The sequence below is a fragment of the Mustela erminea genome, chromosome 13 (genome assembly GCF_009829155.1).
Source record: "Mustela erminea isolate mMusErm1 chromosome 13, mMusErm1.Pri, whole genome shotgun sequence".
In the NCBI taxonomy this organism is placed as follows: Eukaryota; Metazoa; Chordata; class Mammalia; order Carnivora; family Mustelidae; genus Mustela; species Mustela erminea.
Window position 1 is genome coordinate 39,356,928 of NC_045626.1, and position 288,358 is coordinate 39,645,285.

Sequence of the window (288,358 nt, forward strand, 5' to 3'; positions counted from 1 at the left end):
TGCAGGGGGGAGAGAAGATGAAATCTGGGAGGGAGCTTTGTAACAGTACTATTTTTTCTTTAAACACATCTGGAGTAAATGAAGCAAAAAGTTAATATATATTTACACTGGGTTGTGGGGATACAGGTTGTCATATAATTCTCCATATGCTTCTATTATTTGAAACATTTCATAATAAAATTTTAAAAATAAAAAATCAATTCAATTATTTAATCTTTTGCTCCTTTTATATCCTCTTTCCTATCTTTTTCCTCTCCTGCCCCATTCCTATAATATAGAGGTCCAACGTGTCATCAGCTTATGCAGCTATGAAGTTACAAAAATGTCAATATATTTCACCTCCATCTGAATATCTGAAAGATCTCAAATCGTCTTCAGGTTTCTCAGGAAATTCCCAGGGCTATTTTGTCTCCTTTATTAGAGTCATGTAAGTTTTTTGAGGGAAGTTTAGCCAGAACACCCAGTTCTATAAGGTAACAGAGGTTGACCAGAAAGCCCCAAAGTACCTTAAGTGGGAAGTAATTTCAGATTATGATGAGTAAATGATGATCACAGGTATCTCTCATGTCAATTACCAACACAGCCTCCAATGGATAAACTCCTATTTCTCTTAAACCACCCTACTGGAGGCAAGGTACAGGCAAATTCCTCTGGGATCATTGCCACTGATTCTGCTTCCACTCAGTCTGGTCCCTGAGCCACACTGACCCACAGCCTGTGGCTCCTCAGCCCAACCAACCCACACCCTACTCAGCCTTGCAGATAAGCGAGGAAGATGCAAGATACTCTTTCCCCCCCATAGCCCATGTGAAACAGGTTTCTCTTCTGAGAAAAATGTGGATTTGTCTTCAATCCAACTGGAAGCAAGTCATCTAAAATATGACAGAATCTAGTATTTAATAATTCTTTGAAAGTACTTCAGATAAAATCCTTGGACTTCTTAAAATGGTCATAAATTATTCAAGGTGAGAATTAAAGTTACTTTACACTGCCTTTATACTAAGGTACTTAACAGCTGTATAAATACACTTAATGACAAAAACTTTTCTATATTAATTGCTGACTACCTTTCATTCCTTCCTTGAATCTATGCTAACACATAAAAAAAGCAAAAAATGAGAGTGAGGGCTCTATCCTTAAAGCTATTATAAAAAATTTGCTCTTTATAACTCTTTTAAGGTAATACCATGGTGTCTCTTTAGGGCACAGTGCAGACCCAAAGGTACGTATAGACTGGTGGGTAGGAATATTACATGGATACGAAAGGACTACTTTAGCTCAAGTGGATCAAAATGGTGGCTGTTCAGCATTTTGCTTTATCAGACTCTAAATAAATTGTATTTCTGAAATTTCACATGTTAAAAAAAAAAAGCTAGAAGAACAACCAATTTTAAAATGACTTTTACAGTAATCCAGGAAAATCTCAGTAATATTTCATAATAAAATACTCACTCAATCTTTCCCAGTATTGTCAGGTGGTATATAATATAGCCCATGTTGTTGGACCAGTAAACGTTTCTGTTTGATATCAAAGGGAAAATGTGAAATGTTTGTACTTCAGTAATTAGCATGGAATATTTATTGGCTTAAATTATCTTCTCTATATGTTTGAAGCAATATTGCCACTTTATGTAATAAAGCAATATTGCCAATTACGGATTAAAATAAATTTGGCAGAGGGTCTCAGAAACCAATAATGGATTTCTCAGGACATAGGAAAATTTTACATTCCTGGACCCACTTCCATGCCAGGAAAAGAAAAGAAAACTTATTAGCACAAATTTGATTTGATGTAATGATTTCTCTTCCCCTCTTTCCTCCCCCCGCCCCTGCTCCCTCTCACAAAGCCCCCTTCCTCATCATCTCAAGGGTTTCTACTCACTCTTCACTATTGTCATACCCCCAGGGACACAGTTTCTTTCTGAGTCATAGCTCAGTCACCTCCAGTAGGCTTTTTCCTCAGACATCCCGAGGTTCTCTATCTCTTTGGCTCCGCCTGGACCTTCCCTCTCCATGTTCCCATTTTCAGGTTTTCTCTCAACCCCTACCCTGTCTTTTACCTTCTCTATCACTTTTGTCAGAAAAGTAATATGATATTCTCCTCTCCTTCCTGGAGAGCCTAAAATGGATTCATCCCAAAAGATAGTAATCCTATCATTTTCCTTTTCTACATCGACCACAGAAATGTATAAAGAGAGTAGGAAAAACCCAGAGTGGCCAACTGCACTCCTATGTTTCTTTAATCCTGAGAAAGGTGGTATAGAAGATGCTGGCTGGCTCAATCGGTGGAGCACCAGACTCTTGATCTTGGGGTTGTAAGTTCGATCCTCAAATTAGGTGTAGACATTACTTAAAAATAAAAATCATTTTTTAAAAAAATTCTGAGAAAGGTGGTATAAACTGCTCACTGAGTGTGTGTGTGTGTGTGTGTGTGTGTCGGGGAGGGGTGTTCCCAGAAAATCGGACTCCAAAACTCACACTTATACCCATGAGACCCAAAAATGCATAATAAAGGCAACTTAAATAAACCAGTGAATATCTTGGCATCAATGAGATTTACTAATAAAAAGAACTCTGTTAACTCTTTTTCTGGATAGAATTATGACTCATATGAAAAGGTCAAATGCTTTATTAAATTACTTCCATCTTCCCTCCAGATGTGTGATTTGCTTTTTTGACATTGCACAAACCTAGTAGCAACACTTAATTTAATGAAATCCTGAAAGTACTAAATAGACTTCATCAGGATTTTATATTTTTACATGAAATAAACCTTAAGTAAGTATTCTTGTCCTCTGCCTACTGCTTCCTGATTAGACATGAACTGGTGACACTTCGGGGGGCAGAATAACAGGTCATAAATTGATAAGATCCCATTTGATTTCTTCAATGTCTTTGAGTAAATACAAGCAATACTGGAGGAGTCTATATTCTTTTAACTAAATTCTACCCCCGACGTGGGGCTCAAACTCACAACCTCGAGATCGAGAGTGGTAGGCTCTCCTGGCTAAGCCACCCAGGCACCCCAGGATAATGCCATATTAAAACAAAGTTTTAAAAGCAACTTTCTAGACTGAAACAATTTTGAAGCCAATACCTTCCCCCACTATTAGAAATGTAAAATGTTTAATATTGAACATGTATCCCCAGAGTTCAATTCCTTCCCTGTAGCTGAGTATCACTGTATTAAGAGAATCAACCCCCAAATATGAGAAGCAATTGAAAACCACATTACCAGGGTGCGTGGGAGGCTCAGTGGGTTAAAGCCTCGGTCTTCAGCTCAGGTCATGATCCCAGGGTCCTGGGATCGAGCCCCGCATCAGGCTCTCTGCTCAGCGGGGAGCCCGCTTCCTCCTCTCTCTCTGCCTACCTCTCCGCCTACTTGTGATATCTGTCTGTCAAATAAATAAAGAAAATCTTTAAAAAAAAAAAAAAGAAAGAAAGAAAAAGAAAAAAACCACATTACCTTTCCTTATAGAGAAGTACAGATTATAAAACCCAGACCAAATGAAATGGAAAGACCTTGGGAAAGACACATGGCACCAACATTTAAATTATCTAGGAATGGGGTTAATTTATTCTTCTTAAAGATCTCCAAGGAGGAAAACTTGGCAGTGTCTATTCATGGTCTAAACAGAGATTCACACGTCAGGGCAGGAACTCCTTCTTCAGCTGAATAAGAATTTCCAAATTTTATGCTATCATAAACAAAGTTTGGGGGTTGGCTATATTTATACATAAAAGTTCTTTTCGGTAGTTAAGTTAATTTAATCAGGGCGGTTTTCTGAAAATTAAATTGCAGGGTAGGCATTTAAAGCCTCATTGGAAATAGCCTAATGTATGAATAAAGACCAGTTTACATGTTCACCAACAGGTATGAGAAAGTCCATTTCATCCTATCTTGGACATCCAGACTTCCCCTGAGATAAGGAAAACAAAACAAGACAAAACAAACAAATAAACAAAAAACTTTGCATAGAATTACTGTACGGAGTTACTAGCATTTAGCAGGAATTGGTGTTTTCATCTTCCTTTCTTCAGATGGTTTGAGGAGTATAAAAACTGCTAGTGCTGTTACCAAGGAGTAGCAAAAGAGCTAAAAAAAGGGCAAACAGCCTACTTTGAATTCTGCCTCATTTGCAACTGTGTTATGGTCCACATTTTTCAATTTATTTAACAAATCTTTGTTTCTCTATTACTATGTTTTAAGCTCTGTTTTAGACTCTAGGAAGCAAAAAACAATACACTCTGTGGTTCTCAAGAAGGTTACAGTTCTAAATGAACTGTTTATGTAAATATATGGTGGAAGTTAAAGGCAACCTTTGTACTGGTCCATGGTAAATAATTCTGGGGAAACATCTTGTAAACTATTTCTATTGTTGACGTGATTTCTAAATCACTATTTCAGCAAATAATTATTAGCACCTGTCATACGCAAGGCACTAACTTGGGAGATGCAAGGGGTATGGAAAAATATAGAAGACATTGAGTGTGCCTACAGGGAGACAAATCTCCTTGGGTCTCCAAAGTTTCTGCATGTCTTGTGAGCAGAGGCATTGAGAGATTTTATTTTGGATCATCTTTTCAAGGATGTTTATAGAGTCAACAGCCTTGGAAGATAAAGATAATGTCTCCTTTTAGAGCAGAAGGCAGTTTCTGTAATGTCTAGTATAATAAAAAAGAACATCTCCCTCTGGAGAAAAGGAAGGCCAGGTTTGTTTGTCAAAGATTTGCTTCCCTAATCTCAGGATTTTTTTTTTTTTTTTGCTATACTGGAAACCTACTGTCTATGTAGTATTCACCTGGGGCATTTGGGAGTCACTGCATGGGACTTGGAACAAGGAGAACTGAAGTTTATGCTGCCTGATATACTAAGAATAATTCTTTGTTTCTGATCCAGGAGTCTCCTGTCTACTGCCCATATCCATGAAGCTGTGGCAGACTAACTTGTTAGCCTGTAAGGAGGTAATTCTTAAACCTTCACAGTTCTTACAGTGCCAACAAAAATGTACTATTTAATAAAAATGTAAGAAAGCACACAGATGACCATACTCTGTTATTATTGTGGAAACAGTTACCCAATATACTATAGAAAAGAACAAAATTGATTTTGTCTAAAATTGATTCTGTCCAAGAGAATCCTACCCTTTCCTAGAGGAAGTGAAGAGAAGGAACTCATATAGGAAAAGGAAGCATAAATTATCCTTCTATTCCTATTTCTCTGACTATTCTTTCTCAGTATCTTCTATGGGTTCCTCTTCTGTTGGAGTTACCCAACATTCTGTCATTGTCCTCCTTCTCTTTGTAATATATGTTCTTTCTCGGGAAATTCTATCCATTCGTATGAGTTCAGCTACCAAATATGCATGCCTGTCTCTAATTTCTTTCCAAGCTCCAGCTCTCTGTTTCCAACTGCCTACTGGATATTTTACAGGTGACTCAAACTTAACATGCTCAAAATTCTTTCTTTCCCTGATGTACTCAATTGTTTCTTCCTCCTGATAACTGTTAATGGGATAACCATTCCCAGGGCCTCACGTAAGAAATCCTCAAAGAATTCTCATTGCTAGGGAGGCATGCCATCAGAGCAAAGAAAAGCTAGTTTAATAGCATCGGTCTAAAATAAACTATGCTGCTGAAACCCATTACATGTTGATACTCTCAATAAAAACTTTTGACCTGGGAGTTAGTTGTCCTGTGCCTTCAAAGAGAAGGGCTTTATTTCCATTCCAATCTATTACTGGTTGACTTGATAGTTCAATCTTCTTCTTCTTTCTTTCTTTCTTTCTTTTTCTTTTTCTTTTTTTTTTTAAGATTTTACTTATTTATTTGACAGAGAGCACAAGCAGGGGGAAGGGCAGAGGGAGAGAGAGAAGCAGGCTCCCCACTGAGCAGGGAGCCCAACAAGGGGCTCGATCCCAGAACTCTGGGAACATGACCTAAGCCGAGGGCAGACACTTAATCAACTGAGCTACCCAGGTGCCCCCAGTATTATCATTCTTATTTCAAAGTTCTTGTTGGCCCCAGCGTCCAATGGAATCATCATCACTTTTGGAGAATTGCTTCACTCCATGAAGTGAATTCATAAACAAGTTCTGAGAATAGCAAGTATCTTCTATCTGTTCCCCTTTTTCCATCTCTGGGAATACATTATCCTGGTTCAACGCTTTAATCACCTACTACCAGCTTCTACTGCTTCCTACGTGTTCTCTGTCTCTTCACTCTTAATCTCTTCAAATCTAGCTTGTATACTCTTTCCATTCAAATTTTCTTTTCAAAATTGAAACTTGACTACAAATCCCCTGCTTAAGACCCCCCGCCCCCATTCCCAGTCGCTCCCATCACTAACACTGCAGATAATTTATTATGGGTCCTTCAAGATAAAGTTCAAGATTCTTCATAGGATGGACAAACCTCTCCATGATCTGAATCCTAACTTTCTAGCCTCATCCTCGCCACTTCTTACTTTAAATCTCAAGATACAGCAAAATGAAAATGATTAAGTTCCTCTCATGTAACATGCTTCTTCTCCTCTCCACGCCATTTCCCACACTGTTCCTTTTCCCTAGTGTTCACTTCCTAGTCCTCTCCCCATGCTCTGTCTTGACTTGGAGATGGTCTATTGCATGTCTCTCTAGTTGGTCATCTCTTCAAAGGAGTCCATGGTGTTCTCCTCCAAATCCTTCCCATGTAAGAGGATCCTGCTTGCACTCTCAAAACACCACTACCAAACTCTAACACTTAACACACTGGATTGTAATTGCATGTATTTACTGTGTTTCTGGCTCCTCCACAAGAGTAAGATACTTGAGAGCAAGAACTCATCTTTCCATTCCTATTGGTTTGAATAGTATCTGGCACATAAATATTCAATAAATATTTACTGAATAAATGGGTAGATGAGTGGATGGATGAATAAAGAGTGGGATGTGAGCTATGAATATTTATACAGAAATTTAATCAAAGTACATTTAAAATTTTAATGAATGGAAAAGTGGACAGTCTACAGTACGGTGCTCCACTGAAAGGGCATTAGTTACTATGATAAACATATCAACAATAGGATAGATCTGGCTGCTGTTCCAGTAATTATTATAAATATTTTCTTCTTCTCCTGCTAATCTCTCCATTTTTTAATTGTTTTTAATTTTTATTTTATTTATTTATTTTTTAAGATTTTATTTATTTATTTGACAGACAGAGATCACAAGTAGGCAGAGAGGCAGGCAGAAAGAGAGGAGGAAGCAGGCTCCCTGCTGAGCAGAGAGCCCGATGCAGGGCTCGATCCCAGGACCCTGGAGTCATGACCTAAGCTGAAGGCAGAGGCTTTAACCCACTGAGCCCACCCAGGTGCCCCATCTCTCCATTTTTTTAAAGTGAACTCTACCTCAGTGTGGGGCTCGAACTCAAGACCAAGAGATTAAGGATTGTATGATCTACCAACTGAGCTAGCCAGAGACCCTAAGCTCCTGATAAATTAGAAATATATAATGGATAAAGTAGGACATAGTTATTATTTTCAAATTGGTATTTTTAGCCTCTTTTAAAATAATATATGTGAAGCATTTATAATTCTCAAGTATATAATGAACAGAGGCTATATGAATATTGTATATGTTGTGCTCCTTTTTCTTCTCTTTCTCCTTATGAATTAATTCCCATTTATATCAATTGAACGAAAATATAATAAATGATTTGTGTCCTTGGAAAAGACTGATGGGGGCGCCTGCGTGGCTCAGCGGGTTGAGGCTTCTGTCTTTGGCTCAGGTCATGATCCCGGGGTTTGGGGATCGAGCCCCCAATCGGGCTCTCTGTTCCGTGGGGAGCCTGCTTCCTCCTCTCTCTCTGCCTGCTTCTCTGCCTACTTGTATCTCTGTCTGTCAAATAAATAAATAAAATCTTTAAAAAAAAAAAAAAAGGAAAAGACTGATGGTACTAAGTTCAGGTGTGACTACGAAGAATGTGATAGGGAAGGAAAAAGAAAGTACAGAGTACAGATGATACATACTGATAAAATATTTGGAAAAGAGTATATAGGACTGTAAGTTGTTACAGAAGTAGTGAAAACAATGAAGATATTTTAATCATCTGAGATAAAATGAATTTAAATGAATTTCAAAATAGAATGTGAAGGGGAGCTTGGGAAGAAAAACAGAGATATTGTTCACACGTACTGAAACAGACCCTTTGATGACACGTAGAGTTTCCACAGTCATCTAAAGGTACCTTTTCCCACCACATTAGCTTAAATAGTGTAGAGCAAAGTGGAACTTGGCTTCTGTCTTCTCTATGACTCCCGAGCACTTACTTGTATTGTGTGATTTCGACGGTAGATCAACTTAAGCTAGATATGTTTTATCTTTTATATTATTAATCCACAAATGTAGATCTGAAACAGAAGCATAACCTTTACATAGCATTTTAATCTAAGTACATATAAATTTTTTTTAAAAGATTTTATTTATTTGCCAGAGAGAGAGAAAGAGAGTACACACAAGCAGGCAGAGAGTCAGGCAGAGGCAGCAAGAGAAGCAGGCTCCCTGCCAAGCAAGGAGCCCGATTCGGGACTTGATCCCAGGACTCTGGGATCATGACCTGAGCCGAAGGCAGTGGCTTAACCAACTGAGCCACCCAGGCATCTCTCAAAGTACATCTACATTTTTAATAGATAGTTATACACATAAATAGTCTCCTCCTGCTTCTTTTCTTTTTTCTTCTTTTAAGATTTTACTTATTTATTTGAGAGAGAACACAAGAGTGGGAAGGGTCAGAGGGAGAAGCAGACTCCCCACTGAGTAGGGAGCCCTATGGGGGACTCCTGCCTGGGACTCTGGGATCATGACTTGAATCACAGGCAGATGCCCAACTGAGTGAACACTCAGGTGCCCCTCTCCTCCTATTTCTTGACATCGATAGTCTCCTACTGTACCCCAGTACCTTATCTGAGAATTTTCTCTTTAAATTTGGCCTCCCCAAATAGTTCCAAAATTTTTCCTATTCTGTTAATAAGCATTCTTACTGAATTTAGGAAGAATATGTTATCCAGGTTCATGCATCTCATTTTTTTTTTAATTTAAAAAAAATTTTAGAATATTTTATTTATTTATTTGACACAGAGAGAGAGAGATCACAAGGAGGCAGAGACACAGGTGGGGGGTGGGGTGGGGAGCAGGCTCCCCGCTGAGCAGAGAGCCCGAGGCAGGACTCAATCCCGAGACCCTGAGATCACGACCCAAGCCAAAGGCAGAGGCTTAATCCACTGAGCAACCCAGGCGCCCCTCATGTATTTCTTATTAAATACTCTTCTCCTTGCACAGACTTGTATGGACTAATTGCTAACTACACTCAATTTTTGTCACTTCATATTACTTGTTTAAGTGTTTTTAAAGCTTTTGCCTAATGATGTAAAAGGACAAGATAACATAGCAGTTTTAGTTTTAAAGCAATGGAAGTGAAAATTCGTACATTTTTGGAAAGTAAATTGGAAGTATGTGTAAAAACACTTAAAAAGTTCATACTTTTTTTTTTCAAAATTTTATTTACTTTTTTGACAGACAGAGATCACAAGTAGGCAGAGGCAGGCAGAGAGAGGGAAGCAGGCTCTCTGCTGAGCAGAGGATCCCTATGCGGGGCATGATCCCAGGACCCTGAGATCATGACCTGAGCCAAAGGGAGACACTTAATGACTGAGCCACCCAGGTGCCCCCAAAAGTTCATACTTTTAAATACAGCAATTCCCCATGTGGGAATTATATTAAGAAAAAAAGTCACAGGTATGCCCAAAGATTAATTTAGAAGGATAGTCATGGAGGCATTATTAATAACAGAAAAAATATAAACCATAAATGCCAAATCATGAAAAGTTGGATAAATTATGTTATGTTCATATGATGGGAAATGAACGAATGAATCCAGTCATTTAAAAGTCACAATTTGAGGGGCGCGTGGGTGGCTCAGTGGGTTAAGCCGCTGCCTTCGGCTCAGGTCATGATCCTGGGATCGAGTCCCACTTCGGGCTCTCTGCTCAGCAGGGAGCCTGCTTCCTCCTCTCTCTCAGCCTGCCTCTCTGCCTACTTCTGATCTCTCTCTGTCAAAAAAAAAAAATCTTTAAAAAAAAGTCACAATTTGAAAAAAAAAAGTCACATTTTGGAATACTTACTGACATGGAAAAACATTCACAATATATTGTTAAGTGAGAAAGGTAGATTACAAAATTATAGGTTGATCCCAATTAAAAAGACACACACACGTATACATGTATACTGTAAGTAGAAGAGTATACACCAGATATGGAGACTGATAAATAGTTAAACTGAGGGTGGTGGGATTATTGGTCATATTTTTCCTTCATGGCATTTTTCTATATTTAAAACATTTTATAAAAAAGATTTAAAAAACAATTTTTAAAGATTGTATTTATTTATTTGACAGAGAGACACAGTGAGAAAGGGAGCACGTACAGGGGGAGTGGCATAGGGAGAAGCAGACTCCGCGCTGAGCAGGGAGCCCCATGCCATGCCTGGATGCTGGGGCTCAATCCCTGGAACCTGGGATCATGACCTAAGCCAAAGGCAGACGCTTAATGACTGAGCCACCCAGGTGCCCCTAAAAGAGATGTTTTTAAACATCATTTGGGGGAGTTTTTAAATCTGTTTCTGAGATGAAAAACAAATTCTTTAAGAAGTAGGTTTAAAAGTGAATAGAATATAGCTTTAAGAGTGATCTTAAGCAATTCTAAATAAACTACAGTAACATGCTCTAGCCTTCACAACCAGGATCCTAAATGCTGGGAACTATTAAGGAGGAAAAACACATCCAGCTTGGATCAGGGTAGTCACGTAATAGGAGAGGTGCCCAGCATAATCACAATTTTCCTGTCTTTCTTTTTTCACTGCTTACCAAAAAAGAGGAATGGAAACCTCTATGTTGGCCTTTCTTTAGAGGACTTATCAGCAGGGATCTAAAATCTCATTATCTTTCTAGAGAGAGGCTCAAAAACAGAAGCTATCTATAACAGCCTCTGACATTAAAACTCATCTGAAGCTTCAAATCACCAGAATGCCAACCACAAACTTACATATATACCTTGCAAAGATTCTCGCACTAGGAAATATTTGGTAATACGAATTAATTTCGGCACTAATTAGTTAGTTATAATTGTGCTTTATTTTGATAAAGGATTTCTTGAAACTGCAGAGTTGTATCACTAACCTATGAATTACTTACTTTGGAAAGTCTTGCTAAAAATTTACAAAACCACACCAGACCCAGGACCACTACTCATTACCACCAGCTTCTCAGACTGAGGTCTTGTGCTTTCTTGGGAGGAAAAACACCACATCCAAAGAGCTAGCTTCCATAAACACAAACATATAACCTGTAAAACTATACACATACACACATACCCCCCCATGATGATTTTGGTAAATTGAATGATTAACTTACCATTTGCCTTTTCATTTCTGATTATTCTAGAATTTTCAAAGTTCCTGCTACTTCAGTCATCATGTTCCCTCTCTTGGTGAACCATAAACACCTAATGCACAAGAAGAACTATTATTTAAAATCGCTTCTTGGCCTTTTGGCTAAGATCAAGCATAAATAGTGGTTTTAATCCTATAGCTTGCATTAAAGACTGCTAAACAAAATTAGTGTGTCGTGACTAATATTTAAAAAATTAAACATAAAAGAATAGATTACAGGATGCAGTACACATTAAAAGTACAAAAAAGTGTTATTTTGTAAAACTAATTTCAGTTATATAGGAATGTGTGTACTGGCTTACAATGTGGTATGTGTGCTTTTAAAAGATTTTATTTATTTATTTATCAGAGAGAGAGAGAGAGGGAGAGAGAGCATGCACAAGCAGAGGGAGCTGCAGTTTAGAGGAAGACGCAGGCTCTCCACTGAGCAAGAAGCCTAATGTGGGACTCGATATCAGGACCCCAGGACCATGACCTGAGCAGAAGGCAGACGCTTAACCAACTGAGCCACTCAGGCATCCCAAGTGTATGTTTAAATGGGGATACAGTATGTTGTGTGTTGTTTTGAAAAGCAAATGCCCCATGATACCCAATTTGTAACTAGGGATATTTTGGATATTTGGATATTTGGAATATCCCTATAATATCTGTATTATTTGATTATCTCTTTAAGAAAGGCATGTCCTGGGATGCCTGGGGGGTTCAGTTGGTTAAGCCACTGCCTCTGGCTCAGGTCATGATCCTGGAGTTGCAGGATCTCCCAGCTCTGCAGGGAGTCTGTTTCTCCCTCTGACCTTCTCCCCTCTTATGCTCTCTCTCAAATAAGTAAATAAAATCTTTTTTTTTTTAAGGCATATCCTATATCAAAAGCAAGAAAGGAACAGATGGCAAAGTAAATTTCTGAATATGTTTATAAATCCTTCCTGAAAGTACCCATATGGAATATGTTTCTTCATGGTACTTCACTTATCCATTTTCTCAATAAGCTAGATTAGATAGACAGATAGATAGATTAAAGAAAGAAATATCTATCTATCTATCTACCCATCTATCTGTCTATCTCATCTATTGAGAGAGTGTCCCTACTGATTGCCAGGTGCTAGGCTGCAGACAATAAAGCAAACCCCTCTGAGGGTAAAGTCTCTGCAAGGGAGACTACAAATTAACAAACAATAAGCTAATAACATGCTAACAGTTTTAGTAAATGTTGTAACTGATAGTCTAGAGCTACCTCTCCAGTTCAGGGGCAAAAGTGTACATCATGAACTCAATGAAATTCGAATTTTCAGGTGAATGAACAAAATCCGGTGCCAATCTGGTAGTAAACATTGTTGTTTTCTAGACTCGATAAATGAATAATAATTGTTTATAATACCAAGATGCAGTGACCTATTAAGTAATTTAGAGTGAGAGGATGACTCATGACTCAGCTTGTTAGTCAAGTTGACAAACATTAATTGAGTACTTTCCATGTGCCAGGCTGGGAGGCAGGAGGCAGAGAAACAAAGGTGAATAAAATACACTTTCAGCGGCCAAGGTTAATTGCTGTCTAGGAGCGAAAGGTAACATAAAAACAGATAATAAACCATAGCGCAATTAGTACAATTAAAAAGGGGTATTGCCAGGTACAGTGGTGATACAGGAAAAGAACTGGTCAGCATCGCGGAGGATGTCCCTTCTGGTTCACAGAGGATTCTCCCAAGACGCCAGTCGGTGTCTGAAAACCAGGGGCAGTGCCAGACCCTCGAGCACTGTGGGATATGTTTTTTTCCTATACATACACACCTACAACAACGTTTAATTTATAAATTAGGCACCACAAGAAAGTAACAACAACTCTAATAAAATAGAACAATTATAAAAATGTCCTACAATAAGCTATGTAAGTGTAGTCTGTCTCTCAAAGTATCTCTGATTGTACTGTACTCACTTTTCTTCTTGTGATGATGTGAGACACTAAAAAGTCTTTGTGAGATGAATGGAGGTGAGCCTTGCAGGGTTGAGACACAGGGACAGGCTGCGACTGACCTTCCCACCACTGGTCGGAAGGAGGATCATCGGCTTCCAGACTGCAGTTGATCGGGACACAAATCACGGAAAGCGAAACCACGGATAAAGGGGGAATTACTGTAGGCGGAACCGGACTAGGAGTTTCACAAGAAGAGAAAGGGAGAAAGGCATATCATGGGGACAGAATGACCTCTTCAAGGGTGTGCCTTCGCATGGCACCTTTGGGCAACTCCAGGAAGATACTGCTGCTAGATCCTAGGGTGTCAGAAGGTGGTCAACACAAATGAAGTTGGGAGGCAGACTGTCACATAGGGGAAGAACTTCTTTTATCATGCAGAAGGTTTTATATTATATTCCACAGACAAGGAGGATACAGATATGGTACAGGATTTTGGTCAGGGAGTAACTTTTAAGTCAATTCTGGCAATGGTGTGGAAATTAATTGAAAGGGAAAAGAGTTGAGAGACCTAGAAAACCACTGGGGCTGTGAACTTTGATATCACACTTGACTGCTAGCATATGATGTGCCCCAGGACACGTCGATATGAGGAAAACCAACATGTAATAATTTTATCTTTCAAAGCTGATAATACAGGGAATTAACAAGTTATGTATGTATAAACAGTAGTTTCACAGTTGGGAAGCTGTGAAGCGTCCCTCAGACAGAATCCTATAGTATTGTATGCCTGATTCAGCCTTGGGTTTATCAACATCATTAGATCAGCATCTGAAGAGCCATCAAGGTCACTGCCTGGATCTGCTATGTAGCAGGGCTGGTTCACTGTGGAAGAGGTTAACCCCACAGACTCTTGATTTGGGGAGTGAGGTCTCACAGCTTAGAGCAGCCACCTCCGTTTCCCATCTGAGGAATGTTCCTCTAGTCCTTGTTCATATAAATTGTTCTTCCGTTTGTCTCTTCATCTTTTCTTTAAAATTTGCCCCCATTCAAAGCCACTACTTCTTTTCCTAAGAACAGTAGTTACTTGCATAGCACTTCCTACGTGTCAGGCACTATTCTGAATGCTCCACATATATTAAGTGATAAAATTCTCATATCAACCCGATGAGACATTATTATTATTATCTTACTCTGTTCAAGCTGCTGTTAATAACAGAATACCACAGACTGGGCGGCTTAAAAGCAACAGAAATTCATTTGTCATGGTTCTGGGGGCTGCAAAGTCTAAGATCAAGGTGCTGGAAGATTCCATGTCTAAAGAGAGTCTCTTCCTGGTTCATACCTCTAGTCCCCTCCCAAAGGCCCCACCTCCAAATACCATCACTTTGGGGATTAGATTTTATCATAAGAATGCGGGGTGGGGGGGGCACAAACATTCAAATCTATAGCAATTACCCTCATTTTTTAGAGAAGGAAATAGCTAGTTACCCAGGATCCCACACAGGAACAGAGGCACTAATCATATTCATGCCATCAGGCTCTGAAGTTGGTATTTTTAATCGCCATAATATGTTGCCTCTCACAAGTCTCAATTTTATAAGTACCTCGTAGGAGAAAAGGGACCGGCACATGGAATTTTGCCTTATAGAAAGCTTTTCTTAGATACTCCCTTCTTAATAACCTACAGATCCTTTAAGTTTTGTCCCTGCACCCAGTTGTTATGCCTTTATCTACATGGCTTGTATTGTTCCAACAATCTTAAGAAACATAATTCCTCATACCATGTGTGGAAGTGCAGTTCAGCTAGGCGGAAAAATTACCTTTCTTAAATGATTTTCCTTACAGCTTAACCAAAACTCTCTCCATATCACACATAAGATCTTTCTGTAAGCATTCTACTAGGACAGGAAGACTCATGTAAGAATTTGTGGCTCATTAAAGTGTCTTCCCTCTAATACTCAAGATTACAATGAAACCTTTTTCTGCGAGGTCAGCAATAAGAGCAAATCTAATGTAAGTCTTTTATTGATTAAAAAAAGTTGACTGCATTAATCTTTTTACTTTTTATCTTGTCTTTAGGTCATAAGTCACCAATCCTGGTATGAGAGGTAATTATGGGAATTTTATTCCTTGAAGCTTTTAAAGAGGATATCATAACAGGAGAAAACTATTTTTTTTTTTTAAAGAAGTCTTTCTGTCATATAAGTTTTCAGGATTTACCTAATTGAAGGACCTCCACCCTGCCCATTCTTAAATGTTTCCTATTTCATTTTTGGAATCTGAACTCTATTTCCAAAAATAATTATTTAGATCATGATAAGCACGGGGTGATGTATGGAATTGTTTGAATCACTGTATTTTACACCTGAAACTAATACTGCACTATATGTTAACCAACTGGAATTAAAACAAACACTTAAATAATAATACTTTTTTAAAACATAATTTGGATAGAAGAAAATTAGCTGGCACTTAGCTCCTTATTTTTTAAAATTATTATTATTATTGTTAAGTAAACCCTATACCCAATGTGGGGCTGAAACTCATGATACCTAGGTCAAGAGTTATATGCTCTACCCACGGAGCCAGCCAGGCACCCCTCATTTCTTGAGTTTTCTTCAAAATTCTTCTTTCTATGAGCAAAACCTTATAACTTAAATTGGCCTGTGATTCTGCGTAAAATAATATATTAAGATATTTCTCACTTTTCCCTAAGACTTTTTCAAAAAATTGATGTGCGTGACACAGAGGTCAAAACTTTCAGCAAAAAAATTTTGTGAAAACTGTGGCCAATGCCTCCAAGTGAGAGGGCAAGGAAGGTGGGTGTAGAAGATTCTCGGTGTTGTTCTTCAGTTGCTAATGGAAGGGCTTGTTCATTGGCATAGACTTAAGTCAGCCCACTGAAAGGCAGCTGGGTGTTTTCAAATTCCCTTGGGTTGGAGAAGCAGGCTCTTGTTCTGTGTCATACACGAAACACTGGATACGTGTTGGAAAAACAGAAAGAGTTGATATGCAACCGTTTCACCTGGTAATCACTCACCTCTGCTACTGTAAAATAATGCTAAAAAAAAAAAAAAAAAAAAAGATGAGCACACAAAGGTCAGGACCTGCTTAAAGAGGACCTCGACAGTACCTTTCCTTTCTGAGCTGCGTCTGCAGAGAGCAGGCCATACTGCAATACTGGGGGAAACAACGATTTACCACGGAAAGTAAGCTGTGGATTTGAATCCTAGCACTGCTGTGTACAAGCTGTGTCATCTTGTCGAAGTACCTAAAGTCTTGGTATGCGTATCTAGAAAAAGGGAATTATCCCGACCTTAAAGACTGGAAGAGAACTGAGAAAATTATGTGAAAACAGCTGGCCCCAGTAGGCTCCCGGTAGTTTGCTCTTTCCCTGGACGTGTTTATGGGGGTTGGTGACCTCCTACCCCGCGGTCTCCAGCATCTCAGTTCATACAACGAAGGTCCTGAACCCAACGGTCACCTTCCCTTCTGTAGACACTGTTCACTCATCATCCCCCTTCTCCATCTCGGTGCTTTGGCGCTGTCCGGGCTGCCCAGCAAAGTCTAGACTGGCAGGATTAACTTCCAGCCCCAGTGGTAGAGTTGTGGGGTTGGGGGAGAAACGCCAAGGAGTGTTCCACGCCTGCCTTTCCCTCCCGGTGTCTCTGTGACACTCTCAAGAGGTGGACACCAAAGAGGTCTCTCCTGTGGCCCGTATTAGCCACTCCAGCGGCAGGGTGGGGGGTAGCACGGGACAGTGCCCGACGCCACGACTAGGAGAAGGACTCAGAGCTCGTTCCGGTCGTGCTGGGCTCCCGGAAGGGCCCTGGGCGAGGAAGGAGCCTGGGCGCGCGGTGACGCCCGGGAGGCTGCAGGGCGCGGGAACCGTCGGACGGGGGAGCGAGAGCTAAAGCTTGGAGAGCGCGCCGAGCCGCAGGCGTCGGCGGCCGCGGCCCGGAGGCTGACGCCCAGCCGAGCCCGCCGGGCCGCGGGAGGCGGAGCGGGCGGCGCCGGGGAGGCGGAGGCGGAGGCGGCGTCTCCCCGAGCTGCGCAGGCGTTGCTCGCACCTTGTTGGTCAGTGCTGGGAGCGCTGCTATGGCGTTTCTCAGACCCGCGGCTCCTCCTCACGAGCTCGAGGCGGAGGGAAGGAGGGGTAAGAGGAGGAGGCGCGCGGACGGCCGCCGCAGCTGCACACTCGGGGCCAGAGAAGGAGGCGGAGCGGGAGCCGCCGCAGCCACCCCGGCCGCCGCCGCCGCCCGCAGCCGCGGGGCTGCTGCGAGTCCTCTCCGGGCTTGAGGGCACGCGGGGCGCCCCGGCCATGCCCCGCATTGGTAGCTGAGCCGGGCGCGGGCCCCCTCCCTCCCGGCCGCGTCAGCCGCGGTGCCCCCGGACTGCCCGCGGCCGGAGTGCCCGGCGCCTCCCGCGCGCCCCAGACCGCGAGCGCGAGCAGTCGCGGCCGCCGAGGCGCGGGTGGTGCCGGCGGCGGCGGCGGCGGGAGCGCGGGGCAGGAGGAGGCGGGGAAGATGGACCCGGCGCCCTCGCTGGGCTGCAGCCTCAAGGATGTGAAGTGGAGCTCGGTGGCCGTTCCGCTCGACCTGCTGGTCAGCACTTACCGGCTGCCCCAGATCGCGCGGCTGGACAGCGGTGAGTCCCGGCCCGGCCTCCAGCTTAGGGCAGACCGGCCCGGACCGCAGTCTCGGCGCGGGTGTGCGCGCGGGTGCTGGGGTGGGTGGGATCGGGTGGGGAGTGGGCTGCCCGCCCCTCCGGCGTTGGAGTTGGCCCGAGCGGCTGCCGCAGCCCTAGCGCGTTGCTCTCAGCTATCCCCAGCAGCAGCTAGAGATGTGAAAATCAGAGCCCTTGCAGTAAAATTAAAAAGGACGTCTTAAAAAAAAAAAAAATCAACATTGGGGAAACCTCTGCAGATAGTAATTTTGGAGGCGAGCTGTCCCTCCTCACCCGCCTGCAAGAATTACTCAACCTGGGAAATCCTGAAGAGTTATCTTAGGCAACTTTCTTACAAAATCATTGTGCTCTGGGTGGCATCATTATTTTGGATGGCCCCCCCTTCCCCCAGAAGCAGCAGATTTAAGAGGAAAAGCTCCTGGGTGACCAATGAAAGGGATCACATTTCTCAGAGACCTTTTATTACAGCTTGTCTGTTTTGTTTAACCGAACTGAAAGTAATTTGGGGCTGAGTGTAGATGTTTTTAGCAGAAGTGATGGTATGCTTAAGGTCGTTATTAACACATCTCGAGCCTGGAAAACATTGAAGTCTCCAAAATCTATATTGATTGGGAACTTGAGCTCAGAACTAAGAATGCTTATATTTCCTGAAACTGACCACCAGAAACCAACCCCCCCCCCCCAGGTGTTTGCTCTGCAGTGTGACATCTGCAAACAAGTGCATACTGTCAAGCAAGTAGACCCCTTTCAGTTTGAATTGTAACCCGTAAGGTGGCAATTTAGGTGTGTCTTGTCTTGTGTTTTCACAGTAACTTCAGATGATTAGGGCTTCATGTAATTTCAGGCTGTTTTCAGGAACATGCTTCGCGGTGGGGCTGCTGGAAGCCCTTGGGCCCAGGCTGGCAGGCAAGCAGATAGAGCTGTGGTCACACAGGCCAAGTCAAAAGGAGGAGCACTGAGCAGAAAGATGTCATTTCAAGTCACATGGATTTGGGTTACTCCTTTTCTGGAGTACAGGAGTGTGTAACATGAGAAGTGTAAATGTCCAAAGGCATTTTCTTTTTCTTATCTGTGGGGTTCAATGAGACATTTGAAGTACTGATGTGAGAAGTAACTGCAAGAAAGTTCATGAAAGAAATTTTGGCCATGCTTTCTAGCCTTGTTTGGTTGGACATGGTAGTGGTGGGAATAAACTAGGAGTTTTCCAACTGCTAATAAGTACAGATGAACCCAGGAAGGAAAGGTGGTGTGTGTTGAAGCATTTCCGCATGCAGCGGGGTGGGAAAGTGTTCCGTGCTTTAACTATGTATATGCAGGTCTGACTCTGTGTGTGTGTGTGTGTGTGTGTGTGTGTGTGTGTGTGTGTGTATTCATATTCACAGTGTTTCATTTCCTCTTCCACTGTGCAAAATTGTGTATATTGGAAGGTTTTGAGTCGTCACCTTTTCCGACCTTCTCTCATCACTGCACACTGCCCAAACTTCTTACCTAGGCAGAGATCATTGATGCATGTGGTATAAAAGTCACCCAAAAGCTTCATTAAATTCAAAGTTTAAAGAGCCTGAATGTCAATTGCAGATAGAACTTTTAGCTTTATTATCTGGCTTCCTATCCCTGCCATTCATAAGAAGGATCTGAATCAGCAGTGTACTCATCCCACACTTCTTTTTAAAATTAGGACGTGGGTTGCAAGTCTTCAACACTGTGTCCTTTCAAGCTGTGGAATGGATTTTGATCATGTGTAATTCCCATTCTTGATGGTAAATTTTCTCTTATTACGCCTTGAGAATCAACAGTGGCACATACAATTTCGGAATCATAGCCAAATACAGCTTTATACCTTGTTCCTTAACAGTCCCATCTTATTTAAAATTTTCTTGTTTTTAATAGCTGCATACTATTCCAGGGGATGGCTGTACTGTATAATCAAGTTCCTATGGTGGACATCAGTGGCTTTTTTTTTTTTTTTTAAAGATTTTTTTTTTTTCAATTTATGTGTGAGAGAGAGAGAATGAGAGAGGGAGAGAATGAGTGGAGAAAGGTCAGTGGGAGAAGAAGACTCTTCGCTGAGCAGGGAGCCCGATGTGGGACTCGATCCCGGGACTCCAGGATCATGACCTGAGCCGAAGGCAGTCACCCAACCAACTGAGCCACCCAGGTGCCCCATGGCTTCGTTTTTTATTTTTTATTTTTTTTACTGTTACAAGTTGTGATGTAACGAAGGCCCTGACCCATAAATCTGTTTGGGTGGGAATATATTCCTGCCTTTCTGAATAGGTATGTGAATCTTTTTGAGTCCTGCAGATCCACTGTCAAATTGTTTCAGGGTCTAAAGGTGATACTCATTTCAACTACTACGAGAATTGTGGGAGTGCCACTCTCCCCCACAGCCTTACAATATTAGTTATCCTTAAACAAACAAACAAACAAACAAAAACTTTGCTAATGCTATGAGAAGAAAGTGTTAGCCTACCAATTAAATTTGGATAGCCTTTCAAAGAGTTGATCATTGATTCCATGCTTACTTTTAATCACATTTCACAGCAATGCTTGCAACATATTCAGGGTACGTCGCTGTACCTGGAGATTTCAGCTGTAGCTGAAATCTCAGGTTTTGTGTTGTCCTCATTCTGTGTCCTTTTGCCAGTTTTAGCACTACAGGTACATTTTACACACAACACACACACACACACACCCCATACTTAGACATGAAAGGTAGTCATTTTCCAAATCACTTACTTTATTTTATTTTTCAAATCACTTATTTTAAAAGAGGCTAGAAGGAAACTGAAAAACATGCCACTCGCTGACGTGATGCCAAGAGGGAACTATTGGCTAATTATAAGCAGTCATTAAAGAACATTAAACATCTAACTTAATAACTATTGATTATTGAGTGCCAACTACGTGCTGTACGTTTCCAGGTCCTTGACACATATTTGTCTCAAATCCTCAGCACCCCATTTTAAGGACTTTGGGAACCTGAGATTCAGAGAAATTGAGTAACATAATGTGCGGAGTGGGATTTTCAGCAAACTTTCTGACTCTAAAGAAAGACCTTTTCTCTCAAACTTTACCTCTTCACACTAAATGGGAGTAGGTTTAAAGTAGGTCTAATGTCTACTCTAAATAGCCCCACTATCTCTCTGAGAGCTTGAGGACCGGAAAGTCAATATTTTTCAAACAGTGTAGACACCGAATTAAGTGCTGGCCTCATCCATCATATTTAGACTACCTTCTGCTTCCCAAAGGAGCGGCTGACAAGACGGAAAGGGCAGTGGGGAAGAAGAGAGTACGGAATCAGAGAAAGAAGGAAAGACACGGTATCTGAGGGCTTGGGTACGTAGCCGTGCCTGTTGGGATTCCTCCTCAGTACATTTGCCATGCTTAAAACATCAACTACACAGGAAAGAACTCTCCAGTTCTTTGCATAATGCATGTTAACACCTGAACTGCCAGTCAGATAGATACATTCAATATTGCATCCCCAGCAGTGAAATTTGTCATCTTATGATAAGAGAAATACAAAATAGAGAGCTTTCCTCGTCTTGCCTTATGAATTTTTCTGGAAAACAAAGAAGAGTACTCAAGAAGTAGCCATTCTCCTTAGGAAGTAAGATAAAAGCTTGTCAGCCAAGGGCTATAACCCCATCAGCAATGCAGTTGAGATTAGTTATTTAACCTGGTCCTCGGGCTTACAAACTGTTGGCTGTAGAACCATGTTCAACAGCTGGACAGGAAGAGGGTGGAGAGAATGCTAATGCCCTCCCCATCTCCCACCCACCCTAGCTCACGACTAGGTAGGTGGGAAATTGTTCATTCTTTGTCTTTTCAGTTATTTCGTCTTGGAACATCTCCAAAGGTTAGTCCATAGAAGTGTTCTTCCACTTTTTTTGTTCCTGTAGCTCCAAACAAATCCTGTAGAAGTCTGTACCCTAGGCACATTTTTAACGTGATTGCTAAAACTTTTCATCTTAAGTTTAAACAGTTGCAAAGGATGACATTTTTCAGCATCTTATAAATCTTGACCTTTTAAATTGTTACATCATTAAAATACTTTAGTAGGTCTATAATGGATTCCCAGTATCATTCGTTTTTAAAAAATGCATGAATAAGTTCTTCTTAAACAGTTAAAATCTTTATACCCTTTTTCCTTTTTAAATTCATATTTTTATTTTCCTTCCCTTACAGAATTCTACCCCAATCTAATGTATTTTTATGCTTAAAAGTGTTTTATCTATCAGTCATACTTTCTTTCTGTAACAAAAATATATATAAATTGAAACCTAGTATGGTATTTTCCTTTTGACCTTAGGGCTCTTTCTAGTTGAATATTTCAGGTCATTTGAAATGAAGAATTGCAGATTACCTGATTTAGAAAAGGCATTGCAGCCCAGGTGCTGAAGACACCTTCCTCTACAGCATTAGCTTTTTTATTTGTTTCTTTGTTACTCACCCTGAGGTCTTTACACCCTGGGGTAATGCAGTTTAGAAAGATCTAAAGATACATTGTTTCTGTAAAATAGTGTGAAGGATCTTTGTGATGGGGAGGTAGGTGTTGGAGGACAGCTTCCTTTCATCCTGGGATGGATGTCCCATGATAGCCTTGATCCCAGACTAATCAATTTTTAGCCAAAAGAATATTGGGAGGTTGGGGCGCTGGAAATTGACACCCTTACAGCTGTGATGGGAAGTGTTGGCTTTGCATCAAACATGTAGCCCTGTTTGAGAATGCTGGCCTCCATCAATGAAAAATGAGTTCATGGCCCTGTTTGCTGAAAGTAAGAGGACTACCAAGTCCTGGAATGACTGGGAGGGAGAAGACCACGGTAGGATTTGGAGGCAGCTGCAATGATGGATCAGGACCAGCCTCTCCTTTCCAGCTGTGCAGAGCAATCACAGCCGGTGCTCAGCCCCAGGTGTGTTGGTGCTGGGGAGCTTGGTCCTTGCTTTGTGCCGAAGTCCTTCTCTAACTAGCATGTACGTGCCTGGAAGGCTGAAGGAACAGAGGCATGGATGCTCTGAACCAGGCGAAGCTCCATGTGGCCGTTAGCAGATGTCAAAGGTGTTTCTGTTCTCAAAATCTCCATGACTTGTGTGTGTGTGTGTGTGTGTGCGCGTGAGTGCATGCATGTATAATTTCTTTTTCTAAATTAACTTAGTCTTTTTTTTTTCAAAGATTTTATTTATTTATTGACAGACAGAGATCACAAGTAGGCAGAGGGGCAGGCAGAGAGGAAGAGGAGGAAGCAGGCTCCCTGCTGAGCAGAGAGCCCCATGTGGGTCTCAATCCCAGGATCCTGGGATCATGACCAGAGCTGAAGGCAGAGGCTTTAACCTGCTGAGCCACCCAGGCGCCCCTAGTGTCATCTTATTCCTGGAAGATCTGCTTCTCCATGGCTTCATTACCCCTGACATTCTGTGTTGTAAGAGGGTACATATGCCCTGGGTTGGAGAGACAGTAGTTGAAAGAATGCTGGATTTGGAGCCTAGAAACCTCGCCACTCAGGTTCACAAACTGACATTTCATAGTTATGAACCTTAGTGATACCCCTTTGATTTGTAGAAATCTCATGCAGAAGAAGATGTACATTACCCTAGTCCATGTATCTCATAGTTACTGGTTAATTTGTTTCTTCAGTCAGCTCATATTTAGTAGTAGCCCCTGCTATGTGTCAAGCCGTTGTTATAAGTTTGGGGTCGGTAAACCTGAACAAATCAGAAATCTCTGTCCTCATGCATCCAGCATTCTTGGGTATCTGCTTAGTATGAGAGTTAAATGCAATAATATATGTGAAATACGCATGTATTGCAAAGCAGCACCCATAAGATTGGAGTAGTGGAGGTGTAGACCGGTTGAGAGGGAGGCTTCAGATGTGTCAGAAAGGCACTGAGTAATTCTTTATTATTTTTGTACAGCTAAAGATACCAAGGGAGATGCTCAGGGTGACATCACTCTGTTTCCTTCTGAGTATTTCAGATCTGGTCTTCGACCAGTTATAAAAAGGTGGGGTTAAGGTCTTTATCAGAGAGAAAGTGTTAGGAGCTAACTAACCCAAGATTGGGTTTGGGAGAGACCAGAGAAGTTAGGAAAGAAACTTTTCACATCATCCAGCATCACATGTAGTAAGTCTGACCAAATGCTACCAAGACCCTTGAACCTATTTCTAGTAGATATGTTTCTAGTAGATACTCATTGCTACTTTTCATGTCGTGATGGTTTTCTGAGTACTTACATGACTGTTAGCAGGAAGGGAGTGCCTTGAATAATGTCATATACCAAGTGGGTGCCAAAGAAAATCTCTCGAATATTCTTTCATGTACCAAAGTCTTTGACTTTCCTCTAATTGGCCATGCCTATGGATTAATGAAAAAAGAACGGGAAGGGATATTTTGGGGGGCGGTGGGCAGGGGTATGCATTCAGACCCACAAGACAAGATTTGGACATTGCTCCTTCAGCCTCTTGTTTTTCAAGTGAGGTGGCTGTTTTGAAAACCCTAACACACTCTGGCTGTCTGTGAAAGGAAACTGGTTTGACCATTGTGATCGACTGTGTCATAGTTTAAAGAGCATATTTGAGTCTCTTTTGCTCTTTTGGCTGCCTTACTGAAATAGCAAGTCCTAGTAGGCCAGCTTGTAAACTCATTATTTTTGAGATTCCTGAGGTATCTGTCTTGGTACTTACTGAGCTGCAGTTCTAGGCAGACTCTTAAACTCCCTCTGGTCTTCTGCGGGACCATCAGTCTTAAGAACATCAGCTATTATGTGTAACTTGAAAAATAACTTTTATTGCTGGCTTATGTATTATTTTGTCATATTTGACAAAGTAGGAAATACCTGTTAAAATATTTTAAATGCAAGCCGTTTAGAAGATATTTCCACAAGAAGATGCTCCCCCACACTTCAGCACCCAGCCCTGCTCCTTAGTGGCACAAAAATGTTTCCTTGAGTTTCAGGTTAAAGGTATCTATAATTATTTTTGCTATTTCCCAGCTCCTAGCACAATGCCTGGCATATGAGAGAGATTTCATAAGCAGTTAATTACATGAATGAGCAAACCTCAGAACTAAACATTTCAGGTCCCAAATGTCTGTATTACTAAAGCATCTATGACTTCTGCATGTTTGAAGTAGAATTTCACTTTTGTTTCAGCTGTGATAGACATATTCGTAAATACATAAATTGAACTAAGATGGTGGGTCCCCAAATTAGCAGTAGGGAAAATAAAGATTTAGTGGACTGTCATGATAAAATAGTGATTCTTAGGATCATTAGCTATTAATATCTAAAAAAAATTATTTCTGGAAATTACAACACTTTTTTAGTTTCTTTGCTCTCTCACTTGTTCTTTCGTTCCAAAATTAAAATGCCTCCTTTACATATTACATGTAGCTGTGTCACTGAATGTTTAATTTTGTATGGACTGGAATACCATCAGTCTTTGGAATCAGTCAACTCTTACAGTATAATAAAGAATAGGACTGATCAGATACTCAGCTAACCATTTAACTCTCCAATGTTTCATCTTCTCAGGGTACCAGGGATTTTACTTCTAAGCAAAGTAAGCCACTTGGTTATAAAACTACAACTGCTAATTTGGTACAGTTGTCATCTTCCTAGAATAGCCGCAAGATTGACTTGAGACCTTAGCGTCTTAATCCCAGACAATGAGTTTCCTTTTATGCCCTTGTGGAAGTATTACATGGTGGTAAAAGAGGGAAAAAACAATGTTCCCAAGGCTTTTTCCAGTTTTGTGGATGAATTACTTTGTTATTAAAGGGCAAGTCATTTTAATTGATTCTGCTAATTCTTAAACCTAGTTTGAAATATTTAAATACCACTTGGGCTTTGATGACTTAATGGTTGTTTAATAAATACCAAGTTATTGAATTTAAAATGCAATAGGAAGTCCTATAGCAATGAAGATATTTGTTATTTAGGTTAATATTTAACATCTTCAGTAAGTTGTTAGGATTAGGAGGGACTGTGAACAGTGCTTAAAGATGTATCCCTCTGAATATCTAAAATAAGTTATATTCTGTTGTTTTTCTCCACTCAGTAGAAGAAAACTTCCTTGGTCAGACATTTTATTTTTCAAATATGATGGCTTTCTCAATACCAGAGTTTATGATGTTAGAAATGAGGATTTGCTCTTGATAATTAGTTCAGGTAATTAGTTCACATTGAGGGTGTTTTCCTTGTGGCAGGGAACGGATTCAGATATCTGAAAGTGACCAAAAAGGGGTAAACGTTTACTTTTCTATTTTAATATTTTGCTATGTTGTAGGTAATTAGGAAGCACTGATTATAACAGTCTGTCATGCATTCAAAAATGGATTAGTGAAATGCCTCAGGAAACACATCCATCTGTACACGTCTACTCACGATTGACACTCACTTTGAATGGCCTCTCTATCAGCAACGTGTGAGCAAAAGATGGTTGGAATCAAAGAACTAGCATCCATTCCATTGTCATTAGTAGTCCTCAGGGAGCTTATGCTTGAGATCTTTAAGTTTGGTCTGTTTCAGGTTAACAGTTGAAATAATGCAAGATCCCTTTTTACCTTGAAACGTACTGACCTACGAAATCAATCACCAGAGGCACTTAAAAACAGTTCAGTTAGTCATGTCTAAAGAGAGAGAGCTCTAGAAGATGCAGATTACCTACTTAAACATAAGAAAGAAACAGGAGGCTTTTTACAGATATTCTGTTAACCTTTTTTTGTTCCCCCTGTTTATTTTGGTCCCAGCTTTTGCAAGAAACAGAGAGCCACTGATAATAGAGAGGATCAGAAGAAATTTTCACAAGTTCATCATGGCCAGGTTATATCAGTTAAGGTTGATTCTAGTAGTGCATAATAGGAGAAAAAATAGTGATTTGTACAACATGGAGATTTCTTTCTTTTCATATAAAAGGAGTCTGAAGGCATATATTCCAGGATAGATATGGCAGGTCGGGAGTGAAGGACCAAGGCTCCTCGTGTTTTTCTGCTCTTCATGCTCAGGAGGTGGTTTTCACTTCATGGTCCTTAATGGCTGCTGGAACTCTAGCCATCACGTGTACATCTCATACAGCAGGAACCTAACATAGCACTTCACTTACATCTCATTGGTCAGGACTTACTCCACTATAGGCAGGCATATAAGGAACTGATGTCTTAACTGGATACAGTACTCATGAGTTCTTACCACAGGAAGGGGAGCAAGGGACACAGGGTGCTGTTTAGCAGTCTCTGCCATTTAGATTTGTGCTTAGATGCTTTTTCTTCACCTTTTTTCCCCTACACAAAATGTTAGCAAAACAGCTGTACATTCGGCCCGGATTCCTTAACATCTTCTTGTACAGGTTTTTTCTTTAGCTCAGATAGTTTGAACCTCTTGCCCCAGCCTTTCTCTTTTCATCCTTGAGCCTGAGCCTGAGCTGAAATCTTAAAGCAGTTCCATTGAAAGGCCCTCTATTAGACATGAAAGCACTTTATAAGTAAGCCATGAATAGTTGTATACTTGTAAAAAAAATATTGTTATAGGACACTCCTCACATTCTTTTTTGGCTTGCATATTTTTCGGGTTTTTCTCTCTGATCTGATGCACACAATGGAAATAGTTGTCCAGTTGTTTAAAGATGCTTTTCTTCCCCCTCTTGCTTTCTTTTGCCAGAGAGGCTTGGTGGTGGTGTTTTTAAGAAGGTATTTGCTATTTTCTTCCAGATATCGTTATTATTGAGAGTTTGGAAACTATAGACCAAAAAATGACAAAAATGAATATCAGTTTTAATTCCAGAAGTTATATAACTTGTTATGTAACCACTATTAACATTTTCCTGTTATGCAGGCATGGCATGTAAACGGAGACTATAAAAGTGGGGGGAAAAAATGTCAGACCAAATCGTATAAAACTGCATTTTTGATTTCACAATAGATTGTGAGCGTTTTCCTTCATTATTAGTATCTCTTAAAAATAAAATTGTTAGGACTGAATGGGATTCCGTTACTAGCAATAAACCACCATTTGGTGGTTTTTTAGTTGTTAGACATTTTTTTAGTTGTTAGACCATTTTTTAGTTGTTAGACATTTGGTTGTTTTGAGTATCATGTTTTCGAGGATATCCATGTAATTGAATTGGTCAGTTATATATTATTTCATTATTTGGGGTTCCTGGAAATGGGATTATTATTTAGAATTTATTATTTTTAAATTGTTGATGTGTGTTGCCAGATTGTACCCAGGAAAGTTTGTACCATTAGGAGTGAATGGGTAAGTTTATCACTTTGTACATCATTGAATATCATGGCTATTTCTTAGTCTTTGCCAATTTAGATAATTTAAATACTGGCACTTTTTCTCATTTGTGTTTCTTTGATTACTACTAGAATATCACCATTAATTTTATCATATTTTGTGAATTTTATGAGCCCTTTGTTCCATTTGTTTGGTAGAGTTTTTCGAAGCTATACTTCTCCTTATCAACCTGGATATTGGTTTTAAGTGTTATGTTCTTTGTTGCATTTGTGGCCAGTCCTCTGGACAAAGGAATCCTCTTCCGCTGTATAAAATAAAATAATCTCATGAAAGTCTTGGTAAAACCATGCTGTGTATTCACAACATGAATTCAAGTCATGGAGAGGAGAGGACCCCACGGATACTTTTTTGTTGATAATTCCTCTGCATTGCATGAAATTTAAGCTAACCAATAAGGTTCATCCGTATTTGGTTTTCAGGGCTAAGAATAAGTTGACAAGTTTACTACATTTGGGGCAGTTTGTGTTTCCTGTTCTCTCTTTCACAAAAGGTAGACCGGGAGAGCCTGTTGAAGCTTAGAGCCCGAGTGCCAGTGTGAGAGAATAAATAACAGATTCACAGACAGCTTCCAGACACCAGGGAGAAAAGCAAACGAGATCGTTTGAGTGTCATTTCATTTCTTCTGTTGAATGTCTGTGTCAGTGTCCGCTTCAGTGTGACGTCTAAGAAGAAAGGGAACCACAGACAAGGAGCAAAAGCCTAGTTTAATTCTTTTTGTATAGGCAGTGATCGATGGGGAATAAAATGTGTATCTGTTTACCCACTTGGCACAGAAGACTCTTTGAATAGTTCTCTTTATCAGTGGGTTGAGGTGACAGTTGCTCAAAGTGAAGTACAAGATGACTTTAAGATTATTTTGCCAGGGGCGCCTGGGGGGGCTCAGTGGGTTAAAAAAACCTCTGCCTTCGGCTCGGGTCATGATCCCGGGGTCCTGGGATCAGGCCCCACGTCGGGCTCTCTGCTCCCCAGAGAGCCTGCTTCCTCCTCTCTCTCTGTCTGCCTCTCTGCCTACTTGTGATCTCTGTCCGTCAAATAAATAATAAAATCTTAAAAAAAAAGATTATTTTGCCAAAGAAATTTCAGATTAACGTTACAGTAGATCAGGTAGTTTATGAATTGTTCTACCCTCCCTCTAGTCTTCTCTCTCTCTTTCTCTCCATCCTTCTCTTCCTCTTTCTCCCTCCTCTCCCCCTCACTCTCACTCAGTCACTCTTTTTTCTTTTTCTTTTAAGGTGTACTTATGTGAGAGAGAGAGAGAAAATGCCGGGGTGGGGGTGGGTGGGCGAGGGGCAGAGGAAAAGGGAGAGAGAGAATCCCAAGCAGACTCCCCACTGAGTGCGGAGTCCCACAGGGGGCTCCATCCCATGACCTCAAGATTGTAACCTAAGCGGAAACTAAGGAGTTGGATGCTTAACCCCTGGGCTGCCAAGATACCCTGCTCACTCTCCTTTTCTTGAGTCAGTTGGGAAGATGCAACTTTGAGTAGACTCTGCAGTTGAATACTGTGATACAGGGGACTGGGGCGGGGTGGGGGGCGGTGGCTCAGACAGTTAAGCCTCTGCCTTCATCTCAGGGCATGATCCCAGGGTCCTGGGATCAAGTCCCCCATTGGGATTGCTGTTCAGCGGGGAGTCCTGCTTCTCCCTCTACCCCCTCCCTGCTGCTGCTGCTGCTAGTGCTGTCTTTCCCTCAAATTAAAAAAAAAAAAGAGAAGACAATACTTACTGCACTTATTATGCTAATAACTGGAGACCAGAGAGAAGGGAAGGAGGAAAATATATGAACTAAGCGTAAATATCTAGTTTCTAAGTTGTCATAATGAAACAAAACTTCATTTCCCTTGATGGTAAACATAGTATATTCATTATGAAGAATTTGAATACATAAAAATATTTAAAATATTTAAAAACTAAAGATAAACTGAGCTCCTACCACCTTGAAATAACCACCATCAACATTCTAGTGACTGTCCTCATGTGTCCTCTCTTCACACTACACAGACACACACACACTTACAGTTTTACACGAACAAAGCATTTTAGGGTGTTTTTTTTCTTCCTCCCTTCACATCAACCCCCATTCCTCCAACCCAACCCTGCCTACCCACCAACCCACTTTAATAATCCAGTACATACTGTTCTTTTCTCCATCCTCATACAATCCCATGTTGACATTAGATACACATACAAAGGTACATATTGGAAGAGAAATGTGTCATTGCTTTATAAAACTGGGATTATTTTTTTACAGTTTTTTTTGTTTTTGTTTTTTTCTTACATCACTCATGAGAATTTTTCGGAAATACAAAGTCATTCTTTCTTCATAGCTGCATAATATTCCACAGTGTGGAAATACTCCTGTTGATTTGGTGATCAGTTTGTTTCTAATTGTTAGCCTCTGAATAATACTTCACTAAACCTCCATATGCCTAATTCATTCATTTGCTCATTGTTTTTATAGAAGTCTGTGATTTCTATCTCATTTTTTATTTCCTCTCCTAAAACATCCTTGATAGCACTGTCTTACTGATTTTCTTAATCGTACATGCAGAGATCAAAATTAAATCTTTTTAGAAAAAATATAGGGGGAAGTGGGTTTTCCATCCCAGTACCACAATTCACAGAAGTTGATTTGATTTAAATCAATTCACAGGAATTGATTTAATAGATGTTGCCAAAATGCTGTCCAAAAAGTCCATAACGATTCTCATTTCCATCACGGATGTAGGAGAATAACAGTTCTCCAAGTCCATGTCATCATTAGCTGTTATAAAGTTTTTTTTTTTTTAAAGATTTTATTTATTTATTTGACAAACAGAGATTACAAGTAGACAGAGAGGCAGGCAGAGAGAGGAAGAAGCAGGCTACCCGCCAAGCAGAGAGCCTGATGCGGGACTTGATCCCAGGACCCTGAGATCATGACCTGATCCGAAGGCAGAGGCTTAACCTACTGAGCCAGCTAGGTGCCCCTGTTACAAAGTTTTTAAAAACGATTTGCCAGCCTCATGGATACAAAATGAGATGTTATTGCTATGTTAATTTGCATTTCCCTGGCCCTTAGGATTTTGTGCCCTTTTTATATGATTGTTTACCACTTAGAATGCTCTTCTGCAAATTGAAATCATACTTTTTGCTGGTTTCTCTGTTGTTGACTCCTTCTTTCCAATTTCTAGATGCTATTTATATGTTACAGAGAGAGTTTTCCTTACTTATATTTATCTTTTGACTATGTTATATTTATCCATTTCAGAGTTTTAAATTTTTATATGGACAGACAAGTCTCTTGTGTTTTCACTCTTGGCTAAGAAGGATCTTCCCAACCCGTGGAATATATGTGTAGTTTCTTAGCTATTCCAGGAGGATTTAAAAAGTTTTTTTATTTAAGTCATTAATCTGTCTGGAATTAATTTTTGCATATGATGTAAGATTTTTATTTTCTTCCAGACTTGTTATGCCAGCCCATTTACTCAAAAGTTTGCTTAACTACTGAATTGAACTATCTTTGTCAAATTTATTTTGCTCTTTAAAAGCAGAAGAATATATTTCAGCTGCACCTGTCTTTTGGGGAATGCACTGGGCTGTGATCTAAGAATACTTGTAGTTAATGAAATCTGAAAACAGTCCTTTATTCCTCAAAGAGAAGTGGCTAGGGCCACCCCAGTCTTGACTTACTCTTCTTTTCCAGTGGCTGTGGGAGGCCTGAGATTTGTTTTTCTAAAGAAAATTTTAATTCATTTTAAAGCCAGCACTACCCTGGTGAGTCTGGGAAATGATAGTAACTTGTTAAATGCCTTCTGGAATATAGTCCAGATGCTTTGGCAATAAGTTTTCTCCAGGGAAGAATCTGTTTTAAAATGATACTTTACTAAGCTGCTGTTCGTGCGTGCGTGCGTGTGTGTGTGTGTGTGTGTGTGTGTGTGTGTTTGTGTGTGAGAGAGAGAGAAAGAGCAGAGCAGAGAATGGGCCTTTCAGAATTTAAGAAGCAGTTGCAGTTTGCACTCTTTAGACTACTTAATTAATTGAAAGTGTAGTTCCTCCATTTGTTTTTGGATTGGGGCACACTTTCATTATTTTATTTTTTATTTTTATTTCATTTTATATTCAAGTAATCTCTACACCCAGCTGGGTGCTTGAACCCACAACACTGAAGTCAGGAGTCACATGCTCCACCAACTGAGTCAGCAAGGTGCCCCTTTCACACGCCTTTCCTTTTTTTTTTTTTTTTTTAAGATTTTATTTGGGGTGCCTGGGTGGCTCAGTGGGTAAAGCCTCTGCCTTCGGCTCAGGTCACGATCTCAGGGTCCTGGGATCCAGCCCCACATCGGGCTTTCTGCTCAGCAGGGAGCCTGCTTCCCCTTCTCTCTCTCTGCCTGCCTCTCTGCCTACTTGTGATCTCTGTCAAATAAATAAATAAAAACTTAAAAAAAAAAAAAGACTTTATTTATTCATGTGACAGAGAGAGCATAAGCAGAGGGTGCAGGAGGCCAGTGAGGGAGAGCAGACTCCTTGCTGAGCTGGGAGCCCAATGGCCGGCTGGATCCCAGGACCCTGGGATCATAACCTGAGCTAAGGTAGACACTTAACCAAATGAGCCACCCAGCTGCCCCTCACACACCATTCTTAATGGTGTTTAAAAATTTCGTGTGTTTATGTGTGTTTAAAAATTTCATTATGGCCCACATCTGTTCATTTTTAAAGACTTAAAGTAAATTTCTCTTACATATTCCTTACTTCCCGCAGAATCTTTGATGCATTGTCTTCTTGAGTGTCTTAATTTCATATGCAAGGACCAAGAGTAACTCTTCTTAGGAAAAACAGAGGGCAACGTGGGCCTTTTCAATGTCAAAACCCGGACTGCATAAATAAAGGAGAAAATAAGTAGTATGAGAAGAGACTCAACAAATTATTCTCTGAAACCTTTTCTCCTGCATGACCTCTGCATAAAACTACAACAAAATCTCAATCCTGCATTCCATGAGGAACTTTAGTAGGTCGGAGTCAGGCATAGGTAGAAGTTTTATCACTGCTCTTTTTAGATCTGTCTTTCTAAGCCATCTGAGAGCAGGCGTCCTGTCTTCTCATTGTACATTTCACAGGGTGTAGTAGGACTCTGGCACAGGGTTTTGGGGATACCCCAGCTTATCCATAAAGCATTTGCAAGCCCAGCCCCACTACACACACAGGTTTCTGCACTCTGTTCTTCACCTTGTGACCTGTTAGCAAGTTCTGGGCAAGGAAGGAATGATAATTCCAGCAGCCGGCCACTCCTTCCTGCTTTTCAGTTCAAGGGTTTCAGAGTTCTTTCCCAATCTCTGACTTCTCAAATTATCTCAACCTTAGAAGAGACTCAGTGTATGAGGTTATGTCTTATTTTAGGACTTACTGAATTATATTTACATATATTAACCTCATGGAAAGAAGGTGAAAAATATTCTGAGTCTGGGTGAAGTGAACTCAGCATTAAAATTTTGCTGGAAGAACCTTGAGATTTGGTGATACTATTTAATCATAAGCTGTTTGTCCTGATGTGTTGTGAGAATGTATTTGAAAATGGAAACGGACATATTTCACCATTTCCAAAGTATGCATTTTAATAGCCCTGAAATTGGGATGCATCTTATAATTAATGGTATGTCGTAGTTTAATCAGCCATGTTTATTCTTTCTTGATTGTTGTGAAGTAATGACTGTATTACGAGGGATAGCATCTTTAGTTATACGAGTTGTGGTAGTTCCGTAGAGTATCTTTGCGTCAGATAATTTTTTTGAGTCAGAAACTCAGACTTCTAGTGGATGTTCCAACACAGGGTAAGCTAAGCTGAAAATCAGGAATGTTCTCTGAACTAGCCATCTCTAATGAAGAAAATATCAGGGTTCCATTTAACAGGGAAGGCAAGGTTCCCTGTTCTGTACAACCATGGTGTAATTTTCCCTCCTACTACATTTTTAAACTTAAAAAAAATAACTTGATTTCTTTTTTAAAAAAAATTTATTTATTTGAGAGAGAGAGAGGAAGAGAGAGAAAGCGCGAGCAGGGAGAGGGAGAAGCTGACTCCCTGTGAAGCAGGGAGCCCAGCGTGGGGCACTATCCCAGGACCCAGAGATTGTGACCTGACCTGAAGGCAGACACATATCCGACTTAGACACCTAGGCGCCCCCAAAATAACTTGATTTCTCTATTCCCTACACTACTCTCTCCTCCATGGAGGCAGGCACTGACTTTCGTGTTCATCATGGTGTTCCCAGCACCCAGAAGTTTCCAGATTGTCACCTTGGCAACATGTACACGTGCAGTCAAGCCTGGTTTGAGGACTGTTCTTTGGCACAGTCTACAACACACACACACACCTACACACTCATAGTGTAGTGGGTTGAATGGTGGCTCCATGTGTCCACGTCCAAAGCTGTAAGTCATTGGTTGTTTTATTTGGAAAACGAGTCTTTGCAGGTGTAATTGGAGTCTTGAGATGAGATCATCCCGGATTACCTGAGTGGGCTCCAAATCCAATAACAAGTGCCATTCCAACAGGAGAGAGGCAGAGGGAGACTTGAGACGGAAGAGGAGGTGGCAGAGGCTGGAGTGAAGGAGCCACAAACCAAGATTGCCTGAACCCACAAGACGCTGAAGAGAGGCAGGGAACAGAATCTCCCTCAGGGCCTTTCAAGGAAGTACAGCCCTTGCCAACAGCTTGATTTTGTACTTCAGGCATCCAGAACTGTGAGAGTATAAATTTCTGTTGTTGTAAGTCCCTCACTTTGGGAAAATTTATTACGGCAGCCAAAGGAAACTAGTACGCATACAGAAACACACACGCACGGAAGCACACGCATATGTAAATACACAATTTTTGCTAGCCTGTTGTTTCAAAAAATGACAGATGATTTTTCAGAGTTAGACGTTATAAATACATAACCACCTTTTCTAGGTTTGCAAAGTAATAGTTGGCCCTAGCACCCATCAGTAGGCTGATGCCTATGTGGGATTATGGAATGTGGTTTTCATAATGGTGTTCATTTAACAACGATGGATCCCATGCCTGCTGCTGTCTTCTAAGCATAGTACTAAGTTCTGGGAACACGAAGGGGCATAAGTGTAGTCCTGATACTGGAGTTCAGAGCCCCGCTGGGAGCATAGTTATTGACTGTTTTTTGACTTAGCATCTTGTCTATTCTTCCACAACTAATAACATGTAATAAGCATCAAAATGCTCCCTTTGAAAGGTCAGCTTACTATTGCCCAGAGCTCTTGAGGAAAGTTGCACAGAAAATGTTAATTGACTACTGAGCTAGTCCCTGAAGAGGGGTAGAGTTTGGGTGGGTTAGGAAGAGGGGGAGTGCTGTTTCTCACAGAGGTTAGGAACATCCAGAACAGAGGCAGCTGATGGAGGGTGATAGGAGATAAGGCCCCGAAGGCAAGTTGGAAGCAGATTTTGAAGAGCTGTAACATGTGGGAGTTTGACCTTTATCTTGTGGCTAACCTGGTGGCTCTTAGCCTTTGGCCTCTTTTCCAGGACACAGATAACAGAGGGTGTTTGAACAGAATATAGGCGTAGCTTGGTGATACATCAGGTTTGGTTCCAGACCACCGCAGTAAAGCAAGTATCACCATCCAGCACGTCAAGTGAATGTGTTTGGTTTCTCATCTTATATAAATGTTATTATTTAAACTGTACTGGAGTCCGTTAAGTGTTGTGTCTAAAGCAACAATGTATATACCTTAATTATAAATTATTAAAAAAATGTTTCCCATCACCTGAGCTTTCAGAGAGTCATAATCACTGATCACAAATCACCATGAGAAATACAATAATGAAAAAGTTTGACATGGTGAAAATTGCCAAAACGTGACACAGAGACATGAAGTGAGCATATGCTGTTGGAAAAATGGTGTGGTTAGTGCAGAGTTGCCCCAGACCTTCAATTGGTAAAAATGCAGTATTTTCAAAGCACAATAAAGCAAAATGCAATAAAATTAGCTTTGCCTGTAAACTGCCACAGAATCCACTCGGGTCTGAAATTTTGATGAGCTCCAGCATAAAAATTAGTACGTAATGAACAACAACGATAACGTACTCTGATAACGTGTAAGCTACTCATGTCAGTAGCAGTCTCCAGAGAGGCTCACTGTAGAATCTTGGGCTTTGTGCACATCCTTGCCCTGCTAAACCCCATCCCTTTTTGTTTCTCTCAAGAAAACATTTTAGAATTTGAGAGTCAGGGTATGTGGGTGGCTCAGGCAGTTGAGCGTCCAGCTCCTTGATTGCAGCTCAGATCATTATCTCAGGGTTTTGAGATCGAGTCCCACACTGGGCTCCATGCTGCGTGTGGAGCCTGCTTGGAATTCTCTCCCTGCCCCCGTCCCCCCCCCCCCCCCATGTTCTGTCTTTTAAAAAAAAAGAATTTGAGTGAGGCAAGTTTTCACCGAGTAACTGGAGTGCACTCTAGTTTTTATTTCAAGAATAAATTAGGGGCGCCTGGGTGGCTCAGTCGGTTAAGCTTTGGACTCTTGGTTTTAGCTCAGGTCATGATCTCAGGGTGGTGGGATGGAAACACTCGTTCCCCCACCCCCCATGCACTCCGAAGTCCGCTTCTCCTCTCCCCCTCCCCCCACTCACATGCACACATACACTCTCTCCCTCTCCCAAATAAATCTCTTTTTAAAAGAATAAGTTATCTGAGAAACTTTAATATTTTACTAAATACTAGTATTGAGCAATTCATCCCACAACTAGCCGTGTCACCGTATCTTAGTCCGAAGATCAGTGTCAAGCAAATGACTCATCCTTGTTCCCAGAGTACCAAGCACAGTGCTTGTTTACAGAAGTGCTCCTCAAGTGTTTGTTAATAGGAGCAGTGGGAAAATGTTGAAGGGCTTTTGGTATGGGAAGCATTCCATCATATGTAGTTTCTAGAAGGATCGTTGTGGTGTCCTTTCAGAAGATTGTTTAGGGCAGGAAAAGTTCCGCGTACCCGAATGATAATATTCGGAAGCTGTAGGGTTGTAATCAAGGAGAAAGATGGCCTCTTGCCAAAACTTGTTCAGTGGGAATATAGAGGAGGGGGTGAATTGGAAATATTTCAAAGGTGAGATTTCCAGGACTTACGTTGGGATAGGGGGGCTGTGAGGAAGAGGGAAGCATTCAACAGTCCCGAGTTAACTGGCTTGGGTGCTGATGCCCTCATCAGAGAAACGCTGAGATGGCACTTGTTTAAAACAGCAGCGGTTATTTCTCTCTCGTGCCACGTGTTTATGACAGTTTGGGAGGGGGCTCTGCTCTGTTCTCACTGCAGAACCTAGAAGTCCTTGTGCATGCTTCCATGCTTGTCGGGGCACGAGAGAGAATACAGCAGGTCATGTGTTGATCTCTTAACGCTTCTACCCAGAAGTGATGTCCTTCATGCCCCTCTCACCCTTCACTGTTAGTGGCAGTTCTCACAGCTACACATAACTTTCCAGAGGGTAGAGATGTGCAGTCTTTCCCTATACCGGGAATGTGACTCCAGTGGTCCTTGCGAGGGGAGGTGTGGAAAGGCAGTATGCTAATTTGTGGACTTGTTAAACTTGAGGTATTTAGTTCAGGAAAATTTAGTTCAAAAGGATGTAGAAATCTGGGCTTGCATCTTGGCAGTTCAGGGCTGGAGAAATAGTATTGGAAGATTTCAATGTAAAGGTCATAGAACAAGCCACAGGAGTGAATGACATTGATCAGGAGGGAATAGAAGCTGAGCTAATGATGGTAGAAGATCAAGGTTAATAAGCTTGTGGTTATGAATATTGCAGCCCTAAGCAGTATTTTTTTTAGCAGTTTGTTATAACTTTTAAATAATTTTAAGTAACTGTTGGCATAGGAATTGAATTAATCACTTAAACGGAATTTAGCTTTCTCAGACTTCAAAATTGCTGACTTGCATTTAGTAATTTAAAAGGTGCTTTTAGATTTTGCAGTAGGATTTCAGCCAGTTTTCTGACCCAGCAGGGAAGAAAAAGTATTGCAAAAGATAGTTGTTGTAGGTTGATCTGAAGAACAGTTATAAGTTGATTGATACTAAGATTGCTGAGTACTCAGAAAATTAGAATCCTTATAAAATTTCTGACTGTGTGTGCTCAGACAGAATTTATGGGCTTACCCTTGCTGTAATGATGCTCTTTTTATAGCTCCAATTACCGGCAAAGGGAGGTAGTTAAATAGCACTTTTCCCTGTTGGCCAGTGTATCTACATAAGGAGACATGCTTTTTCTGTTCTCATTCTCTTAAAAGGTTCTTGTGCTTTTGCCTGCCCAGCTGATTACCCCAAATCCCATTCAGGATTATGCACTCCTCAGGAAAATGAAAAGACAAACCTGGTTTAATGCATGTCACCGTTATTTCTTTGAAGGAGATTTTGCAGAATTACCATAGTAATGATGGTAAAGTGGTAATTCTGGTCTTTGTACCCGACGTGAACAAGTAGTCATAGAACTTCCACTTTCTGTGCTCCACGTCACTCAGCATCAGGGAAATACAAATGAGATGCTACCTCACACCAGTCAGAATGGCTAAAATTAACAAGTCAGGAAATGACAGATGCTAGTGAGGATGTGGAGAAAGGGGAACCCTCCTACACTGTTGGTGGGAATGCAAGCTGGTGCAGCCACTTCGGGAAACAGCATGGAGGTTCCTCAAAGAGTTGAAAATAGAGCTACCCTATGACCCAGCAATTGCACTACTGGGTGTTTACCCTAAAGATACAAACGTGGTGATCTGAAGGGGCACCTGCATCTGAATGTTCATAGCAGCAGTGTCCACAATAGCCAATCTATGGAGAGAACCTAGATGTCCATCAACAGATGAATGGATGAAGAAGATGTGGTATGTATCTACAATGGAATACTATACAGCCATCAAAAGAAATGAAATCTTACCATTTGCGACAACATGGATGGAACTAAAGGGTAGTATGCTTAGTGAAATAAGTCAGTCGGAGAAAGACCACTGTCATATGATCTCCCTGATGTGAGGAAGTGGAGATGCAACATGAGGGGTTTGGGGGGTAGGAAAAGAATAAATGAAACAAGATTGGATCGGGAGGGGAAAAAAAAGATTGGATCAGGAGGGAGACAAACCATAAGAGACTCTTAATCTCACAAAACAAACTAAGGGGGGCCGGGGGGGGGGGATAGGGAGAGGGTGGTGGGATTATGAACATTGGGGAGGGTATGTGCTATGATGAGTGCTGTGAAGTGTGTAAGTCTGGCAATTCACAGACCTGTACCCCTGGGGCTAAAAATACATTACATGTTTATTTAAAAAATTATATAAAAAAAAAAAAGAACTACTTTTTGATAGCACTAAACTGTGAAGGATTAAAAGAAGAGGAAGAAAGTTACAGCTTTTATCTTCATGACAATAGGCATATAAAACTTTTACCTTCTTGGCAGTGGGCACATAAAACTATTAAAAGTAACTGTTCCGTATTCCCCAAACAAGGCACACCATTGGTGTTTACTCCTGGATGATGATTATAATTAACATTTATTGAGGACTGATTATGGTGTTAGCTATTGTACAGTGCATTATGTACATTATCTCATTTAATTTTCACAAGTACTCTTGGATATAAGGTTAACCTACAAGGGACGGGGGCTGAGAGAAAGGCAGTAATTAGCTACTGCTGGAAAGTGAAGCCAGCAGCTAGTCAGTTCTAACTTTTAATGGTTCTTCTAGCTTGCCTCTCCCAATTCTCAGGCCAACAGGAGTCTCTTCCCACTCATATTGCACATTATAGAATGAGAAACCCTTTTGTCAGTCATCTTTATTGGACTTGAACCACTAATAGGCAAGGTACCCAGGATGGGCCTGGTTGTACTAATTGAAGTCATGAAAGCCACAAGAGCCCCACAGAACTGTTAATAGACAATGGGAACCAAGTTGGACACTGGGATTTACTGAGGTGGGTTTTTTTATTTGATTTTTTAAAATATATATTTATGTATTTATTATTTGAGAAAAAGAGAGAGACTGAGAGACCCGCATGGAAAGAGGGGCAGAGAGAGAAGCAGACTCCCTGTGGAGCAGGCAGCCGGGTGCAGGTCTCGATCCCAGGACCCTGGGATCATGACCTGAGACTAAGGCAGGCGGACTGAGCCACCCAGGCAGCCAGGTTTTCCATTTTTAAATGTTGGATGTCTTCCTCTCGCACCCTCCCCCACAAGAAAGACTGGGGGTGGAATGTGACAGGTAAAACATGGCTCTCTAATCGTCTCCATTTGTACATTCATATATATGTGATTTTTCTATACGTAAACTCCTAAGTGTCGTCAAAGTCTTCCCTTACCTTGAGCTGAGACTTGGCAGAACTCCAGCCTTCTTCCCGAGAGGCTCTGCTTCTGATGTGCGTCAGTCACAGAGCCCACACCTGGAGTCAGGTCCTTATCCTGAAACTGGAGAGTCCTGTCTTTTATAATTACGAAGTGAAATAGCAAATGCTATGGAATCCAAGCAAATACTGTGGAAACCAAGATGGGCTGGTGCCATCAGAAGGGTGTGGTCAGGGCGTGTGCACACACACTTAGGCTCCAACACTTGCAGTCGATCCCCTTCCCCGAAATTTCCTCTCCACTGGACCGTATTTTTTGCATAGTGTATTGATTAGAACAACTTTAGCAGGGATGCTTGCTTAACGTTTTGGAGATCTGATGAAAGCTGCAAATAGACACATGTATAAACACAGAGGTTGTCACAGAACTTCAAAGGGTTTCTTGCCCGCCCCACCTCTTTCCCGAAGCCAAGGACTTGGAACCCCAAGCAACTCTGTTCCAGTCACTGCACAGTGTGTGGTTGCCCGCTTGCCGTGGGGCACGTGAGCGTGCAGCACGGTTCAGCCACCGATGCCACTAGGAATGGAAAGACACACCTCATCATAGTATTTTATCATTTTATCCTAAAATCTTCAGTTTACTGGTAGCTTTTCCGGATGGCGTTTTACCCGGGTGGGCGAGGAGGAGGTGCCCCAGAGTGGGAAGTAGTAGGGAAGGCTTCTGAAAATGGAAACATGCACTTTGCGCACAAATCTGATTTTGCTCTACTTGAGCCCCCCGCTTTCCCCTTCTGCCCACCAAATACTAGTGAGTTTACCTAAGGCGCGGCCACATCTGGCCCGCTGCCTGTTGAAGCAAGTGAAGTTTTACCAGAAGACAGCCACACCCCTGTCATCAGATAGTGTCAATGAATTGTATGTCATGAGTACTTAGGACACAGATCATATAGCTCACAAAGGCTAAAATTGTTATTCTCTGGCACTTGACAGAAAACAGCTTGCCAACCCTTATCCTAAGGCATCTGCTCTTACTCAGTTTTCTTTGAGACTAGTATTACTTATTTACGGAGATGAAAGTAGAGATGTATGTACGGCTGGAGAAACTCAGGTGGGCACAGACCAGTCTCTTGTGCGCTGGTTTAGTGGTGGGTTTATCTCTTTGACAATGGGGCCGGAGAGATCCCAAAATAAACCCCATTAGCAACACAGCATACAATTCTTTATTGGTTATATCCTGACTTAATTTGTCAAACAGCCTAATTTTCATCCTAGGCCTGGTTCTCCAGTGCCCTCTCCGAGTCTGCTTTGCCAATACGAACTAAATTATTTAGTATAACACTACATCGCATAGACTCAGGAAAGCAAAACCACCTCAGTAATTACACATAATGAATTTCAGCAACATAAATGCTAAATTGTATGGTTTCCTGCTTTATCCAGAGTGCCTCTTTTCATTAATGTCACTAAGAACTGTCTAGAAATAGAAGTGGCAGTCTTGGGAACGTGCCTGTGATGTGCAAAGCAGATGGGAGGCACAACCAAGTCCAAGTACCCCATCCTCAATAAACTTAAGATTTAGTACTTTATTTTTTAGTGCCAGCATTCTATCATTTTTTTTTATAGCTAGTACAGTAGGTTTGCAAGATTTAAGAAAGGGAACTGAATCTTTACCAATCCTGAAATGTAATTGAAGCATTCATTGATTCCTGTAAAACAAATGTAGTTACCTAGACTTTACCACCACATCGATAGAATAAAAAAGGAAAAGTTGCATTAATGTGTGTATATTTCCTCTTTTAAAAAGTTTACTTCTCAGGGCACCTGGGTGGCTCAGTTGGTTAAGTGTCTGGCTTGGGCTGAGGTTGTGATCTCTGGGTTCTTGCGTTGAGCCCCTGGCTGATCTTTGCTCGGCAGGGAGTATGCTTGTTCCTCTCTCCCTCTACCCCTGCCCCTCCCAACCTGTGTGCACTTTCTTCTTCTCTCCCTCTCTCTCAAATAAATAAAATCTTTCTAAAAAATATTCTAGGGACGGCTGGGTGGCTCAGTTGGTTGAGCCACTGCCTTCGGCTTAGGTCATGATCCCAGCGTCCTGGGATCGAGTCCCACATCGGGCTCCTTGCTCAGCAGGAGCCTGCTACTCCGTCTGCCTTTGCCTGCCACTCTGTCTGCCTGTGCTCACTCTGACAAATAAATAAATAATCTTAAAAAAAAAATTCTAAAATTTTACTTTTCTGTAAAGCCAAGAAAAGATTTTTATGGTATAGAGAGGAGTATATATCATAATATCAGTTGGACTACGACTTAGAAATTTATATGATGAATGGTTTTGTTTAATAAGATTTTAAATATACATAACTAAAATTTCAAAATAAAGAATGTAGTTGGATGTTTTGACATAGCCAAATGAACTGTTTTCTTATTAGAGCAATATGTACCAAAGTCTGACCAGAAAAAAAAAAACTGTCTTAAATTTGGTAATACATATTTCAGGGGTTCTTTGGCTTAAAACACGGAGGAATAATTTGTGTAGGAAATGTAAATGAATATGGGAAACCCACTCACAGCTTCCTACTGAATGTAAATGAGATGGTAACAGATACTGTTAATCTGTGTGAAGCAGTTGTGAGTGGTGTTTGTTCATGCTTGTGGTTCGAACAGCCTATATAGCTGTGAAGGCAGCAAAGTTGCATGTACTTAGTGCTCTCTGTGTATACAGCACAATTAGAGCCATTGATGTCTTGGGGCAGTTGAGCCTCCTGGGAAGATATATACAGTAAACGTCCCTTAATAAGATACTGCTACTCTGTAACTTTTGGAAGATTATGCTTGGTAACAGGGTGAGTGTTCTGCACTTCATAGTGTTTCTTCCTCCTAGTGTCTCAAAAATTTAAGTTCCATGTGTAGTTTTTTAGTATAATTATAGGAATTGCAAGGGGATTTGAGCAAGTATTAGTGGAAACAATAATAACTCAAGAAGCCTGTGTAAGTCATATTGCGGAGCTCACGATTATAGCAATATATGGAACTCAGGCCCTGGTACTACATGAGTTGCCTTCCTCCTGATTTTTGTTCTGTTTTGGAAATCGTTAATTGTTTTGGACCGCAGTCAGACATGGGTTTCAATCTCAATTCCCTCTGGACTCTGTGTGTAAATTTGGGAAATTAACGAACTTTTCAATGTGTTTCCTTGTATGGATGATCTTGGTTGTTTAGGATAGTTCAGTTTGTACTTCCTGCCCCCAACAGAACTCTTTTTTGTTTGTTTGTTTGTTTCATTTTGTTTTAATAAATAAATGTGCGTGTGTGTGTGTGTGTGTGTGTGTGTGTATTTAAGATTTTATTTATTTATTTGATAGAGAGAGATTACAATTAGGCAGAGAGGCAGGTTGGGGGGGTGGGGGTGGGGAGGCAGGCTCCCTGCTGAACAGAGAGCCTGATGTGGGGCTTGATCCCAGGACCCTGAGATCATGACCTGAGCCGAAGGCAGAGGCTTAACCCACTGAGCCACCCAGGTGCCCCTGTTTTGTTTTGTTTTGTTTTGTTTTTTTAAAGAGATTATGTATTTATTTATTTATTGGAGACAGAGAGCATGAGTTGAGGGGTGGGGCAGAGTGAGAGATAGAAGCAGACTCTCCCACAAGTAGGGAGCCCTGGGGGGGGGCTCCATCCCAAGATCCCAGGATCATGACCTGAGCCGAAGGCTGACACTTCACTGACCTAGACACCCAGCCTCCCCTCAGCATGACTCTTGATAGCACTTCTTTCACTCTCTGAAGTGCCTTGTTTGGACAGCACATTATATGGACAACCAGTTCATAGGTGAAGTGATGTAATACCCCCCTCCTAGTCTTGTTGTGATGTGTGATGATGATAGGAAAGGAAGTGAAAATGAAGGGCATGGTTCTGCTGGTTTACAAAAATAAAACTTTGTTACAGTAGAAAATCATGAATTCTGTAGTATAGCTGATTGATTTCAGTGTGTGTGTGTATAAAACATACATCCTGTGGGGAAGTTGCTGTCTGAGAAATGGAAAGAATATTTGGGTAACCTTTTACTGTGTTTGGGTAATCATTCGGTATAATTGGAATAATTGCTACTATATTTTAAAAAATAGGAATTTCTACTGCACAGCTCTGTGTATCAGTGTTTCAATCATTGTTTCAGTATCCCGGTCTGTTACAGAACTAATTTGAAGGCTGTGGTAACTTTGTGGCAAAGTGTCACTTAAAAGCAGTTCTAAGCAGTTCTACCTCAACAATACGTTTCCTGGGATAACATGGTTTTTCTATTGAAATGATCATTTGTGAGAGTAATTTCTGGCATGTGACCATTGCCTTATATTTTTGCTAGAAAAATGAATCTAGTTCCATCTATATGATTTGATTCTGGGATTATCATATATGCTAATTAAATGGGATTTACTGTAGATTTTAAACATGTTTAGGAGGTGGAAATCATTTGTTATGCTATAGTAAGATGACTGTGCATTAAATCCTACAAAATAAACTAAATTATATTTACACATAGAACTTCAGTGATTTTTTAAAAATTTTTTAAATTTTATTTATTTATCGCCCGGGGGGAGAGCGAGCACAGGCAGACAGAAGGCAGAGGCAGAGGGAGAAGCAGGCTCCCTGCTGAGCAAGGAGCCCGATGTCGGACTCCATCCCAGGACGCTGGGATCATGACCTAAGCCGAATGCAGCTGCTTAACCAACTGAGCCACCCAGGCGTCCCAACTTCAGTGATTTTTAACTAGGAGTCTTTATCTCAGTCATTCATCTTGAAATAGTCATAGGTCATCGGAAGATTTCTGGTTTAGATTTAGAGGCAAGAAATGATTGATTCATGAAATCTGAATATTACCATAGACAATAATTCTGACAAAACTTTTTATTTCTACCATTCTTTTTTCTTTTCTTTCTTGTTTTTCAAGTAACAATGTGAACGGTACACTAGGGGAATATATACTATTTGCCCTGGAACAGCACAGGTTTGAACTGCTTGGGTACCGCCCCCCCCCCCTTTTTTTTTTTTTTTTTTTACAAATACAGTGCAGTAGTGCAGTACTATAAATGTATTTTCTCTTAATATTTTCTAGTAACATTTTCTTTTCCGTAGCCTACTTTATTAAAGAATACAGTAGGACATACACAAAATATGTGTTAACTGATTATGTTATCGGTAAGGCTCTCCGTCAGTAGTAGGCTATTAGTAATTAAGTGTCCAGAGAGTCTCCTTACAGGGGCGTGAGCACTTCTAACCCCTGTGTTGTTCCAGGACCAACTGTAACTCCTTTGGAGGAACAGACTGAAGTTAAGTATTTCTGATGAATTGTTTTACACATAAATAGTAGGTATGCTATTTTTTAATATATTCTCTTTTGTTCCTGAAAGATGCTCAGGAAAATCTGTAATAGTTCTTTGACCTTTTCATGTGTGTGATCCTGAATGAAAGCTATATTATCTTTTCAAAAAATTCTATCATACATCCTTTTTACTAATGTGTATAGATTTCTCCATCTGCATTCATTAATCTGCATAGATGGTGATGCCATTCTCCAAAATGAAAAATAAGAAAACAGCCTTGGGGTAGGTAGTGGAGAGATCGGGTGATGTTAGGGTTGGACATGGTAAGCCTGAGTTGGTGGGAAGTCCAGGTGGAGATATCCTCCAGACTGTTGCTTGCTCCCATCTGTGGTGTTCTAAAATGGCATAAAAGCAGGAATTGAGAAAGGGGGTTGGGGTATGCTGCCAGAGGACTTGTTCCCTGTGCTGAGTCTTGAAAGACAGAAAGCAATTAGCTAGCCTAAGAGGGCCGGTTTGTGTTCTTCTGTGTCTTGAATATCTCTTACCTGGATGTGGTCTTGTATTAACCTTTGAAAGTTATGCCCTTTTAAATGCTTGTGCCATAAGTACATATACATTCAGTATAGGTCTTTTTGAACCAGTCCATATCCCTTTAGGAAAAGGGATACAGAGAATTTTTTCCTTGCCAGTCATCTTTTCACTCTGTTATCAGGGCAGGTTGGAAAGAGCTGGGGTATTGTCTGGCACTGTGGGGTGGTTGGGTTTTCCAGCAGTGACTTGGTTCATCTGGTTTTACTGTTTCTTTTTTGATCTTTTTCATTTTTGGAAGTATTAATTCTTTTGACAGTTAAACCTCTTGTGATGACTGGACTTTAATTAGGATAGAATGTGAACTCTCTAGTGACTCCCAAATAGCCAGTGGGATTGTTGCTATGTTTTGAGATCTGGCATGATCAATGAATCACCTCATTGAAGCTGGGGAGGGCCTCCTTTCCTAGAGCATGGGTCAAGCAGTTGATACAGAAACAGACTCAAAGAGCCACTAGCATTGAGCAAGCGTGGGGACATACACAGAACAGGACTTGAGACCTCCTACCTCTGATCCCCATGCTATTTGCACAGAGTAGGTGATTTTTTAAAGAAAATTTACTAACAGCTTTATTGAGGAATAATTCACAAACCATAAAGCTCACTCTTTTAAAGTGTACAATTCAGTGGTTTTTAGTATGCTCATGGAGTTAAATAACCATCAGCACTGTCTAATTCCAGGATATTTTTATTGCTACCCGAAGAAACTTTGTGCCGGTTAGTGGTCACCTCTCACCTTCCTCTCCCTAGCCTCTGGGAACTATCCATCTACTTTCTGTATGTATGGCTTTGCCTGTCCTAGACATTTTGTATAAATGGAATCATACAACAGGCGGTCTTTTGTGACTGGCTTCTTTCACATAGCATCATGTTTTCAAGGTTCATTCATATTGTCCCCTGTGTTAGTACTTCGTTCTTTTCGTGCCTGAATAATCATCCCCTGTATGGCTCTGTCTCAGGATCCATTCATCAGTTGACAGATGTTTGTGTTATTTCTACTTTTGGCCTTACAAATACTGCGGATACGAATATTTGTGTACAACTTTTTATGTTCATGTTTTCATTTCTCTTACATATATGCCTAGGAGTAGACTTGCTGGGTTGTGTGGTAACATTATGTTGAATCATGTAAGGAACTGCTAGACTCATTCCTAAAATGTCTGTGCCATTTTACATCCCCACCAACCATGTATGAAGGTTCTAGTTTCTGCACATTCTTACTGTCTGTCTTTTTTATTATAGCCATAGTCTAGAGTGTGGAGTGGTATCTCATTGTGGTTTCGATTTGCATTTCCCTCATCACTGATGATGTTGAGCATCCTTTACATGTGCTCATTGGCCATTTGTGCATATTCTTATAATATTATATATAACATTATAATATAATATTATATATAATAATTCTGAAATGTGTATTTAGATTATTTACCCATTTTTAATTGAATTATATTTGCCTTTATATTGTTAAATTGTAGAAGTTCCTTGTGTATTGTAAATATGTGCTCTTTTCAGATACATTTTGAAAATATTTTCTTCCTGGGATGCCTGGGTGGCTCAGTTGGTTGAATGGCTGCCTTCGGCTCAGGTCATGATCCCAGGGTCCTGGGATTGAGTCCCACATTGGGCGCTTTACTCAGTGGGGATTCTGCTTCTCTCTCTGTCTGCCTCTCCCTGAGCTTAGCATGCTCTCTCTCTCTCTGACAAATAAACAAATAAAAATATTTTTAAATAAATAAATAAATAAATAAATAAATAAAAAGAAAATCTTTTCTTCCACATGTGAGTCATCTTTCCACTTTCTTGATGCATCCTTTCAAACATAAAATTTTAGGTTTTGGTGATTTCTAGTTTATCTGTTCTTTATTTTGTCACTTATGCTTTTAGTATCATATTTTAGTATTGTATTTAAAAAAAAACAAAATTATTGCTTACTTCAGGGTTATAACAATTTACTTTTACATGTTGTTCTAAGAGTTTTATAGTGTTAACTCTTAGGTTCGGGTCTGTCCATTTTGAGTTGATTTTTGTATGGATTACTTTTAAATAATGGCTTATCCATCTTTTCCAGCTGTTTTATCTTGAAAATATTTCTGGTGTTTCAGTCCACGAGAAATTACATGAGAAGTTTTAAGAAAAACTCCACTTTCCACTCTTCTGTGTCTTCCGTTGGTCATTTGGGGGATTCAGCTTACTGACATACAGTGATTAATTTCCATTTTTTTAAGCCAATGCTATTGTGAGCTGAAGAATACACATGTTCTCTTTTACAGTAGCCAATATAAGACAGTGTAGTACTGAAGACTCTCGCTCTGTTAACCTGAACAGTTGGTCTCTGTTCTAGAACAATATCTTCATTTTCTGGGAACATTTGTTTGGGATCTTTTAATGAAAGCATCTCTCTTCCCATCAGCCTCTTATCTACACAATGAACAAAGCTACTGAGTAGAGGGCAAAAGCTTAAGACATGCAGGTGACTTGGAAACTGCCACATCCCATATGTTCTGTGTGTGAAAAATTTGCATCCATACCAAAGTTGAGTTTGGGAAACTTCACTGTTCTGTTCTGTTCCTCACATAATATGCTACAAAACTTTCTTAGCAAAGCCCTCTGTTATTTTTATTTTTGATTACATCAGGATGTTTTTTAGTTCTTTGATATGCTTTGTTCAGCTTCAGTGATACTGCTCTTTTTGTAAAGAGCATGTTTTAAATTTCAGGGTGTCAGTATCTCTTAAAATGTACCTATATTTCAAAGAGCTTCAGTTTCCCTGAAATGTCACCCATTGAATAAGAAGCTGAGACGGAATCTTTGCACTGAATTCACATTAATTGGTTTGTATTCTTTCGTTATTATCTTGGTATACTTAGCTTTTCAGGTTGTAAAAAAAGTTGTGTTGTTGTACATAGCTTAGTTTCACACTTTACGGCCATGAATGAAAAAATTGAAAGTTAGCTGACCCTGTCATACTTGCCATATCAAAGGTAATGGGTGCTATACTAAACCGTAAAATGATTTTACTTAGCAGTATGACATAGAACAACAGATTTTCAATACTGATTTTTATTTTAAATGATGGATCAATAATGATTTTCTTGTAGCAGTTCAGTAATTTAGTTTACTTTTTGGCAGAGCTGCTCAAGCCACTTTGGAGGGATCTCTTCTGTGGAGAGAAACTGCCGTTTGCACCTGCCTAGAGATTGGGCGGAGGCAGCAGCGTTCAGCCGCTGAGGTTGTGCTCCCGGGCTTGTTGTGAATTGCTTCCAGTGCTATTACCATGACCTTTCCAAGGAACTTGGTAGGCTGCACCAGGGACAGGAAGTTTGCTGTATTTTGGAATGCAAGCAAAAATATTGGCACATTGTCTCTCCAGATGACTTTAAGAGTACTTTTCTTTCTGTATGGGGTTGGGGGGGTGGGCTGTGCATGGAGAGGTTTGCCATGTGGGTTGGCTTGTGTCCGAAGAAGGAACCCTTTCAGATTTGGATGTGATTACAGAAGCAGAGAAATAAAACTGCAGTGGGGTCTGCTTTTTGTTTGGGATCTAAGGGAAGGCTCTGTCTAAGAATTGCTTGTGTCTGGGTGAGTAGTCATTAAATAGAGAACATGATCACAGAAGAATTTGAAGTCATGTGCTTGGGTGTAACAGGTAGCAGCTTTCCTTATCTGCTCCTTCTTTTTGTTTTTTGGTTTTTTTTTTTTTGGAAGAGCTTCATTTTCTCAATTGGTGGCTCCTAGTAGCAGCTAACTTTGATTCAGTGTTTATCTGTACTGCATGGTAATGTTTTCCTTGGGTGGCTTATTTGATTCCCACAGCTGCAGCACCAAGTGGACTGACATCCCCATCTTCCAGGGGAGAGTGGGGAAGGAAGGGTGTCTATGGAGTTGGGGTGCCGGAGCCCAAATTCTTTGGTGAACTTCGGGGAAATTTTTTTTCGGTATTCCTATTTACAATAGATACTGCTTCCCATATATTGACTCCTATTATCTGAGAATTTGCATCTGTACCTCTGGGTTTCCTCAGAGGATTTTTTTTCCCCCTCTCAAAGTAGAGGACTGGCATCTTGATGTTCTTACATCTCTGAGATACCTTTGGCTAATTATGATGATAATTTCTGTAGTTTATTAAATCTTACATAAGCATCAATTGTAAGAGGTGCTATTATTTTACATATAGCTAAGAAAGAAAGACAACAGATACCCAATAAACTCCAGCAGTGCTTTTTATCAGCTAAAATTTTGTTTTATATTTGAATAAGCTTTTTGTGGCTTGCTTAAATGTAGATGAAAATTCTTGGGCCATATAAACAAGAAAACGCAGATGAAATAAATTACGGTGTTTCTAAGTCTTCTTTACCTTTCAAGTTGATCTCTTCTGCATTATTTTTGCACTTGGCCGTAGATGTCCATGTTGTTCAAATATTATGGTCTTCTGTGATAGCAAGAGCATCATTGAGAGTGAGACAGCATTTCTTACGAATGCTCTACCATCGTCTCCAGGCTTTTCTTCCAAACTGCAAGTTCTAGCAGATATGCATGGGAAATGATACATCGTGAGATGTAGTGATTGGAGATTCATTGTAAAATCAGAATGTAGTATGGCAATATCAGAGGAAGACGTAAAATCAAAAGCTCAGATTTCTTTTTCTTTTTTAAATTTTTTTATTTTAGATTTTTATTATTTATTTATTATATTTATTATTAAGTAGTCATAAGTGTTCGTTATTAAGGCAAATATTAAGCATGGTGACTAGGAATTTGAACTGGGATCTGAAACTAAAATATCATGATGTAGAGAGTTGCCAGAAGCCCATTATAGTCAAGCAGAAGCTGTGTTTATCTTAATGAAGTTACTTCTCTGTGCCCCATTTTTTCATCTAAAAAAGGCCCATAAGGATTATGATTTCCACCTCAGGGTTTTTTGATTTCTGTAGCGCCTTAAAACATTGCTTTATACCTTGATGTACTATTTATGTTATGTATATTAATAAACAAACAAATAAATGACTGATACCACCAGGAAGTAGGGGGAACCGGGTATAAACAGAGGCCAGCCAACAGAGAGGAGAATGGAGCAGACGAGCAGAACCTGTAGGAGAAGGCCCGTGAGGGCCATGAGGGCCTCCTTCCCTGCTGAAGGAGCCTAACAATGGGCATCCCATGGCACGGTTGGGGGCTAGGGAGTGGGAGGCAGGGCTTACAACTTAGTCTACACAGCAGTTTCCCCAAGTGTAGATAAAGGTCACATGTATGCCAGGAATAGAGGTTGGTGGCTGGTGGGCACTGTAAGGAGCAGTGGAAACACCCACCATTGCTTGCTTTCAACCACGGACTGGGAGTATTGTTGTCAAAAATAACCCCAGCTAGTACAGTTTTGTTTTGCTTTTTAATTAGAGATAGCTTGGCCATTCTGTGACTTTGCAACCAAAGCATTTTAACTGTTTCTTCAATATCTTTTGGTCCAGAAATGACCCAGGATAAGAGCCAACCCCACAGGTTTGTATATCTGTGGAGCCCTCTTCAGTTGGAGAAACCCAAAGCATCGCGGTATCAGAAGTCAGTTTACCTGAGCAGTCATGGAATTTCTGCTTGCACAGACAGTTCTCCTGCTTCGGTCGAGTTCTTGATCTGTGAGCCAATTCCATGTTTTATCAGACTTCAGCCTAGGGCAGAACCAAGGCTCTTATTTCATATAATTCTTTCTTCTTCTGTGTTCTTTTGGGAGAAGAATGCAACTTTCACTTCTCTGCGACTCCTCCTGTTCAGTAACAGAAGTTGTCACCATAGTGCAAAGTCAGTGGGCTTTAGAATTCTACAGAACTGCCTTTCCGTGCTTGGCAGTCTTCGAGTCCGTTCGGTCGTCTCTCAAGAAGGAATACTGGCCTTTACTTCAGAGAGCTATGGGAAGGTGCTCTGAAATCTTGTAGCTTAAGCTCTTTGTCTTGCCAATACTAGTGCCTGTTCCATTCAGTTGCTAAGCTAGGTCACACTTGGATATCCCACCTCTGTCTAAGGCAGGGGTCATGGTGGAACTAGGGATGAGCCGAGGGCTTTTCCCAAACAATAAATATTCGCCACCCCCAGCCCATCAAGAGTCCTTACTGTAATGAACCGCTACTACCCATGGGAATGGCTGGCAGGGGGAGGGGCGGGTACAAAAGTCAAATCTGTGCCCCTTCTCTTTCCATACTCCAACCCTGAAACTCCAGCTTGGGGTACCCTATGCCTCCGGATTGGTCACTTTGAGAAACTTAACACTTATTTTAGTGATAATCACTTTAGAATTCCTAGTGATAGCCATAGAGATCTTGAAAGCAGCCTTGGAAGGTGCTACTCCTAAACGTTTTTCATTTTACAGATCAGAAACCCGAGATTCAGCACTTAGGTAATTGCCTAAAGAGGAAAGATAAGTTCCATTATCAACTTAGAAATCCTTCAAAGTCCGTTCCCTGTTGTCGTGTTTCAGTGTCATTTATCGGGATGAGGATTTGACATGCTTTTGTTCTTGACCCTCTTTTGTTCCGGGGTCAGTAAAGAATGGAGGGCTGTCCTTGTTTCTGACCATCTCTCTCAGCTGAAGGTCAGGTTGATGGTGATTCACAGCTCCCTGAGGGGAAGAGTCTGTTTGTTAAGGGGTTCTCTGGCCCTAGAGCAAATGGGGCCACATGGTGGAGCACTAGCCAGGCAGGGGGCCAACGGGAGGGAAGTGTGAGGGCTTAGCAGGACCCGTGGAAGGAAGTTCACAGATTGGGGTCTTAAATCCACAGGGCTGGTGGCCATCCTGAGCCTGCTAGCTTGCACGTGAGCCTGGGTTTAGTTAGACCAGAGCAAACAGACTTTCTCTGCCAGATAAAGCGTGTTTATTTTTGCCTCTTATTTAGTTATATATTATAGGACTTCTCCCTTATTTTTTCCTGAGAGTAGAAATGGCAGCTGAAGTTCATTCCTTTCCAAGTGAGAAAGAAAGAATAAAGAAATGGGGGAAGGGAGGGATCTGTACATGTTTAGTTCCTCACATTTTTGGTAGGAGCAGTAGTCTGTTCGATAAACAGTTTTTATTCTAGGCTCCTGAGTGCTGGATTTGGGTGGTTTTGATCTATTGGACTTTAGTTTACTATTTTATTTTATTGATTTTAAAAAGATTTCTTTCCTTATTAGAGGAAGAGAGGGAGCACGAGGGAGAGGGGCTGAGGCAGAAGGAGAGAGAATCTGAAGCAGACTCCACACCGAGTGCGGAGCCCGCCAGGGGGCTCGATTTCATGATCCTGAGATCACGACCTCAGCTGGAACCAAGAGTTGGCTGCTCAACCGACCGGCCAACCAGGCGCCCCTGGTTTACTATTTTAAAGAGATCAGTCCAGCTGTTTTTAGATGAAACATGGTGGTAATAAACACAGCGTAAAAGTAAGGCCAGTTTGCTTAGTTTAAGAGTGTGAAGAGCACTGGAACTAAATAAAAGCTTCCAAATTTAAAACTGAAGCATTCTTTAAAACATCTGATTATTTGGGGGTGCCTGGGTGGCTCAGTGGGTTAAGCCGCTGCCTTCGGTTCATGATCTCAGGGTCCTGGGATCAAGTTCCGCATCGGGCTCTCTGCTCAGCAGGGAGTCTGCTTCCTCCTCTCTCTCTCTCTCTCTGCCTGCCTCTCTGCCTACTTGTGATTTCTCTCTGTCAAATAAATAAAATCTTAAAAAAAAATTAAAAAAAAAAACATCTGATTATTTGTATTGAATTTTTAAGATGGAAGCAGATACAGCAACTTAGGTATCATTCTTTTCCCCATTTTTGTATGTAAACCACTCCCTCCTAGTTTGAGGTCTGGCTGTAGGTAAATCTGTCATCACGGAGGTGGGATGTCCTTGACTTTCCAGGAACATTCTGCCTGGCAGTCTGTTGCAAGGTGCGATCAACATCCTTGACGCGCATCATCCCCGATGCTCACTCTCTCCTTGGCCTATAACCACGGGAGACTGTTTGAACACACCAGCATCTCTGACTGTAGAGTTTGAGACCCAGAGACACACCTGTGGAATGCGGGCTGATGGGCAGGGTACTTCCTCCTCCTCCCTTTCCTTGTAGAACTCCCGTCAGTTTTTCTCCCTCCACACTTTCCCAGGCCCCCCAGTACAGTAGAGCATGATGGGTGGTCTGGACTTTGGTGCTAGAAGGAAGCACCAGGACAGGCCCACCCTGTCCCCTTCGTATGACGAAGGAGGCAAGTGCAAGGGATTGCGTCCTCGCCTCGAGGTCACCGGCTGTGCAACAGTCGAATCTAACTAAAGCCCATGTCTCCGGGCTCTGTCTGGTGCTATTTTAACCAGAACAGATTGCTTTGGTCGGTTGGACTTGTTTGTTGCCCAGCTGTCACTTTTGTCATTTGAATGATTGCATATCGCTTCTCAGCCTTTCGGCTAAGATCAAGTGTGAATGATTACGCATCATTATAATGGCTTACGGCCCATGTGGGAAGAACCATGTGGTACGGTTACTTTCTTTCAACTCCTCTGTGAAAGGCTTGCTGCACGCGGATACAGGGTTGAGAGATACACGAGGTATTTCTCGGTGATTCCATGATAACCTTTAAAGTAGGTTTTCACCTCTGTGGGCTCTAAAGACATCTTGCGTAAAGGCCCACAGCGGATCAGTGAGGGAGCTAGGATTTGAAACTGTTTCCCTGTCTTCAAAGTCTCTGCCCCTTCAGTACCCCAGTCACATGTTCAGAATAAGAAGAACCCTCACACTTGAGATTTTATCAATTTTTAAACTGAAAATGTCTAACCAGAGTAATGGGTTTTTCCTTACACTGTTATATTCCAGCTTTGCTTATTTAAAATAAAAATTCAAAGGAAACTGTTGGAATGAGTGAGGTGATGCATGTAAACAGTCCTAATAATGAAGCTGTTTGAAGTTCCAGAAATGACATCTGACTTTAGCTGCTTCATCGAGTTAATTAGTTGGATAAGAAATGACATCAATATTTGGCTTAAAAAAAAAAAAAGAGAGACCTTGTTTTAATTTTGTAAACCTTACTCAGATTGATGTTCAGCTGTTAAACTGAAGTGTTAGGTTAGAAAGATGTAAATAAAGATATGTCCTCTTCTAATTGTGATTTAAAACATTGGAAGTCACATACACAACACACACACACACACACACACACACACACACACACAGCCCCCTCACCCCCAAATGAATAGTCAGACAGAGCAACAGGACCTGCAAGAATGTAACTGTGCTGTACCAGCTCTGTGTTCTGTGTTGCTCCTTCCTTGACCTTCAGGGGTTCTCTAGAGGACAGCCCTTCTGCCTGCTTGTTCTGGGCTGCCTCTGTAACATCCCTTCCCCTCAACCCTGTAGCTTTTGTGTGCTTAGCCTCAAACCTCTTCTGCCAGCATCTTTCTTTTACCTTTTCACACTTAACTCCTTCTTGTTGATTCTCTCATGATTGTCAGCCCCTTCAATGCCTTTTCCTTCTCAGCTTCTGACAACATGTTGTTTATCTTGGAGACTCACTCTCCGTTTTCGTTCGATGCAGTACATGCAGAGAAAGAGGCATTGAAATGAGTCAGACCTGGGACTCAAACTTGGTTCTCCTATTTAATTAGTCATGAGATCTCAGTGGCAATTTTTTTTTTTTTTGAAATGTGTGAAACAGGGCTAACAATCCCTCCTTCACAAGGTAATCAGAAAGATGAGCTGAGATCATGCATTACAAGCACCTAAAACTGTGCTTGGCACACTAGGAATTCAGGCGTGAGTACTCCTCACCTTTGTCTTTTGTCTCCTTCCCAGTTCCATTATGAAGTTGGACACATTAAAACCTTCAGCGATTTCATGAAATTTTACATCTGTAGCAACATCTGTCTCCTTAAATGTACTTTATATAGCTTTTCTTTATGTAGCAACATGTTAAACAGGTTTTTATTCTGTGTCACCATTATCTTCAATTACTAGCATTATAACTATATTGACTTCTCCTGGTACATTAAAAGAATTCCATTATTGGTTAAATAGACTTTGTGGGATATCCTATAAACCTGACCATCAATTATAATGTTTCTTTTTCTTTTTTTTTTTTTTTAAAGATTTTATTTGTTTGAGAGAGAGAATGAGCAGTGGGGAGGGGCAGCGAAAGAGAGAGAAAGAGAGAGAGAAGCAGATTCCCTCTGAGCACAGAGCCTGATGTGGGGCTTGATCCCAGGACCCTGAGATCGTGACTGGAGCTGAAGGCAGATGCTTAACCAGCTGAGCCACCCAGCTGCCCCCAAGTGTAAAGTTTTTACAGACAAAAATGAGCCAGTATTCAGACAGCCAGTTTAATAACAAATGTTAGAAAGAAAACTTCTGCTTTGTTTTTTTTTTAACTTTGTATTTTGAAATAATTTTAGATTCACATGAGTTATAAAAATAGTATAACAGGTTCCCAGATACCCTTAACCCATCTTCCTCTTATAATTATAGTACCATCATCAAAACTGCCAAATTAACATTGGTCTGATACTATTAATTAAGCCATAGGCTTCATTTGGATTTCACAAGTTTCCCCCCCTTCATCCTTTTTCTGTTTCAGGATTTAATCTAGGATCCCACATTACATTCAGTCATTCTGTCCCCTTGGGCTTCTCTAATTTGTGAACAGTTTCTTGGTCTCTCCTTGTCTTTCATGACCCTTAACACTTTTGAAGACTACCGGTCCTTTATTTTGTAGACTGCTCCTCAGTTGGAGCTTGTGGGATGTTTTCACTGCATTAAATCATGGCTGTGAGTCCTGCAGAGATGCTGTTCTCTTTTCAACGTGCTGTCAGGGTTCATGATGTCATTCTCGCTTCTTACAGGTGATGCCAACCTTGATCACTTGGGTGAGGTGGTCTCCCCCAGATTTCTCCATTGTGAAGTTACTGTTATTCCCTTGGCTGTGAATAAATATTTGGGGGGACACTCTGAGACTGTGCATATATCTTCTTTCTCTTTTTGCCTATTCATGTTACTTAATTGCAGTATAGTTCACCATGTTGTTGGTTAGTTCGAGGCATATAGCATAGTGATTCAACAGTTCTGTGCATTACTCTGTGCTCACTGCAGTAAGTATACTTATCATCTGTCACCATATTACACTATTAAAATAGTATTGATTATATTCCCTGTGTTGTACTTTTCATCTCTGTAACTTTGTAAGTGGAAGTTCGTACCTCTTAATCCCCTTCACCTGTTTTGCCCATGCCCCCACCCACCTTCTCTTTAGCAGTTACAGTTTGGTTCTGTGTGTTTAAGAGTCTGTTTGTTCATTTGTATGTTTTTTAGATTCCAACTGTAAGTGAAATCATATAGTATTTGTCTTTTTCTGTCTGACATTTCACGTATTATAATACCCTTTAGGTCCATCCATGTTGTTGCAAATGGCAAGCTTTCATTCTGTTTTATAGCTAATAGTCCATGAAGTATATATTTTAGTGTATGTATACATTATATATAATATGTTGGTATACATAATATGTATATATACATATACATATAATATGTATATAATATATAGTATATATAATGCATATATACTAATGTATATATAATGTATATATTGTATATATAATGCATATATACTAATGTGTATATGATGTGTATATATAGTATGTATATACATACATTATATTATATATATTATATTATATATACATTATATATATACATATGTATATATACATTATATCCACACCATGGATTATTACTATGTACACAGATATAGTATTTAATACTCATGGTAAATATAGTATTACTGTATTACTATATACTATATATTACTATATATATGACTATATACTGTATTACTATATACTATGTATGTGATATATGTATTATACACACACACACACACACACACACACACGCACATACCATACCTTCTTTATCCATTCATCTATTGATGGATACTTGGGTTGCTTCCGTATAATGGCCACTGTAAATAATACTGCAGTGAACATAGGGGTGCTTGTATCTTTTGAATTAGTGTTTTCATTTTGTTTGGGTAAACATCCATTAGCGGAATTACTGGGTTATAGGACATCTTTATTTTGAATTTTTTTAGAAATTTCCCTATTATTTTCCACAGTGGTTGTACAAGTTTACATTTCCACCACAGTGCAAGAGGGTTCCATTTTCTCCACATTTCCCACTCATTTTATTTTGATTTTTTTTATTTTGTATTTTTGTAAGGATTTTATTTATTTATTTGGGAGAGAGAGAGCAGGAGCAGGGGGAGGGGCAGAGACAGAGGGAGAAGCAGAATCCATGCTGAGCAGGGATCCCTATATGGGGCTCGATCACAGGACCCTGGGATTATGATCCAAGCTGAAGGCAGATGCTTAACCCACTGAGCCATGCAGGAGCCCCTTGCCACTCATTTTAGATCTGCGGATCTAGCCTACAGCAATGTTAACAGCAGTGGTTTAACGGTGGTTTCCTCTTTCCCTCATCACTACTGCATTTATGAATTGGAATTCTTCTATAAGGAAGATAGATCTTCTCATTTATTCATTTATATATTATCATTAGTTTATTTTGGCATGGACTAATGGATATGTATTTTATCCTTTGTGTTATAATCCAGTATTATTGCTGCTTGCTTTGTTGCCCAGATTGTTCCAGCTTTGCCTACAAGGAGTTCTCATGTTGGCTTCTCTTTCCTTCAGTGTGCTTCCATTTTTTTTTTTTGAAGAATTTATTTATTTATTTGACAGACAGAGATCACAAATAGGCAGAGAAGCAGGCAGAGAGAGAGAAGGGGGGAAGCAGGCTTCCTGCTGAGCAGAGAGCCCAATGCGGGACTCAATCCCAGGACCCTAAGATCATGACCTGAGCCGAAGGCAGCGACCCAACCCACTGAGCCACCCAGGTGCCCCATTTCGTTTTATTTTAAAGCACTTTCTGATCCTACAAGGTGTTCCGGGCTCATTTTGTATTTTCTCTGTGTCAGCCTTGGAATCAGCTCTTCACCAAGGAGCCTTAGTTTCTTTTAATGAAAATATGTTTATTGCTACTGGAAGGGTCATTTTAATGCCTCTCAGCAGGTAGAGTTAGGAAGTATTCGCATGGAAACTAACAAATGTGTGCACATACACATCTGTGCATGTTTCCATATCTATCTGTATATGATCTTGGGGTGGGGGTTCTGTATGTATAACCTCCCATTGATTTCTAGCACAGGGTTCATTTTAACCGTCCTCTGTGCTTATTTGTGACTTCTTTTTCCGACATCCGGAAACTGTCTCTCATTATTCAAAAACCGGTTGATCGTGTCTGGATCTATTTTTGGATTATCTGTTCTGTTCCACTCATCTTTGTATCTGTGCATTCACCAGTACTACAATGTTGATTTATTATAAGTCTGTTATTAGGTAGTGTGAGTCCCTGTGTGTTTTTTTACTCAAAATTGTTTTGTCTGTTCTACTTCCTTTCCCTTTCCCTGTAAATATTAGAATCAGCTTGTCTATATTTACCAAAAACAAAGTAAAACACAAACTTTTGCCAGGACTTTGATTGTAATTGCATTAAGTCTGTAAATCATTTTGGGGAGAATTGATATTTTTAACTATAATGAGTCTTCCAGTCCATGAACCCTGCTATCTCTCCATTAATTGACATCATTTTATTTCCTGCAAAGGTTTTATAGTTTCCAACATCGAGATTCTGTACATATTTTATTAGATTTATACTTAAGTAAGTGTTTTTTGGAGGAGAGCTATTGTGAGTGATAAATTATATTTTTAAAATTTCTGTTTCCAGTATGCCCATTGCTACAATACAGAAATGTGATTGACTTTTGTGGTTAACTTAATATTCCTCAACCTTTCTTATTCTAAGAATTTTGTGGATTCTTTATCTCTGTAAAAATTCATATTCTCTGTAAATAGAAGCAATTTCATTACTTCCTTTCCAGTCATATGCTTCTTTATTTTTTCCCTTTAATTGCAGTGGCTAGGATTTCTGATATTATGTTTAAAAACTTAGGTTTATGTTTAAAAAAGTAGGGAGAATAAAGGTTCTCACCTTGTTCTCAATGGATCTTAAAGGGGAGAGCACTCTTTTACCATGATGTATATTAGCTCTGGATTTTCTTTATAGATGCCCTTTATCAGGTTAGTTTGCTGAAAGTTTTTATCATGAATGAGTGTTGAATTTTGTGAAATGCTTTTCCATTTCAACTGAATGATCCTGTGTGGGTTTTTTTTTTTTTTTTAACAGTCTATTCATGTGCTGAAATTACATTAGTTGACTTCAAATATTAATGTAGCCCTGAATTCCCAGCATAAACTCCAGTTGGAAGTGGTATATTTCTGTTAATGTTAATATTTTATTGAGGATTTTTAATTGTGGGGTAGATGAAGGATATTGGTATAAATCTCTTCTCCTGTACCATCTTTGTCTGGTTGTGGTGTCATGGTAATTCTGCCCCCATAGAATGAGTTAAGAAGTATGCTTTCTCTTATGTTTTCTTTTTCTAAAAAATACTTTATTATTTATTTATTTATTTGACAGACAGATCACAAATAGGCAGAGAGGCAGGGAAGGGGGGGTGGGAAGCAGACTCCCTGCTGAGCAGAGAGCCCAAGACAGGGCTCAATCCCTGGACCCTGGGATCTTGACCTGAGCTGAACGCAGAAGCTTTAACCCACTGAGCCACCCAGGTGCCCATCTCTTATGATAGTTTTCTTAAAGGGATTGTAGGATTGATATTATGTCCTCATTAAATGTTTGGTAGAATTTGCCAATCAAACTATCCAGGCCTTGGGATTTATATTTTGGAAAGGTTTTTCTAAATATAAATTTAATTTCTTTAATAGAAGATTAATCAGATTATCTTTTTTTCCTTCAGTGTGTTTTGGTAGTTTGTGATTTTTGAGAAATTAGTCCATTTTATCTAAATTGTTGGATCTGCTTGAGCAGAATTGTTCTTAAGTTTTACTTTTTCCTTTTCATGCCTGCTAGATCTTATTGATAACCCCTCTTTTCTGCTTCTGATAATTTTTGTCTCTCTTTTCTGGTCAGTCTGGCTAGAGATTTATCAATTTTATTGATCTTTTCAGAGAAGTAGGTTTAGATTTGATTGATTCCCCCATTTTCTGTTTTTAATTCCATTGATTTCTGCTCTCATTTCCTTCCTGTCTTTAACATTTTAAACATTTCTATTATTTCCTTCCTTCCGATTGCTTAGGGTTTATCTCACTCTGCTTTTTTTTGTTTGTTTGCTTGAGGGAGAGAATGAGAAAGAAAGAGAGACTGTGTGTGATTGTGTGGTGAGAGTCGGAGGGAGGGAGAGAGAATCCAAAGCATGTTCCACGCTTATTGTGGAGTAAAACAACCCTGAGATCATGATCGGAGCCAAAATCAGGAGTTGTATATTTAACCAACTGAGCCACCCAGGCACCCCTCTCTCCTTCTGCTTTTTATTTTTTAATATTTGTTTTATTTGACAGAGCACAAACAAGGGGAACAACAGGCAGAGAGAAAGGAAGAAGCAGGATCCCTATTGAGCAGAGAGCTGGACATGGGACTCAATCCCAGGACCACCGGAGCCGAAGGCAGATGCTTAACCGACTGAGCCACAGAGGCACCCTTCACTCTGCTTTTTTTTTTTTTCTTCTTCACTGTGCTTTTTAATTACCCTTCTAATTATTGCTATCGTAGCAGCCCACATACACTGAAAATTTCAAATTTTTGCTTATTTAACCATCATACATATCTTACAGAAATGAAGGGAGAGCTGTTGTATACTTACCCAGATAATCACCATTTTGGTTGCTCTCCCTCATTCCCAATGTTGCGCATTTCCTTCTGGTACCATTTCCCTTCTGTTCAAGGGACTTTCTTGACCACTTTTTCTAGAGCAAATCTGCTGGCAACAAATTTTCTCTTAGTTTTTCTTCCCCTGAGAATGGCTTTATTTTATCTTTATTTGTCGAGAGTATTTTCCCTGGATATAGAATTCACTGGATGACAAATTTTTTTCTTTGAGAACTTGAAAAATGTTGCTGTTTCTTTCCGGTCTCCATGATTTCTGATGAAGTCAGTAATCATTTCAGCCATGGTTTTTCTCGGTAGTGTGTCATTATAAGCGGTCTGCTTTCAGGATTTCTGCCTTTGTTTTCAGTGTTCAGCAGTTTGTGTGTGTTAGGGCATGGGTTTCTTAGAGCTTATTCTGTGCAGTATTTGCTGAAATTTTGTAATCTGTAAATTTATATCCACAACTTTTTAAAGTTTTCAGCCATTGTTCAGACATTTTTTGAGCTCTTCTCTCTTCTGAGACTGATGACAAAAATTATTAGACACTTTGGTATGGAGAACATGTTCGGGCTTTTTTCCAATCATTTTTTTCTTTTCTGTTGGATAATTTCTATTGGTTTATCTACAAGCTCCCTAGATTTATCCTTTGTCATCTCCATTCTGTATAGAATCTAACAGTTAATACTTTATTTTAGTTACTGTGTTTTTCAGTCCAGTGTTTCCATTTGCTCCTTATTTTTTTTTTTTTTAGGGGAAGGTAGAGATGTTTTATCTATTTATTCTGTGAGTTTCACAGTACTTCTTTTTTTTTTTTTAAGATTTTATTTATTTATTGGACAGACAGAGATCACAAGTAGGCAGAGAGGCAGGCAGAAAGAGAGGAAGGGAAGCAGATTCCCTGCTGAGCAGAGAGCCAGATGAGGGGCTTGATCCCAGGATTCTGGGATCATGACCTGAGCCGAAGGCAGAGGCTTTAACCCACTGAGCCACCCGGGCGCCTTGGCACAGTACTTCTTAAACTATAGTTTTAATAGCTGCTTTGAAGTCTTTATCTTGTAATTCCAATATTTGGGTCACTGTCTGTCTCCTCCCTTGCAAGTTGAAATACTCCTAGTTTTTTGTATGCCAAATAATTTTGGTTTTAATCTGGACATGTCGAATGTTCTGTTATGAAATTCAGGGTCTTGTTTAAATTTTAAGCAGAAAACTGATGTTTGTTTTCCTGTGTGTTAGCAGGCAGTCAACAGGTTAGGTTCAGATTACAGGTTTCAACCTGCTTTCATGGGCTGTGGTTCAAATGTCAGTTCAGTTTTCACTGCCTTGGCTGTGATCATTGGATCTGACCTCTCCTGCCCCACCCCTTAACCAGTGTGTATTTCATTTCTCAAGGCATGGGTAGTTCGTTGAAATTCAGATCACCCCCAGCTTGGAGGTGAGCCCACAAGTTCTTTATGACTTGATGGGATTGCTCTCTTGAGCTCCCTTCTCTCTGTCGTATCACTGCCACGTACTCGCTCCTTGGCATACTCTTCCCAGTCCTCTAGGCAAAAAGTGCAAGCTTTAGTTTTTCCTGTCTTCCCTGCACTTCTCAGGATTGCATCTGTGTCCAGGGCCATGTTGCAAGAGGATGGAGAAACGAAAAAGCAGCAATGATTTGTCCATCTTCCTGGGACCACCACTCATTTGGTCAGTGAGAATTCCCCTCCCCCGAGTTTCAGGGACCTGCCCTGCTCTTGCCCCCATGGCCACTACCATCAGTCTGCATGAAGCCTCTGGTGTTATGCCATGTTCTTGTCCCCTTCTCCAATCAGCCTGTTGATCACTTATTTTTCAAAGTCCTCAGAATCCTGATCTATGCATCCTGTCCACAGTTTGTAATTGCATTCAGTAGAGAGACAGAGTGGTGTTTCTTACTCTATCTTATCTGGAATCTTGAAAGAATCTAGGAAGGCTGTGGTTCTTCTGAGAGTCCCAGCCAGGCTGTCTGTCCCCTTTACTTTCAGTATATTTGCTTTCTTGTTTAACCTGTGTGTGAGAGTGTGTGTGTGTGTATAGAGAGAGAGAGAGAAAGAGAGGAGTTTGTGAACCCACACCCCAATGAGAAACAAATTTTGCAGTTAGAGTGCAGTATTTGCATATTTTAAATTTAACATTATAATACCAACTGAAAAACACTGCATCTAAAGCTGCTAACTAGGGTCAGCTCCCTTCAGCCAGCCCTTCAGTGTACTTAAGTACACATTCATTTATGAGATAGATTCATTTGGTAAGACAACATTTTAAAGGTTGGATCTCACATTTTTTAGATCCCCTCAAACACCAGGTCCCTCTAACATGACTGTCTTTGGTCTGTTTGCTGGGTGTGGGGGCATGCAAAGTTGTACTTCTCTCTAAGTTGTTTCTGCTCTGACTTTGGACCTCCCTCAGCACAACTGTTGTCCATTCGGATGGCAGTACTGTAGTACTGGTATGTACACAGTATCTAGGACTTGATTGCTGATTATGCCACACATTTGACCTACAGTGTTTCTGCCAACAGAAGAGGATTGGGCTTTTTAAAAAATTCCTAGGACATCTGTTGTGTTTCTGACTTCAAATGAAGTTACACTGTGCCATGATGTCTGAAACAAAATTCCTGCTGTATTGTGTTCCTTAGTTTGATGTTACTGGATTATCCATGACAAACCTTGAGTCTGGGTCTTTTTTGAACATGTTACCCAGTCCTTGTATGCAAAAGTGGCCAGATAATTATCTGGGGTTCTTTTTCCCCCCTTGCTTTTTTACATGCATACTCTAGGCCAACAGCAATAAAAAATTAAAGAATGTCCTTTTTCCCCTGCCCCAGGGAAGGATGAACTGGAAAGTCTGTTCATTTGGAATTGGAGTTGACCTCTGTTTGGATCAGTGCTTTTCATTAAAGATGTAATGTGTCCTTTATCAGCATACATTAAAATGTTATCAAGAACCCACACCGGAAACACAGCTGGCGAGCTGAAGTGCTCTCTGGCTTCTCTCAACAGCCTGTCTTTACAGCTTGAATTCACTTTTAGAATTTGACAGTACTGTGTCCCGAGGTTCAAGCATATCATGACAGCCCCAGAATTCAGAAGGGCCTCTCCCTTAGAGGTGACTACAGCTACCTTTGATGAAAGGATTTGTTTTGTTGGGAACAAAGGCTTAGACTTGGTTATTGAGTACTAGAAACAGTGATTCTGGGTGTGGGGGTGAATATTTTTACCTAGAATGCTGAAGTTCTTATTTATATAATGATTCTCATGATAGAAACAATCCTAGGTGGTAGATCATTGGTGTCAAAGTTACTGAATGATTTAGAATATCACTGAGGAGGTCCAAGAGGAATACATTTCTAATAGCTAGTGTAGAATGATACATAGTTTTAGTTAACTTGATTGTTACCGGTGTATATAAAGCTTAATGGTCAATACAGATTTGAACTGGGGCATTTCTCTTTATTCTTTCATGGAGACTGTACATGGTAATGTGGGCACTGGATTCAGGATCCCCAAACTTGACCTTGCCCTGTTTTTCCCCACTAATAAAAGGAAGCGATCATTTCAGACTTCATTTTTTGAGAGTTATTTTTTTTTAGGGGAGGGGACAAGGGAAGGGCAGTACAAGAGACAAAATTTATTGTATAAATGCTTTTGAAAATGGAAACTTCCACACTTTTGCTGCGGCATTGCAAGTGATAAAAACAAATTCAAGCTGCTTGATCAGAAAAGAATACAAGAGTCTCGGTGGAATCCAAGGGCATGATGGAGCAAAGGACTGAACTGAAAAGATGGGAAATGGTCTGATTGGCTCATCTTGGGTGATGTGTCCACCCTTGAGCCAATCAGCTGTGTCTGGGAAATTGGACATGAAGTCCACATGTTGCCATCAGGGGCTCTTCCTATCTGTGGGAAGAGTGACATTTAAGGGTGATGGGTTAAACTAGACAACCCCCCAACATGATCTCTTGCAAAAACCATGTTTAAATTTGCCAGCTGATTGTAATTAAAGCCTCTAATGGTGTGTGACCTTTAGGAATGTTACAAAATTTATCAAACTTCAGCCATTTTCATTCACAAGTTATACTGTGCTAACAGTTTTTCTCCTTGGTGACTACTCTGTATCTCAAAGATCACTGCATTTCTAATGGTATTATATTATATTATATTATATTATATTATATTATATTATATTATATTTTCACTTGAGAAGGAGAGAAAGAGAGAGTGAGTACACGCAGGGGCCAGGGGCAGAGGGAGAGGGAGGGAGAGTCCTAAGCAAACTCTGTGCTGAGCACAGACCTCAGTGCAGTGCTTGATCCCATAACCCTGAGATCACGACTTGAGCGGAAACCAAGAGTCAGGTGCTCAACCACCTGTGCCATCCAGGTGCCCCAAGTGGTATTATATGTTTTAAAGGGATGATTTCTCTTTCCTCTTACAGAATCCATCACCATTTTCAGAATTCTCTATAGTACTCTTTCCCGCCATATATAGTCCTATTCTTTCATGTAATTTTCCTTAAATTGCACTGGACTCCTTCCCTTGTCTTTCCTCATGCTGTTGTGTGTTGGAATTTTTTTTAAGACCAAAGAAATTTAACTTTCAAATTTAGAAAATATAGCTTTAATGTATCAGTAAATGATGTAGCATTTTTGAAAGGTCACAGTTTTTATGGTTGGAAGGAAAATCGGAAATATTTGTGAGTCATTTTAGTTGTCTGAGTTTAATGCCAGTTTTTCTGTAAGGTTAGTTGCTTAATTTAAATGCAGAGTATCACTTACTTCCATATGCCTGACTTTAATTTTTGCAACATGACCGAGTATAATAATACAGTCCTTTGGAGTAGAAATTTTCATGTGTGGTTGTGGGTGATAAGCTGTGGATACTTCTGATGGTCGTGATGTTACCCGCAGACCACAGCTACCTTACATACAACACCATTGTCACCAGTTGAGATCGAGCTGTTGATTCCACAGCCACCTGTGGAAGGCAGGCGTTATGGGTTCTCTCTCCAGCTCTGTCATTTATGAACAAGGTGACCCTGGGCTAGTTATGTCACCTGAGCTGCTGATCTTTAAAAACAATACTTAACATAGTTCCTGGGAAATAATCATTGCTCACAACGTGGTAATTACTATTAGTAAATGATGTGTTTCTTGCAAAATGTAACTTTGTCAACAGAATGTCCCTTCCTACTATATTTGCTGTCTGTATTGTTGCTTTGTAGAGGTCTCACTAAAACTTGGAGCTCCCAGGGGCTGTCCTGGGAAATTGTGGCAGTGAGGAGTGAGGCACTCCTGCAGATTTAGGAGTGGACGGATGGAGTAAGTGGCAAGATCCATAGCTATTCAGGTAATATGGAATCGATTGAATTGGTTCAATTTCGAAAGCACTAAGAATTAAAAGACAAATTCCAATAAAATAAAGACAGTGGTGGGAGTGCATTTAAACTCAGATTCATATACATGAAGTGGAAGAAGGAAGCCAAGAGAACAAAGTAGAAGTTGACGTGAGAATTGCTGTTGCGTGTATTTTACCTTAGATCCTGGGACTCCTCTTTTTTTTTTTTTTTTTAAGATTTTATTTATTTATTTGACAGAGAGAGATCACAAGTAGGCAGAGAGACAGACAGAGAGAGAGGGAAAGCAGGCTCCCTGCCGAGCAGAGAGCCTGAGCGGGGCTCGATCCCAGGACCCTGGGACCATGACCTGAGCCGAAGGCAGAGGCTTTAACCCACTGAGCCACCCAGGCGCCCCTGGGACTCCTCTTTTAATATCAATAAAAGAATACATTTTTTAAAAAATTATTTTTAAGAATAGTAAAATAATCCTGCTTTGCCTCTTGCTGGCCCGGCCATTAGTAAGACATTTTATTTTCTCTTTTGGACTCTAGAATTAAAGAAAGAAAGCTGGAAAGGATCCAGAGAAGAGCAGTGGAAGGAGCCAAAGGATTATTAAAAATAAGACCCATGAGGAAAGGGTAAAGGAGTTGTGAATCTTTAGTTTGAAGAGACGTTCAAGAGGCCACTTAATAACTATCTTCAAATATGTGAGGGGTTGGGAGGAGGGTGCCGAGCAGTTGTTCCTTTCTCACTAAGAACTGAAGGGAAATGGTTCACAGAGACTTTGGTTAGATAAAAAGAAGTACTGCTTGGAAAGGGGAGAGTGAGGCGTGAACTCTGTGGTCATGCTAGCTGTTCTGCGCATCTTTGACGGGACGAGACAGCCCTGGTCCTTGGCTGGCTGTGGTGTGTCCCTGTGAGGTCGGCCGTGTGCCTGGACAGAACATCTGTATAAACTTAAAATCTCATCCCTGAAAGTATCACTTTATGTGGTACTGTCTTGTATTTCTTGGTTCTTTCATGGATGTTAGTCCCTCTCTTTTGCTTCCTCAACTCCCTTCTTTCTTCAAATCGTACAGAACACAGAATGAATTCTTGTACCCACCGAAAGACACTCAGCAATTATCAGACTGTGGAGGCAGATTCCCCCGCCCCAAGGTTGAATCAGCATAGTTGGAATCACCATCACCTCCAACAGAAGAAAATTCCATTTGAAAGTAGAAATTCCTTTCTGAGGGAGATTTTCACAGTTGTTAATGGGGAAAGACTCCAGATAAAATTTTGTGCCCCCGTAGAGTAGACTGGATAAGTAACTATATTTCCTATCACGAAATATGGGAAAGGTTCTTTTTTCAAAAGGGAGGAGCTGCTGAGTTGGTAGAGTTTAAAAGCGAAGTAGTTTGAAACTCCTAAGCACATTTATAGTGGAATATATAAGTGAGTGGTAACTAATTAACATATGCCAACCTAGGGGGGTAAAAATGGTGGAAGGGAGGAGCCGAGTGGTCATTTGGTTGACACTTCACTCAATCACAAACACTAAATTGGGACTGGTACAGAATTTTAAGTGCCTTTTTCTTGGGCCTTGCTGTTGTGATCTTTCTTTAGAACAGTTCTGATATACCCTTTGGAAGGCTGGCCTGTGTGGACGTTGTCTGTGCCAAATTACAACACAGAACAAGGGACTGTTCTGTTTCATTTACTGAGAATAGTGCTTAATAAGTACTATTTGACAACATGCTGAATTAAGGGAATGTTGTAAGGATGTTTCACAAAGGAAAGTGGGTAAAACATCTGATGTTTTGAAGTTCTATTTATATGTAACTTGATAGCAGTATAAAGCCTTGCTTAAAACTTTATTTTTAAAATTTTATTCAATACATATGAATATGTACGCTGAGAGAAAATGATGTTATCTGGTCCCAGATATATACCACATCTTGATATAGTTGATGCTATTTCAGAATCCAATTTTTTGCCTTGTTGGTTTGAAATGTATCAGGCCCTAGTAATTTGATTTATATTAACCAGATTCATGCAATACTGATTTGTAACATGGGACACATTCACGATTATATCCTTTTCTCAAATTTGACTTTGAGCTTATCCTAGTATCTTATCTTCGTTTATAATCTTCAGTAACTGTGGTTTTTTTTCCCCCTAAAAATGGAATCCCAAGTGGAAATTATACTGTTTAAAGGTTTACATATCTACATGTAGACGAATATAATAAAGGTCAGTGAGAGTTAATGTCAGAAGGGAAAAATAACTGTCAAAATTTTTTATAGTACTTCTATTTATATTTCAACGTCACAAGCTAAGTATTTAGCTCAAGTTTAATTTATTATAGATTTTAGCATATGAGAGTACTACCGTGCAACATTCAGACATTGTTCTACTTACAAATAAACATCTATAGTCAGTTACAACCTATGAAATCATTAACATGTACAATAGTGTAATTTGTAGCTTTTTTTCCTAGTTGTGCTTTTCACTTAAATACGCTTTAAAGAAAAGATTGGGTTTAGGAGAGCCTGGGTGGCTCAGTCAGTTTAGTGTCTGCCTTTGGCTCAGGTCATGATCTCAGGGTCCTGGGATCCAGCCCCATATCAGGCTCCCTGCCCAGCAGGGAGTCTCCCTCTCCTACTCCCCTTTGCTCCTGCTCTTTCTCTCTGTCTCTCAAAGAAATACATAAAGGTTTTTTTTTTAAATTCTGTCAAAAGAAAAGATAGGGATTAGATGATTCCCTAATGCCTTTTGCATTGAAGCCTTGAAGATTCTAGTCTTCACTGAAGTCGAGCTTGTGTGAGACCTATAATCTGTGTGAAGATATGGGTAAGAAGCAATTTGTGTTAGATGGTTTTGGGTGATTATACCTGTAACCTTATGTTATTTTATTTATTTTATTTTTTTCTTAAAAAATTTATATATTTATTTATTAGAGAGCTCAAGAGGGTATACACATGAGCAAGGGAAGGGGCAGAGGGAGAAGCAGACTCACCACTGAGCATGGAACCTGTCTCAAGGCTTAATCCCACGACCCCGGCCCCGAGATCATGACCTGAGCCAAAGTCAGTTGCTCAACCTATTGAGCCACCCAGGTGCCCCACTTGTGACCTTATTTTAAAAAGAGATTTATGTTTTGTCACTGGCAGGAGAACCCCAGGAAAAACCCGAATTTTTGCATATTCAGTTAATACCTGGCTTTCCTTTCTTTTACATACTTAGGAGCTAGTATAGTTCTAATGAGCAGAGCAAGTGCCAGAGTAAAAAAGGAAAGAGAGAAGGGTGTAAGGTGTAAGGATAAGCAATAATTAACTAGTCTGAAGAGCTTCAATGCTAAAAAAAAGAGATGCAGTGTAAATTAGTACCTTACCTTTCCTTTTATTAATATATAGCAATCGTGTGGCATTTATGATTTATAGAATGCATTCATTGATGTTCTAATTCTGTCCTCACAACAATCTATGAAACAGGCACCATTCTTTGCATTTCCATTTGAAAACCACCTTCAGCGTAATTGTGAGTTAACGAGGATCACATAGCTAGTGTGCCAGGACTCAGACTCTGTTTTCAGACTTCCAGACCAGTTATCTGTCTTTCTGTTGTTTCACAGGGTTTATCTAAACTGGATTTGGTTTAAAACTACACTGAGATACACAGTGTAGGTGAACTATGGATGTGCTTGTGTGAACTCTGAGCATCACGTTTGTGAAATAGGCAATGTGGTTTTCCTTCACATGGGGCATGATGGGATAGAGTGGTTGAAGATGAAATGAGCAAGTGGGCTGCTAGTCTTCAGTTGCCACCTGCTGACTGCGGACTTTGTGTACATTTCCTCAATTAGAAAGTGAAGGCAGGGGTACCTGGGTGGCTTAGTTGGTTAAGCAACTGCCTTTGGCTCAGGTTGTGATCCCGGAGTCCAAGGATCCAGTCTCGCATCGGGCTCCCGGCTCGGCAGGGAGTCTACGCCTCCCTCTGACTCTTCCCCTCTCATGCTCTCTCTCTCAGTCAAATAAGTAAATAAAATCTTTTTAAGAAAAGAGAAGAAAAGAAAGGCAGTTGGCAACTAGGTTCTCCAGACTCCTTTCTAGTTCTAAAATTCTCTAATTCCAAATTTAATGATTACTCTTCCATTCAGAATTGTTTAAAAAAATTACTTGCCTCACATGATTAGCCCACACTTTTGCATTAAGTCTCTCCTAACAGTCTATGCCAGGAATTGATAAACTTTGGATTTTGGGTAGTGTAGCAGCAGTCTCTTTGTGGTGACTCTGAGAAGACTTTTCGTATACCAAATTCTGTTCTAGTGTCACATGGTGAGAACACTCATCCTGAATTTGAAGAGTGGAAAATGACAACAGAATGCTAGTTACACAGGAGCTCATTCAGCAAATGTAAATTGAGCAGAAGTACTAAGTCCTTGGGTTGCCAAGACCTTGAACTCCCAGTTTAGGAAGAAGGCAGATGCACAAATGTGAAATGTCAGTGTAATTAGAAGGACGATGGGATGCCTGGTGGCTCAGTCACCTAAGTATCTGCCTTCAGCTCAGGTCACGATCCCTGGGTCCTGGGATCAAGTCCTGCAGCAGGCTCCCGGCTCAGCACGGAGCTTTTCCCTCTCTGTCTGTCCCTCCCCCCCATTTGTGCACTGGCTTGCTTGCTCTCTAAGTAAGTAAGTAAATAAATAAATAAAATATTAAAAACAAAAAGTCCCGGGAAAGATATCTACAGAGTGGCAAAAGAGTAAAAGAAACAGTGGCATCTGTGGAGTGGAAAATAGAAGAGATGCACCAACCAAGACTTCACCAAGAAAGGGGTTTTACCAGAAAGGATCTTAGACCTATCTTAGATAAAAGGAGGCATGTGCTGAGAAGAAGCTGTACAGAGACTGTGGAGAATCTTTGGTAGTTCTGTTTGTGTCACGTGTGAGGGGAAGATGACATGCTGAAGAGGTAGTCTTAGCGAGCTTGGGAAAGTCTTAAACAGACTTGAGACTATCCTAGGAATTAAGGAGACGTTTTTAGGAAGTAAGGAAAAGTGGACTCTTACAAAGACGAGAGAGGAGGCAGTGTTAGACTCTGAAATTTCTAGTTTGCACATTGTGGGGGAAGGGCATTCTAGGCAACAAGATAAGTGTGAGGAAAAATCCATGGAGACCCAAGATAGCACATGGGCCCTTCTGTGACCCTTACATACCTCAGACTAATTGCTGTGGAAGCTCAGGAAGGGTTTCATACTATATCCCATGGAGTTTGGGTTTTTTTCTCTGAGCAGTGGAGAACCCTGAAGGGTTTCCAAGCAGAGTAATAGTGATAGTAGATTTGCTTTTGGAAGACTAATGGCAGCAGAATGGAAGCTAGATGAGAGGGCTCAGAATCTTGACAGAGACTCTACCAGTATTCCTACTGAAGGCTGTGGGAGCGTATGTGAAGCCAAGAGCAGAAGGGTTGTAGTAGATAGAGAAGGGGGTAGAGCTGAGAGAGACTCAGTTCCAGTAATGACGACAATAGCATTAGCTGAGATTTACTGAGTATACCAGATGTCTGCTTTAAGTTCTTGATAGTTACTAACTCATTTAATCCTCACAACAGCCCTGTGAAGTAGGCACTAGTACTGTTGTTATCTGCATTTTACAGATGAGAGAACTGAAGCACAGAGATACTAAATAACTTGGCAAGTTACACAGCCAGTGTGTGGCAGTTTGGGAGTGTGAGCTATGGCTGGCTGTGTCTAGAGCCCACACTTGGAGTTACTGCCTTCTCTCGCATTCTGTTACTGAATCAGTAAGCGTGTCTAAGATGTGGGGAGGAGTTAGATGTAGGTGACGAGAGGAGGAGAGTCATTGATGTGGATGCTTGATTGACAGAGAGGGTACAGATGCCACTTACAGAGATAGGACGAGCAGGGAGGGGCACTAGGAGGAATTATAATTTGGGGATCATACCAAGTTTCGAGGTTCTTTTGGGACATTCAGCTGTTGATGTCCAGAATGCAACAGGATATACCCCGACCCTTGAACGGTGTGGAGCTTCAGGGTACCGATCCCCTGTGCAGTCAGAATACCTCATACAGCATTTGACTCCTCAAAAACTTAACTACTAATAGTCCACTATTGACTGGAAGCCTTACCAATAACATAAATAGTTGACTGACACATATTTTATATGTTAAATGTATTATTTTCTGTATTTTTATAATAAAGTAACCTAAAGAAAAGCAAATGTTACTAAGAAAATCTAAGGGAAGTACATTTACACCACTCTAAGGAATCCCTATACATGTGGACCTGTACTGTTCAAACCCATGTTGTCCAAGGGTCAGCATCTGGACCGGGAACTCAGGATCGGTCTCTGCTTGGCGGTGATGTGTAACTCTAAGTACAGTTGCTATCAGGACAGACTAGTCCCACTGGCCCTGTCTCGGAAGGACTGGGTAGAACTTTATGCCCTTCCTCTGCGTGGGTACGTGCAGCACAAATGCTAGGGAGGGAACTCTGGGCATCAGCATGAGTGGGAAGAGTCTAAGGAACCCCAGGGCTGCCAGATTTTCTGTAATGAAGACAGCTCCACACCACATAACATGCATGTTTATGAAACCAGGGTGATTAAAATCTAGCAGCTCTCTTGCATCCAGCTCTGGATTCCATCTTTACAGTTAAAGGAGAAATGTTCTTTACAAGCCTTTTTCCAAGAGTGTGTGGCTTCCTGGTGGTCCTTCGAATGGATGAGCAAGTTCATGGGTTTAATCCCAGCCAGGTTGATGGGATCAGGAATATGGAATCCAAAGAGCAGAGGAATCAGTGGAAGCCAGTGTCCACGGGGAGTAGGACTCATCATTCTGGGAGGTAGAGATGCCCAGGGGTTTTCACGGAAGTACTTGTTTTCTCTCATGTGAGTGGCGAGCACTTCCTTTTAAAAAAAAAAAAAACAAAAAAACCCACAAAAAAACAAAAAACAAAACTTCCTGTTTTCTTTCCTCCTCTAATCTAAGGTTTAAAAATACAACCAAAGGAACATAGCAAAGAAATTTTGAGAACTAAGCATCATATATAGAGTAATAACTTTGAGACAATTTAAAGCGTTGACAGTTACATTCAGTTAACTTTAAAAAGCCTAGTGAAATTGTTGGAAATTACTTAAAATTCTGTTCTTAAGTATAGACTAATAGGTTTTTTGCTACATTGATTTTTCAATGATATTTATCTGATTGTAAGATTCTACTTACCATGAGTCTGAGTGAACTATATTCCTTCAGCCTCCCCGAGTTGTTACAAATAAAGCAGAATCACACTCCTCTTGGTCAAGGTAACGACTGTTTTCATACCCCAATATCTCAAAGTATAAGTTGATTTTGATTGCTTTTAGCTATAAAAATCTCTTTGGAATTTTTTAAAAAAAGATTTTGTTTATTATTTGAGAGAGAGAGAACAGAAGCAGGGTGAATGTAGAGGGAGAAGCAGACTCCTGCTGAGCAGGGAGCCTGGGCGGGGGTTGATCTCAGGACCCTGGGATCATGACCCTAGCAGAAGGCAGGCACCTCTACCCCTGATACCCTTGACTTAAGTTCTGTATGTGCTTTCTACTAGAAAAACTGGCTTCTTTTCTGTCTTACCTTCTGTGGTAGACCAGATTCTAAGATGGCCCCTTGATCTCCATGGCCTGGTGTTACCAGATTATGTCGTGGTATATGGCACAGAGCATTTTGCAGACATAATTGAGTCCCCAATCAGTGAACTTTAAGATAGATTATCCTTGGAGAACACAACGCAGTCAGACAAGTCTTTCAAAACTGAGTTTCTCGGGCGCCTGGGTGGCTCAGTGGGTTAAGCCGCTGCCTTCGGCTCAGGTCATGATCTCAGGGTCCTGGGATCGGGTCCTGGGATCGAGTCCCGCATTGGGCTCTCTGCTCAGCAGGGAGCCTGCTTCCCTCTCTCTCTCTCTCTCTGTCTGCTTCTCCATCTACTTGTGATTTCTCTCTGTCAAATAAATAAAAAATAAAATCTTTAAAAAAAAAACAAAAACAAAAAACTGAGTTTCTCTGGCCAGTTACAGAGGTGAGGTCAAACACGCTAAAAGCAGGAGAGGGATTCAAGCTGAACCAGGTTCTCCATTGCTCAGAGAAGGAGGGGGTGATCAGGTAAGGAGGACCTGCGTGTGCTCTTTAGGAATTGAAGTCAGTCTCCAGTCAATAGCCAGCAAGGAAATGACTTCAGCTTTACAACTGCAACTGAATTCTGCCAACACATGAGTGAGCTTAGATGGGGACCCTGAGCTCCAGATGAGAACCTGGACAACCAGGAGCTTGATTTCAGCCTGAACAGAGAACCTGGCCATGCGTGCCAGATGTCTGTGCTATATTTAAGCTGCTAAGTTTGTGGTAATTTGTTATGTAGCAAGAGAAAACTAATATACTGTCCCTTGCTCCATTTCTCTCTACGAATGCTGATCATTGGTCTTCAGAGTTGCGGTGTTAGTATCTCTCAGGCTTGTGGTGTATGTTTTCCATTCGTTGCCTTAGCCGCTATTGCATTGAACTAAGGGGGTTCCAGTCTTTTTTCTCCTCTTCTCTTCTAAAACCCTGAGCCCAAAGGCACTTGAGTGGCTCAGTCAGTTAAGCATCAGACTCTTGGTTTCAGCTCAGGTCATGATCTCAGGGTTGTGGGATCGAGCCCGTACATGGGGCTCCACACTCAGTGCTGAGTTCTAGTTCTGTCTCTTTCCCTCTGCCCACCGCCCCTGCTCATGTGAGTGTACTCTCTCTCTCTCTCTCTAAGATAAGTAAATTAAAAAATTTTTTTTAAGATCTTTATCTATTTGAGGGAGAGAGTGAGCAAGAAAGAGAGAGGACACAAGCAGGGGGAGCAGGAGGCAGAGGCAGAGGGAGAAGCAGGCTCCCCACTAGGCAGGGAACCTGATGCAGGGCTCGATGCTGGGACCCTGAGATCATGACCTGAGCAGAAGACAGACGCTTAACTGACTGAGCCACCCAGGCACCCCAATAAATTTTATCTTAAATAAAATAAAATAAAACCCTGAGCTCAGTCTTACTGGTTCTGTCTTACTATGGTTTTTGGTATAGGTTTCATCCTGTGGGGTTAGATAGGGAAGGTCTTAATTTCTCCATGTTGATACTGTTCAAGTGTCATCCTTAAAGATTTGATTCCTTTTCACTGTTGTGATTTAATTCTTGGTGATGTTGTATCGTACCGCAGCTGTTTCTCACATTATCCACTGGACTGGGTCTGCTGTCCCATTTCGTGGGTAGAGAACAAGCGGAAGAGTGGTACGTGGCTATCGCATCAGCAAGGTGGGATGGGGACCGAGAGCAGGAAGAGATGTGTGGGATGTGCTGGTGGGTGTTCAGAGTACCCAGCAACGAGGAACAGTTGAGCGATCGTGGACGTTGACGTCCCGCTAGGGAAATCTGTAAGCATGCCAAGAGGAAAGTATCTTAATGTGACTGTCTCACTTCAGGGGAAAAGAAGGCCTTCTGTGTGCGTAATTGTTCTATTTTCGTTTCCTTGGATTTATTTGGACCCTCTATCTAGTATTTCTCTTGGATCCAGAAAAAAACATGCTGAAATGGAAGGAGGTAGTCTCTCTTCCTACTAAGTAATGAAATAACATCCTGGACACTGGATGGTCTACTGAGAAATTTATAAAGAGATAGATTTCTTGATTTCTTAGATCTGGAGGGGAGAAGGGGATGGTGTAGAAAGCTTTTTGTCTTGGTTTTTAATGTATCCACATTATTCAGGTAAACTTCTTTAATTAGGTTTGCCCTTGTCTGGAAAAAAAATCCAATATTTTATAGATGCTTAAATAGATTGTAATTTTCAGTATATCTGGGCAAGATTAGAATACTTTGAAGCATTTGGTTATGTTCATATAGTGACTCACTATCAGACCTTGGATGGGGACACCCCCCCCCCCGACATTTATTGAGTCGGGCTGTGTTATCCCTTGTCAATGTCTGTGAAAAATTTTCAAATGTCATTTAAATTTCACCTAATTTAAGTTTTACAAATATAGAGCTTTTATCTGTAATTGCCAATGTAATTTTAGTCCGCTAAAATAGATTTTTCGTTTGTTTTGTTCAAGATTTTATTTATTTATTTGACACAGAGAGAGACATTGGGAGAGGGAACACAAGCAAGAGGGACTGGGAGAAGGAGAAGCAGGCTTCCTACCGAGCAGGGAACCCGATACGGGCTGGATCCCAGGACCCCGGAATCATAACCTGAGCCAGAGGCAGACGCTTAATGACGGAGCCACTCAGGCGCCCCTAAAATAGATTTTTTATTTTAAAAAGTATATGTATACATAATCCACTTGAGAACTCTTGAAACTGTACCTTGCCTCTGCTGAAGCCAGTTAATATTTCCATGTCTCAGATTATGCATTTAGGAGATGTTGTATACAGAGGATTCAATGTCAAGGTGGTTTTCTTTGTTACATTTTGCCTTGGAAAATTGTATTAATAATTTATCTGTAAGCAGGAGAGTTGGTTAGGAGTTGTAAGTAACCACAGTACCAATTTAATTGATGATGTCTTCCAGTCTGTAAACTACTGGTGTTATGGGTTTGGGTTTTTTTTTGATTTTTGGAAAGAACAGGTAGTTTTTTATTTTGTTTTCCAGTTCTGTTTTGAGAAGTTGTTACTTATCATACACGCTTTGCATTTCCTTTAGGCCTACTATATCTCTATAGACATGTCTATAAAATTTGCTGATATGATTTTTCTTAAGTTTTTTGTTTATTTCTGGTATTTTAGTATATGATGTTTTTTCATATTCAAGTTCTTTATTGTATGTATTTTAAAGTTATAGAGGCAAAGTGTTGTCTGGCTTTTTGCCTTTAGGGCAACCTACTTGGAAAAATTAAAAACTCAGGTGTTATTTGGTGTTTGCATTTATCTTACTAACCCTCTTTCATGTGTACAGAGAATATTAAAATTCATTGTTTTTGTGTGTTGGTACTAGAAACACGAGATTTTCAGCAGTGGTATATGTGTGAGTCTTTGTTTCTTTTTTCTCAAAATTTGGTTTTGTTTTTAAGGCTATGCAGGATTTTTAGAAATCTGCTTAATAGAAGAAAATTCTAAAAATTGTCAAATACATAATTTAAGTATTTTTCTTAAGAATATATCTTCTGGACTTCGATGGCAGTGAATCATTTGTAAATTTGATTCTTTAGTATTTTATGTTTTGTTTGTCACATAATAAAGTTCAAGGGGATCTAGATCAAAGTTGAAACTAAAAATGACAATGAAAATCCCTTAAGTTGACCTCTGGCTCAGTTTATCCTCTTGAAATAAAATTGTTGGCTTTAACATAACTTTATACCTGGTGAATATTTTCCTATTATTTTACTGAAGTAGAAGTGAAATGTAAAGTGCAAATCATTGCACATTATAGAGTATTTTCTCATTGGACACAAAAAACTCTATTATGTACCTGATTCAGTCTAAGGGAAGAGGACACTTACTGAAGAAGAAAATAAAACCAAAGTCCTGTTTTTCATGAGCCTTTAATCTACAAACTACTATCCTGAGTTCCTTATATTTATTCTCATTCAGTCATTACAACTTACTTGCAGTATTATTACTATAATTGTAAGTGTGAGAACATCCTCGCCCAAAGAAATTAAGTAATTTGCTCATGGTCGTACAGTTAAGAAGTATTAGAACCGCGATTACTTAACTCTGACTCCAGATTGTAGGTTATTTCCGACATTTCATACTGCCTCCCACCAAACTTACAGAGTCATTATATAGTTATTTGAATAAGTAGAAACAGAGAGCATGGGGGCAGGGGGTAGGGAGAGCCTAGATACGTGCCTGGTGATCTGACCTTTGCCCCTCTCTGGTAGCATGATGTCTGGGAAGAGTCTGAAAAAAGGCCTGTCTGCTTCTCTGGTTCTCTCAGTCGCTCCGGGTCTCCGAGGGCTTATGTGTGTGCCTGTCTCAGAAACAGTGTGATAAGTACATACTTCACACCAACCGAACGCATCGTCTTAAGGGCACTGCCCAACTCTGGAGGACACACTGCAAGTGTCTCACTGAGAGAGGAATGTCTGTCACTGCCCTTTATGGATTGCCAAAGAGTAGTTTTCCTGTGTCAGCTTTCCGATAATAAATTTGAGTCCCCTTCCTCACCTGCCAGAAATGTGATTCCGTGGTATTTGTCGGGTACCATGCTAGATTTCGTATTATTTTAAATGTTTGTAGAAATACTGATACTACTGTCGCTCACCTGTTTTTCCAAAAAGCACTTGGCATAGAATTCTTATCTTTTAAGTATTAGGTTCAGTTCACTATTTCAGAGCATAATATTTCAGATTTGACTTAAGTAGGCATACTTCTGTTTCGTACAGCAGGGATCTATTATTCCTGGTCAGTCTGTTGACAAAGGAGTCTTTTGTCCAAGGGTTCCTTTGAAAAGAGGTAATAATATATCCCTAATCTCTCTCTCTCTCATTTTAAGCATCTTTCTCTTTTGTTACATGCATTCTTTCTTGCTTAAATTTCACTGTGAAGGTCTTTGACGACATTACCACTTAGTACTTTGTCTAAAGTAATCTCGAGTTCCTTTTCTTCCTGTTGCGATTTCACAGTAAACCATTGAACGTAAAAATACAATACTTTCACATGCTTAGAACCCAAGACTACATAGAGTCTTGGGGCCTTTGAGTAGCATATTCATCTCAAGAAGTGATCTTAGGTAATGTGGATTTCTAGATGTTTGTTTGTTTAGGGTAGAAAGAGATCAATAGGAGATACTGGGGAAAAAAATAGCCTTTTTTAAATACTCTTGCCTCAAAGGGTTTAAATGTTAACTAAGGTCTGCTTGCTTGATGTGTACTTAGGTGGCTTTGATGTGAATGCTCACTGATTTCTACCTAAGATTGTTCATTCATCAAGCATTTATCACACACCTGGTCTGTGCCCAGCAGTCCACTGGCATGAATGCAAACATGATCTAGTTGGGGAGACAGGAAGGTTCCTAGACATTCCATGCATAGCACTCAGGTGAAGATAGGTGCCGTGGGGATTTATTTTTTTTTTTTTAAAAAGCAAGCTCTGGTCAGTTTTATTAAAGAAAAATTTTGTGTGTTTACTTCTCACTGGCATGTGTCTAATGATTACAGAATTACGTGGATCAGTGATAGTCAGTGCACATGCTCTGTAGTATTTCCCACACGCTATGCCCAATTCAGTATTATTGCCACTGCAGTGATGGCCATCATTTTGGCCAACATGGTGTAGTATTCTATTTCAGACTTCTAAAGGCTGTGCGGTTGTTGGCGAGGATGACCAGTTTCACTTTGCCATGTCTGATCATTTTCAGAGTCTGCTTGTATCCCAGCACGTATTTTCCGCTTTTTCTAAGAGTTTGCTTAGAGTTGACCCACTCCAATGACTTTTTCGTCTTCCTTGTGGCCACCATCTTCCTGCCTTAGGTTCAGGGCGGCACCAACCGAGAGCAGCCTCCGAGATGGCCGGGAGTGAGGAAGGAAAGACCCGCTGTGGGGATTTAAGGACTTCCTTACCATTTGTTTTATCACTCTAAACTTTTGATACTTTTAGTCAGTAAACGACTTGGAAACCAGTTTTAGATTAGTCAACCTGCTATGACAGCACATACTTGTTTTAACTTAATCAGACTATTTTCCAAAAATAGAAATATCCTGGAGGCTTCAAAGGAAAGAAAACATCCCTGATTGAGTTGGCATATTATTATGGATTCTGCTTCAAAGAATTAAATTGCTTTCTTTTACATTCATACACATTTTCAGAATACAGGCAGCCACGAAGCGTGGAGACTGGAATTTCTGTGCTGTAGCCAAAGTGAGATGTAAGGGGAATGGTGGGGAGTTGGTTCCTGGATCTTTATTCTTTTTTTTTTTTTTTTTTTAAGATTTAATTTATTTATTTGACAGACAGAGATCACAATTAGGCAGAGAGGCAGGCAGAGAGAGAGGAGGGGAAGCAGGCTCCTCGCTGAGCAGAGAGCCTGATGCGGGGCTCGATCCCAGGACCCTGGGATCATGACCTGAGCGGAAGGCAGAGACTTGAACCCACTGAACCACCCAGGTGCCCCTGCATCTTTATTCTTCATACGGGTCAAATGGATGCATAACTGGTAAGCTTGTGGAATGACTTCCTTTCTATGGTACCCTGCATGTGTCATCACTGAGGTACTTAATGCTGACATTAGTTCTCCTATTGACGGTAAATTCTAGGAAAGTTGTTTCATCTGTACTCCTCATAACATTTTCTGACCATTAATCTAAAAACATCATTTTCTTTCTTGATATCACCCCATCAAATCCATAAGCCTGATTTGGTTTCATAAATAATTTGGAGCCAAAGCTCATCATAGGCATCAATTTAATCATCCAGATGGGAGCTAACATATAACTCCTATCTGTAATTAGATACAAATGAAGAGTTCTGTTAAATGCATGATAATGTTTTTAGTGACTTTTGAGTAATATTCTGGTCTTTATGAAGTAAACTTGGGTTGGTAATAGAACCTCTACAATCACAGACTAGTTGGGAAGCTTGAGAGAAATTCTCAGAAGCATAATATTGAGGAATGCTATTCCTCTCAGTTCTGTGGCATTATTTTGAAGTAAAAACAAAACAAAACAAAACAAAAACCTATCAGACATTGCTCAGATTTTAAAACCAGGAGCCAGGCTTAGACAGTACTTCCTTATATAGGCACCTTTAGTACTACTGTTTTTTGTTTTTTGTTTTTTTTTCTTTTTTCTTTAAAGATTTTATTTATTTATTTGAGAGAGAGACAGTGAGAGAGAGCATGGCGAGGAGAAGGTCAGATGGAGAAGCAGACTCCCTGTGGAGCTGGGAGCCCTATGCGGGACTTGATCCCAGAACTCCAGGATCATGACCTGAGCCGAAGGCAGTCGTCCAACCAACTGAGCCACCCAGGCGTCCCTTGTTTTTTTTTTTTAAATCAAAAATTCTTTTCCTTTTTGAACCTAGTTCATATATTTTGATTGAATACGGCAGGCACTGCGATTCTTACTTTATTCTATATTCCTGTTTCATGTTAGCCTTGAGTTTGGCTGAAGTCACGGAGACCCAAAGACAAAGACCACAGGTTGGCATGTTGCCCAAGGTGGCAGAAACCAGGTTTTTTTTTTCAGTGGTTGCTATGTCATGGACTCAATTCCGGTCCTGAGTTCCCCCCAAGTCCAAGATGGTCACTACCCTTCCAGTTCCAGTAATCACATCCACACTCCATCTATCAGGAAGAATAAAGATGGAAAAGAAGGGCACACCTCTCCCAACCATCCATCTTGGTTGCCACTTATGTTCAGTGTTGTGTTGGAGACTCTAGCTGGGGGCATTAAGGCAAGAAAAACAAGCAGACAAAAAAATTTTGCATCCAGACTGGAGAGGAAGAAGTAAAACTGTTTCTATTTGTAGATGACATGAACTTGTACGTAGAAAACCCTAAGGAATCTACAAGAAAACAAGCCAAAACTGTTAAAATGACGAACGGGTTCAGTACCATTTCAGGTTATGAAAGCTCAATATACAAAAATCAGTTGTGCTTCTCTACACTAGCAATAAGCACTCCAAAAAATAAAATTTAAAAACAGTTCTATTGGTAATATCGTCAAAAGGAATAAAATGCTTAGGAATAAATTTAACAAAAGAAGTGCAAGCCATACACACTGAAAACTACAAAACTTCATTGAAATAAAGATCTAACTCAATGCAAAGACATTCCATGTTCATGGATCAGAAGAGTTAATATTGTTAAAATATCAGTCCTCCCCAGTTTGATGTATAGGTTGAACATAGTCACTGTCAATAACCTAGCTTGCTTTTGGGGGCAGGGGCAGAAATTAACAAGCTGATCCATAAAGCTCATACAGAAATTTAAGAGACCCAGAAAAACCACAACAGTCTTGAAGAACAAAGTTGGAAGGCTCACATTCCAGTTCAGAACTTAACTACAAAGTTAGAGGAATTCAGACATTGTGGTACTGGCATAAGGAGAGAACTATCCATACATGTAAGGTGAAATAAACCCTTATATTTGAAATAAACCCTTATACTTACTATGAATGGACTTTTGAATGGACAGAGACAGTTCAGCTGGTGCTCACACAGCTGGATATCCACATTCAGAGGCATGAAGCTGGACCCCTACTCACAGCATCCACAAAAATTAACTCAAAAATGGTCACAAACCTAAATGTAAGAAATAAAAACTCTAAAATGTTGACATAAATCCTTGTGACACTAGGTTAGGCAATAGGTTTTTACGTATGACACCAAAAACACGAATGACAAAAAATAAATTTGACTTCAAAATTAAAAATTTTGTGATTCGAAGGACACTATGAAGAAAGTAAAAGGACAGTCCAGTCCCTGTAATGAAAGAAAATGTTTGAAAATCATATATCTGATCAGGAACTTGTATTCAGAATATACAGAAAACTCCTGCGAAAGACAAATAACCAGATCTACGCAAAGGATCCGAATAAACATTTCTTCCAAAAAGATATAGGAATGGCCAGTAAGCACATGAAAAAGACTCGGCATCACTTAGCATTTCATAAGTACAAATCAAAACTGAAGTGAGGCATACTTCACACCCATTAAGATAACTGTAATTAAAAAGATGGGTAATAAATGTTGGAGAGGAGGTGGAAAATTGGAATCCTCATTCATTCCTGGTGGGAATGTAAAACGGTGCAGCCAATTTGGAAACCATCTGGGAGTTCTCAGAAAGTTAAACCATGTGACCTAGCAGTTCCACCCCTAGGTATATTTCCAAGAGAAATGAAAACAAATGTCCACAGAAAAACTTGTACAGCAGTATGGTATGACTACCAAACCTGTAAATAGCCCAAATGTCCATCCTCTGCTGTATGGGTAAATAAAACATGGTGTATCCATACACTCAAATGTTATTTGGCCAAAAAGGAATTAAGTGCTAATCTACACTACAACATAGATGAACCTTGAAAACATTATGCTAAGAAGCCGGACACAAAAGGTCACATATTTCATAATTCCATTTATATGAAATGTCCAGAATGGGCAAGTTTATAGATTCAGGGAGTAGATTAGTGGTTGCCTCAGGCTGGGGTGAGAAGTAGGGTGAGGACTGTTAATGGGTATGAGGTCTCTTTGGGATGATAGGAATGTTCTATAATTAGACTGTGGTGTTTGCACAACTCTGTGACTATACTAACACTGTTGAAGTGTAAATATCAATCAGTGAATTTTCTGGTATATGAAAGATGTTTTTAAAAAGTAAGTCTTGGAAGAGGCACATAATGATTTCTACTATATCCTTTTGGCTCTACGTGTGGGTAGGAGCAGTGAAGGTGGAAATAGTATTCTATATTCTGGGCATCCATGTGCTCAACTAACCTAAAGGGGACTATGACTTGAGGACAAGGAGTGAGTGAGATTCGGCTGGACATCTAGTACTTCTAGTTGAAGGTGAACCATCACAAAACTGCTGCAAGTTATTGTTGTTAAGTCAACAGTCATTTTTGAGGAAGAGCTTCCTAGTAGCTTGAAATAATACCCTCATTTTTTAAAAAAGCTTTAAATACAGAGAGGTTTGAGAAAATAGAATTGCCCTTACTCTTTATTGCAATGTTGAAGACCAAAAAAAAAAAAAAAAAAAAAAAAAAGGAACAAAACATCTGTTAGCTCAATATGTCCATTTGTTTGTGTGGACTCAGCAGTGAAAAGTGACCATGTCAGGTAATCATCAGTGATGCCTTTATTGGTACCAGCAGGGTATAGGATCCTGGTCTGGTAAGAAGATAAGAAAAGTCCCTGGTACCCAAGAATGTCACAGTCTAATTAAAGAAATACAATGTAGGGACGCCTGGATGGCTCAGTTGGTTAAGCAGCTGCCTTCGGTTCACGTCATGAGCCCAGCATCGTGGGATCGAGTCCCACATCAGGCTCCTGGCTTGGCGGGGAGCCTGCTTCTCCCTCTGACTCTGCCTGCCACTCTGTCTACCTGTGTTCATTCTCTCTCTCTCTCTCTCTGACAAATAAAATCTTGAAAAAAAAAAAAGAAATACAATGTATATGCATAAAATGTTAAATAACATAGGATAGTTTATAGTTAACTACAAAATGCAAAAAAGCAGACAATAAATGTTATGCAAGTTTACTTAGCCTGAGAAAAAACCTATAACCTGACATATCTGAGGACAGTAAGCATAAGGATACTTTTGGAGAGCTTACTGTGTGGCCAATGCTTTGTAAGCATCTGGTAAGTTTGATCTTGTCCCCTTCTCACACTAAGTGCAAGAAGAGAGTCTCCCGGTGGGTGATGTCTCTCCAGGGCCCGTGCACTTACATGCCTCAGTTGTGCTCTGAACCCAGGCTGCACAATAGGACGGGTGAGGAGATTACAGGACCCTGCTGGTTTCTAGATCTCGCTCTCAGAGATTCTGATTTCAGTGGTCTGGTGTGTGCCCTTAACCTCCCTGCCACTGGAGGTTTTTTTTTACAAGTTCCCAGAGGTTGACAGTGACTGTTGAGCCGGGTGCGAACCACTGTGTTCCTTAGTGTGGTAGGTTCCTCCCCTAACCCCTGCGAGATGATCAGCCCTTTGAAGAAGGTAAGGCAGGACTGGAGACAGCAGATACGGTCTCCTTTTAGAAGTGGTTAGAACTGGACAGCAGCTAAGCTCAAGTAATGCTGTTTTCTACTGTTCCCATCTCTGTCCCACCAGATATGTCTTAGCAGTCACAAGATGCCATTGCCTAGAAATGGACTGTCCTGTGAAGTGGATGGAGGTACAGATGCAGGGGTGCTTGTCTCCGGAGGGTCCTGCTAGTGCATAATAGCCAGAGCAGGGGACATTTAGGGGACTGTTAGGTTGCTAAAGTTACTCGTTTTGTCTGCCCAGAAGTAGAACATTCATTTTCCTTTGCATTCATGGTGTCTGTGCCAGAAGCTTTATTTTTGTTTGCTCCTTACTATGCTTTTTGAGAAGCTCTTATTAAGATGCCTTTATTTGATTGATAACCTATGTCTGATCCTTCCTCTCCAGCCTTTCCTTTCTTCTAACACTTCAACTGTTAGACTAAAAGCAGTTGCTTCTCTTCTTCCTAGAGCTTTTCTTTTCCATTGGCAAAATTTTGTTTTGTTTCGTTTTTTCAGTTTCCATTGATTGCAAAATTAGGACCTGTGCTTTTGTGGTTTCCTATAACCACATCCTCCCTGACCACTTTATAGTTCCTCTATCTTAATGAGTTAATTAGTTCCTTCTAGGATTTTCCTCCCCTTCTGTTACTTCCTTTTTAGAACACCTTACTGCTTTTTCACTGCAGACAGCATTTTAATTTCATGGTTTCATGATTGTTCTTTAACAGTCTTAGAGCACTTTGCTATGACATCATTTCTTGCCTTCCTTTACCCCCCCAACTCCCCATATCCTTTCTTTCTTTGCCATGTCATTTGGATTGTAGTTCTTTGGGATACAGAAATACTGTGGTAGTGCCATGTTGTCTTCCCACAGTAAATATTGTTTATTTGGAAGACAATAAAGTAACCAGGACCTTATTATACACTGACTACTGAGGATGGGAACTAAGTATCATTTAACTATATCCCTCAGGTCATGGGATAAAATGTAACTAAAAGATGCAGAAAGGAATTTTTAGTGGAAGCCACCTTGGCAAATTCAAGCTTGTATTTATGAAGAGTACTTTAAAGGAATAGCCTCTGTAACAAGACCTCCATGATCACTAGAGTCAGGAGGCTTTGCTGGTTTTGGAGATCATGCATATAGATGTCTTAGTTAACGGAGTCTAACTATCGAAACAAAAAAGGAAAACTACAACACATCGGTGACGTAGTATCACATCAAAGCGTAGCTCTCCATCCCAGCTCAGTGGGTCAGGAGGGCGCTGGCGGGCCGTTGGTGCCGCTGTGTATTGATTAAGGGACCCAGACTGCTGGCAGCTGTGCTCGCTTCAGCTTGTTCCAAGGTCTTCCTAGGAATCAATATTCAGCCCTTTCCTCAGAAAAGAGCAGAGAGGATGGTTTGTGGGCATTTTTCATGGTTAAGGACAGGAAGTGGGAAATGGCATTTCTGCTCACTGAAGGTATTTTTTTTTTTGAAAAAATGGAGGGAACCTGTGGGGGGAGGATTGGAAGAAGGTGGTCAAAAGGTATAAACTTACAGATAAGTAAGTACTAGGGATGTAGTGTATGACATGATGACTAACTTTGGGTAACACTTGCTATGTGAGGCACAAGGAAGTTGTTGAGACGGTAGATCCTAAGAGTTCTCATCACAAGAAGAAATCTTTTTTCTTTTTATTTTATCGGATGGAGGTTAACTAAGCATAGTGTATAGTCATTTCACACTACATGTAAATCAAACCATCATGCTGGACACCTTGAACTTACACAGTGATATGTGTCAATTATTTTTCAATAAAACTGTAAAAAAAAAGTTCAAGTTGTAAAAGAACGCAGTGGTTTGAGTATGTCACTGACTCAGTAGGGTTCCTGTCTACACAAAAAGGATTGTAAGATCAAGTAAACACATAATTAAAATTAAGCAACTCTATTAACAGGGAGGAGGTAAAATACAATGTTGTCACTTGACCAGCTCTCCTTTTAACATTCCTAGAATAAAACAATGCACACTCTTAAATTAGATTTATAATAAGTAGTAACAGAGACCATAAAACCTATTCATTTATTCATTGTTGATAGATTTAGTTACAGCGTAAGGAGCGGTTTATATCCATAACAGATAAAAACAATGCCAGGGTTAGTAAATCTGATTCTTATTACACATGTATTAACAAATCAGATTATTTCAATGGGGCCTCATTAATCAGTCAACAAATCCGTGAGGATCTACCACAGACATGGTTCTCCTAATGGGCTGAGAAGAAACCAAACTAAATGGGGATAAAGACATACTTTAAAAAGAAAGATAAGCAGGAATGTGAGTTTATATATTTGCTATGCAAATTGATAAACCAGATATTCTGGAAGTTGAAAGGATTAAGAGTGCATGCCCTCTGTAGAGATACAGCCCAAATTGTTGACCGAACCTGTTGCTCTGGTGTGAAGTGCCTATGGGAAGAACAGAAAGACACAAAAGTAGAAAATCAAAAACACTTTAATTTAGTAATTGCCAAAATCACAACATAGCTTAGAGAATTGTGTAAAAATCATGCATTTGTTCTTTATGACATGAGGATAGCCAAAAAAAAAAAAAAAAAGAAAAAAGAAAAAAAGCAAACCAATGTGGGCATGTGTCTGTGTTACCTGGGATTCAGCCCAATCTTTTTTTTTTTTTTTAAGATTTTATTTATTTATTTGACAGACAGAGATCACAAGTAGGTAGAGAGGCAGGCAGAGAGAGAGAGAGGAGGAAGCAGGCTCCCTGATGAGCAGAGAGCCCCATGCGGGGCTTGATCCCAGGATCCTGAGATCATGACCTGAGCTGAAGGCAGCGGCTTAACCCACTGAGCCACCCAGGCACCCCATTCAGCCCAATCTTAATAGAAAACTCATCAGCGGTAAGCTAGGAGTTCTAATATCAAAGCCTTATAAATTGTCATCCAAGTACATCATACTTCATATTTAAAAACAAAAAAGCACTTAATAGAGATTTGGATTCTACTGTCACAGACATACAACTATTTGAACTGATTGAGACACATCCTAAGTAACCTATAGAAAAGGCAGTATCGTTATGCACTATTTCAGTATATTCAAATGTAATAAATTTAATTACAGTTTCAGGCTAAAATAGTTACAAGCAGCATGAAAATATAAGATTCAGTGGGGGGAAAATCATCTAAATAAATGCAAACGTTATTATATTTGAATATTAAAAAGGCAAAACAAAACCGTGAGGCAGTGAGGCCAGGCAGCTCCCTTGTGTGGCTGTGGATGCTGGTAAGACAGGGTAGTTTAGAGAGGATCCTTTTTTTTCCCCCCTAAGAGTTTATTTATTTGAGAGAGAAAGAGAGAGAGTACTCTTGAGAGAGTGAGCATGGTGGTGGGAGAGGCAGAGGGAGAAGCAGGCTCCTCACTCAGCAGAGAGCCCGATGTGGGATTCCATCCCAGGACTCCAGGATCATGACCTGAACCCAAGGCAGATGGCAGAGGCTTAACTCACTGAGATACTCAGGTGCCCCAGTTTGGAGAGGATCTTACCTAACAGCATTTTTAATCCTGAATTATCTTTCTTCCTTAACTCTTATGACCATGATTCTCAAAATTGACAAATGTGTAGACCAGTTCCAGAAGGTAAAAAATGCCTGTAATTCCCACATCGTTAAATTAGTTTTATTGTCATTGAAATATACACAAACATTAAAACAGCAGTCTAAGTTCCTCCTGCTCTGAGCTCTTACAGAAATTTATATATTCAGCATAGGGTATTAGCAAAACTACAAAATTACTGTAGTCTGAATGAAAAATATTAGGATTTGTATCAGGAAGATATTTGTGAAAGTGGTGCTTTCAAGAATGAGTACGATGAGTAGTGAGTAAGTAAGGGTTGGGAGCTAAGGCTCAGGCAAAGGAACGAAAGTGAGGGGCCCGCGGGAGGGACACTGAGCCCTGTGTGTGGCACAGAAAGCAGGTCCTTTGGGCTCTCGTGTGTTGTGTGGGGATATAGGTCTTATATTCTGTGGATAGATCATGAGGGCCTTGAGTATTGAGACAAAAAGACTTAAAGCCTCGTTCTGTATGAATGAGAACCCCTGAAGACAGATGTGAGTAGAAGAATAAGACGAACCTTGTTGTATTCTTGGAAGTTTAATCTGCAGCAATATTTAAATGAGTTGACAGAGTGAAGAATGGAGGGTTGAAAACCCAGCCAAGAGGTCAGCTCCGTGAGAGCAGGGACTTGGTTCAGTACTATACTGCCAGGTTCTAGAACATAGCTGGTCCTCCGTTTATGTGTGTTGGATGAATGTAGGATGCCTGAATGAATGGTAGGGGGACATCCAGGTAGACAAGGTTAGAAGATAAAGTCTGGATGAAGAGCTCAGAATACAGATTGGTAGCTGAGAGCATGGATATGCGAGTTGTCCATAACTAAGTGAGCCCTGAGGGGTGTGTGAAATGATAAAGGAGAGAGAAATAGTGAACAGATTGAGAGTAGAACCTTGATTAACTCCTACAGTTGTTACAGCTCCTGTGTAAAAGGGGAAAACCGTGAAGGTAACAAGGAGAGACCAGAAAGGAGCATTAGGAGATGACAGTGGCCCCGCAGCCAAACCGGCTGGATCTGTGCATGTCCGGCTTAGAAATTTTCATTTTAAATTTTGAATTTGATTTTGTTTAAAGCAGACTTCCTTTGAAGGATTCATGGGTTCTAGTTTCCCCAGGATTAAAAATGATTTTGACAAGTGTGTAAGACTTAATGTTGAGGGGATCAGGGCCAAACCAGGCAAGAGAAGTATATCCCAGAAGCATTCTGGATCTGGGGAAATTTCAGAGGGATATTAACACATTTTGGAATTTAACACCCATTTCTTTTAAACTTCTTGTTACTACATCTTTGAGCTAAATATATAAGTTTTAGCATGTTACATATAGTAGTTAAGCAACAGGATAATTATTATCACACAAAAAATGTTTACTTTAGGGATTCATTTAATGTCGTGTCTCTATTAGTGGCCTACCTTAGGACATTTTAAGTGATTATATTAAATTTTATTTCCAGACAATTTTTGTGAAACTTCTTTTGCCTAAAGCAGGTACATGGTTCAGTTGTTTAAAAAAAAAAAAAAAAAAAGGCATAAGCTCAAAAACAGGCACTGGCTTCTTACTACTTTATAGCTTTGAAAATCGTCCTGAATTCTCTTGACAAGAGTGTTTACTACATCAGCTAGCCGTAGGACTTAACATTAAATTTTCATTTTGATTAACTTGACTGCAATTGTTTCTTGGCTGCCTCTTCAGAGCCCACTGTGGAATAAAATTAAAACAGTTTTATGATAGAGCAGTTTAGTTGCAGAAAATGACAGTTTTCTTTTTCCCTGAATGGTGGTTGTGTTTTTCCTCTGAGTTTCCTTAACCTACCTGCCATGGCTCTGGTTTCTCCTTGCTCCGATCCAGCATTTATAGTCCTGCCAGATTAATTCTCCTAAAGCAGAGCTTTGGCCAGTCTCTCATCCCCAAACCCTTTTCTGGCTCCTCCCATTGCCAGAGAATTAGGACCAGCCCCAAAGCTATCTATTCCTCTTGACATTTTCTTGATCTTCTCTGCCAAAGTCACCGTCTCCACTCCAGATTCTTTATTCCTCTTGCCTAGCACCAGTCATGTCCTACCTTACTTCAAAGCACATGTGAGCACATCTCACCCAGAGGATATCAGCTTCTTGAGTGCAGGGACCAAGCTCTCTTTTCATTTTCGCCCACTCCTCCAATGATTGTTGCATGAGAGATCCTCCATAAATGACTGCCAGTCTTCGACATGGACACATTAAATATGTAGATCACGTATTCCTCAATAAGGCTGTTTTCAGAAAAAGCTAAGCAAATAAGGGGATACGTGTTTGTTGGATAAATGAATTAAAGATACCTTAAAATGCCAACCTTGCAAACTACTCCTCTTATATACAGTCCTCCTGATCCTCTTACCCTTTACTTTTTCTTTTTTCCCATAGAGCTCCTTTCACTTTCTAATGCATTCATAATTTCATTACTCATTTTTGTTGCTGTTACTGTCTCTCTCCTTCCTTGAGTGAGAGTTGGAGCTCAGGATCAGTTTTTTAGATGATGGTTGGCAGTTTCTAAGGCAAAAGTCAGTGTGGTGTTGAAAGAACAGGGGAAGACATAGAGGGACCCAACAGTCCGTTCCTGCTATGTGGCCTCAGCCATGTTTCCTAACTGCCCTGAAGTTAGGGCATTTCCTCACCTGTAGGAAGATAATAGGACTTAAATTACGAAGTTTATATAAGGATGGAATTCTAGGGTGAAAAAGCGCACAGTAAATAAAATTAATAGTTGACGTTTCCTCATCCCTCCTAACATCATGTGACAGATTTGGTGAGCCACATTTCCCATCGCTGGCACAGTGCATCTTCATGGCCCCTCTGTGAAGCAGGGTGCTGTTGTTGCTCCATCTCACGGAGGGGAAAAGGTTTCTGTCCGAGACCGCATAGTGGTGGGGCACAGAGCTTTGACTAGACCAGATCTGTTGGACTTCATGGGCGGTGCTTGTAACCCCTCCTGCCTCCCGGTGGGAAGCCTCAGGGGAAACCAGAGGACTCCTCCTTTGGAGTAGTGCTTCCAGATCTTTATTTCTGCTCCAGCATGCTTGAGGGGTCAGCAGAGCACTTGTTAAGTACCAGCAGCCTCCTCGGGAGGACATTGTGAACCTTGTCTCCCAAAGTGTGAAGAGCAGGGGAGTCTGGTTTCGGAAGTTTCGCTGGGAGTAGGACCTCTCATTCCTGCTAGGGGGCCTCTTCCAGATCTGCAGCTTTTTCTCCATCCTTCTCAACCCTCCTCCCCATCTGTGTCTCCAGCGACCAAGGTGAAGTATCCTTTCATTAAGACTATTTGAAAGATTATGGCCTTACTGCATTAGAAACAGATTTGATGGCTTATGATTATGATAACCAGTTACAGCTTCCTCGACTTCTTTTGTATTGCAAAAGTACTGAAACTTTTTAGTGAACTTTGAATTCCATTCAAAACACCCAGTGAAATCCCTGACTCTTGGTTATTGTGATATAATAACCCTCAGAAATAAGAAAGGCTAACTGTTTTCTGTATAAAGAAATGAGCCTTTTCAGATATTATCTGAGCATTGAAAATGACTAAACCGGGATTAATGAGATAGATCGTTTCAGCATCTTAAAAAAAAAAAAAAAAGTCTTTTTAAGTTTCAGGGGATGAATATCTCTCTTGAAATAATTTATTTGCCATTGGTTCAGATGCTAAAAATGTACCTTAGAAAATATCAAAATGAAAAAAAATAATTTCATTTGCATGCTATAAAGTGTCATTATTTTTAATTGGGAAATTTGGTAGGGGGCCAGAAAGAACTGGCAAAACATACACAATTTCAAAGGAGATACTAGCATTTAATTTCAAGTACTGTTTCAACAGAGAAGTTTATTATATATTTTTGGTAGTCGTATTTTAGTGATTAAGAGCATGAGCCTTGGAGTCAGTCTGAGCTGGGCCTGAATCTTCGCTTTCCTTCTGATTAAATCTGTGAGCTCAGACCTATCACTTAACATTCCGAACCTTGATTCTTCCCACCTGTAAAGAAGGAACAATACCTACCTCATAATATTATTGCATCCATGTAATAATGCATGCAAAGCACCTGGGTGGTACCCAACATATTGTTGTCACTTAATAAATGTTTTATTAGCCTTGAGTTCAGTCATTTAGATAAAATGAGGTTTTCAGAATATCTTCGCAGGTAAGTGGAAACATTTTTAGGGAATCCTGTGTGCCGTTGTCCGCTTGTTGTAGAATGCCTTTTTTGTGCTCATTTGGAGGCAAGCTTATGTCAGGTTGGGATGAACTATCGATTTCTGCATTAGTGAAGTTTTAACTAAGGAAATTTTACTGCAGAGTATGAAGCAAGCAGATGCTAATTCTAAGTTTCTTATACAAAATTATGTCTTTCAGGAGAATGCATTGAAGGGCTGCGGGAAAACGAATACCTTCTGATTCATTCGTGCCGTCAGTGGACCACCATCACTGCCCACAGCCTGGAGGAGGGACACTATGTCATTGGGCCAAAGATAGAGATCCCAGTGCATTATGCAGGTACAGCTCCCTTCAAAGGGTGAGAAAGGCAGAGGAAGGGATTTGAATATGCAAATTTCCCCCTCCTGAATGAGAAAATAGGATTTGTCTATGAACTAGAGTATGATGACTTAGAAAAAGAAGAATCAAATGCATTTCTGTGGTTATTTTATCTGTCAGTGAAAGTTCAGTTTCATTTTGTCATAGGCAGTTTCTGATTAATTGCATGTAGTTATATGTGGATTCTTACTAGACATTTATTAAATGAACCCTTTACAAACACAGAGAACGTCTCTCTCGTCCTGGGATGGCATCCATATGTGAGCTGCTGTGTCTGAATAACCCTGGGCACCACTTGGGTGTTGCTTTGGGGCATGGCTTTACAGGATGCCACTTGGCAAATGAGCATTGTGGGCTGGCTTTAGGAATACTGGGGTGGAAGCTCGGATACCTGGGCATGGCCCTCTTTGCAACAAGGCATGTGGGATATAGGTAGTGAAGATGCCCTCTCTGCTTTAGTGAATAAATCAGGGTGAGAGCTGCCATTTCACCTCACTTTGAACGCCATTCAGTTCAACGATGCCATTGAACCAGCTTTACTGTGTTGTATGTGTCAGCCCTGTCCAGGAGTTCGGGATACATCTAGTGGCTTAAATATAGGTTCAGTAGTGCTGCCTTACAAATGCATTGTAAAAAACAAACAAACAAACATGTGATCCTGTATTTATCTCTGTGGCTTATAGATCATTATGTAAAGAATCTTGATTTCTTTTTCTCTGTAATTATTCAGTTTTTCAGATTCTGTAGGAGAACTCTTTGATCGATTACTTAGAAATTACGCAGCCCTAGACTGCCATTATGTTTTTGAGTGAAACCTTTATAATGCCCAGAGAGGTGCCTGCCTTTCAGGAAAAGGGACCTCACTGTGGTTCCACTGGCTAGAATGGCACAAATGTAAGTGTTTCATATGTATTGTATAAATGAATAGTTTGGCCCCCCATTTTGACCCCTAGGAGATTGAAATTGCCAGTATGACCTCAGGATCGCCCAGCTTCTCAAAACTCTTCTTAAAAAAAAAAAAAATTATAAGAAAGAATTCCTCTAGCCTGAAAGTTTGCCCCCTAGAGTTACATTTGCTGACCATAGGAGTTGCATTCATGGAAAAAGGAGGAACGTATGGCAGCAGAAAGTATTACACCGTTGGATTGGGAGCCAGGGCAGAGGGACCAGAGAACAAGAAAACCTTCTGGCCTGCCCAGTCTCTCCTGCCAGGAGGTCCCATGACAGGTGAGATCTGTGCTATTTTTAGGAAGCCCAAACTCCTGGTGCTTGTCTTTTATGGAAAACTGTAAAGGAAGGTGTAAGTCTGTGCTTGATCTCACATATGCAGCTTTACCTGATATACCCTTGCTCTTCTTGTCATAGATTGAGTTTTCTTTCAGTCTTCCTTGATCTCACTGTGAATAGCTTATCGATGCGGTCTTCCCAAAGGAATGCTTTCCTTTGGTCCTTAGCTTAAATCTCCATGGAGACTCCAAACTGCCACCGGACTTGTTGGCTTATTTCTCAAAGCCCCCTGGGGCTGGTTCTAGTCTGCTTCTCCACACTCCCCTTTTCTGCCCTGGAGAGCAAACCCCCCTCTAGTGAGCCTGATTGCCTCACTGTTAGCGGGACATACCGGCTACTTTTCCATGCATGCGATTCCCTGGCCGGAGTGGCCTTCCTCAGCCTTGTTCTTATCATCATCAGGGCCTGTCCTTGTATCAGGCGGGTGCGGGCGTCCCCACTCTGCGGGTGAGGTCTCCACGTGTATGTATGGTGTCTCAGGTTCATTTGACACAGACCCCAGTCTTCATTCAGTTACCTTTTCCTGGATACACATATAACTTCACTTGCTAGTTGGACTGTACATTCCTCAACAAGTGAGCCTGATTCTTTTTTAACTTAAAAAAATTTTAATTCCAGCATGGCTAACATACAGTGTTATGTGAGTTCCAGGTATACAATATAGTGATTCAACAATTCCATATATAGTACTTACGGCTCATCATGGTAAGTGTACGCTTTATCCCCTTCACCTGTTTCCCCATTCTTCACCCGTCTCCCCTCTGGCTATCTGCTTGTTCTCTATAGTTAAGGCAGTGAGACTCATTCTAAAAAAACCTTTGTGAATCCTTTGGATCTGTCCACAAAAGATACAATCCTTTATTGCTGTAGATACTTAAGGGCTCTTAACCTGGCTACACATGAAGTGTCCTAGAGAGCTTTAAAAATGACCAGTGCCCAGACTCCACCTCCAGAGGTTCTGCTGTAACTAGTCCTGAGTGTGGGCTGGGCATCAGGATTTTAAATTATGTAGTTAAATTATGCAGCTGAGGTTGGGACCTGCTGTTCTGGGTTGGACATTCACGGTGTCAGAAGAAAAGATTTCCCCAAGAATTTGTGTTTTATTGTCTTGAGCATTTTTTTTTTTAAATTAACAGCCATTCAGCTTCCACTAGGAAGAAAGATATGATATGTTCAACAGCTTAGTCTTTATCTGTAAGGAAGATGGTGGTTCACTTAACTCGGAAACGGGGTAGGGTGGGTAGGGGGATAGGTGGGTAGGTAGGGGGATGGGTTAAACAGGTGATGGGGATTAAGGAGGGCATTTGCCATGATGAGCACTGGGTGATGTATGGAAGTGTTGAATCATTAGATTGTATACCTGAAACTGATATAACACTGTATGTTAACTATACTGGAATTAAAATTAAGAAGAAAAGGAAATGATACTTTCTTTAGTTGAAAATTTGAGGTTGCCAAAGCTAAAAGGAAACATAGACTCTAAGATCATACTACCTCACGTGAAAGAAAATATCTTAAAGGGGAAAAAAAAACCTTGAAACAGGACTGCCTTAGTTCAGGCTGTTATAATAAGTACTGTAGATGGGGGAGATTATAAACAGTTCATCTCTCACCGTTCTGGAGACAGGAACCATCCGGGGTCTGGTGTCTGGTTTGCAGGTAGGTCGTGGTCTTCTCGCTGTGTGCTCAGTTGGTGGAGAGACTCCACCGTCTCTCTCCTGTCTCTTCGATGAGGGCACTAATCCCATTCGTGAGGATGACTTAGTGATTACTAGGATATTTGAAAGGAAAAGTGGTCCTTCTCTAAACCTCCCCAACCCTGTCCTTGTGCCGCTATTGATTTCTGTCTGATTCGGTTTTTACCATGAAGATGGGGCAGAACGGCCCATTTCTAACTAGACCCCACTGTTGATTCTTTCCTTTGTTTGTTGTCTTTGTCCTGCAAGGAGAGCTTTTCTTCTCTCCCATTTATTTATTTGCTTACTCACCTATTACAGAATTATGGATTGTTACTTCAATCATTGGGTTATAATCTATTTCTGTCCTTATTTATTTTGATGTTCAGATTGTCCCAGATTTAGCCATTTGAATCCAGCTGGCCCATATATCTCTTGGCACGCCCCCTTCATTTTTCTAAGCAGGTCCTTCTGGTAGAAGCAGCAACCATTCTTCCCCGTGGGGCCCTGCACTATCCTGCTCCAGGCAGCGCTCGTCACTTTGTGTAAATGGTTGCCCTTGGCTTTGTGTAGTGCACAGCCTGGGCAGCTGTATGCAGCTCTATTCATGTGTATTTCAGAATATGAGACAGCTCAGCATTTTTAGGAAAATCACAGTTCAGAGTGCCTTTCCCATATTCTTCATCAGAAATTTTCATGAAATTCCTCATGTGAAAAAAAAAGTTTCATAAAACTTCGAGAAAAGATAAAATATGAATTGAACTTCTTCTCAGAGCCATGCTCTGATACGATGGGACTAAGAGTCGCCTTAAACTGAATTCTAAAATTAGGAGATGTGTTTTGGAAAAAAAAAAAGACCTTCTTTCCTTCTGGGAAAACAATTTTCTCATTTTGGATAAGTAAGAGTTTTCTTGGTATAACAAACAATTGATTCCAAGAGAGGGAGCGTGTTCAGTCCGCATCGCATATTTCGCGAACAGTAGAGAAAAATTGGCATCGTGTTTAGAAAAGCAATTGCTGCTTTCACACAAGTTTTATTCACAAGGCATCACCAATAAATCGTGTCTAAACTTTCTGACTTCTCAGTGCACCCAAAAGGGCAGAGATTTCCTAAGGAACATGCAGTGCACAACTCAGAATTTTTCTGCATTCTGCAGACTCAGACCACGCAAATGACTGCTTGGCTCTCCCTCAAAGATTGCTCATTCATCCTGTATGCTTGCTTCCCCCCTGCCCGGTCTCTCCTGACATACTAAACCAAAAACCAGATTTATTTAAAAAGAAATTTTTTCAGCCATGTGCCACTTTGTTATAGCCAAGCTTTTCTAAAGATGAGTGATTTTCGCTTTACAATTCCCATTTCTGTTCCTCAGATTCCTTTGTCTCTGTAGCTCAGCGGGGTCCGTCAGGCAGACACAAGTTGGTTACCATGAAAGCTCCTACCTCGGGATTCCTTACGTATGCTGACCCCCTCTAGGGCATTAAACCAAATTTTGTACTCACAATATGACACCCCCCCCCCTTTAAAACTAATGTAAACTTCAGGCTTCCCCAAAACCTGGGTATGCGTGCCATTGCCTCTGAAATCTCATTTCCCTTCCTCAGCTCTGCATTCCCCCTCTGTGGAAAGGAGATTTACTTAGGCAATGTCATGAAGGTTCTTTGTGACCTAACTTATGTCAGCGACTCAGTGCCATGCCAGGCACATAACGAGCACTCTTCAGTGTTACCGCCTTGTTATCACCTCTCATGGAAGCCATCCCCAGATAGCTGTCTATAAAGATGACGCTTGGAGAAACCAAATGGATCAGAATGTGATGTATCTGTATGTCTCAGGTGTCCCCCCCCCCCCCCAATGCCATTTGAGTGGTAGTGGAATTCTGACTGGGTCTATGAAAATCTAAGTCATCTGATGGAACGCTTGCTGTCATCACAGGCGAACAGATTGCTATTGGAACACACGCATCAGAGAGAAACGGCAGCCACGTTTGGCTTCTATTTTTAAATTCTCATCCTCCTGCAAATCCGGTGAATCTATAACAAGCAAAAATGATCTCAGGCCTTCCTTACTAGCTACGATATGTACAGAAATAAGTAACAGTGGAGCACAAGGTTAGTGGAAGGTTTGCTTATGAAGTCTGCAGGGCTCTTACTCAGCAAGCACCTGGATTTCTGTCGGCAGTGCCTGTTTTTAAAGATGTGGGTGTGCAGTCTGTCTCTCAGGCAAAATTATAGTAATGTGGTATCTACATAACCTTGAAGTGTAATTACTGAACAAAAGGAAATGTCGAAACAAGCTAATTTTATTCTCCTGGGTTGCGAGTTTAATTAGCATGAATCATCTATTTACAAAAGTAACTACTAGCATTGAACAACACTTCGTGTACTTTCTGTATTACATGAGATAAAGCCTGGGTTTTAAAATTAAAGTAACCAAACTTTCTTTCAGAAAGGTCTATGGACTAACAGAGTATGCCAAGGAACATTATCTCAGCCAGTTTTAAATAGCCAGTGATAAATATTAGATACTGAAGAAATAACTACTTTTCGTAATTGAATCTTTAGGTCACAGTTAGCATAAACTACTCACATTTATTTAGTGCTATTACCTAAACACTTTGTTAACTCAACGTTTTACTTTTATTTATTCATGCAGGTTTCACAACAAAGCCAGGAGATGGGTTCTGTTATTACCTGCATTTTTCACAAGTACAAATTGAAGTTCAAAGATTTAGTTAAGTGTCTTATAATATTACACAGCTAGGAAGTGTGATTCGAACCCAGGATATGTGGCTCCAGAGTCTGCTTCCCTCACTGCTGTTGCCTGGAGAGTGCTAGAAGGCGACTGTCCACACCTGGGGCGTTCTAACCATTGTACAGGAGAGAGTTTTGTTAGAATTAGTAAGGTGACTTTGCCTTTCTTCGCCTTTCACACGCAGCTCAATACTTGTATTCTGACTCTAGAGGAAAATGAAGTAAATACATATTTATCTTGACCTTTCCCAGATTTATAAGTCGTCTGCAGACAGGTAACATTCCCATCTCTGAATAAATTACCAGGAAGAAACAAAGGCAGAAGAGCTTCCCAAGGAGCCCCTTGGACTTGGAGAGGGCAGTGCAATGGAGCCTGGTGAGAGCAGGGAGGTTGAGGCCTGGGGAAAGCGTGTTGTAAATGTGGATAAGGAAACTGTCTGTCTCCAGAGGGGTGCTGTCAGTGAAGGAAAGCAAGGCAGTTATATAACTAAGGGGGGTAAAAATGAGTGGAAGGTGAGAGCAAGCAAGGAGCAACCACACTTCTTAAGATATATTAAAAAGAAACCCAGAGAGAGGACGTAAGAGCCAAAAGTTTCTAATATTCACTTTTAAGAATAATGAATTCTGAAGAATCTAGGCTAGGAGGAATGATTCAGAAGGGAAAAGAAGGGGAGACTATTTGAGTATTATAATAGCCCAGTGTCTGGAAAATTGTCCTTGTCCATTTTTTTTCCTTGAAAAGCATTTTTTCTCTTTCCCTCCACTTCTTTGCTTCATGAAGTCATTGTTGTCGCTGTTAATAACATAGATTTATAGTCGGAGCTTAGGTGGATGTTATCTTTGGGACACTTGAACTCAAAGCAAGGATAAAGAAATCAGGTAAGCAGCTACCTTTGAGAAAAAGGATGGCTCAAAAAGGAAATGGACTGTCACCAACCATTGGTATAGTTTTCTAGTCTCACTTCTCAGTGCTTAAGAAAATTAACTGCAAGAAATGTGAGTAGGAATGATATTTGTGATAAGATGATATTAGGGATTATTTTGATTTAGTTAGGGGTGATACTAGTTTTATAGTTATGAGGAAGATGTCTTTGTTTTTTTAGAGGTACATACTACATTACTTAGGGGGAAATGTGGTTATAATTTATAAAATACTTTGCCTGAAACAAACATAAAAATCGGTGAATATAAGATAAGCTGTTAAAATTGTTCAATTTTGATGAAGAGTAAATGGGGTGTTTATTACCCTAATTTTCTGTGTTTGAAACTTTGTAATAAAAAGGACTGTGACTTACCAACCAGTAGCAAAGTTAGTTGTGATACAAAACTCTTAAGTGGTTTTCTTACCAAAACATGCTGCCTCAATCCTTGAGTCTTATTCGTAGTCTTGGGTGATTTCTGTAGGGGTGAAAGTTCACCTTTCACTGGGTGGTTTTGTTCTGGTGTTGAGTGTTTGTGGACCGGCCTGGTAAAAGGTGAACTTGGGAAGAAGTTCCATCTTCGCAGCTTGGTAGTGCCATCCGGCTCGTGGCTTCCCGAGGAGACTTGATGGCTCTCAGCAGGGACCAATTTCCAGGGGGTGCCCAAGCTGGTGGTAGTGATTTATGTAAAACGGTTAACGGGGTATGTGTAAAGATTTGGGGGAGGAAGGAAATTTTTTTTTATTAGTTTGTTCTTAAAATGGGAGCTTTACAGGAGATAGGGAAAGGGGGAAATATGTGAGCCAATTCCATGGAGAGCTATTGGATGTCATCCGTGTGGCCTCTCCTGATCTAGAAACGCTGGTGAAATGACTTCAGTGAAACCGTGAGAATGCCTCAGTTGCTCTTTTCACATTTCAGCCTGTTTACTCTTGTAAATCATACACTGACTTTACAAGTAGAAAATCCAGGATTGGGGCACGTGGGTGGCTCAGTGGGTTAAGCCTCTGCCTTCGGCTCAGGTCATCTCAGGGTCCTGGGATCAAGCCCCACATCGGACTCTCTGCTCAGTGGGGAGCCTGTTTCCCCCCCTCTCTGCCTGCCTCTCTGCCTACTTGTGATTTCTCTCTCTGCCAAATAAATAAATAAAATCTTAAAAAAAAAAATCTAGAATTAAAAATACCAAGAAAACAACAACAGCAAAAATCTGAGGCACAAAACCAGCATGGTGTTTGGGATTTAAAACTCCTGGGCTGCTCTTTTCTAGACCTTTTCTTCTGGTATGTTAGTATTGAATGGAAAGTTGGTACTTGAATGGGAGACCTCCCGTTCAAGTATAATTTAACCTATGAGATAATGCGATTAGCATCGGGTGGAAAGTTTGAACAGGCTGCCTGAAACCACACTGTTAATGGAGTGTTTATAGCATGGGCGGGGATGGGCTTGTCTCACTTCATAATTTGATTTCCATGTTGGATTTGTACCTCTAAATGAGTGCAAATCTTTTTTTTAAAAGGTGACCTTTTAAAAGGTTCCTTTTCGGCTTTGAGGAATTGCTTTGAGGTTTTTTTGTTTGTTTGTTTGTTTTTCCTTCTTTCTTTGCAGAAAACAGACTTAATAGTATGTTCCCAAACTGATTGTAGTGCTGGTCAGACTTCCTGAAGTCACACCACCCTTGCTTAGAACTGGAATCCCTTACCTCTTTATGAGTCACTCTCTGTGAGGTGGTGTGCTGGCCTTCTGTTAAACTGCTTCCCCATCTGGGAAGTTGTCAGGTGTATTCTACACAGGAAAACAACGAGCCACGTGGATCCTGACCAGGCCGACTTTTCTGACATTTAGGGCAAGAGGAGAGATGATTCAGACCCATCCATGTGTGTTTTTAGTGAAGTATACATTACTGGGGCCTCCAGCTTGTTAGGACGGGTTTACAGATCATCCCGGGGTTTGTCCCCAAGAGTGAGTCAGACCAATGAGAGAGCATGAGACAAGCAAAATAAACACAGAGCTTTTATTTTCTAGACATTAGAAATCATTGTAGGTAAGTGAAATGCTGTGAGCACATAGACTTGTGAACTATTCCATTTCTCCCCTCCTGCCTTGGCATTCTGGGAGTTGAATACTCAGCGGTGTTATGTTCTTCTTACGGCTCTTCGTTTCATTTCCTCGTATTGGCTTTCTTACTTCTAGCAATAAAGCTGGTCACCTTGGGTGGGAATTTTAGACCTTGTCCACCCCTTTCCCCCTAAAGTAATTGTGTGTCCCATCCTCCTGATGCTGTCTCCACAGGCCCTGTCGAAATTGCTCCCCTTTCCCAACTCCCCTCACTGGGTCTCACCTGCTCCAAAGACCCAAGGGTCTCCTCTCCCCCTCCAGTCAATCTAAGCGCTATTGTTAAGTTATTTTCCCCCCATTATGGTTCTGTTACTTAACCACTGGCTTGGACTTTTCAAAGGCATCCCCACATGAGTGCAGAGTCCTATCTAACATAGAGCCTTTCAGAGCCTGGCATCCATTGGACTAAGGGCACTGCTGTCCAGTAGACCCCCCCACTGGGTGCCAACTCCCCTGGACTGTTTGTTGTTCCTCAGACCCCACCTGCCTGGCCTTACCCCTTGCTACTTCTTGTACTTGAAGGTCTCAAACATCAGAGTCACCACCCAGCTGCGAAATCCTGCTTCAAACACCACCTTCCTCAAGAAGCTTTTCAGAAATTTCCACACCATGTATAGAGAAAAGGGCCTTCCCCTTCCTTCCGCTTGGGAATCCAACAGATTGTGCCCAGCAGTGTTTCCATCTTGCCCTTCTTCTCTCTGCTAAAGGCTCCTGGAGGGCAGTCCTGTTACATCACACACCTGACAGTTTCAAGGGCTCAACTAAATGTTTCTGACCTATCTGAAATTGATGCATCTTTAAAGGACAGACTTTTTCAGCAAGTTGACAGAAGATGCCTGAGAACTGCTTGGAGAACCAGTCTGGTCTCATATTCCCTTGGAGTAGGGATACAGAGATCTGAGCCCCTCAAGGGCTATAAGAAGCCAGTAAGCAATTGCCCTAATAGGGGTGCAAACAAATGGCGATTAACTATTGAATAAGGGGAGGTCTTGCTGTCTGGGAGTGGCTGGTGGGAGCCTGCAAGTCAGCAAAGGAGGAAAGAGCATTGTAGACAGTATCATCTTGAACAAAGATTTGGATTGTAGGCAAGAGTGAAGGTAGTATCAGTGCTTTGTGGGAAGAGGAGAAAGGAGTCGTTAGGAAATAAGGTTAGAGCAAGTGGTGAAGGGATTTGAGTTCTAGGATGGGTATTGGGAACTGTCATCTCTGTTCCTGGGGAGCACTCACATAATCTTTGTTTCTAGATGATGATGACATGAGGCTGCCTCCCCCCACACTCTGTAACCTTCCCCACTGATCCAGAAAGAAGGATGAGAAGAAGGTGAGAGAAACCAGATAAAGAAGTTGTTGAAATAGACCTGATGAAAGATAATGGAGCCCTCAGCTAGGCTGGGGGAAATGCTGATGAATGAAAAGTTGATACCTAGATGTAGGGAACAAGATAAAAGGAAAAGCATAATTCTAAGAGGTTTTTTTGGTCCCATGTCTAAGGAAACAGTCTTTTTTTGTTTTTAACCTCGCAGTTTAAAGTGGTCATGCACACTTTCTCTTAAGGGTTTTAATTTACTTTCGTCATTTTCTTTTTTTGCTAAAAACACTGTCTTCCTTTAAAATACATGTTGGTAATAACAACAAAACCTCCTAAAACTAAATAGAATAGGAAAGTAAAGATTCGGGGTCTTCTAATAGAAGTGTCCCATCATCACAGGTGCTGGGTTTCCAGATTGGGAAGAATGTTCTTGTCCGTATAGTTTTCAGTTTTGTCTGTCCGTCCTTCTTCCTTTCTTTCTTTCTTTTAAGATTTTACTTGAGAGAGAAAGAGAGTGCACACCAGCTTGGTGGGGCAGGGCCTAGAGAGAGGGAGAAGCAGACTCCCCACCTAGCAGGGAGCCCAACGTGGGCCTTGACCCCAGGATCCCAAGATCACGATCCTAGCTGAAGGTAGATAGATGCTTAACCAACTGAGCCACCCAAGTGCCCCCAGTTTAGTTCTGATCCCAAGTAGATCAGATAATTCCACAGAAAAGTATGTTTGGAGTAAGAGATCAGGTGATAGGGAGAAAAGGATGTACAAAAATCTCAGCCTCGGAAGACTGATGCCTTAAAGATTTGATTGTTTTGCCTATATTTGACAATTACTTATTTCCTTCGTTCAAAAAGAGTTGGAAATATTGATGAATTGAATGAAATAGTCTGGTCACATATACTTTGTTTTTTTCTTTCTTTCTTTCTTTCTTTTTTTTTTTTTTTTAAGATTTTACTTACTTGATAGAGAGAGAGAGCACAAGTAAACAGAGAGGCAGACAGAGGGAGAGGGAGAAGCAGGCTCTCCGCTGAGCAGGGAGCCCAGTGCGGGACTTGACATGACCTGAGCCGAAGGCAATTGCTTAACCAGCTGAGCCACCCAGGCACCTCTGGTCACATATTTTGAATACTGTAATAAATTCCTCTGTGGAGGAGAATGTGTGTATTATAGGTGGACTTAAGATCAAAACATCTGGTAATGGAATTTATCACAATTTTTTAAAAAGATTTATTTTATTTGAGGGAGGAAAGCACAAGCAGGAGGGGCCGAGGGAGAGAGAATCTGAAGCAGACCTGACACTACGCCCAGAGCCCAATGCGGGTCTCGATCTCACAATCCTGAGATCAGGATCTGAGCTGAAATCAAGAGTCAGGTGCTCAGCCTCCTGAGTCACCCAGGGCCATGCAGTTTATCACAGTTCTTAATAACTCTCTTACTTCTTTAAGAAAACAGATGATTGTTTTCTTTCTATCACACAGACCCGTGGTTCTCAAGCAAGTTTCTCAACCAAGTTGAGAGTTTGCACCCACTTCTCCATCCCCGGGACATTTGGCAAGGTCTAGAGACATGTGTGGTTGTCACAGTGAGAGCAGGAGCTACTGTCATCTGTGGGCAGAAACTACGGATGCTGCCGGCCTCCTGCGAGGTGCTGGACAGCCGCCACGGGAGAGCTCTCCAGCCCGCAGTGACAGTGGTGTCGAGATAGAGATCCCAGACATTATTAGGACTAGTGTTGGTCATCAGTTTCATGCTGCGTTATCAAAAATTCAGACTTTGAGTATAGATGCTGCCAGATGGACGTCGTCTAGGAAACCAGTGTCAGAGTTAATTTCTAAAACATAACAAGCCATTGCCCAGACTTTAAAAAAAATAAAAAAGTCACTTACATGGTTTGTGACTAGACAAGACTTTCTGCATACAGTGCATGAGACTGACGGCAGACGTGGGTGTCATGGCAGAAAAATTCAGGGGGCAGCCCCTCGAGTTGCAAAGCTTTGTTTATTCTTCACGACTACCCTGGCTCTTGACTTCTAGCTTTATATTTTAAAAAAGGGTATATCTGTCAATGCCTAGCAGGAACAGATTCTAGAAAAATTAAAACAGCATCATAAAACCTGGTCTTCCTGCTCTGGCTTGCAGTGTATACGTTCACAGAATGTATGCTTCTTAAAATGCTGCTGAAATTAAGAATTTAACACAGTGTGCCTGTGTGGGGTTAAGATCGGGGGGCCCTCCTCCCAGGCCCCCTAAATGGAATTGTAGCACTGTTTTTCTTCTTTCATTGCTATATCTTCTCTCTTCCCAACATTTTAAGAGAAGTTTTTTTTGTTTTGTTTTTTTGTTTTTTTTTAAAGTTCAGGTGTCAGGGTATTCAGATCTAGAAAGAGACTGGAAGCAGACCTGCTGGTCCGGGAAGGTTTTCGGATATTGACTGAGTAATTCACCCAGCCCAGTTACTGAGCTGGGCAGTGGGGCAGAGAACGGAGAGACAGGTGGAATTAGGGAGTCTTACGTGTTGTGGCACGCGAGGCCCACAACAGTGAGCTCTCAGAGGCGCCCACTGTGTGGTCACTGGGACAGTGCATCTCATATTTAATCATACAAACTGTCCTTTCTAGAAGAGGAAACCAAGGCTTTGGGATCTTAGCCATGGTCCTACAGTCACTAGATGAAATGTAGTTTTAAACCCAGAGCCACCTGACTGGGAAGCCAGAGCACTCAGCCTGAGTCCTGCTACAGTAGGCGGATCCCAGAGTTCTCAGGAACCTTCTGGGTTTGGGTTGTGTCTTGTCAGCAGTGAGTTCACTCCTATGGTATTATATTTGTGTTTTAGAGATAACTCGGCAGCAAGTGGGGGTGGCCCTTTGTGACTCGCACATTGCATAAGGAAGGTGGAAATAGCAAATAATACATTCCATTGTTCTTGGGGACTGCGCCAGAGTCTCTCAGGGTAGGCTGGGTGAATCACGAAGAGCATATAATCTCAGGTATGAGAAAGCATTTTGATTGAGGCTGTAATTGTTCTTTGGGTGTTTTTATCTTTCCTTTACATTTAACAAAGCTGCTTGTCAGCGGTAAGACCTACATACTGTTCGGCTTATCTAGTCTCATTCTTCTGCTTGTCTAGCAGGAAAAGCTCACAAATCCGAGGGTTTTTTATTCCCCCATCTCCCTTTGGAGCACTATGTGGAAGGGTCTGTGTGTTCCCAAGGTGTAAACTGGTGAGGGAAAGAGCAGTCCTTTCATTTGAGCCAAATACCATGTCTGGATCAGTAGGGCAGACCACTGGAAACTTCAAGAATAAAAAGACACTGAAAGGAACCCACAAAATTCCTGGCATATCTAACTTCATTTTGCCTTAGTCCTGCTCTCTTTCTGAATTCACGCACATAGGTTGTTACATAGTGAGGGAGCCGTCTTTTTTATGAAGTGACAGAGGGAAAGTCAGATGATGAGATGACGCATTTTACCTGTTGCTGAAATGATTCAGAAATTGTCTTCTCTTTCATACTGTGTTCCTGGTGAGTTTCATCATTCCCACTGAGCGCGTTGCTGTGGCAGAACGATGCCCACTGCTGCGGCTCATGTCCATTCGTCCCTGGACCACTGTCTTCACGCTTGACCAGTCAGACAGTGCCACACTTGGTTTAGTAGTAATACCAGACCCTGAATGACGTGGGCTCCGATGATAAGGTGGCAGGAACCACCCTTGAATCAGTTCCGCGGTTCCTGGCAGACTCAGTTTATTGCCTCCTTCCTTGTGGCAAACAGCAGCAGCTGGAATCAGGAAGAAGATGAGGGTTCCCATGTTCATGTTTGCTGTCTCTGTGGCTGCCTTAGTCTTGTGGGGCTGTTATAACAAAATACCACACATTGTGTGGCTTCTAGACAACAGAAATTTGTTTCTCACAGTTCTGGAGGCTGAGAAGCCCAAGCTGGTCGTGCCGTCATGGTGGAAGGGACTTGGTGGAAGGGACTTATCAACCCCATGAGGTCTGATAAGAGCACTAATGCCATTCATGAGGACGCCACCCTCATGACTCAAGCACCATTCAAAGGCCCTTCCTTCTTAGACCATCACGTTGGGCTTTAGGATTTCAAAATAGGAATTTGGCAGGGCCAGGAGAACACATTGAGTTCATACCAGTGGCCTGACAACTTGAACTCCACGCCCCCCCCCCCCCCCCCCCCAGTGCATACTGTACCAAAATGACAGTGTAGAGAGGCAGTTCATGGACCTGGCTCAACTTAGAGGTTTTGTGACTTTTTATCGGTGCCTCAGTTTCATCATTTATAAAATAGGGATAATAATACCTATCTCATTTAAGTACCGCTAGGCTGAAATGAGCATATATGTAACTAATAAGGGGAGAAGAGCATCCGGCCTATCCTGACTGTAGTCTGTCTCTAAGTAGTTTCTGCTGCTGTTGCTGTTACTTTATAGGTGATACAGTCAGACAGGAAAGGAAACAAGGTTTCAAATTTTGACAAGGAAGAGGAAAGTTCCTCCTCAGAAAATCTAAGTAAATCAGCTGAACCAAAGATTATAATTAGTATCAGAATTTAGTGGTCAAGTGTAAGATGAGGTTATAAAAATCCATAATGTTTCTGATATTCTAGGAATAACCAAATAGCGAATGTCATTTTTGCAGAGTAGTGCAGAGCAGCATCCCCAGAACACACCGTTGTTTCCGTTGTACAGGATCTTTGCTTGATCTAAATGAAGATGGTTCAGCCTTGAAATGTCAACACATCCGTTACTCAGTAAGACAGTGATTCTTTGTTGGCATGTGAGAACATGTTAAATGTTATGTATGGATTTGTTTTAATAGTTAAAATGTCCCTCCTACCTTTACGTGAAGGATCTTATTTACAGATTGCCTCTAAGTACTTGTTTTGAGAGACCCTGATTATTTTCCGCCATACTTTTAATTCAGCCCTTTGGTTGAGCAGAGACAGTTTCTTATGATCATTTTCCAGATTTTTTTTTTTTCCAAATTCCTTTAAGTACACATAGACCCCTGTTAGAAGTTAAGGTTCCTGGCAGTCTACTTGTGGCTACGGAGTGGTGACTGTGGCAGTTCTTACTCTGAGATGGCCCTGTTTAGTCATTTTCAGTACAGGTACATGTAATTTGGATTGAAGAGGCAGGCGTGTGCCATTGTCTTTTTAAAATTTATTCAGTGTTGGGGCACCTGGTTGGCTTAGCCAGTTAAGCAGCTGCCTTCAGCGTAGGTCATGATCCTGGAGTCCCGGATGGAGTCCCACATTGGGCTCCGTACTCTGTGTGGAGTCTGCCTCTCCCTCTGTCCCTCAACCTGCTCTCATGCTGTCTCTTACTCTCTCTCTCTCTCCCAGATAAATAAAATATTTAAAAAGTAATAAATAAACTAAAATCTATTCAGTGTTAGACTCAATTCTCGATCACTGGATCTAACCATTGTCTTTAATGAGATGATTTCCAGTTTGCCTGCCTATAAGGATAGGCAGGGTATTGAGCATGATGATGCTGTACCTGCCTGAGACCCGTTTCAAGGAATAGATTACTCCACTTGGCAGCTTTTGAATGGATTGAGTTTCTCAAGTGATTCATGACTCACTTTAACTGCTCTGTATAAGATTAGGGAGGTTCCCCAAACTCAGACACACCTGTGAAAAAAAAAACCCATATAGTCTAAGATTTACAGTCCCACCAGTCGTAAGAATTGTACTTTCAACTATGCGGCCTCTTAGGTGGCTGAGTGGGGTGTAGTGGGTTTTAGAGTTGGAGTCAGAAGTTATAGATTCTAGTGCTTGCCTCTGCGCTTTACATTACCATCTCTGTAACTTCAAAAGGTATCTTTATCTTTCCTTAGGTTCCAAATTTTAATGAGTGATGGTAATACTTACGATATTAAATAAATTGTATGTAGAAGCTTTGCAAACTATAATGAACTATCATTTTGCCAAGCATTGCTTTTAGTAGATTGAGATTTTCCTGGTTTTTCATATACCAGGTGGGTATACCAAAAGTGGGCTCCTTTTGTGCTTAGAATGAATGGTACCTGGTCTTAAAGCCATTCTAAATCCCTCACCTCAAATGCCGTTGTTGGAAGGCCTTTTCCTTCTTGTAAGTCTCATTGCACTTGATTGAAACCATGTCTGGGACTTTAGTACTTAAAATGCCTCTTACGTGTGTCTGCTCCTTTATTATAAGCTCTTGAGTATAGTAGTTCATTTATCTTTGCATTCTTCATAGTCCCTTACTGTGTGCCAGGTACATGGTAGATGTTTAAATGGTTGGATAAATGAGCACACAAGCAAGGATCAGATTGATGTATGTCTTATTTACCATTCAGAGTTGTTCTCAAAGGCTCATATTTTCACACATTTTTATTTTTAGAATCATTCAGGCATTTTCCTTTCGCCGTTCATCCTTTTCTGTCTTCCCTTATCATCATGATATACAATTTATATATATATTTCTAGAGGTACTGCTGAAAATTAATGCTCAGTTTGCTTTTGTTGGAGATACATTGTTTTGCTTGAATGCAAGAAAGGGTCTCGCATAAGGTGCGTGTTATCAGTTCAGTTTAAGCTGGAGGTAGAACATTGTCAAACAGGCGTAGGTAAACAAGGAAAATCCTACTGGCAGGGGAAATGGAGAGTTAAGTCATTGATCCAAGAACATAAACATTTATGTTTAGAAAACCAAGCTGCAAATTAAAGGAAGCACTCTAATTACTGTACGGAGCAAGGAGTGGAGAGGTATGTAATAACTGCACACATTGTACAAAATTGGCCAATTGCCTAGAAAAGAAATTGATGATCATGTGACCTCATTTTACCTTCTAATATCTACTTGGGTATTGCTTATGTCTTTTAAGACCACGTTTAAAACATTTGCTAGGAAGTACGTTGTGTGAACGCTGGGTTCATATTCTTCAGTGGAAGTGGAGACATTTCACGTAAGAGAACTCAGACCAGTCTTACCTCCGTTACTGATGAAAGCGGCTGACATCACGTGTTTGGTATTAGCAAATTGGTGTATTGACAAAATGAAATCTGTGAACACGTTCTCCATCAATTTCGAGCCCTGTGTTTGTAGTTTATTTAGGGTGAATCCCACAGGTTTCATTTTTGGGTTCATTTTCTAGAAATTCTCATTGTAGTTTTATAAGGCCTTAAAGACTGATTTAACAGAAGCAATTATAAGAGACTTGCCATAAATGGACATGCCACTGACAGCAAATCTGAGCCACTTTAAAAGCACCTGGTGGAAAATGACCAGGTTCCCCTATCTCTGAAGGGTAAAAAATAGGACAGCTCGTAGTGACCAGCCTTGGTGATCTGGAAATACTGAGGGCAGCTGGAGCCTGTTACATGACTGCTGTCCCATGTTGGCGTCCTCTTCTAGTGGCCTTATTCTCAGGTATATACCCTGAACATGTGAAAATTCATGTTTTCAGTTTCTTGTCAAGAGTCTTCTTGGGGAAATAGGCAAGAAGAGAAAAATAATAGATGTTTTTTCTTTTCTTTTTTTTTTTTAAGATTTTATTTATTTATTTGACAGAGAGAGAGACAGTGAGAGAGGAAAAACAAGCAGGGGAGTAGGAGAGGGAGAAGCAGGCTTCCTGCTGAGCAGGGGACCCCCCCCCAATGTGGGGCTCTATCGTAAGACCCTGGGATCATGACCTGTGCCGAAGGCAGATATTTAACCACTAAGGCACCCCGGCCCCCCTTTTCTTTTTTATAATTTGACCAAACCAGATGATTTGAACAGTTGTTACCCAAGGAGAGAAAGCGTTCTTTATGTTTTACACCTTTTTCCACTTTGTCTGTGAGTGAAGGTAGATGAGGGACATGAGCACCTCTATATTCTCTTGTTCCCTGGAGAACTCAGCCAGGGAGCATAGGAAGTGACATGTTCAGCAGGAAGTGCCTGTTACCCATTGTCTCCTTCTGTTCATTCCCCCCCCCCCCCAAAAAAAAACCTCATTGCTTTGGGAGTTCTACCTAGGCTCGTCTCCTGTATCCCAGGGTGCCATTGATTTTTTTTTTTTTTTTTAAGATGTAATTTATTTATCTGAGAGAGAGAGCATGAGAGGGGAGAAGGTCAGAGGGAGAAGCAGACTCCCTGCGGGACTCGATTCTGGGACTCCAGAATCATGACCTGAGCTGAAGGCAGTTGCTTAACCAACTGAGCCACCCTGGTGCCCACCCTCCTTTTTTTTCCATTAATTTTTTTTTTAAGATTTTTATTTATTTATTTGACAGAGAGATCACAAGTAGGCAGAGAGGTAGGCAGGCAGAGAGGGAGGGGTAAGCAGGTTCCCCACTGAGCAGAAAGCCCAATGCGGGGCTCGATCCCAGGACCCTGAGATCATGACCTGAGCCGAAGGCAGAGGCTTAACCCACTGAGCCACCCAGGTGCCCCTCCATTGATTTTTTTATACCTGTGTCTGTTCCATGCTAATAGAAAGAAATCCCTGCTTCCCACAAATGGAACGTGGTTTTTACCTAGGTCGATAAAATTTCCTTTTATTAAAAGATATCCAGAAAGAGTTGAGTTTTGACATTATAAATAAATAGTATTATCTTCCAAGATGATAACAGCAGTTTTGCATGTCTCCTTCAGCTAGGCTGTTTGTTTCCTTTTTTTATCCTCTAATTAAAAATAAAAATTCAGATACTTACCTACTCTTCATGGAGATCTGTGATTAGTGTTTTTGAATCTTTCTGCTGTCTACAGACTAAGAAGAGTGGTTAATACAGAAAGCTTTATCAGACTCGTTCTTTCTGATGACTGCCAGGGGAACTTCAGGGGAGGGAAGCTGGCATTGCAGCAGTGAGCGTAGGAGTTCGAGGGAGAGCGGAGAGAGCTGGAACCAAAACGAAGCTCTCGGAGGCCGGGTCTTAAAAAACAGCACCGCACTCCGCTTTCTCCAGTAAGGACCCTTGACCTGCTTTCTTCCCTGGAAGACCTTGGGGGGTTACCTTTATTATGTTCCAGTTCTGACCTCTTGCCCCATTTCCTGGTAGAGGGAACTCAAGCCAAATCCAGTGGCTATTCAGCTTACACGGCCAGTTTAACCAGTATTCCCAGCTCTGTTGACACTGTAGCACCACAGTAGAGCGCTTTGTGTGTTGTTCTTTCTCCTCATGGTGAGACAGACAGGTGTGGAGGCTTCACAGGGTGGAACTTGTCCCTCTCTGATGACTCACTGGGTGTCACTCTTCAGGTGTATATGCTCAGTACCCTCTTGCTAGGAGGTGGTTTGCCCACAGAGGTAGAGCTCCTAGGGCTCTGTTCCTCAGATGGTATCTTCAAACCCCTGGAAACATTCCTAGTGGGTAATGGTTCTCTATCTTCAGAAAATCAATAGAATTGGGTGTGTCCGTTTCCTGTGTTTCTCAGAAGTAAGAAACACTTGCCAAACGGTACAGTGAGGCACGTAGAGGTCTTGGGTTTTGATTTAGAAGAGAGAGAGAGAGTATGTGTCCTTGTGTCTGTGTTTGTGATCCTTATAACTTGAGGGGTGGTTTAAGTGTAAAGATACAGTTTGCTTTATTAGTATCTAATAATCTTAATAAAGACTTTTTGTGTTTGCATTGCTGTGTGTATATATGAGTATGCATGTTTATATTTTACATACACGCATACACATACGTAGAAACACATAGAGGAATGTATGGAAGAATGGCCACCAAGGTGTCGACATTGGCCATCTCTAGGTGGTGAGATAGCAGTGGATTTAAAAAAGAACAAACCAACCCAGACGCTTCCTTTAACCGTATTTCTGTGTCACACATCTCCACTCTTCCCCGTTCATTTATGTCCTAACTTGCTCTGACTTTCGTTCTTACAACTTTACTGAAATGCTTTTACGAAGATCCTTAGTGCATCCTGCTTTCTACTTACTTGGGACACTTGCCAGTCCTTTCCTTGCTGGACCTTTCTACCACATTCAAGACAAGTGTTTGTTTTGCTCCTTGGAATTCTGGACCCGCTTGCGGCTCCTCCCCGAGCTCTGGCTCTTGGGGCCACCCACACTGGGTCTCTTTTTTTTAAGATTTTATTTATTTTATTTGACAGACAGAGATCACAAGTAGGCAGAGAGTCAGGCAGAGAGTCAGGCAGAGAGAGAGGGAGGAGGAAGCAGGCTCCCTGCTGAGCAGAGAGCCTGATGCGGGGCTCAATCCCAGGATGCTGGGATCATGACCTGAGCCGAAGGCAGAGGCTTTAACCCACTGAGCCAGGCGCCCCCACACCGAGTCTTATTGTCACCCAGAGTGCCATCCCTGGCCCACTCTTCTCCCTCCCTGACATTTGTCCTTAGTAGCATCTTAGTCAACCTGCCCTTCAACCTGCTCTTCTTCCTGTATCCTGTTTGGTGGCATCACACCCAAGCCAGAAATTTGGTAGTCTGCCCACAATTTCATCCCCCACATCCTGTGATTAAAAGTCTACTGATTCTATCTACTCTGCATATCAAATGTGTCCTTTAAAAAAAAGATATTCCTGCTGCCCTAATTCAAACCTTCTTCCCTTTTCATTTACAGTAGCCTTTGAACTGCCTCCAGATTTATTCCCCCCAAATTTGCTACCCACACAGTAGCCAGAAAGGTCCCTGGTACTGAAAACACACAAGGTGCCCCATGATGTGGTTTAGTTATTCAGGAAGACATTAAGAAGTCTTCATTTTGAATGATACCTGACCCACCCCCACACCCCCAATTTTTTTTTGTTTCGTTTTCAACTGAAAGTTTATTTATTAACAACCATTCACTTAACTATTCTCTCATTTTAAAAGACTATGTGGTCTTCAACTATGTACATGTATTTATTTATTATATATATATTTGGCATAACATTCGTTATGTATTATGTATGTTATATGTAACATATATGTTATGCTAAGTATTTTATTAAGCTTAATATGTATTAAGCTAAATATATATATATATATATATATACATATATATATATATATATATATATAAAGGCTGTAAACACACACACACAGAGCCTGCAACAAATAACATTGTCAACAAAGTATCTTTTCCTTTGTTAGTACTGAAAGTAGAAGGAAAGAGTTTCAGATCTGTAAGCTTTAAAAAAACTCTCTACAAGGCCAATTATAACTATCTTTTCTCCAAAGTATAAAAATATTTAAAAAGTATATATGTGAAGTATACATATATATGCTTAACATATGCATAGTTCAAGTAATTTGGATCATTACCCAAATTCATGATGTGAAAGCCATTCTAGAGCTTGTAAAGAAGCATATGGGCCCTGAAATGTGAATATACTTTGGGAATTAGTTATGCCTTTCACTCACTCGTTCTCAGGATGTCTGATAACTTGCAGCTCTGCTGGAATATCATCTCCATAAAGCTTATTTGTTGGAAAGGCAAGACAATGCAATATCGTGCAGATGCCTGTGCTGATCTGTCTTCCCTTAGAACAATGGGGTAGGTGTACCATTCAGATCAAATGCAGACTGTTCGCCCACCTTCTGTGAGGACAGTTGCTACATTTTATATTGAAGCCCCAAGCCAATTTTTCTTAATGAAAGTGCTGAGCAATCGCTTTTGTTTGTTGAATTACACTGTTATTTGTTATTGCCGGGGAATTGTGTTTCTCGGATTCCTGATCAAAATGCAGAGCCTATTTTTGAAAAGCCACATTCATATTGTGTGTGCGTATGTGGGAGAGAGGGAGGGAAGGGGAAAGAAGGGGAGATAGAAGGGGAAGAAGAGAGGACTGTGTGACAGAACGAGGAAGAGTGGCCAGGAATGAGCTAGGAAAGTAACTAGGGCTGGCTTGGGAAGGGTCTTTATGTATCCACTTCCACTCATTAAAATGAATAATTTAATCACTGTACTTAGCATTAGGGTCTGTAGAGACTTTATGACCTTAATATATAAAAGATAGTGTTCCTGTGATCTAGAGGTTATCAGTGAGGCAGTGGGAACAATGACTCAGAGTTAAAAGGAGAATGGGTGTTTTTACTAACTGAAGAAATATTGAAACCTCTCTTTCAGTTTTACTTTTTTGCCTGATAGTCCGTGAAAATTACTTGGCCAGCGATGACACACTGCCAACAGGTGTGAAATCTATAGGTTCATAGAAGTTTGGTCAAGTTTTCAAAGAGTAAATAGCTCCATTTTGATCAGTGGTCCTCATTGGCTGCAGACATTTATTTCTTTAAAAGATATTATTTATGGGGCACCTGGGTGGCTCAGTGGGTTAAGCCTCTGCCTTCGGCTCAGGTCATGATCCCAGGGTGCTGGGATCGAGCCCCGCATCGGGCTCTCTGCTCAGTGGGGAGCCTGCTTCCTCCTCTCTCTCTGCCTGCCTCTCTGCCTCCTTGTGATCTCTCTCTGTCCAATAACAAATTAAAAAAAAAATCTTAAAAAAAAAAAAAGATATTATTTATTTATTTTAGAGAGAGCAAGAACACAACCAGGGGGAGGAACGAGGGAAGCGGGACAACGCCAGGCAGACTCTGTGCTGAGTGCAGAGCCCACTGAGGGGCTCAGTCCCACAACTCTGAGACCCGGCTTGAACTGGAGGCCCAACCCAACTGAGCCACCTAGACACCCTGACTACAGACATACATTTATTTACTTATTTTCAAGGCACCTCATTAGCACAGCAGGTAGCGCGTCAGTCTCATATTTATTTATTTATTTTCAGTCTTATCTCAGAAAGGTTTTCTGATTTTTTTTTAAACATTTTGAAATTTTACTTCAGTTAATTAACATATGATATTAGTTTCAGAGATACAGATCTGTGATTCTTCAGTCTTACAGAATACCCAGTGCTCAGTACATCACGTGCCCTCCTTAATGTCCATCACCGAGTTATCCCATCCCTCCACACCCCCCCACCCCGCTTCAGTTTGTTTCTTACGATTAAGAGTCTCTTAATGGTCTGTCTCCCTCTCTGGTTTCATCTTGTTTTATTTTTTTTCCTTTCTTCCCCTATGGTCCTCTGTTTTGTTTCTTAAATTCCACATACCTGTGAGATCATATGATAATTGTCTCTGATTGACTTACTTCACTTAGCATAAAACCCTCTAGTGCCATCCACATCCTTGCAAATGGCGAGATTTCCTTTTTGATGGCTGCATAGTATTCCATTGTGTGTGTTTTTGTGTGTGTGTGTGTGTGTGTCTGTGTCTGCATCTGTGTCTGTGTGTATACAACATATTCTTTATCCATTCATCTGTTGATGGACATCTGGGCTCTTTCCAGACTTTGGTGGTGGTGGACATTGCTGCTATGAACACTGGGGAGGCTGCGGACATTTATTAAACAGTGATTTCCTGTGGAGGGCCAAGCGGTGGTGATATGAGGAAGAGGATGACAGGCTTAAAACTATACTGTATGATAATACAATGGTACATACATGTCATCCTTCATTTATCCAAACTCATAGAATATACAACACCAAGAGTGAACATTAAACTGTGGGCTGTGGGTGATTATGGTATGTCATTGTAGGTTCATTGATTATAACAGATGTGCCGTTCTGGTGGAGGTTGTTGATAATGGCGGAGGCTGTGCTTGTGGGGTGGGGGGCAGGAGATAGATGGGAACACTCTGTACTTCTCAGTTTTGCTTGTGAACTTAACACTGTTCTTAAAAAAAAAAGGGAAGCAGATGTGATTTGCCTGGAATAGGAGATTAGTGTAGATGGGAACACCTCAAACATGTCATAGTCTTTGTGACCTGACAGGAATGCCCTTCTGGCTGTGCATCCTCAAACCCCAATTAATGTCACTTCCCATGCGGAATGTTGTCTGGCTTCCCTGAGCAGTTCGTCATCCCTCCTGTAAGGGAATTCACTCTTCTTACCGCCACGTAGCCTTTCACTTCCTATGGTTATTGTATTTCATGTGTGTCTCCCTGGCTGGTTTAGGATTGGGGCAGGACTCTGTACATCATCCTTGTATCCCGGAAACCTAGGAGAGTGTCTGGCTTGCAAATGCTTAATAAACAAAGCAAAACAAAATTTGGACTTTGACAATGAGCACCTTATATTATAGATTATTCTTCTTGTGTTTTATCTTGTCAAGGAGCTAATCTCAATACTAAGTGAAGTATAAGAAATTTCTCAGAGGAGTGTATTTTCTATAAATCAATGGAATTCGGGCTAATTCTAGATATTATAAAACTGGCAGGAGAAGAAAAAGGCATAGTCTAAGTCTTAGGCTCAAAATTATAATCTTGGTCTGAAACAACCAGTTGATTGCCTCTGAATTTATAGTAAGAAAAAACACGCTTTTACCCATATCAGTTGGTATTATATGCATATACCTATCTACTAAGTAGTGTTTTTCTACCAGTCAGAAATCAGTATCTGATGTTTCTGCTGCTGGTTCATTGGTATTATCTTGATCAGTTTCATTTAAATAGAGGTTACCTTCTACTTTCTGCTTTGCAGAAAGTGAAGGGATTTACGTCAATACATTAGAAAGTGTTTACTGCTTTTATTTTGTGTCATTTTTGTTGTTGTTGTCATTGGTTTTATTTGACATGAATCCATCTGAAAATTAGAAACGGAGGTTGAGGGATGCCTGGGTGGCTCAGTAGGTTAAGGTTAAGCGGCTGCCTTTGGCTCAGGGCCTGATCTCAGGGTCCTGGGATCGACCCTCATGTCAGGCTTCCTGCTGCCCATCTCCCTGCTTGTGTTCTCTCTTCCTCTTCCTCTCTCTCTCAAATAAATAAATAAAATCTTAAAAAAAAAAACATTAACACTGCTGAGTGGCTGTAGGACTAAGAAGGCTTAGGGGAGATTAAGATGTTTAAGTAGGTTCCCAACCTTGCCCTTTCCATGTAGCCTAAATAACATCAATAACTTCTCCATTTTTTAAAAAAAATTTAAATAGAATTATTTAATAATTAATTTAAATTAATTAGCATTCAGCGTTGGGGTTTTTTTGGTTGCTGTTTTTTAAATTCAGTGTGTTGAGTGTGAGGCACATGACCCTAGTATGATGATACTTGGTTTCTCAACTTCGCATTTCACCTGTTGACAGTAAAAGCTGTATTACTGAAGACCTAAATTCCACCCACTGGTTTTTCCAGAATATTTGTAGGACTTTCTCAACACCTAAAAGCTGCCAGCCCAGTTTTGGTATGTAGACCTCCCAGCCAGGCGGAAACAAAATATAATTTAAATCACTCTTCTTTGTTGCATAGCTGCCGGTTGACTGTGGTACTTAGTTTTAGTTAATAGTTTAACCAGAGTTTATCTCATGTTTAAGATATGGTGGTTAGACTTGCTTGTAAAAATGGATCAGGAGAGTGATTAAAAGCTGCAGTGTCACAGCTTTTCTAGTCTACCAACCATTTAGGTTTTTGGATGGATGGATCTCAGTGAACAAGAATGGTTCTCTTTTATATGCAGATCTCTTCCTATAAATATATAAAACTGTGGTCTAAAGACATTGCTCTTTCCTGTCTTCTCCTGGAGTAGCTCTTGCCTAACTTAACTTCTAAGTTCATCCATGTAGCCAGTATTCATTGAGGACTCTTTTGTGACAAACACTGTTAGTCACCGAAGTACGAGGAAATCCTAAGCCTACCTGAAATACTGTTACAACATAAGGTAATAAGTAGCACTAGCGGGGCAAACAGAAGATGCTAGGACCGTCTGGAAAAGGCTCCTAGGCAAGCTAGAGTAGAATTGGTGGAATGACAGGTGGTGTTCCTGTTGGGTCACAGGGTGGGGACGGGAGAAGATTGTTACAGACAGAGATAGCAGTATATTTCAATGAAATAAAATTATATATTTGAGCCAACAGTTTGAAGGAAAAGTGGGGAGATGGGGCAGAACTGGTAAACAGGAGTCTGGTCTGGAGGACCATATGTGATTTACTAAGACTTTCAGCGACATCTAAGGCATATTATTTGCAGGGGTTCTGAAAATACTGAGCCACCTCCATGCCTTAAACCCTTTAACGGGGATTTAACTTTTCCTTGATAAGTGCATTATATCCTTAGGTTTAACTCATTCTTAAAAAAAAAAAAAAAAAAACACACTTCTTTTGCATTATTTTAATGATGTTGCTCTCCTTCCAAAATGAGTCAGAGGGAGTTAAGATTAGTGTTGAGAGGATGGCCTCTGGGTGAGGGGCTTGGTGGCATGGGGAAGTGAGAGGGGAGGCATGGGTGGATAACTAAAAGGCAATTGGAGTGTGAAGCAGGGGGAGTCTTGAAATGACACATGGGCAGGTTTTGGTCAACGCCACCTCCTCGTTTCTATTTCCCATTTCCCCATCATAATATGCAAAGGATATTTACTTGTATAACATTTATGTATAGGGTCTATTTTTTTTTAACTAAAATTTGAAACCATGATCTTATAAAAGATTTTTGTGCCACTTCCTGAAAGATATTTGGACTCTTAACTACTGGATTTACAAGAAATCTCCATGATACATTTGTACTGCGACCAGAATACTTGAAATCAAAATAGTTTCTGTTGCTTTAGTGTAACTATGGGTGTGGAATGACAGTATTTCATGATGATGTGAATGGCTAGTATTTTCTTTCCAGTTGGGTAAACTGAAATATCTATCATTGCCAGAATAGTAGAACATCAGAGTTAAAGCCAACTGAAATGATATTTATTGTTTCTCAATAAAAATTAAAATTAATTTTGTATATATAAAGGTTCTGTTTATATTTGAAATTACTGTTTTGAACCAACATTCTTCCTGAAGGCTGGGACATAAAAACAATTCCATATCACTGCCCTTTGCCTATTTTTAATTCCTATAAATGATTAAGAACACAGGTTTGAAGAAGTCTTGAGTTTGAGTTTTTGCTTTACCACTCACTATTCTGTGATTTCATTAAGTTCAGTTTCTGCTTTAATTTACTTTAAAATGATGTATATGAAGGTCTTGATGTTTTCTTGTGCTCATATGTGTCTGGCACATGGTATATTCTCTTACTGTAAAATTTTGATTTGATTGTCTTTATCTCGTGTACTTCTCTTAATGTTTTTCTGCTGCTAATATTTGTTTTATGTTTATAAGGTAGTTTTCTGTACATCAATTCCATGAGCTAAATTAGACAATTTTATAAATGTGTTTTACTGACATTAATGTGGTCATGAGATAGAATGTTTGGTAACACTAACGTACCACACTTTTTAAAAAATCCATAAATACAGTTCTTGCTTTCGATTTTGTTTTTCTGTCACATGTACTGTTTCTGTGTTGCCTGGTGTGTGTTGGGAAGGGGAGTCCTGGGATAAATGCTTATGGAAGGGAAATGTTGAAATTACTCTTTTCATGGTACCAGAATGATAGCCTTGACCAGAATACACTTTAAAGTTGGATCTGGTAAGGGCTTCTCCTTTGGTTATTACAGAAAATTCCAGGAAAAATACCTGAGCCTCTTCAAAACAGTGCCCCCTTCTTGGTGTTGATGACTGGAGATCCACCAACTGTAAGGCTTCGTCTGTTTGGAAAGTTCAGGATGGGGGCTCCTGGGTGGCTCAGTTGGTTAAGTATATGCCTTCAGCTCAGGTCATGATCTCAGGGTTCTGGGATTGAGCCCTTTGTCAGGCTCTCTGCCCACCTGCTTCTCCCTCTGCCCTTCTGCCCTGCTTATGCTCTGTCTCTTCTCTCTCACTCAAATAAATAAATAAAATCCTAAATTAAAAAAAAAGAAAGAAAGAAAGTTCAGAATGCTTCAGTATTCCTAGTGTGGGTATAGGGGCATTGAGTTAGCTCATAAGCTTTTTTTTACTTAGATTTGAAAATTTTACACATTTTCACATCTTTTATTAAAGCCTGATGTGTTAGGAATAAAGACTGAGAGCTAGGTTTTCAGTGCCTGTATCAAAAGGAATTTCCCACCAAGAATTGAAAATCGTACTAAAATCAAGGAAATTCTCAAAAAAATTATTTATTTCACTTTTACCTGCCACATATAATACATCGATGATCATTGATAATGATAACTGTGACCAAGATGGTTAACTATGCAGTTATGACACCATGTTCATTTTATAAAGAAACAATTGAAAGGTGATATCAAAAAAAAAAAAAATGGAACCATGGGTTAAAGTTAATGGTTAGGCAGTTGTTTTTAATAACTTTAAAATAATTGGTTACTTAAAGATATACTATGTCCTCAAGTAAGATTGTTTTGCCTAGAGACAGGAAAATATTTTTTCCTTTAAGAAGCATACAAAAGTTTTGTAATAATCATGAGGGAAATTGTGATATATCTAATTTTTCAGGATTATTTCCTTTTGTTGAGGCAGGCCCACCAATTTTGATTCAAAACCAAACCCTTCATATATTTTATTGACAATACTAAATACTTAGAAGCTACAGTTCCAGTTTACCTCTACAATTTAAGCAAATTTGATACACGAATCCAGATATAGAGGTGTTTAAATTAAATTAAATTATTAAATGGGATGCCTAGGTGGTTCAGTTGGTTAAGCATCTGGCTCTTGATTTTGGCTCAGCTCATGATTGAGCCCAGCATTGGGCTCCACGCTCAGTGGGGAGTCTGCTTAAGGTTCTCTGTCTCCCTCTGCTCCTCCCATTTCTGTAAAAATTATAATTAATGAGTTAAATTATTATATACTTGACATATTTGCCATACACTTGTTTGGAAGAGCAGTCTTGGCTTGTCAGTACAAAAGCAATTTAATATGGATACAGATTTACAGTTTAAAGGAGAGGTGCACAATTGGGCAACTATATAATTAGTGGGATATTACTGTTCTAAAAATGCAATCGCTACTGATAAAGATCTTATTAGAATACACTTTTGTTTTGGTAGTTAAAATATCTTGAATTTTGCTCTTTTGAAATTGAAAGCAGAAAAGGAGCTCAAAATAATGAGTAGATGGTTAGGTTGTCCCTTTGATGTTTTGCACTGTGTGTTTTATTCTAGTAAACACTAGCCTGGCCATCATTTGGTCAAACCATGTAAATTGGTTTCTTTCAGCTGTTTCAGATTTGAGTGTTTCGTGATCTCCAGTCATTTCTCTATTCTGTAATTGACCTTTATAACTGATGATGAAAAAAAGAAAATTTCACATTCAGTTTTTCCATCATTGATTAGCTGCATGTATTTATATTACAGATCTGTATTACAATTGAAGGAATATTACAATTTCAAATATTATTTGTAATTTAAAGTACATTAACCCACGAAAATTCTCCAAGAGAGAATTTAATTTCATCATCAGTTGCAAAGGGCATGAAAATCTCTTAGACTTAGAAGGTGACCGTTTCCAGAGAGAACTTTTGATTACCCTAAGGGTAAATGCACCAGAATGGAAAGGAAGTGTGAGTAGTGAATACTGATGCCAGGAGGAATGAATGAGAGAATGTGTCCTGGGATAGGAACCACAACATCTGGTGTGGGAGATACTCAAGATACAGCTACCCACTCCAAATATTGAGGATTTGCATGGTTATTGTCCCTCTCTACCTCTGCCTCTTTCCCCTTCCCTCTCCAGACCAACTGTGGTTATTTCTAGTAGCTGTGGAAGGTAGCAGCAATGGTTTTTACACTTTATTTTTGTACTGTTGCTTGAAAGTAGTCCTTGCTGAGCAATGCATGTGGATGACCACCCTTAAAATGGAGATATTTATACTGTACTCCACATCTTGGTTATTAAGATGCCTTTAAAAGAGAAATGAATGAATGGATTCAAAAAGAGAGATTCCATTCCATTTTCTGCCTGTTGATTTAACTTCTTGATGTTGAGTTGATAAGAGGTAAAACATAGTACCTTTTATAAATTCCACTAGAAAATAAAAATAGCTTATGAACTTTTCTAAATTAATTGGCTTAAACAGGATATTGGAAAACACAAAATATGGATGTAAAGTCTTTCATAAAATGTCTTGATTCCATTTCCCATTTGTTGGGGGGTGGGGGAGAGCCAAATTTTCAAACACTTTTGCTTAAAAACAATTTTCTTTCTAAAATCAGAACATAAACGAGAGTTGGCCTATATATCCAAATAAATTTGTGGTTAATCACACTATTAAAGTTTGTAAGATTCCTTTGTTCAGAGGTAGTATTTTAGTTGATTGTTCTTTTTGAATTTTATTGAAGGGAAGCTAATATCCAGAAATAATTTAATTTAATAGTATTATATTTTTGATTGATTTTTGTGACAGATTTGCCTCTCTCACCATGACTGGATGGTTCTAACATGAAAAATAGCCCAAGTCAACATGAGGAAGTAGGCCAGGTACGGGCACCTGGGTAGCTCAGTCGGTTAAGCATTTGCCTTCGGCTCAGGTCATGATCCCAGGGTCCTGGGATCGAGTCCCACGTTGCGCTCCCTGCTCCGCAGAGTCTGCGTCTCCCTCTCTCTGCTCATGCTTTCTCTCTCATGCTCTCTCTCAAATAAATAAATAAATAAGATGAGAAAAAAAAAGAAAGAAAGAAAGAAAAGAGGAAGTAGCCCGGGTGTTTGTGGTTATTATGGAGGGATGTGGGAAGTAAGGAGCCAGTCTGAGATTTGAGAATTAACTGTAGGTGATCCCCTCAAAGTAGATCATCTGCATATGAACACATTACTGTTAGGGTAGTGAAGCTGGTGGTAGTTGATGACAGGGAGGAAAGAAAAACTCCTCTGTGCAAGAGGACCTCCCAGGGCTGTGCTTTTTTTATCCTTATGGCTGCAGGGCAGGATTGAACAATTAGATTTGAAATATCAGAAGCCCGTCATCTGTGAGCATTTTAGTATTTTAAAAAGACTATTAAGTAGAAATATAGTTCCCCATAACTGGAAATGCTGCCATAATAACAGTATTTCTGAAGCGAACAGTGAAGTCTGAAGCAAAGGGAGAAATCTGTTTAAAGGTGCAGAAGGCAGCCTGGGAATTCAGTATTTGCTCTCTCCCCGAGCCCAGGAAAATGAAGTAAAGGAACACATGTGGAGCTTAGGAATAAACAGAAGAGGAGAGGAAGTAACAGAATGAAAGATACTAACAAATGTCTAGAATAAATTATGGAAATGTCACCCGTAACCTAACCAGATTTTCAGCAGAGTGGAGCCGTAGTGAGGAAAGATACCTGTACTAGAAGCAGTTCTCAGAAATCACAGCACCCACCAGTGACTCCCAGACCCCGCTGCCCCGGGCCGTTTGCTGGTCAGGTGTAAGTCCTCTAGGTGGGAGGTGGGGTTTCTTTGTTTGTTTTTGAAAGGGATCCTCAAGAAAGGGTCTGTGGATATTAACATTTGGAGGGCCTTTAATGAAATGTAGGCTGGTCAGCTGATCACCAGTCAGCAAGTCCGTTCCTTCGAACAGAACTTCTATTTGAGTGTTAGTGCTCCTCTTAAATCCGAACTGGCGGACGGGAGCTTCAGGCCTGGGAGAATGTCTGCAACAGGATGGTCCCAAGAAAAAGAATCTTGGAAGAAATGCCTTCCCGTAATCAAGAATTCCTTAACTGCCTGAAAGAGATGGGTGGGTAGAGGATGTTTATTAAGCAAAAACAGGAGGGTGTGTGTGTGTGTGTGTGTGTGTGTGTGTGTATTTTTAAGATTTTATTTATTCAAGGGAAAGCACACATAGGCTGGAGGGTGGGGGGCAGAGCTAGAGGGAGAAGCAGACTCCCTGCTAAGCAAGGAGCCAACACAGGACTTAATCGCAGGACCCTGAGATCATGACCTGAGCTAAAGGCAGACGTTTAACTGACTGAGCCAGCCAGGTGACCCCAGGAGATAGATAGATAGGTAGATAGATAGATAGATAGATAGATAGATTTTTTATTCCCCTTTCCTTTCCTTTTTTTTTTTTTTTTTTTTTTTTAAAGAAACAGTTCTGGGACACCTGGGATCGAGTCCCACATTGGGCTCCTTGCTCAGCCAGGAGCCTGTTTCCCCAACTCTGCCTGCCACTCCCTCCACTTGTGTTCTCTCTTTTTTTCTCTGACTACTGACTAACTAAACAAATAAAATCTTAGAAGCAGTCAGAATGGGGATACCTTGGGGTCCTGGGATTGAGCCCCACATTGGCTCCTTCCTCAGTGGGGGGTTTGCTTCTTTCTCTCCTTCTGTACCGCACCCCCCACCCCTGCCTGCTTATGTTTGCTTGTTTTCTTTCTCTCTCTCTCTCTCCTTAAATAAATAAATAAAATCTTGAAAAATAAAAAAAGGAGTCAGCATAAGCAAGTTCTTTTTTAGAAAATTAAAAATATTCCCTAAATAGGGGCACTGGGTTGGCTCAGTCAGTAGAGCATATGACTCTTGATCTCACAGTCATGCATTCAGGCCCCATGTTGGGCATAGAGCTTATTTAAAAAAAAAAAAGTAAAATAAAAATATTCCCCAAATGATTGGTGATGGAATGATTGGGTAGCTAAATATGAGGAATTTTCTTAGAAGGTAAAATTTTCTACAGGAGGGAAGTATAAGATAATGCGAAAAAGAATTAGAGAATGTCTTCAGGAGGCTCAGTGTTAGAACACTAGGTATTCAGAAAAGGAATGGGTGGAAATGATCTTCAGCATTCTTTTTTTGCTTTTGAAGAGAGAACCAATTGATTACCTGGTGCGTTTGCCCATATAGAGAGTTTGTATTTTGGATCAACAAGAATTATTGATAGCTACTTAAAAAGCAAAGTGAATGTAGAAATGAGACCGTCATCTCCCTAGGGGAAAAAATACACAATGTGGCACAGGAAAAGATGTGTAATCCATTTGGTTTCACCGTGAACTGAATCATTTTAAACATTGCATATTGATTATAATCCCCACACTGATGTGGCTGATTGGGGAGGGAGAGCATGGTGTGAGTAGAAGTAGTGTAATAAGCCTCCTACGTAACAGGAAATCAGTAAGTGATACATACAAGCCATACATATGTAGAATCACAAAGACAAATGTCAGAAGGAACTGGTCAGTTAAAAATGTACACCTCTAAAAAAATGAAAAACGAAACAAAACTGTACACTTCGGTGGGGAGCGGGAATCCGGTTGGGAGGAGGGGGGCACGGACTGCTGTTTTTCTTTCTCCATTATATGACATTCAGTACCCTCTGACTGGTTAAAACTATGGGCATATCTCATACTTTGCATGCAAAATTAAAGCAAGAGGCAAAGGAGGTTTTGTTTGTTTTATTGTTTTTGCAAAGCTAACCACATGGAGTTTTGAAACAGCGTATGAATGTCTCAGCAGGAGGAATGCTAACAGAATGTGCGGTGGGAAGTTTAGGGAGGGTTCTCTGGTTCTTCTCCGGTCTGGCTTCATGGGCTTGCATCCTGTATGGTGACAGGGGCCCCACATTTGGTTTAATGGTCTGCCATCACTATTTTGAAAATCTAAGCAATTTAGGGACTCAGGGCCCTACCCCTTGTTTTGCACTGTGCCTGACAAGTTGTGCAGCCAGACCTGCTTCTAATAGATACATTGTTTGAATTCTGGCCCAAATGAGGTTGCTACTACTTCCTTTGACCCTGACCTTCTAGTGGCCTGTTGTTTTCACCACCCAGAAATCACTATGGCCACAGGGAATGGAGTCAATGGACATTGCTCACAAGGGAATTTGGAAGTCGTATTTTACATGACACCCCAGAAAACTGTCCTGTCATCTTTTATTAGTTAGTTCTTTGTTCTTTTAAAGAGGATACTTAACATAGAGGGTTGTTTTTTTTTTAATAGACTTTATATTTTAGAACATTTTCAGGTTTATAGCAAAATTGAGAGGAACATACAGAGACTTTCCCTATACTCCCTGCCCGAGTGGATGCATAGCCTCCCCAACTATCCCCATCCCCCACCAGAGTGGGACATTTGATGAACTTATATCGATGCATCATTTTCAACTGGAGTCCACAGAACAAATAATAGGGCATTCATTTATTTTTTTTGTATTAGTCAGTTCTGGCTGCTTTAACAGAATACCATAGACTGAATGGCTTATAAACAACAGAAATTTATTTCTCATAGTTTTAGAGGATGGGAAGTCCAAGATCAAGGCATTGGCCTACGTCCTCACATGTCTGAAGGGGTGAGGGAACTCTCTAGGGTCCTTTTTATGTGGGCATTAATTCCATTCATGAGGGATTATGACTTCATCACTTCCCAAAGTTCCCACTTTTCAATCCATCACATTGGGGATTGGCATAGGGAGCCGCCTGGGTGGCTCAGTTGGCTAAGCGGCTGACCTCAGATCATGATCTTGTGGTCGTGGGATCAAGCCCCATGTCTCTGAGTGAAGAGCCTGCTTCAGATTCTCTCTCTTTCCTCAAATAAATAAAATCTTTTTTTAAAAAAATCTCAACATAGGAATTTGGGGGGAACACATTCAGTCTGTAGCATTCCATCTGTACAGTTCATAGGTTTAGACAACTTCGCAATGATATATACCCATCGTTATAAATCAGAGAAGTTTCACTGCCCGAAGACTCCTCTATGCTCTGTCTATCCGTCCCTCCCTGTTCCAGCCCCAGTTTTTAATTCCGAACTGTGTACTGAGTGTGGCAGTTTAATCAGCGTTGCGCAGGAGAGGAATGGAAAGCTATGCTGGCACCACTTTGGGAGAAAGTTTATGGGGACTTTGAGGTGTGAGAGGACCCCCACCAAGCAAAGAGGACTGAAATTTGGCCCCTTTGGGCCAACGCGAAGACTTCACTTGGCTTCCTATAACGAGCAGCGCCCTCAGCAGGCCATTCCCACTTGCTGGCTGGTCACTCCCTGGCGGTTTGCCTGTCCCGCCTGTGTTAAAGAGAACACCAGTTTGGGGGAAGCACACATATCTGGTGCTCTCTGAAAGGGTCTCCCCTGTCCCCTTCCTCCATGGGCTGACTGAACCTGTCAAATCTGCTGCGCATCTTTACTACGCTTCTGGCGAAAGGCCCATGCATTGGGGGGTGGGAATCATTCAGACTCAGTGGCAGATGCTAAGCGGGGTTTGTCACCTTTGCGTGGAAGGAGGAGGCAGACAGTACCAATGAAGGAATAATGACTTGTCCCCATAAAGTGAAGAGGCAGGTTTTCTTGTTTGTTTAGCAAATTGATTTTAAAGGCAGTTACCAAAGAGAAGCTTTAGAGATGTCTAGAGCAGTAAGAGTGTAACCACAGTCACTGCACATTCCCAGAATGATGCATTTCAAAGACAGCTAATTTAGAGATACGTGTTCTGCTCTAGTTCTTAAAAGAGCTTATATCTAGTTTTGTCTGATTTATTGTTAAAATTATTTAAAATTGTAATGTTCTAGAGATAGTTCTGTTTAGTATGAGGAAATGTTTGTGACCCGTGGCTTAGACAAATTAGCTCTTTCTCTCTTTACATTTTGGATAAAAGAGTTTTGCAAAGGGTGACAGCTCCCATGCCTGTTACATTAACTCAAGCATGCCTTAGGTTACTAGGTAAAGCCAGCAGAACAACCAGAGGCCTTCCTTTGTCCTAGTCTGCAGTGGCTTTTCCGGAACATCTGTTTGGTCCCATGCCTGACAGTGTGCTAGATGCTGGAGATGCAGATTGGACAGGATAAAGTCAGTCTCTGTCATGGGGGAGTTCACAGTGCAGGGAGGAAAAGATGCTAATCACTGCACATTGAGATAAAGCCTGTCAGTGAAAAGCTCAAGATGTCTTGAGAGACAAAAAGCAAGAGCTAATTTCAGGTTGAGTTCAGGAAATGACTTGTAAGCTGATAACTAAAAGGTGACTTAGGAGAAGAGTATTGCCAGCACAGGGAACAGAATGTGCAAAGGGCTTGAAACAAGTGTGGAAGAAATCCAAAGAAGGTCAGCTTCCCTAGGGCTCAGAAAGGAAGGAATAGAGTTGCACAGGATTAAACTGCAAAGGCGGGGCGTGGCCATGCAGTGAGGCCCCAAAGCCCATTAAGGTTATCATTTTAAAATTATAGGTACAACTGAAGTCATGCATACATGAGGAATAGGTAGAACTGGACCATCCCATATCCAAGGAGGGTAGAGGGGGGTAGGTTTCACACCTTACTGGAGACTTTAGGCTTTTTCAGATAAAACTTGGGTTCAAATCCTGGTTTTGCTCTTTGCCAGCTATGTGACCTCAGTTTCTTGGAAAATCGGTGTGATAATAGCAAATACAATAGTAGCGATCAAAAGACCTATATCAGGCCCATGTACATCTACATCTGATAAGCTCTCGATATCGAATGGTAATAGAAATAATAGTAGTCTTCTTTGTCGGTGTTATTATGTACTTGAGGAATTGAAACAAGTGTAAGTGGGCAGAGGAATAAATAAACTGTCCGGCCCTGAAGTAGGAAAGGGATAAATCGAAGAGTCTGTACTGAGAATCAAAGAGAGGCACCCCCAAAATTACACTCACTTCATTGTCTTTGTGATGGAAGACTCGGAAAGCCTAGTAGTAGGACTAGAATACTTTCATTCCTTTTCCTCCTGGCGTTTTTACTTTGTGGAATCACAGTTAAATAGCTTGTATGTAAGAGTTTAGAAAGCAAACATGGGGGATTAGTGTGAATGGTCATTAGAGATATTTGAAAATCCCTGAACTATAATTAACCAGTGCATTTTGCATCACTCATTTTCTCAAGGAAAAACTGTTGGAGACTATAACTTTTTTTTTTTTTTTTTTTTTGAGATAGGAAAATATTGCTAACCTGACCTGCTTCATGATGATTCAGTCTTTTCCCATTTTGCTCCTTAAAACAAACCAAGAAGCCAGATGTTTAGTTGCCTATGATGAAAGCCATTTCCTTAGAAATCCTGGATGAAAGAAAAAGTGCCTCTCTAGAATGGCAGGGTCTGTTTAAAGGTAATCATGACCTGATTCAGGCAATAGGATGTGGTGGTAAGAATGTTGCTCCTAGCAACGAAGAGCACTTATAGATATGTTCATTTTCAAAAATAAGCCTCTAGTAATAAGTGTGTGTGGAATTTTCCTGTTCACTGTACTGAGTGTTCTTTTTTTCAGCGGTTGTGTGGACCTAAGTCATACTCAGTTTGGTAGGCTTATCACCTTTCAAATGCTTTTGTTTGCTTCAAAATCCTCCATTTCTTTCCTAGAGTGGTTTTTACCTGTTAACACCCTCTTTTTTCTTTCTGTGAATTAAAATTGAACTTAAGGGTGACAAGGTACTAAGAAAGAAGTCCTCAGTTCCCCCATAGCTATAAATAGCAGGATGAAATCAGTGATTTTTAGTTGTCATTATTTGGAAAGGTAAAAATGAAATAAGAAATTTCTAATATGTTTATGTGTTGGTTGAATTTACTCCCCCTGACTATTGTTAGTAACTGAAACGTTGAGTGTAAAGCTTTGAAACATGAGGGGGAAGCTAGTAATTTTGACCATTTTTCTCTCTGTTCTTGATTTCATAAAGTAGAATGTATGAATAGTTCATACACTTTAATATTCATACGTTAAAATGTATGCATGGTTCAGAAATCCAAATAAAATAGCCGTACCTAAAATTTATCTTTTCCAAGGATGCAAAGTAAGAAATTTTTATTTACTTATTATCCAAAGATATTCTACTCATAGAATCCAAAGATTCTATGTTGTACTGTTCTCTTCTTCATCATGGGCTGCTTTTGAAATTTTTTTTTAAAGGAATTTTATGTAGATCTGTAAAATTATATAACTGATCAATAGTTTTAAAAAACACTTGGAATACCATAATTAGACATAATTAAAAAGATCCTGAGACTGTCTTCTCTTAAAATTTTTTTCTTCCATCTCTGATTCCAAATTTTCATTCTTTTAAAGGCTATAAAGACAATTTTGTTTGTGGAGTTTCCTGGAACAGAGTCTGTTGAAACAGTGATCTCTGTGGTAAATTGATCATCAGGCAAATACAGTGAATTCTTTTGTCACTCCCTCTTATCTTGCCTGTGACTTCTGGTTTCTTATGAAACATTTATTTAAATATAGTAAAAAGGAAAAACACTGGAGGGAAGTCATAAGGAGTACAGTTCTAATTACTGCTGTGCCATGTGACCTCAAGTAAATCATTTAACCTCTCTGGGCCAAGTTTGAGCAGTGAATTGAGAGAAGTAGACTTTGCTATCTCTGAGTCCATTCTGGGATGATTAGAATGTCAATCCTGATTTTGTGGAGGTTCAGAGAGAATTACAACTTGTTTCTCTCTTAGCTACAATGTGTTATTAAAGTCTTAAGTCTCCCTGGTAGGTAGAAAAAAAACAAATTTTCATGGAGAGGTAGTACTGGTGGCAATTTGAGTTAATTTTGGACTCTCCCAGATGAAAACCACAGATTTTCTAGCCATAGTGATCTTGCCTTTGTCTTAACCATTCATAATGTGCCAGACACTCTTTTAGGCACTGAAATAGAATGTATTATATAATACAGTGGTTTTAAACTTGGCACATCTCTGTATTTTAATGATTTTTTTCATACTAAGCTATTCCTATTTAGAGGTGCACACAAAATCGATGAAAACTCACATAATCCTTTGCTAATTTTGTTTTATTGTTAAATAATGTTTTCATCTCTAATGGGAATTTCAATATAGAGAACACAAAATATAAATGTGGAGGGGCCTCTGGTCCTAAACGATTCTTTCACTTTTCCTGGAACCTTACAATGCTAATGAATCTGTCAGTTTAGGTTATAAGAGGGTTTGCGCCTCATGTATGTTATCTGTGGTTCCTCTGGCATCAACAGTATTCACCAGTTTCTTAACATAGACCCATATAGGACATCTTTTTTTTGTAATCCTTCATTTCTAACTCGTCAGTTTATTAATAACAATTGTATAGGGGCATCTGGGTGGGTCAGTTGGTAGGGTGTCCAACTCTTGATTTTGGCCCAGGTCATGGTCTCAGTTTTGTGAGGTGGAGCCCTGCTTCGGATTCTCTCTCTCTCTCTCTCTCTCTTTCTCTCTCTCCCCCTCCCCTCCTTGCTCTCCCCTGCCAAACAAATAAAAAGTAATAATTTTGAAAATGAAAATTATATAATCACTCTAAGGACAGAACTTCGTTTTCTTAACTTCGGAGAGTTTTAGTTCTCCCTTCTTCCGCTCTCCTGCCCCCCCTCTCCGCTCGCTTCCCCAAGTTCCATAACTTCCCCTTCATCCCTCTGTCAGTCTCTTCCGCACCCTCTAACAGTTCTAAATCCTTAAGGTCCAGGTTCCACTGGCCAGTATTTTCACACTCTCCTAGAATAGCACAGAATTGATTGACCATCAGAAAGCACTTCCCAATCCACTTGCCAACTGTGGTGTGATTTCAGTGTACAGCGTAGTCAGATATCTCTTGGTAAACTCTGTGTTCTGTCTAATGTACTTCTGCCTAATGTAACTAAGAAGTTAAAGTGTTGCATTAAAGAAGACCCTGATGTAATCAAAGCCAAGAAATTCAATAAACTATACCAGTGAGTTGAGAACTTAACAAAGTGTGGCAGATTCTTTCAACCCTCGTGGCTGGGCCAAGGTCAAAAAAGTTGGCCATACATGAATGAAGTAGCTAGTATGTGGTTCACAAACCAGTTCACAAAGACCAGTTATGAGTTGCGATACCTCCGGTCTGGCAGTATTGTTGCTAATAAATAAAAAGTAGCACTTAGAACTTCTTTGACTCAATACTGCTGAATCCCCTACCCCGAGAAAATTCCTGACACACAGTGGGCCCACAGAAGGTATTTGTTGAAAACAATGAATCTTCTGACTTTATCAGCACCTGATTAGGATTTTTTTTGTCCATTTCTTATGTGAGGACATTTAAAAATATTCACGCATCATAAGTGGAATAAAATTCAGTGAAGAAAGATGTACCTATAGGTTCATTTCCTAAATAGAAAATGAATGTAACTTTTATTTCCATGTTAACATCTGCCTCTTCTAAGAACTCAGTACTCTGTCAAAAACAACAGATGATCTAGTTGGCATGGGGAAATGTATGGTTGAAAGATTTAGTGTGAGTTGGTCTGTTATTAATAAAAAATTCATCGAACTGCTTTGTTTTGTTATTTATATACTGATTCCCTTTGTGTTCTCCATTTATACCAGTTTCCATTCGTAGCAGCACCAGAAGGGAGGTAATGGGGACTCCTCTACGCCACGGCCACAGGTGGGGAGTGTTTGTCTTCCGAGGACCCCAGATCAGCCTGGATTTCTTTGTCCTCCCATCCCTCCAGACCCATCCTCCATGGAGATTCTTGCCTTCTCTCATAATCACAGATGTTCACAGGTCTGGTCTTTTTAATCTGATCCTGGGGAAAGAGAAGGCAGATTCACAGAAAGGTAGCGGGGGTAAACTTTGGCTCATATCCATCCTCACTAGCCTACCCCGAGACCCAGTCCCACTCCTCTCTCTATTCCCCCTTCCACTCGTCACCTCCTTACCCCTGTCCGCATACCTCCATGTTCCCATTCAACCTGTCAGCCCAACCCCTTAGTTCTGCTCCTCCTCTCCTGAAACTGTGGCCCTCTTAAAGGGCACTCCACAGCCCTGCCTTAGGGAGCCTACACCCCCGTTTCCTCCAACAATGATGGGCAGTGAGGAGGACAGGACTCCCACTGACAGACCAGTGTGGCCGCTCAAGAAGATGGGTTCCTCCCACCCCGTGTGGGATTGGCCGGGGATGCATTTTCCCAGTATCCTGTAGCACTCTTGGCCCTGCCTTAGTATTATCGGAGCTTAAATCAGGTTTCGTGTGCTGATCTGGCGACTTACTCCCCAATTGTAATCTTGTTTTTCCTGGGAAAATGATAAAGTTTTGAAGACCTGACTAATAAGTGAACTTTTGCAACACCAAAAGTTTGTAAATTGGTGCCTGCCTGTTTTCTGATAAGACGTGTCCTGCAGCTGCTGGGAAGGGCTTTGTTTGGGTTGAGGGTTGAGAGGGGAAAGGGTGTTGTTGGTTTTGTTTTTAACACTGAGAATACTTAGCTCTAAAAGCACTTTTGAATCATCTTCATTTATACTATATCTCCACTTAACTTTGAGCGTTTTAAATCTAATGCATTTGCCCGAAAAACGAAAAACATGTATTTCAGATACAGATAATTCCCTAAATCTACATATCAACAGCTGTGTACCTCCACTGAGGAAAAGATTCCTTTTCACAGGCAATTCTTTATGGCATGGAAACTAATATTTTAATCCATCTTTACAAAGAATGTGCTAAGAGTTTTAACATGGGGTGGCTGGTCAGGTTTAAACTGTGGGATCTATTAAATCATGCTGAACAAAATTTGGGGTTTTTGTGTTAGTGATGCTTTCTGTTTAAGTAAGAGGCCTGATAAAAAAGGGAAGTAGTTGCTTTAGATATACTTAATTTTCATTTTTCAAGTATTAATTAGAATATTTATTACCCAGGTTTCTAGGACATTGAATGGTTAATTAAGGTCATCCTTGAAATAACGATCTCCACACTTCCTGGTCCAACTTCGCCAAATGAAGTGTGACTCATAAACTTGGTTGAATCGTATGAAACTCGTGTCAGATGGACCCTTTGGTACACACTGTAAAGCTTTTCGTGGAAAATATCTGAACCTTTATTACTGTATCATTTATATCTGAGTCAAACTAGAGCCAAGAACTGTAATTATTGTTCTCCTGCTTGCATCATATAGTTCTATTTAGGTCTTCTCTGCTGATAAATTTGAGTCAGATTAATGAGTAATAAATCCAAAGATAACCTTTTAAAGCCATTGGAGAGCTAAGAAAGGGAATATGTAACAGTGATTAAAAAGGGTATGTGACTAAGGCACTGAAATGGTGTTCAGGTGCTTCTTTCTAGTTTAATGCAATGGAATGAAAATTACTTCCTAGTTAAATTAAAATAGCATCATTGATTACTTTCAGCGTTTTTTAAATAATGTAAGGAAATACAACAGTGCAACATAAAAATTTAAAGTTCGAATGTCAGAAGTACCAGACATTCAGCCAAAAGACTGAAAACTTAATTGAAGATACAGATACGTAGGTAAAGGTTTGTGTCAACTTCCTCACACGCTATTTTGCTAATGTTTGCTCTCTTTCCAGTGAAAAATAGGCATGCCCTTCGAAAACAGAGTACATTTATCAAAACGTAGGAACTTACCTAATAAATTGTAATTTTATTAAAAACATCATGCTTTACATTCCTGATGTGCCATAAAACTTAATGTGGAACAGAAATGTAAAACCTTCACCAGTTGGATGTCATGTGTATTTTGAAACCAGTAGGCCATTGCTTGGTTTGTTTCTACAGTATGCATTTTGATGTTTTTATAACTTATGTTGTTATCTTTTTATTGCATAAAATAGAAATGAAAACTCTTCCGTTTATAGTTTGCTAAACAATGAAGGACAGACGTCCAAATAAGAACTTTAAAAAGTGGCCCACAGCCTACAAGAGTTAACATGTAAAGCTATTTTTAAAACTGCATTTAAATACTGTTTTTAAGTTTCCTAGAGCAAAGGGGTTTTGTGTTTAGTTTGAAGCAGTATCAGCCAGAACACATCTTTAGGCAGATATACCGACATCCACAAGTTTGAATAGAAATGTTTAGCCTTCCTTAAACCTAAATTAAATGTCTTTGGATCCATTTTTTTAAATATCTTTAAAGACACTGGCTCTATTTTTAAAGGACTTGGGGCAAGAATGTTCTAATATTAGTCAAAAGTCCTCATCAGTATGGTATAAGAGTAGTTCTATTGAGGTTGGAGTGTTATGGGTTATTTTATTTCTTACTTTCCAAACTGTAAAGTGGTTATATTACTTTCATAAATAGACTTTTTTATGTCTCCATGTGTATATATATTTAGGGAGGAGAGAGACTCTGAATGACTCATTCTGAAAAAAGAGGGGGGAGGATTTTAACTTTTCAGATAGCTTTTCATTTCTTTTCATTTCTTCAGTGAATGTTGCCAGATACGGTACATAAAAAGTGTTCCCTTTCTCTTAACTATCTCTCCTTGCTGCCAAGGTGTAAATCAGAAAGTCCAAGTTTCTTTTCTCCCACTTCATAAACAAGACTTGGTTGGTTCTGCTTCAGACGCTTGGAGTCCTGCCAAAGTTGTCATGATGATGTCAGCTTACCAAGAATGTTCACATTTCTCATGCTGTGTTCACATTCCCTGGACTCAAGCAAATGTCCTTTTTGAGCTCATTGAAGTTTTAGGGTTGGATTTTAAAAAGCATGCATTGTTTTCAGTACTTTATGCTACCTTTTCAAAATCAAGGACCCATTTTTAACTGCATGACAGTTTGGAGGCCCACGCCACAACATTTTGTATTGGTTGGTTAAGGAAATATGAAATGACCAAACGTTTATCAGGTGGTAAAACCAGTAAGATTTGCTAATCTAATAAGTGGAATTTTGATGAATTTAGTATTCTCTCATTCAGCAAATATGTTGTCTATATTTATAATACATTTTTATAATATTTATTGATTTTTAAATTTTTATAAGGAACAGTGTCTTCTACCTATTTTTGGAAAGAGATCCTTACATGTAAAAGTTATTCAGTGTACACAATTTTCAGGTGTCTTATGATATTCCTTGGTTATTGGTTAGCTGATTGGAAACCATTGTGCTCAAGATAATTATTTTTAATTGTTCAATTAATAATTTCAGCCTGTAAGACAAAACATTAGAAAACCCTGACAGCTTTGGAAGATTTAGAGAAATGGCTACAGTTGAAGGGTGTAGTTTGACTTTGTATATACTGGTTCTAGTAAACTTAATGGACTTATCATTTATAGAGAAATTATGAAGACCATAAAGAGTTCAGTCCCTCCACCTTTTAAAATGTGTATAAGTTCACATTGGTGGACTTTCAGAGAACCAAGGTTTAAAATAAAACCGATTTTATTTTATATCTACTACATTTGATCTAGTAATCTGATATAATCCAAAGCAGTGTGTAGAATTTTAGTTCTGAAATGATCCTTGAAGAACATAGAGTCTGACTCAAATTTTATAGGTAAGTCCTGGATAACTGAATAATTCTGGGCAGATTAACTGCATGTTAGGATGTTTGGAATAAATATGATAAATTCTGTGAAGTTTATTTGTCCTCAGACATGATTCTTTGTAATTACCAAACAGATGATGTCTATATGACTTTCTTAGAGTTCATGTACGTTAATGGCCTAATTAACCTTAAAAATAAAATGCCAGTTAGTTGATATTGATATCATAAATATATTTGACTTGTCTTATATCCTCTCATTTGAGTTGGTGAGTTACATATTTACGAGGTGGGAAAGAGAAGTGTCCTTTAATATTAATGTTTAAATTGACTTTTGGTTGACTTTCTTGGCTGATGTTAGATACTAACTGTTCTTCATTTCTCTTATGGTAATGTGAGGTATAAATAGTTTTCTTCCAAGCCCCAAATTTTTAATTCATTCAAAATAATGGAACTTCTTGAGACAGATTTACTAGCCAAAACTAGGACAAATGGTGTTAATCACGGTTACAACCCTGGCTCTCTGCCCTTTGTTCTCATTGAGCAACATAACATATCCTTTTGATAATTTGTACAGCATTCTCTTGTGGCTTTTCACGAAAGTTTTAAAGCAGGTTTGAACTAGATAAATTAAAGTCTAGTTTGAATTCAGCGATTTTTAAATCTCTATTTTAAGAAATAATTGCAGATTCCAAAAGTAGTTTTCAAATTAGCAAGGAGGCCTGGACCAACGTTTCATTCCTGTCTTAGAATCACGGTCTTTGGAATTTCAAGAGTGAATTTGCAGAGCTAGAGAGGGACCTGAAGCCCAGCCATATCAAACTTCCAGATCTTACCTTCCCTGAAATTAACTCGTGGCAGTAACAGCTCAAAATTAGGGAGTACTTAAGGCGTACTTATATAATGGAATACCATAGAGGTCTTTAAGCAAATGAGATACTTACATGGCATGAAAGGTTAGGCAAGAGAAGTCTCTACACTGCACAGTTTGTTGTTAGTTACAACCATTGTCTGTGGACAAGCACTGTCTTACACACCCCATTATGCTCCTTTTTCCTACTTTGATATATTGTGCGGCATACGTAATATTTTTTTTAGTTGAGCTTGATTGGGTTTGCCTGTGATTTTGCGTTCAAGTGGTTGATTTTTTGCATCTCATGGCACTTCCTAAAGAAGAAAGATCCCTTTTCTTCTGCAAGACATCTTCCCAAATTGACACACAAACTCATTCCCTGTCACCCGATTACTACCGTTTCCTCCATTCACCTTTGAAAAGACTGGTTTTCTGAGTTTGGCTACATTTCCTATTTCTGATTTCCTTATTTCCAAAGGGGGCTCCTTCTTGACCCCATCGCGCACAAGCGGCTGATGGGAAGCTGGGAGATTCTTCTTGTTCAGCTAGGAGAGGGGGCTTCCCTTGGCCACAGAGCAATGCTTTCTGTAGACCAGAGCAACCATGTGTGTTTGTTACAATGTTCTTGTCACTAAACTTGATTCTTACATTCTCTCAGCTATCTTATGCTTCTTATCCTTAACTGTCTGAAAATCACTGTTCTTTTTTTTTTTTTTTTAATTGTATGTGCACTGCTAGCCCCTGGAGACACAATGTATGCATAGTTCCTTCAAGTAAAGGCTTCAGACCTGGCTCTCTCAGGGTGGGCTTATATTCAGACATCTCCAAATTCTGTTTCCAAACAGCAGTGTAGTGTAAACAAAGTGGAGACTGAGTTCCAATTGAATGGAGATGCTGCCTACACTGTATCTCCTCCCTCTTTAACCCTGGCACCGACCTCCTTCCCCATGGTGGGAAGTTCGTTTCAGATCTGTTGCCTTTCACAGGGCCTTTTCCCCCCTGCAGTTCACCTCTGCCTTATAAATATTCTTCTGATGTTAAGGTTGTGTTTTGGGAACCTTATTAGAAATTTTTGAATCAGATGCTATGAAGTTCTCCAAAATCAAATGAGTCCCTTCAGTATCTGAAACACAACGAGGAGTAATAAGTTGATCATTTCTCTGATTCCCGTAACATTAATGCAACAAAAAAAAATAAGCAGAACAATAAGCCATTTGTTCTCCTGTCACCAAAGGAGAGCCCAAATCCTTGCATTTTATTGGAATTTTATTTCTGTATAGAGTCTGAAACAAAAGAACCATCAACCAGGACTTGGACATTCTTCATATGGCGATATTCTAATAATATCCATCACTTTATAAGATGATTTGCTTTATATTGATGAAGCTTTGCAGACTACCTAAAGGAATTCTCATAAAAGAATGGTATTGTGAGTTTGTATTGCTAGATGTAAGCCAGTGATTTTATATTGTGTAAAAGTATCCCTTAGTGTTTGTATCTTGTTGTTAGCATTTAAAATTCTATACTTGCTTAACTTTGCTTCTTTTCCAGTTTTGTTTATAATTAAGCAATATGTTGATATTGATCTTGTCAACCTTTGATCAACATGGCAGTTTATGCGGGGACTGTCAGACTTTAACCCAAGTCAGAGTTGAAATAAAACCAGACCAGAGTGTAATATAATGTAGACCTAATATGATCTTAGTGGCAAGCACATCCAGTGTTTAGACCCCTGGGAAGATTAACCGCTGGACCACATGTAATCTGCTTTTGGCTGGCTGGACCCTTCCTCTGACTACCTAAGTCCACAGTGCCATCATCACCTGAATCTGAGACCCAGGCCACATTGTCCCCAGTGTCATTTTCATCACCTTTGCAAGTAAATCCCAGTCAGAAATTCATCACTTACTTTTCATCTTGAGAACTAAATAAGCCTTTGCTTTTTTGAGCACATTTAACCAGAAACTGTTATTTCTTATACCCATTGCAAGTTCAACCAGATTAGCATTGCCTTATCCAGGTTGTAGTGAGACTTCTTAAAGGTTTTCTTGTTTTTCAGTCTCCTGAAGAACCAAGCATAGATTAAGATGAAATTATTTGTCCTTTTTTATGTCGTGATTTTTTTGTTTTACTGGTTTGTCATTAAATGGTATTTCTAGTTATCAGTTTAAAAACTTGCCAAATTTACTATGGGTTCAGATTTGAACAATTTCATTAGATGAAGTATGATCAGTGAAAAGATTGCCCCTGCTTCGATAGTAATACTGGATACCTAACAGCGGTCTTCTAGAACATAGACATTTCACTGATTTGTTGTCATTTTCACCTTTTCACAAATGCTATGACTTCATGATTAATTTTTCTCTGGGTAATGAAGAGTTAACTGTGCATTTATTTGATTTGCTTGTACATTTTACTTGTCTGGTTTGCTTATAGACTATTATTTTATTGCAGACCATTTACTGGCTCTCTGACCTGTCACTTCATTACTACAAATTTAAGCATATGTATATGCATGTGTTTTATCATTTGGTAGTGTTTTATTTTTAAAGATTTGTTTATTTGAGAGAGAGAGACAGAACGCATGGGTGGGGGGAAGGGCAGAGGGAAAGACTCTTCAAGCGACTCCCCACTGAGCGTGGAACCGAATGTGGGACCTAAATGTGGGGCCTCCATGTCACGACCCATGAGAGCATGACCTGAGCTGAAACCAAGAGCCAGACGCTTAACTGACTGAGCCACCCAAGCACCCCTGGTAGTGTTTTATTTTTTAAATGGTTTTGTATTAGAAATCTTTAAGCTTAATTTTTTACCCATATAATTTAATTTCCCTGAAATTCTGGAAGTAATTAGGCATTTCTAGATATAGTAAATTGCTGTTTATTCAGCTTGGTGACTGCTTAACTTCTTTTTTCCATTTAACATGATTAGACATAATTATTGATAATTTCTGTGAAGAAGCCAGCAGCGCCAGCCCAGGTTTTAACAAGAATGTAGCCTTTCCAGTCTAAGTCTAGTTGTATATCTGGGTCCCAAAAGAGATCAAATCCAAAAGAAACGAAGTCTGACAGATGGGGTCTGGAGGTGGGATGGGGGAGGCAGCACAGTTGTGTGAATATAATACAGAGGTGATATTAATACCAGTTACCAGAAGGCATTTCCAAGACTTCCTCCAGGGTAGGATGTGAGAAGACCAGAACAGGATGCACACAGGCCCCTGGAGACCTGAACCTTGCCAGAAACAGAGCCGGAGATGATCCAAAGACTGCCTTTGTGCCCAGGAAGGAACTGGAGAACCCCCTGGCCCAGTGCTAGGAATGGGTGGGAACCAGGACGCGGCTTCTGTATGCAGGCATTGGGCAGAAGAGCTGGGAGTGGGAGGCACCCGTGAATATCCTGGACTGCTGCCTTCAGCAGGCCACTGGGGGCGGGGGGTGGCTTGCTGACACTGGGTGTCTTTCTAAGCTGAGATGGATCTAGACGCCACGCAAGTTGGCAACCGCCGTTTCCTCTGAAGATGATGTAAACGCATGTTAGGCAAGTGGTAATATGTTATACTAAAATATGTAATAATCTGGAACCTGTGAGATGGATTATATGAAGTGCAGGTTGGGTTTGGTTTTCTTTTAACTAGCATGATTTAAAAGTGCTCTTGTGAAAAATTCTAAAATTTGTATGGAACCACAAAGGACGATGAATAGCCAAATCAGCCTTGAGAAGGAAGAACAAAACTGGAGGTGTATCACACTTCCTGATTTCAAAGTATATTAAAAAGCCACAGTAATTAAAATAGTTTGGTACTGGCATGAGGACAGACATACAGACCAGTGGAACAGAATAGAGAGCCCAGTGGGACGCCTGGTGGCTCAGTTGGTTGAGTGGCTGCCTTCAGCTCAGGTTGTGATCCCAGCGTCCTGGGATCGAGTCCCACATTGGGCTCCTTGCTCGGCAGGGAGCGTGCTTCTACCTCTGCCTCTGCCTGCCTATGCTCGCTCTCTCTCCTTCTCTCTCTCTGATAAATAAATAAAATCTTAAAAAAAAAAAAAAAGAATAGGGAGCCCAGAAATAAAGTCATGCATACACAATCAATTGGTCTTTGACAGGGATGCCAAGAATCACAACAGAGAAAGGATCGTCTCTTCAACAAATAGTGCCGGGAGAACTAGATACACCAGCAAAAGAATGAAATTGTACCCCTACATCACACCATACACAAATAACAACTGGAAATGAATTAGAGACTTAATTTAAACACAAGACCTGAAACTGTAAAACTCTTGGAAGGAACATAGAGGCAAAGCTTCTGGATATTGATCTTAGCAGTGATTTTCATAGATATGACACCAAAAGTATAGACAACAGAGACAAAAATAGACAAGTGGGACTCAATCAAATTAAAACTTCTGCATGGCGAAGGAAGCCACAGAGTGCAAGGGCAATCTATAGAATCTATAGAATGGGAGAAAGTATTTGCACACCGAGTATTCACTGGTCTAGATAGCTTGAGTCCCTACCCAGCACTAGCTTGCAACTACATGACCTCAGGCAGGGTACTTAAACGTAACCTTTTTGTACCTTGTTACTGATGATCATGAGAGCAGGAAGGCACTTGGAAAGTGCCCAGCAGCTAGTTCGTACTATGTGTTTGTTGTTATTTTTTATTTTCCTCTCTAATGTTGAGTTGTTCAAATAACATACTTTGCCTTTACAATGCATTTAAAAAATTTTTTGTTTTTTGTTTTTAAAGAGTGGGGAGTGTAAATAGTGAGGAAGAGGGAGAGGAAGACAGTCTTTTTTGTTGTTGTTGTTGTTCCTCTGTTTTATTTGAGAGTGGGTAGGGGCAGGGGGAGAGGGAGAGAGAGAATCTCAACCAGAGTCTGTGCTGAGCATGGAGCCCAATGTGGGGTTCATTCTCAACGACCCTGAGATCAGCACCTGAGCTGAAATAACCTCAGAGCACTTTTTCTTTGCAGCATTTATCCCAGTCGTAATTACATATTTCTTTGGGCTATTGTTTATTGAATAACTGACACCGTGGGGGCACCTGAGTGGCTCAGTCAGTTAAGTTTCTGCCTTCAGCTCAGTTCGTGATCCCAGGGTCCTGGGATCCAGCTCTGCATCCAGCTGTCTGCTCTGGCGGGAACCTGCTTCTCCTCCTCCCTTGTGCTCTCTCTCTCTCTGTTACATAAATAAAATCTTTAAAAAAAAATAAGTAACTGACACCCTGTCCAACCCCATCCCTTGACGAGAACCTCGAAAGGACCAGCACTGTCTATGTGACTCACCATGCTGCCCCCAGTGCCTAGGACAGCATTTTGCCAAACTGAGAAGGAAAAGGGTGTCCCCAGAACCAAGAATGCTGGTCGGTGTGGAGAGATCTGGGCTCCATGAAGGCTTGGCAGAAGTGATGCTAGAGAGGAGGGAGCTGTTATATTTTGAAGGATAATGTCATTCCTGCCAAGGATTTTGAATTGTATGCAGATGTTTTTGAGCTGGTGAAGGATTTTAGCCAGGGCCATGACTATGGAATCAGATTGCATTTTTTTTATTTTTAATTTTTTTAAAGCTTTTATTTATTCCTTTGAGAGAGAGAGAGACACATACACACCCAGAGTAGAGCACAAGTAGGGGGAACAGCAGGTGGAGGGAGAAACAGACTCCCCACTGAGCAGGGAGTCCGATGTGGGACTCGATCCCAGGACCTGGAGATCATAACCTGAGCTGAAGGTAGATGCTTAACCATCTGAGCCCCCCAGGCCCCCCAGATTGCATTTTAGAGTGCTTGTCCCAACACCACTGTGATGGGTGGATGGGTGGGTGGGTGGAGTTCAGAATCCAAGAGATGAACATATCTCAATATATATTGAGAGTCAGAACTTAGGCAGCAGGGCTGGAGCGAAGGGAACAGCTTCAGGAAATACTCATATAAACAACTGATATTACTATGTGATGGGGTAGATGTGGCGCCATATGGTGATGATGACGTCCAGCCCTCCCTCCTGGTTTTATTACCTTATGGATTTTCACTTTCGTTTGGGAAGTTAAGAAGCAGAGGGGAAAAGTCAGATTAGAGAGAGAAATCCTATGAAATGAGATTTGTGTGTGCTCCCTGTCTGTGAGGCATCCTCAGCGACTTGTCCAGTTGAGGCTCAGGCAGGCTGGGCTGGAGAGAAGGCCTTAGGAGATACAGGTCTGTAAGGATGGAGTGGTTCCGGCAGCAGCCCTCCCCTCAGGCCTGCAGCCCAAGCCCATCATCTTCTGTGAAGAAAACTTCTGTCTCCAGGGTTTCCAGTTTCTTAAAGGCCTGCAGAAAAGACATTCCCTACAGCAGTGTTGCATCAGCCCCCCAGAGATCTCCTGGCAGTACCAGGACAAGGCTTCCACAGAACAGATGTACAGGAATCCTAGTAGGTATGCTTCTGGAGCTGTTCATCCTGGTGCATCGGACTAGCATTCACGTCAACATTCAGGACAACATGAAGTAAATCTTCATGGCTTAGTGTTAAAACTAAGGAGGGTGACACTGAATATGTTAGGCTTCTCCAAAGAAATAGCAGTAGGGTATTTGTATGTGTGTACAGAGAGGGAGAGATAGATAGCTTTCAGAGAATTTGTGAAGGCTCACAAGTCCTTCAGGGTAGGCCAGTGGGCTGAAGATACAGAGAAGAGTTGCATTTCAAGACCAGAGAGTCTGTTGGGAGAATCTCCTTCTCAAGGAACCGCCACCTTTTTCTGAATGCCTTCAACTGATTGGATGAGGCCCACCACATTATGGGGAGCAATGTGCTTTACTTATCGTCTGCTGACGTAAATGTTAATTGCATCCCCAAAAATACCTTTACAGAAATACCTACAGTAATCATTGACCAAATAACTGGGAACCATGTTTGAACCAAATTGACACAAAATTAACCATCACCCCTATTAAGCTGTCCTTGCCTGTGTCATTAGCCTGCTGCAGGAACGCTCTGGTCTACTGCTGGTCTGCATAAGATAGCCTTTGTGGGAGGTTCAGACTTCAGTGTGATCATCTAGAGCTTACATGTGAAGTACCCAAAATATCCAAAATTTTGAGATCCTTAAAGAATCAGAGGCCCTTGTTAGTTATCCTAGTTCAGGAACTTTGTTATTGCTTTGGAGGTATTTAAGCATCATAATTTCTGTGTTCTGTTTTGCAGTTGGCATTGCCTTTCAAAAGCAGAGCACACACACACTCACACACTGAAATCAGCAGTTCATGTGTTTTTCCATCTCACAGAGAAGAAAACTGAGGCTGGCAGCATTAGGTTCCATGCCCAATTAGTGGCTATTAAGTGGCTAGTTGAACCTAGGTCCTTTCACTTTAAATTGAACCATTCCTTCCCTCTGGACCCCGCCCCCAACCTTATCCCTACAGGAGAAGAAAGGTGGGTGCAGAGAATGAATACTTAGAGAACTCCTACCTGAATTCAGGATAGGAGGGAGAAAAATTTTACCAGATTATGTGCCTTTTTTGGTCCCTCGAGGTTGTGGGTATTTCAAGTTAGAGGAATTTAGGTTTGCAGTTCATTCCTTTCTAATTCTGCATTTTCGGTGACTATATTTGTGGACACATGAGGATCGAAACTTTAAAGAAACCAGCTCCTTCACTCTGGGTCCCTCTCCCTGCTGCCCCAGAGCATCTGAGCATCTTTTCACAGTCCCCAAGTTTGCCAGGTTTGGGTCTTGTGTCCTGGCTTCTTCCAGTTTGTTTGGTTAGTTAGCTAATGTGTTTTGCATTCAACCAAGGAAGTTCCAAATACTGCCTCGAAGAGAGCCAGCTAGGGTAGAAGTGCTGTCCAACTTAAGAGTGGCAGACTGGCTGAGTTCTCTGGGTGATGACTGAGCCACCCACTAATTTTAGGCTGGGAAAGCTTGGAGCACAGATGGATTTTTCAATAGAAAATAACATCCTGCTAAGACATTCTATAACCCTTGGAAATATCTTCGGACTCTCTAGCTCTTGGCTGTTTTGAAGGTTCATATCCCTACCCATTATCATATTAAGTGTGGTAAAGACTTTAGTTTGGAAAATGCAACTTTCTACCTTAGATCATCTGGATCTCAAAGGTTATAAAAGCGAGGTCTTCCTTCTTTCCTATGACTAATGTAGAGGGAAGCAATGAGCCTCAGACAACCGTCTCCCCTGTAGCTGGATAAGCTGAGTAGGAGCACACAGGCCGACAAAATTTTCTGGAGTTACCACTCCCAAGTTTGTATACCAGATACGGGGTTGTAGTGCAAAGTGTGTATTAATTGGCCATACTTAGGTTCACATTGTAAATTTTCAAAAACTTCCCTTACGTACATCATCTGCCTTGGTTTGTGGGGATGAAGTTTAAGTTTATAGCCAAAGCTGCATTTGATCTTGCCCAACAAATTGCGTATGGCTTCATCAGTCCCAATTTTGACACCTTTTGAACTTTTTGGAGCTTAAAAACAGACCATTAAAAATGTTTTCCAGGGGGACGCCTGAGTGGCTCAGTCAGTAAAGCATCTGCCTTCAGCTCAGGTCATGATCTCAGGGTCCTGGAATCGAGTCCCACATTGGCCTCCCTACTCAGTGGTAGTCGGCTTTTCCCTCTCTCTTTCCCTCTGCCTCTCCCCTAGCTCCTGCTTGCTTTCTCCCTCTCTCTCAAATAAATAAATAAAGTCTTAAAAAAAGTGTTTTCCAGGGATTGATTTCCCAAAGACAATACCAAAATGCAGTGATCTTTGCCTTGTATATGACTATATAGCTAATACTTCATAGCTTTGAACTTCTCCCTAGATTGTCTTATTGGATTTTCATGACCAATCTGTGCAGTAGGTAGAACAGCTAGTGTCATTACTCTTTTTTTTTTTTTTTAACATGAAACCTTTCTCTCTCTTTTTTTTTAAAAGGTTTTTTTTATTTATTTGACAGAGAGAAATCACAAGTAGGCAGAGGCAGCCCGGGGGGGTGGAGGGGAAGCAGGCTCCCCGCTGAGCAGAAAGCCAGAGGCAGGGCTCGATCCCAGGACCCTGAGATCATGACCTGAACTGAAGGCAGAGGCTTAACCCACTGAGCCACCCAGGCACCCCTGTCATTACTCTTTTATAAAATAAGTGGAAACAGAGGAATAGCATTCACATAAAGACCCCCTGGACTGTGTATTTTTAGCAGTTGCCATTTTGAGTCACCTGTGTTGAGTCTGGAAACTGATTCCAGCTGGCTGGATTGCACACATCTGCTATAGTATGATTTAATCCTCATAACTCCCTGTGAAGTCCCTGGTAGGGTTCTCACTTAGTAGATGAAGAAGGCAGGTTTCAGGGAAGTTCAGTCATCTGTCCAGGGTCCTGCTGCTGGTAAGTGGAGCTCAGCTGGTCTGAAGCCCATGCTTTTTCTAGTCCTCAGGCTTCACCTCATTACAGTGTTCAGATTGATGTCCTTAAGTTCTGTGACCATGTATGACCCACGTTTGATTTTTTAGTTCATTAGAGCATTCGAGTGGGAAATAGGCCAGAGCCAGTGCCTTTTGACCTGTTGCATCCTCTGATTGCTGTATGCTAACTTTAATAATGAAATGCCATAATGCATCTTTATGGCAGTCAAGGTGTCTTGGCTAAGAAGAAGGTATAACATGAGATTAAGATATTTAAATTCGGCAGGTATTTTTGGAGCACCAGTATTTGCTTGGTGCTGTGGTTGGTGCTCCCCGTCATACTATGTCATATGATCTTTATAATATTCCAGTAGGCCTCAAGTATTGCTTCTTTACAGATAAGGAAACTGAGCCTCAAAAAGAATACAGTACTTAGGGAAGAGTGCACAGCTAGTAAGCAGACCAGAATATGCCCTGAGATCCTGCCCATTACTGGTTCTCCAGTGTTCATGCTTACTGCTTGTAGCACGCCATGTCGCTCCCGTGGTCATTCCGCCATCCCTCAACCCACCATCAGCCGAACCCATTCCTTGCCATTTGCATACCCTCACTAGTGAGTTTCAGATAATTTAGGCAGCAACCCGGAGAGCATTTCCTGAGTTGTAACTGGGATTGTCTATGGGAAATCATGCATCTAAAGGAGGTACTATGTTATGCAGTCATTAGCATCTAGTTTAGGAACCTCTGTTTTTCAGAATTAATTTCACAGAAAGCAATGGAGTTATCTATCAAGCATTTCTGAGAAATAAAGACAAGAGATGGATACATGTAGTTCAAATCAGGACAACTCATTACATCTGCAATGGGTATTTAAGGAGTCCTGAGGTAATTGAACATGGTAATTGTGTTGCTATATCTGACGGGTTTCACTGACACTTGTTTTGTTTGTGTTTTGCCTGAGCCCATAATTGCAGAAATATTCTCCCATGGTGATTAGTTCCCCATTTAAAATAGACTGTTTCATTAAAGGTAACTCCATAATGAGACCAATGAGGACCCAAGCTGTGTGCTTTAATGATAGTAATTCCCTCTCTGCTTGTAGCTTGACCATGTGCACACAGAAGATGTGAGTCAAAGCCTTCATCTTAAGTCCTGCTTGAATTGCAAGAAAAGAGGAGGTCGAATTACACCGCCTTTAAGGTCCCTTCCAGCTCTCGCATTCTGTGATTCTGTGGAATAGTCACCAAATGGAAGTTCAAAAATTGATTCTGCTTTCACACTGAGAGGGAAGAATGCCCACAACTGAATAAAAGATTAGAAGCTGTGGAGAGGAAATAGTTGTCTTGAGTGAGTTCTTTTATTGGAAATCAGCCTTGTACTACTGGACAGGAAATTAAGTTCTTGCCTGGGTCATTAATCATTGTGCCAATTTGAAAATTGGCAGCGGGAGGAGGTGGTTATATTTGAGGAGGGAGGAAGGAGTGGGCGAAAAGGGCGTTCCTAAAAGCTCCCCGGTCAGAGTGGGCATTAGTGGCAAACGTAGGGTGCTCTTGGCCGCCCCTTTAGTATTTCTGTCATTCTCCTGCTAGTTCCCACACATCTCCCACCTGAACCAGTTTCCCACTTCTACTAAGGAGAGGGAAATACAGTCACGGGATTTTTCCCTGAGAAAAAGCAGAGAAGTGAGAGTCAGATGGGCGTGATAGTCTCCGAGTTAGCCCAAGAGAGATGTTCTAAAGGAAGAAGACAAGGGTATTGTTATTTTTTATCAAAGTTAACATCAATGAGAGACCAGAATACCCGTAATAGGTCATGCCGTGTCAGGACAGCCTGTGCCCTTTGAAACAACTCCATTTTTACCATTTTGCTACGTCCTCTGTTTCCCTCTTCCCAAGTGGAAACTCACTCAGGGGGATACTGTCTTCTGCCTCATGAAGTTGGAGCTCCCCTCTGCATGTATTAATCAGTCTGGAAAAATAGCAAAACCATCGTGGCTTTCACTTTTTCATTCTCCTGCAAAAATGGGACTGTTTTAGTGTATTTGCAGTTTTCTGTTTATTTTCCCTTTAAGGTGAGAAGTTTTGGTAAATAAAAACTTGGCAGCAGATTTTATTTCCACAAAAATAACCATTTTGACATCTCAGGGTGTCATCTGTCTCAAAGCTGTTCCCAGTGGAGCCTAAATATACCACTGGGCTTTCTCATCACTCATCAGAACTGCCTTGGAAATTTGCACCCCTTGGGGTCTGATTGACTAAGCCTTCTGTAAAGCTCTCTCTCAGAGATTTTTCTGATGGGAAAGGGGATAAATTGAATTGGGAATTGAAGTGTTTGGCTTGGTTACAGTTTCTGTAGGTTTTTGCTCTTTCTCCCTCTCTCCACACACCTGCTTCTTTCTAACTGTAATTTCACGATGCCCTTAACTGCTCAGTGCACCATATGACCCTGAGCATCCCTCATGAATCCTTTGCTGAATGTCCCCCCAACCCCCGCCTGCTGGCACGGCAGGGGCTGGCTGGTGTGGTGTCATGGCTTCATGCTCACGTGGAATAGAAATAGGCTAAACTCTTCGCTCTGCACATCACACACCAGCCTGCATAGAGATCTGAGTCTTTTTTCCAAACCAGTCACTGCTGCTCCCCACGTGCCTCCCTCCATTATTTACACTAATGAGGAGCACTAGAGGTAATGTCTAAAGCATAAAAAAAAAAGAAAAAGAAAAATCAACACCAGGTTAAGTGTCCTCTGCCAGGAAGAACATTTGGGGCAGCTAATGATTCAGAGGATGAGCTCTAATGCCATGATCCAACTGCCTCTTCCCAGGAAATCACATAGACTCGCTGTATTTGGGGCTCGTAGAGTGGGCTAGGTTTCCACTTCCTTGGAGTTTGTATACCTGCCTTGAGAAGTAGTGTGAGTTACTCAAGAACTCTTGAAGTTCTGACTTAGAGGATGGATCACAGCCATTCCGTAGGGGCCTTGGTCTTCTCAGTGGGTCCTTCCCCCTCAAAACCTGGTCTCAATGTCACATGACTTCCGGTTTTCAGAACCATGGTCTTTCCTGTGTCCGCTCCTTGCGTCTGCAATAGCAGACACTAGAGGGGGCTGGATATTCCTTTTGCTGTGTCTGTTTTGGTCATCGTCACTTTAGTCCATGTCTTAGACCACCACGTTGGTGACTCAATATCGTTCCATTCCAGTATTCTCAGAGACAGGCCCAAGCAGCCTTCCAGGGTACACGTGTGAGGGACCAGCATTAGGAACTTAGAATTGGTCGTTTCCATGTGTGACACGCTGAGGGCCAAGCACTGCGCTCCACTCTGCTAGGCTCATGTCATTTAGTCTGCACGGTTTCCAAGAGGAAGAACTGGGTTCTACCCAGAGAGAGGAACAGGCACCACTCTTCCCCGACTACTGTCCGGACATCACAGGACTGACTGTAGATTTTGAAATGGAAGGATGAATGGATGGTCAATTTGGTGACATAGTGGGGGCAACTCACTTGGGGATTTTGTGACTGGAGCCTCAAGTACCTTCCTTCCCTCCCTCTCTCACCCTCCCTTCTTAGGGCGGTAAGACTTGGTTTTGGTGAGCTTCCCCTGCACCATGCGCCTTTGGCTCTGCCCAAAGGAGGGTGAGAAACACAAGGCTCAGCATAGGCTTTGGCCCTGAGCTCCAAAGGAGAGCCATCGAGGGTGCCAGGAAGAGTTCACTGTGCTCTACGCAGCTCAGGTCTGCGGTCCTGCCCCTGTGCTCGCTCGTTCAGTGTGTTAAATACAGTGCGAGTCTGTGTGAGGGAATGTTCTGGAAATGTCACCCCCTGTCTCACGTAAGACTGGGAGAAATACACATTATAAAACTTCTTACATAGTTGCTTACTTAGAATGATAAGAAGTGCTGCAGAAGCACTGTGGGCCGAAGCGCTCGCCAGGGAGGGCTCTTAGCTGTCATATCTGAGGATAACAGTGGGACGAGGTGCAAAAACCCAGTGGGCAGGAGGGCTGTCCAGGGCCACAGTTTGTGTCAGTCCTCTGCTCACACCATTTCAGTAGATTGAGTTCACCCACCTGCCTTCTTCCTGTCACCATGCCCATCAGGCTGTTCCTACTGCTTGTCCTTTCCTCCCCCGGCTCTGCCTGTGCTCACATACTCTTACCTCCTCCATATTCTCTAATTGTCCAAAGCCCAGCGCGGCTTCAGGGTGTCCCTGGTGTCCCAGTTTCTCTTCTGTCCCAACCATGCCATTGTGATCTCTCTGCTCTTATGGTTAAGGCCAGTTCCGTCCTGAGCTGGTATGGAGTTCTCGGAGTGGGCACCGCCAGCAGCAGGATCACCTGGAAGTTTGTAGAAATGGAGTCTTAATCCCCACGGCGCCCCCAACTGAATCCAGGAGCGGGATCAGGCCCTGTGGTCTGTGTTCTCCGAAGCCCTCCGGGTAAATTTCATGCACACCCATTTGAGAACCAGGAGTTATGTTACTCCTTAAGAATTTAATGTTGTGTTGCTTTATTTTCTTATGGCATATAATAATATGTCATTTCCAAAATAAAATTATAAATTCATAGTTGTGTTTGTATTTTTATTTTTACAGCATTATATATAACAGTTTAATATACATTTGGATGCATCCCTAAAGCTGTAACAGTCAGTTTTTACCTACTTCCATAGGACTCATCATCTCTCATTTTGGTTAGTAATCTATGGTATATATAGGGCAGTGTTAAATTCTTTACCACCTAAGAAACCCGTTGATAGCCTCCTATTGGTATAAAAAGCAGTCTAAAACTGGAAGGGTTGTAACTCCAAATGTGAGGTTTTTAAATGTGAGGAGGAAATGTTCTTGAGGTCATTAGATTTTTGCTACCCCCAAAATGCATGAAATAGAAATGGGGGTGGCGGGCTAAAGTTTTCTATATGACATCAATTTGGTGGAAATGATAAAAACACATTTTTTGTGAACTAAAGCTCTTGGTGAGGTTGGGAGGTGTTTCCCATTCTCTTCAAAGGCAAGGGTGACTTGATATCCGAGTGTAGCCCTGTGGGGGCTGTGTGGAATTGTGAAGGCAGTGCTGGAAGGCAGCTGTTGTTTCAAGAAAGAATATTTTCATTTGTCGTTCAAACCCAATGCCTCGCCTGTAAGAAAACACAAATCTTTCCCTTCTTCCCTCCTACCTTTTAGGCTCCTTCACTTGTTTCTCTTCCCTTCCTGATCTTTTAAATAAATGTGAAAAATACTAGTGATAAGAGTTTTCTCTTTAGAGGGGCACCTGGGTGGCTCAGTGGGTTAAGCCTCTACTTTCGGCTCAGGTCATGATCCCAGGGTCCTGGGGTCGAGTCCCACATCGGGCTCTCTGCTCAGCAGGGAGCCTGCTTCCTCCTCTCTCTCTGCCTGCCTCTCTGCCTACTTGTGATCTCTGACTATCAAATAAATAAGTAAAATCTTCTAAAAAAAAAAAGTTTTCTCTTTAGAAATAAATGTGTGGGGGGGGGTAGATTTGATTTTATTCTTTCATCCCGGGTAGAATGTTACCCTCCTGCCTTCCCATATACAGCCATCTAAATGTGTTCAGTGTAACTTTTAACTGTGGGTGTATTCTTAGAAAAGTGCAAGGGTTTATGTGCAAATATTTTAAACTAACATAAACCATACTGTGTCTTCAATCTCTCATTTCTTTTTCCTTCCACGTAGCAGTGTGCTTTAGAGATACACTGCGTTTTAAAAATCCATTCTTACTGCCGTGTATTTGTGTGGTTTCCCAAAGGTGGACAGCCAGAATCGTGCCTCAGTGGGCATTCATATGGATGCCCCCATGGCCTTGGGTGCACATTTCTTTGGGATACAGACGCGGGAGTGGAACTGCTGCTGTGTCTTAGACATAAGTAGAGTTACCTTGACTAACTGATGCCATACTGCTGTCCAGGGTGGCTGCCACAACCTCAATCCCACCACAGTCCAGCAGGATTCCTGACCCCCATCAGGAATTTACAGCCTAATGGGTGTGAAGTAAGAGCTCTTGAATAGCATTTCTTTGACCATACAGCTTCTCTTCACATGCTTGCTCGTCTTTAGGCTACCTCCGTAGTAAGTTGCCCACTTAACGTTGGTCCATGCTTCTACTGGCAGTGGTGGGTGTGTGTGTGTGTGTGTGTGTGTGTGTGTGTGTGTGTGTGTGTGATGTGCAGGATCTCCTTGAATAGTATGGATGTCATCTCTTTTCACTTTTAGGCTTTGCAAGCATCATCTATTCTTCCACCGATCTGTCAATTTTTCCCATAATACACTTCACTGGACAGAAATCCTTTAATGTTGGATTGTTGCTGTCCTTCTTTGCCCAGAGATGGAGTCACATAGTGATTCATTTTTAGTTTTTTTTCTACATAGTGATCCCGTTTTACAAACACCAAAGACCGTATAGCCTTTCCCTTTTCTTTTCTTTTCCTTATTTTTGGCATATTATTTTTTCCATTTCTCTAACGCACTCTAACTTCATTCATTGCACACGCATGTTTGTATAAGTTGAAGTGACTCAGAAGGACTAAGGGAGGGAGCTGGCATTCTGTGACGAGGAAGAATAATATTCGTGAAAACAATGTCAACACACTCCATCCCAGCCTTGGAAAGTTTTCAGCTAGACCCGAGGTGGAAATCCAGTGTGATTACCAAACAAAACCTTTATTTGTTGACGTGGGCTGTTTTACGTCCCGGAGGTCCGCCGCAGCAGCCAGCCAGCCTAAATGAAGGTCCCAGTTCACTGTATCTTAACAGTGATTGAGTTTATGAACTATCCCATTATTTTGGATTCATGAATTAGTTGCGGGACATGCAAAAGAAAAAAATGCCACCTTACATCATTCACATCTTAAAAATTGAACCGGTATTGGGATATTCAAGTTTATATGTAAATGAAAGAGAAAAAACCAAACAAACAGGTTTTTAAGTATTTTTCTGCCAGATAATCTCCGAGTACCTGAAATGTCTGTAGCGCTTTTCACACTATAGTGCCCTGAACAGAGTAGTAAGTAAATAAATATGCTTGGAATTGTTAGATTATTTTGACTGATGGTTAAAACAAGGAGGGAAAATAATGCAGCCCTTGTTTTTTGTTCTGTTATTGAATCTTGATAGTATGAAACGATGGCAGTTTTCTTCCTCTTCCTCAAGTGCAAGCTGCCCTTTGAGAGCGTTGTGTATACATGGTCTTATTTGGTTTTTGCAATAATAATACATGGTCTGACTCGGTTTTTGCAATGATAAATAGGTGTTTCCATCCCAGTTTTATAGGAGAAATTGAAGCCCAGAGAGAGAGAGGTCCTTTCCCCAGAGTCCCAGATCTCCTGTGGGGGCAGGGCTGAGATTCAAACCCAGGTCTGCCTGCACTCGGGCTGGGCTCTTCTCCGCCACTCAGGGTGCCTAACATTAATGTAATAAGGGAGGCCTAAGTAGTATTTTGCTGAATGAACATGCGTCTATACTTACGCAAAAAGATTTTGACTAGCACGTTCTACATCCCAAAGCGAGCACTGCAGTTCAGACGTGAACTGTCCATCACATTGTTTGTTTCACAGGGAATTTGTAAACAAAAGCTGAAAACTTTGCTAGGCATTCTTCCCCTGCCACACATATTAGTGGGTGTCTGGTTTCTGGTATTACAAGACCTGTTTTCTTTACTGATACCTGTTTTCTCTGTTAGGAGCTATGGGCACCTTCCTAGAGTGAGTTGTTTGTATCTGCTCCTGTTTGCAAGGCTAAATACCGCCTTTTCATCACTGTTCCATGGACCAAGTATTAAGACAGCGAGAAGCCTCTGTGTCAACACATCACAGATACAAACTATTCATTTTCTCATGACTACGTATCTTATTTAATCGGTAAATTATTAGCCTTAACTTCCATTCAGCATCTCTATAGGTTCTTAAATGTTACAGATTCTTACAATAGGCTTCTCATTTCCCTGGCACTTTAAGTGGTTTTGGTTTTTATTTTTGAAAAAATAAAATTTGAGAATGAGAAAATGAAAGTCAGTCCCCTTAGTACAATTTCAGAAATCATAGTTGCTGACTCAGTCCTTACTAGGGTTGTTCCCCCTTCCCCCCGGCCCCGGTCCCTACATTAAGAACAAGAATTCTTTATCTGAAATATGTCTCTGTGCCCTGACAAAGTGACTGCTCGTGGGGTACTTTTTCTCTGCAGCCTTGTTGATCCCGTCGGACGTTACTGTCAGAAGCAGCCTGTTTACATTAACTGCCCTTGTGGGATGGACCGTTTTCCTGAGCACAGTCCTGCACTCGCTCCGCAGCCTGTATGACATGGACAGGGAGACAAAACCTGAAAGGCACCAGGGAAGGCTCAGTAAGTTAGATGTGTGGCGAATAGAAGTGGAGGCATTTGGACACAAAGAAAGTGTTGGAAGAAGGGAACTGAGCAGGAATGGGGCGTTTTGCCCACAGAGAGCAGCGAAAACACACGAAGAGAGAGTGGCTCTGACATGGGGTGGGGGAGGGGAAACCGTTCGCTGGTTCTGGAAGTGTATGTATTACTGTTGGGAAGCAGGCTCGTTTGTTAAACACTTCAACAGAAATGGAGCCGCTGGTCTCAGGGCACCAGCAAGCATGATTATTGCGTCTTCATTTTTTAAGTAAAAGGAGAAGATTTGAGAAGAATGAGGCTTCTTTGTCTCATAGGTCCTTTTCATTTTGCTGGAGTTTCCGTTCTTTACTGCAGTTTTGCTGATTTCCTGGTGAGCATGGGACTCCATCCACAGTCATGGCGGTCACAAATATATTAAAGTAATTACATCTTGGGGCACCTGGGTGGCTCAGTGGGTTAAGCCTCTGCCTTTGGCTCAGATCATGATCTCAGGGTCCTGGGATCGAGCCCCACATCGTGCTCTCTGCTCGCCAGGGAGCCTGCTTCCCCCCCCCACCCGCCCCCGTTTGCCTCTCTGCCTACTTGTGACTTCTCTGTCAAATAAATAAATAAAATCTTAAAAAAAAAAAAAAGGTAATTACATCCTCAGCATCAGGCAGCTTGTCATAGAATAGGTAGCATTTGTTATCTCTGGCTTGCTGTCTTTCCCAGAACAAGAGTCTCTTAATGGTCAGCAGCACACCCCCAAAATCCAGTTCTCTGTATTTCTCGTTCTGTCATTTCCGCATCTTTCTGATGGCCAGTTATGCCACTTCTTTAACTAGGTCCAGTTTAGAATACTTTCTTCTCCTCCTCCTCCTCCTTTTCTTCTTCTTCTTCTTTGTTTAAATGTGGACTCCACACCCAGCACAGAGCCCAACGCAGGGCTGGAACTCGAGACCCGGAGGTCAAGACCTGAGCTGAGATCAAGAGTCACATGCAGGGACACCTGGGTGGCTCAGTTGGTTAAGCGGCTGCCTTTGGTCCAGGTTATGATCCCAAGGTCCTGGCATCAAGTCCCACATTCGGCTCCTGGCTCAGCCGAGAGCCTGCTGCTTCCTCCCACTCTGCCTGCTGCTCTCCCTGCTTGTGCTCTCCCTCTCTGTTAAATGAATTAAAAATCTTAAAAAAAAGAAAAAAAAAGTCAAGGGCATAACTGACTGAACCACCCAGGTGCCCATAGGATACTTTTGAATGGCTCATCTCTGGTGGAGTTATTCCAGGAGCTAATATTGTTCTCCTAAACAAAAAGGAATTCAGAATAGTGGCATGATGACACGCCTTTCCATTTGTGACAAGTGTATCTTTGTCACATCTGATGTTCATTGAACCTTTATCATGAGCCACTTACTGTGTTAAGCCGTTTACTATGTTTTATCCCAATAACTCATACGGGTTTTATTGCCCTTGTATTGTAGAAGCAGGAGCGCCATGGAAGTATAAAAGTTATGATGTAACCAGAAGTTGCCCAGTAGGGGGGAAAGCCAGGATTTCAACTACAGAAGTTCTGGCCAGTAACTGTCCTGATGAGGAAGCTGTGGAGGCAGAGTGTCAGAGGGGGCCACCCATGTGCTGAGCCTTGAGAACAGAACGTGCCTGGCCTCGAGAGTGTTCTCCCTTAGTTCTGCTTTCTTGTATCAAATGCAAGCTTTTCAGGAGTCGCCTTGCAACTTTTTCTTTTTAAATACCATTTTTTTTTAAGATTTTATTTATTTATTTGACAGAGAGAGAATCACAAATAGGCAGAGAAGTAGGCAGAGAGAGGGGGGAGGCAGGCTCCCTGGCGAGCGGAGAGCCCAATACGGGGCTCGATCCCAAGACGCTGAGACCATGACCTCAGCCGAAGGCAGAAGCTTGACCCACTGAGCCACCCAGGTGTCCCTAAATACTGAATTTTTTAGACTAGATTTAGGTCCACAGCAAAATTGAGAAGACGGTACCCAGATATCCCACATACCTTGTACCTCTACCAAAGGGGTTGTAATTGATTAACCTACATTGATTGATACATCGTGACCACCCCAAATCTGTCATTTACGTTTGGTTTCACTCTTGGTGTTGTCCATTCTGTGTTTGGCAAGTTTATCCACAATTATAACATCATACAGAGTGCTTTTTTTCACTGCCCTAAAAGTCCTCTCTGCTCTACCTTTTAATCCTTCCCTCTCCACTGATCCCTGAAAGCCACTGATCCTTCTACTGTCTCCCTAGTTTTGCCTTCTCCAGATGTCCTGTAGTTGGAATCATACAATATGTAGCCTTTTCAGATTGGCTTCTTTCTCTTCTGTCACGTGCATTCAAGATTCCTCTGTATTGTTTTATGGCTTGATTACCTTGCTTTTTGTAGCTAAAGAATTTGGTGAAAATGTATCCCTGACCTTTATAACAACATTAGGACATGTGCGATTGGTTTTGATTCTGTGTCTCTGCTAGCTTTCCCATATCCAAATCCATGCAGTAAGTCAAGGTGGGTGTCAGGATTTGGACTGTCCTCCCCACCCTGCTTTGATAATACCGAGTACGCTCTAGGGGTGCCTGGGTGGGTCAGTCAGTTGGGTGTCTGCCTTTGGCTCAGGTCATTATCCCGGGGTCCTGGGATCGAGCCCCATGTTGGTCTCCCTGCTTGGTGGGGAGCTGCTTCTCCCTCTCCCTCTGCTGCTCTGCCTGCTTGTGCTCTCTTGCTCTCTCTGTCAAATAAATAAATAAAATTTTTAAAAAAATACTCAGTCTGCTCTACATCGTACGTTTAAGAAACCATTCGTGTTTCTGTACATGGAGTTTTAATCACTTCAGTTTTGGCCGAAAGGTTAAAAACTAAATCCCTTATAATCAAGGCACTTTTTTTCCCTAATGGAAACCACAGCTTGAGCAGCTGCTTGTATTATTGTTCCCTTCTGTGGTCCCACTGGTGTGTGGGAGTTTACTGTTAGGCTGTGGAAAAGGGAGCAAATAAGAAGCCAAGAATGGGGTCATGTTTCAATAGAGAAATAATGATGGAATGTTAAAATCCTTGAGTGTTTTCCTCCCCACACACACACTTTGGACATGCAGTTTGGCTCTCTTTTTCCTTTTTAAATACTTCCATAAGGCATGGGAAAGAAGCATATATCATAGGAAATGTAGTATTGAAAACTTCCGAGACCTCAGCTTTGACTCCATATCTGCTTCCTATCTGCCTGTAGGTCTAAACTCTGAAGCCTCTGGGCCGTGTACAGCCGTGTTTTGCCTTTCTGCATTGGGGTGCTCTTCCTTTCCTTTGTCTGGGTTAAAATTGTGTTTATCTGTGTCTAATGTTTTTTTCTTGCTTCAATTCCTACAGCCCATTTTCTTTTTAAAATCTGTTTCCCTATCTCCCTTTCTCCTCATTTCTCTTCCCTGCTTCCCATTTTCTGTATCTTCCTCACTTTTTTATACTATATAATTTTAAATTCTACAAGTAAAAATTAAAGCCTGGGCAGCTGGCTGGCTCAGTCAGTAGAGCATGCAACTCTTGATCCTGGGTTCATGAGCCCCACATTGGGTGTAGAGCATACTAAAAAAAAAAAAGAAAAGAAAAAGAAAAAGAAATTAAAGCTTTATTTTGCTATTCTTAATTTGTTATGTAGGTAAATAGATTATATTTCTCCAAAAGAATCCCACCTCAATTAAAGTTACTTTTTACTCACTGGAAGCTTGATTTTTTTTTTTTTTAAGATTTTATTTATTTATTTGACAGAGATCACAAGTAGACAGAGAGGCAGTCAGGGTGGGGGATGGGGGGTGAAGCAGGCTCCCTGCTGACCAGAGAGCCCTGATGGTGCGGGGCTCAGTCCCAGAATCCTGAGATCATGACCTGAGCAGAAGGCAGAGGCTTTAACCCACTGAGCCACCCAGGCACCCCTTGATTTTTTTTTTTTTAACCTAGGTTTTTGATCCTTAATAGAAGCAGCTGCTTCATCCCATTGACAAGTACAATGCCAGAGATTAAAAAGAGTGGCTGGGTTCTCATTCCACAAAATGGGGTGAGTTATCAGTGACACTGTTTACCTTCCATAACCTTAATTATCCTTGAGTGAGGACCTATTCTACCATTTAACCAATTGCCAAGGTCATTTGGGGGGATTAAACAAAACAATCTGAATAGCCCTCCAAACTCTATCAAAGAAGAATTCATTGCATAAATAAATAGGGCATGATCCTTCTTTCTGCTATCTTTAGGATATTTTTTCAGCAACGCACAGGGCATAGCCAGCTCCTTGCCCTGTTGACTCATCCTGGGAGCTACGGGTAGTTTGGGGAAGCAGCCAAATAAAGTCGGGCTCAGGATGACAATGCATGAGGTACCATCCTGGGTTTACTGTTGACTTGCTGTGACCAAAGGCATAGTCCTTAATCTCAGCCAGTTTCCATTTCCTCATAGGTCAAGTCTCCAGTAATCCCCACCCCCTCACGGATTGTTGAGTGAGATAACGTATGTGAGAGAGACTGGCTGGGAAGAGGCATTGTGAGATGGCTTGGGTCCCTTCTGGATTTTTCTCTTTTCTAGTTTTGTCTTTCCACCTCCTGTGTTGAGTCTCTTTCTGAAGAAGCTGGTCATTTAGGAGACATCTGGGTGGTTCAGTCAATTGAGCATCCGGCTCTTGGTTTCAGCTCAGGTCATGATCTCAGGGTCCTGGGCTCAAGCCCCACGTTGAGCCCACTTCAGGCTTGCGTGCGCTCACTCGCTCTCTTTCTCTCTTTCTGTGTCTCTCCCTCTCCCTGCCCATCCCCCTGCTCATGCTCTAAATAAACATAAAATCTTAAGAAGGAAGAAGCTGGTCATTTAGTATGTTATTGTCTCTTCTCATCGTTGCCAGGGCTGACATTTAACATACTCTGGCATTCAGAAAGCAGGCAGGACCTACCATCCTTTATTACATTTTCAGGTTGAATGTATCTGTCAGGGCAGGAGTAGGAGCTCAGGATATTTCCTAACAGGAGGCTGTCAACAGTCTAGGTCTTCCAAGAGCTTGCTCATAACCCTTGTTTGAAAGGCTGTAAACAAGAGGCCTCCCACTAAACGTCATTGTTTCAGCTTAAGGGAGAAATTAAGCATTGCAAGAGCCTAGACCTTCTACCTAAATGGCTTGAACATTTCCTGAGGGATATTGACCCACTTACAAACGACACCACCTAGATCAGTGATGTTAGAAGACCTTGCTCAAACCACAGCCATGTCTTCCTCCTCTCACAAATGTAGAGTAGTCCCTGGGTTAGATGAGATTTTTATTTGAGCCAACCATTAAAAATTGGACATGTTTCCATAAAAATTCAGATTTCCTGCCTCTGGAAATCAGCAGGTGCTAGAGCTATCAGATTACCGTCTCCACCTTTTTTATCAGTTTTACCAATTCACAAGACTTTTCTGGTCATGTAAGTGCTTGATTTTGAAACTCCAAAATATGTGTATTTCTCCTGCTCTTCAGAGCAAGCATTTATTAAGTGTCACAGGACTCCAACCTGTGCTGTCAGGAGACATATTTCTGCTATCAGGATGCTTGTTGGTCAACTAAGAAAACAGTACAAAAACAGGTGAAGTCAGTGGGAAATCACTGAGTGTTAGACTCTGGGAATAAATATGAGTGAAGATCAGCATGGGCTGAGGTCGTCAGGGGAAATTGCATGGGTGACTGGGTTTGAGCTGGTGCTTAAATTTGTTCCCTCATTCGGAAGTCATTTATTAAGTACCTGCTGTGTGTCTTGAATGGTATTGAGCACTGGGAATAAAAAAAATGGTATTAGGCACATCCCCTGTTTCTTTAGAGAGTTTACTGTTTAGTGTCCAAACATAGACATGTAAGTAAATAAGGGCAATAAAATATTTTATATGTTTGGATAAAAATCTGTTGACAGATAATGAGATCACTAAAGAGTATGGTCAACTACATACCTGAATTAAGATTTTTTTAAATAGAGTGGGTGATGAGTGAACTGATTCTGGGTAAATAGAGTAGCTAAGCCAGGGAATAGAGGAGAAGCATTCCATATACTGAATTCAGGATGAGAAGAACCATAGTTCCCCATGGATGGGTCTAGATGGGTTTTAGCCCAGTGAGAAGAAAGTGAGGGCCAGATTTTAGACAGCCTGTGTATTCATTAAGAAGTGAAGTTTACTTGGATTTCATCTAACTCAGGTATTCAGTGCTTAGATTTGAACGTGGCTGCTGAAGTAGATAGAGAGCCACTAAAGTCAGAGGATGGAGGGGCATACATCCCAATCCATTCTTCATTGCCTCCATCCCAGCTGTAGGGCTGAATCACCAGACTCTCCTGCTCTTTGATTTCCAGATAAGTTCAGCCAGTGGATTGCTAGCCCCAGCAAGAGATGAGCAGGAAGAGAATGAAGTCAAGGTCTTTAATTTTCTGGCTTCCTCCCTTGAAGGATCACCAGGAAACAGCCGTCTCTCCCCTTCTCAAGGCGGTCTTATTTACTCCACTTTCTCCTTCCAGTAACTAGTCCATCCCCTTGTCCCAGCGGGCCTATGGTGGGGCTTCTCTGCTGCTGTTCCTAGGTTATCACTGTGCTTCCCTGCAGCCCACCCACACCCTTAGCAATAGTCTCATTATAAATAAATCCTCTGAAAATCATCCTCACTTAAAATATGATTAGATTTTAATTTTAAGCAGTAGTGTAAGGACTAGTTTCCTAGAATGGAAGTCAGGGGGCAGAGCAGCCCACTAGAAAGCTAGCCAAAGTGAGGGATGATGCAGTTGGGAACTTAGAGTAGTAGGAAATAGAAAGGAACTGATTGATAACAGGAAGTTGAATTAACACCGGTTAGATGTACGAGATTAGGGAAAGGGAGGGGTGGAGATGACCACCCAAAGTTCTCACTTGAGTGGCTGCTTGGTTCAAGAAGTAAAAAGATGGGTTTGGTTTTGCATCCGCCGATTTTTAGAGCTTTGTGGGAGAGCTGCTGGAGATAACACAGCAGGGATAGGGTAGCATTGATGTGGAATTCGGGTGGTCTGGCTGGAGGGAAGGTTTGTGTTGTCAGTCTTTAGGTGGTCCTTGGAGCCAGGATGATAGAGGGGTTTGCCCAGGAGAGATGAGAGGGTAGGAGAAGAAGTAGAATAAAGGGGGAAGATGGTCATGCCCGGAACTTAGAATGGCACTGAAAGGACCCATACTTTTGCAGAGACCGAGAAGGAAGCTTGAACAAAAGCAGAGAGGGAGAGAATGAGTATTGATTGCACAGGTGGTGGGGGAAACCCTTGCAGAAACCAAGTGGAGTGAGTTTATGGAGAGACTTAACAACGAAGGCAGAAGAGCGTGATTGGGGCTAGAAATTGAAGGGCTGTTATACGCTTACTTATTAGCACTGAACACTTGAGTCAGATGAAATCCATTCAGGTTGTGTTTTAAGATGAGCAAAGTGGTCCTGGACGGGCGGAAATGAGAATGGGCTTGACACCTAAAGCTGTGATACCAGTAGGAAGTGATGAGGATCGAAGCCAGGAGAGTGGCAGGGAGGGCTGAGGGCAGAGTGATTGCAAGGGTCCAAAGGGTGAGTTAGGGGAGAATGAGTGTAGGAGAAGAAAGATGAAGATGACCCCAAGATTTCCACATTAACTCGTCAGCAGCCACATTCAAATTTAAGACATTTAGGGGTTCCATCATATTTATAATAATAGTGCCCCAGAAAATTTCTGGTAATTCTGAAGAAGCAACTGGCCAATTAGATACAATGAAAAATGCAGTTTTCCCATTTTCAAAAAAACAGGGAAACCATTTGCATGGTATGAAGTAGAATGATGCCATTTTGAATCCAGATCTACTTAAGTTCAGGGATGGAGTTTCAGAGTTGAACTAATGGTCTGAATACTTTGTGTTGTATAATCTTAGGAGGAAAAATAAATAAAAATACGCACAGATAATTTATGGAAAAACTCACCGTATTTTGGCTAATGATTTCTTTCTGTTCTTTGGCTTTAATTCCTATTTTCTGTATTTACATGTTGAGCCTGTGGGTTGATGTTTGTTCTTTCCTTCTCCCTCAGTTCGTTTCTACAGCCATCTCCCTAAATCATCATAATTTTAGGAACTAACTAGGAACCATGTAGGAATTGGATTTTAGAATAGGATATACTGTGTTGTAGTAGTTTGAGTTTATGGGTTTTTTTTTTTAATGATGCTCAAGATTAAGGGAAATTTCAAAAATTGGTAATAAGAGAAAAACAGAAAAATTTACAAAACATGAAATATAAATTACTTATCATAAAAATGAGATCCACCTTTATAAGAAAAATGCAATTAAAATTCCAATAAAATACCATTTTTTAGTATATGAAATAACTGGACTGAATGCTACGGTAGTTTTGCAATGAGTGGCACTGTGCATGTGGAGATTGAATCAGGTACTTCCTCTGGATGGATGGATGGACTAGAGAACAATAGCCCTGCCTCTAAGAAGAGATCTGAGGATAATATTGGGGAGGAGACTCCCTTTCCACCCGCTACCCTCTGGCACTCTGTGAATTTTTTGGCAATTGTTTATATTAAGTAATCTTTAAAACTCTTCCCCTTACTCCAGAAAGGGGAAGTGAAGTTGTTCATGAACACCAGCAGTTTTGGTGAAGGGTTTAGGTAAATGAGTTTTCCTCCATTGTTGGTGGAAGTGATCATTCGCATAAAGTTTTTAAAGGGCATGATATTGGTTGCTCATAATAAAAAGAAGTGTTTAGGACACCTGGGTGGCTCAGTGGGTTAAGCCGCTCCCTTCGGCTCAGGTCATGATCTCAGGGTCTTGGGATCGAGTTCTGCATCAGGCTCTCTGCTCAGCAGGGAGCCTGCTTTCCTCTCTCTCTCTCTCTGCCTGCCTGTCTGCCTGTCTGCCTACTTGTGATCTCTCCCTGTTGAATAAATAAATAAAATCTTTAAAAAAAAAAAAAAGTGTTTATCTTTTTTTTTTTTTTAAAGAATTTATTTATTTATTCGGCAGAGAGAGGAGGGAAGCAGGCTTCCCACTAAGCAGAGAGCCCGATGTGGGGCTTGATCCCAGGACCCTGAGATCATGACCTGAGCGAAGGCAGAGGCTTTAACCCACTGAGCCACCCAGGCACCCCAGAAGTATTTATCTTTTACCTGGCGATTCTACTTCTACATTTCAGCCCTCTGGATCCTCCAGCCCAGCCTGCATGCATAGGTATAGCCAGAAATTCAAGAGTAGATGTACTGTTAAGGTTGACCATAAGTGCAGATTCCTGCCCAGATTTATTTGCTTCCTGAAAAATGGCAACTGGTTCATTTATTTTTTTTATCATAAAAAAAGAAGTGCTCGTTTCTTTATATTTGGAAATAGCCCACTGGTTTTAAAGCCCTGTTATTTGAACCATTTAGAATATATTTCATTTGCACAGTGGATCTGAAAGCTTTTAAGGTAATGTTGGTGGCCTGGTTCTGAAAGGGGTAGAAGAAGAATGTATGCCTTCATTCATGCACTATTTAATAAGCACCTACTGTATGCCTCGTGTGGGGCAGTGCTGGGGTGCCACACCGAATAACAGACATGGTCCTGGCATTTCAGCATTCCAGGTTTCCTTTCTCTTAACCATTTCTGCTCATTTTTAGCTATTCTAAGGTTGCTTTGGTGTTCTGGTGCCATTTTTGTTGCTTTTGTTTTGTTTTCTCTTTTATCATTTTGCCCCGATTTATGCAGTGTTTTTCTGCTCCCAGAAAGAGGGAAATGCCAGTAGCGTGTTGTTGTTCTCTTGAGTTATGGGCCCACAGATGGGTATTAGAGAGGCCTCAGCTCTCATTCCATTTCATTTGATTTACACACATAAAGTTGACCACGGCACTGAAGGGGCGGTGAATAGTAACACTTGAGATATAGAAGAAGACTTATCGCAGGCCGTGCTCGTTAGCAATAAGGGGGACCCAGGAAGCACGACTCACAGGGAGCCCCATCTTCAGCAGGGTCATGGAACTTATTTCCCACTGATCATTGGCCCTAACGTCCCAGCTAGTAACAAACATGACAGACCTGAATACAGCCACCTCTGACTTTCTCTGTTATTTCTACACATCTCAGCATTATTTCTCTCTTCTTAATTACTGTGTTTCCATTTTCATTTCCTACAGCGGACCTTGTCCCTCCAAGTAAAGGAGAAGGTGTTGTAGCCTCATAGCATCCTACAGGTGCCTGAAACGTAGGTGCCTCTGGGAGGGGCCTCTTAGCTGTGCCTCACATCTCATCCCTTTTGAGGCCAATCACTGATTATTTTGAAGAACACACCATAGAAATGGATATTTTCTGGATGACAGTTACTTCTTGTCAACATATAACTATGCAGTATAGTTTTAGAAACGGATCGCGAAAATGGTGGCTAGTACCGATCTTTGCTTTTTAAATATTACTGTAAATTTAGGTAAGCTGTAATTGATGGGCATGTCATTGGTGTTGAGTTAGTTCCTGTGAGTTTCTGGGTTCTGGAGACAGAACGGTTCTCAAAATGGAGACATTTCCTGAAATCATCAAAGCTGTTGAAAAACAATGCAGTTTCCTCCCTCTCTAAGACCAGGCTTTGACAGTAACATCTCAGAACAGATGTTCGATGATCTCCAAATGTTTTTATTTGGTGGCACAAAGACTCTGTTATTCATGAAACGGTCCGTTAAAAAATTAGTTCCTTCATGGAGGGGGGGGGTTGTGGGAATATGTGCTCTGTTAATCGATTTCACATTTTGGCAGGGAACTGGCTCTTCAACCCTTTAGATTGTCTCCAGGCTTGGCCTCTGACGGGCCATAGCAGTTCCAGGGAGTATAGTAACACAAGAGCTCAGCATCTTTCCCAGAGTACTTAAAGTTGACTCATCTGCGAGCGTCATATTTCTTTTGTAAAAGAAAAGAAGCTAAGTAAAAATTCATAGAAAACTGGTCTTAATACAGTGAGAGAATGCAGCCACGCGTGTTTGGTGGTGGTTTGGACTATTCCAGTACAATCTACTTCTGCAGCTTACACTTTTTCATTATAGGCTCCTATTGAAAGGAAAAACTGCCATCCTAATATAACATGGGTCAGCTTAGGATGGTACCTCGCAAGGCATCTTCCAAGAGATGTCAGTGTAACTATTTAAGAGTGTTGGGATAGGGGCGCCTAGGTGGCTCGGTCATTAAGAGTCTGCCTTCGGCTCAGGTCATGATCCCAGGGTCCTAGGATTGAGCCCCATATCGAGCTCCCTGCTCAGCAGGAAGCCTGCTTCCCCCTCTCCCATTACCTCTGCTTACATTCCCTCTCTGCTGTCTCTGTCAAATAAATAAATGAAATCTTTATTTTAATAAAATCTTTATTTTATTAACACCCATTGGGATATAAGGGACTGGTCATTGTCAGTCTGATGTCCTGTCCTCGTGCCACTACCCTGATCCATACTTTGCAGTCCTTCCAGTGGGACAGAGGTCAGCAAAGTGTGGGGCCTGAGGTCCAGATCTGACCTGCTGTCTGTTTTTGTACGTGAAGTTTGGTTGGGACACAGCTGTCCAGTTTTGATTCCAGATTGTCTGTGGCCGGTTTCAGGAGAGGTCACCAGAGGGGTAGTTGCAACTGAAACCATTTAGCGCATGAAACCTAAAATATTTACAGAACAAGGTTGCCAACCCCATGCTGTAGAAAGTCACATATATGCCATGACCCATTGTTGAGAACATTAAGAGAGTTACATTAAGATAGTTGGTGTATTTAGGGGGTGCCTGGCTTGCTCAAGTGGTGGAACATGTGACTCTTGATCTTTGGGTTGTAAGTTTGAGCCCTACATTGGGGGTAGAGATGACTTAAAACTAAAATCTTGGGAAAAAAAATCTTTGATATATTTATATTTTGAAGGCATTTGTGGGATATAAGAAATGTAAAATATCGTTAAACATATGGCTAGGACGGTGTCTAAAGTAATAATACATGTACACAAAGAAACATATAAACCAAAATCTTCCAGGGTAGTCCGGAGGAATTGTAGGGAAAAGAGGAAAGGGATGTTAGCTGACTGTTGGCTGTCCAATGAACAATTAAAACAATGAATGAAAGGAATCTATTTTTCTGAGGTACAGTATGTTCAAACGTTAAAACATTTGGTCATAGTTGTTCCTTTCTTTTTCTTTTTCTTGCATCTGTGTGTGTTCATCGGTCTTAGAATATTTTCTTATAAGTGCTCCTAAGGTCTCCCTGTTCAGCATAGGTGGCAAATTTGCACCAATGAGACTAGAAGTTTAGAATTTATTCAGCTGAGGGGTACCTTGGGCGGCTCAGTCCCTTGATCATCCAACTCTTGGTTTCGGCTCAGGGTCGTGAGATTGAGCCGTGAGTGGGGCTCTGCACTCAGTGGGAGTCTGCTTGAGAGTCTCTCCCTCTGCCCCTCTTTCTGCTCTCTCTCTCTCTCTCTGATGTAAATAAATAAAATCTTTTTTAAAAAATTATTTAGCTGAACACTGACATGACAACCATACCAAAGATGATTATTCATTTGGTCCATAATCCCAAATATATTTGAGGCTACTGCTAGGTTAAGGTCACAAACACAATAGAAAACGAACTAAAGAATTGCTTAAATGTCAAGTCCCCAAATTGGCAGAGGAGAAAAATGGTGTTAAAGGGACAGTTACATCAGGAGTCCCAGGCTCTATTATACAAATCAGATTATCAGCAATCGTGACAAACAGGGCGAGGAAAACAAAGGATGAGAGTCCTAAAGCTCTTATTTCATGAGAGGAAGCATCGTGTTTTTTCAGGAGATACCTTTTTTCCCCAAAAGGACTGTCACCCGAGAGGGGACTTGAACAGTATCTGTGATCACAGTTTTAAGGGAATGCAGAGATGTTCTGGACCCACACTGTCTAACACGGCAACAACTGGCCGCATGGGGCTGCTGAGTTCTTGTAACACGGCTGGTGTGAGGGGAGGTGTGCCGCCGTGTAACACAGACACAGGATTTTCAAGACTTAATGTAAGAAGTAATAATAATAATAATAATAAAGACTTAATGTAAAAACAGAAGGTAAAATATCTCATTAACAGTTCTCTTATTTAGATGTATTGGTTTAAGTAAAACATTGAAATTAATTTCACCTCTTACCTTTTTTATGTAGCTGCTAGAAAATACATGATTGCATATGTGGCTCATGCTGGATGTTGGTGAAGCGGCACTGATTCTAAAGGGTCATGTCTTCTGTGATACAGGAAAGTGACTGCAGTGGCACACGGTTGCTCTATGAATGCATTTCTGAAGGGACGGGGTGGAATTGAGTACAGGCTTGTGTGCTTTCAAGTGGTATCAGCTCAGAGATCGAACATCTGCACACCACGTAATGACTATTGGACATACATGCAGATTCCCCCTGTCCTATTTCCCCCTTATTTAGAAAAATTAGAAAATTTTTCTAAAATACTGATCACAAATTTAAAGCAACGTATTTCATACCTCTGGACAGATGATATCATTGGTAGGTTTTCATAAATTATACCTGGTTTAATGATGTTTGATTATGTTCGGGTTCCAAACCAGCAATTTCTTTTTTGAGTCTTCTAACAGAAAGTACAGATTAGTACAGAAACTGGAAATGTTGGGCAAAAATTGGTGTCTCTGTCAGGTGGTTCTGGACATTCTAACCAAGTGGACCTCTAAGTTTGAATTCTCACGGAAAACTACTTTTGTGTTCCTGAGGATCACATTCCAGTGCTCAAATACTGTCTGCTTCATCCTGGAAGATAACTTCAACTGCTTATTTAATCTCATCTATTCTTCTGGTCCCTAAAAAGTGTTACTTAAGGCTCTGTGCACAATTCAGATAATGATTTTTAAGTAAACCATAGCACACCATTCCTTTCTTCCTCTGATGAATGAAAACATTCAGCTAATACTCAGAAACAGGCAAACCTTGTATATAGTCAGGCAGCTCACTTTTATTTATAATTTTGAAAACCTGCAGTTACTTACGTGTTGGTTCATTGTTTGCAAGTCCTGGGACCAGAGCAATTTTCTGTCTTTTGTTCGGTGGACATTTATTAAGGGCCTATTGTATGTGAGGTATTATGCTTTTCTGCATTGAGACATGTTGAATTTGGGGCTGATGAGACTCGCAAGTATAAATATCCAATAGACTCCTAGACATATGTCTCTGGAGGTTAAAAGAAATTTAGATGACATCAGATGTATTTATTATATGTTTATACAGCCATTTGCAGGAGAAAAATCCAACTGTTGAACGTTGCTGATCTTCAAAGAGATGCAGATTACAGGCAAGAGATGCTTTTTTAGTACCCAGTGAATTATCTAACTTAAAGCGTACTCACTGCAGGGGGCACCTGGGTGGCACAGTCATTAAGCATCTGACTCTTGCTTTCACCTCAGGGCATGAAGTCAGGCCCTGCATCAGGCACCTAGCTCAGAGAGGAGACGCCAGAGTCTCTCTCTCCCTCTCCCTTTGCGCCTCCACGCACTCACTTGTGTGTTCTCTCTCTCTCTCTCTCTCAAATAAATAAATACATCTTTAAGAAAAAAAATGGAATACTCGCTTCTGGCAAGACTGTGGCCCAACTAAGATGCACATGGTAGAAATACAAATTGGTTTAGGTATTTTGGAAAGCGGGATAGCCTGGCATGTTCAACACAAAGAATTGTGTGGCGCCCTTGGCTTTAGTAATCCAGCACTAGAAACTTTATCTCACAAAAGCAAGCCAAAAAAGGGGAAAGAAAATCGTGTGCATCTTGAGAACAGGAAAGGAAGCTGAGGGTTGCTAGATGGTTAGTTGTGCTAAATACTGAAAATCCTCGCTGTTGATCCTCGTGGAAGCCCTTTGAAGTGTCCCCATGTTGTGGGTGAGGAAACAAAGCTCAGACGGATTAACCATGTGTCAGTGGCCGAGTTGGCACTTACGTCAGTCTTACCCTAACTCAGACTCATTGTGTAAGAACAGAAAAATAGTTAAATCCCTTATGAAATGGGATGCAAGCATTCTAAGTAAGTGTAGTCATGTTGGGGGGATGTCGGAAAATGTAGAGAGGAATGGAGATGAAACTGGAGATTCGCCATAATTATTACGAATTTGTACAAGGACTGAGTAGAATAGAGACATATGAAAGTTTGATTTGTTCTCATGGCAGAATCTGTTAAAGTGGTACAGATAATTGCTATAATTTCTTAAAATTTTTAAGAATTCTGTTGTTGTTTTTTGTGAACAGGGTATAATCTAACATTTTATACTATATTTTCGAATGTTTTATTCATACTCCTCCTGGGGCGCCTGGGTGGCTCAGTGGGTTAAGCCTCTGCCTTCGGCTCAGGTCATGATCCCAAGGTTCTGGGATCGAGCCCTGCATCGGGCTCTCTGCTCAGCGGGGAGCCTGCTTCCTCCTCTCTCTCTCTGCCTGCCTCTCTGCCTCCTTGTGATCTCTCTCTCTGTCCAATAATAAATAAAATCTTTTAAAAATAAATTATTCATACTCCTCCCTATCTCTAAAGGTATATGACCTGTCGTATCTAGGTATGTTCACTACATTGTCCTCATCGCCCGCCCCGTAACTCCTGAAAACTCTCCCTTTGGAGTCTATCACCAGCGAAATCCCTATGTCCTTAAGGTGTTCTCTGACATTACTTTCATCTTGTTGAACCCTGACCTGGGTATGCCTTGAAAACACCACTTCCCTGAAGCCCTCTCTGGTGGCAGCTCCATTTTTTGCCCCAAAGTTGAGGAGCTGGGTTCTTCATTGCACCCTTGACCATTCGACCTCTCCCCTCCCTAGAAGCTCTGAGCTTTCATCTCCTGTCCTCAGACTCTCACCCGCCATCCCGCTCTTGGTCCTGTCATCTACCGCGTGTAGGTCCCTCCGTCGTTGCTCCATAATCCTCACTCCTGGCTCACTGCCTCTCTCTCCACCATTCCTTCTCCCCTCATTCTTGGGGAGTTCAGTGCATATGTATATGATCCTTTGAAAACCCCTGGCCTCGGGGCGCCTGGGTGGTTCAGTGGGTTGAGCCGCTGCCTTCGGCTCAGGTCATGATATCAGGGTCCTGGGATGGAGCCCCGCATCGGGCTCTCTGCTCAGCAGGGAGCCTGCTTCCTCCTCTTTCTCTCTCTGCTTGCCTCTCTGCCTACTTGTGATCTCTCTCTCTCTGTCAAATAAATAAATAAATAAATAAATAAATAAATAAATAAATCTCTTAAAAAAATAAATAAATAAAACCCCTGGCCTCTTAGATCCTTCAGCTTCTCATCACCTCAACCTTTACCTCCCATGGTTGCCCCCTAGACTGTGTCATCACCGACCACGACATGCTTCCATTGTCTCAAAGTGCACGCCTGTCCCTCTGACCACTCCTCTGCCTGGCTCTTGAGCTCCCTCCCTCCAGAAATCCTGCCCCATCAGAACCCACTATCCATTGATTCCATTAGTTTCCACCCTCATTCCTCCCTCCCAAGAGGTTGTGTCCAGCGCAGGTGCCACAGACAGTGATTCTGTTCTCTCTTGCATACATCCGGGCTCCTCTGCCCTTCCTCCGCGTCTCGTCCTCACTTGGCAGTTTTACAGTCCTGGCTGGACCCAAATCTCTGTCCGCTCTGTGCCAGCCCCTCTGCGTTGCCCATTGGCCGGAGGAAAACATACAATTCTACTGTTGGGTTTCGCTTCTAATTCATGACTGTAAACCTCAGGTGAGAACTTAGGGCTGTCCGGCAGTCATGATGTGTCCTTCACTCTCAGTGGACTTTTCTGTGGTCTTCTCTTTTCTCAGCCTCCCATAGCTCATCGCTCCATCTTATTCTCAACAGATGCCTTTCTTCTAGGGAGCTTCCACCACTCCCACTGAGCTCTCACAGGTGACCTCCTGCTGAGGGCCAGCCCTTCCACTCCCGTGTGCCCTCTGCCTATCCCGGGACATGCTCCGGAGAATTCCATCCTCATAGTCTTGTCCCTCCCTCGGTCATTCCCATAAGCATCCACCACATTAAAGATCCAGTCCCACGTGCTCCCGTCAGCTACCATGCCATGTCTCTTGTCCCCTTCACAGGTAAACGCCCTAAACGTCCCCTGCTGTCCATTCCTGTTACTCCCACTTCTCCCTTCTCAGCCTCCGTTAAATCCAGCTCAGTCAGGCTTGACCTCAACCATTCCACTGCTTAAGTGAAGTTGCTAAACCTGACAGTTGTTAGGCCTCATCTCTCTCGCTCCTTGAAGTGCTCAAATCGCTGGCTTCTAGAATGCACCCCTTCTGGATTTGCCTCTCACTCCCCTGGCCAGTCCTTCTTAGTCTCCTGGGACTCAAGCCTTAGACCTCTTCTCTGTCTGCACTTAAGCCCATGCCCATCATCACCAGGCGCCGTGGCTTTGAAGATCATCCATGATGACTCCTAGGCTCTCTCAGCCAGACTTCTCTCTGAGCTCCACACGTTTATGTTCCTCTACGAGCTTTGGGGATATCTCTGTTTGCCTGCCTAGCAGATGTCTCAGACTGAACTCCGGATCCTACCCCCACCCTTCCAAACCTGCTTCCTTCAGCTGCTCAGGCCAAATTCTCACCTTTTCCAGCCCCCTGCCATCTCACAGCTGGACGATTGCAGGACCGCCTCACTGCTCTCTGCCTCTACACCTTGTACCTGCACAGTGTGTTCTCAAAACAGCAGCCAGAGTGGTCCTTCTCTAACGTTGGTTAGATCACTTCCTCGTGCATACCCCACCCCCCCCCCCCCCCGCCCCGGCAGCTCTCCATCCCACTCAGATAGAGCTACAAGTCTTCAAAGCTGTACGTAATCTGAACACCTGTTATTTTTCAGACTTTATTTCTCTTCCCTCTTCCCTTGTACTCAGCCCACTCTAGCCATACTGGTAGTGTGCCAAGCAGGCAGCCACCCACCCATCCACCTGCAGCTCTTTGCCTAGATTTTGGGCTATGATTCGAATTCATAGAACACACCTCCCAGTGGTGTCACAGCTCACCTTCTCAGCCATACCACCTCTGGCCACCCTGCCCTCTGTCCCCCTTGCCCAGCCCTATTAACCACATTTCTCACCCCCGACCTATTACATACCCTAGTCATTTATCCTATTTACTATTGTCTCCTGCTACAATGTAAGATTCAGAAGGATAGAGATTTTTATCTGGCCTATTTATTGACTTCTCTCCAGCATCTAGGATAATGCCTCCACCTAACAGATGGTGAAAAAAAGTCCTGAGAATATGAATGAAAGTTTATTTCCGCCCAATGCCCCATAGACGCATGCTGAGAGATTGGCCTCATTATAGCTTTTAATTCCTTTTCAAGTTTCTCAAGTGTTAGATTGTAAGCAGCCTTCAGAAAATGACTACCAAGAAACACTGTCTTTGGCTTGAGTACATACGGTCTTTTATCCTAAGCTGTGAACAATTCCTCTAGAACGGAGCAGAAGTGTCATCAATATTGAAAGTATATAAACAGCCATAGATGCTTGAAATTTTTAGGAATATGTTCAAAGGTCTTCACAAATCCCCCAAATTATGGATACTGTGATGGTATATTCTTCTCTCATGAACTTCCCACAGAACAATAAAAAGGAAAGAAGGAAGCCACATGTGGTTCCAGATGCCACCTGGCTCGTGGCCAGCCTCACTCATCAGAAGGAGGCTCACCCCGTGGCCCAGCATCGCTCTGCTCAGGGTTTTTGTGCTTGTGCAGAGCAACACCCCACATTACAGCCGCTCACGAGCTTTCGGCGTTGCCCGCATATTGTTGAAACCAAGGCTATCAATTCTGTGAGAGCCCAAAGGTCCACTGTACTATTTTATCCTACCTGTAAGAGTTTTAAATACTCATTTTTTAAACAGTGAGCTCCCCCAGGCCACTCGGCCTTCATTTCAGAAGATCACCTGTGTGGGTGTTAATTACAGCTAAATGCCAAGGTGCTTCCTGCGAAAAACAAAATGAGCCATCATTTGTAACAGAGTAGGTTTTCGCTTTGAGACCCAAGTACAGACAGGCATCCATTCCGTTTGATTTTGGTCATGGGGTAACAAACTCTTGGTGTGAACAAAAAACGAAAAAGAAACCGTTCCTAATTGTTTTTCCATCTGTAAGCTGATTCTTCGATACATATTCTCGTTGAAGAAAACCTTCTGCCATGGTAACTTTTTCCCCCAATGATAATGTTCAGGAGTCTTTGACAAAGAAGAGTGGGAGCAAAGGAAAGGGGGGATGCTGTCGCCACGGTGACAGCTGTCTAGCGTAAACATCTCACATCTCTTCCGTTTATCGTGTGTTTTAGGGCAATTCAAGCTGCTGGAACAAGACCGAGATATAAAGGAGCCAGTGCAATATTTCAACAGTGTGGAGGAGGTGGCTAAAGCGTTTCCTGAACGTGTGTACGTCATGGAGGAAATAACATTCAACGTGAAGGTAGTTCTCGAAGAACCAAATATTTATCCTCACTGAAATAATTTAACTTTCAGGTCATTACGTGCACAGTGTGTTCCCCTCTGTGCCTCGTAGGAGAGTTCCATCCTCCTCATGGATTCGTGTCAATGGCCAAAACAGATCTTTTTAAGAACCGCATGAGCTCTAGCTGACCTGATTCTCCAACAGGTTACAATGATAACATGATCTCTGGCTTGAACAACTGTCAAGGCAGATCAAAAGATCTTTTCTTTACTTTTCTTTTCTTTTCGTTTCTTTTCTTTTCTTTTCTTTCTTTTCTCTTTTAATTTGGACTTTATTCTCTAACATGTAATGGTTGTTTGACCGGCTCTTCTGTGAGGCTGGATGCTTCACTTATGGGAACAAGCAAAAAGGCGTATGACACGACGAATAGCGAACACTTAAAGAAAAAGAGAGAAGGTTCCAGAGTACTCCCCGACGTCCACTCATATTCATTCCATCCTTTTCAGACTGTCTCTGTCGGTACACACAGGGAAGATGGATGTGTAGAGTGTGGCCTCGTAGGTATTTAATGATCTTTGTCCCTCAGAGAAAAGCTAAATAGTGTTTACTGTGCTGTATTCATTTTGCATTCTTAAAGGGACAGTTCTGTCCCTGGCTACGGAGTGCGTGAGCTCCTTTGACTAGACTCGCTGTTGAAGAGGGACTAACTGGGAAAGCGGTGTCACCGAGACCCAGCCTTTTTGCCTGTGAATCCATTGTTTTCTCCAGCAACATCCACAGTGATGCTACATCAGTCTCGAAAGTGTTCCCATCGAAACCATTTAACCTCCCTTCAGCAGGAAGTCCGACTAAGTCACATTCTCTGAACATTTCAATATTTTGGGGGCAAGATGCCTGTTTGTTAGAAATCATGCTCTATGTGAAAAACAGACTGTGGGGTATCTTAGTCCAAGAATGCAGCAGTGTCTTTGTGGATGAGTCACTCCACCCACACGCCTCAGGAAAGGGGGAAACATGCCCAAGATGGCTTCCTTACTGGAGCAGTGCTTCTGCCCATTTGATCGGCCAAGCCAAGTCGTCCTTCCAGTCAGTTCTAAAATAGAGCGGCTATCATCTACTTTATTTGGTCTTATGAATAAAATGGGTCCATTTTGTGTCCTGTCAAATTCTTTACTACCTAAATTATGCTGGTACTCAAAAATATTTATAACTTGTAAGCCCTTCAGTGACCTAGTCTGTGAGTCCTCAAGGCAACTTGAACTTACCTTGAGGATTTGTGAAAACATGTTCATTTTTAAATGTTCCAAGAGTTGTTGGTCAGAAGCTAATCAAATCCTGTTTGATTCTTGTTTTGATGATTGAAATCTTTCCTTAAAGCTTCTATTTTAAATTTCCTAAATGGAAAAAAAAAAATTGTTTGGAAAGGAAAGTCCATACTTCTTAAAAACTGTTTTTTTGAAAACCTTGCATTTGCTGGTGAATCATGAGAAAGTAATCATAAAAATTTTTTGATTTTTTTAAGATTTTGTCAAGTATTAAAATTTAAGTCTTTTGTGGCATATTGTACTTGTGAAAGATTTTTTTAAATGCCTCTAGCAGCTGTTTTGTGTGTGAATTTGTATGAACATCAGCAGCGATTGGAACAATAATCTTGAAATCAATAAGGTTTGATGGGCTTTTTTTTCTTTAATTTTTTTGTGTGTTCCAAGATTCATTGTTTATACCACAATTGACTTTATTTATTCAAACATACGTAATAGAGGTGCCATTTAAAAAATTCAGCACAGCAGTGTGAATGTATTTAACACTACCGACCTGTACACTTTAAAATGGTTAAGATGATAAATTTTATGTTATGTATATATTACCACAATTTTTCTTAAAAAGCCAAAAAAAAGTTCAAAGGCACAGACAAATGGGTATGTATGGATTACAAAGTTTACAGCATCCATAGAGCAGTCTGGACTTGGGTTGAGTTCCTGTGCTATGCATACATAAATATTTACTACTTCTTGTCTATTACTTATAAAGTTTTAAGATGCTATCACATCTGTCCGGCATTAATCATTTAAGACATCGTTCGATTATATTCAAAGAAGAATTGATCAAGGAACCTCAGGAAATTTCCACAAAGAAATACACAAAAATCTGTGCCTAGTGAATAAACACCCAAGTAAATAAATAACCAGGGAGGTTTTTTATATAAATAACTAAATAAAAGTAAATACAAGTAAATAAAAATAAAATAAAACATGTAAATAAAAAATAAATAAAATATAATAAAATAATAGTAAATAATAAAATAATAATAAAAACAAGTAAATAAAAGTAAATACAAGTAAATAAAAAACCAGGGAGGTTTATGGCAAAGATGTCTGGGTACTACCTGACCACCCCCCACCAAACACAGTGTTGGTCATGGTTTATAAGAATTGATCGTAATGTGCATGTGTGCAGTGCTTAATGAGAGAGCTAAGTGGTGTACTTGGTTAGTGCTTTGCCTGGAGAGGGAGAAAAAGAATAAGAAACAGTACAGCAAGGATGCCCGGCTGGCTCAGTTGGTAGAACATGGGACAGTTCAAGGCCTGTACTGGGCATAGAACTTACTTAAAAAAACACAACAGTACCCCATTCTCATAAATATAGCTATTATAAATAGTATTAAATATTATATAAATATAGATATTATCCAGAAAGCAATTTTTTAAGTGATAGCAGAATTCAAACCTCCTTGCAAAACTCCACCCTCTACTCTCCGTTTTAAATAGAGCTTAAATTAGACCAAGAGGATAAAAAACTAAATGACTTGCACCTAAGAGTTGGCAGCTAACAGGCGTCTTAGGAGTCAAAAGGCACAATTATTATTTGAAATAAGGAAATATATATATGAAGTTATACATACTTATAATAACAAATAGAAATGAAATGTAGTAACGGCATGGAATAGAACGGAGGTGTTGAAAGATTGGGAACTCTATAGTGATTGTTACTTTCAAGACTGTAGCAGAATTTTATCTAAAATTTAATGGATAGGATTAATATTATTCACCAATTTATTTAAAATTAAGTCATTCCTGGGGCACCTGGCTGGCTGAGTTGTGGAGTGTGTGACTCTTGATGGGGTCATGAGTTCGAGCCCCATGTTAGGTGAAAAGATTACATTTTAAAACATTAAAAATAAGCCATTCCTTTTATTTTGCAGTTAAATGTCTTTAAGAGGCCTTGATGTGTTTGAAATTATCTGCCTGATTGGCCCATCATTGATGAACTTGCATGAAGTGAATTAATATATGTTAAATGTTTAATTCTTTAACCAGCAAATACATTTTAAGCACCTCCTGTATGTCTGGCCACTGGGAATAAATAGTGAATATGCAAACACTGGAGGTTGTGTCCGTTGAAGTGGCAGACAATAAATATACAGGTACAAATACTACATCCAAATAAAGAGATCAAGGAGACAGTTGGGTGTACAAGTTTGGAGCTTGGGGCAGGGATGGGCTTATATGTTTGGGGCTCATCAGCTCCTAGATGCTATTTGAAGTCACAGAGCTAGTTGAGCTCATATACGTCTGTGGTTCTCAGTCAGGGGTGATTTTTTTTTTTTCCTCCCAGGGACATTTGACAATGTCAGGTTACAATTTTGATTGCTACAGCTTGTAGAAGGGTGAGTGCTACCGGCTTCTAGTGGGTAGAGGACAAGGATGCTGCTGAAAATCCTGTAGTACACAGGACCAGCCCCGCATCAAAGAAGGATCTGGCCAAAAATGTGAGTAGTGCCAAAGCTGAGAAACTCTGACCTGGACACTAGATAAAGAAGAGAGGAGACCAAGGACTGAGCCCCGGAACACCCCAGCATTGGGGTCCAAGAGAGATTACAGGCAGTAACAGCAAGATAGAAAGATGATGGGGCATGTTGGATAGATGTTCCAGAAGGCAAATGGCTTTAAAAAGTGTTTCAAAGAGGAATGGACAACAGTGTCAAATGCTGCTTGCTGATTAAAATAGAGGAGGACTGGAAACTAGCCATAAAGTTCAGCAGAATGGAAGCCTTGTTAGCCTCAATAGGAAGAAAATAATAATCAGCTCAGAGACCTAGAAAGTTAAGTTTACCAGGGAAGTATAATAGGATGTTCGCTGAGTTTCGTCAAGGTATGCATTTCAAGTGAGGTTACTCAGCACCAGTTTTTTTCTTCCAGCCATCTTTGGCTTCCTGGTTGGAGAGACAGAGTAAACAGAGCCTTAGGTTTAATCGGAGCTGGGACTCTACTGGGTGAGGGTAACAGAAGTGAGCAAAAGTGTGGATGGAGTGTGCCCTAGAGTGACAGATCGTGAGCCTACAGCCGTAGACTCCTCACTGAATAAAGAAGTGTGAATACAAGAATTGTAACCCCATGTAAAAACTAGGGATCTTAACGGGGTTAAGGAACTTTTGAAGTGGTGAAGAAAGTGATGTGTAAAGTGGGAGGGAGTGGTGGTAGTGCCTAAAATGCTTGAAATTGAACTTTAGGCAATAATACAGGAAATGACAGGAGTAGCTATTTTTTTTTTTTTTTTTCAAATCTAAGTATGTCCCGGGCACCTGCCTGGCTCAGTCGGGGGCAAGTGCGACTCTCGATCTCGGGGTTGTGCGTTTGAGCCCCATGTTGGGTGTAGAGATTACTTAAATAAATAAACTTTAAAAAATTTAAAAAAAATAGATGAAAACAAGTCTAAGTAGGTCCATTTGAGTGGGCAGCTAAGGTGGTAGGAACAGAAAATGGGAGATGAGATGGTCAAGGAAATGAAAGAATGTGTGGACAGCTAGCCTCCTGCTCATCATTTGTGTGCATTGGCTCCAGTCCCTTCTAAGCCAGTGGCATTCGATATTGTTAAAACAGCAATCACCTGCTTCTTTCACATTGTCTCCTTTATCCATCCAGGTTTTGGTTTCCATGGTGATAGTTCTTCTTCTTTTTTTTAACCTGCTTACTGCATTTTTTTTTTAAGATTTATTTTTTTATTTGGGGGGGAGAGAGAGCATGTGAGCAGGGAGAGGGGAAGGGCAGAGGGAGAGAGAATTTCAAGCAGACTCTCCTCTGGGCATGGACCCCCACATGGGCCTGATCTCGCAACCCTGCAAATGCAGCCTGAGCTGAAATCAAAGGTGGGACACCCGACCAGCTGAAATCAAAAGTGGATGATGTGGTGGTTGAAATCACCCAACCACCCAGGCATATTTGTTTTTAACTATAACAGGCATTTTCTTTCTTAATGATTTGTTTTAATTTTTCATCAGCCACCACTGTCATCACACTTACTTCCAGAGTCAGAAGCTGTCCTGTGTCAGTTGGCTAATCCCAACTAAAGACTCATTCCTCTACCTTTTAATAAGAAAAATATAGTCACACAAACAGTTTTCGGGCATGCACCTTCCTTTAAACAAGCTCCCGTGATCTAAAGAGCATATTAGACTGTAGTGTAGCTCAGACTCTGAATTTGGAGCTGAGGCCACACCCCAAGTCCAGGTATTGGGCTGTGACCACAGAAAGGTCACATGGCCCCTTGAGTCTGGGGGTCATCATCTGCAAAACAAGGATGATTCTATCCTCCTCAGAGACTTTTCATGAGAATTAAATGAAATAATGCACTACTGCACTTTGCAAGTGCCTAGTATAGGAGTTGGCAAACTATACCGTTGGGTAAGGCACTGTGTTGCAAATAAAGTTTTATTGGGACACAGCCACCCTATGCATGGGAATGTGCCGTGTTGGTGGCTGCTTCACAATACAATAGTAGGATTGAGTCATTGCAGCAGAGATCATATGGCACACAAACCTAAAATTATTACTGTCTGGCCCTGTAAGAAAAATTTTGCCAACCTCTGATTCAGAACATAAAATCATACTAAATTAAGTTTCACATAAAATAAAAAAATCCCACCACAGATTATTTCACTTACTCTTTATTTAGTTCTTTGTACCCTGGAACTTGATATTAAAAACTCGGTACCTAGTAACTGTTGTTGTTGCTGTTTCAAAGTACCCCTTCACCTCAGATACTTTTTTGGAAACTTATTATACTGGTACCCAGTGAATTATTTCAAACGTCTTCCAGCCTTTTGAGCTAAGCCCAATAATAATGAGAAATTTTCCCACACATCTACTTTCTGCCACCAAAATAATGACTAACAAATTATGCCCTGATTTCACTTCGGTCCTTCCTGAGACATAAGCAGAGGAAAGAAAAGATGGCCTTCAGTTTGGCATCGGCTAACCTGCCACCCTTGGTAAGCACATAAGAGGCCTTCTGACTTCACGGCTCTCACCCAAAAGCTTTCTACATTAAAATTAGTGCTCTCGAGTCACAGAGAGTCCAAATACCCTGATCTCGATGCTAGAATGTTGCTATTTTCATTCCAGCTAGTGAGGTCCAAGGTTTCAGCTGTTCCAGCATAGATTTTCCCCAGTGGCAAAATAACAAGTTTGCATTGTCTCAACTGGGGGAAATGCCTCACAGGGGAATAATGAGATTTCAGGCAGACCGGGAGTGTAGTCACCGCTTCTGCCCACAGAGACCTCTCCAGAACCACGGGCAAGAGCTGAGCCGACATTCCTGTCACCTGCATATCAGCTCGTGATTACTGGGTTTGGCACCTGTTTTTGGCAGGGGTGGCAGTGTCTAGCAGCAGAGCTATCCCAGTGGGAGAAGAATTGCAGTGTTGTCTTTTTTTAATGGAGGCGGGGGGAATCCTGTAAGATTCAGAGAACTTGAATGATAACTGACCTTCTCGATACTGGGAAACATGACCCAGAGTAAAATGAAATATTATAAATAATCCAGCCCAACAAAGGAAGTTTATAGACAAGAGTTTTTATAATCATCTCATTTTAGATCTGGAAAGGCCCTTAGACACCGCTGAGCCCTACTCCTCCTTTTGACAAATAGGAAAACTAAGAAACAGATGTTAGCTGACTTCATTGATTCACACGAAGCCACAAAACTACTTAGCAGCAAAAGCTGGGTGTCCTGATTCAGTCGGTCATCTTTGTGCTCCCTTGAATGCCATTTGTGGATTGAGCTAAGGCTCATGATTGTGATCGGAATATCCTTTCACAGTGACACTGTAGCTTGTACAGTTAATTCATTTTCTTATCTAAAAATCTAAATAAATGTGTCCTGTAATTATTACGCAGCCAAATTCTTCTGTCTTTTGTACTTTGGAAACAGCTATGGTCTCACACACAGGACTTGGCAGCTTTTATGACTGCTCTACGTATAGATTTTTAGATCTTTCCTGATGCCAGTACTTAAAAAAGAAGATCCTGCAAGTAAACTTACTATCAACATCAGTGCAGCATATGTCAAAATGACATAACAACAAAAATACCCCTGTAAAGTATGAACCCAGAATTTTTTAAGTATGAGCTGGTATTGTCATAGAAACTGGGCTTCAGGGGCGCCTGGGTGGCTCAGTGGGTTAAGCCGCTGCCTTCGGCTCAGGTCATGATCTCAGGGTCCTGGGATCGAGTCCCGCATCGGGCTCTCTGCTCAGCAGGGAGCCTGCTTCCTCCTCTCTCTCTCTGCCTGCCTCTCTGCCTGCTTGTGATCTCTCTCTGTTAAATAAATAAATAAAACCTTTAAAAAAGAAAGAAAGAAAGAAAGAAACTGGGCTTCATACAGTTGGCCCCTTGCCTTGTTGCTTGAAGCAGTGCTAAAGGTGACAACACAGCACCACGCAATAAATAAGCAAGAGTTCTAAGTTTAAGGTGAATGGCTTGTGCAACTTGATGCTGAACTTGGGATGTTTTCCAGGGCTTCCAAGTTACTGAGAATCAGCTTTTTTTTTTCTCCCCAAGTCACAGATTAGACATGTGCCTTTTATCTTAACATGTTAGTTACCCCTTTTAAAGTTGCCATCTGAAAAAGATGAAGAAATACAGCTCTTCCTCTTCTGCCAACTCGTTAGACTATATCTTATTTCCATGTATAAAGTAGTTAACAAATCAAACATATGTCCTGTTACTTTCTTTACTCCTTTTAACAGAACAGCTACATATAAGGCCTTGAGAATACATTAATGGAGAGGTTTTGGGCTGTTTGTGATTCTATTCTTGTCATAATTATTTTATTCTCTGACATCTTTTTGATCATTTTGTCTTTTAGGCAAAAACAACTTGCTATGTAGACTTTGTTCTGTGTCTGTCAGCCGTCCTGTGGTCGTCCTGTAAAGTAATACAAAACAGTGGTGTTGAAGCATTAGTGTTCTTTGAGGAATATTGTGTGTGTGTGTGTGTGTGTGTGTGTGTGTGTGGTTTTAAGAGTGTAGTTCAGGCATAACCACCATTCCTAGTTTAAAATACCATTCCTAATGTCTGTCATGACAGTTCAGAAAAAGCATCTCCTCCACGTTTTAAGATTAGAATAATCAGAGAGGTGGGTTTTTCTTACGAGATTTCAAAATGAATAGGAATCATTTGCTCTGTTATTTTCTACCCCTTCTCTGGCACCTTTAGAGCGCGAGTAATTTTAGTTAGCCAGCCTTTGGGGGAGCTGTGAATTTTATCAAAAGTTCTATCCAAAGAACTATAATTTCATTTCAGTTTCCTGAAGTGTGTAGTACTTTTCTTCCATCTTAACGAGAAGTACTTGAACAAAAGTTAAACTTCTTTCCATCTCCTGAGATGTGTTATGACTTTAGTCTTTATGTGGAGAGACCTTACACTGAGAATTGGGTGTTTTATGGTCTGATTCAAATTGTTTGTCGCCTCTTACATTAGTTAGAATAGCTGCCTTAATTAACCATCCCTGTTTCCAGTTTTAATATTCACTTTTGTTATGCTGTGGGCTGGTAACCAGGTTGGATGGAATTTTGATTGTAGGGGAGGAAGTGTGCTGAGTTATGGCCCTTAAAGGCTTTCCTATAAGCCCTAACATCAACATCACATCTTTTTTCCTGCTCAGGGGCCTTTAGCAACACTGCCTTGTTCTTGGCTGTATTCCAGAGAGATCAGAAATTATTGATTACTGTGTAGCCTGAATTTTGTCAGATGTAAGAACAAATTTCTTAAATGAAGATTGAATGGATTTGGAGATAGCCAACTTGTATTTTTACTTTCCAGTTGTTTAAAATTGCATGTTTTCTTTACCATGAGTCATGTCACTTATTTTCAGAATTCGTTCAGAATGACAAATTGGATACAGTTGTGAGGTTAATTATTTCAGTGTTTGAAGATAGCCCCGTGGGCCAGTGAGTTTTGTTTTGGTTAGTGTTTTTTGTTTTTTGGTGGGGCGGGGGGTGTCATCTGAGGTTTTGAGACCTTGTCTGAAAAACTAAGCTTGTTGCTTGAAGAAGTACTTGAAGCCCTCTGCTGTACCATCACAGATTAAATCACTGCCATCATACTTGTCATCTTTGCCCTGTTTCCTGTTGAAAAGAAAGAAAGAGATACTCAGGATTGACAAGTAACCCTTCATGCCCCTTTGTGTCTCATGTTCTGCCATTTTCCCAAAGGAAAGAATTAGAGAAATTGAACTTTTGGGGGAAATGATCTAGTATTAATCAAATATTAGCTGTTTAATCTAGCCGTCAGATCAGTCCTGATTTTTTTTTCCCCAAGGGTTGCAGTTTTAACCTCTGTTCCATGTTTGATCTTTAGAACAACTGTTCTTAGAAAACAGATTATCTGTTGCCAGAGACATCTGCGGGTGTGGGTGTGTGTAAAATTTTCTATCAGTGTTTTAAAATGTTGCTTGACCATAGGGTATTATTAATTCTGAATGGTATTACGAACAGTAAAACCTTGATAGTTTCCTGGATTAGACCTATTAGAGTTGTTTAGATAACACACTTTGAATTACTTCCTCTCAGGAAACACTGAAACTGGAAATGTTAACCAGGCACGCATACCGAAGCACTTAGACAGAACGCATTGTTTCTTTTGCTATTAAAAAAATAGAAAAGGAAAGAAATTATGCAAATAAATCACATCTGTGGAAACCAGAGGAGACTGCTGGGCTCAACTGCCAAAGGAAGGGCATTTATATATCGGATTCTTCATCTGTTGCTGACAGTGACCACAGGATCTGTCGGGATGTTAGTCTCATAATTTATGCAGAGCTAATTGCTAGCATTAATGATGACATCAGGTTTGGGAGCGTGGAATTACAGATTGTCCTCACATATGTTAGGCATTTTTACGTATGGGAGTAGGAGTAACTTCCGTTACAAGTATACACATACACAACAACACAGACAAAACCGTTGAATGTGCCCAGAGAGTGACATATAGCAAGGACAATTTTGATCTGTTTCATCTGTGCACGTAGTGGCTGATGGGTGTCTCCTGAGCAGCCTCGACATTCTCTTTCAGCTCATCTGGTATGTGGTACTCACGAGCCTATATGATTTCTTCATTTTATAAGGTGTATGTTTATAAAGGTAAATTAGGAAAAAATATATTAAGGATTGATTTAAAGAGCCGGGAAGAAACATATGCTCTGTTGTTGCTTCACATTTGAGAAGCACTGTTGGCTCCTTGTGTGTTAACTGAAAATAGTTTGTTGTATGAGTGAGTGTGTGTGTGTTTCTCAAGTCTCCTGAGAACCCCCTCTCTCAACATCTCTGTCTCCATCCTGATCCAAATGGATAAATTGCCAAGTTTTTTACAAAGTTTCACCAGAAGGGAAGTACAGCCGTGCAGCTGAATGTTTTGGAGGCTAGTCTATCTTAAAATGGTATATTTTTTTGAATCATTTCAATATGTTCACTTCCTTTGGGATATAACTGTAAGGATATTTCAGGCCCTCTTCTGACATGAAGTTTTATTCTGGGATAACACACTGAATAAAAACTTGAGCAATTCTTCAGTATAGAAGAAAGGATAATGCTTCAAGTAGTGGTTTGGGCTTGAAAACAGTAGTGGATAGAAATAGAAACCAGCATGAAAATACAGAGATGTGAAAGGCAATGAGAAACAGAATTACTAAGAATTCAAATGTTAGGGCACCTGGGTGGCTTAGTTAAGTATTCAACTCTTGATGTCAGCTCAGGTCTTGATTTCAGGGTTGTAAATTCAAGCCCAGCATGGAGCCTACCTAAAAAAAAAAAAAAAGAAGAAGAAGAAGAATTTAAATGTTTTGGGGGCACCTGGCTGGCTCAGTTGGTACAGCATGTGACTTTGGATCCAAGGGTCTTGAGTTCAAGCCCCACATTGGGCATAGAGCTTACTTGGGGAAAAAAAAACTTAAATGTTTTAATTGTTCATAAAAGTAATAACAAGAGTAATGGCCTCCATTTATTGAGAGCTTACCACTGTGGGAGTTTGTTTACATACATTGATTAAGCTTGTGAAGTACACAATCATGTTCTAATTTTATGGAGAGCGATGCTGAGGCTCAAAAAACTGAAATACTTTTTCTGAGGTCACTAATATTGAAGACAGATTCAAACTTCGCTGGTAATTAAGTTAATAGTATTGGCCCAGTTAATTTCCAAAGGCTATAGTTCTTTTCATTCATTTATACCTGGGGTCAGCAAACTTTCTATAAAGGGACAAAGAATAAATATGTTAGTTTGTGGGCCATATAGTTACCGTCACAGCTACCCAACACTGCCATAAATTATGCATAAATGAATGGACACAGCAGTGTCCTAATAAAACTTTATTTACAAAGGCAGGTGTTGGGTCAGATTTGGACTGTGCTAATAATTTGCTGAGCTCTGATCTATATTGTTATATACATAGCCAGATGCTAGCTGAAAACAAAAGCCTTAAGGATAAACTAAAATGAGAATTAATAGCAAATGAGTCATTTTAGGATTCTTGGTGACCAAAGTCAACAAAATGAAGTAACTGAAACCTCGAAGTTACAGGTCCTATAGGTAAAGAAAGTCAGCCCTCATATGGGCCAAGTACTATAATTTATCAATGATTCATTAGTTTAAAAAACAAACAAACAAACCCTAAACTATATTCTTTAAAATTCTCAAGGTCATAAAAAACAAGGAAAGACCAAGAAACTCACAAAATCAAGGACTGAATGTGGTGTCATATCCTGGTTTGATTCTGAAAGAGAAAAAGAACATTAGTGGAAAAAAATAATGAAACCCAAATAAAGAATAAAGCTTTGTGGTTAAGTTAGTCATCTTGTATTAGTGTTAATTTCTTGGTTTTGATAATGTGCCACGGTTGTACAGAATGTTAACAGGAGAAGCTAGACAAAGCTAGACAAAGGTATACAGCTTTGTAACTTTTCTGCAAATCTGGAATTATTGCAAATAAAAAGTTAAATTGTGTTTATTTATTATTAATTTATTTATTTAGATTCCTAAACGTAACTCCAATGTAGGAGCCCAAGCGAATACTGAGTCTGAAAGTAAACACAGTTAAGTGTGGTCTTATTAAAAATAATACTCATAACACTTACTCTGAATCACCTAAAATGGACTTTAAACCTCATGAGCCTGAACTACCATTAAAATAGTATTGTGCCCCCATTTAGGTACTGGTAATGCCTTGCTACAGTTGTTACTGTAGAGACAACAGAACTGTTTGTTTTTTATAGCAGTAATGTGGATTGACAAATTGCTTGTTCCAAAGTTTAAAATTATATAGAGATGACCTAGAATAGTGCGTGAGAAATTATTTACAAAGACTGCCACCTTCAAGTCTTCTATACACATACTGATGATTACTGCTCAGTAAACAACATGAACATGGCCAATCACTTTACCCAGATGCTTTTTCATTAACATAAAAGAAAAACAATCTCAGCCTTAAAGTAAGTCTGGTACTAAAACTGATAAAGATAACATAATAAAACAATAGACTAACTTCACCTGTGACTAAGATACATAAGTCAGAGATCAAATAGTATCAAAGAGTCATGCAATACACTTTTTTTTTAAAGATTTTATTTATTTATTTGACAGAGATCACAAGTAAGTGGAGAGAGAGAGGAGGAAGCAGGCTCCATGCTGAGCCTCCCGATGGGGGCTCCATTCCAGGATCCTGGGATCATGACCTGAGCTGAAGGCAGAGGCTCTAACCCCCTGAGCCACCCAGGCACCCCCATGCAATACACTTTTAAGTGCACCATGGTCATACACAGATTATTTCAGGCGTGTAGCATTGTTTTACTATTTGGGAATCTACTATTTTAATATAAAACCAGGACATCAAAATAAAAAATAAACATATGACTATCTTATTGGGTGCAGAAATTGGCACTTGATTAAAACATTATTTTAGGGCCTCTGGATGGCTCACCTCATTGAGCATCTGACTCTTGGTTTCAGCTCAGGTCATGATCTCAGGTTCATGGGATCAAGCCACATGTTGGGCTCTTTGCTCAGCCATGGAGTCTGCTTGAGATTACCTCCCCCTCTCTCCCTCTCTCTCTGCTCCTCCCCCCTGCTCGCACATGCATGCACTTTCTCTCTAAAATAAATAAGTGAAATCTTTAAGAAATAACATTTTTAAAATTTCTTCGTAGAAACTTTTAGAAAACTAGAATTGGAAACACACATTACTAACATGATAAAATCCTTCTCAAACGAATGAGTTTCTCATGTGATCAGTTTTAATAACAAATAATTCACATTAAATATGGAACACCATTCTCACCACCACACTGTTGTCGGGAGAAAGAATGAAGACTAAAAAGATGAAGGTGAATTTTGCATTGGTTACATAAGACTTAATCACTTAAGAATCCTAAGATTATCACTGGAAAAAACTTACAGTGAGGTTACTGATCTTAGAGAATAGCAACAAACCATATGTATAAACAAACAGCAATGTTCAGGGATTAATAACGAAGGCAAACTTAATTACTAAGAAGGGAAATAAAAGATCTCAGTAGATGATGAGAATTACCATGTGCCTATTTAAAAATATTTTGATGATGTCACTCCTTGCCAAAACAGCAGGTAAAAGTACTTTCAATAAAATTATCAATGGAAACCATAGACACAGTGATTGTGAAGTTCGTCTGGAAAAATAGGCAAAGATATCTAAGATTTTCCTGCTGTCATGTTTTAATTTATTCTGAAACAGTTGCAGTCCTAAAAAATTGTTACAAGATCACCAACTTTTAACATTTTGCCACATTTGTTTTCTCATCCTCCACCCCCCACATGCACATACATAGGCAGACACACAACTCACATTTTTCTGAATCATTTCAGAGTGAATTACATGCATTATGCCCTTTGCACCTTACATCAGTGTCTATTTCCCAAGAATGAGGATATTTTCTTGTGTAAAAACAGTGCATTCAGGAGCGTTAACAGTGATGTGCTACTCTTCTTTACAGTCCATCAAAGCACTTGATGGTGTTGCTTCCCTTTAGTTCAGAATCCATTCCAGGAGTACAAATTGCTTGATGTTGCATTCTGTCTTTCATTCACTTTACTCTGGAATAGTTCTTGAACCTTTCTTGTCTTTTATCCCATGCACGTTTTTCATGCATACATACCAGGTATTTTATACAGTGTTTCTCAGTTAGGGTTTGTCTGACACTTCTTCATACTGGGGTTCTCGTGATGCATTTTTAGGTAGAATGTTCTGTAACTGAAGTCCTGACCTTCTCAGGGAATCACATTCAGGGGCACACACATGAGGATGCCTCTCTGGTTATATTACACTTGAACATCTGGCCTAAGGTGTTGTCCAGTCTCTCCACTCTGTATTTACTTTTTCTCCCTTCACAATCAGGAAGCATTCTGAGCAAAGACACTTTAAGACTAAGACGATGCACATAACCTACTCCTCAGTCAAACTTACTGTCTAAATGAGCATCCATTGATGTTTGCTTGATGTACCAATCTTGGATCCCACCAGTCCTCCACATTTGTCGGCTTTTCCTCCATTCATTTTTTCCACTCATTCCTATTTTTGTTAACATATGGACTTTGATATTCCTACTTTGTTCAGTAGACTTTTTCATTGCAGTCTTAGTGTATTGTGATGCTCAAATTGTCCAGGATTTGGCCCATGGAGGCCAATTCAACCTGGCTCCTGTGTCCTTTTGACACATTGCTGTCATCTTAAGAGCATTTCTTTACTTTTTGGCACAATACAGTGTTCCACGCTCATCTTGTACCTTTCTTGCCCTACCCTTGAAGTCAGGCATTTCTTCGTCAAGGAGCCATGATATTGGGGCGCTACGTATATTTGGTGATAGCGGGAGTCATTTTTTTTTCTTTTTATTATTTTTTATTATGTTAGTCACCATACGGTACATCATTAGTTTTTGATGCAGTGTTCCATGATTCATTGTTTGCATATAACACCCAACGCTCCATGCAATCTGTGCCCTCCTTAATACCCATCACCGGGATAACCCATCCCCCCAACCCCTTCCCCTCTAAAACCCTCAGTTTGTTTCTCGGAGTCCACAGTCTTTCATGGTTCGTCTCCCCCTCTGTTCCCCCCCCCCTTCATTTTTCCCTTCTTTCTCCTAATATCCTCCATGCTATTCCTTATGTTCACAAATAAGTGAAACCATATGATAGTTGACTTTTTCTGCTTGACATATTTCACTCAGCATAACCTCCAGTCCCACCCATGTTGATACAAAAGTTGATGGCTGAGTAATATTCCATTGTGTATATGGAACACATCTTCTTTATCCATTCGTCTGTTGAAGGGCATCTTGGCTCTTTCCACTGTTTGGCTATTGTGGACTAGTCCCTTAGAAGGAACAAAGCTAAAGATGTGTGTGCGCATGTATAATTTTCTAAAGTTATAACACAATACCTCCAGTTTCTATCTTCCCTCCACAGTGAAAACTCTGATTCTCAGAACATGTTTACTCATTTGCTTATTTCTACAATATGCATAAAAGTTGTTTCAGAATCCCTGTACCCATTCTCATATGCACAACAAATCTCCCAAAAAGAACACAATATTTGTTGGTCTTTTTTCCCTACTGGCAATTTGTAGTCAAAGCATTTTGAAGTTACTTGGATGATTTCTCTGTCTCTCCCCTATGTGGCTAGTTTATTCATTTGAAATAAGATTGGATTCATCTGCTTCCATTTATGTTTAGCTTTCAGTTTTTAACTTTTTGCTGATGTAATTTTATTTTTTGAATTTGTTAGAACATTGGCGTACCTCCTAAGCATCAAAACTCTATAGCTAAGTACACTCACAGAGGTATCACTTCCTCCCTTCTACTAGTTTCCTCCCTCCTTTAAGGACCAATTTCATTGTTTTCTTTTTTTATTTTTATTTTTATTTATTTATTTGACAGAGAGAGAGAGACAGCAAGAGAGGGAGAAGCAGGCTTCCCTCTGAACAGGGACCCTGATGTGGGGCTCGATCCCAGGACTCCAGGATCATGACCTGAGCCAAAGGCAGATGTTTAACTAACTGAGCCACCCAGGCGCCCACAATTCCATTGGTTTTCTGGTTTATTTTTCTTGTATTCCTTGTTGTTATTGTTTTTTAATTTCAGAAAAAATATATACTGATTTTTCCGAGGGTGTAGTATACTGTATAATCTTTCATGCACTTTGGGTGGTTTTTTTTTTGGGGGGGGTGGTTACTTAATATCTCCTGAAAGTCATTTTCCTATTAGTTCATTGTTTTCTATTAATTCATTGAACTCATCATTCTTGTTCTTATTTGCATAATACATTTTGTGTTTGTGCCGTAGTTCATTCAGCCACTCTACTATGTTTGAGCATTTAGATTGATTCTAAGATTTTGCAAATACAAATAATGCTACAATGAATAACCTTGTGCATTTGCATTTTCACACAGTGGGAGGAATGTCTTCAGATAATTTCCTAGAAGTAGGATTGCTGAATGGAGGGATAAACATGTACATGGTTTGGTTCAGTATTGCCATATTCCCCGCCACAGGGCTTGTATCATTTGCATTTCTACCAGCTATGGTGAAGAGTGCCTGTTTTCCCTTAGCCTCACCCACTGAGTATGCTGTCAAGCTTTTGAGTATTTTTCAGTGTTCTAGGTAAGAAACAGTATCTCAGTATAATTTTCATTTACTTTCCTCTAATTATAAAAGAAGTTGAACATCATTCCGTGGATTTGAAGTCTGTTGTGCGCCTTTTTTTAGTGACTTGGTTTTTCATGACTTTCACCTGTTTTTCTGGAGGCGTTCTGGTCATGTCTTAAAAGTTGCTTATGTATTAGGGAGGTTCACTCTTGTGAAAATATTGCACATATTTCCTCTCAGACCGTTACTTGATTTTGACTTTGCTTCTCTTGTTTCTTGACTTCCAAAAACTTTTTGAGTTGGAATAACCACAAATGAGGGTTTTTGTATCAAATCTGAACATGTAGGATAAAGTTGTAGAAATTGAAACAGTATAGTTACGATGAGAAAATAGAACGGTCATTTGGATAAATGGCCTCATAGTAGATGCAAATATAAGTATACAAATGAGTGTATGTGTTTTATAAATTTAGTACATGATCAATGTAGCACTTCAAATCCATGATGAAAAGAGAGAGTTATTTCAGAAGTATACTGGACAGTCAGTTAGCTATTGAAAAAACTAAAGTTGGGGGTGCCTAGATGGCACAGTCAATTAAGCATCCTACTCTTGGTTCCCCCTCAGGTTGTGATCTCAGAGTCATGAGTTGAAGCCCCCTATTGGGCTCTGTGCTCAGTGTGGAGTCTGTTTAAGACTCTGTTGCTCTCTGCCCCTCCTCCCCCCGTAAATAAATAAATCTTTAAGAAAAAACTAAAGTTGGATCTCTACCTTTAATAGTCCATCAAAGAAATTTTAATTAAATCAGTTAAATAGTTAAAAACCATCAAAATTCTAGAAGAAAATAATCATCTCAGTTTTTCTCATCCTCAGCACTACTGAAATCTGGGCTAGATAATTCTTGGCTGTGAGAGGGTGTTCTGTTCATTGTTCCATGTTTAGCAACATACCTGGTCTGCTAGATATAAGTAGCACCCTCCCAGCCATGACAATCAAGAAATGTCTCCAGACATGGTCAAATGTCCCCAGGGGCTAGGGAAGACGGAGCAAAATCACCCCTAACTCAGAACCACTGATTTATGTCATCTCACTAGTAGAAGCATACTGCCCAAGAATGAAATTACAGAGGAAATTTTTGAAAATGTTTGCTACATAGGAAGAAAAAACTTCAGCTCTTTAAGAAGTTATAAAGTTGAAATTCATGCAGCAAATGGGAAAATATATAGAATCGCTGATATTCACATGACAAAAAGTAATCAATAAGATGACCGTCCCGATAGAAAAGAATGGGTGAAGGGCACAAACAGACATTCACAAGGAAGAGATCTAAATGGCAGATACATGAGTACCAAAATAGATCCACTTCCCTAATAATCAAATAAAATAAAATGTGAATAAATAAATGCAGGAATATGTGCTCTACCTGTAATATTGGCAGACATTAAACTCATTAAGCATGGGTATGGAGAGACCTGTAATTTCATAAAGTGGGAGAAGTGTGAGTAAATACAACATTGAGAAAGCGCAATAGGAAATGCATATTAGAGCTTCCAAATAGTCCATGCAATGCTGCTTCTGGGCCTTTATCCTAAGGAAATAGTTGAACTGTAAAAAAATTCATTGCAGTACTATTCATACTTGCTAAACATTGGGAAAACCCATCTGTCTAACAATAAGGAACTAGTCAGAAAAATTAAGGCATATGCCCAGATAATCAGATACATAAGCTCAGTATTATAACCGAAGGTGTATACCTAACAGGAGAAAATGAAAATAGTGAGAAAAAAGTAACAAAATTGTATGCATGTATTTATAAATCTCCAAGAGAGATGACGCATCTCATTTCTCTTTTTCTCTATTTATATATTTATATATGTAAATTTTTATATATAAATATATAAAATTATATATATAAATTTATATATTTTTATATATTGTTAACATAGATTATCTTCAGTGGTAAGACTATAGAATTTGTTCATCTTTGCATGTATATTTTCTAATATTTCTGCCAAAGAATATGAATAGTTTGTATAATAAAATTAAAGGACAGGGAGAAATAAAACATTTTTACATCCTCTCTCCCAATTCCAATTTTAGAAAATTTCATAAATATTTTTTAAGGATTTTACTTATTTATTTGACAGACAGAGATCACAAGGAGGCAGAGATGCAGGCAGAGAGAGAAGAGGGTGGGGGGAAGCAGGCTCCCTGCTGAGCAGAGAGCCCGATGTGGGGCTTGATCCCAGGACCCTGGGATCATGACCTGAGCTGAAGGCAGAGGCTTTAACCCACTGAGCCACCCAGGCACCCCAAATTGCATAAAATGTTAGAAGTAAAGTGGGATGCCTGGGCTGCTCAGTCAGCTGGGCGTCTGCCTTCGACTCAGGTCATGATCCCAGGGTCCAGGGATTGAGTCCTGCATCAGGCTCCCTGCTTGGCGGGGATCTTGTGTCTCCTTCTGCCTGCTTCTTCCTCTGTTTGTGCTCTCTCTCTCTCTCTCTGACAAATAAAATGAATAAAATCTTTTAAAAAAAATTTTTAACAGTTGAAAAAAAAGGAATATTCTGCAGTGGTGTTCGTGAAAGCATTTTTTTAATAGCTGGAAGAGACAGAATGATATTACTATCCCAAAATAATTATCCATACGGTAGGCTCCTCTACGTGGACAAAGAAACTGGAAGAATGTTTATCAAACCATTATAATGGTGGCTATTTCTGAATCAGGCCCGTGGGTGTTACTTTCTTCTTGTGTCTTTTCTCTGTATTTCCCAAATTTTTACTAACGAACAGATTGCTTATTTCTTCAGAACAAAGTATGTTTTTACAAGTCTAAAAGAATATCTTCTTATTACTGTTAGCCATATAAATATTTTAAGAGAAATGGAGTGGCTAAATTTAGTATGGGAACAGCATTTTCCTTTTACACGTGCTTGTGTGTCTGTCTTCATGGCAAGTTCTCTGCTTCTCTGCAGGAATGGACTGAAGTTCGGCAACTAACGTAAAACTGATTTCTCCTGTTGCAGGTTGCTTCAGGTGAATGCAATGAGGACACCGAAGTTTATAATATCACCCTTTGTACTGGGGATGAACTCACTCTCATGGGGCAGGCAGAAATCCTGTACGCAAAGACTTTCAAGGAGAAGTCACGACTCAACACGATCTTCAAAAAGATCGGCAAGCTCAACTCCATCAGCAAGCTGGGGAAGGGCAAAATGCCATGCCTGATCTGCATGAATCACCGGACCAATGAAAGCATTAGCCTGCCATTCCAGTGCAAGGGCAGATTTAGCACCCGGAGTCCCCTGGAACTTCAGATGCAGGAGGGCGAGCACACCATCCGCAACATAGTGGAGAAAACCAGGCTCCCCGTGAACGTGACGGTGCCCAGCCCTCCACCCAGGAACCCCTATGACCTCCACTTCATCCGCGAGGGGCATCGCTACAAGTTCGTGAACATCCAGACCAAGACAGTGGTGGTTTGCTGTGTGCTACGGAACAACAAGATCCTCCCCATGCACTTCCCTTTGCACTTGACGGTCCCCAAGTTCAGCCTCCCAGAACACTTGGTAAAGGGAGACGTGTGGCCCGAGACCCTGGTGCATCACTGGCTGGGTATCTGTCAAGAACAGTTCGACATCGACGAGTATTCCCGGGCTGTCCGAGATGTGAAGACCGACTGGAATGAGGACTGCAAGAGCCCCAGGAAGGGCCGGTGCTCTGGCCACAACCACGTGCCCAATTCTCTGAGCTACGCCCGCGATGAGCTCACCCAGTCCTTCCACCGGCTGTCCGTCTGCGTGTATGGCAACAATCTCCATGGCAACAGTGAGGTGAACCTCCACGGCTGCAGGGACCTGGGGGGAGAGTGGGCGCCCTTCCCTCACGACATCTTGCCCTATCAGGACCTGGGGGACAGTGGGAGCGACTACCTGTTCCCGGAAGCCGGTGAAGAATCGGCGGGCGTCCTGGGGAAGTCGGAGCTTCCTTACGAAGAGCTCTGGCTGGAGGACGGCAAGCCCAGCCATCAGCCTCTCACGCGTTCCCTGAGCGAGAAGAGCAGATGCGATCAGTCCAGAGGTTCCGTCCGGTCCAAATGTGCGACCTCTCCTCTTCCAGTGCCCGGAACTCTGGGAGCAGCCATGAAGTCTTCAGAGATCGCCCTACCTCCACCTCCAGTGCCTCCCAAATCTGAAGCCGTAAGTCATTTCTGTTCTCAGGGGATGTTGATTTTCCATCTCTCTGCAACGTCACCTGACGAGCTGGTCTTCTTTCTTAATGAGAGGGAAACTTCCCGGTGGGAAATGATTGGGAGCAGCAGATTTGCTTCATTTGGAATGAAATAGAAATACTGGCTAGTTTAGTTTTACCAGTTAGGAGTTCCAAGTTTTTAAACCTTGGGAGTTTTGAAGAAAAAGAGGTTTGAACATGCCTTTCGCTGCTGCCTGGAGAATGGATAATAGGGAGGAGGGGGCGGACGGTGGGAGACCTGAGAAGAGGCATTACGGTCGGGGGAGGTCCGAAATGACGATGCCTTGAACCGCAGCAGCGGGAAGCCATGGATGGCAGGGAGAAATGAGCTGCTTCCGAACGACCCGGCAGTACTTGCTGATAAATTGGGTGTGGGTAGTGAAGGAAAGAGGGAAATCAAGGAAAACTCTTAGAATTTTAGCCTGAGCAACAGAGTGGTTATTAGTGCCAGTTACAGTGGTGGGGCAGATTGAAGGAAGAGTAGGTTTATTTGGGGCTAGGGGTGCGGGATGGGAGGAGGAATCAAGAGACATCAGCGTCATCTGTAGCCCTTCCTACTTCCCTGAAGTTACACGGAGATCAAAGCATGGTGGGTGCGCCTGTGTCCAGAGACACACACCAGAGCAGAGCCTGAGCCACAGCGGGTTCTGTGTAACACCTTAAACGTAACTCAGTTAAGGCTCGAGGGGCTTCTGTCAAATCTTACTATAAAAAAGCTCAGTATGGGACAGGAAAAAGGGCCCTCTGTTTTGACTGGGTTCTTTGATTGACAGGCACTCTGAACCTTTGCTCCTTGTTTTTAATCATTGGATTTCATTATATCTGAACTGAGAAAGTGCTAGAGACGATGGGTATAGTTCTGTTTGTTTATTTGACAGTGGCTACTGCAGTGGGTTTTTTTTCCCCCTGTCTCTAGCAGACTCTTTAAAAAAAAAAAATAAAATCTTACACAAATCACAGTAAATAGAAGAGTTCAGACCTATCTGACTGAAGCACATTTAGGGGGAGGATGTCTCCATATGCGTCTCTTCTCTCTGCTCCCCGTGGTGGTCTTGGGACACCTCCGTGGAACCCTGCAGCTGTGCAGAACCTAGTTGCAAACCCGTAGACATCCTGGGTGGGATGCAAGAAACAGGACGTGCACTCTGGACTCTGGTATCTTTCAGGTTTATAGGGAAGTTAACAGATGAAATGCAATGACTGTCATATAAGTTAAAATGTGATAAACGATAGACGAGAGAGAGACTTCATTCAGAGGAAAATGAATGCGGAAAAAGAAACTTCTAGGTGGGTGGTGCATGAGAGAAGTCTTCGTGGAGATGATGGCATTTTAAATGAGCTGAGAGAACACACGTGAGTTGGAAGAGCAGAGAGGTGAGAAAAAAGGGCCTTCCAGACAGAAGAGCATGAGCAAAGATGCGGAAGAAAGCTGGGACAGGTGAAGGGAGAGCAGGGAGTGCTCGAGAGTCAGCAGCATAGGGTGACTAGGATGGATGAGTGGCCGTGACGGCTGAAAGGGCTGGAGCCACGTCACGGACAGCCCTGAACTTCGCTGTCCGTGTGGGGCCCTCATTGCTGCCGAGATTATTGAGGGGAGACCCCCCCCCGCCCCAGCTGTTCACTCTAGGACACAAGAACTCCCCAGAGATTGCAGATCTGGATTTTCCTTGTTCTTTGGAACATCTCCCATAGACCTCAAGACACAAGCCCAGGGATCCTAGTACCTAGTAGGGGCCATGAAAAATTTCAGGGACGTCCTTGGTATTTTTATTCATGTCAGAGGATGGTCCTCCATCCCAGCCCTGCCCCCCAAAAGCAGGTAAAAAGTAAGGGGATGGTCCTCCTGGAAAGTAAGCAGTGTTCAGTGTGTCTCAACTATATACTTGATGTTCCTGGAAACTTGGAACCCTGGTCTTCAGTAGGAGTGTGACTGTGTGAACTGTTCCTATAGGACTTTGGTCCTGGTTGGCACATAGTGGAGACTTATGTTGGCTAAATGATGGATTGACTCATCCATGATGGTCATATCCAAAGTCATTATGTAACAAAGTCTAGAAATAGGAGGCTAGCGCCACTTGTTTTTTCTGTGGCGTAATAAAAGATGAGTAAGAACATAAATATTAAGAGGCTCTATTCTTGACCTTGGTACTAAAAAATACGAGAGTTAAATTTGAAAGCAAAAGCAAACCTCAGAGGGGGAGAAAAAATGTTAGTCTCCAGTCTCAGATGTCGTGTCTTACAAGAGACTCTTTTCAGAGCATGTCCAGTGTTTATAGAATGCTATAATCTTTTTTAAAAATTTTAAAACACCTGAAATCACTTGATTTACTTAAAAAAAAAGTTGGGCATTTCAAATGAAGTCATATTTTTTATGGGCTCTTTGACCATGAAATGAGTTTTCCATTTTTAGGAACTATGTGGGATCCAAAGAAACGTCATAATTGTTAGATGTGGCTTCAGCTTGTAATTTTCAAAAGGGAGCTTTAATGGGGCATAAATTCAAGCGCTCCCACAGAATTAAATAAAACTTCTTTGGAAAGTTACACTGGGGTGAGTCCTGGGAGAAAGACATGCCATGTACCTAATAGTTATCCTGCCAATCATTAAAGATGGTGATAAGCTTTCAAGTGAGACATCCTCTGGGAAGGGGACAACTCCCACCAGGTCTTTAGGGATAAAAGGTGCCAGAACAATGGCACAGAGTTGTCTTTCATGGTAAGGGAAGCAGAGCTGGTAATTGGCAAATGCGCTCCGTTTGCCACAGTGCGTGACCCCGTTGTGTTAACGTCCAGGCTACAATGGCTCCGTTGCATGCCCACCTGTCCCTTCTCTCCTGATTCTTCTTTTCCTCCTTCACTTCCTACTTCAGTGACCGAAGTTGTAACCCACGCTTGTGCTCTGTCTCCAGCACATTTTGGTGTGCTTTGTTTCTTTCTGTAACCAGGAGAGTAAATCTTTCCCCTTCGGCGATACCACTGTGTTTCCCTCATTGTGCTGCAATTCTGGCCACATCGGGGTCATGCTGTTCAGCACTTTCCTCCCCACATCTTACTTAAGCAGAAAGCTGACTGGTGGGACCAAATTGAAAATCCTCAGTGGATTGAGTCATCGGTGTAGTCCTCATTCACTTTGTATTTGATGTGGCTGTTGAGGGCTATGTTCTGGTCTTCAGGTATCTTTGTAAAGATTGTTGAATGTAAAGATTGTTTTTGTTTTTTTAAAGCAACACTCTGCCACTTACTTCTCCAGAATAGGAGAGGCTGTTCCCCTCCCAACAGGAATAGCCCAGGGAAAAGTAAGCATAGTTCTAGTTTAAGAGGGATGCCACTTGTCTCCCTCAGAATTGTTGCAGATGAGCCCAGACTGAGGGAGCATCGCGGGCTCACTGAATGGTGACATTGTCCCTTTTTTAAATTGCACAGAGGGCCCTCAGATCAGAATGACCTGACAGTCCTTGTTAAGTGGATTATCCTTTTGGTTCATATGTTTATTCTAAACACATCCTCTATTTTGTAACATCATGGGCCTCTATCCCTAATCTTAATTTTCTGGGTACTGGCTGATCAGTCTAAAACATTTACCCAGATACACTCAACAAGTGACAATGTTGAAAAAAAAAAATGCCATTTTGGAGAGCAATAATAGAAAGCCTTTATATTGCATAAAATTCTGTACATAGAAGGGTTGAGTCCCAGACTGCTTTGGGCTGCACACTGAATTACAAGTCATTATCAAAACCACAGGATCGCCATTCTTCTGAAACTATTTATGCAGCAGTATCCAACCTGGGGACCACAGAACCCCAGGGATTAGGCTCTTCCCTCCTTGCTTGGCTGTTGACATTAGAGCAATTCCTGAGGTTCATGAAAAGAAAATCATAAAAGGAGCTAGGTCACGAACCACTGGTTTAAACCAAGTTTTACTGCCAAATTGATGAAGAATTTGTTAACCGTGGTGCCCGACAGGGGTGCCCCAGAGCCCCAGAGAAACTAGGTGCAGGGATTTGTCGTAAGACGGATTGCTGGCATACTCACTGAATAAGGCTGAAAGTCCATCATAAATAAAGCCCCTGGCACGGAGCACTCTGTGTTGTTGGTTTGGGGGAAAATAAGACTTACAGGGTGGATTTAGTCCAGTAGGTGCTTGGAAAAATGGACTGAGCTCTACAGAAGTGAGTCGGAGTATCTGGTCTGCCTCAGACAGGCTGAACAATTGATGAGAACATGTGAAGAAATGCCAGGCCTCCCAGAAGTCTTCATTTCCCCTTTTCTGTGGAATTTAACTGGAAGCGGGGAGAGAAGTGATCAGCCACACTATGTGGTAGATAATTAGAGGCATAGGACATTAGGTTAAGAGCTGTGGATTTGAGAGATGCCTGGGTGGCTCGGTTAAGCATCCAACGCTTGATCTCAAGGACATGAGTTCAAGCCCCGCATTGGGCACCATGCTGGGTGTGAAGCCTACTTTAAAAAAAAAAAAAAAGCCACAGATTTGAATCTTCCTCACTCCACCACATAGTAGCTTTGTACCTTTGGCAAAATACTTAACCTCCCTGAGTCACTTCTGTGGGGAGAATAACAACTTCTTCATCGCATCGCTGTACTGTACCAAGTACTTGGCACTGGTTTGTGGCACTTGGGAAGTGTTCAATAAATAGTAGCTGTAACTTAATATGGGGCAGATTCCAATTTAGGGTCAGATGGAAAATGATTTGGGGAGGTTTTAATGAGGGTGTGAGGCCTCTTCAAAGAGGCAAGGAGCTGGCGGAAACAGGCGCCTCTCCCTCCACAGTCAGCCCAGCACCAGGCAGGGCCCCTTGGTCCGCACATTCAAAAGCACGTGTGATAGCTTCGTGTTCCTGGTCTCTAAGGTATTACAGAAACCGACTTGGGTTTAAAAATAACAAAACAGTCTTTTCATCTGACTTTTAAAATACCCATTTGATAAGCTAGGTGTTAATGTTACAGTTACCCAGCTGTGGAGCCAGATTTGTACTCATCGAAGAGACACAGAAATGCTCAGCAGCCTGGACCCCAGTACTGTGTCATCCTTTCCTGGGGGCAGTTGGGGGTTTTGAAGAGCTGTAGAGTACCTGGGAAGAAGCCACGTGTGGCTCTAAGGCTGCAAACACATGTCAAGAAACTGGAATTCCCAGACAAACCTGTATAGAAATATTAAGACTAACAAGTTGCCAGGATGCCTGGGTGGCTCAGATGGTTAAGCGTCTGCCTTAGGCTCAGGTCACAATCCCAGAGTCCTGGGATCGACTCCCCCCATCCGGCTCCTTGCTCAGCAGGGAGCCTGCTTCTTCTGCCTGCTGCTCCCCTGTTCATGCTCTCTCTCCCTCTCTCTCTCTCTCTGACAAATTAATAATAAATAAATAAATCTTTTTAAAAAGTGGGGGAGGGGGGTACTGACAAGTTGCCTTGGCAAATTCTATTCCTCAGCGTGGCTAGGCTAGATTATGGTGTGACCAGGTGTCCTGCACCACCTGGAGGTATCCACCCAACAGAATTAGAGATGTCACATGACTACCAAAGTTGGGAAAAAGCTATCAACAGATGTTTGTTTATAAATTAAGGGAAGTGGCTATGAGAACTAATTTGACTAAGTTTTTATTTTATTTTGTCTTTGGACTTTTGCCCTGTGTCAACTGTTAACATTAGAAAAGGCATTAAAAGACAGATTTTCTTAAATAAATCTGACATATTAATATTCAGGTTTAGGTACTAAAAAGATTAATCTGGACGTGACTATTTATTTTTCAGAGTAATTGCTCTACAAAAAGATTCACTCAGGATTCCACTAATTAATGAGGTCTCCTAAGGCATTTGACATTTAATTAATTTTAATTACGACTTTTGAGGAGTACTCTGAGAACAAGCCATATCTACATTCCCATATGTTAATTGAAATAAGGACTAAATTATTACTGTGTTTTGGTAATTTTGAAACTAATTGCCTCTGGTTTCATGTAAGTTATTTGTTTTTAAGTGAAACCTTCTAAACCAAGAAATGTTTTTCTCCTGTGTCCATTTGAAAGTCTCAATGTTGAGTACGCTAATAATTACAATATTCTGTGGGGTAGCTCTTGTTGCAAATCTGCACTCTTGAGTGCCATTTGCACAAAATCACATTAATGTGAAGGTTATATACTATTTAAATATATGTATCATGTATTATATTCCTTGCTCAGAAAAGGGCTTTATTCTCTGCCCCAGTAGCATATTCCTTCTTCTGAGTCCATAGAAGCACCCTAGAATTTGAACAAGTATTCTTTTCAGGACCACTTGCCCTTCGTGAGTGGCCTCCGCCTTGCCTCCCTGGCCCGAGGCTTGGAGATTGGAGGTCGTCTCAAACCCAGGTCTGTCTTTAGGTCCTTATCGTCAGTGTGTAAAACTGGAAGGGGGAAAAAAAAAGTATTCATCTAAGAATCAGGATTTTGACTGTAAATCACATCTGCCCTTGCGTAATTAATCACATAGAGTTTCATTTATTGCCATTTTGTCATTATAAACTTTTCATTTCTGTTTGGCTGAAAATACCCTGATGGGTATGTGACAGGGTTATGAACTCTTTGTATAAAAGCCTCTTTATAAATAAGATTTCTTAAGGCTGTAATGATTTTGTTATCTGGGAGAGGGAGTGTGGGAAGCGATATAAAATCCAGGGCAGAGGGCATGCACTGAAGGCAAAGTTGCAAAGTTCAAGGAAGCGTGGTTACAAAACTCCTTTCTTTCCATTGCTGACATTATCCTGAAGTTGGCTTTTTGAGAAGAAAATTCACAGTACAGGTGAGTGCAGTTGTAGATCAAGCTCACTTAAAGAATCTGTATTTTCTGAGTTATTGTCAAAAAGAAACAAAATGATCCTTACCCTGCTTGAGTGATGCCAAAATCTCTTCAGTGACTGCCGACAATTCTAAGCAGTGTGATCTTTGAGACAGAATCTTTCCACCCACAGGCTTGTGATCGTGCGTGTGTGTTGGTTTTAGACCATAGACAAGGGAAATGGGTGGCCTTGTCAATAGGTGTCTCCAGATCCATTGCCATGGATTTAAAAGTTGAGTACACTGCGATAAAATTGATGTTTTTCCCCCAAAAGATGGCTACACAAAAGTTGTCACAGTAAGTGTTCCATTTACTTTTCTTAAGCAGTCTCTTTTGTCCAGCTAGTGAGAGGGTATAAAAAGTGTTCTTGCTTCCGTGGAAGACAAGTATAATGTTCCAAGAAATGAAAACTTCACAAGTAATATTATACCAAAACCCCCATCCCTACACTGTGCTGTTTCATAAATACTTGCTGTGTCTTTCAGTCTCTTGTATTCTTTTAGTCCCTAGAAGTGTCGGGAAAACTTAATGGTCACAGGAGAAAGAAATTAGATCATAGGTAATATATATAAAAAGCTCCAATTATGTGTACCAAATGTTACATATAATAAACATAACATATCATAAATATACATAAATATGTGTGACCTTGTTTTCCAACCAGGTACTAATGAGCTTTGTAATTGGAACAAATTCTCATGCATCACTTTTAACATGTGGCTATTTAGGGAGAAGACCCTTTTCTCCATTTTTAACAAATTATTGTTCCTTTACACTGTGCTCAGTTCCCTCCCAGCCACACAGAGTTGGAGCTGAAGGGAATGGAGAAGGGAAAGGACAGTTAAATGCTATTCCCAGAGTCAGGAAAGCAAGTTAAGCTTTGTGGACAGTATTCTGAAAACAAAGAACATCATCCCATTCTATGACACATTTGGTTTTGACCAAAGATTGGGGTTGGGTTTTGACTTGGTTGACCACCTTCGCTTTAAAAACACGAAGCTTTCCAAAGTCATTCATTCTGTTGGGTGCATCTTTGCTCTTGCTGTTAGATAGTAAGTTACCATTGATTTCTTTTCTGGCTTTACAGTGGCCAGTGATGGTACGGCCAAAGCAGAAAGCAATGGGAAAATACCTCTTCTCTCCGTCTTCTTAAATGAAGGGAAACCGTACGTTCTAGGGGTTAGTAAACCATCAGCCTCCAGGTTATTATGTGTGTGCATGTTTATATCTGGGTACATTTCTAAAGTTCTTCCAAGCTTAGGGGTGAAAAAAGCCATGCCTTCTTCAGTCCACTATCCCTTTCTAGTAACTGCCTCTTCCCCTTCCTTTCTAGTCAATATTCTTGAAAAGAGTGTTGTGCCCTCCCAACTTCATTCACCCTCACTTCCTGTTATACACTTGATTCACTGGAATCTGTCTGCCAAGTTGGTTTTTTGTTTTGTTTTGTTTTTTTTCATTGTGACTTTTGCTAAGATCCCCAGTGACCTGCGAACTCGAACATATCTTCCAGACCTTCCCTGACTCTTGACAGGCTGCCATCCTTACATGGCCCTTCTCCTGCTGTCCTCCCCTCCCTTCACTTCTTTGACACCATTTGGGCAGGTTCTGCTCTGGGAGTGCTAAGATAGAGTCACCTCTTTCCTCCTTCTCCGTCTCCTCTTCTGCCCATTCCGTAGGGGTTCAGCTTTCTTTTCTTCTCCTCTGAGATCCCAGTGCCACCGTCACACAGATTCTGTTGGTAGAACATCAAACTAAAGCTGAACTCCTTGTTTTCTCCCAAGCTTTGTTCTTCCTTCTAAGTTTCTGTCTGATAAATGGAAACAATACTTGCCTCATCGTTGAAGCCTCCAGGCCCAGGCATCACTTCAGTTGGTTTTTTTCATGCCTCTATACCTTTTGCACACTCCTATATTCCTCCTTCCTGGAGACTTTCTTGGTACAATTTCCTATGAATTTGTTCTGTCACCTTGAATAAGTTAATGGTGCTCCTACTAACCTTTCCTCTTACTTCTGTTATTACAAGGCCATTTGTGTCTTGATTATGTTTGTCTCCCTTCTTCCCAACAAATTCCATGAGCTAATAATTTCTGTATACTTAACACTATCTCAGTGAGCATGTGCTAGGCACTTATCATACCTTTGAATGTATCAGTAGCAAAATAGAATTAATGTACTGTGTAGGAAAAGGGAAAGGGATGGCCATATTCTTTAGACATGTGGGGACAGTGGAAGTAGATAGTGGCTCTGATCTCAGCTCTGAGCCCCTAGACACATTTTATAGCTTACTTCAAACCCTGACTATTAAATTGTGTCAGTGTGTTAGATGGCAGTCACAGGAATAGGCCTTCTGGACTAAAGAAGGTGACTAGAGAGTGTTCTAGAAAGAGCAGAACTCACCATTTCCACCTTCCAGTAAATGACCTTTATATTTAGCCCTGGGTTAGCAATCTGCTGCATGAATACTAAGGAGAGGTTGTCTTTATCCTGAGTGGTGGTATCTTACATTTGTTAAGAATTTAATTCTTGAGGGTGCCTGGGTGGCCCAGTCATTAAGCGACTGCCTTTGGTTCAGGTCATGATCCCCAGGACCCTGTCTTGGGGTTGAGCCCCACATTGGGCTCCCTGCTCAGTGGGAAGCCTGCTTCTCCCTCTCCCACTCCCCCTGCTTGTGTTCCCTCTCTCACTGTGTCTCTCTCTGTCAAATAAATAAATAAAATCTTAAAAAAAAAAAAAAAAAAGAATTTAATCCTTGAGCATTTTACAAAAGGGAAGAGGTAGTTGTACTGGAGGTGTAAGTGACTCTTGGAAAGAAAATATTTATTTATAGAGAGATTGTGTGCTTGCCTGTGGGCAGGGGGAGGGGCAGGGAGGGAGAGAGAGACTATCAAGCAGATTCCCTACTGAGTGCAGAGCCCAGCTCCGGCCAATCCCATGACCCTGAGATCATGACCCGAGCTGAAATCAAGAGTCGGATGTTCTACTGACTGAGCCACTGAGGTGCTCCAGAAAGAAGAGCTTAGACCCGAGAATTCATGAAGCAAGGCTCTGGAGACAGCAGAGAGCCAGCTCTCCCTGCTGCCCCCTGAATCCATGTTGTGTCATTGACCCTGTTCTAACCAGCAGGTGCCAGGAGTGTCTCTGCAAACACCCAAACTACCCATAACCAGAAATGATCAACCAGTAGCCGAGGTCATGCATAATCTGGGATAGACAGTAACACCTGCCCGCAAACAATGCCAGCACTCGCTTAGGACCAGGGCTGGAGGTTTATTCCTGAGAACCCAGGTACCCCCAACCACACCGTGCTGTCAGACATGCCACATTGGAGAGGAAGGGAAGGACTCTAGCCTGCCAGCCATGCTGTATTCTGTAATATCCCCATTTAGAAAAGTAGTTATTCGGAGGGGGGTTGACATTTCCCAGTTTAGAAATACCGTCATTGTCATTTTCACACTCCTACTATGGCAAGTGTGGTGGTGGTAGAGTTGAGGTTGGTCATATGCGCCAGGTCTGCTGGTGCATTTTTTTCTCAAGATTGACACTAATAGGAGGACACACACAAAATTAACATCCAGCCCAAGTGACTTACCAAAAACAATGCCCACATAAAAATATAAAAGGCATTCTTACATATTTTAAAATAAAAGTAGCTTTTTGTTGTATTTTTTGTGTGTGTGACATCTGTTAACCTCTGCCTAGCATTCTGTGGGACATATTTGCACCCGAGTTGATGAGTCCCCGAACTCTGTTGTCCACAGGGTATCAGTAACAACAATGCCAGTGCCTACCATTTTCACTGGCAGGCTCAGTGGCTATTCATGGGAAGTAAGTAAATACAAAGAGTGTGAGCTGGGTTCAGAAGCAGTGACATGTACTGGTGGCCCTGTGCAGTGGTCCCAGACCAAGCATGTAATGTTTGGGACTGGGCCTGGGGAAGTGGCATTTAGGAAGACAGGCAGGAAGAAGCACAGCAGAGAGGACCGGACAAGGACAGGTGTGGACAGGTGACGCTAAGTCTGCCGCTTTGGATGGACCTGCGTGTTCATACAGAGGAGTGGTGGGAGAAATAACCAGAAGGATGGAGTAAGGTGTAGTAATTTCTGTGGCTACCAGAGAGAGCTAGAAAGACTGCAAAAGGCTTCAGTGGAAAGCAGGAGAGGCTGAACTTTATCCAGCCATCAGAGAGTGTCACCGGAGATGGGAAGTAATGTGATGAAAGCCACATACTGAGACTTTTAGAAGGAATCTGCTGAAAATGTAGCACTTGAAAGTGAAATTGAATATGAGGGACCTGGAAATAGGGTGATTGGCCTTCCAGTCTTGTAAATTGCCTTTTATTGTCAGATAAAATTCCTCTCGAATAGAACTACACTCCTCTGGGCGATTCATGTCCCATGTGGAATCCAATCAAGAAGCAAAGTAGAACAATTACTGTAACGGGCGTAGGAGGTAGGAGGGAAGATGGCGCAGTGAACCCTCACTGTTTGTAACTTCTGGATCCCAAAACGCATGAAATACATGTATTTCACCAAAGCATATAGTTTTTCCCATAAACTGCATATGACTTCATTTGAAAATCTGCAGCAACAAGCTGAACGTAACAAGTTGAGGGGCTCCTGGCTGGCTCAGTGGGTAGAGCGTGCAAGCTTGGTCTTGGGATTGGGAGTTCGAACCCCACGTTGGATGTAGGGATGACTTAAAACAAAATCTTTTCAATAGAAAGAAAGGAAATAACTAGATGAAAGTAACACACAGAGGGCAGGTAGTCAGCTGTGCTCAGCCCCACTCAGTCCTAACGCACCCACTTGGAAGAGCCAAAGCCGGCCCTTTTGTGCCTCGACAAAGTAACACCTGAATTCTTGTTATGAACCAGGTCCTTTTTAATTTTTTTAAATAAGATTTTATTTATTTATTTGACTGAGACAGCGAGAGAGGGAACACAAGCTGGGGGAGTGGGAGAGGGAGAAGAAGCAGGCTTTCTGGTGAGCAGGGAGTCCAATGCGGGTCTCGACCCCAGGGCCCTGGGATCATGACCCGAGTCAAAGGCAGACGCTCAACGACTGAGCCACCCAGGCTCCCCAAACCAGGTCCTTTTAAAGTCATTTTATTTTTGTTTTCAACTACCTTTTCTTTCAGATGGTTTTCAAATCAGTCTAATTCTTTGCCGCTGAGCTCTCAATGACACCTGAACAGCCCTCTCCTCACAGTGGAAGAGAACCTTTCTCTGGCCTTCTGTGAGCATCTCTTCACTGACTGCTCCCCGTCTCCTAAGAGCAGGAACCACACACACACACACACACACACACACACACTCTCTCTCTCTCTCTCTCTCTCTCTCCCCCTCCTTTCGAGAGTCCTGTGACGACCCCAAACACTTCCTGTATCTCCACTACAGTCTGGAGTTGAGCTATACACACTCAGCCACAGCTCACCGCCCTGGGCCCTACAAGTGCTGCTTTTCACTACTTCCTCTCTGCTCCTCCTCTCACTGGGGAAACCTGTCGGAAGGCTCTTCAGGACTCCCAGTTACAGAAGTAGGTGGCAGAACCAGCTCAAAACAACCTTGACTGAGTGCCTGGGGTTAGTTTTAAGAATAGGAAGAGGGGACTTCCTATAGGTCAAATTCAAGTATAGGCGGCTGCTTTTCTGTGTTCTAAGAGCTAAGTCAGCCACTTAAAATGCATCTTGTCATGGATATCTCAGCATATCATAATTGACATCTAGGTAAGTGAGCCCTAATGAAACATCACAGTCCATGACTACTTCCAGAACTTGGAAATTTCTAAATCAAATTCAGCATTAACCATGTTTCCCCTATGCTCTTTTCTAACCCAGTATTGAAAAGGGACTGTTTATTTTAAAAACTGAAAAGTTATAAGACAGGCTCCTTATGTTTTCCCTGATTCCTATTACCGTACGTACTGTACGCATAAACAGAATCAGGCACATGTATAATAAAGCAACACCCATCCTGTAGATACTCCCTAAGAAAGAAAAGAAATGTAGCTGGCTCCTGTACGAATCGCTAACAAGACGGAAGCTGACTCACTATCTCAGTTACTTATTTTGTAACCGGTATATACTCCTGAAAGCCAGCCAGTGGGGTGATCCGGCCAGCCCTTCTCAGTGTCCTAGCTGGTTCTCAGCTCCTTAAGAAAAGGAGACCCTCCAGTGGTGCGGGAGTCCCCCCCGCCCAGCTGAGTGATCCTCTTTCTCTCTTGCTTATCCAAAGCCAGGTCTTCCCAGATTTTCCTTCTGTAGTCATCCACTATCTCCTTTTAGAAAACTTAAAAGGGAAAAGTCTGCAGGTACTGGAGAGAGAATCCGCTGCTCAGAATTACTTTGTTTCAGCCTAAAAAGCTTTTCCAGAAAACGATCACCCGTGGGTCCCAGTCACCGGGGCTGTGGGTTCTCCGGGTGGGAGCAGTGATCCTCTGCGCTAGGAAGAAATGCAACAGATGAGACTTTCTTTTTTTTTTTAAACAAAGTTGATTTTATTTTATTTTATTTATTATTATTTTTTTTTAGATTTTACTTATTTATTTGACAGAGAGAGACCACAAGCAGGCAGAGAGGCAGGCAGAGAGAGAAAGAGAGGGAAGCAGGCTCCCTGCCAAGCAGAGAGCCCGATGCGGGACTCGATCCCAGGACCCTGAGATCATGACCTGAGCCGAAGGCAGTGGCTTAACCCACTGAGCCACCCAAGCGCCCCAGATGAGACTTTTTAAATTGCTTCCATTTCACTTAGAATTGAGGTTTGCGTGGTCATGTGACTTTTTGTAACATCTGTTTTTTTTTTTCTGGCAAACTACTCAGGTCTGGGAAGCCAGTTAGAGGCCCAGTGTGCCATGTAGGTGGTAGAGGATACAAAGTCACGTGCACGTATTTTATTTGGTTTTAAGCAAACCCAGTACCAAAGCTAATGGAAGCTTTTTGTTTCATTGTCCTGATTACCCCAGAGCTGCTGGGACAGGGACAGAAAGAAATTGAAGGCAAAGGTGAAAAAATTGTTGGGAACACGACCTAAAATTAAAATCAGGCAAGGACCTTTCTGACGAAGTCAGAATTGGCTGTTTTTACCTGTGTGGCTTAGGGTGGACTAGCAGAACCAGATATAAACTGCCCCCTGCTGCCTGACACAGAGAAGTGCATTTAAAAATGTCCGCCTTTTTAAAAGGAATCCTATTCTCGAATGCCTCTGTGAACGGAAAAGAAACGGGATAACTTACAGCCTGCAGACTCACGCAAGCCATAGACATCACAGATCACCTAGTGCTCTCCAACGTGAAGCTGGAGGGAGTTAAAGGCAGCTCTCGTGAAAAGTGCCAGGTCCCGGGGCTTGGAAGTCTGCCTCAGTACCCCATCTGCAGCCTTGTTCCAGCAGCATCTATGGTACCCGGGAGCTTGTTAGAAATGCAGGTTCCCAGGGCCCCACCCTCGGTCTTCCAACTAGGACTCTGCCCATCGACAAGAACCCGGGTGATTCACATGCACCCTTAGGAGTGAGAAGCCCTGAGCATAATAACTTCAGAAGGAGCTTCCCCCGTGGAAAAGAGCCTCCAGGCCCCAAAGGATCACACTGAATTCAGTTTGAACAGGGGATTAACACAACCCAGTCGATGAGTTTGATCCTCTATGAAGGTCACTATTGCCTTATGTCCTTCTTTTCTTAACGCATCCCTTTTACACAGCTCACCCATCACTAGCCTTTTAACTCGCTGTAGTTCACGTTATTGGCCGTGGTTCAGCAGCCGCTGGTGTTTGCCAAGCAGTCCCCTTGAAAATCGGTCTGTCCCGGGGGTGTCTGGGTGGCTCAGTGGGTTAAAGTCTCTGCCTTGAGTTCAGGTCATGATCCCAGAGTCCTGGGATCGAGCTCCGAGAATCGGGCTCTCTGCTCATCAGGGAGCCTGCTTTCCCCACCTCTCTCTCTGCTGCCTCTCTGCCTACTTGTGATCTCTGTCTGTCAAGTAAATAAGTAAAATCTTAAAAAAAAAAAAAAAAATCGGTCTGTCCCAGCAAGTTCACGACAGGCGTAGCTCTGATCTCGGGCAGCATCTGTGTCTGTCGTCGTCCTCCCGTGCTGCGGTCTTCTCCCTCCCTCCGTACACCTGCTGCTACTGTTGTCTAAGAGTAGCAACTTGACCCGTTGTCAGTCTGTTGCTAACCCAGAGTGTTCTTTTCTGCGCCAGGTCAGGGAAGAGTGCCGGCTCCTGAACGCCCCTCCTGTTCCGCCCCGAAGCGCAAAGCCTTTGTCCACAAGCCCCTCCGTCCCTCCTCGCACAGCCAAGCCAGCGCGGCAGCAGACTCGCTCTCCCAGCCCCACCTTGTCCTACTATTCTTCAGGGCTGCACGACATGTAAGTCTTCACGCAGGGACGTGTCTTCTTGTCGGCCAGCTCACCGGGTCTTGAGAACAGTGTCAGGGTAGCCACAGCCTAGGCAGGAGGTGGGAGAGGAAATGTCCTTTGAATGCAGAGGATTTTCACTGGAAAAGCACGATGGGGCCCCTGTTGGTTTCAGGTTAGAATGGAAGAGCCAGGGTCCTAGGAAGAAAAGAAACCACAGTATATGTGAGAAACTCCATGATAAAGGCCAACTAGATTCTCTTTAAAGCAAGCCGCGGGGTGCCACCAGCCCCCTCAGACCAGCATCTTGTTCTTTCCACTCCCACTTCTGCACGAGCAGACAGACAGCACCTTCAGCGGGGACCTGCAGTAGAAAGGGTCCTGTTGGCTCTGCTCTGCCTTTCCACCCAGTATGGGAGTCCCTTCTTGACCGCGGCGGTCTGATAGCCATTCGCTTCTGTCTGGGTCCTTCCAGAGCTGTGAGCTCCTTTTGCACCGCAGTTCATTCCATGGTTGGCAAACGCCCGTGATGTTTTGGTAATCTTTCCCTATACCCAGTTGAATCTATCTCCACGTAACTTCCAACTGTTTCTTACATCTAGAAAAAAATAAATAAATAAATAGATCCTCCCTGCTTCTCTTTGTCAGCCCATGAACGATTTGAAGTCGGCTAAGATGTAAGTCTTCTCTTCTCCAAAGAGATCGCCTCAGTTCTGCCAGCTGTTTGCTGTGGCATCGCTGCCCGGTTGGTCCCCCATCAGCCTGGTCACCCCACCTCTGAGCACAGCCTGGCTTCCCTGACACTCTTACAATGTGGCACCTGAGCTGAATGCACCATTCCATATATGGTCTTCACCATTTAAAATAGCTCTCTTTTGCATTATTTTTTGTTGTTGTTCTCTGGACGTTTAAATCCTGATGCTAGTTTGACTCAGTTGAATGGAAGCCAAGGCAAGCATTGTGTTTGACGCATTTCTTCTCACTTCCGACTTTGGGATAGAAATAGAGTCCTCGGTGCTGGTGCTGTGTTCTTGTCCCCTGGCACAGGGATGACAGGCATGAGGCCCCCCTTTGTAGCTCTCACGCCACCCTGACCCGCTGGAGGCATTACTCATCATTTACATGACCTGTTGGTGTCATATGGGGGTAAGCCTCAACACGGCTTAAGAATTTTTCTCATCGTAAAGATCCAGGCACCCTACTCACCGTGATTTTCTTGTTAGTTTAAAAAAAAAAAATTATTTATTTGTCACCTCTACTATATCCTTTTAAATCATTATAATTCACAAATCTGTGTAATTACTGGTATATTTTGGTAACTTACAGACTTTTTTTTTAAAAACCCGGTGAAGTTAGCAGGTGCTTGATCGAATTCATTCTAAGTAATACTGTATTTTCCTTCCTAGCTGTCCTTTTCTGTTCAGAAGTGACATCTGGGGGATCAGGGTCGGCTCGATATTTGGCTTTTCCTTTTGACTCACCTCCCTTTCTGTGTTTGCTCTTAAGCAGCGTTCCTAAAAGCGACACAAGTCCTCCCGAAAGTGCTCCTGTGTCCTGCTACCCCTGTAACCGTGTGAAAACGGATTCCGTGGACCTCAAGTCCCCGATGGGAAGTCCCTCTGCTGACACTCTCTCCTCCAGGCTCTCGTGGCCCAACCATTACTCGGGAGCGGCGGAGAGCCAGACCAGGAGTGACTTCCTGCTGGGTCCCAGCAGGAGCTACAGTTACCCCAGACAGAAGACGCCAGGCACACCAAAGAGAAACTGCCCAGCACCCTTTGATTTGGACGGCCTCGAGCTCTCGGCCAGTCCGCCCGGCTCTATCACTTCAGAATTCAGCGGCAGCATCTCCGCCTGTCCCAAGTCAGCCAGCTACTCTGTGGAGAGCACAGACGAGAAAATTCTGGCTGCTGACATGACCAAGCAGAGTATTTCGTGCCCTGCCTTACCCCCCAGGGCTCCCAAACCCGTGGAAGAGAAAACCGCCTCGGACACTTCTCCTTTGCCTCTGAAAATTGATGGTGCTGAGGAAGACCCCAAGTCTGGGTCACCGGACCTCTCTGAGGACCAGTACTTTGTTAAAAAGGGCATGCAGGACATCTTCTCCGTCGCCTACCCTTTCGCATCTCCGCTCCACCTCCAGCTGGCCCCCAGGTCCTGTGGCGATGGCTCCCCATGGCAGCCGCCCGCGGACCTGTCGGGACTCTCCATAGAAGAAGTGGCCAAGTCGTTACGGTTTATTGGTTTGTCTGAAGATGTCATATCATTCTTCGTTACTGAGAAGATCGATGGGAATTTGCTCGTTCAGCTGACCGAAGAAATCCTCTCCGAGGATTTCAAATTGAGCAAACTGCAGGTGAAGAAAATAATGCAATTCATTAATGGCTGGAGGCCCAAAATATAGCCAAATAACCCCAGCTGGCACTGAACAAAACGAACAAATGCGTGTGCTAGAAGGGGTGGGCTGGAACACAATTCCATGTTTTTTTGCACTAGAAACCTTCTCTGTAAATAGGGATAAGAGAAACTCTTACTATGCAGATTACGTTTTTGAATGGTGAACAGGCTATTTTGTACATCAATAAAAATGCTGTACAGAACACTTAGAGGTGTGCCTTGTACATCACTCAACACTCAACAGCTGCTAAAAGACAAAAGGCATGTGCAGAGAAGTAATTCTCACTCAAGGAGGTTTATGTGAGAAGGTATGATATTTATTACAAAATAGCCAAAGCTGAAAACTGTAAGAATCAAAACAAACAAACAAAACTTAAAAAAACAAAAAATAAAAAACACTTTTTGAACAACAGTTCTCTCCTTTGGGGGAATCGACTTTAGACAATTAACTGTCCTGTGCTCTGTCGTTTGGATTGCTCAGTGCTAATCGTTTTACTCTTGTGCCTGAAAATGTTAGTGATATGAAATGACACTTTACTGTTTGTTATATGCTTGGTGGGGATCTTTTCATCAAGAGACATTTTCCAAAAGTCATGTGTTGATAGAGGATATATGAAATAATACAAATCATGACCACAATAATTTATCTATAACTACTGCTGATTTTATTGAGCAGTGGGGGAAAAAAAAACCCTGAACATATATGTGCATATATGTATACCCAATACACATGTGTGTTTTAAATATCATTAGTCTGATATTTTAGATAACATCTGTTCACTTCCAAAAATTTGGGTTTGGGGCTGTTAACTAAGTTGACTATTTTAGGAAGAGTGGACAGAATGATTCCAAAGATTCTCAGAACTCTTCCCCTCGAAGCTCAGTCTGATTCCGCTTCATCATGGAAAGCCTGGAAGAAATCAGTAGAGGGGTCTGTATTAAAGAATTAAATTTGATTGTAAGCCCAAGGGCGGTGGTTTGCTTATAATAATACTTGCATGCCGATGTCTGGGAAAATGATAGTTTCTTGTCAGGGGGTAATTCATCTCCGGTTTGAGGGTCATCTTTTTTCCTGGTGTCTAACAGTGAAAGGTCTGAAGAGTGTTTCTCAGAGCGTGTTAGGTATCCAATGCTTGGCTTCAGGAGAGCTCAGAAATCAGACTTATTAGGACCTTCATCTTTTGAGTAAATTTTTATAAAGTATCAGTAAGTACACTTGATTCGTTCATAAACCTCTTCTTCCATCTCTTCCAAAGAAAACACATTATTACCATAATTTTATTCCAAGAATTCCAGGACATGATTCTGACAGTTCTTGCCAAATGTGATTGAATAGTCCAAAATATAATGGCCTCATCATCCTTGTTGACATTTTGGAGGAATGTAAATCTTAGAAAAGTTCTAGTTCTCCAAGCCAGTCGCCAGCACTAGCCCTGCCTGCCCCACAGCCTGATTCTGGATGTGCAGACATCTGTGACTGATGTCAGCCAACCAGGGGCCACTAGGACTTGCAGGATTGGCTTCTTAGCTTCTTACCCACTCTTCCTGCTCACCAAAATAAATGCACAAGGGGAAAGACAAGACCCATGGTAACAGAACACGCAGGATGCAATATGCCTTTATTTCTTGACATTAATGATGCTCTCAGTTCTGATTTAGAATTGAGGTGAACTGACACCTCTTTTCATTTTACATCCTTAATCTTTTTTTAAGCATTCCTTCCTTCTCTTAACACATCTCCCAAAATGTAAACACTCTAGGTAAAATGTATCCCATAAAGAGAAACTGAAGCGCCCCTTCAGAAATAGCCAAAAAATCTAGACGGAAGTTTCCGGTCCTGCGCTCACGTGACATGAGACCTGCCCTCAATGACTTTCATGGTTAAGAAACATCCTTCTGTGTGAACAGCCATTTCTCTAGCAATGTTAACCTATCAGCACTTTCTTTTAAAATAAAAACAGGATGCAGTTGAAATGTTGCACTCCCCACCCCCCCCACCAAATTTTTGCTGAATCTGCTTTTAAGCACCTGACCCTTGGACACAATTCTCGAATTCAGGTGCGGGGAACACAGTGGGTTTGGGTTTACTCTGAAGGCTGCCCCCCATGAACAGTTGACTCTTTGTGTGTTTCTCTTTCCTTTTTTTTTTTTTTTTTTTTGTTTCTTCTTTGCAAAAACTTGACACAAATAGTTTCTGGTTTTCGTCCGGGCATGTTTATATCAAGTTTGTATTGGTGGCAACGCAAACACTACTTGGGGGCGGGCGCTAGGGGGCAGGCGCTAGGCCCTTTGGGTCATGTATTCAGATTTGTTGAGCACCTTTTATTGCCAGGCACTGTGCTAGTATGACTCGACAATGCTGGGGCGGGGAGGGGAGGCCCTCTTGGAGCTCATAATGTTTATATTTAAAATCACAGTTGCTGAGACTGCATATGTGTGAGTAAGAGAGACACAAAATCTTCTGGGCCGTTGGATGTATGGAGAGTTAAGTGTGTTCTGTCTTTAAAGAATCCACAGATGGAAGAAATGGCAGCCTCTGTGAAAGGGGTAAAAAAAATCAACACCATGTGATCGTGAAAACTTGGACTATGTTGGAGGCAGAAAGTATCTCGGACTCCCACTGGCTAATGTTCTCTTTTGCTGATTGGGAATGTTTAACTGTGGTAACTATCTTCTGGCATCTCTAAAGGCACAGATAGACGTAGTTGCCATTCCTGAGCTGAACACTAGTCTGTAGAGGACCTTGGCACCCTGACTAGACACGGCACACGTAGGCAGAGAGAGTCGCGGCAAGAGCCGCAGCGTGGGGGTCGGCAGGAAACGGCCTTTCCCTTCAGAGAGCTGCAGTTTCGCAGGGAGAAACGATGTTATAACGGTCCCCAGAAGCAGAATTTTTTGTAACCAACCAGGTCAAGACTGAGCATTTTCTGGCAGGTTCCCTGCAGTCAGTGTGGTGACCGTGGGGCTTGGGGGAAAGTGTGTCTAAACAGGACCCTTCTTGTGGTTTCATGGCCCCCATCAGAAGAGAAAATCAGCAGTAAGCCAAACCAAGCAGCTTAAGTGTAGAATATGAACCTGACTCACGCTGGAAGGGAGAACTCATACTCTCCCAGACCGGTTCTTTCTCAAAACCTTGTAAACGCCGGCACGTTCTCCTTGAAGTTGAGCTGCTCAACTTTATGAACTGTGAAATTTACATTTATACTCTTTTCAACCCACATGTACCATTCAAGTTTATGAAGTTGCAGCAAGCTGCCCATTCGACTAAATTGCCGTGTTTATTCTTGTCTCATGTAGAAATAAAACAATCTTACGGGAAACTGTTATGACAATCCATTCCAACTGTTTTCAGACACAGGCATAAACACCCTCTGCTCACATTCCAGAACCACCTGCCCACTATCCGTACAACTCCTTGAGAAGTTCAGGGATTGGATGTGGACGGAGAGAGGGTCCTTCATTTTCCAAACACTTTGTGTAACAAGTCACTACTCATCCTGTCTAAAGACCATAAAATTAACATTGTGAATAACCAACTGCAAAACAAAACAGTTCTCCAAAGTACCTCGTGAACCATTTAGAGGAAATTTCAACATCAGTCCCCCAGAAAAGTTAAATTTGCTGTTGGACACACAAGACTTTCAGAAACTATGACCCTTCTGTCAATGCCCACTCTTTATCTAGTAAATAAAGGAATGGGCTCCCAGGGCAAGAAGAGGGAAATGCCCAGAGTGCAAATGATGGAAAGTAAGATTTTTTATGCTGTGGGGTTGTCATGTTGTGGAATTCTCCTGGCCCCTTCTTGTCCAGTCCCACTGCAGTTTAGTCTTTAAAACTTGGTGTTTTAAAATGTATCTCGTTGTGAAAACCAGAAACAAGGGGTAAACGTGATTTCAGTTAAAACTGTGTACAAATATCTTATGTAATTTTGCTGCTCTGTCTCATTTTTAGGCTATGAATTTTGTAATGAGCTTATCAGATTACAGATTTCCTTTGTTTACAATCTCATGTAGTCGGGCTCAGATCGTTTCTTAGCTATCAGCCTCTTGTCCCATTTTCGTATTAAGTTCCATTTAAAATGCTGTTTAAGCTAAGCCTGAAACTTCAACTCAATTAATTAAAAATTAGGAGAGTGTTCCTTGATTGAAATGGAAAGGGTATATTCTTTTCGAAGAATTTTGTAACTGTCTTTATAGGTTCTTTGCTTGGAAAACCGCGGGGGTGTTAACTACGAGTTAATGGTTGTATTACTTTCCAGAGCATTATCTAATGGGCCCAATGTGTACCTCAAGAGAAACATAGTATGTTATGTCTAAAAAAAATTCATTGTTGATTTAAATGGTTCCAAAATGTCTATAAATAAAGAAAATTTAAAAGTTGCTCCTCTTGCTGTTCCTCAGTGAGTCGGACCTAGTGCATAGTTTTCTAGAACTTTGTTCCCCATCCTCATGAAGGAGATGTGAAGGCATCTGAAAGGAATTTTAATGCCACACGCCCATTCCACACTAAGAGATAGAAGACAATGGCTATCGTACAAAGAAGAAGCTGGGAACCAGGTCACCCGACGGCATTCAAAGAAAACTCAGTACCTGTGTGGTCAGGAGTTAGAACAAAAGACAAATACAGGTGAGCTTTAAGAAAAAAGAAAAAAAAAAAACCCATGTTTGTGTGGGAAAGAAACAATACACATTCCTCACTTTTGGGTTTATATATTGTTGAATTTATGTAATTACAGGCTGTGTAAGCGGTGAGAGAGATGGTGGTGGGCACTAGAGAAAGTCATGAGTCTTCATCTTGCTGCAACATCCACCAGTGAGTTTTACAGAGAAGCTGTCAAATGGCAAGTGGGGGTTGCTTAAGAGAGCTTCCATTTTACTCGAAATAGCATGAAATAGCTTCAGACCATTTTATGGAGAGGCTTTGGGGGAGGGTCAAAGGGCTGAGAGGACAGAAGGAACCCACGTCCTCAGCCTCCAACAGGAACCCCACCCCCCCGCAACAGCTTCACAATCGTGTAGTTTTCCTGACTTCTTTTACTAGACAGAGCATTCTCAACCCATCTATTCAAGCATTCAACCCTCCATCCTATTTCACAGGGATAAAGCTTGTGACTAAATCCATAGGTGACCACTTCTCTGGATTTTGGAGATATGCACTAGAAGAAAATCTAGGGTTGACCCTGTAGAATGGGGTTGGCTAAAGCATGCAAGGATCTATCTCAAGGTCCTAGGAGTACTTACATCAGATGGAAACTAGGACATATGACTCCCCCAAACTGAAAAATTGCAAAGTAAATTTGAGTTCAGAAATAAGTGGGGTTAGAGTCAAATATCAGGACGTTAGAAAAAGCCAAATCATTGAAAAGAATTATTAAGTACTGGATAAATTCACATTTCACTTGAAATGAATTTTCCCAGGTCCTCCTTGCTTAGCTTACTCAACACTAACTTCTGGATTTACCAGTACCATCCCCCAAAGCCAATGAGATTTCACTCTGTGCTGACAGCTTCCTGCGCGCATTATCTCCGTCCCTTTGTAAGCTACAAGCTCTTCATATCAGGGCTTAAGTCCCCATTGTTGTGTCTTTAAAAGTAGATGCTATTTGGAGTTCTCCTGAAGGACAGCATGAATACCATCACATTCCAGCTGGTGGCCAGGCTTTGTGCCCTCAAAATCAAAATAACAATAAAGTAAAAAAAAAAAAAAAAAAAAAGACACAAATGAAACTTGTATCAATCCTAAGACTTTTGAGTAGACTTTTTAAAAAGAGGGCAAAATATGAAGTTGTTTAAAGGTCCCAGACTGTTTGCATCATTTGCCAATGAGTTCATTTTCTTCCAACAGTTGAATTAAGCCAATGACTTCAATTCTCTCATGGATATAAAACAAACTAAAAAAGATCCGTGTGTACCCATCAACTGAGTGAAATATTGGTTCTGAAAGACACAAGCAATTGAGTAGTAGATATGGTAGAGTGACCAAGCCACGATTTTAGGACTACCGACAATGACCCGTGAAAATAAGGAGTCGGGTGCCTGGCTGGCTCAGGTGGTGAAAGTTTTGACTCTTGATCTCAGCGTTGAGGGTTCGAGCCCCATGTTGGGTCTAGAGATTACTTAAAGATGGCGTCTTTAAAAGGAAGAAGGGAAGGAAGAGAGAGGAAGGAAGGAAGAGAAGGGAGGAGGAAGGGAGGGAAGGAGGCAGAGAGAGAGGAAAGAAAAGATCACGAAAAAGAAAATAAACAGCTTCTGTGTGCTTAGAAGCCCAACAGTACAGGGCCTAGAAAATCCATGGACAGATCACAGAAGTTTAAAGTCAGAGGGAACCTTGAAAATGGTCTCCTCCAATCTCTTAACTTTATTTATTTTAAGTATCTCTACACCCAATACAGGGCTGAAACTCACGACCCCAAGATCAAGAGTTACAGGCTTTACCCCCAGCCTCTTTACTTTATAGGAATGAAGCACATGGAGGATAAATGACTTCCCCCAGACTGCATATGGTTTGTGACAGAATCAGAGCTAGAAATAAAGTCCCCTGATTCCCCATTATGTATTCGTTGTATTACAACATTGTCTCCCAATTTCCTTGACTTTTTTTTTTAAATAATATTTTTTCCCCTGGGTGGGGCACCTGGCTGTCTCAGTTGGTTGAGCATACAATAGTAGAGCACTGTCATTTTTCCAAGCCCTATGAGTTTGAGCCCCATGTTGGGCATAGAGATAAAATTGAGTTTTTTGAATGCAAAGAATTTCTTATCCTGGTCCTCCAAGCTCTGTCTTCTAAGATCTTGAACTGATGCTACACAGCCAGTGCTAGCTGGAAATCAAGAGAAACATCTCCTGCTTATAAAATGGAGGCTCTAAGCATGTCTCTTGCTTTTTGATCAGAAGGAATGACTCCATGGAGATAGTGAGACAGGTATAAAATGAAAAAATGTTAACGAACAACAACTTACACATAGTACACACACCTTTCATCCCATTGGATCTAGCCATGCCAGCCCCTTGGAAGAGTTTACAGATGGAGACACCAACGTGGAGAAGCAACGGTAGTTCTAAACATGGCCGCAGGGTGTCGGGCTTTTCCAACCAGCTAACGACAACACAAGGCTTACTCCAGTCAACTCAGATGGAGTACAACAGCGAGGCAAGGAGGAAAACTTTAAGTTCAGCCTGTGTTGGTGGTCTCCATCTTCCCCTCATTCAGTTTTCCACTTTCCTTAGCCAAACACATTGGAATCCTGAAGTCATGGAAACAGAAAGAAGTGGCTCAAAAAAGATAAGGCATTTGAAAGTGGAGCACTGTCAATTTTCCAAGCCATATGTAGGGAAGGAAAAATTCTTCCTCTCCCCCTAGTAGTCATCCAGCTGGACTAAGAATTAAATTTAAAAGATGAACAGAAGAAAGAACCAAACTTTCATGATGTGCACACAGAGGCCCAATAATGAAATTGAGACCTAAAGAAATGATCAAGGCTGGCCGTTTTTATACTTTTTAGACAAAAAGACAATAAATCTTTAAGAAATCAATTAGTAGGGAATTCTAAACAGAATTTGGACTGGGGCAGTAAGTTAGTAAAAAGTAACAGTCTTTATATTTATAGTCTTCTTAGTTCTAAATTTCTCACTCTGGTAATAAGGATGTCTCTTTCTCTCCTGGCATAAGGAGGATAGCTTTCTCATGGGAGAAATATTTCCAGCTTTCAGAGGACAGAGGAGGGTCTGGGTGTCCTTGCCCCAGCTGCCTCTTAAGTATTTAGAATATTTGTATGCTAAAGTGGCACATTTTGGCTGGCCTACCCTTGGTTCCTACACATATGTCCATGGCAGAAGAGATACAGGAATTTTCAGAGTGCAAAATTGACCTGTCAGATGCCTTGTCCCTTTCTTAGTTCTGAGTCTCTGGAATTCTGAAACAAAAGGTACTTGTGAATTTAAAAAAAAAAAAAAAAAAAAAAGCAGCTGTACTTCTTTTTTTTTTTTTTTTTTTTAATTCTGTTTGTTGGTTTTGAGCAGCAAAACCCTCAACCAGAAACAAAATCTAGCAAGTATCATTGCATTAAAGCTGACTTCCAAGATAAGATTGGAAAAGTAAATCTCTTTCAGTCCTCCTTCACCTTAGTCAAACCATGAACCCACCTAATCGGTCCCGGAAGAAAGAATAAATAAAAGATTAACAAAGGAAATGTCAAACTTCAGCTCTTGCCTAAATATGTTTATGCTTCATTCTCTGTGCTTTTTACTATTTTCAGTAGCACAGTTTTTTGACAAGGTGAAAGTCTCTCAATTTAACTTTTAAGGAGATTAATTTACAGTTTTTTATCTGAAGAAAAAAATGCTAGTTCAAAAAGATATAGGCACCCCTATGTTTTTTGCAGCATTATTCAAAATAGCCAAATTACGGAAGCAACCTATGTGTCCACTGATAGATGAATGGATAAAAAAGAAATGGCATACATGTATGTATAAATACATGTGTGTACACACACACACATATATATACACACATGCACATATATAATGGAATATTACTCAGCCATAAAAAAGAATGAGCTCTTGCAGTTTGCAACAACATGGATGGACCTTGAGGGTATTATGCTAAATGAAATAAGACAGAGAAAGATAGATACTATATGATTTCACTTATATGTGGAATCTAAAAAAACAAATGAACAAACAACAAAAAAGTAGAAAGAAATACATAAATAGAGAACAAAGTGCAGGTTGCCAGAGGGTAGATGTGTGGAGGGATGGACAACATAGGTGAAGGGGAGTGGGAGATACAGGCTTCCAGTTAGGGAATGCATAGGTCGCCGGGATGAATGGTAAAGCATAAGGAATACGGTCTATAACACTGTAACAGTGACACATGGTGACAGATGGTAGCCCTTGTCATGAGAACAGCATAACATATAGACTTAACAATCAGTATGTTGTATGCCTGAAACTATGTAACACGTATGTCAACTATACTTTAATAAAAAATAAAATAAAATTTTTGAACAGACATTTCTGCAAAGAAGACATCCAGATGGCCAACAGACACATGAAAATATGTTCCACATCACTCAGCATCAGGGAAATACAAATCAAAACCACAATGAGAAACCACCTCACACCAGTCAGAATGGCTAAAATTAACAAGTCAGGAAATGACAGATGCTGGCGAGGATGTGGAGAAAGGGGGACCCTCCAACACTGTTGGTGGGAATGCAAGCTGGTGCAACCACTCTGGACAACAGCATGGAGGTTCCTCAAATAGTTGAAAATAGAGCTACCCTATGACCCAGAAATTGCACTACTGGGTATCTACCCTAAAGATACAAACGTAGTGATCCGAAGGGGCACGTGCACCTGAATGTTTATAGCAGCAATGTCCACAATAGCCAAACTATGGAAAAAACCTAGACGTCCATCAACAGATGAATAGATAAAGAAGATGAGGTATATATATAAATATATACTATGGAATGGAATACTATGCAACCATCAAAAGAAATGAAATCTTGCCATTTGCGATGACATGGATGGAACTAGAGGGTATTATGCTGAACTAAATAAGTCAATCGGAGAAAGACAACTATCATATGATCTCTCTGATATGAGGATGTGGAGATGCAACGTGGGGGGTTTGGGGAGTAGGAAAAGAATAAATGTAACAAGATGGGCTCAGGAGGCAGAGAAACCATAAGAGATGCCAAATGTCACAAAACAAACTAAGGGCTGCTGGGGGGAGGGGGGTCGGGAGAGGGTTGTGGGGTTATGGACATTGGGGAGGTATGTGCTATGGTGAATGCTGTGAAGTATGTAAACCTGGTGATTCACAGACCTGTACCCCTGAGACTAATAATACATTATATGTTTATAAAAAAAATTAAACTAAAATAAAATTTTAAATAAATTAATGAAATACTTTCAGTTTGAGTTTAGGTTGCCATCTTGAAATAGTATCATTGTACAAGTTTTCATATAATCACACTTACCTGTTTCTATCACATGTCAGTGATTGGAGATGAAGGCGTCATGGGACAATGGCTTCGTTCTGGGAGTTGGGGCACAGGTCATAGAAACACTGTTCTTCTCATTGTAAAATGGTCCGCTCTCCTGGTTTTGTGTCTCTTTTTATATTACCCCTGGCCTACACAAAGATGCTCTCACTTTTGGTGTCTCATCTAAGTGATCATCGTAGAATGATGCCCGTACTTCACGTACATCCTAGCTGGCCCATTCGAAAGGTAAAAAAGGCAAATGTTGCAAATGCAATCCAGAGAGGTGCTCTGACTGATCTATCCTTGAGCCAGGATTACTCATGAACCTGCTCAAAGTCTGAGTCCTGGACAAGACTTTAAAGACCCTCAAACATTGTCATGATTTATTCACACATGTAGAGATCTCCAGAGGAGAAGTTCCCATTTCTACATCGTACGGTCCAGGGTTCTTCCTTTTCTGCCTCATTTTGCAACTTAAATCATCCCCTCGGTTTTGTGCTATGTAAGTTAGTGACATCACAGTTTTTTAAAAGCTGACCTATTCCTCCATGTGATTAATTTTGAGTTGGGCCATTTTCTATTACATTCTTTCTCAGGCCTGAGACTGTTCACGTAGTTCCTAGTTTCCCCATGATAAGAACAGCCCTTGACTTGTCACCAAGGCTTCAGCGCTATTGTACGCTAGTTATCTGGGGCACATCTTGAAGAAGTGAGATTTCTCTCTATGCTAATTATCCTGGATGACAGAAAGATGTGGAAATCATTTGTGCTGGAAGAAAGAAAAAGACAACCTGTAGAGATAACACTATTAGAGTAACATAAAGTACTGGAATCCATGAATTAGTTAATCATGGATAGTTTGTTATTTGGAAGGTTGAGATAACTCATTTATCTTTCACAGATAACTAACTATAAAAGAACAGTTTGAAATATGAAATGGGAAAATGAGGTACATGTTCTCCTTATTCAGTTAGCTATTAGGTGTGTCTCACCAGAATTAATGCTTGATGAAAAAAATAAATGCTAGTATTTAACCCTTGCTGGCTTCTTTGAGAGACGTGCTGTTTCTTTATATTTTTAGTCTTACCATGGTGCCAATCTTTAGAGCATTCATCTTCCATCCTTGGATTTTTGTCTCCTCCTGACTGTCCCCCCATGTCAGGGCTGGATTTTGAGGTAGGAGGATTATCAAGGGCAAAGTGGGCAGTGGTTGCTGGAGACCAGGATTCCAGACCCATGAACACGTCCAGAAGCCATGTTCCAAGCTGTGGATTCTCCCTCTGCCAGACTTGTTCATCTCCCCACCTACCTCAGCTGCTCTCCTCACTGACCACTGTGGTTCTTACTGTTCACTGAAATAAAAAGTCCCATCTACTCTGTCTTCCCCCATTCTGGGTTTCTTCTCACATACCTTTCCTGGACCTTCTTAGATCTTTAGCCAGACGTAGCCCAAATTTCACATTTCCCTGAATTCCTTTTATGCTCTCTTATTCTATCTCCATATAGCTCGTGAGTCTGCTTTAAAACATTGTCTACCTTGATTTCATAAATCTGTTCTTATCACAGCCAAAGAGGTCCACCAGGCAAACAATACTGGAGTTGGGGTTGATCTCATGGGCAAATGGAAGAAGGAAGTGCGACTGGTATGGCATTGGATGGATTCATTAATTGAAGTAATTTGGGGGAAATGCCTACTATCTTTCCCAAGCAGTAAAAATTTGCCTTTTCAATACTTGATGTATGAATGCTAAAGTCAGGTTTGAAATTACTTTTAGTATCAAAAAATTATTTATCAACCAGCCTCTGACCCTTTGGCATGCCCCTAAGACACATGCACAGTGTGTGTAGGGGAAAGTGTGTCTCATTTGCTCCCTGGTTGACCAGCACTCAATCACTGTCTGAGTCTCAGCCCGGGCCACTGCACCATGCCCCGCCAAGGCCACTGGATCTCTTCCTGCTACACATCACCTCCTGCTTAGGTGGGTACCACCTCTGCAAACAGTTGTCACTTGAGATATGCATATGGGCATTTCCTGTCCTTCTCTGGCCCTTCCTCTCCCCAGCAGCATCATAAAGGTTCAGTATATAGGCTGCTTCATCAGCATGAGTTACAGGTGTGCTTTCTTATAATCCCAGGTGTCCAGCAGGTAAATACACAAACACACACACCCACACATGCAATAGACAAATGCGCTCTCAAAGACTCACAGCCTAAACCCATAAGGAAGTAGACCCAATAACGAACAACAGACCTCTTCATGAATGCCCCCTTAGCTACCCAAATGCCCTGCGAAAGCTTTGATATACCACCCATAGAGGCATGATTATATTCTCACACATGCTTCTATCCTATATCCTAAAGAAGGGTTTCTTTTTTTTTTTTTTTTTTTTTTTTTTAAGTAGGCTCTGTGCTCAGCATAGAGCCCAGTGCAGTGCTCAAACTCATGACCTTGAGATCACGGCCTGAGCTGAGAGCAAGAGTTGGACACTTAACCAACTGAAACACCCAGGCACCCCTCTAGTGATGATCAGTTTACACCTGCGGAGTCCCCTAGTCCTGAATTTGGATCAGAGATTTGCTCCTTATTATTAGTGTGACCATTGGCCTCATTATCTTACCTACAAAATGGGAATGGGAACAGCTACCTCCTAGAGCATTTATGGAAATTAAATGAGTTAAATGAAACTTAATTCTGTTTTGAAATAGAACTAAACCCATTTAGATATGAGAAAGAAGAGGCGCCTGGGTGGCTCAGTCAGTTAAGTGTCTGCCTTCAGTTCAGGTCATGATCCCAGGGTCCTGGGATCAAGTCCTGCATTGGGCTCCCTGCTCAGTGGGGAGTCTGCTTCTCCCTCTCCCTCTGTCTGCCACTCTGTCTACTTGTGTTTTCTATATCTCTATCAAATAAATAAATAAAATCTTTTTAAAAGGAAGAGAGAAAGAAAGAAGAAAGTAAGAAAAGAAATGAGAAAGAAGGTGGTGATGGGAATAACTTAAATTCTTCTTTTGGCCATCCATTCACTTCGCAAGTGCTTTTGAGCATATATTAGGTTTTCAGTACAGACCTGAGTGCAAAAGCAACTCTAGTGAATAAGACAAATTCTCTGTCTACAAGCTGCTAATTTACAGTTAGCACAGTAATAAAATCTTTTATTGAGTACTTAATGTGTTCCACTCATTGGAACTTAGGAAATTATATGCATTATCTCATTTAATTTAAAGAGAAGCAACAATAAGTAGCTCCTACTGTTATTTCCATTTCTATAGACGAGAAAACGGAGTCTTAAAGGCTAACTCATCCAAGACATCCATCACATAGCAAGTAAATGGCCAATCCTGGGTTTAAACCCACGGCTTTCATCTGGCACCCGTGCTCTTACAAGGAGATGCATAGAAGGTGCTCTGGGAGCAAATAGGGAAGAACATCGCTGTGTCTGGTCTCAGTGTCTGAGTATAGGATAAAGAAATGGAATATTAACTTTATGACTAATGACTGCGCTCAAGCTAGAATCTTTGCTGGACCTCCTTCTGCTTGGAATGACAAAACAGGGGTCTTGTCAGGCAGCATCTCTCTTAGACAAGCTGGGTGGAGATACCCTGCTGTGTGTCCACTGATCACATGGCCTCCTCAACCATAGTGAGCCCGAGATTTCCCAAGGTCAGTGAGCTCACCAGGGGCACTAGAGACCACACTTCAGCTGGTCTAGGGCTGTGGAACAGAGGTGGTACCCAGAGCACCTTCAGGAGCTGCTGTGGGACAAAGATCACAGCTTATGGAGAGTGAGGGAGACATGGGATTGAAGATGGCATCCATGTTGTCCACCTGGGAAAGTGGGTAGAAGAGAACCTGGGGAGCAGGGTGGGAAGGAGCTGCTGCAACAGCTTTGGGTGTGCTGCATTCCAGACAGTCACCCAGTTGAGGTTGTGTTTGGCTGGACGTAAGTACAACCCAACTAGAGCAACTTTGTTGAGTAGAGGATTGCTTTTCTCAAGTAACAAGAAGGCCAAGGAAGGCAGCTTAGTTCTTGTGCAGCAACCAAAGGATCCTTCTAGTCCCTGTTCCATGGCCTTCACCTGTGGTTGTCATCCTTAAGATGATACCTCAAGATGATCCTGTACGGACAAGCATTCTTCCTGAGTTCCAAGCAGAACAAAGGCTCAAAAGTGTGAAGATTACAAGAGCCATGCCAACTGACTCCATCCCTTTTTAATCAGGAAACGTATTTCCTGGAAGCTCTGCTCCATAGATTTCCACTTGGCTAAAACCAGGTCACATGACCACCCTAATGGCAAGCGTGACATTGGCGAGTATTTCTTACCCAGAACTAATCAAGGCTCTCTGAGCAAGGGAGAAGAGCTTGGACATTGAATCAGCCACCTGCAACATCTGCACAGGCCCTTGTGCAATACAATTCACAGCCCATCACTGGCTGTAGGAATGCAGGCCATCCTGCTTGGGAGATTTTTGATACATGAGTCAGAGGTTGAGGACAGAACTCCGCTCCAGAACGAGTCAGACCACTAATGTTCTTATTCTTGCCTGTATTTGCAATGGTCTCAAACCCATCAAAAAATTTTTTTGAGAAGTGCTCCATGTTATATTTCACCTCCTGGGAATGCCTAATGCATATTAGTATATCAAAGGCTCTGAGAAGTTTGCAATAAAAACTCGTTTGGCTCTACTTAACCCAACGTTTCTCCAACACTCTCCAGATCATGATTTGGAAATGCTGACCTGAGTCAGTACCTTGAGATCACCTAGATTAGTTCTTCATGGCCATGTGGTTCACTCATAATTAAACTTGTTAGCAGGATATAAGAAATATGGGATTCCTACCCCATAGGGTTGTAGGTCCAATGCCAGTTCCTGAGCATGAAACCTGTACAATCTCCTGGGGCCTCATGTTGCATGTGTCCCACACTCAGGCCAATTCTTGGCCATTGCAGTCTTGAAATTAATTTTTGAACAAGGGGCTTTATGTTTTCATTTTGCCCAAAGCCCAGAAAGCTTTGTAGCTGATCTCGGGCAAACAGGATAAAAATCAGATATATGTGATTTATATTTTTAGCTTTTTCTTATTTCAGAAGAAGCAGTTGTTTGCTAGTGTAAGTATGTTTTCCCTTCTTACTGTCATACATAAACATATATGAAAATGCTAAAACATTAGAAGTGTTCTCTCTTTCCTATTCACATCCTTCCCTGATTCCTGTCAAGGGGGTTATGTCAAGTTTATATCAAACATAGTAAAAAAAGAAATTAGACTCATTCTGTTATCATAAATGGATATGAAGAGGAATTTAAAGCAAATTCTTTTAAAAGTAAGATAGTTGGCGTTCCTGGCTGGAACATTCAGTGGAGCATGTACATTCAGTGGAGCATGTGACTCTTAATCTTGGGGTCATGAGTTTAATCCCCACATTGGATGTAGAGTCTACTTAAAAAAATAAAAAATAAAGCAAGAAACAAAAATAACACAGAAGCTGATTTCTTTAGCCTTAGCTCCAGGCAAATCTTCAGTTTTTCATTTATTTTCGTCCTGTTCTTCCACTTCCAGTCTAAAATGTATTTATCCCAACAACCCCCATCACCATATACTCCATAAAGGGAATGCGATAAGGCAGGACAGAGAAAGAAGTGGTATCTTCCACAAAGGAGGGTTGATGGGTCAGGCTGCCTCTCAGTATAGGATAACTATGTCTAACTTGATCTGACTTCAAAAAGCCTAAACAAAGGGGCGCCTGAGTAACTCAGTCAGTTAAGCCATTGCCTTCAACTCAGGTCATGATCGTGGAGCCTCAGGATCAAGTCGCACATCGGGCTCCCAGACAGTAGGGAGTCTGCTTCTCCCTCTGACCCTCCCCCTTCTCATGCTCTCTCTCTCTTTCATTCTCTCTCTCTCAAATAAATAAAATAAAATAAAAAGCCTAAACAGAGTCTCAGGAACAATATTGAAGAAATAAAACTGACTTTAAGAAGCAAGAGCTGGACTTTCATTACCTTGAAAGAAGAAAGTTGAGCCCAAAGGAAAAACAAAAAAGCATCAAGACTTAAATATGAGGGGCGCCTGGGTGGCTCAGTGGGTTAAGCCGCTGCCTTCGGCTCAGGTCATGATCTCAGGGTCCTGGGATCGAGTCCCGCATCGGGCTCTCTGCTCAGCAGGGAGCCTGCTTCCTTCTCTCTCTCTCTGCCTGCCTCTCAGTGTACTTGTAATTTCTCTCTGTCAAATAAATAAATAAAATCTTAAAAAAAAAAAAGACTTAAATATGAGCAGAAAGGGGGAAAGGAGGCTCTTTGTCATTATTTGTCATGTAAAATGGCAAGATAATGACCCATGAGGGATTTCACTGGAAGGAAAGCGTTGGCATTTAGACTTCTTCTGAGTCAAGAAGTGGGTCTTAATATATCTTTACCCTCTCTAGAGGAACCACCGCAGCGAGTTATTGTTGGTAGTGGGTGTTCGATAGCATCACTTGGTTATTTCATGGGTGAGCAGGGTGGCTAAGGGTAGAGTTGGTTGGTGGTTTTAAATTCAACATTTCTTCTCTTTTCTTCTCCACTGTTATAGCAATTTCTTTCTCCTGGTCTCTACCCCCATGGATGCTTTCCCACGACCTTGTCCTTAATACCATATCCTTGTATTAGTACTACAATGGCCATTCTTCTCTAGAAAGTGAATTGGGGTCTAAACCTTACCATTTTGTCACGGGATTGTAGGCTTCCATGTCTTACTTATCTTAGTCCTGGTTCCCCCAAGACTTGCCCACCTGCCTGCCCCTCAGCCTGCCCCTTCTGGTCAAATGTGGTAACTATTTGTTGTTGGATCAGTTAATGGAAACAAATGAACCTTTGCAATCCACTTTTGTCAACAAACTCTTCTTTAAGTCATTTATTTTTTTAAAGCAAGATCAAAGTTTGCCAAAAATATTAAATGTCTCAAGATACCTGTGTTTAGCTGTTTACGGTATCATTTTGTTTTTATTTTATTTTATTTTTATTTTTATATTTTTTAAGATTTTTATTTATTTATTTGACAGAGATCACAAGTAGGCAGAGAGGCAGGCAGAGAGAAAGGAGTAAGCAGGCTCCCCGCTGAGCAGAGAGCCCGATGTGGGGCTCGATCCCAGGACCCTGAGATCAGGACCCAAGCCAGAGGCAGAGGCTTAAACCACTGAGCCACCCAGGCACCCCTCATTTTTGTTTTTAAAGTTGAAGCCTACATTTAGTTTTCAGTCCAGTGAAATTATCTGCCATAGCTCTAAAAAATCACAAGGCACCCAGTTTTTTGTTTGTTTCTTTGTTTTAGTAACCTCTACACTCAATATGAGGCTTGACCTCATGACCCCGAGATCAAGAGTTGCATGTTGTACCAAATGAGCCAGGCAGGCGCCCAATTTCCCTAGCTTTTTACTTTTTCTTTATCTTTTCTCATTGAAAATGGTATAAAAAAAATTCTTCAACTTAATGGATATATAATTCTCTCTAAATTATAATGTGATTTGCTTTTTATGGTAGAAAACATTTGCCTTTGTTAGATTTGCTTCTTCCCCTATGTGAACACCCAGGTGCATTGTACCAGACTTGTCTCAAGGCAGAGAGAGCATCAGTACTCACTGGAAGCATCTTGATTTCCCATAGGCCATTTCAGAGAAGATCTCTTTACTAGTTCCTTCTTTCGAAAGTTTTAAGAGAGCACAAGTCTAAAATAAATAAATAAATAAATAAAATTAACAGTATAGCATTCTGAGATTTAGAGAAGACAGGCAAAGGTTAACAAAAATAGAAAGAAAGAAATTTAACTCATTCCATTTTATTGAAAGCAATTTCCAAGTAACTTATCTGTTATGAAGATAACTTCATCCAAGCGTTTATTTAATAGTTAATTAGCAGCATCTCTTAAAAGATCTCTGCAGTCTAGAAAACACAAAGCCATAATCCCAGCTAATAATATCAAACTGATGAGCAAAGACATAGCACCTACGTTTTCAGCTGATGATGTGGCAAAGATCATGAAATTCTGCAAAACTCAATCTAAAGTGAGTTATAAATCGCACAAATACCAGCTAATGGATAATGAGATCCTATTCTAATGTTGATAATGTGCAATGTAAGTGTTTCCTGTTTCTTAAATAGGATATCTTTGACCATTTAAACAAGTCTTTAGCACCAAGCATCCACAGGCATGAGTATATTAGAAAAGCCATTTTGTGTATGCCGCTTGGAGGTAATGAGAAAGTGCTTCTCGATGGGACACGCATAAGAGGAGACATCAATGTCTTATTAATAGGTAAGAGCACGCTGAGTTAATAGTGCATTGATAACTTATTTTTATTGTCCCCTCCTCACCACGCTTGTGTGACTCGGTGATGTAATATTAGCAAGAAAACAAAAAGCCAAACTAGCACAATTATGGTGTCATCATTTTCCTGTATAAAAACGTGCTTGACTTTTATTAGAAACATTTTTTATCCTTGAGAGTATCATTTGACCTTTGTAACAAATATTCTGTGTCCAATATAGCAATCCCTTTCCCCACATTCCCCACATATTTCCTTACCTCTCCCCCTTTATCTAGTCCTAAGTTGATCTAGTCAAAAATCCAACAAACACCTAGAAAAGTGGACTATTGTCTAAATCTCCCTCTTGTCCACATTGTTCCCCATCTTTCCACTTTAGCCTTTGAGCAAAGACTCAAAAGCCAAGTGGGGTTTCGGCAAGGATTTCAAGTGTTTGGATCTAAAAACCTGCAATTGGCCAATCTTGCCCCAGCTGCTTGCCCCACGTGCCTCCAACTACTGGGCACCTGGGGAGGCAAAACACATGTGGGGGTGCCTGGCTGGCTCAGTCAGTAGAGCACACGACTCTCGATCTCGGAGTCGTGAGTTTGAGTCCCACATAGGGTGTAGAGACTACTTATATAAATGAAACACTATAAATTTAAAAAAAAATACACATGATTCATGGTCTGCCTTCCTGTCAAGCTGTGGCGATGATATGAATATAGTGACTGAATATATAATTATTAAGTACTTACTCTGTGCCAGGGAGTGGCACAGATGAAAAGTGGAAGACACAAAGCTTGGATACACATTGTAAAGGTAAGAGGAAATATAAGAGGATACATATTGTAAAGAAATCAGTGCATTCGCGTGCTCCAGGCTCCATGACAGACGTCTAAGTAGAATGCTGCGAGGGCATCCCCAGAACCTAGCAGAAAGGAGATTCAGAGAAGAAAAGTACCACACTGGTGAGAATGGTGGTGAAGTTTTCAAGAGCACTACTTTAGCTTTCAACACTTCCCTCAAATGGTCATTTAAGGACTCCTTAAATGTGCCTCCTTAAGGGCGCCTGGGTGGCTCAGTCAGTTAAGCGTCTGCCTTCAGCTTCGGTCATGATCCCAGGGTCCTGGGATCAAGTCCCACATTTGGTTCCTTGCTCGGTAGGAAGCCTGTTTCTCCCTCTGCCTGCCACTCCCCCCACTTGTGCTCGTGTTCTCTCTAGAATAAACAAATAAAATCTTAAAAAAGAAAAGAAAAGTATTCCTGAAGAATACCTATTCCAAGCATTCCTTAGTATCTCCCACATTTGATGCTGTGACATAATCAGATTTCCACTTAATTGTCACCTTCAAGAGACCGAATCAGATATCCTAAATAGGATAGCCATCCCGCCGGTCACTCACTTTCCCCTAACCTTCGCCTAGCATTTGTCAGCATCTCTTCCTTGTGGGTTTATGCGTTGCCTATAAGCTTAAAGAAAATCAGACTTTCTTTTATTGCTTAGAATCGTATGCTCAAAAATATTTTTGAATGGATGAATGGTAAATGCACAGAATTTTCTCAGATCAGCTTTGAGGCCAGGCCCCTTTTGCTTTCTCAAAATTTCATATTCCACCCATGTTTCCTGCACCTATATTAGCCCTCAATCAAACAATAGCCAGTATCGTTCCACAAGACAAAAATTTTACAGAATATTCATTCCATCCGCACTGATGCCCTCTCTGTGCTCTGACGCCTCAGATAAGGGTCATAGCCAGAGGCTAGGCCTAGGACAGCCTTGAAACCCGAGCTAATTCTACACAAATATCAAAGTATAAGAATATACTTTTTAAATAATAAAGAATACAATGTAAGAAAATAAAATGCATTCTGGATTTTAGGCAAGTGTTGTCTATTTGCTATAAGTTTATGGGGTATTTTTTAGTTCAAATATCATGAAAAATTAAAATCTGGGATGGAGTGTTTTGCTCATTTCCTAACATTTTATGTCGAATGGAAGGACTGCCAATCTGAGAAGAGGAAAAATGGCACGATTGTATGTGATAGATGAGTGAAAAAAGTACCCTAAACATTATTTATGCCTAACAAGCTAATAATAATGATCCAAATGACATATTGTTTCAACTTTAAAGCTTCTAGCTAAAAAATAATTCTTTGAAATGTGTTGTTGTCTTCTACCATGTCTTTGATTGTGCTAATCTATCTGATTCAATTTCACAAATATTGACTGTGTAGTCTTGAGAACTTGGAATGGGGTGGGGGAGGGGAGAGGGGAGGGCTAGGAACGTAAAGCTGAAGAGGAACCTCAAGGATCCTAAAACCTAGTATCCTGCCATGTGTTCCAGAATATTTTTGTGCAAGCGTGCCATATTTTTTTTTACGATTTTATTTATTTATTTGACAGAGAGAGAGATCACAAGTAGGCAGTGAGGCGGGGCGGGGGGGGGGGGGGTCGGCGGAGCAGACTCCCTGCTGAGCAGAAAGCCCAATGCAGGGCTCTATCCCAGGACCCTGAGACCACGACCTGAGCTGAAGGCAGAGGCTTTAACCCACTGAGCCACCCCGGCGCCCCAAACGTGCCATATTTTAAGAGATCATGCCTCTCTTCACTCGTGTTTTCAGTATTAAAATTGAAACAAGGTCAGAGAAAGGTGCCCCGCTGTCACAGAAGCATGCCCTGCCGGTGCGAGCTCACCCAGCTCCCCAAAACGGTCATGCTTCTAGCTTTTCTGGTTGCCTTCTCTATGGGAAAATCAACAGAGCATCTGTTGCACTGAGCTTAGAAACAAAAACTTCCTCTGCTGTGCTAGGAGATAACATCCGCAGAAGGCTGAAAATTAAAATAAAATAAACAGAGGACTGCAGATTGTTCAAATTAGCTTACATTAAAGCCAGAGGAACAGCCTGTCATCTCGCTGTTAAATTAGACTGCGGCTGCCGCTGATTTGGAAGGACAGATGACTGAATGACAAGTGTGAATGAGCCCTGGAAAAGGTGCAAAGGGACCCACGGGGAAGCAAGAAATGCAGAGCAGATGGACAATTAGATTTGAACAGAAGGAGAAACATAGAATTTTTAGGTTGAATTTTTTCAGAAGATAGCAATAACCCATATTTCCACAGACAGACGCCTTTTCTTTTTGATTTCGAAGTCCTTCTCTTTCAGTTTGCTGTCAGAAAAAAGACAGACAGGAGCGGCTGTAAAGTGATACAGGTAAGAACTCTGTGGGTAAGAATACTGGATGTTTCCGGTAAATCTCAGCAAGCATTACGTCACGTCGCAAGGTGAGTTACATAGGCATTTCGTAAGACTCTAAATTCCAATACGGGCCAATGAAATCAGTCAATCAGTCAATCAGTTAACATAGCCTATTTATAGGACGTAGAGGTCCGACAGTACTATCCATTTGCTGCCAGCTGGAAACGAGCTATCTAGGTGAGGAAGCTTGCCGTTATAAGAACCAAAGCTTTTCTTTCTTTCTTTCTTTCTTTCTTTTTTTTTTTTTTTAAAGATTTTATTTATTTGACACAGAGAGAGGTCACAAGTAGGCGGAGAGGCAGGCAGAGAGAAAGGAGGGGAAGCCGGCTCCCTACTGAGCAGAGAGCCCAATGCAGGGCTCGATCCCAGGATCCTGGGATAAGGACCTGATCAGAAGGCAGAGGATGAACCCACTGAGCCACCCAGTGGTTTTTCAATTTGAAACTCTTGGTTGAATGAATGAATGGGTGGAGGAAAGGGATTGCGCAGTTGCATTCAGTAGTAGACCTTGAAAACAGTTTCCTGTTTCCTGTTACGTGTAAACATAAGTTCCAGTGTCCTACCATCACACACAGACAAGGAAGCTGAAATGTGAGTTAGAACCACTGCTTCACTGACACAGTCCTCCTGGATGGATCTGATAACAACAGACAAGCCTAGAGGGCAGTTGGGATGGGCCAATAGGAAGACTGTCACCTACGACCACCGAGGCATTTGCTGGGAGAACATCCTAAGGGGGAAGCATCAAGCTGCATGATTGGTTTAAAAAGAAACAATACCAGGTTTCTTGGAGGCGAGGTGGTATTTTGAGTTCTGCACATTCGGAATTAAGTCCAGTATTTTTTCTCTGGGATACTCTCATAGGTTCATAGCAAAACCCTAGGAAAACGGAATTGCAAAGGACAGACCCAAAGAGTGATCCTTATATAAGATCCCTACACAACACTGGGAACACTGCCTCGCAGCCTCGCGTGGTTTCGGAGAACACAGGCCGGCTCCAGCATAACTCAGCAGCAAGCCTCCGTGAAAGGACACCTTCTTCCCAACAACCATGTCCTGCCTGGCACATGACAGGATGGGACACAGCTGCCCCGCCCCACTAGTGTCTTGGCACGAGCATTACACTACACAGGGATTTACACTTTCACTCAGTAAAGAATAACTGTGCACCGTGGGTCAGACTCTGGGCTCAACCCTGGGGGCTCAAGGACAAACAGGGCACATTTGGTGTTTGCCTTAAGAGGGCCTCGATTCCAGAAAGCACTGGTCAAGAGTCTCAGTGGCCTAGAAGTGACGTAATAAAGGACCTCAGACTGGGTGGCTGAAACAACAGAAATATATTGTCTTACAGGTCTGGAGGCTAGAATTCGAGGAGCAAGGTGCAGGTGAGGTGGTTTCCTTCTGAGAGTTATGGAAGAGAATCAATCGGTCCCATGTCTCTCCCCTAGGTGGTTTACTGCAATCTCTGGTGTTCCTCTGCATGGAGAAGCATCCCCCTGATCGGGGCCTTCATCTTCACGTGACTTTCTCCCTGTGTGTACGTCTGTATCTAAATTTCCTTTTTTTTTCTAAGGACACCAGTTGTATTGGATTCAGGGGCCCACCCTACTGTAGTATGACCTCATCCTAATGAATTACATCTACAAGGACTCTCTTTCCAAATACAGTCACATCCTTGGGAACCAGGTGTCAAGACATCAACATATAAAGGTTGGGGGACATAATCCAACCCATACAGAGAAAACACTTGTAGGAGCTGCGTGGAAAGGGTGAGTGATGGATACCATATGCAGCTGAACTCACGTGAGAAAGCCCCTGGAAATTCTCAAAAACTATCATGTTCTTAGAAGTAATGGGAGGTCCCACAGAAATAAATGGAGACAAAAGATGGAAAAATACAATTTTTTATTTTTATTTTTTTTCCAGCTTTATTGGCACATAATTGACATCATTGTGTAAGTTTAAGATATACCATGGGATAATTTCATGCATGTATATACTGCCAAACGTTTACCCCAATAAAGTTAGTTAACACCTCCATCAATTTACATAATTACCATTTTTGTGTGTGTAATGAGAACATTTAAGATCTATTCTATGAACAACCTTGAAGTATTAATAATGGAGTATTGTTAACTATAGTCACTATGCTGTACATTGTATTCCAAGGACTTACTCATCCTATAACTGGAGGTTTGTATCCTTTGGCCAACATCTCCTCTTTTCCCCCCAATTCCCAGCTCCTGGTAACCACTATTCTACTCTTTGTGTCTAGGAGTTTGTCCTTTTTATTTTTAAGAATTTATCTTGAAGTAACTTCTACACCCAATATAGGGCTCAAACCTCACACAACCCTGAGATTAAGAGTCACCTGCCCTACCACCTGCTCTACCAACTGAGCCAGTCAGGCACCCCGATTTTGGCATTTTTTTGATTCCATAAATAAGTGAGATCCTATAATGTTTGCCTTTCTCTGTCTATTTCACTTAGTATTGTGCCCTCATGGTCCATCCATGATGTTGCAAATGACGGTATTTCTCTCTTTCTTTTTCTCTCACTACTTAATAATCCATTATATATCTACAGCATATCGTCTTTCTCCATTCATTTCCATATTTTGGTGTTTCCAGATGTTGGCTATTATGAATACTGCTGCAATAATATGGGAGTGCAGATATATTTTTGAGACTCTGATTTTGTTTCCTTTGGATATATATCCAGAAATGGGATTGTTGGATCACATGGTAGTTCTGTTCTTAATTTTTTGAGGAACCCCCATACTATTTTCCATAGTGGCTGCACGGATTTACATGCCTACCAACAACACACAGGGATTTCCTTTTACTTCACATCCTTGCCAATGCTTGTTATCTCTTATCTTTTTGATAACAGCTACTCTAACAGGTGTGAGATGATATTTCCTTTGGTTTTGATTAGCATTTTCCTGATGATTAGTGATGTTGAACATCTTTTTGTGTACCTGTTGGTCATGTGCATGTCTTCTTTAGAAAGATGTCTATTTGGGCCCGCGGCCCATTTTTAATCTAATTGGTTTTGCTATCGGATTGTGATTTCCTTATATATTTTGTATATTAACCCCTTATCAGATAATTTACAAATATTTTCTCCCATTTCACAGGTTGCCTCTGCTTTTCATTGATTGTTTCTCTGATCAGAAGCTCTTTAGTTTGGTATGATCCCACTCATTTATTTTTGCCTTTGTTGTCTGTATTTGTGATACTAGATCCAAAAACTTGTTGCAACCACTTTCAAGAACACTTTTCCCCATATTTGCTACTAGGAGTTTCATAGTTTCCGCTTTTACATTTAAGTTTTTAATTCATTATCAGTTAATATTTGTGGGTGGTGTAAGGGGTTTAACTTCATCATTTTGCGTGTGATTTTCCAGTTTTCCCAGCACCATTTACTGGTGAGACTATTCTTTCCCCACTGAGTGTTCTCAACTACCACGTCAAATATTAGCCAACTGCATATGCAGGGATGTATCTCTGGGCTCTCTATCCCATGTGTCTAGGTATGCGTTTTAAAAATCTTATTTATTTTTTTGACAGACAGAGATCACAGGTAAGCAGAGAGGCAGGCAGAGAGAGAGAAGAGGAAGCAGGCTCCCTGCTGAGCAAAGAGCCCTATACGGGGCTTGATCCCAGGACCCTGAGATCATGACCTGAGCCGAAGGCAGAGGCTTTAACCCACTGAGCCACCCAGGTGCCCCTAGGTATGCATTTTAATGATCGTATCAGATTGTTTCGATTTCTGTAGCCTTACCGTGTCGCTGGAAACAGAAAGTGTGAGGCTTCCAGTTTGTTCTCCTTCCTCATGCTTGGTTTGGCAATTTGTAGTCTCTTGTGACTATACAAATTTTAGAATTTTTTTCCCTATTTCTGTAAAATATGCGACTGGAATTTTAAGAGGGATTACGTCGGCTATCGGGATGGCTTTGGGCACTATGCACATTTGAACAATTTTAGTTCTTCAGACCCATGGACACTAAATATCTTTCCATGTATCTGTGTCTTCTTCAATTTTTTAAAATCCAAGTCTTACTGTTTTCAGTATACAAATCTTCTACCTCTTCGGTTAAATTTATTCCCAAGGACTTTATTGTTTTTGATACTATTATAAATAGGATTGTTTTCTTTGTTTTTTAATTTTTCATATTTTTCCTTGTTAGTGTATAGAAACTCAACTGACTTCTGTATGTTTACCAGATTCATTTATTAGTTCTAATAGGGTTTTTTGGTGGATGGTGGAGTCTTTAGGATTTTTCATAAATAGGATCATATGATCTGCAAACAGACAATTTTACTTCTTCCTTTCTGATGTGAATGCTTTTTAGTTCTTTCTCTTGCATGATTGCTTGGGCTAGGACTTCCAGTACTATGTTGAATAGGAGAGGTGAGAATGGGCACCCTTGTCTTGCTCCTGATCTTACAGGAAACACTTTCAATCTTTCCCCATTGAGTATCATGTTAGCTGTGGGTTTGCCATATATGGACTTTATTATGTTGAAGATACTCTGAATCTGACTTCGTATTTTACTGCCCAGGCTAGGGCATGGCACGTGTTTCATCTGCTATTCTGTTTTTTTCATATATTTTTAAATGTTTAGGCCTCTGAATGGTTTCAAATTCATTGCAGTATATAGAATAGGTATACATCTAAATTAATTTTTTCCTATCCTGATATCCAGTTATCACAATAATTTTTCTTTAGTAGTGATTTGGGAAATATTTGCAGTGAGTTTCTATTGCACTATAGTCAGAAGGTCAGGAATTCTCAAAGCACCTTTATCAGCCATATCCATCCAAACCTTCCCTTCTACCACAGGTTCCCGAGGAACTCGGGACAAGAACTTAGGAACTTGGGAACGTGCTCCAAGAAAGTGCAGGTCAAGAAGTACTGCTTTGAAAGAACTGAGTTTATGTCCTATATTCCCAGCGTCTCCACATGATGAAGCTGAGCTAGAGCATACAGCTTGGCTCTCCCAACCAAAGCCTGACCCCAGAACCTAAGATAATAACCAGTTTCTGGCCAGATACCAGATATGGCAACACAATGATGTGCAGATAGAGAACAGAGGGACTTGGCAGGCCCTGAACCCACTTAGCCAAGCAAATGGCAGGAACTTAGGTGTGGAGACAGGGAGGCAGAGAAGCCCGCTGAGAGCAGAATTATCAGCCACCCCAACCCCGCAGCCTCTCTGCCCAGTTGTCATATTGCTTCTGTTTCACCATGCATTAATTTTATAATATATGAACAATGGAATAGAATCCCCTGGGCAATTTATGTTCCTTTAACCCAGCACTGTAATGTTTTGGGTTTTATTACTTTCTAAAATGTTTCAATATGACAAAACAATTGTATGTAAATAGATACATATTTTTTAATTCATATTGAGTTCTTTGGCCCTCCAGGTGACTATCAAATTGTCAAGTTCTATTTTCTATTCTGTTATAAACCTCCATTGATAATGCATCAATGATGCATAAACCTATGTATTACATTCAGTTAGGAACTGTTGTCTTCTGTATTTAAAATTCTCAACTTGGAATATTATGTATCTGTCCATCCATTCATTCTTATCTTTTTATTTTTTCTGTTACAATCTTGGGATTTTATAAATGTTGTGTGTCTTGAGTTAATTATCAATAATTCAATATTTGTACAAACAAACAAAAAAAGGAATCAGTGATACTATGAATCATAAGAAATCATCTGAATGGCCAAAATATAGTTCACATTATATTTAGTCTTTGTCCGTGATTTGTGACTCAGAACACCCAAAACTGTTGGAATCTCCTGAGCTGATAAGAGAAACAGGGATGGTTTTTGTCACAATATTTGGTCTTTGTCCTTAGTTCTTGAAATTACTTTAGAGCCATCATGGTGAAATGGATGTCTTATTTATAAGAAGTGCCTTTCCACCACAGCTGGGTTTATGCTACTGAAGTGGTGGGGGCTTCTTGTGGGGGGGAAACAATCTTGTAATTAGAGGGTTGGAACCTTCAGTCCCACCTCTCTCTCCACTTCAAAGGAAGGGCGAGGTGCTGGAATTTGAGTTCAACCACCAATGGCCAGTGATTTAATCAGCCATGCCTACTTAATGGAGCCTCCATAGAAACCCAGAATGACATGGTTTTGAGAGCTTCTGGGTTGGTGAACTTGGTACAGAGAGAGTAGCATGCCCAGAGAAGGCAGAGACACCCCACACCCCTTCCAACATACTTGCCCTTTGCATTTCTTCCATCCAGCTGTTCCTGAGTTATATTCTTTTATAATAAACCAGTAATCCAGTGGATAAAATATTTCTTTGAATTCTGTGAACCACTCTAGCAAGCTAATCAAACCTAAGACTGGAGTGGAGGTATAGGAACTTCCAGTCTATAGCCCTTCAGTGGGAAGCACAGGTATTAACCTGGGCTTACAACAGACATCTGACTTGGAGGGTGAGGGATGGTCTTGTAGGACTGTAGCCTTTAACCTGTAGAATCTGATGCTGTCTCTGGGTAGATAGTTTGAAACCGAACTGAATTCTAGAATACCAGCTGATGTCTTGAGAATTACTTATTTGTGTGTAATCCCCCATCCTTATACAGACACACACACACATACATGCACACATGCACGGATTAGAATTGGATACAGAATCCAAATTATCATTTCATTATCATTGTATATTTTAGCACTGTGGCATTCACATGTACAAATAATCTTGCATAGTTATTATATATATATAATTATAAGAACTTATTGCCTCTGATAATTTTTGATAGAGTCCTTTGCATTTTCCAACAATAGACTCATAAAATGTACAAAATTAAAATGTTCATTTCTGTATTTTCTTTATAACTTGTTTTTCCTTCTCAACTATCATCTGGGGCACCTGGGTGACTCAGCTGGTTAAGCATTTGCCTTCAGCTCAGGTTACGATCACAGGGTTCCTGGATTGAACCTTACGTTGAACTCCCTGCTCAGTAGGGAGTCTGCTTCTCCCTTTGCTCCTTCCCCTGCTTGTGCTCTCTCTCTCTCTCTCAAATAAATAAAATATTTTAAAAGAAAATATCATCAGTATTTTTGAATGGTAACTGAGGCTTGTTTTCTTTCTTTTTTTTAATTTTATTTTTATTATTTTTTTATTTATATATTTATTATTTTATATTTATTATTTTTATTATTTTGTAAAGATTTTATTTTTAAATAATCTCTACACCCAACATGGGACTCAAACTCACAACCTGGAGATCAAGAACCACATGCTCCACTGACTGAGCCAGTCAGGTGACCCCTCTTTTTCTTTTTTTGTTGTTTTTTTTTTTTTTTTTTTTTTTTTAAAGATTTTATTTATTTATTTGTCAGAGAGAGAGAGAGCGCGAGCAAGAGCGAGCACAGGCGGACAGAGTGGAAGGCAGAGGCAGAGGGAGAAGCAGGCTCCCCGCGGAGCAAGGAGCCCAATGTGGGACTCGATCCCAGGACGCTGGGATCATGACCTGAGCCGAAGGCAGCTGCTTAACCAACTGAGCCACCCAGGCGTTTTTTTGTTTTTTTAAGGCACATTTTATTGTGTGTGTGTGGTTTTCTTTTAAGTTTGTTTATTTTTTAGTAATCTCTACACCCAATGGGGCTCAAACTCACAACCCCAAGATCAAGAGTCACATGCTCTTCTGACTGAGCCAGCCAGGTGCCCCTTGTTTCCTTTTTAATAAGATTATGTCTGAGGGGCTTGTCTGGCTTAGTCCTTAGAGCATATAGCACTTGATCTCAGAGTTTTGAGTTCAAGCCCTATGTTGGGTATAGAGTTTACCTAAGGAAAAAAACAAAAAAACAAAAAAAAAATTTTATTAAAGACTATATCTTAAATTTAGCATTTTAAAAATTTCTACAGTTTTTAAGATCAAATGTAAAGAACAATATGTGATTAACTATTAGAAATTCAAATGTTGAACACAGCAGCAGTTTTTCATTTCTTTTAATAAATTAGAAAAAGATCTCTAAAGAGTAAGTATTTGGGACATACCTGTGGAATCGCCAAATTTGGGGGGCCATTAACTACTTTCTCTACCTGAAGTCTTCGAGAATAAAATAGTCTATGAATGGGGTAGATGGGAGTCCTTTTTGTGGGGTGCAAGTAGGTTGGCAGATCACATGAGTGATGAGTCATTGGCCCCCAGAGCATTATCTTCAGAAAATATTCCCATTCCGTCATTTAGGCCATCCATTCTTTTCCCTGTTCCTTCTCTTATTGTCCTTAGAAATGGCCCAAGAAGCTGTAACTTGCAGAAAGACAGATACAGAGAGGCAATGGCAGCCAAAGGAAGACACAAATTGGACAGAAGATTAAGGGTAGAAAATAGAAAGTTTCTTGGGACTGTCAGAGTTTCCAAGGAGAGACACATACTTGGCCCTTTTCTGATATTAACTTCATTTTATACAGTATCCTAGTACTGGCTCGGGAGCTTTCAGAGAGACTGAAAATTAATTCATGAAATACTGCCGAACTCAGGAAGCCAAGAATTGTCTCGTGAGGAGGGTGTGTCTGGGAGGAATGTTGACAGATAAGAAGTCATTGCCACCTTTGCTGAGAGTCCCAGGACCTTATCCGCTCACGCTTTATCTGTGCCTTCCTGACAATCCCAGTTACTCATTGCTTGAGCTAGCTTTCCGAGGCTCCAGCTGCTTTAGGGTGTACCAGGTCACCATCATTAAGGTTTATGGTGACCGAGTCATGGCCCAGGGAAGGGACATTACCCAGGAAACAGAAGTTCTTGAGGACTTGGGGATGACTTTTGTTTTGTTCTTTATGCAATCATCAGAAGATGATGACAAAAACTTAAATCTTTCTGTTGTGATCTGTAGAGTAAGAACCCAAGTAAACCCCAAAAGATCACGTCATTTTTGAAAATCCTTAGAAAAGGAAAATTTTAAAAACCCCACTAGCTAACTAACTCAACACTAGACTATACACACGTGAGGTAGTTATATGAAAGATGCACAAGTTTCCTTTTTTTAAAGCTTCTCTTTACAGTTTAGACACTCTAATGTAGTTACTAGAACACATGCAAAGAACCTCATCACATAAAAAATTAAAAAGGAGGGGCGCCTGGCTGCCTCAGTTGGTGGAATGTACGACTCTTGATCTTAGGATTTTGAGTTCAAGCGGCACGTTGGGCGTAAAGCTTACTTCAAAGAAAATTAGATAAGAAATATTGTATCTTCTCCCTGCCCATATATGCTTTTCCTAAGCCTCTGGGAGATCTGTCTGTGCTTTGTCCATGAGGGTGGCTGGAGAGGGGGTCTTCCCTTGAACATCTCAAGATAATTCTTTCAGAAGCAGCGATGGTCATCAGCTCTGGGACAAAAGGGCTTACTGAATTCAGAACCTGGAACCCAGGCCATAAGTTTTAAGGAGGTCAAGAGCGGTGAGAAGCAGAGATGACAAAGGCGTTCAGGTCCAAGGTCTTAACCTTGAGCTGGCAAGTCAAATACATTCCTTGGTAAAGCAGATTCCTCAATCTGAGGAACCTCTCTGTAGTCTCGGTCAAATTTCGAGGCAGGTGTTTTACCTCACATTTCCAAACTACTGATTCTGCTAATAAATTTTGCTATGTAGGGCATGAGGAGGATGTCCCCACACCACCAAGCAATGATTTGATATCAGCTGGGTGTCCTACCACTCAACTCAATTCTGACACTATCTACCTGGCTATAGATCAGAGGTTCCAACGACTGCGTCTTGAAGTTTGATAAATTTGTTACAGTGGCTTAAAGAACTCAAACATTTTACTTACTAGATTATCAGTTTATCATGAAAGAACATAAGTCAGGAGAAACCAGACAGAGAATCTTAAAAAAAAAAAAAAAAAGAAAGAAAAGAAATTTTCGGGGCGCCTGGGTGGCTCAGTGGGTTTGGCCGCTGCCTTCGGCTCGGGTCATGATCTCAGGGTCCTGGGATTGAGCCCCGCATCGGGCTCTCAGCTCCACAGGGAGCCTGCTTCTCTCTCTCTCTCTCTCTCTCTCTCTCTCTGCCTGCCTCTCTGCCTACTTGTGATCTCTGTCTGTCAAATAAATAAATAAAATCTTGGAAAAAAAAAAAAAAAAAGAGAGACCAGACAGAAGAGATGCATAGAGCAAGGAGTAGGGAAGGGGCCCAGAGCTTCCATGCTTCCAGTCTCCCCCCACCTCCACATGTTCACCAGCCTGTAAGCTCTCTGAACCTTGTCTTTTGGGTTTGAATGGAGGCTTCATCACATAAGCATGACTGACGAAATCAGTGGCCACCGGTGACTGATTCAACCCCCACCATGCCCAGAAACCAGAATAGGGCTGAACCTACCTAATCTTCGTTGGTTCCCCTGGCAACCAGCGCCTATCCCTATTTTTCCAAGATCACCTCGTTAGCAGAGCAAAAGACACCTTTCCTGCTTTCATCATGTAGGAAATTCTGGGGTTTTAGGAGCTCTGTGGCAGGAACCAGAGGAATACCAAATATGTATTTCTTATTACCAATCATTATATCACTACACACTTCCCAGTATAATTTCTTTTCTGTTTGTTCTAGGGCTGATTTGGTTTGACTCTACTTGATAGTTGACCCCCTCAAAGATTTTCATGCAGTTTCTCTGTTAGATACGGATCTTAAAAGATAGCTTAGATGTGCCATCAACCACTGCTGAGGTCCAATCAGCCACCCGCGCCCCCCACCACGCACACAGCAGAATGGAAGAAGCACAAAGTGAAGGCCAGTTTATCTAATTCTAGAAATGATATCTCTTCTCTGCCAAATAAGGATAGTGTGGTGTCTAAATGGGGATCTCTCAGGCACCTGGCTGGCTTAGTCGGTTCACTGTCTGTCTTCAGCTCAGGTCACCTGGGATCATGACCCACATTGGGCTCTCTGCTCAGTGGGGAGTCTGCTTCTTCCTCTTCCTCGCCCCCTCCCCTCTGCTCTCTCTCCCTCAATAAATAATCTTAAAAAAAAGTAGCTTAAACTCTAAAAAAAAAGGGGGGGGGTGTTTTGATCATATGAGGACCCCCGTATGGGATGATGACAGGTGGAAGCCAGTGGCAAAGAATTCACCTGAGGCAGAACAAAGGAGACAGAAATTGACAAGGAAGCAGCAAACAGGACCCCTGAGGAGAAGGGGTCTGCCCCAGGCAGTGGTGGGGCCGGTTTTTAAAGAACGAAGATGAGGAAGTATGAGGACGAAGATGAGGAAGTATGAGGACGTAAGGAATGTCCCTTTTTCGGTAACTGTGCCTGGTTGTGAGTAGCCCATTGTTAACTTAGGGCCTATGGAAATCTCCATGTGGGTCCCCTGATGGGCCTGTCTGGGTTCCACCCGGTGGTCGCTATGGGCCCTTTCTACATTCCACTGCTCAAGGCTGTTTGACAGAAGGTGGCCCTCACAGATAATATTACCTATCACAATGGATTTTTTGAGAATTAAATATATAGAACACCTTACACAGAACCTTGAGTAAGGCCATCCCCAAAATGTTAGTTCCCTGTATCTGACCAGTTGGAAAGTCCATCCTTTTCTGATCCTGCTAATCTCTAAGATCCCAGAAGTTTATGAGCTATCCATCTCTGGCGGGCCTGTTTCTGCCTCCTGGGTTGATCTGAAATGAGCATTTATGTAGCCAACAATAGATCATATATAATATATTATATGTAATATGTAATTAATGTGTGCGCATGTGCGTGTATTAAATACAATTTGGACCTACTATAGCTACGCAGTATTGTTGGGGAGGAAGAACTTCCTCTGTCCTGTGGTCCTTCCAGCTGGACGTAGAGCCACATTGACATGAGACAGGTTACCAGGAGAAAATCAAATTTAAGAGGCAGGCTTCATTTGTTCAGGAGTCCACATGGACATTAAATTCCAAAGACACTGAGGCAACATGAAACTAAGGAAAAAGGTAGGGGCCCGCGATGAGAGGAGACATTTGGAAAAATAAGATTGTTCCATTATGCAGCTGAGTTTCTTTGGTAAGAAGGGGACCATTGTTAATAGTTCTGTTCCTGTTGCAGGCTTTCCTTTCCAGTGTAGATTTAGGCAGTTATGGGGGAGGCAGTCAGCTTTTTCTGCATCTGTGGGGTGTTCATTACTTTTAAGTCAAAATAATCTTTATGCCAAAGTGGGACAAGTTGGGGCAGTCTTCCCTGAGCCCCTACAATATTAATGAATGGCATTTTACCGAAGTGTATGTATACCTGCTTATTCCCTTGTTTTTCTGATATATTCATGTACTACATATGAATAATATGATTATACTCACATATAAGAAATGGGAAGAATTGCCTCTATTTGTCTTAGAATAAAAAAATGCAAGATGGGGGATGCCTGGGTGGTTCAGCTGGTTGAGCGTCTGCCTTTGACTCAGGTCATGATTCCAGGGTCTTCGGATCGAGTCCCACCTCCGTCTCCTTGCTCAGCAGGGGGCCTGCTTCTCCCTCTCCCTGCCACTCCCCCTGCTTGTGCACACTCTCTTTCTAATAAGTAAATAAAGTATTTTTAAAAATACGAAATGCTCAAAAATGATCTCTATCTCAATTTGGGAACCCTTGATTATGGAGCCGTCACAGCTTGCCTAGGACTTGGTGGCATCGATCAACCAAGAACCACGCTGTGGGAGGCCAGTAAAGCTTGCCACACAAATGGTCAAGATTCTGTGCAAAAACACAACAATAAAATCAACCCTTAAAGGGCTAAATTTTCTTAAGCAGGATTTTTACAAACGGCCATGAACATGGACTTTGAGGAAAGGCACATACACAACTGCCAAGCTGCTAATTAGACACTTACCAAAAAAACCTGCTCTTAACTAATCTCCTTGCTACTCCAGCCAGTTTAGGGAAAATAACCCATTATCCTCCAAGACACTTCCTCCTGCCTCCTTACCCTCTCTCTTCTTACCCTCCCTTTGTATTCCCACTTCTAACAATAGCAGCTCTTGCTCACAAAGTGCTGGTGATGTACTAGGAACTGCTCAAAGCACTTCACATACATCAGATAGTCTAATTGTTGCAACAACATTCTGAGAAAAGTATTGTTATTGCTCAGTACAGAGGTGGGGAAATTAAGGCAGAGGGAGTTGAAGTATGTGCAGGGTCATAAACGAGTATGGGGTGGGATGTGAGCCTAGACAGTCCGGCTCCTGAACTGCATCCTTACCCAGCAGCACAGGCGGAACACTGTCTCTTCTGTTGCTAAAGGGACTTCCTACAACTTTTTTATTCCAGGTTTGTCTGAGACAAGGAAAGCCTATTGTTCATAGTCATTTCTTTCTTTTTCTTTTTTTTTTTCTTTTATTTATTTTAGAGAAAGAGAATGCAAGCTGGGGGAGAGGCAGAGGGAAAAGAAGAGAGAGAATCTCAAGCAGACTCCCCATTGAGCGTGGAGCCTGCCATTGGGGCTCGATCCCACGACCCTGAGATCATGACCAGAGCCGAAACCAAGAGTTAGAGACTTAACCAACTGTGTCACCCCAGCACCCCATTTGTAGTCTTTTCTGACAGCACTCTTTACCCTCAAAAGTACCCTGCTTAGATAATAAATTTTATCGCACTTTTAATGCTATGTACTTTGCATAGCTACTGTTTGTTGAGTGCCCACTGTGCACCAATTTCCCACATAAATTTACCACCAAACGAAATGACCACATTTAAACCACATAAAAATTCCCATATGTAGTAAATGTCCCTATTTTATGGCTGAGGAAATTGAGGCTCAGAGATATTGGGAAAGTGTTCTAAAATTACTAAGTCCTATTTACTGAGCCAGGATTCCAATCCAGGTCTGTCTTTTACAAAAGTTCATGTCTTTAACCACTATCCTAACTTTGCCCCTTCTGAAAGGCAAGCAGCCAAGAAAAATCATCTAAAAGGCCACTAACCAGGGCGTCTGTGTGGCTCAGTCTGTTAAGTGTTTGCCTTCAGCTTAGTCATGATTCCAGAGTCCCGGGATCAAGCCCCATGTAGGGCTCCCTGCTCAGTGGGGAGTCTGCTTCTCCCTCTCTGTCTGCCCCTCCTTCTGCTTCTTCTTACTCGCTCTCTCTCAAATAAATAAATACAATGTTTAAAAAAATAAATAAAATAATAAACAAAATGTCACTAGCTATGAAAAGGAAAGTCTCCCATTACTCCCTGCAATTTCACTTGTGCAGCTGTTCTTTTTTTTTTTTTTAAGATTTTATTTTTTTATTTGACAGACAGAGATCACAAGTAGGCAGAGAGGCAGGCAGAGAGAGAGGAGGAAGCAGGCTCCCCGCCGAGCAGAGAGCCTGATGTGGTGCTCGATCCCAGGACCCTGGGATCATGTCTTGAGCCGAAGGCAGAGGCTTTAACCCACTGAGCCTCGCAGGTGCCCCTCGTGCAGCTATTCTTAAAGGGTGGCTCGCCAACCCCTAACAACTTCCCAAATCCTTTCATGGGGTCATGGAGATAAATATATTGTCATATTAATACTAAAATGTTATTTGCCTCTTCTATGGAGATATTTGAACTTCTGGGACAAAAGTGTTTGTGAGTCTATAATGAGATGCCACCTTACACCACTAGAACTGTTATAATTTTTTAAAATGGGAAATAGGGGCACCTGGCTGTCTCAGTCTGTAGAGCATCTGACTCTTTTTTTTTTTTTTCAGCATAACAGTATTCCTTGTTTTTGCACCACACCCAGTGCTCCATGCAATCTGTGCCCTCTATAATACCCACCACCTGGTTCCCCCAACCTCCCACCCACCGCCGCTTCAAACCCCTCAGATTGTTTTTCAGAGGAGTTGGGGGAAATTGGAAGGGGAGGTGAACCATGAGAGACTATGGACTCTGAAAAACAATCTGAGCATCTGACACTTGATCACAGGGATCATGAGTTCAAGCCCCACCTTGGGTGTAGAGATGACTTTTTAAAAAAGAACAACAACAAAAATGGAAAATAACAAATCTGGTGAGGATGTAAAGAAATTGGACCCCTCACGCATTGCTGGTGGGAATGTAAAATGGTGTGGCTGTCATGGAAAGCATATGATCATTCCTCAAAAAGTTAAGCATAAAATTGCCATATGACTCACCAGTGCTACTCCTAGATACATTCCCAAAAGAATTGAAAATAGATGTTCAGGGGCACCTGGTTGACTCAGTTTGTAGAGCGTGCAACTCTTGATCTCAGGGTCATAAGTTTGAGCCCCACACTGGACAAAGAGATTACTTAATAAAAAAATATTAAAAAATACATGTTCAAACAAAAACTTGTACACAAATGTTTGTAGCAACATTATTCACAATAGCTTAAAGGAGAAAACAACCCAAATACCCATCAGCTGATTGATGAATGGATAAAAAGTGTGGTATATTCATACAATGGAATATTATCCAGCTGTAAAAAGGAATACTGGACAATTCTAAAGACCACAGTGAAACCTTGAACATCTTATATTAAGTGAAAGAAGCCAGACACAAAGGACACATATTGTATGATTCCATTTATACAAAATGTCCAGACAAGGCAAATCCATAAAGACAGAAAGCAGATGAATGGTTGCCAGGCGCTGGGTGGGGGAAGAGAGAGAATAACTGCTTAGTGGACAATTTTCTTCTGGGGGTAATGAGAATGTTCTGGAACTAGAGAATGGTGGTGATTGTATAACATTTTAAATGTACTGTCACTTTAAAATGGTTAAACGGTGAATTTTATAGTTTTTAAAAAAATTCTATGTTTTTTTTCAAGATTTATTTATTTATTTGAGAGAGAGAGAGAGAGATGGGGGGAAGGGCCGAGGGAGAGAGACTTAAGCAGACGCCCCACTGAGCCCAGAGCTTGACTCAACTCAGGGCTCAGTCTCATGACCCTGACATCACAACCAGAACCAAAACTAAGAGTCAGATGCCTAAAACCAAGAGTCAGACCACCCAGGAGACCCTGTATTTATTTTTTATTTTTTAAAAGATTTCATTTATTTATTTGAAAGAGAGAGAGAGTGAGAGAGGGAGCACAAGAAGGTAGAGGGCAGAGGGTAAGGGAGAAGTAGACTTCTCCTGAGCAGGGAGCCCGATGCAGTACTCAACCCCAGGAACTTGAGATCATGACCTGGGCCAAAGGCAGAGACTTGACCACCACTCAGACTTAACTGAGCCACCCAGCTGCCCCTAGTTTACAAATTTCACCACAATAAAAAAATTAGGGGCAAAAATTAATCATGGGTAAAACTGGGGTATCTTAACACAAATCAAGGCAGCCGTACCAGACTGTCACTGGTAGTCATTGTAATTTTCACTGTTGTACATTCATAGTAAATAAATACAGAAATTCATAGTAAATAAATATAGAATTTTAAAGCCAGTTTTACTTAAGAATGTCCCTAATGAAACAGTAGACATTATTAACTTTATGAAAGCTTAACCATTGAGTAGACATCTTTTTTGTATATAAGTATAAATTTTATAAGTACAAATTATATATATGTTACATTTATATATACTTATACATAATTTATATAATAATATATAATAGCGTTTATATATTACATTTCTGTATAGCTAGGTATACATATTTATATCTAAATAAGTATATATTATATATAACATAAGCATTATATGTTATATTTAATATATAATTATAACCATATATATCTATATACCTTTATATATAAAAATTGTAATACCCAGAGTAAGGACTATAAAAGCTACACAAAGAGATGCACACAGAAACACTAGAGATAAATGGATAGATGGATAAAGATAGACATTCAATATCATTAGTCATTAGGGAACTGCAAATTAAAACCACAATGGGAGATCAGTACTCTCTTCTCAGAATGGCTAAAATAAAAATAGTGACAAGTGAAAGAAACCAATCTGGAAAGGCTGCACACTGTATGATTCCAACTCAGTGACATTCTGGAAAAGGCAAAACTCCAGAGGCAGTAAAAAGATGAATGGTGGTCAGGAGTTGAGTGAAGGGAAGAGGAGTAGACAGAACACAGAAGCATTTTTCAGGTGGTGAAACTATTCTGTAAGATATTATAATCAGTGAATCCATGTTACTATCCATCTGTGCAAACCCATAGACTATACCACACCAACAGTGAATCCTAATGGAAAGTATTGACAACAATGAATTTACCACTCTGCTGATGCTGACAGTGGGAGAGGCTGTGGGTGTGTTGGGGGGAAGGGGCATATGGGAACTCTGTACTTTCTGCTCAGTTTTGCTGTGAATCTAAAAGTACTCTAAAGAAATAACCTATTTAAAAAAAAAAGATACTAAAATACAAAAAGGTGGTAGATACGCAGAGAAACTGGATTACTCATATGCTGCCGCCGGAAATGTAAGAGGACAGCCCCTCTGCAAATCACTTTGGCAGTGTCTTAAAAAACTAAACATGCAATTACCATATGACCCAGCAATTGCTATTCTGGGCGTGTATCCCACAGAAATGAAGACTTATGTGTCTGTAAAACCTGTCCATGAATGTTTACAGCAGCTTTATTTGTAATAGCCCCAAGCTGGAAACAACCCAAATATCCTTCAACAATGAATGGTTACACTGTGGTGAATGCATACCAGGAACAGTACTAGGCAATAAGATGAACAAACTAGTGTATATACAATCTGGAGGACTCTAAGAGAATTATGCTGAGTTTAAATTAAAAAAAAAAAAAGCTATGCCCAAAGGTTCTATAGTGCGTGATTCTGTTCTTGTGACATTTTTTTTAAATGACAAAATGAGGGGCACCTGGGTGGCTCAGTGGGTTAAAGCCTCTGCCTTCAGCTCAGGTCATGATCCCGGGGTCCTGGAATCGAGCCCCGCATCGGGCTCTCTGCTCAGTGGGGAGCCTGCTTCCCTTCCTCTCTCTCTGCCTGCCTCTGCCTACTTGTGATCTCTGTCTGTCAAATAAATAAATAAAATCTTTTTTAAGATAAATAAATAAACAAATAAATGACAAAATGACAGAGATGGAGAACAGATTAATGGTCACCGGGCATTAAGCAGCAGGTGTGAACAATAGGCAAATGGACTGGTTATTTGAAGGCAACTTGAGGGATCCTTGTGGTAATGAAAATGTTCTGTATTTTGGTTGTAACGCCGTAGATAATCTGGCTGTGACATTGTACCATAGCATTGCGAGATGTTCCCATTGATAGAAACTTCGAGAAGGGTACAGGGATCTCTCTCTGTTGTTTTTATCTTTTTTCTTTTTTAATAACTACATGTGAATTGATAATTATCTTAAAATAAAATTTGAATTAAAAAATTGACTGAAGTGAGCCTATCACTACAAGGAAGACAGTATTTGTTGCCAATGATAAGATTTAAGCTTTCAAGCAAAAATTCAAATTTTAGAAAATTTGCTTTTGCCACCATGAATATCAACTTCCCAAGACTTAAAGACTTTTTTTTATAAGATCAGTAGTGACATTAACTAATGTCATATTTTGATACAGTATAATAAATGTGCTACAGGCTGTAAGCGAACCAGGAAGGCATTTTCTAAATGATCAATACACAATATTACAAAATCATGCATAGATGAAAGATTCATTCTGATCCTAGACAGAATACAAAAGTTTGTTGATACTGTCTTAGATTCCAGTTGCAGCTAAACTTTAAACAAAGTATTCAAAAAGACTACCCAAAATTACCTGAAAAGCTATTTAAATACACCTCCTGTTTCCAATTACATACCTATGTGAGGCTAGATTTGCTTTGTATCCTTCAATGAAAATAACGTATCACAACAGACCGAATGCAGACACATATGGGAGAATTCAACTGTTTTCTTTTTCTTTTTTTTTTTTTTTAAAGATTTTACTTATTTATTTGACGGAGAGAGATGACAAGCAGGCAGAGAGGCAGGCAGAGAGAGAGGAGGAAGCAGGCTCCCTGCTGAGCAGAGAGCCTGATGCGGGGCTCGATCCCAGGACCCTGAGATCATGACCTGAGCCAAAGGCAGCGGCTTAACCCACTGAGCCACCCAGGGCCCTCAACTGTTTTCTATTAAGCCAGACGGTAGGGATTTGCAAAAATGTATAAAACAAATCTAAATTTTCTTGTTTTGAAAAACAGTTATTTTTCTTAAAAATATTATTTATGCTAACATGTAAACATTGGGCTTATTATTTATTAATGATTAAGAAATACATAGCTTTATATTTTCCTGGTTTGAATTTCTAATAACATAAGTACTGATAAATGTGATATTCACAAGCAAAAGCGCTTTGGGTCCCTTGACCACTTTTAAGAATGTGGAGGCTCCTGAGACAGAGCTTGGGGAAGCACTGTTCTGGGAGTTAAAAGTTTTCTAGTTGATTGCAGTCGCATGTTCAAACAAATTCCAAACCCAGCTCATGTTCTGAAGAGTCTGTGTATGAAAACAAGAGAGTAGCCAGCTTTGGCCAGAGGGGCACCTGTTTCCAGAGAGAGAGGGAGCTGTCCTACTACCCCTCCTTACACTGGCATGGGACCACACGCAAATGCTGAGACAGCATATAGATCATTTCCACTGGGTATTTCCAGTGGGTGCCTAAGTGATCACTTGTGAGGCCACTGCCCTTGGCCCCCAAGGGAAGGATCAGTAATTTGGAAAGCTATCCCTAATTACTGTGCTACTTTTTATAGATGATATTATACTTCTCCAGGAGCCTGAATTGCTTCCCTTCTTTTAAAAGCAAAAACACAGGGGCACCTGGGTGGCTCAGTGGGTTAAATCCTCTGACTTCATCTCAGGTCATGATCTCAGGGTCCTGAGATCGAGCCCCGCATGGGGCTCTCTGCTCAGCAAGGAGTCTGCTTCCTCCTCTCTCTCTGCCTACTTGTGATCTCTGTCAAATAAATAAATAAATAAAAATCTTTAAAAAAAATAATAAAATAAAAGCAAAAACACACACACACAAATAAATAAATAAAATAAAAACAAAAACACAAACATTTCAGCAATTAGACTTTCACCAAAAAGTGATTTATAGTATACCCAGCTCTTTACAGAGAAGATCCATTTATAGAAGAACAAGGAAGCTGGAATAGACTCTAGGTGAAATCCATGATGAAGAATCCTTTTTAATTTCATTTGCTGGCCATGTTATTGAGTTGATCTTCAAAATGCATGTTGCTAAAAGGGGAAAGAACAATTGATGATTTAATTTCTAAATTTAAAGACTGTCATTTCAATGAATCACAGTGAAGCAGTCTCTTTTTTAAATGAGGTGCCATCAACAGGCTTCTGGCATCCCTGCCTGCTGCGGGGCTGCCCCAGCCGGGTCTCCACGAAGATGCCCTGGCCTGTCTGGCTGGCCTAATTCAGATGCTACACCATTACAACGAGCACAACACTGCAGCCTCAGAAAGAAAGGCGTTCTGATTTTTTTTTTTTAAGATTTTTATTTATTTATTTGACAGAGATCACAAGTAGGCAGAGAGGCAGGCAGAGAGAGAGGAAGGGAAACAGGCTCCCCGCTGAGCAGAGAGCCCGATGCGGGACTCGATTCCAGGACCCTGGGATCGTGACCTGAGCCGAAGGCAGAGGCTTAACCCACTGAGTCACCCAGGCGCCCCAGGTGTTCTGATTTAAGACCTAAAGTAGATCTGGAGATTCTGCTTTCTGTGAATTGACTGTAGAAATGTTTAGACTGGAGGAAATGTAAGTTGATTTCTTGCTTTTGGGAATATGGCAGTTAGAGGTGTGTGTGCTCGCGTGTTTGCGTGCACGCGTGCATGTGTGTGTGTGTGTGTGTGTGTGTGTTGTGTTACTTAAAGGCCCTACCTTGTCCCTGATACTCTAATAATTCTTCTCTTTCTTGATTTAACTTCCTTCTTTCTCTCTCTTCTCTTTATCATTTTCTTTAACTCCTTCCAATATTGGCTTCACAAGTCAGCCCTTTTAATAGCATGTATATTTTCCAATTTCCAGAAGAATAACCTGGCAGTTCTGTCTATTTACTAATGTGTCCTCTCTTCCTTAACCACTACTCCAACCCTCACGTGCACCCCTCTTGGCCCAGGGCACCATGCTTGCAGGTATGACTTTTATCAGGTTGGCCTACCAGATCATTGCCCAGTCTGTCCTTTTTACTTTGAGTCATAAAGTAAACCAGAAATACTTGTTTGTTTGAAACAAACACAATAAAACACCTATATACATTTTAAGTACTTTTCTAATAAGCTTGAGAAGTAACTGAGCCGTGCTTTGTGATTAGTTGCAAATACTTCCTGTTGTTGAAGAAATGCAACAGCAGTGCCTGCAAATAAAACTATTTGCTTTCTGCTCACTATCATTGTCCATCTTCTGACTAACTTCACAAACAAATTTAGTGCCTCAATACCACTTTTTCCACTTCAAAAAATTAGAATTGTAAAATATAGTATGTCTTGAATTGCCATTTTTCTTCAAAAAATATGTACTTGATTTAGTTAATTGCAGTATTTCTAGTTTTCGAGATACCCTCATTGGGCACATTTTTTTCTTTAGTTTTGCGAGTAGTTTTCAGAGACTCTATTTTGAATGAAATGGACCTGGAAGAATTTTATAGCTTCACTTTTAAACAATTTTCAGATTTGACACCATTTTCCTTGGGCTCTTTCGTGTGTGAGACGAGGAGTCTATGTGCCCTATTCCTGCATGTGTAGTGGGTGCTGGGGTGCACTGCTTAGTTCTACCCTTCAAAATAAAGGCTTTCTTGCTGGACATACCCTTGCCACAAGGGGCCTTCCCTCACCAAATTGTCCACTCCCTCCCAGGGGGCAACCGCAATCCAATGACTATGATGCTGGGAGTACATTGGCTTTGTCTGAGTTCCGGAGAGTATCCCAGCTCTGTAGTAGGGCCAAGGCCTCAGGTGCAACGCCGTCCCCGTGTTCCGTGTACTCTCACCCTCTGCCCTGTCCATCTTCCCATATTCCGTTACTCTGTGCTCCCAGGAGCACTCTCTCTGGGGAAGCCAGTCTCAAACAAGGTAGTTTCAAGAATCTATTGTCATTTTAGAGACCTTCTGAGACAAGACTTTAAACCCTCTACTTGAAAGTCTTGCCTTAGAGTTAGTTACTGCACATGAGCTGGATGGATTGGAACCTTTGTTAATGGAAAAGCCTTCCTACAATCCTGAGCTGCCCCACCCCCAAAAGACCTTGAGAGCAAAAACTCTTATAGTTCACCTGTCCCCTCTATCAGGAAGGTTGGGGTTAGAGGCAAAATAGCTTTTGCCCTTCAGAAGGGTCACAGACGCTCATCCTAGAAAAAGCATACAACCATACACAATTTTGGATATAATTCCAGGAGGATATGAACTCCTTCCCAAAAGCCCTCATGGACTCCAATTTAAGAACTGTTGACCTGGGTGCCTGGGTGCCTCAGTGCTTAAAGCCTCTGCCTTTGGCTCAGGTCACTGTCTCAGGGTCCTGGGATCGAGCACCACATCAGGCTGTCTGCTCAGCGGGGAGCTTGCTTCCCCCCCTCTCTCTCTGCCTGCCTCTCTGCCTACTTCTGATCTCTGTCAGATATATAAACAAATAAAATCTTTAAAAAAAAAAAAAAAAGAACTGTTGACCTACATGAAGGTAACAGGAACTCATGGTTTCAAAGCTGTTATCCAGCATAGAAAATAAAGAGGTTCTTTTTTAAGCATATAAGAAAGTCCTAATTCCTCTTCATATGATTTCATCAATAGGATTTGAATTGCCAAATATGAGACTCGACTTACATTTTCCAGAGATAAATCTGCTGTATTTGAACTTGTCCTTCTTCGATATTTCTTCCTCATGCAATAGACAGTGACAAGAGTGACTATCAGCATCAGGGCAAACATAGCAACAGTGGAAGACGCAGCAATGACAATGGTGTCCCGGGTGGAGCCTCTCTTCTCACACCTCTTCCCCAGGTACCACCAGTCTTCCCCTGACAGACACCTGCACATTGGAATGTGAGCAGAGTTATGAGTTGATATTTCAGTCAACATTCAGGTCACTGATATACAGAACTCAACTAGATGGGAATGGTTAGACCAGCTCCAGGAGACCAAGCAAGGTCAGTGGAAAAGAAATGGGATTACTGCTCAAAACAGTGGCCCTAAGGTGGGAAAGGAAGGTGATGTAGATAATGGAGAAAATTAAGTTCTCATGTGTCAGTCTCTCCACATCCCCGCTGTAGCCCTTGGCCAAGCTCATCCCAGAATGACAGAGGACGATTTCCATCTAGAAAACAAAGACAGTCCCACTTCACCACACCAGACTGTTGTGAGGACTTCATAAGACATATATCTCATGAGGACTTTTTCAAGCAATTACAACATAATGTACTATTTCTTCATAAATAATTTTACCATTCTTCTGGCTACCCAAAGTCCCAAATGGAGAGCAAAAAATAAATATCCCATGAACAGCTTTGAGATGAGAACCAACGGACCATTCGTGTATGAGATAAGTGTTTGACACTACAATACGGAAAGAATAAAATTTCTAACAAGAGAACAGGGAGATCTCGCCCAAGTGACCCCTTACCTGCACTCGGCTTTCCCATTCTGGACAATGCAGATGCCATCATTCTCGCATTTGAAGTTCATGCAAAGATCATTGATGACAGAGGTCGGGCTTGGCAGGCTTGGCGGGGTTGGTGGGCTTGGCCGGCTTGATGGGCTTGACGAGCTTGACGGGCTTGGCGGGCTAGATGGGCTTGGCGGGCTTGACGGGCTTGACGGGCTTGGCGGGCTTGATTGGTTTGGCGGGCTTGGTGAGCTTGGCTGAACTTGTGTAGAATTAAGGTGGGAAATGTCTAAGGAGGGCAGAGGGAGCGTATGGATGGAAATCAGTTTGACTTTAGCATTTGGTCTTTAAGTTTCAAAATAGATGCTTAGATTTCACAGGCAGTAAAATAATTAATAAGTCAAAATCTAAATGCAAATAGAAGCTGGGCCAGCCCATGGGGCTGTCACCTGAACTCCACGCTTGCCTGGGCCTGGGCTTGCCTGAGCTACAGGGGGCCCAACCCTTTAGAACCCACCCTCGAGGGACAGCAGTGCAAGGCGGTTGATGGATTTGCCCAAGGTCACAGGTCTCTTGCTGGAGGGAGCAGGCCAGGGGATATTCGACACAAGCCACCAGGTCCCCCCAAACAACCAGGGCTCTGTTCTTTGCAGTGAATCTTCTGCCTCTCCTCCAAACAGGGTTGAACTGAATTGATGAACATGGGACTTCTTCCCTGGTACAGAAGATGATCTTTCCCTCAACACAGTTATTCTTGAGTAACTTTTTCCAAGAAGTGTCATCTAGATTTCCTCTAATTGACATTGACATAAAAATTTCATGAGTTTTAATTGCACCACTTTTCATCACAAACAAGATGCTGATTTATTGAGATGGAAGTGGGTCTTTCATAGTAAATGAGTTATAATGGTGCCACATAAAACATGGAAACTACCAGTATTCCTGGAAAATGTATTTATCAGCTGCAATGGGTAATAAATTTTAAAAGGCAATAGATTAATACTACTACTGACAAAATATATGTGTGTGTGCTTATATAGGACACATAAAAATATACATGCGTGCTTGTGTGCTCACATATACATATATGTGTCTATATATGTATATGTATTCAAAAAACACAATAAAGACAATTCATTTCCAGTTAATTTCATGTGCTTGTCTGATTTTCCTACTTCTAGAACCCTAGAGTGTAATTTTATGGTATGATAGCTATACTTTCACTTGTTTCTAAAGATTACTGGAGTAAATTTTCCATGGCTCCGTGTGGTGGTAATTAAGTTATTTATTCTGGAATGGTCACCATTTTCATTTAAGTTATTTTCATATTGTTATTGATTCATACCAAAAAAAAAAAAAAAAAAGTCCCGCTAATGCCCATTTGCCCCATACCTAAAAGTGGAACCCAGAAGAACACAGTAAATAATGGCCACGACAACAACAAAAATATCTTATATACAACTATTTTTACTGACATACCTTCCACTGTCAGTAGGATATAAACATCATCTCCTTTTATAAAATCTCTACTTTTCAGCCTGTTGTGGGTTATAAAGGCGCTGGTTCCATAGCCTGGACCTCTTCTAAACTGAGTTCCATTAGGGAAAAAAGCCACTGCTCCCACTTTGGAAGGCCTGTCCCAAAAATAGTTTCCATTATCTGAAAAAGCAATTTGTATTAATGGATTGTGTTTAGCTTCATCATAGCTTTTGGTGGTAGGAAAGAACAGGCAATGTGAAACACAATTAGGATAGAGCTCAAAATAATTAAATGATGCTATTGACCTGTGATGTATTCCCTGGCAAGTCACTGAAGCTTGTTCATTTATACTGTCCTAAAGAAAATGAGATTGCCTGGCAGGGGAGACCACATTCTGGAATTTGTGTGGAGACATACCAAACATTTCCTAGGTAGGATATCACATACATAATCACTGGCCAGTGTAGAATCTCCCCTGCCCATTAAAATCATTCCTTAGTGACCTTGAGTCATACATAGTCCTTTTAACTAAGTTAAATCAATATGTTTCTGAGACTTTTTTTTTTCTAAAGTAATCTCTACAACATGGGGATCGAACTTACAACCACAAGATCAAGATTCACATGCTCTATCGACTGAGCCAGCCAGGTGCCTGAGAGAGTTTTTAATACTAACATAAAACAGTTCATGTCATTAGCTGAATTCTTCACCTACCAGAGCAAAGCCCTTCAGGAAAAGAAGACAAAAGCACTGCTTCTGGGGAAAGGTGATGACCCACCCAACTTTGTGCCATTTTCAATGTCATTCAGGGAAATATGTTTGGGGGAAAAAAGTGAAGAAATTCTGAGCATCAAGTCCCTACAATCCTGTTTTTGAATATTTTTTTTTCGATCAGATTCTCTTTTCCTGTGTCACTTAGGTCCATTTTTTTTCATATATAGAATTCGAATTTGGCAATAATATTCACCTTGCCATAATTTCATTTTCTATTAGGTTCCCAGAGGACAAAGGATTGCTAAAATTAGAAATGTGATCATTTTGGGGGGAGGAGCTGTTCGTTTTTGAGACTGGGAATATAGGGAATGATGTCACCATTGGCGAGTCCTCCAGAACTTTTTAATAAGAAGTTATAATCTCTTCTCAGAACCTTCCCAACACTCCAGAGCACCTACTCAACATCTTCCTTCTCATCAGGAACCATCCCCTTCTGTAAGAGCTGAATTGTGCTTGACAGCCCTGGTGGCAAGGGGATGGTTATTATTACTGCCTCAGTGTTATGGCTGAGAACACTAGGGCTTCAAAAGACTATTTGCTCAGTATTGCATAGCTAATGAGAAGCAAACCTTGGATTTGAACCCAGGCATACCAGACTCTAAAACCAACACTGCTTGAACAACTGGGAATTCAGGTATGGTCTATTGCCAGGAATAATGTCAGTGTCTTCTCTAATTTTCAGAGACATTCTCAACTCGCATTCCTGACAGTGTCCTGCCTAGGGGACTCTGCTCACAATTGCTGAAGCCCTTCTCCTCAATATCTTCTGTTCCTAAAATTTGGGGTTCAATACTCCCTATGTACCTGACCATGCAGTCTCTCATTCCCAAATCATCTGTCCCTCCTAGAGCAGTGATCATGTATTAGCAATAAAGAAAATGAGTCACAAACCAGTGGTCATAGATGGGTCTGTTGTTACACTCCGCTGATTGGACATACGCTGTCGAATGTCAGGATTTTGATCCAAGAGTGTCATCGTGGCTTGTTGCCAAGGACACGGCCATTGTAACTGATCATCATTGGCTCCAGAAATCAAGTGAAAATATATTCCTGCATTAGTTGAGTGGTTTAGATTCAAGTAAATCTGAAAGGCATAACCTTTAGAAGAATAAAATGGAGGGCTATAGAGAGTTCCACTTGAGTTGCCAATAAACTGTGTGAAATTCTTTATATGCCAGATATGATGAGGGCACTGTGTTTCCGAAAGATTGATGTCATCAAGAGACAAGCCACCCAATGATGCACCAGCGCCTCTGACCCCTCCAAACACCACTCTGAATTTGTTGGTCACTTTCAGTGTTACATGGTGAAGTTGCCAGCTCCCGAGGGGTATCTCTGCAAAAGAGACATTATTATTTCAAAGCAAAGGACTGAGAATCCGGTGCAAATCAACATTAGGCTTTTTAACCTTCATAGGACAAATGATCATCCTTGAGCTATTGACACATAGTGTGGGGTGTGATCTGCTCTCCTCTCCAGCTCAAGCCCATTCCCTTCCAGGGAGTTCTGTACTGTCCAGCTGCTCTCTGGAATATCTGGATGCTTATCTATTTGTTTCTCAGAGAGGTCACCCTTTCCCAGCAACGGGTGACCAAACAACCACATCTAACTTAGGAATATTCCATGCCCTATAAATGAGTTACCCCCCCCCCCCATTCCATGTTAGCTAAAGCCAATATCTGTGCTTATACCCAGGATTCCTATGAGACTCAGCCAAACCCTCATTTATAGTTGAATTGAAATACTTCCTTCACATGGAAAATTTTCAGTCAATGTTTTGGTAGTATTAAGCAGGAATCCACCAAACCTCAGAAGGCCCACATTCACCATTTACTCCTTAGACCATTTACTAGAGACTTAATGTTATAAATATGTTATCTAATACTTGATACCATCATCTTTCTCCCCATCCTACACTTGCCCCTTCACCATCATCCCCTCCCTTAGCTAGCAGCCCAAGCTATGCTGTCTGGTCTTACTTTCTTCTATCACATACCCAAATAAGAAGCAATATATTAAAAAAAAAAAAAAAAAAAGTTCAGGTAGAGAACAGGAATTCATGTCGAGCTAGTAGTTAGCACAATGACTTAAAACTTAAATATATCGGCACTTAATGTGAAACACAATTATGTGAGAATAAATTAGAAATATCCAAATTACAGAAAATACTAGTATCCGTGGGTAGACTCTAGAATGAACAAAACTCTTTCATGAAAGCGTCTGCTTCATTATGATCAGCACTCTCCATTTAAAATCTGGACTCCTGGGGCACCTGGGTGGCTCAGTGGATTAAAGGTTCTGCTTTCAGCTCGGGTCATGATCCCAGGGTCCTGGGATTTGAGCTCTGCAGGGAGCCTGCTTCTCACTCTCTCTCTCTGCCTGCTTCTCTGCCTACTTGTGATCTCTGTCTGTCAAATAAATCAATAAAATCTTAAAAATAAATAAATAAATAAATAAATAAATAAATGAAATCTGGACTCCTAAGGAAGCTTCTAAAATACCTTTTGTGCTACTGTTCATGGGAGGAAAATGGTATGACATATAACATAATGTAGATTGATTTTATAATAGGTTTTCACAATTCGTTCAAACCAAGTGGTCGATATGCGGAGCAGACAGTAACAGGCAGCAGGGAAATTTCTTAACCACCTGCTTTCCTAGCTGGTCAGTGTGACCCAACTCTTGGAGACCAGATTGGAATGGAGTGTTGCCCTCCCTCCACTCAGGAATTGCTCCAGAAGTTGCACTTAACCCAAATCGTTACAATTCTAATTCTACACTGGGATTTTTTTTTTTTTAAGCGAGAATTAGAGGAAGGGTCTTTTTTCCAGTTTGATGGCACATTTGATAATATGTAAGCTGGGAATTGAAATCTCCAAAGCCGCAGTTCTGTGGACAAAACCCATCTGAGATAACAAGAGAGGTCCCTGACCATGTTCAGGGATAGGTCCAGCCCTGCCTGAGGCCAGTTCCTCCTTCATCCATCCCACAGTCTCTTTACGTTGAACCAGTAACTTCCCATTTTGCCTAAACTAGTTTTCCTTATGTTTATTTATTTTTTAATTAACGTATAATGCATATTTATTTCAGGGTACAGATCTGTGTACCCTGATAATTCACAGCACTCACCATAGCACATACCCTCCTCAATGTCCATCACCCAGCCACTCCATCCCTACCCTCCCAAGCCCCAGCAACCCTCTGTTTGTTTCCTGAGATTAAGAGTCTCTTACGGTTTGTGTCCCTCCCCTGTCCCATCTTGTTTCGTTTCCCCTCTCTCCCCGCCATGAACATCCTCCCTGCCTCTCAAATTCCTCATATCAGATTTCTCTGAAAGCATATGATAATTGTCTTTCTCTGACTGACTTATTTCGCTCAGTATAATACCCTCTAGTTCCATCCATGTCATTGCAAGTGGCAAGATTTTGGTTTTTGATGGCTGCATAGTATTCCATTGTATAAATATACACCACATCTCTTTATCCATTCATCTGTTGATGAACATCTAGGTTCTTTCCATAGTCCGGCTATTGTGGACATTGCTGCTATAAACATTTGGATCACTTACATTTGTATCTTTAGGGTAAATACCCGGTAATGAGATTGGGGGGTCATGGGGTAGCTCTATTTTCAACTTTTTGAGGTAACTCCATTTCTTGTATTTTTTTAAAGGATTTTTTTTATTTATTTGAGAGAGAGCAAGTGGAGGAAGGGCTAGAGAGAAAATCTCAGCAGACTCCCCACTGCGTGTGGAGCCTGATGCAGGGCTTGATCCCATGACCCTTGAGACCATGACCTGAGCCGAAAACCAAGAGCCAGATCCTCAACTGACTTATGCCACCCAGGCGCCCCTCCCTCATATTTTTATTACTTGCCAAGAACTGACTTCCTCAGGGCCACAGACTGAAAGAGTTAAGATGACCTCACTCTGAACCAAGACAATAAGAACGTTGACATCGTACCTTTTATTTCTTTCACAAGCGTCAAAGTACCAGTCACATGGTCGGCAGAATACTCCCTGGTGTAGATATTCAGCTGGTCATTTTCACTTCCGCTGTTGTATAAATAAAACTGCAAGCACTGAAATCCTCTTTTAGGGTAGAGTATTCGACTTTCCAGCATGGCCGTGGCCCCCACGCTTACAGAGCTACTGTTGAAATGCATGAAGAAACCAGAACCTGTTCAGAAAACAAAAGCAGAATTGACAAAGCAGATACGAGATACAGGCATGCATGTCTTGCAGGCTCACAAGTTCTACTAAGTACCCACTGTGTGCAGAGCACTGTGCTGGGCATTTAAATACGGGTCCATGAGTCGGCAGTGATAAAAGAGAACTTAGTCCATGTTTTCCTTCCTATAGCTTTCAAAATCAGAAAAAAGCATCACCCTCTTGGTCTTGTCTCTGTCTCTCTCTCATCTTCTCCCTCCCTCCTCTCCTTCCTCCTTCCTTCTGGCCTATGGAGGACCACTATCCACTATCCAAATTTGCACTTATAACAAAAGGGTATTTTTATTGACATGTATTTGACACAGAGCATTGTGTAAATCTAACATGTACAACATGCTAATTCGATACATTTATATACTGTAATATGATTGTCGCTGTAGCAATAATTAGTAACTTCTCAACATGTCACATAATTGTCATTTCTTTTTTTTTTTTTTTTGTGGTTGGAATAATTAAGTTCTCGTCTCTCAATAAGTTTAGTGATTAGAATACAGTATTGCTATCTATATTCCCTGCACGGTACATTAGATCTCCAGGGTTTTCCTACTACTCATTGTAAGTCTGTACCCTTAACATCTGCCCTCCAGCCCCCCCAACCCCTCCAAAAAAGGAAAGTAAAAGGAAAAGCACTCATTACTGTTAGGGACCCCAACTACTGCCTAGACCAGCTGAGCTCTCATGCAATGACCCTGAGTCCTAAAGTCTAGTCTTAACATCTTTGTTGCCAGGAATGAGCAAATAAATAAAAATGAACTGTAGCCAAATAAATGATTGTTTCATTTAAAACAAAATTATGATGGAAAAGTATACTCATCTGAATAAAATCAAATTATACTTTGTCTCTTCATTTTCAGGATTTTTATAATAGGAGCGTGTAATCACAACCAGCTGAAATTCTGAAACTGATTAATTCACAGCCCTGTGCTGTTCACTGGGAAGTCTTGTATCTCGTGAGCTTTGAGAAAAAAACCGAGCTATGCTGGAGATAAGAGCCCTTCCAGGAGGTACAGTCCCTTCCTGCTGTGGGCACAGACAGAGAAAGGCCTCCCAGAGCCCAGCTCTGACTCACCGGAAGAAGAGAAAAGTCAGGAGGAAAGGCAAAGAAATGAACCATGTCCTTACGGGCACTGGACTCTTTTTAGTAGCAACCGCATGGGTTATCGCTAACAATTCTGGTAGAAATCAGAGATAAAATCCCAGTCCTTCATAGCAAAGGAAAATGCTGGGCCCACCAAATGTGAAATCCAGAAGTATCTCCCTCGTGTTACCTTTGCACTGGCCCATGCTGGAGTGATCGCTCTCTGGCCCCCTGGGAACCTGGGACACCCATTGCCAGTCAGCATTATCGTCCGAACTTTGAATCATACCACACACATTTTCCAGTTCAAAATTGCATGAGTCCATAAAGCTCAGGGAAGTGGCTACAGAAGCAAAACGACAATTATTGACACTCCTCCAACTTGATAATCCAAGTGATAAAAACAGAGTTTGTCACAGAAGTCCTGGGAATGCCAAGATGGCATTAAATACCAGGATGAGACTTCACTCATTCTGGGGGTGGAAGACCTCTTGACAGCTCCAAAACCAAGGAACTGATCAATGCTGTTTATCTGAATACTGTCTGCCCCAAGACATTTTTCTTTAACTATCGAATGTATGGGAACCTCAGTCTACATTCCTCTAATTATTCGGATTATTCAACTGCAGCGCGGATTATTTGATCCCGTCTGTATGACGTCTGCTCATTAAAAAATCGACACGGGGCACGTTACTATAGGACCCAATTTCTGTTTAGATCTGAAGGCCAGAACTTCTGAGAAGAAAAATGAGGCTTCCAAGCTGTGAATTTGGGATTTAGGTGACTTGGTTGTTTTTTTTTTTCTTTTTTAAATATCAAACTTAAACTATAAACCACCAAACAACTATCAAACCATCATTTCAGGAAAGCCAGCGATGCTCCCCCAAATGGCGCAGCGCGTCATCTTCCCTACATGCAGAGAAACACGGAAGGCATTTCAAAGAACCTGCCACATACTGCAGTTATAAAGCTGATTTAACTTCAAGAGATCAGAGTCACTGAAATCCATTCGTTGGCCGATCACATCCATGAAGTCTGAGATCCTTGTGACAATTGTTGGCTCTGTACCATTTTGGAAAGCAGTCTTGCTGTAGTGCATTACCGAGGTATAATCATAGGGAACATTCAAAGAGTCTGATATTTGGTCGTCGTAGGTGTTAAAATTGTGCTCTTTGCCTAAATGATAAATTTGAAAAGATCTTTAATTACTTTGACGCCCACAACATTTAGCTTACCTTCTACTAAGTTTCTGTTACTGCCCAACGTTGGACGTTAGCATTTAGCGTAAGACTCGAAGAACTGCTAATAGAAAGGTAGAATCTCAAAGGTGGGGTGGAGACAGAGTCAGTGGCAGGTGCTGATGGGAGGATGGGGGCACCCGACATAGATAGAGATGGAGGTTAGAGACTTTGAGAGGTGTGGTGGGGAGGCACCTGGGTATGATAGCCTAGACAGAAGACATCAGAAGGAACTGACATAGTCGGTAATTTCCTGGTTACTGGAACATGTGTGCAAGTAATACAGTAGGCAAGTACAATTAGAGAATATACCTAGCTGCTTAGCATCACACTAATGGGCAATGGATTGCAACTTGAAATGGGATCATTTCATGGACATAGTGAGGTGGATCTGATCTCCAAAGCTTACAGAAGTCAAACATCAAGACATCAGTTTTTCCATTGTTAACAGTTGGCAGGAGACAGCACATGCTTGGAAATTCAGTTTTTAACAGGAAAAAAAAATACAAGAAAACAAAAGAAATGTACCTGACTGAATTCTGTCCCACATTATCCTGACATAGTCATCCCGGTCAGAACGAGACTGCTCGTGCCAGAATCCCAGCGCATGGAGGAACTCGTGTTGGACCGTGGCGATTCTGTCGCAGTTGGCCCCGATGGAGAGTTGTTGCTTCCCCATGTGCCTGTTTCCCACTGAAGACCAGCAGCTTACAGGAGAGTTCATGGGGCAGGGAGAAAGGGTGTTCTCATGATGTATCAGGCCAGAATCCCCGGTACTCAGGGCACTCAGTTACCCACCTAGATCCTCCATTCATATATCAGGGCACTGCATTTCTCTCCTAATCCTGCCGACCTATGAGAAACCTTACAGACCAGATGACGTTCGGAGATCTGGCTCTGACACTATTACAGAGGAGCAAGTCAACCCCCAATCAACCTACTAGTCCTGATCTTGAGCTAGAAATTTCTAACTTTTTCCAGTGTCCTTGGTATATGGAAGACCGCTAATCAGGTTTTATAGGGGTAGCAACCACATGGAGTTTCTGAGCTTCGGACAAGAGACACTGTCCGTTTAACTCAAGTAGGAAGGGTAGTTAGGTGTGTGCACACATACACACAGGCACCCACACACGTGTTTTACTGGAGAGGGAAAGAAGGAGGGTATAAGCTACAAACGGCTGATGTTCCCTGACTTGTGGGATGCAATCCCAGCCTCCCTGTCTTAATATAGTTGCATGTATGAAAATACCATTTTTATAGCTAAAGACCCTAAATTCAGTCTGTCTTTTACTCTCCAGCAAACAGCTAAGGAAGCCCCCCTACCCACCTCAAGAGCAGGGCCTAGGGTAATTGCTGCGATGGGTCACAGCTGCAACGTTCTCACTTGACCCCTAGAAGACAAGCGCTCCACCTTACCCGCTGCCCTTGAACACTGATATATAGTTAGCTTCTCCAGCCCAGGGCTTGAAGTCAATGCATGTTTTTAGGCGATAGCGTTCAAATGCATTAAGGATAACTCCCTTTGCGTTCATTTCTGATGGAAGAAAACCAACAAAAAAATACACATATTAAAACTATTCACCATTAAACGATTCACCATGGAAACAGGGTGTGCAATATATTATATATCATGAGATTCATGATATATGAATGTGTAGTGTTTTATTTTACCAAATTTTGAATTCTATACAAATTAAGTATGTATCATATGCAAGTATTTTATTATTCTTCAGCTCCCTGATTTTGCCCCATTTTTATTTCTCTGGAACCTTTAGAGAGTACATTTCAGAACAACAAAAAGGACATCTCCTTATCTCAAAGAATAGATACTTTGGATCACAGGCAGCCAAAATGACCACTCACTGTCACAGGTTTCATCAGAGAAAACTATAGTATGTATTTAAAGCCCCACTGCAGATTAATTTGACGATCTTGAGATGGGAGAGTCCATGAAAATGCTGAAATTGTATGTGAAGTATCTGTATCTGTATTTATATCATCTCATCTATGTCTGTTCTGTATCTATATCATCTATATCAACTACCATCTCTATCAGTCTGTATCTACATCAGTGAGTATGTTTCCTGGGGAGACTGTTCATGAACTTCTCAAGTGTGTTCACAGCCCAAATTAGGGTTAAGAACTATTGCTTCGGGGGTGCCTGGGTGGCTCAGGTCATGATCTCAGGGTCCCAGAATCAAGCCCCACATCAGGCCCCTGAGCAGGGACCCTGCTTCTCCCTCTCCCTCTGCTCCTCTCTCTCTCTCTGTCAAATAAATAAAATATTTAAAGGGAAAAAAGAACCATTGTTTCAGAATGAAGAGGAATACTAACTGGTTGGATAGATAGAGAACTCAAAAAAGTCAGAGGCATGAAAGCAACAAAGACATTCAGGAAAAGAAGCTCAAGGGTTACCCTTTTCACGGGAGCTGCATCTAGCAGCAGGTAATACCTGAAGTGTAAGCAAAAAAACTAGAGCAGAATTTTATATGTTGATAATTCAATATGGTTAATATATTTCTGGAAAGCCAGAAATCACACCCAGTGAACCCTTCATACCTATTTACTAACCCTTCATAGGTATTTTCTCTTGCTACCTGTAAAAGGGGCCTTGCTTAGTGATTTCCTTGGAGTCATTTGGACTTGGTCTAAATTTCAGAAATGTGAGGAAATACTCTTCTCACTTGGAGCACAGAGAGCAAGTTCAGGGCCACAATATTAAACAGAGGTAAAGGACTTCCTAAGTAAAAAATAATCAAAATCATAGTATTAAAAAAACCTATAAAAATTTGAAGATTAATTATATTATAAAACTAATGCAAAATGATGCTATAATATTAAGTTAAAAAAAAAAAAGCAGATCAAAAATTTTAAACAGACACACCAGCTGGCTCAGTTGGTAGAGAATGCAACTCTTCATCTTGGGATTGTGAGTTCAGCCCCACACTGGGTGTAGAGCTTACTTTAAAACAAACAAATAAATAAATAATAAAACAAAACAACTTAAAAAAATTTAAAACACTATAGCTATACCTATGTAAAAATGAACACAGTTTGGATGGTAAGATTTGGACTGAATTTTTTTACCTAACATGTTTGATTTTTATATGTGCATCAATTTATTTTTTAATCTTTTCTTGGCTTTTTCTATCTACTCTTGGTTTTTCGTCTATGTTTCTGGCAAGTCCTACCTTCTCAATAACTTCTATTAGATCTTCCATCTATATCAATTCTAGAAAGTTGTCCTCCTGAGCTGAATTCTAATCTTGGCCATCTTTCCCCTCAATACCACCTTATTGGGCCATTCAGTAAGATCCAGTTATCTAAGGAGCACCTGTTATATGCAGGGCATTGTGCAAGGTGCTCATCCATGCCCATGGCTTCAACCATCTCTCACAGCCTAATAACACTCAGATGCTCTCTATCTTTAATGACCAGGCCATACACCAATTTATATGATCTCCCCACCACAGTGGCCCTGATACATCTCAAACCCTACATGCCAAATGCTAATTTCCACCACACTTCTCTATTCCACCCTCTTCAAGACTTATTTCCCATCTTCATAAAGGCACCATCCCCCAACTGCCTAAGACTGAATCCTGGGCACCAGGAACTCTTTATCTAGACGCACCTTCTTCTTGACCTCTTGCAATCAATCATCAAATCTAAAAATTGCTTCCTAAATCTCCTTAGACTTGTCCATTCTTGTCTATCCTCACTGAGGGAGTCTTGGTTCAGAAACTCTCAGTCTTTCCCTGAGTTTCTTCTATAATATCCTCATTGGTCTCCTTACTGTCTTTTTGCCCCACTTATGCTATATCTTATACATGGAAACTAGCATGATAACAACCTCACATCCAGGTTAAAACTGTTGGAGGCTCCACATCACCATCATTAGGCACACCAAGTTCTTTAACAAGGGAAACAATCCCCAATTCCAATCTACATTCCAGTTAAGGGTCTTCTCCTTTCCTCATGCCTTTGAGCACCCTTCCCCTGCCACTAGCTTGAATGATCACTTTCTGCAAATTGCAAAGAGGCACCTCATCTGGGCAGATGCTCCAAGTGTTGACTTGGCAGGTAGATAAGTAGCACTTTATGCAAAGTTTGAAATGTTGGTTGATAGACAAAATGCAAACTTGATTTCAGTACCACTTTACCCCCTCCCAGGCACCAATGTATTACATACAACTTGCATAATTTTCATTGCAACTCAGCTGCACAGTGTCAACTGCTTCCTGATGTATATGCCTTTATATCTAGGTTGAGTTCAATGCCCCTCCAAAGTGCTCCCTAGCTTTTGAACATATCACTAAGCAAAATGTTTATTCCATTTTATTATAATTAAATTCTGGCATATCTGAATCTCCACTGAAATGTATAAACCTTAGGGAAAGTTTTCCAAAAAAGCAGTTCCCAAAGCGATTCTGGTAACTGGCACCATAAATAAAATAAGGACCATGTTTAGAGTTCTTCATTATAATTACATTTCTTCTATAGAAAAGTTTTCTTTCATTTTGGATTGGATTCTTCTGACTTTTTAGTATTGAAATACTCTTTATTTTTTGAAAAGATGATAAAGATAATGGGTTCTTGTAGCTGTGTAAGTTCCTGACTTGGCAAAATAAAATGTTGGTAAAACAATGCCAAGTCCTAAAGTTTTGTATGTTTGTTTGATGTTTTTAACTCATGTAAAATATGAACATATGAGAAACCACTGTTTTCAAATAAAGTCTAGCTCCCTGATCTTTATGTCCCCAGAACCCAATACAGAGTATGCTCTCCATAAATGTTGGTTACATTAATCCCTTTCTTGGTCAGAATTCAGCAATTATTTCAGACAAAATCATTTAGGGTCTTTTCATTGTTCATTTTGTGTAAATTTTTATAAGAAAATGTTCATGGCCCCATAAAGCAACAAACAAACACTTCAAGACCATATGAGCGTACCCTTAAAAATACTGTGATTATAGGGCTGCTGGGTGGCTCAGTCATTTGGGCATCTGCCTTCAGCTCAGGTCATGATCCCAGGGTCCTGGGATCAAGCCCCACAACTCTCTCTCCTTCAGTCTGCCAATCTCCCTGCTTGTGCTCTCTCTCTCTCTCTCAAATGAATGGATAAAATCAGAAAGAAAGAAAGAAAGAAAGAAAGAAAGAAAGAAAGAAAGAAAGAAAGAAAGAAAGGAAGAAAGAAAGAAAGGAGAAAGGGAGGAAGAGAGAGAGAAAAATACTGTGACTATATTCTGTCAGGAACATATATCAGTTACACATACTCCAAGGTATATACTAACCCAAGCTATCTTCTAGAACATATGGAATAGTATGAGGCCATCTGTATTCTTCTCCAATGATGGAATTTCTATCTTGTGCCTGTCAAAAATAAATGTGAAGGGTTAATTCATTGAATCAGGCAAAAACTTAGGAAACAAAAAATAGTTCATCTATAAATAAATGAAATTTAAAATGTAAGAAAATAAGTTTAAAATGTAAGAAAACAAAATAATTTCATAGTAGTGAATGGTTGGTCTGATTCTGAGGTGGGAATAACACTTGTTTTATTCTAATCTGTTTTGAGGACAGTAGCCTCATGAATTAGGAAAGAAAAGAGAATAGATAAGAGAGAAGGGGAAGAGATGTAAGGACAGAGAGGAGTTAAATTACACAGGTCTTGAAGGCTGTGGGTAAATTTCGATATTATTCCAAATGCAGTAGGAAGCTGTTGAAGAGTTTTGTTGTGTGTGTGTGTGTGGTTTTTTTTTTTTCTAAGATTTTATCTATTTATTTGAGATAAATAGAGAAAGCAGGAGCAGGGGAGCAGAGGGAGAGGGAGAAGCAGTCTCCCCGCTGAGCAGGGAGCTCAATGTGGGACACGATCCCACTGAGCAGGGAGCTTAATGTGGGACACGATCCCAGGGTCCTGGGATCGTGACCTAAGCCAAAAACAAATGCTTAATCGACTGAGCCACCCTACTGAAGAGGTTCAAGACAGGAAGTGAAATGGTGTTACTGCCTGTTTAAAAGATCACTTTGTTGTGGGCGGGGCGTAGGAGGTGGGGACAGGGACAGGGTGGACAAGATTATAGGGGAGCAATATTTGAAATAGACAGATTAGGAGAAAAGTGGTTGATTCAGAGCATGTGTGGCAGACAGAAATGACAAAACTTGCTAATGTATCAAATGCTGGGGTGAAGCAAAGGTGACTCCTGGAGTTTTTACTTATTTGGGGGAGTAGGTTGATGCCTTTGCTAAAAGGGAAAATCTGGAAGGAGCAATTTGCATGAAAAATCTGAGTTCACATTAGGACACCTTACATTTGAGGCACCTCATAGGCACGGAAATGGAACTGGCAAATTGGAATTGACAAATTGGCAGCTGGATAGACCAGTCTGGAGTGCAATGGAAGGAATGGATGGGAGCCACACGCTGGAGTCATCAGCATAAAGATGACATGTCAAGCTCTGGCACAAGGTGAGCTCAAGAAGGAGTGCAGATAGAAGAGCCCAGGACCAACCATTGGATACTACAGCTCTGCTTCTTCAGTTGAAGTTCCCCGTGGGGGTTTGATTTAAACTGTCTGTAAGGTACCTATGTTCATCTGTGTGCCATGCACTCTTCATGCATAGATGTGTTTACCTGGCAACACTGTCGTTAGCTGTCAAGATAGAAATCACAAAATCTATCTTTTATGATAAAAACCTTATTCACTGATGACCTTTACAAACTCAGGTTAACTTTGTTTCAACTAGATTAAATCAGTGAGGTTCTATTTAAAAATGAAAACATCATATTGTTCCAATAATGAAAGCCCATCAGAGCAATAAGACCAAGGCACACATGGTGAGGGATGGTGGCATTGACAACACAGAAATCTGAGAAATGGCTGATGAAGGCACCATTATGGGAGTCCCTCAGAATATAACGTTTTCATTGAATACATCTGTCACTATGACGATGCACCCTTAGAGATAGCTGGGCTTAACAAAGTCCATGCTGTCTAATCATTCTCAGATACTCTGTATTTTGGTTTGCAGTAATTAACAAAAGATTCTTCCTTGCTATGTTTCAACTTACCCCATCAAGTCTAATGTCTCCCTCAAAAAGATCCAGTCCCAAATCTAAGAGGGAAGATTAAAAATTCATGTTAGCAAACTGGATTCAAACTCTCCACTTCATAAAAATGTAAAAAAAAAAATCTACAAACCTTCATTGATATCAAATATATCTTGATCGAGTCCACCATCTACATCTTTAACTAAAGGAACAAAAAAAACCCCACATTGAATATTATGCTTATGAAAAAAACAATCTTCATCAATTATCAAATTAAAAGTAAGTTTCTTTTCCCTCAGAATTTACTAGGTTCTGATTCAATGTACATTGACTGATTGATTTACTGAGAACAGGTTCTGATTCACTATACATTGATTGATTGATTAACTGAGAATCTTCCATGAGCAAGGCTTGGGGCTATAGGGCTTGTGCATATGTGCTCTTGTCCTATCCATGTCCCTTGAATTCCAGATCTCCAGGAGTAAGAAATTGGTCACTCTATATAATATTAAACTTAATTTTAAAGACTAGACTAGATGATTAGATTAAATAGGAAGCAAATGTTTAAATTAAGTCAAACCAGTCCAATCTGCCCAATATATCCCTTGCTAGTAATAAACCTTGGAACTCTCAAGCAGAATTCCTAATTTAAATTTGAATTACTCTTTTAAATTACAAAGGAGTGGATAATAAAGCCAAATCTCTAAGTGTACAATAAAACAGGATGGCCATCAGGTCTTTCTGAGTTTATACAAAATAGCAAAAGTAATAATAGCAAGCATTGATGGTATGCCTTGTGTCAGTCACAGTGTTTGCACTTTCCTATATCACCATTTATTTTCTGCTGAGTATGTGGAATCTTGGAACAGGAACAATAAAACATTTCTCAATAAATCAAAAGAAGTCAGTGTTTGATTAAAGTTCAAAGCAATTATAAAATTATGCATATGCAATTATGCATTGTGCTTCTCATTAAATGTGTCTTGAGTTTTCTGTTCTGTTGTTCTATTATCCGTATAACTTTCTTTTACTATGACTTAGAGCGAAAACTCAAAATAGACTCACCAAAGTTGTCTTGAGTTGGCTGAGAAACAAACACATAAAAAAAGGCATTATTATGACACCCATGACATAAATTACCTTCTTCCAATTTATATCTAGCAATTTGTGGAGGTTTTTTTCATTAATATTATGGATTTCTTTCTGGCTTATATCCAAGATAGTTAATTTGGAGTGTAAAATAACTTTTTGAGGAAAGGGTCATCTTATTTCATATAAAAAAATGAAACTGCCTGTGATATTAATTTGAAGGTGAAAGAGAAAAGAAACTCACTTCACAGATTGAAAAGAAGACAGAACATAAGACTCTGTCCCTCAGATAAGCTTTCACCTTAAACATGATTCTCTAGAGGTTTCATGGAGCATGTTTGAAAAACTTAATAATTTATCCCCATCATTGAAATATTTTTTTGTACTCTTTTTTTAAATTTATTTTTTATTTATTTTCAGCGTAACAGTATTCATTATTTTTGCACCACACCCAGTGTTCCATGCAATCCGTGCCCTCTATAATACCCACCACCTGGTACCCTAACCTCCCATCCCCCGCCGCTTCAAACCCCTCAGATTGTTTTTCAGAGTCCATCATTGAAATATTATTGTAATTTATAACAATACCTTCTAAAGAAATCTTATGGAAGACTTCATTAATCATGTTTTACTTTCACATTTTTCCCAAGACTCTGCTTTCAAAGACAATACCAAATGTTTAAGGAAAAAAATCAGTGGCTATACTTTGCAATTAAAAAAAAAAAAACTTAAAAAAAACTTCTGAAAATAAGTTCTACAAGTGACCACATGAAAACCCAGAATACATGCTTAGTAGAAGAACTTACGTAAACCTGAAAAATGTCTTAGTGGAGTCTAGTGAAAAAGTTCATGGCACTGGCAGGAAGTAGGTTTGGGTTATATTCCGGGTTCTGCCAACTCAGAGCAAGTCAGTTCACCCTCCCGAAACTCAGACTCTCTATAAAACAGGTTAATATGGCTTACATATTCTAACACCAGAATCCTATGGACTGTTTCGCAAGCAGTGGGAATGAACTGACTGGTTAGTTTACCCTTCTTTTTGATATTAAGAAGGGCCTTATTTGTCTCACATGTTAGTCACACATAGGCACACTCACAGAGAAACACCAATACACCTACTTGAAAAGTGTGCATAAGTGAAATTTTAATGTGTCTTAAATGGTATCTCTTGTTCTCGATGCTGTAGATGCCATTTACAGAATATCAACTCAATATAATCACTTATTTGTAAATCACAACTAAAGCTTTTCCCCTAGGCATTTGAAACTTCATTTAAAACCCTGAGTTGGTCTGTACAAACTACCTGTCACTGTAGCAAGATGGGTTGAAACTGACAAAGAAACAGAAGAGAAACCCCATGCTACAAAACCAAGTGTTTGCTTTGCCGGTGACATTCGTCATTCACTCCGAGTCTCACGTCACCATAATAACAGCAATATGCATTTCACTCAGCAGTAAAAACAGAATGGCTGTCACATTTCACATTTTCCACATTATCAAAAGAAAATTTGTTACGTAAAAATGAAACTGAAATAAATGTGTAACTTTATGTCAATATTTCTGATTCTTTCTCTCTTGGGGGGAGCTTCTCACTCCCTATGACCCTGCTTGCTCCTGCTGGCCCCAGAGAAACACTCATTTCATTACGGTTTTGAAATTCTTAAAAAACAAGAAATGAACAAGCAGGCCATTGGCCCCCAATTTTTCTAATCGCTTTCCAAACATCATTTCCTTACCAAGCCAGGAACCATGAGCAGAACAGCAGAGAGCAGAAAGCAAGGCAGGTACCATGAATCCATGTTATCACCTCCAGTCAAAGCCGCAAACTGGGAAAGTCATAATATCAGTTACTTTTTAAAAGGCAAACATCATAACTTCTAGCCTTTGATCTCAATGATCCATCTTGCAGGTCAGCTCACCGTGGTAGGAGTACCTACAATCAAAGTGTTAAAGTCCAGTATCCTGAATACAGCCCTGAGAGGAATTGGTTGGCCTTTTTTTATTTTCAGGTCAACATTCAGTATCCAAGTACTTGGCGGACACCTGATATTGAAGTAAGTTCTCTAATATATACAGACTTGCCCCCAGGATTATTAACGGCCACTCAGGCAAAAGAAAATACCAGATTAATTTTTAATCTCAATCTTTCAAATAGTAACATTTTTTAAAAATATTTCATTTATTTATTTGAGAGCGAGAAACAGACACAAGCAAGCAGGGAGGGGTGGGTGGCAAGGGCAGATGGAGAGGGAGAAGCAGGCTCGATCCCAAGGTCTTGATCCCAGGATTCAGATCACAACCTGAGCCACGCAGTTGCTCCTCAAACAGTAACGTTTGTGAAGCTCCTCCTGTTCATCAAACCCTGTGCTACTTCCATATACACAGTCGTGACCATGGCTCTTTATCATTCATTCATTTAATCAAAAATTCATTGAGTTACAAAATCCACTTATGTGCTAGAAATCCAACCTATTTGATAATTAGCTACAAAGTAGCAAAACAGCATGCCTCGCTCCTGAAAATTCCCAACAAGCAAATTCAAGGGGTTGGGTAAAAGGCTAGGAATGGCGGTCACCTGTTTCCTGATAAACAAATGTTCCCAACCTATCCCTTGATTCTTTCTCTTTTTCCTTTTTTTCTTTGGATAACTTCTCTTTAAAGACAACTTACTCTCCATGTTCCCATGATGCCCCTCCCAACTTAAGGGCGATGCAGTATTATGGTTTTGGGTCACCAGTTTTTCCCTCAGCATTTCCTTCCCCACCCTGGACTGGTCCTCGCCCTACTCTGTGCTAATAGAAAGGCTATGGAGAGATGTGCGGTATAGACCAAGGACTTGAAAGGATGCTCTTTGTGAATCCAAGCAAGTCATTCCCCCCTCCGGGGGTAGAACAAGTGTTCAAAGGGAAAGTTAAAAATGGTAGGTAGGATCAATTCCTCACTCGCTCCCTGGGATCCCGCAGATAGTTCTCTGGAATCCAAATCAAATGTTCCTGGCTAGAGCTACCAGGAGACAAGAACAAAGAACTCTACAAGGAAAGCAAGAACTCCACAAAGGAAAGCATGCCTTCTGAGAAGGAGAATAACTCCTTTGAGACAAGAGTAGCATGGAAGTATCAGAGAAGCCACCAGGTTTAAAAGGCCATGTGGATAAGAATAAGACTGTCTCCGTAGTGGGCTGCATAGAAGGACAACCATGCACTGGACAGACCGATGGATGTTTCAGAGGAAGTCTGTGAGGACAGGTGCCATCAGGACCGGATGGCGGCCTTGGCCTACTTAGCTTAGGCACAAACCCAAGGTTAAAAGATAGGAATCCTCAGTGGGCTGCAACTAAATTTCTCCCATGTATATGGATGGGGATTCAAACTAATAATTACAGTTACAGAAAAATAATGAGATTTATTATATACATCTGCTTTTGTGAGCTGTGTGTCACGGAGACATCTGACCGCAAGCTATGTGTTGGAGTAGATAGCTTATATTTGAAGTTAGGGAATTGAAAATAGGGAGGTAGGAAGCAGTCATCCCCAGGACTGCTGTAATCTGTCTTGAACTCTCCTAGTACAGCATAAGGACAGCCTCACAAGGACTCTCATGGACAGGCACAGGGGTGTGGCTGCAATCCAACTCCAGAAATGTGTTTTGACTATAATTAATGATGTCTTTTATATTTCATTCTTTCTGAAATTTTCAATAAAGCTCTTTAATGCAGAATCTACATGTGGTACGTTTAACATACCTCCAACTCCCCTCACTAGTATCCCAGGAAACTGTGTCTGCCTCTGGTTTTTTGTCCTCTTCAGGTCTTCATTTCTCTCAGGGAGTATCATGAACGGTGCTTGAGATTCTGGCCTCATGGATTGCTCTGGAACCATCAGGAAAGTACATTTCTCTCAGGAAATCGATTCTCAAAATCCCCATGGAATACAAGAAAGTTCTAGATCTGAGGGTAGCAGATCCTGAACGTAAAAAGCTTTCTGACAGGAAAAGTACAGAGGCTAAAAGACAAGATCCAAAAGACTTCCTATCTCTTCTCTTATAATGTTCATTTTCTTCACTAGTTCTTCATCCAGAAATAACAGAAGATTTTTGTACATTATTTCATGTGTTCCCCAAGGGCAGCCCTTTACAAAATCTTATCAACACATCTATAACCTATTAGGGAGGTGCGTATACTTGAATTTAAATGAAATTAAATGGATCTAGGAAAAAGAAAGAGAATGGGGAGTGTGATGACCAAAGGAGTCCCAGGCAGCTGGAAGAACACAAATTCATTAGGGGTCCAGCTAATTAAAGAGCAAAAGAGCTCATAGGACATCTGTACCCCTGCAACTGAGCAGAATAAATCACATCCTTCTAAGTCCCTCCCCAACTACCATCTCTTACCCCATTTTTCCAAACTGTGGTATGTTATTGCATTAGCCAGAGTTCTCCAGAGAAGCAGAACAAATAGCATCTGTATATAGATAGAGAAATTCATTTAAGGAATTGGCTCACATAATTTTGAAAGCTGGCAAGTCCGAGATCTATCTGCAGGGTGGGCTGGCGGGCTGGAGACCCAGAGCAAAGGTGGTGTTGCAGCTTGAGTCCAAAGGCAGTCTGCTGGCAGAATTGTGTCTTCTTCTGGAAACCTTGGTCTTTTGTCTCTTAAGGCCTGAAACTTATTAGATGAGGCCCACCCACATAAATAAAGGAAATCTGCTTTATTCAATATCATCATCTAAAAAAGATCTTAACAGTAACATTTAGACTAGTCAAATCTCTGGATACGGTAGCCTCTCCAAGTTGATACAGAAGAAGGAACCATAAGTTCCCTTTTTGCTTCTCTTTTATTTGCCAGACTCTTCACCATCACCTGTTTATGGGACAGCTATTGGTTACACTAAAGGTCGCTGTTATTGCCACTGGATACAGTTGGCTCAACTGTCAGCCACACCCTGGGCTGAAGACAAAGATGCTATGTCTTATAGTTCATGGTGAGCATGAGTAACAATACAGTAACAATACAGTCATGTCTGTGATACCCGGAAGTCGTCAGAGGACCAGGAGTGTTCCTCCTGATTTCACAAAGCCACTTAACGGAGGCAGGGAGGAGCAAACAATTCTGTTCCTACACAACATGATCCTACTTTAAACCCCTAGACTGTGTAGGGGCTTTTGCTTTGTTTTAAGTAATTTGCATACCCATTGTGGGGCTTGAACTCACAACCCTAAGATCAAGAGTTACACGCTCTACCGACTGAGCCAGCCAGGCTCCCCCATGGACAGGCTTTATCCAGGGAGCTCTGAGGCTGAGAGCTAGCCCACAGACAGTGGCTAGGGCGAGGGGGCCAGAATTGCAGCAGGATGATGAGCTAACAGCTTCCTCCCACCACCACTAAAAGATCACCAGGTGGCCTGAAAAGTTGGGCAACCTCTAGCTCAGATGGCTTAGGGTCATGAAAATTCATCCCAAGCTCGAACAGGTCTCAAATGGGCATCCACGGGCTCTGCGATGGATAGGCGACATGTGAGACTGCTCCTGAAGTCATACCTGTGTGCCTGCTTCCCTGGACTGCTCAAGAATTTTAACTCCCTCAAACTCAAATCTAGGTGTCTGCCCATAGCTCAGGACTGCAAAGGGACTCCTCACTTTTTCTATGCTGTGGTTGCACTTAAATATGGCACTCATTGCCCAGGATTATAGTTCTTTCCTTAGAAATTTGTCTCTCCTCTAAGTAGCCACCTAGATGTGGTATCACTGAACTGTGTAGTCCTCACAATGAACAGGCGCTTGGTACACGTTCATGGAAAGAAACGGACGGGACTGTTGAAAATCCGTGTCTACCTATGGATTGTTTTTATAGCCTACCTCATCACCTCTAGGCACATAAAATTTTTTTATTGGCAGAGAAGCCGATGAAATCACCCCCATGTTTTCAACCTGCATATTGCTGTCCAAGAAGAATACAGGTATCCCCCACTTTTTGAAAGTTCCCTTTACACCACTTCATTTACACAAAAGACCGACATGAGTACCTGTTTTCACTAAAGGAAAGAAGTCCGAAGAGGTCTTTGCTTTTATGAAAAGTGCTGAAAAGCCAAAATAGCATTTAGTGCTGGTCGTGCAGCAAACCTTACAAGGCAGCAGGCCCCCGGATCAGCTCGAGGGGCCCCACCAAGCTCCTTCCCCAGGAACTGACCTCGCTTCTCTGCATCCAACTGCCAGAGCTCTGAATTGTTGCCTGTGAGCATCTGTGCTTTATCTCCATTTATTTGGTGCATCCCTTAGTTAGATATGTACTAAGCATCCAGAAAAACCAAAGAGAGAAATGCCTGGGTGACTTACCAGAAAAGCCGAAGAGAGGGATGCCTGGGTGGCTCAGTCAGTTAAGTGTCTGCTTTCAGCTCAGGTCATGATCCCAGGGTCATGGGATGGAGTCCTGACATCCGGCTCCCTGCTCAGCCTGGAGCCTGCTTCTCCCTCTACCTGCTACCCCCCTTGCTTGCGCGCACGCCCTCTCTCTGATAAATAATTAAGTAAAATCTTAAAACACAATTAAAAGAAAAGCTGGAGAGAGGTTATATTTTGGGGCCTGGAAATGCTTGAAACCTTTTCCATCTAAACGAACAGTAATTACTTCTTCGCTTTACATCATTTTGGTTGATGAGAGATTTCGTAGGAATGCTCTGTTTGGGTAGTGGGGACACCTGCATCTCCCCCAGGAAGTCATGCAAGGCTTTGTCGTGATACATTATTAGGAGTTTCCCCACGTACACATCACGGCTTCACGATTTGGTTGGGCCAAGTCATACCGATATACAAAGTGACGAAGAAGTACTCCAAAGGGTCAGTTAAGAGGATTCTGTGACAGGCCTCCTATACGTAATCACCAAGATTCAATCCATCTGCTTTAACAACTCGGCGGTGGTGCCTTCTTTGTGTGTAAAACGACACAACATCCAGCTTGTTTCCCACTGCACCAGCTCTGAGTTTTGGTTCTGTTTGGTTTTACTGCGAATGCCAGCAGAGAAAAGCTACCCAGACACGTGCTAAAATGACAGATACTTTCCAAGGACTGTGTTAAGTGACACTACCTCCAGGGCAACAGAAAACGCAAAGGGAACACAGGGTCTCACAGAGAGCACATGCTGGGGCTTTGGGGGATGAACCCACAGGGGTTCCTATGGCCCAGGGTCGGGGGTGGTCAGCAGGGAAACATTCCCTGCATGTGACGGTAGGAGATTGCCTGGACAGAAGCAAAACAAAAAAAAATTTTTTTTTTAAGAGAAAGAGCCTTCTTTCTTCTTTCTGTGTTTTGGGCCCAAGCTTTTACCCTACCATAACAGTCAGCCCAGGCCACTTTAACCACAAAACTTATTGAGAAAGAAAAGATGGAATGTGTGATCGATTTCACCTTGGTCTCCTGTGAATGGGAAAGACGTCCATGCATCCCGTGGAACATGTTTCTCTCCTCTCCCTTCCGGTCATGTGTACCTTCCTTCAGGTATCACCAAACTGATTGCCTTGAAATCCCTGTTAACAGCGAAAAGTGATTGAGGACCCACAAAGAAATTTTACTATTTTATCTATCAATATGGACTTTATTAGAAATTAACACTGGAGGGCGCCTGGGTGGCTCAGTGGGTTAAACCACTGCCTTCCGCTCAGGTCGTGATCTCAGGGTCCTGGGATTGAGTCCCGCATGGGGCTCTCTGCTCGGCAGGGAGCCCGCTTCCCTCTCTCTCTGCCTGCCTCTCTGTCTACTTGTGATCTCTGTCAAATAAATAAATAAAATCTTTTTTAAAAAAAAGAAAGAAATTAACACTGGAAAAATTTTGAGGTATTTATTAATTCATTAAATAATGTTAACCCTATTATACGTTTACGTAAATAATATCTTTTAATGGAAAGTAAGAACATATTTTAAAAAATAGTGGGAAGAGTGGCATTGCTTTACATTTTGACAAATCTCTTAACGTCTGGCTTCTCAGCTGGATTCTCAGATCTTCTGCATTCAACCCATTGTGATATGTTGCCACGATTAAAGCATATGAAGAAAATTCAGCTTCAAACAGAAACGTAGTAAAAAAGAAGAGGATTTTAATAGCATTTTTAGATCATTGTGGCTGTTCTTAAATCCTGCACCCAAATTCTACAAGCTGCAGTTTCTTAAATTGCATCAGTGGGGGGCGCCTGGGTGGCTCAGGCAGCTGGGTATCCAACTCTTGATTTCAGCTCAGGTTGGGATCTTAAGGTCATGAGATCAAGCCCCATGTCAGTCTCTGCTCTCAACTTAGAGTCTGCTGGAGATGCCCTCCCCTTGCTTGTGCTAAATAAATAAATAAAATCTTTTTTAAAAAATCATATTGGTGAACTTTTCATACTCTGTTATATTAAAATCCATTGGTCTGGACTTTTTTTTAGAAGATTTTATTTATTTATTTGAATGAGAAGGAGAGAGAGAGAGAAAGAAAATGAGAGAGATCACAGAAATAGCAAAGAGGGTCAGAGAGAGAAGCAGACTCCATGCTGAGCCAGGACCCTGACATGGGACTCAATCCCAGGACCCCAGCATCATGACCTGAGACAAAGGCAGAAGCTTAACCAACTAAGCCACCCAGGTGCCCTTTTGCTCTTTGAGTGGATCATTTTCCTATGCATGATTTGTAACAGTGTTTGTCTTTTTGAAAATCTAGATCTTGCAAGTGTTAACACATTTCATATCCCTTATCAGAGAAATCTTCTGGTTAATGTCACCACCAATCTCATCAGAGAAGTTAAGTTTGTAAGTGTTTAGGAAACTATCAAAGACACAACAGCAGACATAGGTTTTCCAAAATTCTTTCTCTTGAAATCTCTGGTTTTATCATTGGCAGTAAATACTGTCAGTTGGTTTCCTTGATAGTTTCAGCTCACTCCATTCATTTTCAAGAAAATTTCTGTGAAATACTGAATAACCATAGTTTGTCTATCAGTTGTTCCTCAAGCGAATATGGTGTTCTGTGAAAAGGCGGCCGGTGCAGGTCACACCTCAAGCAATCACACAAATGCTTTCCTCAAGACAAAGAACATATTTTGGAATGCAGCAGAAGCACTCTGTGTGTATTTCCCATTTTGTCATGCAGAATATTAAAAAGATGTGCACTCGAGGGCCTAGATTTAATAAAATTAATTTTTATAGCTTCATTGGGATGTTTTAAAGTGAGCCCATGGTTGTTTTTCCTGCAAAGGCATGATACTGAACAATACAGTGGCTGCTCCTGCCCTTGCTTCTGCAATTGTCAACAGAGGGGAAAAAAAGGGGGGGGCCCAAATGTCAGTATTATTATGAAAATAGTTTTGGCCTGTGGATCCCTGTAAGAGTCTCAGGGACATTTCAGAATCCTGTTGACCACACTTGGAGAACTGTTGCCTTGGAGGGGAAGGTAGAACGAGACCCAGAAAGCCTGGTGTTTGAGCCCTTAGATAAGAAGTTCAGCACTAAGGAGCACCTGGCTGGCTGAGCGAGAAGAACATGTGACTCTTGACCCCAGGATCATGAGTTTGAGCCCCAGGTTGGGTGGAGAGATTACTAAAAAAAAAAATAAGAAGAAGAAGAAGAAGAAGAAGAAGAAGATTTTAAAAAGAAGCTCAGCAATTTAACAGCTACCTGAACATGAGTAAGTTAAACTCCCTGGGTCTTAACTTTCTTATGTGTAACAGAATTTTTTGTAAGAGGGCATGATCAGCACTTTAAGAATTATATATGTAAAGTGAGTGCCTAGAATATAGACCAAAGTAGAATATGGACCAGAGATATGTGGGAGTTCATGAACAAAGGACATCATTGGAGAAAACTCAAATATACCTTAATTAACATATGCATTCCAAAATATTTATAGAGAGCCACAACCAGCCTCTGCGTTCCGTGGACACACAGAAACAAGTGGCATGATCCCGGCTCCTAAATAGTTTATAGGGGCATTACATCAACTTGGTATTTAAATCAACTATAAGGACTCAACCTGATCAGTGTTATAAGAAAGGTATGTGCCAAGTACCAAGGTCAAGCAGTGAAATACTTGCTCATAGACTACATATGGATACAGGAAGCCAATTGAAACAGGAAGATGGACTCTAGGGCTAGTCCATGTGGAGAAGATGACAGACAGCCCGGTTTTTGGCCGGTTTACTGGTCACCAAGCCACTTGATAAGCTAACAGGGAGGGGGGAGCCCCGTCGCTCTGAACTACAGACTAGACTCTTGAATGGGGAAGACAGTCCTAGCAATAGCGTCACAAGCACAGACGGGATTTCCAGATCCCCGCCATGGTGGTGAGATTCCTCACACAGATGTTGTGGGAACCTCTGGAGATAGATAAACAGTGCTCAGCACAGCTGTGACCAGGACCTTGTGCTTTGACAGGTGCTGGTGTGAGTTCTGGGCCCTGAAGCTGTTGACTTTGCTCTCTACGGCCAGAAGGGCAAGGTGTCTATGGAGTAGGCGATACATGATTCATTGCCATTTGGGTAAGAATAAAAGGGAAAGAAAAACATCACTTCAAGAGTCATAATTCAAGTATCATAATTGAAGCCACTAGTCAGTGTTTCCATGGAGTTGGCTATCCGGATAAGAGTTCTGAGGGGTTAAGCCTCAGCCTAGAACATGAAAGAACAAAGCCTCACAGACACAGCAGATTAAGTCATTGCTGTTTTCTGACAAAGCAAACAGGAAGTACAGGCGGCTGTTCCATCTTCGTCTGAGAGAGGAGAGAGGAAAAAGAGAGATAATGTGCAATCATGGAAACGAGTGTCATTTACGTGTGGGCTGGGGGATTTCACTGCCAAGCATTAGACATTCAGGACTGAGGACCAGGAGCCAAAAATAGCCTGCATATTTCACAAATTAGGCCTAAAACCAGGCCTGCATAGTGGAGTGACTTGATTTGCTTTAATAATCCTAGAGGATGTTTCAATCGTAGGTAATACTTCCTACTAATGTAGATATTTCCCTGAATGAGGTTATGAACGAGGGAGATAAGTTACACATTCTTATCTTTACATCATGATATCATTACTAATTGTATGGTTAAATGTTTGGATGGATGGATGGATGGGTGAGTGGGAAGGTGCATTAGTGGTGGTCTGGTGTGAAATGTGAACTTGAGAGCTAAAGATGAAATAAATTCTAGGAAGAAATTAAAAACTTCTAAGGTAGGATACCTCA

The 288,358-nt window shown here is 41.2% G+C and overlaps 2 protein-coding genes and 1 pseudogene across 3 annotated transcripts; 1 reads left to right on the top strand and 2 right to left on the bottom strand.

The window, feature by feature from the left end:
- The first annotated feature begins 17,438 nt into the window (after positions 1-17,438).
- Positions 17,439-215,888, top strand: GAREM1 (GRB2 associated regulator of MAPK1 subtype 1). Of its 2 annotated transcripts, none has more exons than XM_032309612.1 (6): positions 17,439-18,039; positions 94,354-94,494; positions 176,328-176,458; positions 196,412-197,584; positions 212,656-212,822; positions 214,317-215,888. In XM_032309612.1, the coding sequence occupies exons 1-6, from the start codon at positions 17,919-17,921 to the stop codon at positions 215,212-215,214; spliced, it is 2,631 nt and encodes an 876-aa protein (XP_032165503.1). In that variant the 5' UTR covers positions 17,439-17,918; the 3' UTR covers positions 215,215-215,888. The 2 variants fall into 2 exon arrangements, with proteins under 2 accessions (XP_032165503.1, XP_032165504.1); XM_032309613.1 differs by having other exon boundaries at positions 17,440-18,039; positions 214,320-215,888.
- LOC116571763 lies at positions 77,654-81,181 on the bottom strand (annotated as a pseudogene).
- Positions 215,889-256,760: 40,872 nt separating the features above from the next.
- On the bottom strand, positions 256,761-281,074 carry MEP1B (meprin A subunit beta). Its single transcript, XM_032310873.1, has 17 exons — positions 280,909-281,074; positions 278,903-278,992; positions 277,143-277,161; positions 276,229-276,279; positions 276,099-276,142; positions 274,319-274,397; positions 270,441-270,558; positions 269,553-269,731; positions 268,744-268,962; positions 267,977-268,129; positions 266,443-266,658; positions 263,372-263,815; positions 261,707-261,886; positions 260,486-260,516; positions 260,246-260,344; positions 259,450-259,654; positions 256,761-256,865 (listed from the first exon to the last, which is right to left on the bottom strand). Exons 2-17 carry the CDS (start codon positions 278,963-278,965, stop codon positions 256,851-256,853), a joined length of 2,115 nt encoding a protein of 704 aa, XP_032166764.1. The 5' UTR covers positions 278,966-278,992; positions 280,909-281,074; the 3' UTR covers positions 256,761-256,850.
- Between the last annotated feature and the right edge of the window lie 7,284 nt (positions 281,075-288,358).

What these genes read in the sequence shown, in the direction of transcription:
- GAREM1 (XM_032309612.1), top strand. Translation starts at nt 17,919, where the DNA reads ATGGACCCGGCGCCCTCGCTGGGCTGCAGCCTCAAGGATGTGAAGTGG. An exon ending in GATCGCGCGGCTGGACAGCG is followed by an intron (nt 18,040 to 94,353) that starts GTGAGTCCCGGC and finishes TATGTCTTTCAG; the next exon opens with GAGAATGCATTGAAGGGCTG. An exon ending in GATCCCAGTGCATTATGCAG is followed by an intron (nt 94,495 to 176,327) that starts GTACAGCTCCCT and finishes CGTGTGTTTTAG; the next exon opens with GGCAATTCAAGCTGCTGGAA.
- MEP1B (XM_032310873.1), bottom strand. Translation starts at nt 278,965, where the DNA reads ATGGATTCATGGTACCTGCCTTGCTTTCTGCTCTCTGCTGTTCTGCTC. An exon ending in TGTTCTAGAAGATAGCTTGG is followed by an intron (nt 270,559 to 274,318) that starts GTTAGTATATAC and finishes TTCTTCCATCAG; the next exon opens with AAATGAACGCAAAGGGAGTT. An exon ending in TCAGTGTTCAAGGGCAGCGG is followed by an intron (nt 269,732 to 270,440) that starts GTAAGGTGGAGC and finishes CTCTCCTGTAAG; the next exon opens with CTGCTGGTCTTCAGTGGGAA.